General features: G+C 39.1%; 3 protein-coding genes across 19 annotated transcripts in view; 1 reads left to right on the forward strand and 2 right to left on the reverse strand.

The window, feature by feature from the left end:
* Window positions 1-32,572: 32,572 nt before the first annotated feature.
* Window positions 32,573-223,899, reverse strand: fgf13a (fibroblast growth factor 13a). Of its 6 annotated transcripts, none has more exons than XM_017707112.2 (7): window positions 223,748-223,899; window positions 221,090-221,270; window positions 127,136-127,303; window positions 78,542-78,652; window positions 64,618-64,721; window positions 40,888-41,086; window positions 32,573-34,972 (listed from the first exon to the last, which is right to left on the reverse strand). In XM_017707112.2, exons 2-7 carry the CDS (start codon window positions 221,136-221,138, stop codon window positions 34,836-34,838), a joined length of 768 nt encoding a protein of 255 aa, XP_017562601.1. In that variant the 5' UTR covers window positions 221,139-221,270; window positions 223,748-223,899; the 3' UTR covers window positions 32,573-34,835. The 6 variants fall into 6 exon arrangements, with proteins under 6 accessions (XP_017562601.1, XP_037396394.1, XP_037396395.1 ...); XM_037540497.1 differs by lacking the exon at window positions 223,748-223,899 and adding an exon at window positions 221,809-221,978; XM_037540498.1 differs by lacking the exon at window positions 223,748-223,899 and adding an exon at window positions 221,541-221,743 and having other exon boundaries at window positions 127,136-127,298.
* Window positions 223,900-245,965: 22,066 nt separating this feature from the next.
* On the forward strand, window positions 245,966-253,397 carry f9a (coagulation factor IXa). The gene is made up of 8 exons (XM_017707117.2): window positions 245,966-246,146; window positions 249,169-249,344; window positions 249,467-249,491; window positions 250,271-250,384; window positions 250,555-250,686; window positions 251,210-251,511; window positions 251,720-251,846; window positions 252,733-253,397. Exons 1-8 carry the CDS (start codon window positions 246,080-246,082, stop codon window positions 253,311-253,313), a joined length of 1,524 nt encoding a protein of 507 aa, XP_017562606.1. The 5' UTR covers window positions 245,966-246,079; the 3' UTR covers window positions 253,314-253,397.
* Window positions 253,398-259,944: 6,547 nt separating this feature from the next.
* Window positions 259,945-288,358, reverse strand: part of mcf2a (MCF.2 cell line derived transforming sequence a) — a 46,945-nt gene continuing 18,531 nt past the window's right edge. For 4 of the 12 annotated variants that reach the window (XM_017707118.2, XM_017707122.2, XM_037540542.1 and 1 more), the window contains 25 exons: window positions 287,873-287,989; window positions 287,604-287,753; window positions 286,375-286,496; window positions 285,335-285,449; window positions 285,119-285,238; window positions 283,388-283,579; window positions 283,056-283,247; window positions 281,464-281,635; window positions 280,078-280,160; window positions 279,755-279,837; window positions 278,554-278,620; window positions 276,659-276,774; window positions 275,943-276,012; window positions 274,835-274,927; window positions 274,620-274,712; window positions 274,127-274,252; window positions 272,473-272,694; window positions 271,238-271,330; window positions 271,063-271,141; window positions 270,282-270,345; window positions 266,053-266,153; window positions 265,101-265,213; window positions 263,893-264,005; window positions 263,050-263,153; window positions 259,945-262,879 (listed from right to left, as the gene is read on the reverse strand). In XM_017707118.2, coding sequence (XP_017562607.1) covers window positions 262,839-262,879; window positions 263,050-263,153; window positions 263,893-264,005; window positions 265,101-265,213; window positions 266,053-266,153; window positions 270,282-270,345; window positions 271,063-271,141; window positions 271,238-271,330; window positions 272,473-272,694; window positions 274,127-274,252; window positions 274,620-274,712; window positions 274,835-274,927; window positions 275,943-276,012; window positions 276,659-276,774; window positions 278,554-278,620; window positions 279,755-279,837; window positions 280,078-280,160; window positions 281,464-281,635; window positions 283,056-283,247; window positions 283,388-283,579; window positions 285,119-285,238; window positions 285,335-285,449; window positions 286,375-286,496; window positions 287,604-287,753; window positions 287,873-287,989 — 2,841 coding nt within the window. In that variant the 3' untranslated portion in view covers window positions 259,945-262,838. Of the gene's footprint in view, window positions 262,880-263,049; window positions 263,193-263,892; window positions 264,006-265,100; window positions 265,214-266,052; window positions 266,154-267,882; window positions 268,016-270,281; window positions 270,346-271,062; window positions 271,142-271,237; window positions 271,331-272,472; window positions 272,695-274,126; window positions 274,253-274,619; window positions 274,713-274,834; window positions 274,928-275,942; window positions 276,013-276,658; window positions 276,775-278,553; window positions 278,621-279,754; window positions 279,838-280,077; window positions 280,161-281,463; window positions 281,636-283,055; window positions 283,248-283,387; window positions 283,580-285,118; window positions 285,239-285,334; window positions 285,450-286,374; window positions 286,497-287,603; window positions 287,754-287,872; window positions 287,990-288,358 lie in introns of those variants that run through there. The other 8 variants (XM_017707120.2, XM_017707119.2, XR_005130580.1 and 5 more) reach the window with 8 other exon arrangements.

A 288,358-nucleotide genomic window follows, 5' to 3' on the forward strand; every position in this document is an offset into this window, starting at 1 on the left:
TGTTTATGGTAATTCACAGATGTGGCAGTTAGAGATAAGGTTTAAAACATTGGAGTATTCTTTTCAAGGACTATCTACTGAAAGGCTCTTTAGGGAACCAGAGGTGGTTCTTCTACAACATCACTCCAGAACATTTCTGCACCCTGCACCTTGTATTACATATTTTTATAACAGTTTGATGCCCTGCTTGTGGCTGTTATAAGAATTCTGGAGACTTTTTGAATGCTTACTCAAGCTCTTGCTGCATTATTCTGCCTCTGGCTTTGTCATTAAGTGAAATTGCTTATGTCTGACACATTTGTGCAGTTAGTCTCCAGCTTAGATTATACTATTGTACAATACGTGTTCTTATCTGTGCTTTTCTGCCTGTGTACTCTGTGTACCCATTTAGTTGACTTTAACATGTATGAACTCCATCTGTATGTGCCACCTCGGCTGGCGTTTTACAGCAGTAATGGTTGTTTATTTGATGCTTGTTGTTCTGCATTAAAACCCTTGTGTACGCAACGTGCAGTCAAGCTGTTATTTATTCATCAGCTGCCAACACAGCGCTGCTTCTGTGCTCAGCACTCAGGCTGACCGAGTACACACAGCCTCCCGAGGGAGCATGGAGCAGGGGAATAAAGAGACTTTGTGTGAGCGGATGGAGGAGTGTTATGGGTGAATGCGGTCATGTGCCTTTATTCGCCACTGTCCATGTCCAGATGTGCTTTTGATATGGTCAAACACACAGATGTGCACTTACATATTTTTGTTTTTAGACATTGTCAGGACATGTTCCCATGTGTAGCTGAATGCATATGGAGGAGAAAGCTAACTGCCAAAGTCAGCTAACAATGATTGATAGGGAAGTGATCCAACCTATCCACACTCTTAAAAAAGGAGCAAGAAAGGGTTCTTTACACAATTCTACAGCATGGTTCACTGGATAGCTCTTTGAAGAACCTTTCTTAAAAGTAAAAAAAACCTGCACCTAATCTGAAAGTTCTAGGAAGCTTAATAATACTTTCATATATTATAAGGTTCTTTAAGCCTTTAAAAGACTCTTCATGCTTATAAATCGCATGGTTCTGTAGAGCAGTGGTTTTCATACTGGTTCTCAAAGACTCTGAGTGAGTCAAATTTTTTGGACAAAGGAATGGAGCAAAAATGTGGACCATCTAGGGGTCTTCCGAGCTGGTTTGAGAACCACTGCTGGAGCACAGAGAGCAGAGGCCAATTGCATTCTCTTGGATCCCCAGGCATGGCTGGTTGTGGTATCACTGGGGATAAAACCTGCAATCTTGAGGACTGAGGTAATGCTTAGATCAGTGGTCACCCCCCCTGTTTCTGGAGATCTGTCTTCTACGTATTTGTTAGAGGTGAAACTCCCAGGAAGGAAGATTTCCAGAAGGAGATCCACTGTCTTAGATGGTTATGCCACATGGAAGACCAGTCAGGATTTTCCTGTTGTGAAAATTAAGGCTACACACTATGACCAAAGTAATCGCATTACATTTATATTGCCACATATTGTGATTGTGATATGCTTTCCAGTATACTAATAGCAACCTGGTGAATCAATAATGTGGTGAAGACTGACCTGCATCATTTTGACCAAAACTATTCACATTTTGGATTGCATAAATAACTCAACTTATCAAATTACCCAAAGAAGCTCTCATCTGGAACTGTGATTGATCAGGATGCTTACAGAAAACAGTAAACAAACAGTGTGGTTGGTTAGAGAGCTCATTTGCAAATTGACACCCCACCGTATTGCCAGTATCATCATAATGTTGACAGTATTGCAATTAACAAGCCATATATTGCACTGCAGTGTTGAAGTGATCTGTCCCAGGCTCTCCTCTCTCAGTGCTGAGCAGTTTCTCTGTGACTCCACTCTATGTCAGGGGACCCCTCCAGCTCCTTCCTCCATTTAATGCCTTAATCGGCCCCCTGCTGAGGCTCTCAGGACCCCCGGAGAGGGCCCAGAGTGTGCCACACTGCACAAAGGAGGGTGCACGTGTGTATGTATGTGTGTGTGCGTATTTGATGGGGTCTTTGTGGTGTTACAGAATGCCGCCGGCCTCATGGCGATTACCCTCGCAGGGAGAGCAGCATTGTAGGCTGCACCCGAGTGCCTCACCTTTACAAACACCCTGCTGGGACCCCCTGCTGTTGCCCCGCCAATCACAGGCCCTTCTAACCGGCACACACATTTATCTCAGCCACTTAAACAGTGATATGTACACTGAACACACACAGATGCTAACAAAACCATTCACTACTCTTTGAGAGCACACAGAGGCACTTATCATAGCCACTTAAACATTGACATACAGCCTAAGTGCACACACACATACACAGGCCTGCACTCTCTCTTTCACTCATAACAAAATAACTATAATTATATAGCACATCTCAGATGGCGGAATGCAGCTCAAAGTGCTGTAAAATATGATCCAAGAACAAAAAGCAAACTGTAAAAAAGTTAGAACAAAGAGAAAACCTGCAAAGAAAAATGTACACTTAAACAATTCAATGCAAGCAAAAGGAAACAATAAAAAGCCAATTTGGTTATAGAAACATGCAATTAATCATCATAAAACTGTGCAACTTTACAGGTTTTAATTTCCAAAATTCCTTAAATGTATATTACCTGGTAAAGTTGCACAGCAGTAGCATATTGAAAGTATTGGTCTCTTTTGGAAGGAGCAAACAGTTCAGGTGGCATTAGAGACACCGTTTGACACTAAACACTAATTACCCATGCTCAGCATCGTTTTCTGGACATGGTTAACTTTTTATCGTTATAACGGAGGTACGTTATATCAGTATTTTGCCATCCTTTGTTCATTTAAACCCAAAAACAAATAAGATCAATCAAAATCACATAAGTTCATTTTGCTTACATGAATGGCAAAGAAATGAAAGTTTTTAAATCCTGCATTCAATGAATATCCAACACTCATAGTCCAATGCATTAGTCCAACAGTCGTAGAAAACAAAGCAGGTAGGTAAATACAAGGATATATGCTTCAGTCCATTCTATAGAAATAGCCAATAACAGTAAATATCTTTAACAGTCATATCACCATCCATGCCTTTAAACTAGATACAGCCAGATATGAACAGTTAATGCTTTTATAAAACCAAGAACTCGTCAGCAGGAACAGTCCAAAATCAGCTGTCTCCAAATGCAGTCTTTAAGAATACACTGAAAAGCTTACTGAGTCATAGGAAAGAGGCATGTACAGAGGCATGTACAATTTATATAGAGGAAATTTGTGTTTTAAATGCATTGCACATCATTTATATTGTTCTCTGTCAAACAGAACTTTTACTTTTATTAAGAATACTGTTATGTGTTATGTCGATTTCTTACGGGAAAAAGTAATCACATTTCTTTAACATGCTACTTTGCAGCATGTTACCCCCAACACTGGTCCAGCAAGATGGACAAAGCTGTTGAAGATTCTAAAATGACTAGTAAATCTATACATCACTGAGAATTAAGTTATAATAAAATTATTACCCATAATTCATCTTATTTCAATACATCTTAAAAGCCTTTTTGGCAAAGAGTTTGTAATATTTCAATCCACATCCATAGTTATTATTGTATTTAAAACAACAAAAATTGTTAATTTGCTACTTTGATAAATTTAGTTTTCAAAGAGTGCTGTAACAGAATTCAGTGCAGGCAGAAGACAATATGCACAAATCTTCCTGTTGCCAGGGTAACACAAACACAAACATTATGCAAAATTGAAATAACAATTATATGTTAGAAGAGAGAAATGAAACTGTGAAAAACTACTCACTTTATTTTATTTTAGAAGCGGGGCTGTATCTTCTGCTTGTAAAACAGGCACCTGAGGAATAGTTCACAGGGTCGAATGAATCCTGAGAGTAGCTATAAATAAACGTGCGCTCTCTATTTCTCTTTCATACTCTTTCAGATATATTGCATATAAAATACAATACAAATAAATCACAAATCACAACCCTCAGAGCCTTTATACCTATGAAAAGTACAGTATTTTCAGAAAAGTACAGTACCATTTATTAGCATTTTTACTCAACTCTAGACTGGAGAGTTTAGTTTGAACTACACCTTACCAGCTAATCTTTTCACTGAGACCTGGTCTACATTTACCTTTCAATGGAGAATCTGCATTTAGAATGCAGTTTAGTCGTGGATTAGGCTTTTTGCTTCTTCATGATATGGAACCTTCAGAAATACTGAAACAAAATAACTTGATCAGGTATGTAGTTAGAGCTGTGCTGTATAAGCAGATATATTTTCAGGAGGAGGGCCACCTTTTCCATCCACAGCTAGTGGTTCACTCCTAGACTTGAGGAGTTTTGTTCCAGCAATAGAATGCAATATTTAAATCTAATATGTCTTTGACTTTATCTTTATAAAAATGTGTGGGCTTTTACTGCCTTTGGGCATGAACTTGTCTGTACTAATGTAGGTGCTTGGCCATGACTTGGCCATTATTAATACTAATTTTGAAATCTGAAGATGTTGCTGACCTCTACAGTCTAAATTGCATCTCAAAGATGTGCACAGTACATAAACTGTGCTGTAAAATAAGCTTGAACTCTTTGATGGGGGTCAGTTACAAAATATTTTGCACAATCACATAAAATATTTCTTGGTGGGATACCCAACTCCAGTCTTGGATTTCCCCCTCCATTGTATTGTTCTCTCTGTTCTGTCATACCATTGCGCTGACGTTGTCACAGCCTTTTGGGAACCTTTCAGTCTTTCAGTGGTTGGTTGTTAAAGACTTGTTTAAAGGCTGTGAAGAACTATTTCAAAGTTTAAAGAGCCTCCAAGGTTCTGTACGCTCTTAAAGATTTCTAAATGCTTGGGTTGGATGTATTGTTCTAGGAAAAAACCTTAAACTGATGTAGAACCCTTACATTATGTGGAGTTTCTTTAAAAATGTTCTATATGCTCAAATATACTAACATTCAAAAGTTAGCAGTTGCTGTTTTGAGTTATGAATTAGTTTGAGTTTGAATAAATGATTACAGTTATTTATTATCTTCACCCAATGTAATATGGCAAGTGACTGTAGACTTTCAAATGCTAGTGTGTCTCATTTACAATAATGGTTCTTTCAAGAACAATCCACTGAAAGGTTCTTTAGAGAAGAGGTTGGTTTTTCAGAGCCTTAGACAGTCCATATTTTTGCTCAATCACATAGCAATAGAGCAAAAATATGGATCATCTGGGTTTAAACCACTGCATTAGAGAACCAAACGTGATTCCTCTGAGGCAACACTCCAAAGAAACATATTGTCATCTTTATTTTTATGTGTATCTGTTTTATACTGTAACGTGTGTGTGTGTGTGTGTGTGTGTGTGTGTGTGTGTGTGTGTGTTAGTTATTACTTGACCAGGCATGTAGCCTCCCTGTGTGCTCAATTAAAACTGTCCCGGATTGAAACAACCGTTAATATGATTCTTGAGTAAATATGGATTCCTCACAGTAAATTGCCAAGTCAGAAAAGCAAATAGGAGAATTACTGTTCATCTACTACTCAGTTATTCTTCTGAAACCTTTCAAATGATCATTGCTTTAATTACTGTCATGCTATTCAGATGCTTTCTGAAATATGTGCTGCGTGTAGTGCTGATTATGCAAACTGTATTGTGATATCTAAACTCAGTTATCTGATTAATGCTACACTGAAAAAGAGGGTTCAGATTGGCAGCTTTGTCATTTTTTTTATCTATTCATGCTAGTGCGAAGGTAGAGTGAGCCTCCTTGTCAGAGCAGCGTTTGACACAAAGAACCCTTCAGAAGTCTGCATTTCAAAAGTTGAGACTGAGAGATACTGATGCAGTGCTCTTCTTTATCTTACAAAGATTGCATAATATAAGATATATCATTAATATCATTTAAAGAGCATAGCCCTGTCCAAGAGTCTGATTGTTTGAAGGACTTTCTTTCGATAAAGAAATAATACAGCAAGCAAGTTATTGTTATGTTTTTTTTTTCTCAAGTAGTGAAATTTGACAGTTCATACATTGTTTTACATGAATGTGTAAGAGTGAAATTGTGATCTTTTACATCTTTTCTTTTTGCAGGTACTGAAAAGGCTGAAAGTCCATACTGTATCTAAGTACCCCAAGTTAGCATTACATTTCAATCATTATTCAGTTATTAATCATAAGACATCTTGTTTATTATCTATGATTACGTATTCTATACCTACTCTGAAACTAATATGCATGTTATATAGTTAGGAAAGAGTATTAAAGTGTGGGCCAATATATAGATTGATTAAGGTTTAAGGAGATAAACTGCAGACTTCAGGTATTAATCTTAAAGCATATTACACAGTTATTACCAAATTATTTGGTAACTACTATGGACCTGCTGTTTAAGTAATATAGTTAGGAGTACAAGAAATTGAAGCATCACCCCCCTTGCAAGCCCTTTTGCAGTTAAAGGAGTTTTAATGCACTGAAAATGAAGCTGATACATTCAATTTACTTGATTCAAATATGTCCATCATTTTCACATGAACAGTACATTATATCATTGTTTATTGCAATGATGTGAACATGAGGTGCACATTTGAAACACAAAGGTTCTGTGCTTTACTGTACCCTAAGAAGTTCGTTTCCTGGAAGTATTGGAATCTCTTATCTAGCTAGCGGCAGCCTGCTCTCTCTCTTTCCCAATGCTGCTGCAGTGCAAAAGTACGGATGCTCTCCAGCACCATGGCAACTGGTATCTGTGTGCCTCCCCCCTCACCGCCCACGTCCTCCTTCCTGCCCCCTGCCCTTCCTCATCTTCCTCTCCCTCTCTCTCCCCCTCAGCACTCTTTTCTGTTCAGAAGGTTACTCATATGACTGAGTTAATGAGATGAACGGATCTACATTCAGAAGATTAGCATTTTACCTAGCCTTACCAACCTTTTTAGAAATGGGGTTGTACAAGTGTGGAGCCAAAATATATAAATGAATGAGAGTTTAAACTCAGGTACAAAAAGTAAATAGATAAAATTAAGAGCAAGGACGTTGTTAACCATATTTAAGTATTTAATTAAATCTTAATTAAATCATATTCAATATTTGATACTTTATTACACAGTATTTATAACCCAGACTAGCAAGTCTCTAAAAACTTTGCAAAATTCAAGTACACTTAAACAGTAACTACACATCAGTGATAAGGATAAACTTTGCGGTATCAGTTCCTTCAGTAGAAGCCTAATGACTTATTTTAAAAATATATACATTTTTAGTTCATTTTAATTTAACAGAACCATGACAGACAAATGATAACCTCACCAATTTGTTTCAGTGAGATGTTAAAAGGGTCTATGCCAGGGCTCTAAAAGAGGAAGTTTAATCCAGAAAAAATTTACTTGTGGATTGGTGTTAGTGCTAACCTACTACTTAAGTCCCAAAGTAGTGCTAACATAAAACTAACATTATAGTAGAGGTTCTTCATTCTTGCTTCTTATCTTCTTTGGCAGAGCTGGCCATGAACTGACCACACTCAACCTTGCGTAGCTAGTTAGTTTGCAGGCCATAAAGAAAATATCCTGTAATCAAGTGGTGCAGTGCTGTAGCTAATAGACAATTTTAGTCCTTTGTGAAATAAATTAGTATAGTTGTGTTCAGTTTAATTTCACACTGAAATCAATCTAATTGGGTGTTTTTAACAACTAATACGTTAAATATAACAATAATGTAATTCACAGGAACTGGTTTCATTGTCAAGAGTACTTTAAAGGTCTTAATGAAAATATAAGAGTAAACATTATAGTTACTGGCCCAAAGTTTTATTACACACTGCTGTAACCTAAGAAAAGCTCCATTAGTTTGCATATAAGTTCCTGCAGTTAATGAATAATAAGCCTTAGTATGTAATTGTAACATGGGGGAGTGAGGAGGCGGATGCATACGCTGAGATAAGCGACTTTTATTGAGGGCAAATCCAGGGTCGTGGTCATGACAATCCAGGTTCATATATCCAACAGGAAGAGTGTGAGAGTCAGTCATAACGAAACTGCAAAAACAGTACAAACAGTACATCCAACAAGCATACATGCATCAAACATACATCCAAACAAAGGCCTGCAAACACACAGGGGAAAACACAGGGCTTAAATACAAGAGGGTAAATGAGGGACAGGCGGAAACACAGGTGGAGATAATCAGGGGTGGAGTCATGAAACAAGAAACAGGAGCGAAAACAGCTGAGATAGCGCAAGGATGAAACAAGGAGGGAGGACAAGGAGGCACAGCACAAAATGACGCCAAATGACAGACGACTGGAGGCACAACAGGACAAGGGAAACAAGAACGGAACACAGACCATGCAAAAGACAGGGGAACAGGGACCAAAACTGACACAGGCACTGAAACAGACACACAGACAGAAACAGAAGGAGACACAGGAACGGGAACCACAACAGGAATGGGTACAGGCACAGATACAACAGAAGGGAACAAAACCACACCAGGAACAGAGGAGGGCAAAAACGAAGGGACAGGAAAAAAACAGAAGCAGAAACAGGAGACCAACGGGGAACAGACACAGGAGAAACAGGAGACCCACAGGGAACAGCAGACACAGGAGGACCAGGAGGCCCACAGGGAGCAGACACAGGAGAAACAGAAGGCCCACGGGGAACAGATACAGGAAAGGGCAGGATTAAGATTAAGTGATACTTTTTTGATCCCAGAAACAGGGAAATTCCACCTCCGCATTTAACCCATCCATGAAGTGAAACACCACATACACACTAGTGAACACACACACACACTAGGGGGCAGTGAGCACACTTGCCCGGAGCAGTGGGCAGCCCTATCCACGGCGCCCAGGGAGCATTTGGGGGTTAGGTGTCTTGCTCAAGGACACCTCAGTCATGGACTGTTGGCCCTGGGGATCAAACCGGCAACCTTCCGGTCACGGGGGCAGGCAGCGGGTCCGGAGGTGTGGCGACGGCCAACGGGTCCGGAGGCACGGGTGTGCTGCAGGGTGCGGCCACGGGATCAGGCTTGCCGTGGGGAGTGGCCACGGGATCAGGAACTTAAGCTGGGGACAGCTACTCCAACCTAGAGAAACACACAGATACAGGACCCCAAGGCTCACTCAAGGTATGGGAAGCTCACAGTGGTGCTTGAGAACGTGCCGAGTACCACAGTAAGGGTTATCTGTATGCTCCTTCTGTCTCACCGCGACTTGCGCTGCAGGTCGCTCCTCCCTGCAGCATTGCTCAAGCCGGGTGGACCCAAGGCGCTTACCTGAGCTCTCGTCGTCCAAATCGAAGACGGGGTGGTCCTTCACCTTTCTACGGGATTGATGAGACGCTCTTGTCCCCTCAGCGCCAGGGGATTTGCTCTCTCTGGCTTGGCGGTGTTGGGACTGCAAAGGAAGCAGGACTGAACCAAAACAAAGAAGCACATGGACAGGACTGGGAAGTAAACACAACAGGAGCACATGGACAGGACTGGGAGGCGCCAATCATGACAGTAATAAGCCTGGGATGTTAAGGGGTTAATTATTCCCTATTAGCACAAGGGGATGTAGTTGTCTATATAGTACCAAAAATGGTTATTTTGCTTGTAACTATAGCAGAACCCTTTTATAGAAGCATTTTTCAAAAGGTTCATTAAAGGTTCATCATCTACAACAGAAGAACCATCTGACCATTTGTGGATTCATATAGTTCTTTGAGTCACTGTTCTATATATAATCTTTATAGCTTTTATAAAAGAACCCTTGAAGAACCAATTTTTTAAAGCGTGAACTGGAAAATGAATAACATACTATTTACATTTTGCGTCAACTGGTACTACAGCACTTTTTTTATGTTTATTTTGTTGAATAATTACAAAAGAAATGTACAGATGTACATAGAGTGCTAACATCTTTAAATCCAGTGTTCGATCAGGTTAAAAAAAAAAAAGAATTGTGGTATTGATTAAAAGTATTTAACGAGCTGTGAATCCTGTAATTAATAAATAATTACACCATGTCTAATATCTTTGCAGATAACTGTGACATCTGAGGGTTAATATATTAACATCTGATAACTCATTCCATTATTTCTACCCTGGCATGTTATGATCTAATAACGGTTGTTTTTTCTGTTATACCACAGGAACCTGATAAATGGTTAATTGTGACAAATCCAGACGAATCCAGTGTGTTTATCGATACATCAGAAACACAAGTCACAAAAAGACTGAAAGTGAGGGTGTTTATTTAATAGGATTATGTAGGAAACAGTGAAAGACCACACACATACACAAACACATATACACTGCCTCTTGTACCTTCTCACTGAGCCCAAGCAGTATCTGTGTCTGATACAGTGTGGTCTCTCCCCCACATGCCTTATGCTGGGAGAGATAGATGATTAGTGGCAGTGCTGCAGGAAGTCTTCTTGTGCCCACATTGCTAAACCATTCAGAGAGAATCTCTCCAAGCATACTGTGCTTATCATACTGCAGGACACATTTGATTAGCTGTCTGTGCAGGGGCAGTGAGAGTGGGCAGGTGAAGTAAACAGCAGTTGTTGCTATTGCTTTCCTTATCTATCCTGGCTCTAGCACACTAACAATGAGACAGTTATGTGATGCTAGCCTGAACGTCAAGTTATTTGGTACATTGACTAGACCTGCCTGATGTACCAATTGACTGATAAATCAGTGACACATATTAAATGTAAATAACTGTTCACATAAACTTAGAGGTTTCCAACAATATGCCTTTCAGGGAACTTTAAATGTGGACCTTAAATCCAGATTCAAGTTCTGGGTTTTGTTATCACTGCTAGTTAACTGAACTGTTGATTGGCCACCTGTCATATCTAATTAGAAAACCAAGGACCAGAAACTTGATTTATGTCTGGATTTGAAGACATATGTGTGTAATGTGTCTCACATCTTTCTGAAATTCCAGTCCACATCTACACTGCATCTGTAGAGTCATCTGTTTTTCTGTTTTTTACTTTTTTTTCTGTTGGTCATTGTTTTGTAGCCAATCAGTGGATTAAATGCACTGTCCAGGAGATTCAATCAAAGCAAGGATTTAGCTTTAGAGATCTCCTACATTGTTTTTTCAAAATCTGACTGCTAACATTGAGACAGCTCACTCCAGTGCAAATTTTGAAAGACTTCAAAACATTTGACTTTCAAGAAACTATACATATTTTTCAAGGTAGCAATTCATAGCAATTTATAGCTATGACAGCATTGCATATCATCAGCAACAGCATGAAGTAAATAATTATAAGACCTCTAAGTCATGTATACTTTAAAAGTTTATAAAGCTGTTTACTGTTTGGGTTATTCGTTCAGCATGTTTGTTCTGTATGTTTTATTATCAGCAAAAAACAAAACAAAAAAAAATTCTTACTCCTTTAGACTTGAACAGTTAATACTTGTGTTTAATAATATTTTACTGAAAAGCTTAGTTTGTGCTTATTTTGATTATATAAAATAATTGTACATAGTGAACTGTATCACTACTTAACAGTTAGAATACAAGGTATGTCCAAGGCCTTAAAGAGTTAGGACTATCCTTTGTATTCTCTAGATTTTTGTAGAGTAGCATCACCTGAAATCAAACACTATGTGCAATGTTTTGCACTAAGTAGAAATAACAAGTTATCTTAGAAGTAACTCACATCATTGAATCATGCCTAGGGTAGCAATCTGCAGTATATAACCCTGTGTCACGTTGGGCTCCTTCCAGTCCTGTCCATGTGCTTTTGATTTCATTGAGTTCTTCCCAGTCCTGCCCCTTGTTTTCAGACCCTGCGCTTGATTATTTCCACCTATGTCTGGTTAGCCACCTGTGTCTTGTTAGCCTGTTGTATTTAAGCCCTGTGTTTGTCCTAGTTTGTTGCTGGTCTTTGTATTCTCTTGTGGTGTATTGTATTATCTTGTGGTCTTTCTTCGATCCTGTGGTGTTTTGTTTATTCCAGCCTCTGTGGTGTTTCCAATCTATGTTTATTTAAGTTATGTCTGTCCCTCGATACCCCTGTGTTGGCTCCTTGACCCTGGACTGTCTAGACCTCGATTATGGATTTGCCCCTAATAAATCTTGCTTCTCTTTGCATATGTGTCCGCCTCATCATTGCTACCCTGCATTACACCCTGACGTGTCTGCATTCTCTAGCTGTCATCCTGACCATATCAGGAACTCAGAAATAAATGGCATTTTGGGAAATTGCCTCTGTTGCATCCTGTGGTAAACATAAACTTTCCAAAGCTGATACATTTTTACGTTCCTCTGATAGTTCTCTGAATAACAAGCTCATTAAAGAGATGAAATATGATTATTGCTACATGCAAGCAAATACTGCTGTATGCTGAATTGCAATCGTAAGAACGACAACATCACAAAAACACCCAATGCAATCTATTAAGCTTTGCCAAAGGTGGTAGATTTGAGGCTTTTTAGTTTGAGTGCCTAGTGTTGATATATAAGTGTTGAAGTTTAATAGTAGACTTATGTTTATGCAGCATCATTCTAGTGCACAGCAGTGTTAACTTGCTTGTAGCATATATGTAGCAATATTTGTTTTTGACTAGTAAACAACCTTACATCATCCAGTGACACTTGCAGAAAAACTGTACACCGGAAAATTGTCATCAACAAAACCAGCTTACTTCCTGATATGGGCATGATACCAACTACAGAATGAGGCATTTATGTTTATAATATTTTGAAAGCTTAATTTGCATGATATAAAAAGCCCCACAAAAGTACTGTCACGCAAAAATGTATTTACTGAAGTATTGACTTAACTGACTTATATTTGCTATTTTAAACTGTACTGGCCTCTTTATTTGCACTAAAAGTGGCTAGTGCAGCACTCATTTTGAGACTGGGTATGAGGTTCTGCTGTTTGCTTGAAATGTGGCAAATGAGAGTCAGGTCCTGTTTGCAAAGTCACATTTGACAACACACAGCCACATTAGTCAGTAAAGCATTGTTTAACTAGGACCACTGAAAACTTTATTATTTAACCTGTTCTTTGTATGACAGCTTCTTTCTGGACAGAAAGGACAGCATTCAATGGACTACTTCAAAAACAAAACAACAAAAAAACACAAAGCTTATAAACAACACTAAGAAAGATAAAGTGAGAGGAAAAAGAAAAATTTGCCTGGAGTGAATATTATCACTCTGTAAAGAAGATAAACATAATGGTCACTTCACAAAAACATGCGCATTCTTTGGTGGAGTTGGTGCGATTACACGCTTAGTGCACTTGACTCAAGTGTTTCTAGGCGGAGCGCGGTTGCAGTTGGCAGCGTGCAGGGAAATGCTTGGCATGCTGAGGCGTGCGCTCAGCTTTCAGGAGCGTAACTGGCAGGATCTAAACAGAGATCTTTATTATGTTAATGCCAAATCAGTCCAGTCCCCCGCACCACTTCTCTGGCGACTGCCTTTACTGCCTCAGCGCCTTAATGGAGGTCATCCTCCAGTGCAGCCCACTCGCACTACTAAAGAGCCAGCCGCACACCAGCCAAATCCCAGCTCCTAACCCCTCTCGCCAATTAGGTGCCAAATGGCTTTTAGTATCTAATAGCTTTAGTCAACTTTGTGAGACTTTTAGAAGTGGAGTAGCATTATACCAATGGCCTGCGCTACTGAATTGCTGGGTGTTTCCAAAGCCCAGTAGATGCAGTGACAGCTTCCAGATAAGGAAGTCTGCTTTAACAAGTTGCTATAGGGTTTCTCTGCCAAGTGTTTGTGATTCTTTTTCTCTTGTCATGTGCACTTTGGTAAATTAAGCAATATAGATGTGCTCTGTCTGTCACATCTACCCCAATCATGAAACTGTATAGCTCTCCCTTAGTCCCTCCTCTTCTAAGTTACACCTTTGTCTGGTTTTTCAATTTATTTGTTTGTTGATGTCTTTGTATCTTGGCAAAGGCATGAATGTGTACGTCTAAGTCCTGTCCCATTTGTCTACTAGTTGTCACAGAAAAATCACCTTTGGTCTTCTAAAGACCCTTTCAAAAAGGGTTTAGTGTTTTTGAACCTAATCTCTTTCTGCTGCATCTGTAGCTTACAGCTGATTAACATGATCAGTCATTTCCATCTCCTTTTCCATTATATATGTGGCAGATTAAGAAAAGAAAAGCATTGACTGGTTCTTTAGGGAACCATTGACAATTCTTCAGTGTCGTTGCTATACATTATACAGTGCTAGATAAGACTATACCAACTATAATTAGTGGATTGCCACCACCATAAGCTGTTCAAACAACTCTACTCAAGTAACTATATGTTTTCATCCATCTGTGTTCATACTACCATTGGGAATTCCTTCTATGATGAAAAAGAAAAATCCGACGTTCCGCTGTTATAGAGGTGAAAAAATACAGACAGGAGATTTACCTTCCTAGCAATAACATTAGCTATTTGACTTCCTTCTCCAGTGAATAGCTAGTGAAAACAAACAAAAAAACAAACAACACGCAAACAAACAAACAAACAAAAAAACAGTTTAAACAGCCCACCCTCATATATTCACCCCAAATTGCAAGAATCTTCATAAGGAGGTTTTTCTAGCCCTTAAACTGAAAAATGTCATGCTAGACATTATTATGGCACTACAGTACAAGGCTAGTAGACATATACATTTACAGCAAATATAGGATTGCCTTTTAACACATCACCATGCAAAATGCTAGATTCCCAAAATCTTTTTCTTAGATTTTTACACTGTTTAACTTCCAATTGTATCTGTCAGAACTGGAAAAATATTTGTAATAGTTACTATTAAAATTATTTAGTACATGTAATTTTAACTTCCAATTCTGGAGCTGCCAACAGTAACCTTGCATGTGTCTTAATGCCAGCTCTGAACTTTAATGATGATACAATGATGCTTAGGTTTATGTAAATAAACAGGTGCCACACATACACTGTTCTGTACAGTTTCATGAATAATATAAAGAGCATGTATTCCTGTGGTGTGCAGTGTAATTATGATCTCTCATTAATTGGCCCTGAAACACAGCAAAATAGAAGAGAGAGGCCCATTTAGCTCTCCAGCATGTGTAATGCTCCCATTATCTCTTACAGAGGTGAGGCACGCACAGGAAATATGGGTATCTATTAACTCACTCAGTGTCTGCTGATGCAGTTAGTGAAAAACCTTTTAAAGCCTATCCATTATGTGTCAAAGCACATGGAAGTTTAGTGGAACAGTTTATACATGTATGCTGCAGGCATTAGAGCGCTAAAAGAAATTGTTTCATAATTAAGCCCTTAACCTCGTACATGGTATACATCCCATGAAATGCTGCTTATTTTTTTAAAATTGTTTTTCACTTGTGATAATAAGTCAAAAGTACAGATTCTCAACATTTAACAGGAACCTTGTTTGTGTTTGTAAGTAGAAGAGATATTTGGCCTGAATTTGATGGAACTTTGGTCCAGTGTTCCAAAACATTAATTGTTTTATTTGTGTGTTTTAAAACAGTTTGACAGTTGCCTTTCTTTTATTGTGTTTGTTTTTGTTTGTAGGAAATGTTTAGGTGTTTCTTGTAATAAACATTATAGGTTAAACTGAAAGTTGGGGTGGCCAGTTCCCTAAATGTGGCTGCAGGTTTTCATTCCAGCAGAGCAGAAACACACCTGAACAGTTGTTTGAAGACTGAGACTAATTTAATAAAGAAGTAGAGCCAAGAATGGTACCGTGTAATACATATAAAATGAGAAATTAACCTGTTGTTTATTCACTCTGTCTTCTGTAGGCTACAAACAGCATAGAAAGATGAAGATGCACACTTAGTTGCTTTTTGAAAGTAGTTGTAACTATTGTGGCTCTCAAAACCTATCTGGCCTGGTTGAGAAGCCTGTATTTCAGTGTGGTACCCAGCTTGCAATAGAATTGGTTTAATCTTGTGTAGTATTTCCATGATAATAACATGTTTTGGGCTTTGTACTTAGCTTAAAAGTCAGGTTATGTTGTGTAGCTTAAGTTACATGGGCTTTTTTCACCAGTTTGCCTAGCATTGCAGCAACTACTATAAAAGCATGTGAATTACTCATGTAACTAACGCAGTAATTGTGTTAATTGTATAATTATGTAATTACATGTAAATAATTCTGTAATGTAAAAGTAATGTTTAGCCAAATTACAGTAATAAGTCTGTAGGCCTCTAAAGGTTAATGGATGGAGGTAGAGGAGAGGCATTGGCCGGGGGAGTTCCCAGCAGTGCTGCAGTATCAGTGAGAATGGGGGCTGACAGAGGGAGTGATGGCTCCTCTCTATGACTTGTAGGCATGGCTCCAAGGCACCCGGCTCACACCATCAGTCCACATAACACATAACCACCCTAGACCTCCTTTATGAAGAGTACAATTACAGATAATGGCCGGACATTGATCAGCTGTAGTATTCTTCCATCAGTGCTGGCTACTGTTTGCAAGCAAAATTTATTTATATAGCGCTTTTTACAACAGGTGTTGTCACAAAGCAGCTTTACAGAACAATCAGTATTACAGAGAGAAGAGAAAAGAAAAAAAAAGAAAATCCAGGTCCAAGCCCCCATGAGCAAGCCAGTGGCAACAGTGGCAAGGAAAAACTCCCTAAAAGAGGAAGAAACCTTGAGAGGAACCAAGACTCAGAAGGGGAACCCATCCTTTTATGGTCGACACTGGATAGCAAACATTATTAGTATGAATTATTATAGTACAAAGTGGGAAAAGAAAAGATCTGAGGGTGATCAGCTCGGCAGAGAAAGGAAAGAAATACAGAGTCAGTTCTGTAAAGAGTGGCTGACCACAGATTACAGTATAACTCTACTAAGTCTAAGTCTAAGTCTACTTTTGTTATGTACATTTTTATTTACACTCAATCGTTCACCTGTCAGCATAAATGATGAGACCCTTTTCTCCAGGCCCTGGCGATTTACACTTGTCATTTACAACATTTACATGTGCACAGTGATAAATTTCATTTGGTCCTTTTTTGTTAAATGTCATTTTTCTCTTAGCACAGCGAATTATGGTCTAAAATGTCACATAAGTAAATCATGATAAAACCTGCTCTCTGTAGAGCAACACTTGCAGGAATTTTCCTCTATCCTTGAATGTAGCCAAAATGGCTGATAGTATGTCAGATAACTAAAAGCAATAGTGCAAGCCATCTATAAGCCTTAACTGTATATCATACAGTGTCATAAACCACATATACAAGTCTATGCGGTAACTGAAGAATTAGACAGTTTGCAAGTGAGTGATACAGTTTGTACAGTGCTTATTAGTGGACAACATAAGCTTTCCTTAATTGTTAGCTATATTAGCCTCATAGTGTCAGTTCAAAACCAGTTCAGACATCAGATGTGTTGACTAATCAGCTACCTTTGGGCTAATTCAGTCTATGTATAAACAAATAAATGTTTGTTAAAATCAACAAAATGCTTGAATACACATTTTATTATGGGGAAAATGTGCATGAAAACTGTAGGTGTTCCAAATCTGTTAAATCCTCTTTTTTCCCCCAGGAAGATATAGCTGTGGCAGGAAATGGAAGCATATAGAGTGTGGGAGATCGGAGGCAGGGAGGCTAGAGGGTGATAGGCGAGGCGAGGACAGCTTTAATAAGAGCTGCTCCATGGATCTGAGTGGGGTGAAGAATAAGAATGCATTTGCACTTCAGCGCACCTCATGAAAGCTGCATTAGTTTGTAGGTGCTGGCAGCAGGCTGTGAGCAGGGTGCAGGCTGTCCGCCTTGCTCTTACATAACCACAGCTCTCTCTCTCTCTCTTTCTCACTCTGCAGCAGCAGCTACGCAGCCCGGGATTCCCTCCTGCACCGAGAGAGAGAGAGAGAGAGAGACAGAGAGAGAGAGAGAGAGGGTGTGATACTGGGGAGAGAGGGAGACAAAAACAATGGAAAGGTAGAGAAATATAGAGGTAAGGAGAGAGGAATGAAAAATGAGAGAGGTACAGAGAATGAGACTGACAATAAGGGGTTAGAAGACAGAGACTGGGAAAGGTAGTGAGTGAGAAGAAAGAAATGGGTTAGGGAAAAGAAAAAGGGAGAGAGGAGATGTAATAAATGAGGGATACAGAGAGAATGAGGTAGAGAGAGACTGAGGATAGGAAAGAGAGGTAAGGAGAGAATAGAATGAGGGAGAGGTGGGTAAAGAAAAGGAATGAGGGGAGGTAGGGAGAGGGAGAAAGAGGAAATGAGTCAGAGGTGGAGGGGAGAAAGAATGTGAGAAGGGAGGAGAAAGCATAATAACAAGGGAGGGGGGAGAGAATGAGGGAGAGGTGGGGAAAGAAAAAAATAGTAAGAAGATGGAATTAGTGAGGGTTAGAGGGAGAGGTGTGGAAGAGAGAGAATGAGGGAAAGGTGGGCAGAGAGAATGAGTGAGAAAAGGGAGAGAGAGAAGAGTTTGAGGGAAAGGTGAGGAGAGAGAGTGAGGGACGTGTGGAAAGAAAAAGAATGAGGGATAGTTGGAGAGACAGAAGAGAATGTGTGACAAGTGGAAGAGAGAAGAGAATGAGGGAGAGGTGGAAGAGAGAAGATAATGGGGAAACTGAGGAAGAGAATATGGGAGAAGTGGGAGGGAAATAGAAGAGAGTGAAGGAGAGGTAGGGAGAGAGAATGAGGGAGAGGTGGGGGTGAGAGACTTGGAACATTGCGTAAAACATAAATAAAAACAGAATACGATGATTTGCAAATCCTTTTCAACCTATATTTAATTGAATACACTACAAATACAAGATATTTAATGTTCAAACGGATACACTTTATTGGTTTTTGCAAATATTCACTATTTTGAATTTGATGCCTGCAACACGTTCCAAAGACGTTGGGACAGGGGCAACAAACTGGGAAAGTTGAGGAATGCTAAAAAAACACCTGTTTGGAACATTCCACAGGTGAACAGGTTAATTGGAAATAGGTGAGTGTCATGATTGGATATAAAGGGAGCATCCCTGAAAGGCTCAGTCATTCACAAGTAAGGATGGGGCGAGGTTCAGCACTTTGTGAATAACTGTGTGAGCAAATAGTCCAACAGTTTAAGAACAACATTTCTCAATGTGCAATTGCAAGGAATGTAGGGATTTCATCATCTACAGTCCATAATATCATCAAAAGATTCAGAGAATCTGGACAAATCTCTGCAAGTAAGCAGCAAAGCAGAAAACCAACACTGAATGCCCGTGACCTTCGATCCCTCAGGTGGCACTCATCTGAGATGGACTGACGCAAAGTGGAAAAGTGTCCTGTGGTCTGACGAAATCATTGGACGTCGTGTCCCCAAAGAGGAAAAGGACTGTCCGGATTGTTATCAACGCAAAGTTCAAAAGCCAGCATCTCTGATGGTGTGGGGGTGTGTTAGTGCCCATGGCATGGGTAACTTGCACATCTGTGAAGGCACCATTAATGCTGAAAGGTACATACAGGTTTTGGAGCAACATATGCTGCCATCCAAGCAATGTCTTTTTCAGGGACGTCCCTGCTTATTTCAGCAAGACAATGTCAAGCCACATTCTGCATGTGTTACAGAAGCGTGGCTTCGTAGTAAAAGAGTGCGGGTACTAGACTGGCCTGCCTGAGGTCCAGACCTGTCTCCCATTGAAAATGTGTGGCGCATTATGAAGCACAAAATATGACAACGGAGACCCCGGACTGTTGAACAACTGATGTTGTACATCAAGCAAGAATGGGAAAGAATTCCAACTACAGAGCTTCAACAATTAGTGTCCTCAGTTCCCAAACGCTTATTGAGTGTTGTTAAAAGGAAAGGTGATGTAACACAGTGGTAAACATGCCCCCATTCCAACTTCTTGGAAGGTGTTGCAGGCATCAAATTCAAAATGAGTGAATATTTGCAAAAAGCAATAAAGTTTATCCCTTTGAACATTAAATATCTTGTCTTTGTAGTGTACTCAATTGAATATAGGTTGAAAAGGATTTGCAAATCATCGTATTCTGTTTTTATTTATGTTTTACACAATGTTCCAACTTCATTGGAATTGGGGTTATACAATAATCAAGGCGAGTTGTAATAAAAGCATGTAAAATTATCTTTGATCATGGAATGAGAGGGTTATTATTTAATTTAGAAATATGCCTCAGCTGATAACAATACACTTTATGACCTCACATAGCTAGACATGTCTTATGGGGCCCAGGCTGTCGCCATTAGTTCATAGGAACCAGATATAATTTCATCAGATATATTCTCATTTAGCTGGAGAAGGGTTTTAACTAGCCATAGCTTCTTTAATACAGTCAAAAAGAGTTTTTAAAGACTGGTTATCTCCAGATTTCAGTGGTAGGTACAACTGGGTGTTGTCTGCACTAGTGGAAGCATGTATAAAGAAAATAAAATGGGCACTAAGATTGAACCTTGAGGTAAGACATATAAAATAGGAACTGATGACAAAATGAATCTTGCCATCTGAATAACAAATGTATGATCTATAAGGCAAGCAAAACCAAGCGAAGGCTTTCACCTGAATGCCCACCCCAAGATTTATATGATCCATGAGAATATTATGGTCAAATGTATTGAATGCAGCAGGAAAATATTCTCTAGAAAAGTGTAGAGAGAATGAGAATGAGGGATAGAGAAAATGAGAAAAAGATGGAGAGAGAAAAATGTCAGGAGACAGGAGAGAGAAAGAGAAAGGTAATGACAGACAATGAGAGCGAGAGAGAGGAAGAGAGAAAGAAGGATGAGAGAGGATGAATCATCAGTGTAGGTGATGGAACAGACTGTGTGAATGGAGCTGACGGGGTGCAGGGCTTAACCAGAGCCACACTGTGTTATTACTATGCTTTCAATGGCATGATTACATGATTAAGGGGTTAGAAGTAACAGCACCAAGAGCAAGTTTCTGGAATATGCAATTTCCTATTATGTCATGCACTCCAAAGCCAAACCAAACAAGAAACAATTTTATGCAACTGCAGATGCGCATATAGCTTTAAATGTTATGTGTAAAGCATTTTTTCTCATGATACATCACTGTTTTATAATACTATATTAAAACACAATGGGGGTGGGGTGAGCTCACGTGGATGGCTCTAATCTTACTTACTAACTGAGCCACAGGGGCATATTTAGTCACGCACAATGTCCAGGCCCGAATAGCAACTGTTCAGGAGGCAAAGTTCAAACTGATTAGCTGTGGATTATCCATTTAGCATGGATTGTGCTTTTGGTCTGGATTAAATTCCAATGTTAATTCCAGTGTCCGTAACAGAGATTTAGATAGGCAGCCATTCTCATAGGACTCAGCCCTCATTAGGATCATAACATTCCGACAGCTTGAATATTGATGCCGGCAGGAGGACTGTGAAACACACACTCAAATGCTTACAATACTGCTACCCATCTAAACTATTTCCTGCTGCACTGATACCTGGAAATGTTAATGCTAGTAGGATAAGTCATTTTTACTGGTAGTTTGGTATAAATGGCTGGGCACTCGAAAGGATTCTGGCATGATTTCATTTCCATAAAACGAGAAGTAAAAATATCCTTAGGTAATATTAATCCTGTGCAAATTGACATCTGTAAAAACATGATCACCTGTGAAAAAAAGTTTCTTAGGTATCTCATATATACAACTCTGTACAACTCTGAACATATTACAGAAAAAGTTTGATTTAATGTGGTTAGATAGAGTGCTGTGAATTCCCAATGCTAATCACACAGTGCATTCACATAAGACAGCAAGACAGATGGTTAGGGAAAGCTAAATAGAGAATAACTTAAATGATTTGAGGTGTTTCTAGAGTAAAATTGAGTGGCCACCCTCATCTCTGTCATTCATGCTGAGATTTCTCAATCCATGTGAATTGGTCATCACACCTCCTGTGGTAAACTGCCCTTTCTCCACCTCCCCATCGAAAGCACATCACATCCATGAGCTTTAAGCAGGTAACAACTTACCATGCTCTGCACCATGTGCTCCTCAAATGCTGAGGAGGCCCAGCAGACCTTGCTTTTAGATCAAGATGCTTTACTCTCTTGTGTGTAAGCGTGTATAAGTGTGTAAGTGGCCAAAGTGACATCTGCCTTTAGATCTATGGGAAGACATCAGTAAACAGGGTAGGAAATTGTGGTTGAAAGCTCCCGTTTTATGTGAGGAAAAACAGAAGAGCAGGTGTTTGTCAGGTGATTGAGAATGTCAGTGCAGGATGTTATCAGACTTTGTCAGCAAGAACAGTCCATTCACAGCTACACAGAGAGAGGGATATTACAGCAGACCTGCAGTCCGTAAACCCTTGAGTACAAAGACAAATGCGCATTTGAGGGTTTAAAAACCACAAGCACTGCTCTGTAGAGATGTGGAAAAAGTAATGTGGTCAGATGAGTCATCTATTACCATATTCTTCACCAAGAGAACAGTGCAGGCCTGAATGCTTGAGCCCTACAGTGCAGGTGGGTCCATTTGTCAACCATCTGTAAAGTTTGTGTCCTTGATGGCTGTACGTACAGTGTAAACCTCAATTTATTTGAATCTCTTAGCAGATGATACAACAATGTTTTGTAAAATCAGTGTTCTTTTTTATGGCCTGTACCTAATGTTGTGTTATGCTTGCTGGAACATTTTGTCCAGTCCAATGTGTTTGTAATCTTATTAATTTTACATATACAATTAATTAATCTTACATATAATGGAGTGTCTTCAAATTATCGCAATATTATTTACACTATATTGCCCACCTGTACATAGCATCCTATCTAGGTGGTTGACTAGTGTAGTGGTTAACACCTTTGCCTTCTATGCTGTAGACTGGGGTTCCCTACACTATACCAATAAGGGTCCTTGGGCAAGACTCCTAACACCACCTTGGCCTCCCTGTGTAAAATGATCAAATTGTAAGTCGCTCTGGATAAGAGCGTCAGGTAAATGTAAAATCTACATCTTATCTAGTAGTTCTATGAAATCACTTCTAAGAATCCTTTTTGGTACCTTTATTTTATTTTAAGAGTGTTGTTACATAATGTTCAGCAGCGCCACTCTCAGGGCCGGCCTTGTTCACCAGCTGAATAAAAGGTCTTTCCCTCCAGTCTGTTTTATAGTCACAGCAGAGGGACTTGTGATGGTGTTCCAGCCTTATCAGGCTGGGGAATATTCTTCTATATACCAAGTGAGCGGGCGTGTAAGTGCATGTCCTCTGGTGAACCAGAGAGAGAGCTGTGCTCTGACTGCACAAACAGCTCTCTTTCATAATGCAAGGCTCTTCCCCTTGACATGAACCTTCGCCGCTCCCAATCAGCTCCCACTGCAATTAGTCTAAGGACCATCAAAATGGCTTTTTAGCAGAGGTCATTCTTATTATCACACAGCCAGACTCATAGCCATGCCCTCTATCTACAGAGGTACTTTTACAGAGGTTCCAAGGGGGAACAAAGAAGAACTGGAGACGTTAACAGTGAGATGCAGTACTTTTACTTCAATGTGTTATTTCCAGCCCAGTGCTTATCATACAGCTACATCTGTTTGCTGCGGCTTTCATGACATGTCGGGGAAGATAGTAAATTGTGAGAAAGAAATTCCACCCACTCAGATGTACTCAGATATACTCGATATTTCAGGCACTTTTGCTGTAAACATGAACTTTGTCAGCGCAGATACCTCAGAAAGATTAGATAAAGGCTCTGTTAAGAATGAGCTATACTAAAGGAGCGGTTTGAAAGGACGGATCCTACATTTTTCCATTTTATTTTTTTTCTTTGAAGCCCACTGAGAAGAATTGTGTGGTCTTATGCAACAAAAGCAATCATAATTCAGTTTCAGATGACCGTTTTCCAACATTATTCATTGAATGAAATAGGCTGTTTTTGTCCCTATAACTTATGTATGTAAATTACCTCTATTCTGATTGGCTACACTGTGTTGTGTTATTCAAAAAGCAGTCCAGGCCGATATACTTCTTATAACTTTAAGAATAAGAATAACTTATTTTTATAACTTTAATGTGAATGGGGGGGCTAACCTATTGTAGTATGTATAATAGGTGGATATATGTAAAAGCAGTGTTTTTATGACATCACAAAACAATAAAGGCAAAATGTGGCATTTGTGACATATGGCATTTTCCATATATGAACATGGATTGGTGATCGGATGGTACATTTTGAAAGGTTAACATTGCTCACATAATACTTTTTAAAACTTTGATAATCCAAGGAAGATCCAGTTTTCCATGATATGGCCATTTGAAGGCAGTGTTTCCAGTGTTTTCTGTTTTTACCTCATGGGTCACCTATGGGTTGCCAAAACACAGGAAAAAAAAGTTTTCAAAAGTATCTGGACACACAATACCAGTTGAAACATCTGAGAAACTAAGAATTAAGGCAGTCATTTTTGTAGAGGCTGAATTACGCAATGTGTGTTGCTGTTCATGGTCCTGAAATAGTGGATTTTATAATACTGAACAGGGCAAGACTCTTGCAGGCAGGAGATAAGCTGGATATGTCAAGAAACAACAGTCTAACCAAAACTGATCAATAGTTCAGGTCATATCACAACTGCATACAGTAGTTTGTCATGATTCTAGGCCTTGTTAGTGCAGCTGTAGTTTATGCATTGTGGTTTGCTGTTAAGGAAATGTTTTGGTTTTCATCTATCTATGCTTCACCCACAAACATCTTCTATTTTAGAAAATGTTTTGAAGTTGAACAAACTGTTAGCAAAAATTCAAGCTAGTGAGTTTAGAATGGAGCTCAAATTCATTATATTAAATATCCAGTTAAAAATGCTTTTCTTTTACTGTAGCCCCCCAAAAAACCCACCCTCCAAGCACACACCCCTGAGCTGTCCTAACAAATACTGAGCAATGTGTTAAATTCTCATTAGGCTGACTTGAATTTGTCCCACTTAGCAACAGTTGCTACAAAAGAATGCATTTGTTGGCAGCACATAGATAATTCAATTACTCTGTTACATAACAGATAACATAGCGTCACTGTCAAAACAGATGTATCTCCATTTCTCCATTTTTCATTTTTTACATAATTTGAAAAGGCCAGCTGCTCTTTACATTGTATGTAAATTTCTAAATAAATGGAGTAATAGAAATGGTCCAAAATTACTTAGAAAATAATGTCATTCAGTGCCAAAAATGCCAAAAAGTTAACATTTTGGAGACACAGGGTTTGTTGTGAGAGTAAAGATAAGGTGCTTGACAAAATGCCTTGGTAGTTTATGTGCAGCATGGTGAGGAACAGTGGTATGCAGCCTGTTCATAGCTGGAGTTTGTGGTTGTATGTGTATGTCTATTTGCATGAGTTTTCTGTCCAGGACTGACAGCAGGTCCGAATGACAGTGTCTCTGTGGGGTTTTTTTTTTTTTTGTTTGTTCCTGGAGGCTGACAGGAGTGTGGGCTGCTGATGATAAGAGCCTGTCCTGTTAGACACCTGCAGCAGAAAGCTGCAGGAGAAGCTCTCTCTGCTAATGAATTAGAGAACAGGGCTTAATGAATGGGCTTGTGGAGCACACAAGGAGAAAGAGACTAGTGCACAGCACAGCAACATGAGAGATGAACTGTCTCCTTTACTGGGCTCTGTAATTAGCTCTCCACTCGCTCTCCTGTCTTTAGCACTAATGACATATAGAGTGCTGGGCATTTGGTCTGTGCATGTAGCTCACTTCCCCAGAGAGAGACGGGTAGAAAGGGCAGCACGAGAGAAAAGGAGAGAGATATAGGCTAGCTTTAAAAAAAGCAGAGGTAGAGCCACTTACCTTCTGCCACCTTACCTTGTCCTTACTTTCTCTCTGACCACATCTGAACTTTGCCAGCTTTGAAGCTAACTACAGAAGAGCTAAACACACGTCATATCGCAACGACATAGGCCTGAGGTGAAGCACAGAAAAAAAAGTTAATTAGGCTGCTCTGCATTTTTTAAATTACTGAAATGTTTTTTCATGTTAGTAATTGCTGTGATTTTATATGCAGTAAAAACTTTTTAAAATATTGTATAATGTTACATATTATATAATTGTTGCAACCTAATCATAAAGCAGATGTTTAATTGAGAAATTACTCAGAACGGTATTTCAGAAAAGTATTTTTTGGGAACAACAAGAAGTTGTAGATAAAAGTTGTAGATAATGATAAATATTATCCTGGAATTATATATTTACAATATTTTTGTAAAATAAGCTGTCTCAAGATCTAACCACACTTTTCCAATATGAGGCATCCTTGATATGAATTTTTCATTACTTTAACTTCATTGTTGATGATATGGAGCAGTAATCAGCCCTAGTCCTGAAGATCTACCTTCCTCCAGAGCCTAATTCCAACTACAATCTGCCACACCAGCTCCAGCTAATTAACCTTTTCCCAAGTCCCTGATTTGCTGGATCAGTTGTATTAGTGCTGTATAAGGAGGCATAGCAGCTTATTAAATACAAGTTGGACCTAAACTCTGCAGAAAAGTGGTTAACACTGCTGTAGAGCTTTCTCGCTCATTTTATCATCATCTACAGCTGTGTTTATTATTTGGGACACTGTATCATTATCTAAAATCTCTTCATTTTCTCTACAGAACTAGCATTGGTTCCAAAGATTTGAACAGAAATATACACAGATCAGGCATAACATTATGACCACCACCTGTTCTTCAGTAGTCAGGACCCCATGGACCCTCACAGTGCAGGTACTATTTGGGTGGTGTATCATTCTCAGCACTGCAGCACTGCAACACTGACATGTTGGTGGTATGTTAGTGTGTGTTGTGCTCGTCTGAGTGGATCAGACACAGCAGTGCTGCTGGAGTTTTTAAACACCTCAGTGTCACTGCTGGACTGAGAATAGTCCACCAACCAAAAATATGAAGCCAACAGCATCCAATAGGCAGCATCCTGTGACCACTGATGAAGGTCTAGAGGAATGACCAACACAAACTATGCTCACACATGAGTTGCTGTCTCTGACTTTACATCCACCACCCAAATGGTACCTGCTCTATTAGGGTCCATGGGGGTCCTGACCACTGAAGAACAGGGTGAAAGGGGGCTAACAACGTATGCAGAGAAACAGATGGACTACAGTCTGTAACTGTAAAACTACAAAGTGCACCTACACTATATTTATAAAAGTATTTGCTCATCTGCCTTCACACGCTTATGAATTTGAGTGACACCCCATTCTTAATCCATAGGGTTTAATATGATATCGGCCCACCCTTTAAACCTATAACAGCCTCAACTCTTCTAAGAAGGCTGTCCACGAGGGTTAGGAGAGTGTTTATGGGAATTTTTGACCATTCAAGCACATTTGTGAGGTCAGACACTGATGTTGGACAAGAAGGCCTGGCTTGCTTTCTCCATTCTAATTCATCCCCAGGGTGTTCTGTCAAGTTGAGGTCAGGACTCTGTGCAGGCCACTCAAGTTCTTCCACAGTCAAGTTCTTCTACCAAACTCACTCTTCCACGTCTTTATGGACTTTGCTTTGTGCACTAGTGCGCAGTCAGGTTGGAAGAGGAAGGGGCCATCTCCAAACTGTTCTCACAAAGTTGGGAGCATGAAATTGTCCAAAATCTCTTAGTCTGCTGAAGCATTAAGAGTTCCTTTTACTAGAACTAAGGGGCCGAGCCCCTTGGTTTTATATACCTGTGGCCATGGAAGTGATTGGAAAACCTGAATTTAATGATTTGGTTGAGCAAATGAATACTTTTGGAAATATAGTGTATATAGTAATTGGAGCTGACAAAACGGACAGTGAGTGAAGAAACAAGGGGGTGGTCATAATTTTACCTGATCGGTGTATTGTCCTATATGCAGTACTCCTCATGCTCTGTGGATAGGGGCATTGGAAGAGATCATCAGGATATAAATGTTTAAATTCAGGACAAAGGTTGTCATTCAGAATAAATTTGTTTTGATTTACAGTGAGCCTTCCCTCTTAAGGGACAAGAGGACTCAAACCATGCAAGAAAAATGCCCCCAAAAACAACAGAGCTATTAGACTCTTTACTGCAGCGATCAAGCATCCAGGCCTGTACCTTTCTCCATACCAGACAGTGAGACAGTGTTTCTGCTTGCCATGGACAACTTCCTACCACAAGTGCTGCATCCACAAGGCCACCAGCATTGTGAAAGACCTCTTATACCCCCTTCATGGACTTTGATTACCCTCTGGCTATTCCACCACTACCAGATTCTACAGCTGCTTTTTCCCTGAAGCAGTCAGATTATGTAGAAAAGTCCCCTAACATCCACCTGAACTAATCTAGACCATTTCCAACATCCACCATAGACTGATCACACACCAATTAACCATCACTGCAGACTTGCACTTTAAAGTTCTTTGATTGACTGAATGCTGCTATGAGAGTTCAATGTATCTGTACAGTTTACAGATGACATTGCTGTCTTGTCCACCTTTTGCTTTTAAAACTTCCTTTGCCTCTATGGGTATCCTCTGAGCAATTTTTGCATCCTCTCAGGCATAAGATAGTCCACATTTTTTACTCTACTTTACTTTATTTGCCTTTAAGGACTTTTTAAAGTCCTCTGCTTATTGTTTGGGGTTCTTGCAGAGCTTGAACAATTTTTCTGGCAGTTCATTCAGTTATTTTTCTTGGCCTTTCACTTCTTGGCAGAGTGTTCATGTGTCTACATTTCTTCCATTTCTGGATTATGGTCTTTCCAGTCACTACTGCTATTATCTTTTTATATCCATTACCGGACATTGTTGCTCTCAGCAAGCTGCTTAAAACTGCTTCTGAAGATGTGTATCCCAATGTATAGATATACATATATATATATATACACACACACTGCTCAAAAAAATAAAGGGAACACAAACAACACAATATAACTCCAAGTAAATCAAACGTCTGTGAAATCAAACTGTCCACTTAGGAAGGAACACTGATTGACAATCACAGCTGATTGTCACACGCAAAATTTCACATGCTGTTCAAATGCAATAGACAACAGGTGGAAATTATTGGCAACAAGCAAGACACACTCAATAAAGGAGTGGTTCTGCAGGTGGGGACCACAGACCACTTCTCAGTACCGATGCTTTCTGGCTGATGTTTTGGTCACTTTTGAATGTTGGTGGTGCTTTCACACTCGTGGTAGCATGAGACGGACTCTACAACCCACACAAGTGGCTCAGGTAGTGCAGCTCATCCAGGATGGCACATCAATGCGAGCTGTGGCAAGGTTTGCTGTGTCTGTCAGCGTAGTGTCCAGAGGCTGGAGGCGCTACGAGGAGACAGGCCAGCACAGCAGGAGACCTTTGTGCAAGGAGGAACAGGAGGAGCACTGCCAGAGCCCTGCAAAATGACCTCCAGCAGGCCACAAATGTGCATGTGTCTGCACAAACGGTTAGAAACTGACTCCATGAGGATGGTATGAGGGCCCGACGTCCACAGATGGGGGTTGTGCTCACAGCCCAACACTGTGCAGGATGCTTGGCATTTGCCAGAGAACCCCAGGATTGGCAAATTCACCACTGGCGCCCTGTGCTCTTCACAGATGAAAGCAGGTTCACACATGTGACAGACATGACAGAGTCTGGAGATGCCATGGAGAGCGATCTGCTGCCTGCAACATCCTTCAGCATGACCAATTTGGCAGTGGGTCAGTTATGGTGTGGGGTGGCATTTCTTTGGAGGGCCACACAGCCCTCCATGTGCTCACCAGAGGTAGCCCCCTGTGAGACCATATGCTGGTGCGGTTGGCCCTGGGTTCCTCCTAATGCAGGACAATGCTAGACCTCATGTGGGTGGAGTGTGTCAGCAGTTCTTGCAAGATGAAGGCATTGAAGCTATAGACTGGTTCGCCCGTTCCCCAGACCTGAATCCGATTGAGCACATCTGGGACATCATGTCTCGCTCCATCCACCAACGCCACGTTGCACCACAGACTGTCCAGGAGTTGGCGGATGCTTTAGTCCAGGTCTGGAAGGAGATCCCTCAGGAGACCATCTGCCACCTCATCAGGAGCATGCCCAGGTGTTGTAGGGAGGTCATACAGGCACGTGGAGGCCACGCACAATACTGAGCCTCATTTTGACTTGTTTTAAGGACATTACATCAAAGTTGGATCAGCCTGTCGTGTGTTTTTCCACTTTAATTTTGTGTGTGACTCCAAATCCAGGCCTCCATTGGTGAATAAATTTGATTTCCATTGATGATTTTTGTCTAATTTCGTTGTCAGCACATTCAACTTTGTACAGAAGTATTTAATGAGAATATTTCATTCATTCATATCTAGGATGTGTTATTTGAGTGTTCCCTTTATTTTTTTGAGCAGTATATATATATATATATATATATATATGTATATATATATATATATATATATATATATATATATATATATATATATATATATATATATTTATAATTTCATGATGCCCTCAAGAACAATGCATTGAGAGCATCATGGAATGGATTTCCATGGCCTAGCAGGTGCATCCGAGCCTTACATCACCAAGTGCAATGCAAAGCATTGATTGCAATGATCTAAAGCGCCACCACTGGACTCTAGAGCAGAGGAGACGTTCTCTGGAGTGACAAATCGTGCTGCTCCGTCTGGCAATCCAATGGATGAGTCTGGGTTTGGCGGTTGCCAGGAGAACGGTACTTGTCTGACTGCACTGTGCCAAGTGTAAAGTTTTGTGGAGTCCTGACCTCATCCCAACAGAACACCTTTGGGATGAATTAGAGCAGAGAATGTGAGCCAGGCCTTCTAGAACATCAGTGTCTGACTTCACAAAAGGGCTTCTGGAAGAATGGTCAAAAATTCCCATAAACACATTCCTAAACCTTGAGGAAAGCCTTCCCAGAAAAGTTGAGACTGTTATAGCTGCAAACGGTGGGCCGGCATAATTTTAAACCCTATGGATTAAGAATGGGATGTCACTCAAATTCATATGCATGCGAAGGCAGACGAGTGAATACTTTTGGCAATATAGTTTATATTTTGCACTCATTTCACATTTTTGTATATCTGCATTGAGAAATGACCACTTCATTTGACTCTTAGTGTATTTTGCACATGCACTCGCCCACATGCACTATTAAGGATGATTCATCTGACCATATCACTTTTCCCCACATCTCTGTAGATCAATGCTTGTGGCTTGTGGTAGCACTACTAACTCTCAAATGTGCATTTGTCTTTGTAATGAGGGGTTTATGCACTGCTACCCTATTTTAATATCCCTCTCTGTGTAGTTGTAGATGGACTGTTCTTGCTGACACAATCTGATCACATTGTGCACTGACATTCTCAGTCACCTGAGAAAGCTTTTCTGTTTTTCTTTACATATTGAACCAATGCATGATCACTGAATGTGCACTTTTGACCACACCTCTGTTTACTGATGTCTTCCCCATAGATCTAAACTCAGATGCAGTTAAGCCACTGTTCCTGTTGAAGCATTAGCCAGTTGAGAAGGCTTTGTGAGCGACTGACACTCCTACTGTCTGCGCCCCAATAATGAGCCCTTGAAAGTCACTTAGATCTTTTCACTTGCCATCTTGGTCCAAAGTTGAGGACAACTGGGCCTCCTCAGCATTTGTATTCATGGCACAGAGCATCTTAAGGTGTAAATTTTCCTTAAATTTGTCCCCCATCTGTATATAAACTCTAGACTAAACTTTAGCAGTGGTGTATGGAAGTGCACTCTTTCATCACTGCTTGATTTGCAGGTGGATTTAGGACTGATGTCTTGTGTTATCACAATCAGCTCTGCACACTCATACTCAATTGCATTATTCCACACCACTGAGCTTCGACCACTGGGCTTTCCGTACCAATATTGATTCATTACATAAAATGACTTTTCAAGATATGTGCTATCCGGGAGCCTTGTCTCTGCAGGCAATTAAAGCACACAGGCTCCTCAGGGTGATTCATCTCTGTCCAGCAGAGGATATGGCTGACTCCACAGTGCCTTCCACCAGATAACATAAAAGAGCAAATCCACCAGTACCTGCTCTCCCAGCAAATCTCTCCCACAACTTACAGCTTATGCTGTTTTGCTTCTATTCACACTGAAAAAAAGACCCTGAGAAATGTTTCTGTGTAAATAGTATTTTCAATTCAAATTCCATGTCTTATTTTTTGCTATTGTGCAAAAATTTGACAACCTTTAATTTTATTTCAAATCACCATAAAGTACAGGTTTTTCAATTTTCAGGACACAGTTCTGAGGAGATATAAGATAACTCGCCTAGGGAAGTCTCAATTTATAATTGGGCATACTTACGAGGATTATGAGAATCAGAAAATGCAATCAACCACTAAGACTGAACTTTGGAGGTGTGGAAAAATATCCCTGCAGATTTCATTAAAAAACTGAAAGCAAGAGTCTTGAAAAGAGTGGAAGGCAAAGGGTGGAAACAACAAATATTGAAAAAAACTGTAATTATGCTTGCTGAGGCTTCTGTGTAACTGCCTGTTAAATAGATTTTCCTGCTTTTTTCCTGACATGGAGAAATGAGTAACTTGAGCATAATGGTTGTTATGACAGGAAATGTAAATGAAAATGAAGGTCGGTCCTTGACCGTGAGATTTAATAAACATCACACAGAACAAGTTAAATAAAACAAGGAGCCATGTTTTAAAAGTATAGCTTAATATAAACATTTTATTCAGTGCATTTTGTGTATACAACAAATAAGAAACAACTGGAAGGTACCAGGCAGAGCGCCCATCAGTACGTGTTGTTTTCCGGTTTATTCCTGGTAGTTTGGAACACATGATCCAACATGGGGTTAATACACATAGCCTACATCATGCAGCTCTACTCCTCCAGTTCCTGCTGTCTCCCATGCAACAGATATGTTGGAAAAAAAAGAATCAAAAAAAAAAAAAGAAAGGAAAAAAAAAAGAGAAAAGCCCAGAAGGAAACAGCCAAGAGAAAAGCCCCCCTGTAGCCATCATGAAGAAATTATGTTTCCAGAGGGAAAGAGTACATACAGTAGCCCACAAAAAGGGTCCTCATTGTACACAACTTGATTTTGTACATGCTCTGTACAAGAGGTTTTTTTTTTGTTCTTTTTCTCCATTTTCAATATTTTTTTTCACTTTTACAAATAAGACATATGCTATAAAATGTTAAGCCACCTAAAATTCCACAGTATTTTTTTAATATATTTATTTATTTTATAGAAAATCATCACAATAAGTTACTCATACACGAAATGGAGTCCAGGGTTGGGGGAGGGATTGGGATCTGGGTCCCGCCTTGTCCTAGTGGTCACCTGGTAAATGGTGACCAGCTTCAGCTGAAGGACAGTATAGTCATGAGTGGGTGAGGCAGAAGACGAGCACTCAGACGGGCTAAAGGGGCTTAGACAGAGACAATGTGACCCAGAGGAGACAAGAAGGGAAACATATAACAGTCCTCTCACACCACGCACATCAGTAAAAGCACATCTCCAAAATACTGAGCCCTCTCCTCCGCACAGCCAGCAGCCCACCTCCAACCTCTTTCTCTGCAAACAAGTAGGCCCACACAACAAGCATTACAGTTCATCACTCCCTGGCATGCCTATGTATACTGGCGTGGATCAACCGTTTAAAGGGACTCTCTTACACTTTTGTCTTTGGTGTGCTGGAATCTCCATTCACTGGTTAAGCCTCAAAAAAACATTGAATGTTGGGGTGGGTTGGGGTGCACTACAAAAAATGACATCTTGTTGAGTAAAAAAATCTTATATCTAGTCAATATATGCAACATTTCTCATTGCGAGACTGTAGTGCAAGTATTGTAAGATTATCAAACCTATTTCTTAGATACTTTTTGTGTGTTTTTTTTAAGTTTTATGTAAGTTTATCCTGTAAAATTAACCCTAAATCCCATACTGAGCCCAGTTTCCCAAAAGCATCTTATTATAATGATCAACTTAACTGGGAGAGACAGACCATTCAAGGATCACCTTCATGCTAAGATGCTTTCAGGAAACCCAGCCCTGATAGATAATGGTTGAAGGAGGTTAAATTATCCTAATTTATCTAGATAAATGACAATGTTTAGAAATAAGTTAAATAATCTCATAATGTTCTTACAACAACCTTATAATAAGACACTTTAGCTATACTGACTACATTTAAGATGATTTTAATTGCTTGTAATTTTTTGCAGCGTGGCGAAGGAAACAAAGGGCTAAAAAGTAATAAATGCTCAGGGCTAATTCAAACAATTAGCAAAGCAGGGTCACGCTGCGTACCTCTCGATGCTAAATTTGAGAGGGCGTGCCTTCCCTTGAAGTTTGCACAATGCAGGCTTTAAGATTTCCATGCTGGAGAGGGTTAACCCCTCTTAGCAAGTGCACTAAAATGCAGGAGAGCTAGCGGCTAGTGCCTGCCCCTCGCAATGAGGGGCTTCACACTGGGGAAGCATGGAGGACAGGGGTGCGTCTTTATCCTTGCACCCAAGCAGTTAAACCGTCGCTCACTGCTCTCATCTCCTAACAAATGCATGGAGACCTAGTTTCGGCCCGTGATCCTTAATGAAATCAAAAGAAACCCAACTCAGTGTGGTGTGCTAATACCAACCTGAGAGGGACTATGCTGAATGCCCAGTCATATCGAAGGCTACAGTTTTCATTTCACGTCACCGTGGTGTTAAAGTAAAAGTCTAAAACCTACAGCGATCCAACTCAAAACAGAGCGGTACTCTAGATTCAGAAAAGGTCTGATGTTGCTATGTAATGTTGGTTGTCTTTGTCCTGAACCACTGAGAGCTTTTTTCCTTTTCTTGTTTTTTATGTTTATTTTTGTTTTCATTTTTTTGGAGAGAAGTCTGCGTGAAGTCACGAGCATCCGGAGGTTTTGGTGAAGGCGTAGGGTAAAGCGGGCTGGGCCGGGTGAGCTGGGCTACGTGGACTCGTTCTGACTCACAGCTTTGCCTCCGTTGAGGACGGCTGAGGCACTCCGGCTCTTAGTGGGCGTACCGCTGCCGGAGCGCGAAAACTCAGTCAGGTCATGCAGAGAGGGCTCCCGGTACATGGTCACTGCAGAGAGAGTACAAGAAAGAGAGGGAAAGAGAGTAATGTATCTTTGCTGAATGAACATCACTAATAACTTCAAGAACAGCCAACAAGCACAGCATTTAGAGCATCGTGACAGCCTTTAAATGTTATTAAAGTTTAGGGAACCAGCCTTGTGACTGGAAGGTCATCGGTTCGATCCCCTGAGCCGACAGTACATGACTGAAGTGCCTTCAAGCAAGGCACCTAACCCTCAACTGCTTCCCAGGCAGTGTGAATAGGGCTGCCTACCGCTCTGGGCAAGTGTGCTCACTGTCCCCTAGTGTGTGTCTTCACTAGTGTGTATGTGATGTTTCACTGCACAGGTGAGGTAAATGTGGAGGTGAGCAATTAACCAACTGTATGCAAACACAGTTGTTTAATGGTCCTAAATTCATTCATTACATGGGCACTAGAAGTGTGAAAGATGCATTGTGCACATGTGTGTATTCAGCATGAAGAGCCTATAGACTACATTTTTCTTCAGTTCTCTACATTCTTTGTTTCTCTAAAGTTAACTTATGATGATTGTGTAGGTTTGTGTCAGGCTGTTTTTTGCTTTTGTGCCTTTAAGATGGATATACACTAGAGCTCAAAAAGTTTGCAGACACCTGCTCATCCAAATTCTTCTATAATCAGGGTATTAATAGCGACTTTGTCTGCCCTTTACAGCAGCAACAAACTACTTTACTTAGGAGGCTTTACACTAGATAGAACATCCATTACATATGGATTAGGGATGGGGGAAAAAAATCAACTGCATCGCGATGTGAATGATTCTGAATCGATTCACAAATGTAAAAATCGATTTTCTAAATATTTAATTGATAATATAATGCTGACAAAACACAAAAGGTGGAACTTGGAAGTGCGGAGCACCCAGGCAGTCTGTGGCGGCACATAACAAAAACACAACTGGATGAGCAAGAATGCTGACAGGCATCCTCTGCATTAAAAGCTAGACTAGGTCAAGAGTTGACAATGTTAGACACTTTGACACTTTGGGAGCCACAACATTTAATGTCCAATATGTCTCAGTATGTGCTAAAGTCCTAATATAGGCTACAATTGTAAACAAAAACACAGACTTACTCTGCTCTGCTTTAAGCTTTAGCTATAGCTACTTTCCTCACTTTTCCTTAAAAATTTAATAGTTTCTTCTAAAATGTCTCTCATTGCAGTGCTTATAAATGCGAGTAAGTCCATTTGTCTCCAAATGTTTGTCTGAAATCTCTGTCTTTACCTTTTCATTCGCTAGGCAAGACTGCATTGCTATGTGTCTTGCAGTCTGCATGCCAGTTCTCAGTTTTTAAGAACCAGGGCTTTCATGCCATGTTGCACATGTCCCGTTTCAAAGATATTTTACTGACACTGCGATCCCCCATCTCTCTACAACACCAATACGCATCGCAGCCCTCTGAATCCTAGAGATTCCCGCCACTAGTAATTGTATTCAGAGAGGTTGTGTGTGAATCTTCAAACCAAACAATAGGTTTCTAATATCTGCTAGGTTACGTCAACTGTACACTACTTATTGTGGCACATTGTGGGATTGTTTGAGTGCTGTAAATCTTACGCACTATGTTTTTGGACACCACTGCAAAATGGCAGGAGTCCAAAATAATTCACTATATTGTGAACAGGGCCCAGATTCAAATACAGCTGAAAAGATGCATGTATGCCACAGAGAATAGCTGCTTGTTGAACATGGGAAAATTTTTCATTCTTATAATGTTTGGATCCTGACATCAAGCCACTTTATTTACATGTAATTTCAGTTCAGTTACCAGTTTGTAGTGAAATATTCTCCAGCTTCTCCCTGTATAATCTGTGTTACTCAACCCCAAATTCAGCCCCTGTTTGCGTTTTTACCACACGTAAAAGCACAAAAAGGTCTGGTCCCATTTAGCTTTGTTTGTTTAACATTATAATGGGGGAAGTCTGGGATTTTGAGTTCTAATTCGGGGTTAAAACTCGTTATGTGTGTTACACCATACTCTCTCTTTGCCTTATCGCTTGCCTGCCCTCACAACAAAAAGAGAAGAAATGTTGTGAAAGACTGATGTTAAGTTTGTGTTGATGTCCATTTCAGAATTGTAAAAGCTGTTAAGATTAAGAAGTGTAGTCAACAAAACTTTTTTTATTTGACTGGAGGCGTTCAGACGTTCACATGTGACAGTATCTGCTTTAGCAGCTTGCCTTTTGCCTCTGAAGAAATATTTGTATTTCTAAGTTAACTTGTTGCTGTTTAGGCAATGCATGTTACTTCAGATGCTAGCTTGAGGACAGTTGTGATCTCGAGGCCTGTACATCATAGCTCTATGCTCAGCTAAATGCTGTCTGGTCTTCTAAACTGTGGCTGCAACAGTGAGGGATACTTCCTCACACAAAGCTTTTTCTGCCTAAAACAGGCGATCAATACAGCACTTCAGTGGAACGCTGTTAGAATCGATAGCTGACGTATTAGCAGGGCTGCAGGGCGACCGTGCTCAGAGTTGCTCTCTGGGGGGATTGCAGGAGACTGGAAGACTGAAGGCTGGTCATTATCGGTGCACTCTCAGTAATGCTGTCTCTGAGGTTTGTCCACCACCAACTCATCATTAAAGTAAAGCCATATATTCTACTACGTCTACAATCCCGTCAAAAGAAGAGAAGTTAAAGGCTTGCTAATTAACAGTTGATCTGTTGACAGCATCCCTTCAAAGCACTTTTCTAGTGGTTTTTCCTAACAGGCAAATTGCTTGAGATTGTAGACTCCCTCAGTGCAAGCAGACTGTGCACAGTGGCAGCAGACAGGCCATTATATTTCTTGGAAGTAAAGTAGGTAACTCCATAGGGTGCCTTTATGTATTCCGCTGCCAGTGACTCTCTTTACAACTTGCTCTCTACAGAGAGAGTTCAGTGTAGAGCTCGTGCTCTCGGTGCACTGACAGTTCCCTAATTGGTCTTCCAGAAGACTTGCTAGTCAAGAGTTATTATGCACCAGGTGAACATTTCTTGCATCTCTGAAACATAGACATTTCTAGTAATTAAAACTGCAGGAATTTGAATTAGTTTCAATGTGCCTATCTTTCAGGGATTCAGTTTCCATTCAATATCCATCAGCCTTCAAATTGTCACTGTCATAAAAAATCAACCCTATTTAACTGTTTTGTGTGTTGGACATCATGTAAAAATGCCACTTATAAATAGAAATTTTGGAGTGCAAACCTTTTTTGAAGTTACAAAAAGACTGTAAGGCAAATACATATATTTCATTAGCTGAATGGAAAAAATGATGATTCACTAAACAATCTTCCATCCCTAAAACCATCAGCAGTATGCGCGCTCTGTAACATCAGAAGACACACTGTTTCTTTTTAAACGCCAGAACCTTAATCCTAATCCTCTATTTCATTACCATTCATCAGCTCACACCTTTAAATATCCCCCTCTCACCAGCTAGCCTCATTTCAGAGGAATTACCACATTAAGGTAAATAAGATATTCTTATCTGCACTGCTTCTGAGAATAAATATGCATTCATATGCTGAATACACTTTCAAATGGCAGCTGATTAAAAATACCTGTGCAAAATGCACATGCATTTTGATGATAATTGACCTAAAGCACTGGAGCGGGTAATTTATCCTTATTAGCAATTTAACAAATCTGTCATTTTCACTCATTTGTATAGAAATGGAACCATTAATGCTTTAAATTTTAGGTTATATAACATCACCTGGATTAATACAGCCACTGCTGTGGAATCAGCCCTCCTTCTTGAGGCATGTCTGTCATTTTCCAAGCAAATCACAGACACGGGGCCCTCAAACAGCCATGAATTCACTTGCAGCTCTACAACACTCACTGTCAAAGATGACACTGTCTTACAAACTGTCAAAGATAACATTGTTCACTGGCACTAGTTCAGACAGCACTTCTATACATTATGATACACATGTCTAAAGGAGGCATTGAGTGAAGACACCACACTTCAGGTAGAGCAAGAAGTGCACACACTGCACTTTTCATTCAGCTGCAAATCAAAACCTCCTGTGTTTCCCCCACATTTCTGTTCTGGAAACAGCAGAATCAGAGCTGAACAGCATTGCGCCAGATTCACTTTGAGCAACAGCATGTCACGACATGGCCCTCATCACCATATTTGTTGTGCTTTTTTTTTGCACTGACAGCTCTTCTTTTCACTGGGCTGGAATTTGTGCTGAGTCTTCTGCACTCCTCCCTCTGTCTCTCCCTCATTCTCTCTTTCTCTCTCACCCTGCCTCTTGTTCTTTCTCTTTTGACAGGTAAAGTGTTTGGCTTGAAGATGAAAGCCCCTGTGTTTCTTTCCTGTTGTTGAACACAACTTTTTCTGCTGCTCTGTGCTCTCTCTCTGTCTCTGTGTACCTGCAGCAGTGGCCTGGATGGCCCTTGTGTTGTCAAAAAGCCCAGCTGCCTGCACTGGTGCTTTACCATTTCTGTAACAGACAACCTTTTGCACCTTTTGGTGGAGACGACGCAGTCACTGGCTCTGTCACACTTTATTGCCTCCTAGCGCTCAACTCTGATGGAGGCCTCACCTACATTATATTACAGAACCTCCTCTGGTAATAATCCACCATGAATAGTGATAAACCCTATGAAACCTAACATCTTTCCAGTGACACATTCAGAGACTTTATTTTCATCCTCTTTAATTTATTTAAATCTGCTGCCAGAGGAGTTATGTCCATGTCTACATTGACCTTGATGTACTTATTACTGATTTGTTTCAAGACTGTAAAGTTGCCATTACATGTTGAAACTTTCATGCAACTTTAGTTGTACTAAATTGCACCTGAGCAGCACAATGCAAAGTATCCTGCAACTCACCTTAAACTCAGCCGCAACAGCTCGCATCTCAACTTTCATGCAACACCCATTCAAAGCTACATCGTATAATCACATCAAATGACATACTTTCAAACCATTGATTTTACAATATCAGTTGACAAGAACGTAAAACAAAAGATGGTTTCTTAGATGTTTGAAGGAAAGATCCTTCTATCAAGTCAATGTTGATAGCTCAGTTTCCTGAGCCAGAACAGAAAATACGAGTTTCTTGAGGCTAACGTTTTTCATGTAATCAGCTGTGTTAACTAGCCAGCTAACAATAACAGCTGCTTGCTTGTGACAGTGTTTAGTTTTCTTTAGTCTGCTGTCAATATGATGTACATTGCAAGATTCATTTACTCTTCTCTTGTTGTCCTTTATATTACACAGAATTCAGATTAATTTGGGATCTAAAAGATGAAAATTATTGCAGAAAATAAGACAGACATAGTGCTTTTAGGACAGGATGAGTAAGACATTAAGCAGGCTGTAACTGCAATGGCTACTTAAACATTAATTTTCAAAGGTTTAACATATACTATATATATGAGGTTTTGTGTGTAAAACCCTTGATAGAAAGATGAAAGACAGAAATATAGATAAAAAGTATGTCAGGACAGCTGGAAGAAACATAAAGATGTTAAAAATGCAAATATATAAATGTCACTATGAAGATGACTTATAATACCATGTATCAAAAATTGTGACCTGCTAATTCGGCCACTAGGGCTTAACTGAATGTGTTGTATGTAACTTCCAAGTTGCACAGAAATTATGTTGTAGGCAACTCACGTGTAACTGGTTCACACAGAAGTGAAGTATCTATTTTTGTGTTTTCTTAATGAAAAATATTGTTTGTGATTGTTAATGGTTAAGATAAATTTTACAGAATGTAATCTGAAGTGCTAAACCAGCCAAAAAAGCTACAATCATTTAAACCATAGAAAGTCTTTTCCACTTAAATGTCTTCTGTAAAAGATTATCATACTCACTAAAATCAACTTAAGATCTGGCGACAGGAAAGATCAAATAAACAAGCATCTCACCTTTCAAAGGCTTGGGTAGGAAGTGTGCGGCAGGCTTGTTCTTCTTCACGTGGTTTCCCTTCATGATCTCTCCCTCCTTGTTCAGGCCCAGGTACCAGCCCCTGCCCGACTGCTGCTGTCTGTAGATCATGGAGGAGTACGTCACGTAGTAGTTCTCAAACACTGACTCCTTAAACTTGCACTCTGGTGTGAAATGTTCCTGCAGAGTGAAAGAGGAAGGTAAAGGAACAGGAGAGAGAAGAGTGCAGGTGAGGACTCTATTGGCCGAAGACGTTTTCTCAGAGTCAGGTGAGGTATTGAGAGCACTTGTAAAATGCAAAATCAGGGGAATAATGTTAAAGGAGGAGTTGTGCTTTAGCCAGCAGTTTAACACTTGATCGTTCTTGAGTCTACACCCTGGATCAATTCTAGCTAATCATAGCAGGTTTGTTTTCACACAAGAGAATTCTTTTCAAATTGTGGACCAGTTGTGCAGTTCTATATGTTACTTGCCAACACTCAAACCATAATAAGTGTGTGGTTATTATTATTTATTTTACTAAATCATTTATTATTTTACTATATTATTATTTATTTGAATGAATTATTATTTATTTTACTATATAGCTGAGGCCACTGTATAAAAAATATTATTCATGTTACCAAATTATTATTCATTTTAATAAATCGTTAATTAAGTTATGAAATTATTTATTATTTTACTATATTATTATTTCTTTTACTAAATTATTATGTATTTTACTATAATATTTATTTTACTCTATTAATAAAAGACAAAGGTTACTGTATAAAGTTATTATTTATATTAGTATATTATTATTTATTTTACTAACTTATTATTTATTTGACTAAATCATTATTGATTTTACTGTATTACCACACGACTAATATCAGAGTATACAATTATTATTCATTTTACTAAATAATTATTCCTTTTACTCTATAAATAGAGGACGAAGGTCACGGTATAAAATATTTAATTATTAATAATATTTTTAAAATAATTCATCATTATTTAATTTCTTATTTATTTCATTATATTAACACAGGACAAAGGTCACTGTATTAAACATCACTCTGATAAGCATGGATGCCATGCTCTCAGCACTCTATATTTATTAAAACAACACTGGTATATCACATATTTACTAAAGAAAACAAATATGGTAATTCATTTGTGATGAATTGTGCAGCTAAATAAAAAAAGAAGTTATTTGGACCATGCTGTAGTAAAAATAAACTTTAAAATAAAGAGAAAAACAAACATGGAAGCAATTTTTTTTGGATATCTAATGTCAAGTGTGGATAATTTTCAGACATGGGAACCACACTACGCTCACTTGATGTGAATCCTAGACCACTGGAGGACCAGTGATCAATGTTCTGGACAGGGTATGGGTTCATTAACAGCTTTCACACTTGGCCAAATGAACCAAACTCAGGTGCACAGGTTCATATGAGTGGTTAAAAAAAGAAAAAAAAGTGAAAACAACCACTATAATACATAAAAAAATAGATTTAGACATACAGGGCTGTGACAAAATTTTTGCATATTTGCCACACTTGAATGTTTCAGATCATAACATTATTAATATTAGACAAAGACAACCCAGTAAACACAAAAATCATGTGAACTGTGTGTTACCTCCATCAAGCCTGTCTTCCTCACCTAATAATCACACTAAATGTCCATTTTCTTGATAAACCCTATCTCCCCCACATCTTCCCTCCATGTCGCTCCATACATGCTTTTTTTCTCAAACATCTCCTCTAGTCCATCACAACCTCCCTATATTCATTCTTCATTGTTTTCCTACATGCTTCCACATACATCTTCTACTCTTCTATCATATAATAGAGTGGGCTAAGTTGGTCTTCAGGTGATTGCACAGACCCTGCACTGCTGGATCAACAGGAACATGGCTTCTCACTAAGACAAAAGTTTCTTCCCAGAAGGTCTGGTCAGGTGCCAATTGTCAAGTGTTCTTAGCAACAGCTAGCAATGTACAGTGCAATGGTGAGAGAGCAACTGCACTTTGTATCATCCCACATCCTCTCGATTCTCTTTACTGAGCAGCCACTAATTGGTTTTCAAAGGCTATCCTACTCATACCCTACTCGTTAAAGCGTTCAGCATGAACTAAGGCCACTACAAGCCCAATAGTAATATCTACTGCAGGTGGACCAATATAGCACATATTGGATCTAATAAAAAGTATATCAATTCACTATATAATTATTGTATTTGTTGAATTACAAACTCAAGCTAAGAGCTGACTACAGAGTGACTGAATCCTCTGGTGTTGGTTAGGTGAATTAAAACAGCAACTGTTTGGTGAAAATCAGATTATTAACTTTAGTTAAAGCCCCTGAGAATGTAGCTGGTTTATAAGTAACTTCAGGACATAAGATGAATGAGAAGACCTGAAGGCCTCCTAGCTGTAATCTCCATTGCTTCACAACAGCAAATGAAGTGGAAATAGTATGTTCGGAATTTGTCCACAGGGAAATAAGGAAACAATAAAACATCTTTGTGTCAAGAGTTGTTAAACTATCAACTTTAAGCTGTGGATGTTGTAAGACTACTTTGCTTGTTCAGATACTAACCCACAATACACATGACAATCTATAAAGCCTCCACATTGCATCCTGTATATATAAGATTTATCTACTTGGCTAAAGTGCCTTTATTTTTGACAGATGCCTTAACAGTGCACTTCCTGCACTGCATTCAAATCAAGAGAATTTACTGTGATTTACTGTCACTTACACAATAGTTCCATGTTTGGAGGAGTAAAGATGTGGTCAACTTATAATCTTTGTGTGGTTTTATATACCAAAAACAGTCATAGTTCGTTTTTACATTAGCATTTCCAACCTTGCTTTATCCCTTAGAATTAAACAGGCTGTTTTTGTCAGCATGCCTTGAAGACTGATATATGTAAATCAGCTCATGCATGACAACTAATAGTGGGTGTTGTTCCTCGTTCTGTTTTTTCCAGTTCCATGCATCAGATTATTGCACTGCCGTCATGGACAACGTTGTCTTACAGTGTAATGTACTGGGATGGGGACCACTGGGACCAACTCCAGAAGTGCTTTAAGAAATCAGGTTTAAATCTGTTTAAAATAGTTTTTGGGTACATTTACACTCATGTTTTAATAATAAGTAATAAATATGACATTTAGGATGCATGAGACAAACAGGTGTAAAAAGCCTCTTAAGATTTTCTTTCTCAGACTACTACACATTGCACACGAAAATAGAGTCTGTGTAAATGGGTCCTTCATTAAGGACACTTTGTTGTGCATCCTTGAGAAGCTGTAGTCTGCCTCATGTCAACCATCCATCTGTCGGCCTTGAGTTGAACAGAGGCGTCTTGAGTACCACGAGCAGAGATTCTGTTCTCAGTGATTCACACATACACACCAAGTACCCACACACAGAGTGTCAGGAATGCTCCCGATGTCAAACGTGTCCACTGACATCGCTCCTCACCAGAGACGGGCTGTTGGATTGATGCTATACTTCAGTACCTTGGACAGAACGGACCAACACTCAAATGAAGGTGACGACATGAGATGGGCTCAGAACCATGCTTCAGAGTGGCTGTCCTACAGAGGGGAAAGAGTCATGACACTATCCAAAGTTCGGGGACACAGGGTCAACACTCGGGATCAATGTCTCATCCCAGGTAAACACGCTGAGATCAATTTGCACAGGATGGTAGGCACATCTCCAGTCAGCATGACTGCTGTGAAACCCAAGATTGTTTCAGGTCAGAGGCAGCCAGCAAGGCGCAGCTTTTCTTTCACTATTTGAGGTGAGACCCTAAATTCTACCAGTTCCCTACAATGAAAAAAGAGTACTCTGGCCAACAGTAATGGTCCAAAATGACTGATTTTTAAAAATGTATTATTTTAACTTTGTTTGAAGCTTAGTTTTTCTTATTATTCTATAAAGATACAGGGTTTTGTTTTGACAGTGACAATACGGTTAACCAAACTTGGATAGTCAAATATAAAGTAGTTTTTGTACAGTGTTTCACATTACATGAAATGGCCACTTTATCTCAGCCACTTAACTGTAACTGATAGGACATTAAATCTTGTACAAAAACATGCAAAATGAAAACACTAAGTCAAAAGATCAGGTACAGATCAACTCTTAAGGCTACTGTACACTGACATATGACAGTTTTTCTGAGAAACTCTGTTAATCTGTTACCACAGCTAACCTTACTACCCTATCCACCTCATAACTTAAAAACAGCTTGGAATGAAGCAATAGTTAACTTATACCAACTGTGATAAATCCACTAAATGATGAGTATCAGGCTCTAGTCCTCGCAGGCCAAAACACTGCAGACTGCAGCACTCTGCCTCATTAAATACACCTGATTCAGGTCTGCAGTGCATTATGGGTATTATGTATCCGCTAAGCTATATCCGTTGTACTATTACACTACATGCCCTCCACTATGTTTTCATCAATACAAACAGCTTCCCTTTATAGTGAATAGGCCACAGTTTTGGACACAGCCTGTATCAGTCTCTCCAGCCCAAAAGGAAACCCCCACTCACAGACAGCCCTGATCTCTTCACAGTTTAAACTGATTACTGCCAACTCTGGTCCCACTTACTTAAACATTCTGTTGTCAATGGTAACGGTTAATTCTGCAGCAGAAGGTCATATTAATTAAAAAGTTGGAGCACAAACGCAGAACACAAAGCTGCTTTCTGAAAACGATTGGATTAAACCCTGTCTTACAGAGGACAATTAATCATAATTATGATAACAACAACAAAAACAGTAACATCAAATGCTGAGAGAACAAGGGTGGGAGGTTGCCCTTGTTACATGGCAACTAGTGGATTCACACACTGCTGTACTGCTGCTTCAGACAAAAACAAAAAAATTATTACAGAACAATACAGCCCAAGTCAGTAAAGCCTGCGCTTCTGCTATCAGCTTCTTGTCCATACATCAAAACCATAAGTGCCCTGTCATTATAAGTCAGCATGCTGTACTACTGTCCAAAACAGATGTATCCACTTGAATCCACTGTGTGTCTGATTAGCCAGCAGCCTTGTTTCGTCTGTGACACTGAATTACCCCATAAGGAAGGTACAGAGAGTTATGATCTGGCTTGTCTTTGTCTTCACTTCCGGAAACACAGCCATACACATTATGAACAATTTCTTGAAGGAAACTGGACCATTCTTCAAGAACAACAGACACACTTCATACAGGAGCAGGCACTGTAAGCAGAAGGTTTTTCTACAAAGAAAAAAGCTGGAGAAAAACAGTAAAAAGTGACTCATCTCAATCGATCACTTTCTTCCATTGCTCAAGAGTCTATGTTCTGTCCTCATTATATTCACCACACAACATGTGCTTTATCACTGGTTTTGTTTATAGGAACATGTAGTTTCTGTCATTTTTTAAACCCAGTTAGTAAGTTTCAGGTTTCAACTCCTGTTTGAATGAGACACTGCAATTTGATGATCTAACTATTAGCTCCCTTTCAGACCTCTAAGGAACAAAACAGGTTGTGTTTTTATATAACATTAACACTGAAACATTGTGACTGGCATTACAATAGAACAAAGGTTCATACTGCTTATTGCCATTTTTGCAACAAAACCTTGCTTTCTCTGAAATGGTAACTTCACAGGAAAAAGAAAAAATATTCTTAACCTTAATGTACATGGATGGAACACCATGTTTTTGATTATTTGTAGTCCATTGATTATGAAATATTCATACCTAAAATTAAAACCAAAAACAGGTTTTGATATGACTGTGAGAGGAAGTCAAAGGAAAATAAATGATAAAACAATGCAAAATTTTTGAAAGAAGGGTTAAAATAGCAGCCTCATTTTCTCTATCTTTTTAATCTAACAGCTGTGCAAAACACTAGACCACCATCAGATAAACAGTATTTTTTTCTTGTTTTTTAATTTTTTAGAGATAATCAAAAATTGATTAAGAAATCAAGCTCGACTTTCGCTTCAGATTTGAAAAAAGATACACAAGTGTTTCTATCTTTCCATTCACGTTCAATGCTTTGGGTCTGAAAGGATGTGTAGGTGTCACAAAGTTGTTGCTGAGAAAAGTAAATACACACAAAAAATAATAATAAAATAAAATTACCAATAACAAAAAGGATTTGCTGTTTTTCTCTGAATGGCCTGAGTCCAGACCTCAACCTCCTGATTTTTTGATCAGGAGAAGCAGAAAATACAACCAACTTCAAAGACTGAACTTTGGAAGTGTGGACAACTATCCCTGCAAATGTCTTTAAAAAAGTGTAAACAAGTCTCCTGAAAAGAGTGGAAACGTGGACCTATTAACCCCTTAAATTGCCATGGGCCCACTGGCAGGCCCAAAGTTTTACTGAACACTTCTATAACCTTATAATAACTCAGCTAGTTTGCACTGTCGTCCATGTGGTTACTGAATAAAAAGCCTGGGATTTTAAGAGGTTAAATACTGAAAAACCTGATATTATATTTAGTTGTTGAAGCTTCTGAGTACTTTTCTGTTAAATGTGTGTGTTTTCTGCTTTTTTTAAGACAGTGAATGGCCTCAATAGCCATTTTGGACTCATCTTTGACTTTTGCACAGAAAGCTTGACTATAAGCTAAACACTGGTGTTAAAGAAAAAAGAATTACTCTACAAATAATTATTTGGTGTTTAGGTTTAATACACTTGTGTTTATTTCAGTCAAATTTTCCTGTTTGTCCTCAAATAGATAAATAGCTTGACTAAACACTACAATGCATCTAAAAGTTAAAAGCTGTTTAAAAGTTAAAGATTACACACTATTAAAAGTAGAAAAGAAAAATCAGCACCTGAAAGTCCACGTGATTCTGTAATTGCTTCACTGCATGCTCACTTGTGTAGAAGATCCTGAATCAATCTCTTTGCCCTCGACACAAAGTGCATTACTGTGTGAAAACGAGTGCATTAGATGCGAAATATGTGGAAAATGTCTCTCTAATTGCTCATGCCATTTCATTGCCGGCTGCACAAAGTTATCTGCACAGAAACACTAAAAGTCACGTGTCAGCACCCACCCTCGCCTTTTAGAGAGCAATGGGAGAGTGGTGGTGTTAGTAAATGGACTTTAAATGATGCTATTAAGGTGTAGCATGAGACAGAAAAGCAAAATGAGAAGAAAAAGGTGACAAGGAGATATGGTAAACACTGCTTCAGATAAACTGCACACACTTCCTGTTATTGCCTCACCCACAGTCATTTAGAGGGGAAAACATTAATATCCACATCTATTCAAAGCAGTGTTTCCCAGCTCTGGTCCTACATTTCTTCTGTTACAGTGTCAAGTTTGTAAAATAGTTTTCAAAAATGTTCTGTATAGAACCACATACAACACATTCTCCATTAATCTGAACAACCATTTCACCATGCAAAGAACCATTTAAGCATGGTTCCACATAGAACCATTGCCTCTACTAAAGAGCGCTTGAAGAACCATCTTTTTTAAGAGTGTGGAGTATTCTGGTCTGGTGTTTTCCCTACTCTAACACACCAAATAAACAGTCCTAGATCTTGGCGAGTTCAGTGCTTCAACGAAATGTAGGTGAGAAAAGGTCTAATATCATTTTTTAAAAATATAAGATAATGTAAAAAAAAATCTCCTCCTTCAACTAGTCATTCAAAGTAACACATTTGGTGGGGGAGGGGGGCATCAAATGTGGCTTGTGCAAAAGTTTGGTGACACTATCTGGTGTGGTCCTTGGTAGATGATTAACTAATTTTTAACAGATTATTAGCAACACATCAACAACATATCAGTGAAGTAGCAGTAGTGAACCATCTGAATACATTGAAGCAAAGGTCTTGATGTCCTGTTGATACATTACTTACATTATGTAGGTGTACTGTTATTATGTTACTAACCTTACTCAAAACCTAACCCTAACCCTGGCCCTAATCCTAACGCTGTTTTATTTTTTCCAATATGTTAAGCTCAGCAAATAAATTATGCACTAAAATTTGCTAATGATATAATATTGTTCCCTGTGGAGGCTGTGTTAACTAAGAACTTAACAAAGAAATTCAGCAAAAATATTTTGACCAGAGTGTTCAAAGTTTTTGCATATGACTGTAAGCCAGTAATTTGTGAGGTTAGTGAGAGTGTGGGCTGGAGGTAAGGGATCTGGCCCTGTGACCGGAAGGTTGCCGGTTCAATCCCCAGTGCCGACAGTCCATGACTGAGGTGTCCTTGAGCAAGACACCTAATCCCCAATTGCTCCCCGGGCGCTGCGGATTGGGCTGCCCACTGCTCCGGGCAAGTGTGCTCACTGCCCCCCTAGTGTGTGTGTTCACTAGTGTGTATGTGGTGTTTCAATTGCATGGATGGGTTAAATGCGGATATGGAATTTCCCCGGTTGTGGGATCAAAACAGTATCGCTTAAAAAATTACATTTTTTTTTTACTAAAAAAAAAAAAACCCTGTGAAAAAAAGTGGCCTGTAATGGTGGGACATCGCCCCAGTGCTTTGAAAATCCCAGCTTGTCCCCATTGTTTCATGCAGCATCATGCCTCTTTTAGATATTTTACAATGTGAAAGATGGACATGCATGTAGCCCAACTGCTCTGTGGGCAGATTTTAAGCCAAAGCTTCAAAATGTATCACCAATAAGATGTTAGGTAAAAATAGATTTAGCAAGCCTGAGCTAAAGTGGGTGTGTTGCAGCAGGCAAAACACTAAAACATGCGTGGCAGGTTGATTCCATCTCCTGCTCTCTATGTCCTGTACAGCATTGCATGAGGACTTTTCCTCATGCAAATTTCTTGTGTATGAAAATTTACCTGCCTAATGATCCTTATTCTCCAGGACCAAGACTGAGAACAACTGATCCAAGTAACAGCAATAAGGAATATTCCAGGAATTTCTAATCTTTTTTATCTGCCTCTTCTGTAGCATATGATCACCAGGGACGTGAACATTAGATGTTTCTCTGTACTTAGTAAAAACTCGATAGACATTTGTAGTAGAAGTCAGTGGGCAGATGCTTAAGCAACACTGCAGAGAGAGAATAGGTTGGAAAATGCTGGAGTGTTCCTTATAAGCACAGAAGAAAGCAACCTATGATGATGTGAGACGACATAGGGGAGGATGACGTTCACGGTTGATAGCTGAATCTATCCATCCTCGAGAGAGTAGATACGTAGGAGATTTTTTATTGTGTTGGCACAGATATTATCCGTATGTATAATTGTATCAGCATCCGCAGTCACGTTGCTGGGAGCTGTGTGATGCGAGTGTTCTTTTTTTTCTTTCTTCTCTTTCTCTTGCGCCCTGGGAAATCCTGCATTGCCCCTCCCTCCTTTCCTCCCTCCCTTCTCCATCTTCCTACACAGGGCTTCCCCGATGGGTAGAGACAGTGTCATGCCTGTGAAGCATGAGCGTGAATGCGCGCATGTGTGCAGTTGAGAGGGAGTTTGCATGTGTGCGCTGGGACGTGAGGTATGTGCGTGTGGATGTCTGAGTGTTCTCATGAGAGGCGGAGATGAAGACTGTAATGTAGTGCTGCATTTTACAGGAAATGCACATTCAGTGTGTTTTCATCGTCTGGCTACGTTTACGCAATTTCTCTTCTTTTATCTCCTTCCCTAATCTTTCCCTACACAACTAAAATAGGAAATCAAATCAAAGGCCACAACACAGAGTGCCAAACAAGCATAGTACACCAGACATAGTGCATTAGTATGACAGCCATATGACATATGCTTGATTGTCTCCTGACTCGCATGGTGATCTGATGGTGACAGTGGTAGTGATCTACCAAGTCTTGCACAGTTGTTAGAAGTTCCATTTTCTCTATATCTTTTACTCACTTTTTGAACTACTTTATATTTTGGAAACTTTCTTCTTTCTTAAGTGGATGATCTGATATCTAATTTCCTCAGAAACACCTTCTGAGAAAGGAATGACTTGTACTTTATGTCTATTTTTTGTTTTGTTTTGCACATTTTGCCACTCACCCAGGTCTAATCTGTGTATAATTAGTGCCATATCTAAAGGGCGGGCTAAATATTACTTTCTGGAGGTCTAAATTCTCCATCTCATCATTCTTTTTCATTTTCATCTGAACCTTTCAATTGCAATTTTTCTCTTTGGTTGCCTCCCTTCCTCCCCAGCCATTTTTCCAGCAGTCCCCTCTTGTCTCCCAATGTCTTTTTTGATGCCTCACCTTATTCCCCTCTCCTGCCATTCTCTCCAATCTTTTTTCTAAATACTGTCTTCTCTGTGGTTTCCTCTCTGTTCCCCATCCTTCATTCGCTCCATCTCATTACTTTCCCCTCCCCTCCCCCTCTTTCTCCTCTGCACACTCCAATCTCCAATTCCATCCACCAGGGAGGATTGAATAGAGAAGCTGACAGGATCTATTCCACTCAGGAGCCTCCAGCACGGCTAAGAATTCACCACCATTTTCCTCCTTTAACTCTCTCCCTCTGGCTAGTCCTATTTCAAGACCCGTAGTACCTGAACAAACAAACAGTCCAGTGACTTGCACCCACAGCCCCAGCAATGGCCACTATTTCTTGGCTTTAAGGCTCAGTGCTTAAGCCATTGAGCTATTTAACAGGCTTTGATGGACACTGAGATTTTTTAATTTACTGTTACTTAGGAAATCACCAAAATATCTGAAACATTTTAAAACCCAGCAACATACATCGATCAGGCGTAACATTATGAGCACCTCCTTGTTTCTACACTCATTTTCCATTTTGTCAGCTCCACTTACTATACTGCTCAAAAAAATAAAGGGAACACTTAAACAGCACAATATAACTCCAAGTAAATCAAACTTCTGTGAAATCAAACTGTCCACTTAGGAAGCAACACTGACTGACAATCAATTTCACAGCTGTTGTGCAAATGCAATAGACAACAGGTGGAAATTATTGGCAACAAGCAAGACACACTCAATAAAGGAGTGGTTCTGCAGGTGGGGACCACAGACCACTTCTCAGTACCTATGCTTTCTGGCTGATGTTTTGGTCACTTTTGAATGTTGGTGGTGCTTTCACACTCGTGGTAGCATGAGACGGACTCTACAACCCACACAAGTGGCTCAGGTAGTGCAGCTCGTCCAGGATGGCACATCAATGCGAGCTGTGGCAAGAAGGTTTGCTGTGTCTGTCAGCGTAGTTTCCAGAGGCTGGAGGCGCTACCAGGAGACAGCCCAGTACATCAGAAGACTTGGAGGAGGCCGTAGGAGGGCAACAACCCAGCAGCAGGACCACTACCTCTGCCTTTGTGCAAGGAGGAACAGGAGGAGCACTGCCAGAGCCCTGCAAAATGACCTCCAGCAGGCCACAAATGTGCATGTGTCTGTTAGAAACTGGTTAGAAACCGGTTAGAAACCGACTCCATGAGGATGGTATGAGGGCCCGACATCCACAGATGGGGGTCGTGCTCACAGCCCAACACCGTGCAGGATGCTTGGCATTTGCCAGAGAACCCCAGGATTGGCAAATTCGTCACTGGCGCCCTGTGCTCTTCACAGATGAAAGCAGGTTCACACTGAGCACATGTGACAGACGTGACAGAGTCTGGAGACGCCATGGAGAGCGATCTGCTGCCTGCAACATCCTTCAGCATGACCGGTTTGGCAGTGGGTCAGTTATGGTGTGGGTTGGCATTTCTTTGGAGGGCCGCACAGCCCTCCATGTGCTTGCCAGAGATAGCCTGACTGCCATTAGGTACCGAGATGAGATCCTCAAACCCCTTGTGAGACCAAATGCTGGTGCGGTTGGCGCTGGGTTCCTCCTAATGCAGGACAATGCTAGACCTCATGTGGGTGGAGTGTGTCAGCAGTTCCTGCAAGATAAAGGCATTGAAGCTATGGACTGGCCCGCCCGTTCCCCAGACCTGAATCCGATTGAGCACATCTGGGACATCATGTCTCGCTCCATCCACCAACGCCACGTTGCACCACAGACTGTCCAGGAGTTGGCGGATGCTTTAGTCCAGGTCTGGGAGGAGATCCCTCAGGAGACCATCCGCCACCTCATCAGGAGCATGCCCAGGCGTTGTAGGGAGGTCATACAGGCACGTGGAGGCCACACACAATACTGAGCCTCATTTTGACTTGTTTTAAGGACAATACATCAAAGTTGGATCAGCCTGTCGTGTGTTTTTCCACTTTAATTTTGTGTGTGACTCCAAATCCAGGCCTCCATTGGTGAATAAATTTGATTTCCATTGATGATTTTTGTGTGATTTTGTTGTCAGCACATTCAACTTTGTACAGAACAAAGTATTCAATGAGAATATTTTATTCATTCAGATCTAGGATGCGTTATTTGAGTGTTCCCTTTATTTTTTTGAGCAGTGTATATAGCAGCACTTTTTAGTTCTACAATTACAGACTGTAGTCCATCTGTTTCTCTGTATACTTTGTTAGCCCCCTTTTACCCTGTTCCTCAGTGGTCAGGACCCCCATGGAAACTCACAGAGCAGGTACTATTGGGTGGTGGATCATTCTCAGCACTGCAGGAACACCGAAGTGGTGGTGTGTTAGTGTGTGTTGCACTGGTACAAGTGGATCAGACAAAATGTTATGCCTCATTTTATGTTTTAGAATTCATGGACATCGTGTCCTCTAGGCTAAAAACCAGCCAGCACCAGGGTGCTTTAGTGCACATGACATGGGTGACTTGCTCATTTGTGATGGCACCATTAATGCTGAAAAATTTATACAGGTTTTGGAGCAACATAAGCTGCCATCTTTTTCAGGGAAGGCCTTGCTTCTTTCAGCTAAACAATGCCAAATTTAATTCTGCATGCATTACAACAGCATGGCCCTGTAGTAAAAGACCTGTCAGCCACTGAAAACATTAGTGCATTATGAAACAAAACTTCAGCAAAGGAGACCCTGAACTGTTGACCAACAGACATCCTTTATCAAGCAAGAAAACATTTCACTTTCAAAACTACAGCAATTGGTCTTCTCAGTTAAAATAATTTTTTGGAACGTGTTGCTGGCAACAAATTAAAAAAAAATATGTTTCAAAAAGCAATACAATTTCTCACTTTCAGCGTTTAATGTTATCTATGTACTACCTTCAATGAAATACAGTATACATGATTTACATATCATTGCATTCTATTTTTATTTACATTTTGCACAGTGTCCCAACCTTTTGGAAATGGGGTTGTAAATCTGTTCTGATCGGCCAGTATTCCCTTATTCAGAAACCCTCTGTATAACTTCATTGTGAATGGGCAGTGCTAAACTACTGTAGGCTGAATAGGCAAAGATTTGTAAGTGTACTGATTTTTGTGGCATGTCCAAAACAGTGAATTCAGAATAGGTTTGAAATGTTTGAACTGAGAAGTAAATGTAACATTTTGAAACCTTGTTTAGATACAATGTCAAATTGTTTTAAATTACTGAGTATTTTCCATGAAATGGGTACTTTAAATATTTAAGGTCCTAAAGTACATTTCAGTGGAGCGTTCTTAGAAGAGCATTTCCTTTGTAAATAAGATGCGTCAGTGTGAAGAACCTTTTTAAAATATAAAGAACCTCAACTAAAGGTTCTATACCAGTTAAAGGCTCAATAAAATTTAAAGTAAAATTCATACATACAGCCATCCATACATGATTAGTACATGCAAACACATGCATGTTTTGCATCATCCATAGGAAAAGCATTTTCAAACCCTGTTTGCCATGCATAATACATCAAACCCCTGAGATAAATGGCGCTACCACTTATTTGATTTTCTGTGTGATATGCTAGGTAATTATTCTTCAGGGGAGAATAACAAAAATCAATGCTGTCCATGAATTCTCTCTCCAGAACTGAAATGATGACAATTATGGCAGAGATGGCAAGGCAAGCAATGTGCTGAATCTACTAGGGACAATCAAGCTTGAATGCTGTTTGTCAGTGAATCATCTGTGTACATTGTGGGAGTGCATATGGTATATGCAAGCAGTCTGCGTCACTTCCTGGCAATGCAATCACAATTAATGTGCCATGACATGACAGCCACTGTTTTATTAAACAATAATGGTTATTGATCTTCAGCAAATGCCAGTGTGCCCTGTGCTCATAAACAATAAATATGACTAAACAATGCGGATGGCATGCTTTATTAGCTTTGTAGATGTTCACCCTGCTCTTAACTTCCAGTCAACTACACATGTACACATGTATACATCTATTCAACTCAATATCTACTAGTTTAATGTTTTCCACATCCCTAAACCTAATACTCATTCTAACTCTCACTCAGCCTCAGCAATCTTTTTAATAATTTGAGTGTTTCTCTAATCATATATAATTGTTTGTACATCCCTGGTTAAATTACATTTGTTCTGGTGTTTCTAAGTAAAAACAAGTTAACACATATTTTACATACCTAAATATGTACATTTATGTAAATATGCAATTTTTTATGTAAAATTTCTTTATATTTGCTGAGTTATAATAAAAAAATGTTATATTCTCTGTCAAATGTTATGTTTTATTACTTCCACAATATGTTAAAATCAGCAAATAACGAGTACATTTGCACTCATCTGTATGAGTGACTACAGTGACTAAAGGTAAAACTAAGGAAATGCTTGTGAAATTAAACCACTAGGACATGAACTTCCCTGCTCTTCTCATAGACAAGCAGAGAGAATCTTCTGTTTCTTCAGTGCAAGTCATGATGCACATCGTGGCTTCATGATTTAAGCAGCTGCAGTGTCTCAGGGGAGCATTCCCTCTAATGCCCTGTCCCTGCCTTCTCCTAATGATCCAACACTAAACAAATTAGTGCACTTCAAAGCACCTCCAGAGCAAACACACAGACCAACACACCACAGAGGGCCAGGCTGATGTATTATGGTTCCAATTCAACAACACTGTGACTGACTGTGATTCTAATCCTCTCAAGGGGGATACCATATTTGATCTGTTTACCAGCAAACACATAAATCTATAGCTGCCACAGCTCCTATCAAGGCTGCATGATCATGGCTGTATCAGTTGCAACCCATCTATGCTCTGCCCACAAAATGGGAACCCATAACAAGTAATGTAAGACTGGACAAGCTTTACAGAACAAAAGTTGTAGTGCAGTTCCAATGATTTTCCAAAAGTTAATAGAATGCCTATATTTGTGATGTAGACATTGTGACCCCTGGTTCCTATCACCACCACTGTAAAGAAATCTGAGTTGATAAGTTTCTCTACAATGAACCATTTCAAATGAAGCCAATTTGAATGGCTTCTCAAGCACTGAATTATGCAGACATTTTGAAAAATCAGTTGAATTCCCCTTTAATGCAATATTAACAATCCCCTTTAAATCACTTTCAACATATAGAGTGTATTCAACTCAATTCAGTTGAAAATTTAGCTGTATAGTGCTTTTTACAGGAACTGTTTATTTATAGAAATCTGGGTCAAGGCCTCAAGTGAGGGCTTCAGAGCACAATATTAATTTCTAATTCTATTTATTTTCAATGCATGTAAAATAGGATGCATTGAATCATTTTTGTTGTGTAATCAAGGCAACATTATTAAAGTCAAGTTCAATATAATAGCATTTTAAATGGAAAGCATTATACTGCCAAATAAACCTGAATTCACTAGGTTAAATTGGACTTTAGCCAATGTTCTTTAAAACCAGTCCAGCCTCACAACAGAAAGAATACATTTGTGGGCAAAGCATGAACATGATATATCTTGCTATATATTATTGTGAACCCTGGAAATGAGGTTGGCCAGGATGATAACAGCACACAGTGTGATTGGTTAGAGGGCTCATATGCATACTGCAGCCTTCTGCAATATTTGTAATGTAAAGACCAATATTAAAATAACGGTTATGTAATGGTATATTGAGCAGCTCCAGCTCCTATATCTTCTCCAGCCTTAAATGTGTCTGAGGCGATGATACTGAGCTGTGCTAATTGGTCTCACTTTCATACAATATCTACTGGTGGGAGTAAGGATGTGCATCCATGCATGCACACATACACGCACGCACGCAGCGAGAGAAAGGAACTGTATCAAGCATGTGGCACTCTGTCTAGGGGAGGACTGTAAAGGAAGAGCAGGAGTGGGAAAAGAAAAGAGAGCAAAATACATTTTTAATTGATTCTCCCTCTCTCCCACTCGTTGTCACACTGATGGATGAATACATTTACACTGGTACATTCTGACTCATCCACATATGAACACTCTCTCTCTCTCTCTCTCTCTCTCTGTCCCTCTCTCTCTCTCATTTTCACTTGCACACTTTCTCCTCTCCTTTCACACACTCACACATGCACAGAGTTCAGCTCTTCTGTTTAGATTAAAATGTTCACAGAAATAAAAAAGGTCTAAGCTAAAAACAGGAATAAACATATCTAGTATCTGAACCAGCTAAATTTCTAACCTAGAACATATTGTAAAATAGACCCCAATATATTAATGAAAATAAACAAAATAAATAAAAATGAAAGGAAGGTCTCTGACCAGCACACATGCAGCCATACACACACACACACATACATGAGGAGGTAATCATACAGTCTCTGCTCTACGTCACTGGCTTCCTCCCCATCACTGATTGGGGATTTCCCCCGACATCACTGCTCTGCCATTGGCTGACAGCTCTGCCCTGATGGAGTGAGGATCCATGGCAGCAGAGCCACAAAGCTGAGCAGAAACCTTCAACACAGAACAACAGCTTCTACCACTCCCAGCCAATACACAATCACACCAGCTGAAAGTGCTCCAACACTGAACTAACACCAGATCACAAAAACGCTCAGCCACACAGCCTTTTACTTACATTCTTTCAGTTAGCAGATACTGACTTACAAAATGAGCAGTATCCAGAGAATCTGCAAGGCTTTATGACCTAAGACAAAAACTCCAGTGTAGCCTGATTTAGTTCAATACATACAATACAATCCTTGAGAATAAAAAATACGTTACTTTGTCATATATCATCACAGACATAGCAAAACCTATTTTTTCCTGTTTTATGGGGAAATTCCTCCTATTTTTGTAAATATTGGCATAATTAAGTAATTAATACATGAACAGTCATTCAGAATTGTTAAATGCCATATCGAGGGAAACTATAGAGGTTATAGGAACCAGACATCTGAAGTGTTTATTTGGCTTAAACATATCATAAAGTCATGCAGGGTGGAATGTTAAATGCAGGTTGTTGTAAGTCCCCAAAGAAAATAATTAGTTTCAGGTTTATCACTATTTTACCATTATCAACATTACGCATTGTTGCTGTTGGAAAAAAAAAAAGAAAACTGGTTACCTCCTGCGTTATCTAACGTGGTTTTCAAACCAGTCTGAAAGAATTTGTTTACATCTGAACTGTTAAATTATACAGACATTTAGGGGGAATATATATATATATATATATATATATATATATATATATATATATATATATATATATATATATATATATATATATATATATATATATATATATATATATATTTAAATATGTTAATATGTTCTATTTATTTAGGAATTGTGTTAAATTTATCACTTTTGAGCAGTGGTATTGTCTGAAGACAGCTAGGTGTAGTTGGCAACATCAAGCGATAGCACTAGAAACCTCTAGTCTGCTAAACAAGAACAGCCATCTCAGTCACAAACTCAACACAAACTACACAGTGCACACAGTGCAGTACACAGTGACACTCTGTATCTACCAGGCAATTGTGCATCAAATTACAATCAAGATGCAGCATTTGCTGAAAAGTCTTTTCGAATGGAAATAAGAATGTGCTCTGTATATTCAAGAGGGTGAAGTCAATTAACAAGAGCAAAGTTTCAAAGCCCTGCATGCATCTTCACTCTCTGTGCTATTGTTCACAATCATAATAACCATAAAAGTCTCTGGAATTGCCCTGTACATTTGCTGGCTAAGCAGTTGTCAGATAAATATAGGCTGTCTCTACCTCTAACACTGGGTTGCCTTGCAGTAATTCTGCTAGTGCAGAGATTATAATGTCTTTATTTAATTTAATGAGCACGTCTGCACGTACATTTTAATTACCCACGCTGAGGCTCACATCATTAAAAAGCACACAGTGGGAATAAAAACTGGTCTTAAATGGTGTTAAGTACAACGAGTGTGTATTTGTTTTTATTATTCCATCTCTGTTCCCAATGAAGCAATGCACACCACTGTATTATTCATCACAATCTGATCACATGCTTACTCCCAAGAACCAAAGCATTTACAGTCTCTGCTGTCTTCATTTTCATTCATATGACAGACTATAGCTCTTAACTCATTTTGAGAGCAGCACCCCTCATTGACTCACACTCCACATATCACAGCAATATCAGAGTGCAGTGGTCCATATCATGGAAAAATAAATGGAAAAAATAAAAGGTTTGATGTAGTATGTAAACATTGTTAAAGTTTCATAACATACCCTGGTGTGCTGTTTATATTGTCTATGTCTAGAAAGTAAGCAGTAAAAACAACTCATTTTGAATTAATTGTTTTTGTGATGTCACAAAAATCAACACATTTACATAGTGTATATCCACACATATCTGACTATTCAGCCTAAAGCAGTGTAGCCCCTCACACTAAAGTTATAAGGAGTGTTTCATCTCAGACTGCTATTTGAATGAGGTGCAATACAGGCCAATCAGAACAGAGGTCATTTACATAAATCAGTGCTAAAAGTAGAGTAATAAACAACTTGTTTAATTTAAAGAGATGAAAAGGTTTGAAAATAGTCATGTACAAAAGAAATGATGACTGTTTTTGGTACATAAACCCATACAAGTCATTGGAGGACCTCAGTAAAAAACAATAAAACACAAAAAGAATGTGGGCAATTTAACTCTTCTGTTAAAAAAAAAGATAATATAAAATTAAATGAAATTTGTATAGACACTTGGGTGTCTGTTGTATAGGGTAGAGATTTTATAATAACTATAACAGTTACTGTATTGGTGACTTAAGTATTTATTATGTCCAGCCTTTGTCTGTATTACAGCTTTAATTATTTTTTTGGAGACTAACTTTTGTATAATTTGTAGGGATGTTTTTATACTGGCAAACTTCAGTCTTAGAAGTTGGGCATATTTTCTGCTTCTTATGATCCAAGTAATCCCCCACACATATTCAGAGATGCTGAGATCTGGACTCTGGGGTGTTCAGTCCACTGTTCTGAGAACACCAGCAGCTTCTTTGTCTGATTTGCAAATTTTCTCCCTTTTTGTCTATATAATTTTTCTCAATAATGGCTTCTTGACCTCTACCCATCCTTCCAGACTCATTGTGTTATAGCATGGGCAGAAACACTTGTGGATTTTTTCAGACCTAAGCAAAAGAGAAGCTTGTACTGTTTATCTGATCATCTATCAGGTCTTTAACGGTTGTTAGGAGTCTCATTTTTCCTGCATCTTTTAATAACTCTATAAACTCCAGTTTAGACCATTCCTGTTTTCTTTACTTATATTCCCTTTCCTTATGTAAGTGAATTATCTTATATCTAATCTCCTCAGAAATCTCCTGAAAAATTAATAAATTAATGGCCTCATTTAGAGTAACAATTGTAATCGCTAGTCTAAATGAAGGGTGGTCTCTTTTGCAAGTACTGTAAGCTGCTTACAGCACACTGCATGCAGTTCAAGAGCTGTGAACACAGTACACAAAATTAAAAATAGCTTCCCACATCCCAGCTTCTAAGAAAGTTTAAGTTTACTGTTTGTTTATACAGTAGACGTGAGCTGTTATGGCGCTCTGAATTCTCCATCTCTTCAGCCTCATTAGTCTGTTGTTTCGCCATATGGTGGAAAAAAAGAGAGGAACGATTGTATGTGTGTTGTGTATGTGGGTGTGTGTTGGTAAGAGTTCAACACTGCAGTAAGTATCTGCTACTTGGAGATCTTCAGAAAACTCTCCTTCTCTCTCCCTCTCTCTCCCCTGTTAGAAAACACAGGCTCCCGTCATTTGCTCCAATTATACCCACCACATTGCAGAATCTTGACAAATACATTGGCACTGGAAGTTCTTATTCATATATTTTTCTTGGTGGATAGCTGGCTGCATTATTCATGACTTTACACATTTCAATCAGAATCAGGAAGCCAGCTGTCAGGAGCTGGTCAGGAGATTGTTCAGCAGATTTTGCGTTCATTAATCCGTCAGCTATACCCACACACGCATGGCCATCACTTCCTGCCATGAGCGGAATGGAAGTCCATTAAAAAGTGAATGAAACCGTGCATTCTGGCTGCAATGTGGTAAACACAGCAGGTTTGATGGTTGGTATATGACTGATGCAATGATGTGTGTAGCAAGAGGCTTTGTGAAAGTGATAGGGAACAGGATGCGTTTGCTCAACCCACGTACTGCCTGGCCACGTCGCCATAGTAACCAGGACTAGTGCCAGAGCGCCGACATTTGGTCAGGTCCAAACGGGTGGAAGGTCGGAGTCTGATAGGATTGTTAGAGGTTGTATTTAGTGGGTGGGGTTGGGGTGGAGGGGACTAGTGAAAAAACACACACCACCCCAACACTGCACTTTACTCACTCCACCAACAAAGTGCAACTAAGTGTAGTCTACAATAACATTTATAAGTCTAGACCTATTATCATTTTTTTGTAATCGTGCAGTTATTTATGCAATGAATTCCACTGAATTTACATTTTTTCTGTTTATTCCATTGTCAAAATATTATGAAAATGAAAAGCATGTATGCGCAACAATACCTTTTCAGTATATCTCCTCAAATATCTTCTCTATATCTACAAACGCCAACACTGTACTGATCTAAAGCTTACAGCTAACACTTGTTTCATTGAACCACAAATTAGAAATAATTGTACACAATATCAATTTTAATGTTGTTTTTTTTTTCTCAGAGATCCACTTCCAATGCACATATACATCGCAAAGAAGGTAATAATTCATTTGAATTTATAATTCATTTTCCAGCCTCTCTTTATGCCTAAGAATTAAACAGGTTGTTTTGTTACTGTTCATTTAAGAGTGATATATGTAAACACCCTCTGTTCTGATTGGCTGCCTTGTATTATCAAGTAAGCACCAGATATTATCAGGTTAGCCCTCCGTACTATGAGGTGCACACCATATACTATGTGGTAAGCACCTGATAAAGATTTTTACCTAAAAAAATACACCACATCTTTTCAGAGGCTCTGTGTTCACACCTGTTAAAACAAACCAAACTAAAGAAAATTTGGATTGGTCCTCAAAAAACAAGGTACATTTTGAAACATTAGTAACATTTGCAGAAGATAACAATCTCTTTAATCTACAGAAAGTGAGAATAGTTTTTCAATGATATGGGCCTTTCAAACTAAATTTTAGAAGACATATTTCAAGATGTATAAGCCATGGTGTAGGTGAAAGTGATGTATTGGGTCTGACTGATGCCTGCATTAGTTGAGGTTATGAACATGTTGTTAAACAGCAAACACAGAGTCTGATTCACCATCTCCAGCTGCACACGCTCTGCAGCACTGACAGGCAGCCATATGGAAGAAAGGAGGATTAGGCGAGAGAGGGTGCATCATGTGTTTACAGAGATGTGTGCATGCGTAAGTGCAGTGAGAGAGCGACAAGTGTCTCTGGGAGTCAGAAGCAGCGTGCGAATGCACTGACGCATTTACACACTTTGTAGTGTAATGTAATTTACGTAACAAAGCAAGATTGATAGACTATGGAGTGAGAGAACATGGTGCTGGTGTGGAGTGAGAGTCAGAAGCTGAGAAAAAGACTGTGTGTTTGTGTATGTGTGTCTGTGTGCCAGTGTGGCTGAAATGCTGTATGCTGTCAGCATGGGGTATCTTTTCTTTCAGACCCTGCTGAGCAACACAAAAAACACTGCAGACCCCTGCATAACACACACTCACATACATGCACACATACCATAGGCCAAAAGTCTGGAAGCAATATGGGAATATGGGAATCTAATATGTTATAATGGACAGCAGTGTGTTCAGTGTTTCCCACATGTGTAAAAAAACATGGGGTTCTTTTAATATCAGAACTATTCACAGTGTTTGTTTACTTTTCATCTATTTGAATAAGATATTACATACAGTCATATACAAAAGGTCAGACACATAAATATTGTTTTGTTGATTTTCTAAGTGAAAATAAGTTAACATATCATCTACAAGAAACTTTTTTCTGCAAATTTTCTTCCACAATTTATATTTATTTGCTGAGTTTAACATCTTGGGAAAAAAAAAACATCAAATAAAAAATGTGCAATAACTTTAACACAGGCTACACTTTATACATTATTTTTTCCCTTAATGAGGTAAATATAGTCAAGAAACAGTAACTGTGCTGTAAAATGTGAAAACGTATTTAGAGGATGTGTATTTTATTTTCACTTAGAAAATCAGCAAAACATCTCATTTAAGCAGAGGCCTTAAAATATTTGTAAGTCCTTAAAACACTCTGTAAGTAACTGTAAACTGTAAGTAAATGTAAAGTCTTCCATGTTTTTGTTTTTAGATGTGAATCATCTCATAGACTTGGCTAAAGCGAAGATTTAAGTTGTAGAAATGACCACAAAGAAAAAGAATGATGCTTTGCATCAATGTCATTTTTTATTCATGACAGTAAATATTAATACAATATTTTCTCTTTGAAATGTGTCAAAATGGGACAAATTATGATTAGGTTACTGACAACATAGCCTTGGGGTGTTTATTAATACAGAACAAAATATTTTGACTAAATACAACTAACACATCTATAGTAGCCTAACTGTCACAATTTTGTCAGTACTATTCTGATTGGCTATTTGCATGTCCATGTGCACACACTTCTTTTGATCAGTCAGACAAGAAACACATTGTTCCATGAAGTGCCGTGGAAAAACTAGATAAAAAACTATAGATGATGGGCTGAGTAAAGTTTATGGTATCATATATTTAAAATTATTCAAAAGCTTTCCTGGAAGTGTTTAGTACTGCTTAAGTGAGATATCCTTGCACCTTTACTGATGTCTAGCAACTTGTTTCCTGGAATGTTTTTCCCTGTAATGGTGAGAATTGCCTGCTCCTAAACATAAGCCCAAAACAGCAGCCTGTCGCTGGTCATGTTGTGCCCCACAGCTCATTCCTGTCAATGTATGTGGTTCTTGACCATGTTAAAAGGCAAAATGCTCCAGACACTCTCACAATAGCCAGGGTGGCTTGCAAGACCAGTGGACAACAGATACTTCATTTGTTTTCCTCTCAGTGATTCCTTTGCAGAGTTTTGATATCCACCTGATTCTCACATCCAAATGCTTCTGAAGGCTTGACTAACTGAATATTGTGTTAATGTACACAATAAGTACACAAGTTTATAAAAAATTAAAAAACTCTCCATCATAAGAAAGATTGTAAAGGCTTTTTCCATATATAATTACAAATGTTTGCAAATATATCGTTGATTTATCATCACTACCATAAAATGATCTCAGAAAAATTGGTATCTTCATAAATCGAGAGAAAATATGTTAATGAATGTTATATATAAAGATATTTTATTTGTTGTAATTTAATACCATTTTTTATTGGTCCATGAATCATAAAATGTAAATAAAAAAATCAGCAAAAGTGGAGAAGGTTTTGACATGACAAATGGAATACTCATTTGATTTGGCTTGCTTCCATACTTTTGGTGCAGATGCCTCTGTAGTGTAAGTGGTTGGTGGTACTTACTGATGTATACAGGTAGCCCTCACTGTTCATGGCCAGGTAAAGTTTGGTCTGGACGCCCTGAATGGCTACCACTCGCAGACCCACAGGGATGAGGTTGAACATGGCTGTAAAGGAGGCAGAGAGAAGGGTGGTCAATAATGTACACAAAGAAGAGAAGAATAGCAGAGAACAGGTTACTGTATCTGTAAAAGCTTCCAAAGGCAAATCCTCCCACTGCAATATAGAAAAGTGCACAGGACCTAAATGATTGCACATTCTGAAAGACTCATTCTGACAATCATCTAATATGATCTATTTTTGATCTATATGATCTATTTTTCAATACTTAAAAGTTAATCTTAGCATTCTTGTTGTTAGCATGCTTGTTTTGAAATCCAAACCGCTGACTGGCTGCCTAAATTATATTCCATATGCATGTTATTAATGCAAGAGCTTCTTTAATAGTCTGCAATACTGTTGCAGCCAGTAAATCTATTAATTTCAAGCAATTCTTACTCAATTATGGTTTTTTCTGTTTATAATTTGTTATTGGTTTTAATATTAAAACATTTTTACCATTACCATGCAGTAGCTGTGAGACCAAGCTTTTCAAACTGTTCTTAATAAAAGCAAGCACATTTTCTTTGTTAATTTTACATATTAAAGACTAATATTTGGTCCCTATTACAGTTACAGGACTGTAACATTTATTACATAATTGCCTAATGCAATATTTTGAGATACAATTATTTGAGATAATTGAAATTACTTAAGCTGACTAGTCATTTTCCACAGTCATTAGATTTGACAATAATATAAAGCCACAGGCAAAATGTGAATTGGGTGTGTTTGGATGTGACAAATAAATGTAAATAAAAGAAGGCAGTAAATACACGCTTTAAGACACATCATAGAGCTTATGCAAACAAAAAAACTTCTACCTCACTGCTCTAGCATATGTTGAGTGTCACGGTTGGCTCTTCCCACTATTCCATGTGCTTTTTCTGTTTACTTTTTATCGTCCACGTGCATTTGTTTTTCCATCTAGTCCGGCCCCTTATTTCGTGAGTCTGCCCCTGATTGTTTCCACCTGTCCCTCATGATCCCTGTTGTATTTAAGCCCTGTGTTTGCCCCTTGTCTTTGCTGGTCTTTGTTGTTTGGGATGTTGTTTGTTTGATGTATGTTGTTTTTCTTCTGGCCCTGTTGTCTGAGTACCTGTTTATTTATATTATGTCTGTCCCTCCTGCTCTACGTATTGCTCACTTGAACCTGGACTGTCTCGACCATGACCAAGGATTTGCCCTTAATAAAAGTCACTCATCTCCACATATGTGTCTGCTTCCTCGCTCCTCATTACATTGAGAGCAATGTGAGCAATGTTTGCTACATTGTTAGGTATGTAGTCAATTCTAATGTTTTTAGTAGATATGCTGGCAGAATGACTTTTTTGCATGTATTTTCACTCTCAAGAAAAAACAAGCTTTGCCCGATTCTGTGTTACTGAGACATTTGTGTGAAAGTGTGTGCAACTGTTTGGTCTATCAATCTGACAGTACGACCAGTGTAAGCTACTAAGCATACATATCTACAAAGCAAAAAGACTAATTAACTAATTTGGCCATTTTTATAAATGCATACAGTGAAGAAAAAATACAATGACATCATTATTTGCAATTATTTCTGTGACAATCAGTTGTCAGCTAAAATTCCATGGTCATGCAGCTCTAGTTACAGTTGTACCTTGGGAACAATGGCATACCCCAGACATTTTATACCATTGTTTTGATGTCATCAGGCGTCAAATATGTACTTTTAATAATAGTTTGGAAAGGAACACTGTGAAAGCACCGAGACAAAACCTAAATAAACTTTCATACAAAAGACAACATATAATGAAGATGAAAAAATAAACCAAAAGTATTAGTAACTAACTGTTTAATGCTGATCTTTTCTCAATTGAAAAACATCAGTGAAAATGAAATATTATAAAAAAAAAAGATGGATGTGCATAATGTGTGGATAATGTGTATGTGCAGTGTGTTCCTCTGCAATGATGCACGCTTGTTCTTCCGAAATTTTTCCCAGCACGTTTTTTGGCTTTAATGCAAATGAAAGCTTTTTTGTTCTCAGTCGTACAGTGGTCTATTAATAGTCTTTGTGGATTTTGCCCTTTCTTTGAAGGAGAGCTGAAGTCAAATGCAGGCAAAAGAACTAAGTCGGCTCTTTGTTGATGTGTGTTCACTCCTTCACACTTCCACTTTTTCTCTTTCACACTTGGCTGAATGGAGTTAGCAAACTGCGCGGGACCTCGGTGTGCCCGGGGCCCCCGCCGGTGCCAAATGGCCTCACACCTTTGTCCCCCTGCCATGCCGTAAGCCAAAAAGCTGACAATCTCTCCCTTTCACACCGTCTCCCTGTGCCAGAGGGAATAGTGGAGCAGCCAGCTAGCCGAGATTGCACTGGCATCCAGAGAACACGTCTGACTAGCACCAGTTTCTGAGAAAAGAAGACCACATTACAATGTGTACCCTATTATGGGTTATGTAACGTTCTGTTATTAAACACAAAGTGAAGAAGAAACTTTGTGTACCACAGTAGGGACTCCAGGAAAAAGACCAGGACAGCACCCATAACAATACTGGCTTTTCTCTGAAGCATGACAGTCTCTGTTGTAAATGTACGTCTGTCAGCTTCATGCTAATCCACTAATGCATAAGCCACATAACATCGCTATCATATCAAAAACTTTAAACCCCAGCTGTCCTTTACATTGACGCAGGGCAAACATTTCATAACAAAAATAGTCTAAATTACTTGAAATTACATATATTTACAATTAACAGAAAATACATCTATACATAGTCACAGACACTGTTGGTCAGCAAATGTTCCTTTACATCTCTGCAAACGCTAATACTGTAAAACAATCACTTTGATATGAAAATATTCTAAAGCTCAAGAGGAATGGAGATTATTCCACAAATGGTGCTTTTGAATGATCATAAATAGGGATGCACAATGATATCAGATCCGTATTAATATCAGCAGATATTTACTTAAAACATAATTGGCATCAGGCAGATTTGAATCCAATATTTGTTTATGTATTTATTATAATCTGGAAGAGCAAAATGTTTAGATACAACATGTTTTAATAAACAAGTAAATAAACAAACCAACAGCCATTTCTGCTGTTGCAAAAGCCAACAGTGTAACTAAAGCGGCCTTTTTATTGGAAAGGCATATTTATGAATATCACACACACACACACACACACACACACACACACACACACACACACACACACACACATTATATATATATAAAATCAAGTACAGTTTATAAATATAGAACAATCAATGCCAATAATAGATAAATAATTCTTACACAGTCAATATGCAGTTTTATGTAAAGGTTTTAGCACCCGTGGTCAAATGATGTTTTGTTGATTTTCTATTTGAAAATAAGTACTCATCCACTACAGAGAACAGACTTTTAATATGCTACACTTAAAATCAGCAAATAAATAGAGATAAGGCACTAATAATAGCAGAAAATCTCCATATTTCTGCACAGGATTTGTTAGAATATGTACATATATTGCTGCTGTTGTAACAAACCCTCACTTTTGTCGTTTTCCAGTTTTAAATATTATTTGAAAATGCCTGTTGCCCTTTACATTCTGTGTATATTTCAAAATTACTTGGAAAAAAGTCTCATTCCATTAATTTATTATAAAAATGTTTTTTTTCCTTCTCCTGTAAAGTTATTGTTTTGAATATACAAGGCTTTATTCCAACAGCACTGATATGTATTTATACACACACACACACACACACACACACACACACACACACACACACACACACACACACACACACACACACACACACACACACACACAAAAAGAAGCCTCAAAACAAAGCATGACTATTTGAACACAGTGAGTTGTCAAGTTGACCTCTCTAGAGTCTGGAGTTCTTCCACATCCAATCAGGCTAGTGCTTACCAGTCTGCTTCTTGTGTTCTCATCATGCTTACATAAAGTGCCTTTTCCAACATATTGTAAACTGCAAAGTAGCAGTGTGTACCGGACTCATGACAAGCACACTGTGCCTTTGTGTGTTCCATACAGCAATCTTTCTGAGTGTACTTTTAAGCATGACTGCTTGTCTCTAAACACCCACCTGTGAGTGTGTTTCTGTGCACTTCAAAACACCAGGCCCACTCCGCAACACAAGGAACACTTCACAGGACAATGGCTAATCCATTTATGATTAGAACCTCCTTTGCTGGTCAGAACTTTCTTTTCTTGCTCAGTATTGGATGCATGACGTGGGTGAGACTGAAAAAACAGTGTGGAGCTATATCTAGATGAGAAAAATATTTTTAGGAATTCACATCCTCTGCAGCAGTAGCTGATCTGCTGCCTTTGGCCTTCATGCTAACCTCAGCTCTACTTTCTTGGCACTGGCATCATGCTGCCATGCATTTAAAAATGGAGTAATCAAAGACATTGTGAGTTATTCAGGTGTGCCCATGTGTACATCTTCATTCAATTATTTTTTGATATTATTTAATACGAATATTGCTCATGGCAGTTGTAGATGATTATTCATAGTCAGCTATTTGTGAGTTATACCAATGTGGTGTGTGCAATATTAAACAACATTTCCCAACTGTCTATAAGGTGGGCGCTTCACACATTTTTCTGAAGGCAGGAAAAAGTGAGGTGAATTATGATTTTTTTTTTATCTAGGGGGTTCACACTCCAGCACTTCTTGAAGGCTATGGGGGGGCTGTGCAACAGCTAGCAATATCTGACTGGCTAGCTAAAATTGCCAAACGTCTTGCTTACTATTTAAAGATTACATAATGAAACTACAAATTCCTTGAATTGTAAAGTGTTGCACTACTAAGACCACATATATATATATATATATATATATATACACACACACAAATATACCACATTGGCCACTGAATCATGCATCAACATCACCGCTATATTGGACAAGGCAATTTGCCATAATTCTCAGAAGGCTGGACAGGAAAAACATGCACAGCTCTGGGCTGTACAAACCATTGTACAATCCAAACCAGCTCCCAGGGAACTACCTTTTACGGGTAAGACTGAACCAGTGCTCTGGTTGTATCTGACCATTATAACATTATGTTCAGGCTGGTGGATTATTAATAGTTAATGTTATCGACTAACATTTGCTAGCTATGAAAGCTAAGTCTTTATAACAAATCACATAAATTAAATAGCCCATAATTGAGATTTTCTCCTATATTGGCATTTCTCCAAACTGACGAGCTACTAGTGTTGGCTAAGTGACTGCATATTATGAATCTGACTGTAATTTTTTCTTTGAAGGTTTCCCAGCAAGAAAGAAATAAAAATGCAGTCAGAGTTTTCATCAGTAAATCAATTATTAGTGCTTAAAGATGTGCTTTCATTTTTTCAGTATTTCATAATGAAAGAGCTCCTGGGAGCACAAGAAAAGCTATGGGGATGTAGACAAAATAATGAAGCTGAATTTGGCTTCATATTCACCAGGTTCTTATTCTCTTAAATGGCGCTGCAGTTCCGTTCTGGTGCTGGCACACCATTAAGGTAACTGTTAGGTAAAATGGAAACATCAAATAAGAACTTATGCCATGAGTATTAACCAAGGAAAAGCCAAGTCCATGCTTGACAAATGTGAGTTTTTGCAATTCCTTATGACAAAGTATTTTCTACCACGTTAGTAATGTTAAGTAGTTAGTAGTAGTGAGCCTGAAGCTGCTACACACTTCAGCATCAGCAGCAATTCTACTCATCAAGATTAAAAGTAACTGTAGGCAAAACTTTTTTTGTTATCCAAAGTAGATCATTAAATGTACTTGAATGAAGAACCTAGAATGTAAAAACAACTCACTGAAGTCAGTTGAGGAATGTAAACCTGGTAGTGCTTTTTATCACAATGTAGCTTCCCTGTTTGTCTGTATTTGTTTACAGGCCAGTCTGCCTGGACCAATACCATGGACACAGCAACAGGCCGAAGCAGCCAATGCAGCGTTTATGCATAAATGTCTAAGGATAAGACCCCAGCTATACTAATAAGCTATCATTTTGTCCAGTGCACAAAATGTGTCTCTTATATAATACCTTTTTTTTTAAGAATAAAGGAACTAAATTAAAAATACGATAAGTTTAAATAACACTTAGTCTTGCTTTTGGGTAATAGGCTATTTCACTTCACCTTTTTAAGATTGTGACTCAAACAAGATGGGCATTACTACTGGAGTGGGTTTCCTCATATTCAAAGACACAGAAAAAGTGCTACTTAAATGTTATTTAAGTGCTAATAGCTCACCTTGTGGGAATCTCTTAAAGCAAGTAAATATTTCTAGTAGTAATTTTTATGCTTTTTTCTTACTGCTTTCTTTTTTATTTGGTCATTGTCTGTCTCTGCTGGTCAGTTTAAGTAAATCTAGAATGTACCTTAGTTGTGTCACACCCCCTTAACTCCCTCTTCTTCAGTTCATCACCTGCTTCTCCTCTCTGAGGCAGTGCTCCACTCCATGTTTCCCCTTCCTTTTATTTGCTTTCATCATAGAAACAAACAGGGCAGATTCTTTTTGATGGCTTCGGCAGTGTGGCTGTTATACTTAGGGGGCAGTTTGGCTGGTCAAGTGTACCCAACTAGCCCTAATAGCCAAATAGTATATAAATCCTGTCTGGTGCCAAAAAGCATATTTCTCCATAGACTTCTATTCAGAATGTCATGCTTTTTAGTCTGTAATTTTTCAGCAGTTGTTTGTTTTGGGGGGACAGTTTTAGTATTAGGGTGGGGGAGGTGTGTCCAGGAGTTTGGTTTCTGTTAATTAGCTCAAATTTTTAATTAGTTTTCCTTATAACTTGATGCCCTGATCATGCTGAAAGATAGGTCTTGATATTTTTACGTTTTTATTTTAATAATGATCATGTTACATGATTAAATTTTGTGTTGTTATGAAGAAGACTGTAATGAAAACATTACACCAATAAAGATATGATTACAACAGTAGATAATTCACTTCACCAAATTTTGAATGAGTTGTATTTGAGATCTCTTTCAACACACTTGTAATCATCAGATTCATTCAGTTAGCATTGGGGGTGTCTGAAGGCACAAATGACGTCACAAAATGTTCTTTCACATGTTGTGTGCAATTACCCATTTCCACCAGAGAGGTCTCCAAAATACCAAATATTATGTAGTGTGGCTCCAAGCTCATGAAAACGAGACAAGCCACAAAGCATTGGTGCTTTATTTGCAAGACATTTCTCTATACAATAACTGCAAGGGACTTGCAACATTATCATTCAACTAATATATATCGGTCAGCACAAAATGAAAGAGCATTAAGGTCATATAATACCTTTACAGTACTCTGTAGCTCCATGCAGCATCTCCACCTAGGGTACTGTCAGTGCAGCTGGGTAAGGCTTTCCTGTTCTCCAACCTCGGAACGCTCCACTAATCCCACATCAAGGCCCTGCTTGTACTCTAAAGAGCCTCAGCTGTGCTGGGTCCACCTGCAGAGATCACTCATCTCTCTGGCCTGCACTTTAAAGAGGAAAACTCACCAGACTGTGAGGGGAAACGACTCTCTCTAAAACGAATGAGCTAAGTGAAGGCAGGGACGCTTTATGGCAGCAGTTGCTGGCTGGCAGTGATAGCACCACCACTGAATTAGCTCTGCAAAATTCAGTTAGCTTAACATTTGTAAAGAGTAAATTTAATACTGGGAATTTCTGCTGTGTTCTGACATGCCACACACTTGAATACAACTACACCCCCATAACACCACACACATAGATGCAGGTGAATCTCATTCCAGAGGGATTTAGCATAGCTTGGCCTGTGGGGGTTTTGGTGGGGAGAGTCAATTACCTGCAGCTAATAGAGCACCTGAGCACACACGCAGCAGGATCTCTGGAGATCAAGAGGACAGCACCACTACCACGGCAACAGCGCCTGAGAATACAGCAGCCTATACCCCAGAGAAGCATCTACACAGACTTAACTCACTCAGGGGTGAGATACTGCAGACATTTCCCACTGAGAATCTAGTTGAATGAGACAAAACTAGAGATTACATTGACTCTGACCAAACCCCTACAGCTCAGAGGTTTCCAATGAGCTGACAAAAAACATCTCACACAGACATAACCACACTTGATTATGTATTAGACACCTAGACATTCAGAATATTAAATATTAAGCAGAGCATATAAAAATTATGGCAACACTTTCTTTTACAGTCACTCACTACAAATATTATGTATTAATCAATTATGCATGAAATACAAGCTGTTTTAAGTTTTCATGTACAAAGATAGTTCAAAGTAAAAGTACTAAGTAAAATACACTGAAATACCTAGCTAATAAGCAAAAAAAAATGTCTGGAATAACAATATAAGTACCAGTACACACTCACTTAATTTTAACATAATGTCACACATTTAGGCTGCAAAGTAAAAATCTAAAGTAAAAATAAATAAAAATCTCTAAGCAAACAGTAAGAAGCCTATACAACCATAGTAAAAATAACTTATTTCATTTACAGCCCCGATTCAGTTTTAGTTTTAGGTAACAGAGAAGTACATACAATATAAGACTCTTTATACTGCCTTCTTATCATCGCTGTCATGCAAAATCTTTGTATCTTCATTTTTGTCATTTTCTACTTTTTTGCATAATTAAAAAAAAAAACTCCATTTTTTTTCATTTCCATGATTAATAGACTAATAAAAATAGTCCAAATTATGTAAAATTAGCTTCTATTAAAAGTTAGGATTTACGAAGTTAAAGTTAAGTTTTGTTCCAATAACTGTCTTTGTACTGCTTTTTACCTCATACAACTAACTGGGACTTGAAGGTTTTTCCAGTTTACTTTTCCACTTAAACACATTACAGTGAAATGAAGTGCAAGAAAGGCATTTCACATCTTTTTTTTTTTTTTACCCCAATTATCTGCCTAATGTAGTCGTATCCAATTCCACCCACTAGTTAGGATTCCCCCAATCACATGATACTTCTAAAACTAGGAGGGTGCAGGCTAGCACAAGCTTCCTCCGAGACCTGCAAAACCAGCCACTGCTTCTTTTCAAACTGAAGCTCAAGCAACGTCACTGGACAGCCGAATGCGCTTGGAGGAAAGCACCAACTGCCAGATCGCTTACGTCAGCTAACAGACGACTACGCTGACTAGCACTGCGAACTCGCGATTTCCTGATGATAGGGCGAATGCTTAGATGGGTGCGCCACTCGGGAGCCCTGCACTTAACATCTTACCAACAGCTTAGTTTTAGCTTTGGCTTAAGTATCTTAATATTGATCTCTCTTTATGCCCAAAATAGTTACACAACATAATATGTTGGAGTTTGTACCTCACATTTACTCAGGTAATAGTTAAAACCTGTTGGGCATTTCAGTGTAATCTAGTTAAATGGTCTTGGAACTTGACATAAAAAACAGAAAAATGTCTTGTACTTGTACCATGAGAAGCTGTGTAAATGTGATTTTATATCAGTTAAAGCATGTTATGGCACTGAGGCGTCTTCTTGTTTTTAAAAAATGACAGCAAAATACAATGTGATAATACACCAACAAAAAATGCAATAAACAGTGTGACAATAGGCCATGGTTGCCATGCAGCATAGGGGTCAAAGATAAACTATATTTCCAAAAGTATTTGCTCGTCTGGCTTCACATGCATATGAAATTGAGTGAGATCCCATTCTTAATCCATAGGGTTTAATATGATGTCGGCCTACACTTTGCAGCTATAAAAGCTTCAACTTTCCTGGGAGGTTTAGGAGTGTCTTTATGGGAATTTTTGACCATTCTTCCAGGTCAGACACTGATGTTGGACGAGAAGGCCTGGCCACGGTCTCCGCTCTAATTCATCCCAAAGGTGTTCTATCGGGTTGCAGGTCAGTCAAGTTGTTCCACGCCAAACTTGCTCATCCATGTCTTTATGGACCTTGCTTTGTGCACTGGTGCACAGTCATGTTGGAAAAGGAGGGGGCCATCCCCAAACTGTTTCCACAAAGTTGGGAGCATGAAATTGTACAAAATCTCTTGGTCTGCTGAAGCATTAAGAGTTCCTTTCACTGGAACTAAGGGGCCAAGCCCAACTCCTGAAAAACAACTTTACACTTGGTATAATGCAGTAAGACGAGTACCGTTCTCCTGGCAACCACCAAATCCAAACTCATACATCGGATTGCCAGATGGAGAAGCGTGATTTGTCACTCCACTGCTCTAGAGTCCAGTGGCAGCGCTTTACACCAGTGCATTCGCCACTTTACGTTGTGCTTGGTGATGTAAGGCTTTGATACAGCTGCACAGTCTTGGAAACTAATCTGAAGGCCACAGGAAGTTTGGAGGTCTGTAGCGATTGACTCTGCAGAAAGTTGGCTACCTCTGCGTACTTTGCGCCTCAGCAACTGCTGACCCCATTCATTTTACGTAGCCTACCACTTTGTGGCTAAGTTGCTGTCGTTCCCAATTGTTTCCACGTTGTTATAATACCACTGACAGCTGACTGTGGAATATTTAGTATTGAGGAAATTTCACAATTGGACTTGTTGGACAAGTGGTGTTCTATCATGGTATCACGCTGGAATTTGCTAAGCTCCTAAGAGGAACCCTTTCTTTCACAAATGTCTGTAGAAGCAGTCTGCATGCCTAGGTGCTTGGTTTTATACACGTGGCCATGGGAGTGACTGGTGAGTGAATACTTTTGTAAATACAATGTAATTTGAAGAACAGCATGGTGGTTTTCAAGAACGTGGCAAATTAATGTTGATGAATGTGGTTATATGCCACGACCCTGACGGAGAAGCGGCTTAGGAAATGGATGGATGGATGGAATGTGGTCATATGGGCATACATGATGTACTTTACGCTGACTTTGATTGCAGCCAATCAGAGTTAAGAACTGTAAAAACTTGATTTATAAGATCAAAGTATCAAACATACTATATAGTTTTATATACTATGTGGTTTTTCCAACTTGCTTTATTCTGCAGATTTTACCATAAATATGATCAACAATGTATTTTTACCTTATTTGTTTGTTTATTTTCTTATTTTCTCCTGCCTCATCAGTATACTGCCTGAAAGCCAGACATTTGAAATCTAATAGCGTTGACTGAATAGAAATGTAAACTGACATTAGAAAAGGTGAAGAAGACAAGTTAGCCCTGATAAAATCTCAGGTTGACAGAAGGAAAGGCCTCCAACCCAGACACATTGACTGGGAATTGAATTAAGAACCTCAATAGAAAGACGTAATGCAATAGAGCCACCATACATGACATTTAGTGGCTGAGGCGAGTTTTTGTCCTGCTCCTACACCAGCCTCATCAAAGCTGAGGATGAAAGCAGCTGAATTTCAAGAATAATTTTATCCTTTGTCCACTGGTCGAAAACTTATCACCATGGTTCCAGCTACGTGTCTTCTGGTCAAGCAGGTAAGCAGAGACCATGTGAAACAATTACTATTCTCTTAGTGAGGTAAAATCTACTGTCTTGCACTTGTAATTTAGCTGTAAACCATTTGTAAATTTAGTGCAATCAATGAAGATACAAGGAGTTAAACTAGAGGTTCACTATTTAATTATTTCACTTTTGTATACATAAAAAATAAGGCTGATATAATATTTTAAATGCTTTTGAACAATCCAGTCCTCGACACTGAAACCAAATGTGCACTGAACTGCAAAAAAGTCTTGAGGATTGTAAGCATCCATATTTAATTGAAAGAAAGAGGCATATTTTGGAGAATTAATGCATCTGAGCAGACCCTCATCGCTAACAAACACACTCACGCACACGCATACCAAGTCAGCCAAGAGGACCAAACTGCCGTCGCTATGGAGACAAGAGCAGCCAGCTCCTAACAATGCTATTTTTGTAATGTGAGAGATAGAAGCTACTGTTTTTCCACTTCTCCTTCTTCGGCAAACTGCTTTTCATTCCCTCTGTAATAAAAAAATGTTTTGTGAGGAAAGGAGGCCAGCTGTTACATAATCTCATCTCCATAGGATTCGCTCTGGATATGCCAGGCCAATCGAGGCAGCAGCAGAGTAAGGGAGTGGCCCACCATCAATACAGACACTCCAGCACGCAGCCTGCAAACTTGACTGTTCCTAAACGCACACTGATCTCATACATCTCTATAACGTAGCGCAACAGGAGGCTATATATGTGATTCAAAGCAAACAGCATGGGTTTTGAAATAACAGCAGACGCTAATGAATCAATTTTGCTCAAGCCCAGTACTCGAGATATCAAATCACTAAGTAATTAGCACTCGATTACAAAACACCGTCAAAGCTCAATCTGAGTTGCTCCCTTGCCTCGTTGTCCTGAAAGGACAGGAATTAAATACCTGGGTGATTACAGCCCCATATTACAGTCTTGGCGGTCACACACCTTTCTCATAACCCATGTTCATTTGCAGAATATGTGCCATCTTGGCTTGGTGACTAATGGAATAGAGTGGAGCTCATTTGCAGGCTGCAGCATGTCGCATCCGCTTAGTGGCAGTGTGATATAGCACAGATTAAATTAGAGACCAGGCAGCTGGCACTTTCTTTACATACACACACCCTTTCTGACACACTCTCAGGCCATTGCACCTCTGGTAGGATGCACTGCGCGTAGGGGGGACTGACAACTAGACTAAAAGTGTAAGTGACATGACTCTCTTGTGTGTAAAGAGTTTGTTTTAGACAGCATTGACTAAGAAATCCAAATATAGTTGACTTGTCTCAGCTATGGCTGGATAACGATCGTCTTCATAGGGCCGTGAGGAGTTTAAGGTAGCTTAAAATTCAAAATTGAGGTTCACTTTCCCAGTCATGCAGGTATTAAATTACTATGTATCAGTTTTCAAACTATATATTTAATAATATATAATAATAATATTGATTTCTTTCTTTCTTATAACAATAATAATAATAATAATAATTTGAAGCAACTGCCAATCTGGACATAAAAGGTATTCTTCAGCACCTCCAGGTGGGGTTGGTGCTGGAGCCTATCCCAGCAGTCATTGGGCAGAAGACAGGATGCACCCTGGACAGGTCGCCAGGTCGCCAGTTTTTAGCACCTTTTTAAAAAATATATGGTACATGTGCTTGTACTAAATAGTAACATAGTAAGTGCACACTGTTCTTCTAAAAACATCCTTATAGTAAGCTTAAAGTAAACCATAGTTAAAGTCAATTGTATGGTACATCCTCATTAATTCTTATGGTATATGCCCATAAATTCTTATAGTATATGCTCATAAATTTTTATGGTATTTCCCCATTAATTCTTACGGTATATGTTGACTAATTCTTATAGTATATACCCATAAATTCTTGTGGTATGTCTCCCATTATTTATCATGGTATAGTCCTGATCATTCTTATGGTATATTGACATTCATTCTTATTGTATATGCCCATTCATTCTTATGGTATATGTCCATTAATTCTTGAACCTTTTTATATATTTTTTTGGTGGTGATTTTCAAATGCTTCATTTTCCAGTTGAACCATTCATTGTAAGCAAAATGAATAATGTTGTTATTGGACGGCGATGAGGCATCAACATATTCAGTATTTCAGAGAACTACAATAAAGCTATCCTTGTGCGTATGTAGGCACATGTATGTGTGTATGAGACAGAGAAAGAGAGATGGGTGGGGGGCAAGAGATAAACAGAAGAGGAACCTGTATGGTGGAGGAGGAGCTCTCTTTCAGACAAAACAATAACAACGCCCAAAAATGCAGCATATCAAAGGGATGCTCTCTCTTTTGAACTTTCATCCACTAGATGTGTTTACAGCAGGTGATTACACTTCAGAGAGATTTCAAATAAAGCTGGGGGAAGACTGGGTCTGACTTACTGAAACCACTGTCCTCCTCTTTTGTTCCGTCAATGGTTCCATCTGCTTGGAGCTGCAAATGGAAACCCTGCCGACTGTACAGCTTCGTCACGATCCCCTTCAGCTGGGGCTCTGAGGAACAGAGAGAGAGAGAGAGAGAGAGAGAGAGAGATACACCGTGAGACAGGCATGGTTATGGTGGATTGTGTCTGAGGCTCTAGCTGCAGGCTTAGCTGGGTTCTCCATGCTTCAGAGGTTTGAGCCTGTAATACAAACAAGCCTTGCAGATGAGCACAAGCTGTGCCATAGACACAGAAACCAAAGCAGAGACAAAGAGCTTATACCTGCTGCTTTTACACTAGCTGGAGCAAATCCAATGTCCTCCACATGCAAGAAAAACCCATAAGGAAAAGGATGCCAAAATATACGTTTGAGCTGAGATTATGCAAACTATTCTGCTGAACTACACTCTACTATATTTTTCTTCTTTTATAAATTAATATTTAATCTGTACAGTAGTCAAAACCTCATAACTTAATTTTTTACACCATTTGAAAAGGCCAGCTGTCCTCAGTGAATAGACCAACAGAAACGGCCCAAAATTAGCTGGAATGAAATTTCATTACATTAACGTTAAGAGAAATATATAATTTCTCTATATAATTGTTGAGATGAAAAGTAAATAATTCTGAGTGATTTGATATGAACCAGTATTGCTTTAAATGAGTTTTAAAGGTATGCTATGTTCCCTTTCCAAGGGAACGAGGCATATTTATACCTTTTAACATCTGCACTTTATTAAACACAAAATGGACAAAAAGGACACAGTGTCTGGAGTTAATGTAACTCAAACATTAAAAATCCAATTGGAATATGGTATGATTATGTTCCCTAACTAAAGGAAATGAAGATGTACGCTTAAAGGTACCACCCCCATGACAGTGTTTGGACCTGGAAAGATTCTTTTCTGAGAATGTGACTCAAAATTTCTTGGTGGTGATGGGAACCTGGGGTTATGATGTCTGCAAAACAAAGCTATTTTAATTACTATGCAAAATGACCAGTAAATCTACACATCTTTGAAGTTATTGTATTTCCTTTGGGTACTGTCCTGCATGTACACCATGACTGAATTTTAAAAATATATGTTTTGTGTCAAAATCCTATGTCAAAACTACAGTAAAACAATGTCTCAGCATTACAATATTTGTAAAAATCTAAGTAAGAATTTTTTGTGTGACAGCTTTTGGTGGTATTGAGTGTTTTGGACGTCTGGGTCCTGTCACTACTGTTATGAACTTTCTCTGAAATGCTACATTTCACATTACATCACTCTGAATTCTTTTCATTACACTGTAATGACTGGATTAAGTTATCAATGTAGAATTTATTTTTTTTTAATAATGTATAAGTTCATATGGTATTTTTTCCTTCTCCAGTAAAGTTACCATTGTAGAGATTGAAAAATGTGTTTTGACAGTGATAATCTGCTGTTAAAATGTGCTATATGAATAAATTTGACCTGACTTGACTTTACAGAGACACCGTGACATCATTAATGTCATTATAAATGTATTTGAGACAAGCAAATCTTGTGTACTTATGGATAATATGAAAACGACAGAGCCTTGTATTAATAGTCTAATTAACATGCATGGCTTCATGAATCACAGATTTCAATGCTCTTGTAACAGCGTAGCCCAAAGCTCACTAATTGGTTGCTTGTAAGGCTTAACCATGTGAGGATCTTTTCTGGAGCCATTTTGCAATGCATATAGCTTTCTTCTCATGTTCGTCACTGGCAACGTGTCAGTGTCCTCTACCACATTTTATACCATCTTTCATCTCCTCCATCATCTGCACTACATCTCCAGCTACTGTCTTTCCTCTCTACTTCCACAAAAGTTGCCTTGGTAATGTGAATGCTATTTTTTTGCTCCACTAACCTCCTGTTCAGAGTCTCTCTCCAGACGCAAAAAGACAGATGCTCTTTCAAGTTGCTGCCTTTAATTTCCATTATTGGGGCTAAGAAGCAGATCTATAGACATGATGTCTCTTCAGGGGACTTCCCTACATGAGAAACCTTACAGCCTGATTCCTGTAATTACTCTGTAGGTATGAGGCTGAGTGGGGTAGTGCAACAAGCTCTTGGACTGCCTCCAGCCTCTGAGGAGCCTTTCTGATGTGGGCAGGTTTAGAAATGTGTGTACAGCCTTCACATTGGAAAAACTTTGGAATGGTTGGTTAGAACAAAAAGCAAATAAGCAGCTAAAATGTAAAATACATTTAGAAAAAAAGTTTAATGTCAACCATTAAAGGTGCAGGTCAACTCTGGGATCACAAAAAGTGGAAAAATACATTTCTTCAAGTACAAAACTTTGCTCTCTAAGGCTGCAAAGATTACTGAACAGCAATGGGTCAATGTATCATTCGCTCAAAAAACAAGATTGGTCTGTTTGTAGTCAAACAGACAGATTGAGGTACTCTACTGGAAACATGGGGGCGAAGTGGAAAAGTGCTTCAAAATTCTTGACAGTGAGGTTATTACTTTTTTCCAATTTCCATTGGTTTTCACTTTTTCAGTTTCAGTTTAGTTTCAATAATCACAAAAAGCACTTTGTTTATGTTTAGTATTTTGATTAATTCCAATGGACAATTGTTTCTGATGAGTCTCACAATGGTAAATTAGCTCAACAGTAGGCCATGCTCAGCAAGATTGCCCAAATGTAAGGTTTAAAATATATGGAATCCACTTCCACACCATCTTCCATACACTGAAAAAAAGCAAAACTGTGTTGTTTTTCTCTGAAAAACTTTTTTGTTGTGTTTTTGTTTTCTTTTTTGGAGTGAACATCAGAATTTTGTGAGTGCATGTTTTCCACTCTAGTTTTCATTTCAACATAGGTGTTAACTCAAAGTTTTTCCAGTTAAAAAAACATGTTCATTTTCACTATTTTGGAGGTATACAGGGTTCCCTGTAAACTCAGGTTAGTTAACATGAATCATTTTGTTGCACTGACATTTCTCATTTTCTGTTTAAACAGACTTACTAGTCTAAGTGATGTGCTCAGACTGTGGGTGGTGGTGCACTGATTGCACTGGTGCAAAATTTTGATGTCAAGCACATTCTGTACCCAGACAAAGCAAAACGGATATTGCCACACAAGAAAACTGAGCCAAGCTCATTAGCTGATTGTGATTAGAGGGTCATAAGTTTACTTTCTGTGTGCCTTAAATACATACTTAATATAGCACAACAATTAAGACATGGAGAAATATTAGCAATCTCAGTTTGCAGATCAGTCAGCTCATCATAGAACACAATCTGACTCTCACTCTTTCTCTTTTAGTCTCTCTCTGACTGCCTTTGCGTTTGTATGTGACTTGAACTGTGGCTCTGAAACTTTTCATTTGTTTAACTGTTCAGTAAAGATGCATTTCTCATGCTTTATGAATGAATACCTGAGGATCACAGTAATGCAAATGTGGATGGATTGATGTAACTAATAGTTTCACCATTAAAAATATACTACAGGTATATCTGTTATTTTATACAGATTGGAAGCTGTTGACAGTAAGCATTACCATCTTCATAGGTTGACACATATGTTTTGTTCATAGTTCTGGTTAATAATCTCAACCCTGATTGGCAGATCTGTTAAAATAGTGTGACAATAATGACTCTATTAGTCCATTATTCAAGTAATAGGCAACAGATTACACATGGAGTCAATACAGAATTATTCGAAAAGAAATGGAGACGATGAAGTTAAATGGGCGTATCACTACTTCTTGAACAACTTCTGAACATGTGACATGTATCCAAGCCACTGCAGTAAATGGATATCTCTTCTCTAAAAGTTCTCTGCAAGTGTTGAGGCGCCACATGTGTATGTTATGTAAGTTCTCTTCGTTCTCTTCCGCCTGAGGAGTGTGAGGTGACTAGGGCTATGCCTGGATCTCTGTATGTCTGCTTTCGATTTTGAAGATAGATAGATGTCCAAATAAAATCTCCTAAATACCTTCTTCCACATGTTTTCTTCAAGTTGTAAATGATGCATATAAAATACAATGCTTTACTTCTTGCAGTGTCAACAGACAGACAGACAGACAGACAGACTGGGGGAAGTCGAGTCACAACAGTATTCAGAACTACACTAAATGTCCATTTTTCCATGATGTCCCTCTTTCCCCTGTAAATTAAATGGCTTTAGTGAAACTAGTATGTCTAGCCTAGTATGCCTGTTTTACAAAACAAAAGGACAGCGTGGATAGAGAAGCGTGAGTCACACAGCAAACCCTCTGCGCCACTCATTAACCTGAAATCCTCTCTCAAGGAGCCACTCTTAACATCAATGAAAATGTGCTTAACTGTTCTAAGAGTTTAAAACCGATTGTGCGCTCACACCAAAACCCACACTGAACACACTATAGCTGCTGATCAATTTCTGCTCATATGTTTTATAATGGGAGTCACCCAGATTGTGTCCACTGGCATTGACTTGAGCTACAGACAGCAGCTCAAAGAACAAAACAAATCAACAGATCCATCATAGTCAATTTCTCTGACATCACCGTGCCAACACTAACCGTTTCTGTAATTATATTATTCAGAATAGCAGGTGTTTTTCAGTGAAGACTGGAGCTTCACATATTGTGCATGCTGAATAATTATTAGAAACCCATTAAACATTGGTTAAGCGCAAATGGTGCTTGGGTCAAGCACAAAACCTGCTTAGCTGGCTCTCTGTTGTCTGTTTTTACACCTGAGCTCACACGAAGGGAGTGCCCACCACATGCCATTATTCCCTCCACAAGCAAACAAAGCCCGCCAGTGATGAGCACCCTTCAAAGCAAACATTAATCAAAGACTGTCATATTACTTGCTTTGTCACACTGGCTTTAGTGAACGCGTTGTGGTTTTGAATTACATAATTCTGCTGCATGTTCTGCACAATGCAAGCAGGGGGGCTCAGGAGGGACTGATGCTCAGAAGTGGGAAAGTTGATGGTGTGTGAGTTGATAAGCACTTTATGACATAACTGGAGAAGGTAGTTGATGAAAAGAGGGTTTATGGTGATGATAAAGACTGTAGAGCCTACGAGAAGGATGATGGTGATGGTGATAATGATGGTGAGGATGATGACAGTGATGATGATGGTGGTGGTGGTGAGATGGGTCCACTAGCCTATAAGCCCAGACCTGGTCGTCTCCTCCTGCGCTTCTTGGAGCCAAAAAGCTTGACTCGGGAGAAGACACTGAGGCGGCTGGGCTTCTCGCACGCGCCTTTGCTTTTGCTCGGGCTGCTCACGCAGCGGCAGGCGTTCGACTTCTCGCGCTCCCTCGCCTGCCTCTTCTGCCGAATCAGGGAGCTCGCGATCGCCGCAGCCATGGCCAGCTTGACGGCGAGGACTTGCGGACGAGAGAAAGAAACGCACTTCCCCCCCTCACCTCGCCTCCTCCGCGGCGGGGCTTCTACAGCAGTAACGCCACGCGCACCGCTCCCATCCAAGTTTCTATTCGATAGCAACCGTCATCGATCGCGGTATGAAAAAAATCCAAAAAAGAAACACAGACGCCAAAAGTTGCTCCAAAACTGCGCAAGTGGCGAAGGAGTTTATACGTCTTCTACACGACTTGAAACTGCCCACATATTCGCCTTTCTCCAGCGCTGCATCCTCTGAAAGTCTTCAGTACTCGGAGAACGCTCGTCCACGGATTTTGCCACTAGCTGGCCATTGCCAGCTGAAAGCAGAACAGGTTCTTCTCAAATATCTCCCCAAAAAATCTCGCAGCATCCCACGAGGCAGTCAGGGCAGAGGCAGCACAGCGACTGCGCCCCAATGCGCAGCCACGAGAACACCTGTTAGAGAGCGAGGGAGCGTTATCTGCACGGGGGGGGGGCTTCCTCCTCGCTCCCCTCCTCTCAGTCAGTCCCGTACACTCGATAAGGCCACTGCCATGCTCAGCAGACAAAGAAAGACTTCAGTTATCGCGTGTTTAGACGATAGAGCCCGCCCCCAAAACAGCCGCCTGCTGTTTATGTACGAAACACGAACAGCTCCCAGCAGCCGAGGTAAAAAGTAGTGAAGGGATGTAGGAATTGCGTGTTCCTGTTGGACTGATGCGCCTGTTGTGCGCAATAGACGCAGCTACCTTTACATTTAGCTCATTTACGACACTTAGCAGACGCGCTTGGACGCGCTCCAGAGTCTGCGGGAGCATGTAACGCACCTCTGAGCTCCACTCAGAAGAAGCGAAGGTGGCAAATCGAGTTAGTTAGAGTGATTACATAGAAGAACCACTTGGTTCCCTCAAGAACCTTTGCACGGATGGTTCCTTAAAGAATTTTAAACGTGAGATGTGCGAGTGGGGAGAACCTTTTTTTTAAGTTTGTAGCAGCTCCACCCCTGCTAGAAAAACCAACACAGACCAGCATGGCTACTAGCAAAACTAACTCTTAAAATGTTTCTTCAAGGGTGCTTTAGTGAATACACTGGGCCTCAATCACCAACCGTCCTTCAGAAGAAACGATTCTTTTGTTAGGAAGATTCACCATGTTTTCTTATTTGGATGTTTTCCTTTGGTAAGAACAGAATCTATGCACAAGAGAACAAAGGCATGAACAATTTAAATCCGACCTAGACCCTTTTAAAGACATTTCTCAAGAACAAATTTAAGAAAAAACTTAGGGAGATGTTGGTAAATGAGGTCCAATGGTTCTACATAACCACTTAAAGAACCATTTGCAAGCTTAAAGGGTTCTTTGCATGGTGAAATGGTTCTTCAGACTGAAGAAGAATGTACTGTATATGGGACTATACAGAACCTTTTTGAAAAGGGTTTGGTATCATAACAATAGCAGAACCCTTTTTGGTGTCAAAACATTCTTGACCAAAGAACCATTTCATCATGCAGGGAACCATGTAAGCATGCAAATGATGAGAGTTCATGGTTCTATATAGATCCATTCTTTATTAAAGAACTAATGTTACAAGCTTGACATTTTAACAACAGCAGAACCCTTTTTGGTGCTATATGGAACTCTTTTCAAAACATTCTCCACCAATCTGAGGAACCATTTCCCTGTGAAAAGAATCATTTAAGCATGCAAATGGTGAGTGTTCATGGTTCTATATAGAACCACTGTCTTTACTAAAGAACTAATGTTACACGTTTGACATCAAAACAACAGCAGAACCCTTTTCAAAAGTGTTCTCTATAGTACCATATACAACACATTCTCTAGCAATCTGAAGAACCACTTCACCATACAAAAAAAACATTTAAGCATGCAGATGGTTCTTTGTGTGTTTATGGTTCTATACAGAACCACTGTCTTTACTAAAGAACCCTTAAGGAACAATCTTTTTGAAGAGTATAGCATAATATTATGTTGAGTTTTGGATGCTGGTATGCGAAATCAGTGCCAGATTAGCACTTGGCCAGCTTAAACCAGCATAAACCAACTTAGGATAGCATGAAAGGCATGTTTCCATTCCAGTTAAAGGTGTTTTCTGGAAACAGGAAAGTAAATTTTAAGTGCAAGATTAGTGGACATTTATATGCTTTTGAAAAAGCTGGATCTCCAATCTTCACTTCGAGATAAGGGACTATAAATAAGGGAGGTGTAATGTGTGATTTGATCATTGCTATCAGTTAGACAGAGGATCTTCCATGTTGGGCTTTGGTTTTAAATGTAATGCGCACAACTACAGTAGACAGTAAACAGAACGTAGAGGTGAAATGGGTCACTGTCTCCTGAAAGTCCAGCATTTTAGAACTGACGGCTGAATGAAGAGTTAAGTTATAGGAGGTGGTGTTGAGACATGACAGGTGCAACCAGCTCGCATGACGACACTGTCGCAGTGCTGTATATGAGCTTGTGTTAATCACAGGAACATCATGGTCTTGTCAGTGCATCATTTATAAGTGAGAGGAACTGTCTGTTCTATGACCCACTTTTTTACATACAGCACATTTTTGTAATATGCTGTAGTTCTGAGAATAGTCGCTACAAGAAATTCCATCTTTGATTAAACTATGACAGAAATTCAGGCTTTGAAATAAAGATAAGAGAGTCAAATAAACACCAAAGTCATTCACTTCAGGTGAAATCCAGCATCTTTGTCATATGGATCATGTTGGTTTTGAGAGATTAAACAGTTAAATTAAAAAAAGGAAACACAGGAAGACCTAGCATGAATTTAGATGCATCCAAAAAAGCCTGTAACCCAATATTTCAAATGGTTTAGGCATTGGATTTGTCTAATAATATTTCACATGCCCACTGGAAAATTCAATGAGTCCAAACATCCACTCCCTTCCCCTACACCCATAAACAGCAGACTACTCAGCAGTAAGTGTGGCTATAGTGCCACCTTGTGTCCAAGCATCTATTCACTCATCATGGAATTTTTACACATTGTAAAAGACAGCTGCAGAGCTTAAATTACACAGAACAGTAAAAATGGAAATAGTTATATATTATGACTGTAACTGTATGTACATGAACCTACTCAAACATCATATGTTGACCTCAGGGGGGGAGAAAACAGAACAATGTAGGGAACGTTCATAGAACCACATTATCGATGAGCATTCATCCAGCAATCCAGCAAAAAAATTAAGCTTAGAAAGCTCACTTATAGAGCTTTTAGATAACCGCAGTGATGCACGCTCAGATAATCCTGCATTGCCCATTTTAGTGACTTCCTTCTTTCTGCTGCTTTCCTTGCACACTGGACTCAGAATTAACAAGCAAGCTATTCCTGAAGTTGACACAAAACTGTTTGTATTACAGTTAAGCAGTAGATGTAACACTGATGATTAGACATAACACTGAAGTATGCCATTACCAACACCTAGAGGATTACACTAACATATTACATTAGCTGGGACAAAAAAGCTAATACATCGCCTAAACCACAAAGAAAAACATCGATAAAGAGCCATAACATACTGCTGCTACTATAACTATACTATACTCTGTACCTGCACTGTACACTTTATATACAGATCACTGTTTACATCTCTTTTTTTACTAATAGTACTTCTGCATTTACTGTACTGTACTGCAATTCACCATGCACATTTCTGTCTATATACCCGATACACTTAAATATCTCACTATGCACTAACTGTCTATACGTCCTATACACCTATTACACTTGCCTATGCACATCTTGTCTACGTTCGACACCTGGACCTACTGACTGCACATTTTGTCTGCCTTTTACTGTCTTTTGTCTTTGCACTGTTTACTATGCATCTTTTATTACTGCACTGGAAAAGTAGCCCAATAGTGTTTCATTATACTGTACTACCCTGTATTGTATAATGACAATAAAGTTGAATTTAATTGAATAACATGGAATAACATGGAATTGAATAAAAACGGCAATGATTCAATGCCCCAAATAAAATAAACTGCAGATAAAGATTCATAATTCCAAATCTCTTATAGATTAGTTCTTTATCGACTATTAAGAAACCCAGATATGCCTTAATTTTGTAATATTTAAGAAACTAAACCTAGCAGTCTATAAGATTACATCCATGGCAGTGAATCCCAAAATGGCAAATTGCATTTCAGGACCTTGGATAGCTCCCCCGATTAACATTGTATACTGCAGTGCTACCATAACGCATGCAGAAAGACATAAATAATACAAATCCTAACTTTGCTCAATACAGCTTCAAAACAGAAGATGAAAACAACAGAAGTACTATTTGTACATGCACCTTTTAGAAAGTCTTTATCATCTACAGTGGATAAAGCAGACTCTTCAACAACAAGATTCTCAAGGCGCATGTTTTTTTATCTACATAAATATTTTATAAAAGATAAAAGCAGTGAAGTTAATCCATACCTGACATAGATTTTCTTAGTGGAAAAGTCATGTTTAGTAGCCCGAAAGAGACGACAGTGGTGCTGGAGGGAAGAGTAGTCCTGCGCTGTTTCGCTGCAAGGAGGAAGATGTTTTCAAAGTTTTAACCACGTTAAGAGAAATCTCAGGGGAAGTGCCGAGAAGCCATTGAGGCGGGGCCAGCTGCATTCAGAGATCATTAATGGACATTAGTGACATGCCATTATGACTTCTAAAGCGGTCATTAAAGATTCATCGGGAGAGCGCTGTTGATCCGGCAAGCGCAGGGCGTGTGTTCACTAAACTGCAGCACTCTGGGTCAAAACTGCAGAGAGCAAATCGAAGTGGACTTCCTCCTCCTGCCTAGCACTCCTTCCTCTCACGTTACACACAAACGGCTGTAAAGTGATCCTTTAATGCGCCATGTAAACCAGTTACCCCGGACCGTTCACTCCACGCTGAAAGGCTTTTGACATTCATCTGTGGATATGACAACAGTGCTTGTGCTGCCTCCTCCTTGTACTGTCAAGCTTAGATCTACAAAAGTAAGGACATGCCAGGAATTTCACTCATTTCACTCACTTTTCTTCATTGCTATCCAACATTACTGTAGCTCAGACAAAAAAATCATTCATACAGGCCACTACACAGACTTGTAGAGGTAACTTGCAGGTCCCAAACTTGCTGTTCTGACCACTAGATGGAGTGAAAGACTCATAATTGATCAATTCTAGGCCATCAAAACCCTCAAAGACACATCTCTCCTAACTGAGCACAAGCAAATCTACAAATGTAGCCTTTCAAAGCAAAAACAGTTTAGTTTATGAAATGAATCTTAAGATATATATGAAGGTCCACTTAATTTTGGCACTGTAAGAGCTTGCTTCATTGACTTAAAAGATTTAAAATGATGGAGTAGAGAATGGGACAGATGCATTTAAAGGGAAATCCTTCCCATTTTTTACATTTCTGCATAGTTCAATTAAGATGTGAACAAAGTCATTCAGTGTAGCTTGATGTGAAACACAACATAAACTTGCAAAGTCAAAACTGTTCACAGTGGTGGTGTTAAGAACTGAAGTCTGAAGCTTTCAAACTTTCTGCATAATTAAAATAATTAAGCTGTGAACAATCATTCAGAGCAGTTTGATGTGATATGCTTCTTTCTAGAGAAACTGGCAGAGTCATGAACGCTCACAGTGATGGTGATAGGGACCACAGTTTAATGCCTCTAAAAGCTCCCTCACAGAAAGTAATTATATGAAATGGTTATAAATATGCTGCTTAATGCCAGAGACATTGCTGTTTGATAGTTCTGAAATGAGGTTACAGATTAAAACATTTTTAGAAAGGTACATGCAGGTTGTTGTGAGGCAAAACAAATCTAAAGACAATTTATTTTTGCCAGATTTACCACTACCATTCAACATTGCATATTAAAACTCAGAAGAGGTGTGGGTTCACTCATTGCTTTGGATAGTAAATAAAATAGAAATAGACATCTAGTTCCTATCACCACTATTAAAGAAAGCTTGAGTAAGTAAGTTTCTGCACAATTTCACATCAAACCACTCTGAATGACCCCAACCATTAAAATGTGCAGAATTTTAAAAATCACTAGAGTTCCTCTTTAAAATTAGCATGAAGATGCATTTCTACAAAAAACCTTCGGCTGATGTGAAACACCATGATAACTGAATCTTGCACTAAAGTCTGAAATCAGGGTAGGAATGGCCCGTAATTGCACACTGACACACATAAAGCCCTGGATTAAAACCCATGACACTAGCTCAGTTAAATCCCCCTGTGTCATATTTCCATCTCCATGACCTGTTTACTCTCTCTCCTTTTCTAACCGTTTGACCTTTCAAGCTTTTAATAACTCATACTGGAACTGGGATTAAGAATATGAGGTTTAGGAGGGGCTCAAAGAGTCAAGGGTGTTCTGAAAGCAGCCATTTGGGAGAAAAGTCTGTTACAAATTACAAATGACCTGCCAGAGAGAATCATTTGTCCACCAGGGGACAATGGAGAGCTTTACCAGGAAAAAGCAGTAAATAGAAAAGATACCAAATAAAAGTGCTGACAGAACAACACAGTGCTTTACAGGAAGTATGCAGTCACCCCCTACTAAAAGATCATCTCAGATCCATGCTCATACCTCTCTGCCAATGCTGCACGCTGGGCTTTTGGCTATTTAGAACACTGCAATTGGACAAGATTTCTGCTGTGATCCAAAACTTAATCCACAGAGTTAGCACACAGAAATATAAATGCCAGCATTACAGTACAATTATTTACTCAAAACAGCTATTAAGTACAAGTTATTTAGCTCTCAGGAGATATATCTGAGGAAATTAAATATAAGGTAATCCAATTGGGTTTTATCACACAGTTCTATAAAAATAGCTCAACCAGTTTGTCTAGAAGTCCCTGTAGTTGCTGAATTATAAGCCTTAGTATATAATAAATCTGGGGTTTTAAGGACATATGTAAAAAAAAGTGGGACTAACAACTGTGCAAGAACTGGTAGACCACCAAACTGTCACCATCAGATAAACAGCACTTAAAGCTTGTATCTTTGACAGAGAATCAAGCTCCTCCCTTGTTTCAGATCTGAAAAAAATCCACAGGTGTTTCTGTCCATCTGTCCACTGTGAGAAGACAATTTGCCACTATGAGTCTAAAAGGACATGTAGCTGTCAAGAAGTCCTCACTGTGAAAGAAAAAAGACAAAAAGAAGAAACCCCAGAGTCCAGATCTCAAAATCACTGAATATGTTTGGGATTACTTAGAATGTGAGAAGCAGAAGATGCAACCAACTTCTATGACTGAACCTTGGGGTGGGAAAAAATTTCTGAAAGCAAGTCTCCCCAAAAAGAATGGAAACTAATACATGCAAAGATTGGACATAAAAAATACTATAAAACCTGATATTATATTCAGTTGTTGATGCAAGTATTTTTCTGTTAAACATAAAAATGAGAAAGATAAAAATGCAGAAAAATGAGTATATATCTGATGCTGATGCTTTCTGAGTATATATCATCACTGTCATACCAAGACTTCATGTCACTATAACTTTATGACAGTAGGATTATTCTTGACCTTAATGTGCATCAGTGTAATGACATTTTATTCTCAATAATTGGGTCATTCCTGTTGGCCCATTCATCACGTAAAGGGCAGCTGATGTTTTATAAGTTAAGTAAGGTTTTTATATGATGAGATGCAATTCATCTTGTGTTACGTAAATAATCATAAGACTGTACTGTTAATACACATTTCAAAACTGCAGGCATAATAAAGCCACTGATCCACATAAGCCAGCTGACAAAGGCAATTTAACGAAACCAATCCACAAATCACAGTGCTGGAGACGTCTCTCCCTCTGCAACGTTTTCACTTTGACTCTATTACTCAGGCACATACACTCCTTCCTGAGTGATGGCTGTGCCAGGCCCATACTGTGCCACCTGCTGACACACACAGGCACACAGATGGCCACACTGATCCTTTCCCTCTTCTTCTCGCTCTCTCTCTGCGCCTCACAGCCCGGAATATCAGCAGCACACAGCTTTCCAACCACCCGCTGCCAGGAAAGGATGACATCATCTCAAATAGCTGGACAGCTTATGGTTGTGAGAGTCACTGCAGGCCACTAGATGGTGCTGTTGTTAATGGGCTCCAGGATACTCTGGCTTAAAATTCCAGTAGTTGTTGAACCTTTTGATCCTTTTTTAATACATTTTTCTACTTGTGTAATTTCATATTTGTGTTCAGGGTGGGCAATATTTCTGCAGATAAAAACATAACTAGCTAATTTTATTGCTGTCATATTAAAATCTCATAACTCTTTTCCATATTTTAAAACACCCTGTGCCTTTTATATTATATGGACCAACAGAAATGTTCCAGAATAATTTGTTGCAAGAACATATTTATTACAGTTAAGAACACTTGTTTATTCTGTAAAAATAACATTTCAGAGATGCAAGGTTTTGTTACAAGGTTTTCATTTACAGTGAAAAAAATGAAAACATGTCAAAGAGGTTGAATTTGCACTGAATTGAATTGCACTCTAACATCTACTCCCATCTCAAATGTGCCAGATTTAATCATGTTTCCATGAAATCAGAACACAGCTGTGCACACTGCTCGAAGACAGAGCTAAATAAAAAAATAAACAAACAAATAAATAAATATTTTAAAAAAGGCATAAAGCATTCACTGAAGCAAGGAGCCTTGTGCTCCTTGGAAAACTGATCAATCGTGTGCTGTCCTCATATGGTCTCCTACACTACACTCAGTGCTCATGCTGGTATAAATGGGATCTATTGTAGAAAAGCACTGAGCACCAGTGCCATGGCAATGGCAGAGGTTGTCATAGAGACCATGTCTATACGTAATAAGGGGACGAGTGTGTATGTGTGTGTGTTTGTGTGTGTATGTGTGTGTGTGTGTCTGCTGGGGGTGGGGTGCAGGGAGTGGATAGAAGACCCCTGATCAATCCCTCTCTCTTACACACCCCTCCTCCCATGCCTAATATAGAGCTATGAAACAACACACAGTGTACACTGATCAGAACTGTTACATGGACGTAAGTGAGAATGCTGTGAGCTTGCATTTATGGTGAGAAAGAAAGAAAGAAAGAATACTGGAGAAGAGAGTGAAGAATATACAGTAGAAAGAAAGAGAGATGTACATAAAAGAAAGACAAAAAAAAAAAAAGAAAGATAATGAGAGTACGAGAGGAAGATTAATACAGTATGATTTGCATAACAGACTGAGAGTGTAATTTTTCATCATTGAAACATTATGACAAAGATGAATTGCTGCAAGTGAAGCAGAGATGAGAATAAGTATAAACCAGAGGAAATCAGGAATACAGAGCTACACAGCAGCAATGAAGAACTTCTGGAAGTGATTCCATTCTAGCATCGTGTTCACAGTGCAATGCATTCAGTGCTTTCCAAGCAGCTCCATTTCCTAGTTTTGTAAAACATAAGTGCATCATTACTAGCAGAGAACAGCAGAAACACTCTGCAGACATTAAAATGGAGCCAGGCCGCAGTACGGAGCAAAGAAGGGACGAGCAGGTCTATCCATCATTAAGTCAATGCTGTCCCAATTACCTAGCAGCCTGTCCTCGTTAGAGTGTCAAGACGTATCCATACCTCAGCAGGGGTGAGCTGGAGTGCACACTTAAGCTGGCAGCTGGATCTAATGTTGTTCTTCGCCAGACAACAACAGCTATTTTCATTTCTCATCAGATCTTGGGCTTTTAGATTTACCTTGAAGTAAACTTTCTTTCATAGTCGCATCCCCAGTGGCGTATCAAACACACTGAGAATAATTATAGCAACTGCTGTCACATAGAGGATGCATCAAGCATCAATAGTCTGGACTTTCAGGAAGAGAATTTGAGTAATTATGTAGTGTTATTTGGTTTTGTTCAGTTTTGCTGCTATGATGCAGTACACAGTTGCCTATTAAAACAATTACTTACAGACGTCTTTACTTACAGTGCCTTATTCTGTTTTGACCTCTCAGGGTGCTCAACATCTTCACATTTTTCATGTAACCTATTTCACGTTTACACTCATAAATGAACGTGGTGATGCGGATCAGGTGTTTCAGCTCAGTTCAGGAACTCCAGCCTGTGGGAATGAGTCGTATACCCGCGCTCCCTTTGATGACTCTCAACCTGTGTCAGCCTGCAAAAGCAAGCAGGCTGTGAAACCGTCCCCATGGCGCAGCTTCACGCTGGGGCCCACCTGACCTGAATGAGTAATTTGGGAGCTGCTGTCTTTGCTACAATACACATGGAGCTGCAGACAGAGCTGCAGCACAGGCCTCAACAGCTGTGAATCTCTGTCTTTGTCCTGGCACTCACACAGGTATGTGGACATGGTCATTTGGGTGCTGCTGACTTGAAGCTCATCATGCTCATGAAAGTCAATTTTATAATGTTTAATTAATTTATGTATTTATTTTTATAAAAATGAACCAATATACAGTTAATATTTGAAGTAAAAAACTGTGGAAGACTATTTTTTTTTAACCCTAGGGCTTAATACTTTTTATAATATGCCATCACAAACTTCTACTTACTACACAAGTGGTCACTCACAGAACGGGGAAAGCTGGTCAGTGAGGAGATTTTTTTAATTGGAATGCACCCTTGGCTAGATTAGCCACTGTGAGATATTTAGCTAGCCATGCAAACCTTGTAATCTTGAACAGTTTTTGAGAAGTATATACAATTTGTGAACATGGCTATTGACTTGGTTTAAAACTGGTGTATTGTCTTTATTTTTTGTTGTTGCAAGCTGTGTAACATGCAGCTTCCTAGCTAGCAAGCTAGAAGATTTAAGCATGTTGTGTATAACACATGGAGTAGTTTGCTACTTAAAACTGAACACAGAAAGCTGAATGTTATGGCTTAATTAAGCATTTTGGAGTATTTTTGGGTTCAACAAGGGAAACACATCGAGTTACAAAAGGCACAACATGCTGCTAATGTTCATTCAGTCCCCATGCCCCTCAAATGGCTAATCTACTAAACTCAACATATGCTACTATAGTAATGAAACAGCCCTTAAAGTGGTTTCGGAGATTCCCCCAAGTAGTAATGTTGAGAATAGTTGACCAGGGAATTAAACTGATGGTAGGTAGTATGTCCTTGAGAGCCTTGAGTCTGAAGCTTTAGCATAGCTGGAAAACAGTTGCCAAGTTAGCCTATTTAACTTATGGCATTAGACATTGCTCTAGGAGGCCTGAAGTTCACACATTTGAATTTGAGTGGCCATAGTAAAAAGTAAAAGAGGCTGGTAAAAATGAACTTAATAAAATGCAATTTCTGTGTCATAAACCTAGGCTGTCCACTTTCTTTTCTGGAAAAATAAGAAGGTAAATGTCAAATAAATGAAAAATGACTACAAAATGTCCACAAGGCACACATCATGTACTATATGACTGCAATAATCCAGTCTAGCAGGAAAGCAGCTTCATCTTCTTTACTGAAGGGCCGTGAATGAGGCCACACAAGCTTAGCGTGGTGAAGCTAGCCCAGATTCAGTCTGTTTCTGGGTTGCTGGTCTACCCTACTTTACCAATGCATGGCCAAAAACAGAGACGACAGGAGTACAGGAACACTGAGACACACAGCTCACAGCATGCGGCCCACTTACCGCGACTGAACATGGACTTCATAGTAGAAATAGCACATCAGTGTAATAAAACCATCTGTCATTACCTGGACATTAAAACAAGTCAATATTTTAAGCTCTTCCTGGTAGCAAGTCAAGAACTGTTGAGAAGAAAGGTTTTATTTACCATCTAATAGCAGACATTTTGCATCTAATAATAAGAGACAAGAGAGTATTCTACAGAAAGAGGCAGCACTTAGGATAAGTAGTATGTACTGCAGATGAATAAGTGCTGACCTTACCTCTCCCTGTATAATGCTCTCTTATGTGTTATTATGTGACAGGTGGCAATAGATGCTAAGTGAAACATTTATGTTGAAGAATTCTTGACTTGGCCTGCCTTTTATTCAGTGCAGTAGTCCATCATCGCACCCAGACCTGCTCCAGCCTCAGCACTCACTCACTGACTCAGCTAATTGCAAAAATGATTTAATGTAACCAAAAACACTCTCTGATACACACCATGTATCTTATACACAAAGATCATACGGCTGATTGATGGCTGTTTTTTAGCTATAAGAGCACAGTTAATCTGGATAGCAATTGACCTACATTGAATCTCAGACTGCTCATGTTTCCCTTTGAGAGTGCTGAAAGAATCAGATCAATTTGTTGGTCAAGTTCCATAGCATGTACTACAAATGTGTCCTAAAGGAACTGACCTATCTACCTATCTATGTTCTGCCCACAAATGTTTTTTTTTTCAATAGTGAAATAATAAATTACACTTTTTACGCTTTTTGTCAAGATATGGAGTGAAAATAATAGATTGCAACATTATTTAAAATTATTCCACAACCACATGAAAAGTCACAATCAAGCTAACTTGGTGGCAGATTTGTCATTTAGAGTACTTTCTGTTGGAAGGTGGTTTCAACTGATGAATATTTAACTTTCTGTATTTTAAATGCTATTTTTAACTATTTGCATTTTAGTGAAAAATGTGATTCTATGTGTGTATAACTGTTTAAAGCACTGTTTGCTAGTCTTATACTGGCTAGTGTTTTTGAGTTATGCTCGAAATGATCAAAACTACTGAAACCGTGATTACCAAAATATTTGACAAAGTAGTGTTATGATTGTTTTGGTAGCGACAAAGTGGAATGTTCAATCATTTATTGTAGTGTAATAGACATAATTAAGGTGTAAGGTCACTCTAAGCAAGTCCAAATCCGAGCCAGTTAAAAGACTGAAATCTGACACAAACAAGCTCAGCAGAATAATCCATAAATAATTCTAGAGACACCGTTACAAAGGGTATCATAGAACATACGATCTCAGTATGCAAACTAGATGGCCTGAGACTGTAAAGCATGCAAACATATAAATGCTTTCACAAATATTGTTACCAACACAGCAGTGCTGAAAGAAACTAAAAAGGTTGAAGAGAGGAAAACCATGGCCTGTTTGCCAGCAGGAAGGCTATGCAGGTGAGACGCACAGTAGCCTCATCTTGCAAGTGGCAGCTGTAACACAGCCAGCTGTCAAGCTCCTTTGCATCAATCCAGACGACTGCAGCATGACCGCTGCCATGCTTAGCAACTGCAATGCCACAAACTCAAAAATAGCTCAAATCACAGCCACTTCGTCCCCAGTACTCAGAAACTATAGACAGGGTTGCTTGCATAAGCTGTCTGATTAGTTTGCCGCCATTATTGTGGCAGCTCATACACCAGATCAGTTTAAGAGGGCATGCAGTTTTCATTTCCCATGCTAATGGCAAGCTTCCTTCTGGAGCTATCAGGTGTCACTCTGCCTCACTTGGCAGCCTTACGGCACAGGCCTGGCATAGCTGAGGTGACAGCTGACCACAGATCAGCACTGCAGGCTAAGAGAGGAGTGGCCGGAAGCAGCTCCACCTGTTGCTTAAGCTGGGCTTTAGAGGGACGAAACGTGAGCCAGTAGCTAGCATTGCTGACCACCAGCCAGCTAATCACAGCAACACTCATTAGGTTTATTTCGAAGACCATAGATCGGCAATTCATGCAATTAAAAGAATCAGGCAGATGTAATCTGCTGCCTTGAAGGACCCATGGTCTTCAATTTTCATGAATTTTAATGTTTTCTCACAAGGATCATGGAACATGTAACTTGGTTTTATTTACCAAAAAATATATTTTAAATTTACATAACAACTTTTCTCTAGAATGAAAGACGCGTCTTTTGTTACCGTGTCTAAGATCTAAGACATGAAAAAGTTTGGGTGCCATGAAAATAAGTACCCATCTTCTACAGAGAATACATTTACTTGCTAAATTTAATATACTGGGGAACACAATATAACACAAAATCTGGTGCAAACTTTGTTTATCCTCAAGGAAAGAAAAATAAATCCTGAAGAAAATATATTTCCGCCACCCCCTTCGCATGTCTGGATCCTTTTGAAAGGCTGCATAGATGCATTTGTCCTGCTGACAGCCAGGAACAGTAACTGTATTCCCAACGTAGTACATGCCAATAGCTCTGATATGGACTGTCCAGGCTAACAACACTTTATATGAATGAGAAGGTATAAGTTAAGCAGTTATGTCATTTGCCAGACAGAGAATGGAAGAACATATGTGCTGCTGTATTTGAGCATGCTGAGATGCCATAATTCTAAACTGGTTACATAGGGTCCAACTGCAATCCTGAATACAAGCACATTCATTGGAAAAGGCATGTGGCTGAGCTGCATTTGGCTTTGATTTGCAGCACAGGCCTGACTTCCTACATTATTGATGATTTTCTCTTTTTCCTCCAATCTCTACTGAAATAAGTATCCAAGAGCGATCTAAGGCAGACTTCTTCCCTCCACTGGGCCTTGGCAGTAAGCTCGAAGTGTCTGTCGTCTCCAGACATCATTCATTTGATTTGGCTTCACTACACCTTCACCTTGTGGCGACATCACCTTCAGCACAGAGAGCTCCACCTGCAGGAGGCAGGAGGGGAATGACATCACCCCGTTAACTTAGAGTGTTTGCTAGCTACCTAACCACAGGCCTACCCACTCAAAAGGGGAAAGAATATTACACCAATTTTCTTTCAAGATGAAGAAATTCAAACTATTTTCCAGAGTGTTTTGTTAACACAGCCCTGTTTTTATTAATTGAGCATATCTCAGAACTCTGTCTGGATTGTGGTAGATGATTGGCTTGTGTGCTTGGTTATTTGGGGCTTTGCAACTCTGGTTAGCTTTACTTTTACATCACACTGTGATTTGGAGGCATGAGAATATATTGACATACATAAGCTGTTATAATAGTTGAATGAACCTTCCTTTTCTGTCTGCTTTCCTCAGTTTTGATCAATAGCTTATGGCCTTATTAGATATATTAGCAAAACTGACTAGCATGCGGATCCCCATGGCTATTAGATTAGGAAAACTGAAGGAGAGCTTGAATTTCATTCAAATAGAATGTGTTTGCAACACACTCGCATCACTGCAGCTTCACAGTCTATATCAGAAGTCTCTAATGAGTCTGGACCCAGACACTGACCTACGTGAAGCTGGTCCTATAACTATGCAGAATTATTTCATTTCAATGGGGTTGTCCTATATTAATCAGCGTAACTTTTCTAGCCTTTATGGTATGGCTTTAGCTGCCTGGGAAATTCACAGACCAATCGCATGTGTTATACATATTACACATGACACTACTCAGCCAATCAGATCTGTGCATTACGATGAGCACGAGACTTGATTTATTCACACACAGCGGAGGGACAAGGTGCCGGAGAAGAAAGTGAGTCAGAGGGAAGTTAATTCATATGATGCGCTGTAAAAGAAAAAAAAAACGACAATAAATGCTGTTGAAATACTACTGAATTGTACTTTATTTGGCCCTGCGATGAACTGGCGACCTGTCCAGGGTGTATCCTGCCTTCCGCCCAATGACAGCTGGGATAGGCTCCAGCACACCCCGCGACCCAGAAGAAGAAGCGGCTTAGAAAATGTGTGTGTGCGTGTGTGTGTGTGCGCGTGTGTACTTTTACTTGATTTGACATTCAGTTGTTGACTGTACAAGATGTTGATATGCCTACTAGGCTACTTCAGTATACAGTAAATGGCAACGAATCATGATGCAAGTTAGACATTATGATCTTCCGGACCTTTGATTGAGGATATTTTCTCTAACTGGACCTTACTGAATTTCAATTAGAGCCCTGTACTATATTTCGCACAAAACGTGCTCATGACATTCTTCTTGGCATCAAACAGTATGGCATATTATTCCCTACTGCTCCCTACTGGCATTTTTTTGAAAATCTATGTTTTCAATATATCTGAATATGTGTGAATGAGGCCAGAGGCACACCCAAAGTAACACATAAGACTTCATCAACATAAGTTGGAGTCAGCTTTACTGTAAATAGGGTGTTCAAAAACAGAAACACTGTACAACCTGGAATAGTCTACACTTGGCTGGTTAGGGCACATGTCATGTTAGGTGCACTGTGGGAAGTCATTAGGGGCCAAATCTGTCAGTGCCCTGGGTTGGGTTCTACATCAGGTCTTCCTCTGTGGTGAAAAAAATGACCAAATCCCCAGTTACTGTAGGCCACTACATAGTCAACAAGGTGTCAACTTAGTTGGTGAGGAGCAAGCGAACACTTTTACAGGTGGAGAACAGACTGACTGTGATTCTTCTCATCACTCACTGGTATCTGAGCCCACACAGGCTGCAGTTACCTCAATGTGCACGGTGAAGATTTTGAGATTGCATTCCTCCTTCCCCTGTTTTTCATCTTGTCAATTCTCCCCCCGCTGGGCTTTTTTCCCCACAACCCACTGGATATGTGTGTGATGAGAATGACACACAGCCCAGTCTGACTGAAGGGAAGGTTCAAAAGCAAACATGAAAACTGAAAATCCCATCCATTCTGTCATCCTGTAGCCTGACTCGACACTTCAGCCAAAAACAGCAGGCTCTTTGCTGCAGGCACTGTGGATTCTGAAGCCAATAAAATAATAATAGTCGTGGGCACAGGCATTAATGAAGCAGAGAGAGACAGACATAAAGAGAGAGAGGAAGAAGAAAAGTGAGAATGTGCAGCTCCTCTGCAAATCTTTCCATACGTTCAGAAGAAAGAAGCTGAAAGTTAAGCAGGCCCATGCAGGGCTAGGGGGATATTTCAAGGCTCAGCTAATATGATTAGGGCTTGTCCACAAGCATCATTTTACCATGATTTAGTCCCTTTACCAGTGGAGTGAATATTCCTCTTGGATCGGAAGTGGCCATCTGATCCTATTTAAAAACAGCCGATAACAAGCGCGCGGAGCTGGAGTAGTCACGGGTAACCAGCAAAAAAGCAGCGCAGTTCATATATAGCAGGATCTATTCAGAAAGCTGCAGACTGATCCGGCAGCCCCTGCTAATCAGCAGCCAAAGCGCACAGCCGAAGCTGCAGGGCTGACATTAGTCAGGCGCTCAGCAGTGTTAGCACCCAGATTAACGCCAGCTAACAGCATCGCCCACTGCTTGTGTGCGGCTGCGACGCAAAGTTTCTGCACGTTACATCACCCGCAGCATTCATCTCAAACACGGGACTGCAGCCCATCACCGCAACTGAGCTGTGAGACAGAACAAAGCACATGCACATAGAAGTTTGTAGTTCTGCTTGCCTCTTGACGTATGTTCATTGAATAAATTACTGTAGCTACACAAATTAATTGATGAATGAATAAAAAAAATACATTATCCATCATGGAATCCAGCACAACATTCGCAACATTTTGAAATGTAACTTTGCATGATCTACCTAAAACTGTGTCCATTCATAGCAACTGTCACTATGGTAGACAAATTTTACAGAACACTGGCAAAAACCCCATTCAATGTAAAGAGAAACTGTATATCACTTTGTTTAGAATTGCTATCAGGGTTTCATTAGCCAGTAAAGCTGGTATTTTACAGGTAAAGACCAATAAATTAACCTCATGCAGGATGCAATATAAAAATATTCACACAGTCCATCAGAAGATTTACGTAAATTAAATCATGTGGCAATGCCCTGCTGTTGTGCACATGGATACAAGATGACAAGACCTCGTCAACATAGCACTGATTAGCTCTAGTGTTAGCTTTAGTGTTACCTTTAGAATGATCTTATCAGCATTAGCTTTTTTTTAAGCTTAAAGCTCATCTGGCTAAAAGATTTTTCTATTATAATTGTGAATATTGTTTGAATTGGCCTTCTTTTATAGTGTCAGTCCTCTGTGCTGAATACTTGGCAGTACTGAAGATTTTGTAAAGCTAGTTTACTTTTGAATAATTATGGATAATGTTTTCAAATATAGACCTCTGTGTGCTTCTACATTCTGCTGAAAAAAAAAAAATATATTTTTTAAGACATTGTCATGATGGATACAAGCAGGGCATCATAAAGCAAAAAACAAAAACTTATTTATTCAGATCTACCACTATTTTGCATCATCAACATTAGACATACAACTCACAAGATGACTAGGTTCACTGGTGGTTTTGGACAGTAACTATATATGTGCATGTATATATACTATATTTCCAAAAGAATATATATATAAATATATATCTCATCTGCCTTCACACACCTATGAACTTGAGTGACATCCCATTCTTAATCCATAGGGTTTAATAGTAAAAGTTAATAAATTATAATAATAATAATAATAATAATAATAATAATAATAAAAGTTCATACTGTAAATTATATATATTGTTTTAAATTATTAGTAAAGTGTTTATTTTTACATAAATGGCTGCAACTGTAACAACTGCAATTTCCCCCTGGGATCAATAAAGGAATCTGAATATGATGTCGGCCCACCCTTTGTAGCTATAACAGCTTCAACTCTTCTGGGAAGGCTATCCACAAGGTTTAGGAGTGTGGAGTGAGAATTTTTGACCATTCTTCCAGAAGCGCATTTGTGAGGTCAGACACTGATGTTGGACGAGAAGGCCTGGCTTGCAGTCTCCACTCTAATTCATCGCAAAGGTGTTCTATCAGGCTGAGGTCAGGATTCTGTTCAGGTCAGTCAAGTTCTTCCACACCAAACTCTCTCATCCATGTCTTTATGGTCCTTGCTTTCTGCACTGGTGTCATGTTGGAACAGGGAGGGGCCGTCCCCAAACTTTTCCCACAAAGTTGGGAGCACGAAACTTTCCAACATCTCTTGGTCTGCTGAAGTTAAGAGTTCTAAGTAACTAAGGGGCCAAGCCCAACTCCTGAAAAACAGCCCCACACCATAATCCCCCCTCTTCCAAACTTTACACTCAGCACAATGCAGTTAGACAAGTACCGTTCTCCTGTCAACTGCCAAACCCAGACTCATCCATTGGACTGCCAGATGGAGAAGTGTGATTTGTCACTCCAGAGAACATGTCTCCACTGCTCTAGAGTCCAGGGGCAGCAATTTACACCACTGCATTCAATGCTTTGCATCAGAAGGCCACATGAAGTTTGGCGGTCTGTAGTGATTGAGTCTGCAGAAAGTTGGTGACCTCTGCGCACTATCCACCTCAGCATTCGCTGACCCCACTCTGTCATTTTACATGGCCTATCACTTTGTGGCTGAGTTGCTGTCCAATTGCTTCCACATTGTTATGATACTACTGACAGTTGACCGTGGAATATTTAGTAGCGAAGAAGTTTCACAACTGGACTTGTTACACAAGTGACATCATATCACGGTACCATGCTAGAATTCACCGAGCTCCTGAGAGTGACCCATTCTTTCACAAATGTATTGCCTAGGTACTTGGTTTTATACACCTGTGGCCATGGAAGTGATTGGAATACCTGAATTCAATGATTTGGATGGGTGAATACTTTTGGAAATGCAGTATATACAGTACTGTGCAAAAGTTTCAGGCAATCTAAGCAAATTTTTAAACAATTTACAGCAGTGAGTTCATCACAACATACATTAGGATAAAGTCATTCATAATTTAAATAAACATAAAAACAACAAAAAGTAAGAAGAATTTCTTGGGTGCATATTTTTCCTTGACACCTTCACAGCCACCACAGACTTGTTAATATCATCAATTACATCATGAGCACAATTTAATGAAGCACTGATTGGTCAAACCAGGAGATGCTTTTTAACTACATATAATACTGGGCTTCCTCAATTTTTTTTTAATAAATTTTGTTTATTCAAATATTAACACTTTCTTCAGCAAATAAACACATACTACACAAATAGATTTTGTGTCTTAGGTGCCTAAGACTTTCGCACAGTACTATAATATATAGATATAGATATATATATTTATGTATGTATGTATAATGTTGGCCACATTTGATCCCCAAAAAGAGCTAAATATACAACCACAGACACACAGACACACACGTGAATCTGCCAGACAAAGACTGCTAACACACCAGGGGGGCACAGGCTCTGTTTCAGAATGAATGAGTAGTATAGGAGCATTCTGTACACTGTATGTAGAAATGGGTTGGCATGTGAGATCAGGAGCGTCTGTGAGAGTGTGTCAGATCTTGTCTGCCTGAATGTGTTGATGTGTGAAGTCTGTGAGTTGGAGATGCTGCCGAGAGGAGAGTCTGTCTCTCTATACGTCTATCCCTCAGCCAATGCTGCATTTCTGGTATCATGCTAAAGAGAGCGTTTTTATACCAACTCATTAAGAATAAGATCAGTCTTCATCTTTTTCTGCGTACAATGTACTTCATGAATAATTCAGTAATTGATTTCACTTCAGTCAATTTAAAAAAACAAAAATGTGGCTTTTTGTGCATTGCCATGAAGTCCCCATCCCCATGGATCTGTTTTTTTTTTTTTTAAAGCTAATTTACAAACAAATCGATATCAAGCTGTTCAGTCTATTTACATCTACAAAGTAGGTCTACCGTAAAAAGAATCTGAGATCAAAATCAATGTCTGGATGAATAATAACCACGCTGGAATCAGTTCAGCACAAAAGAACTTTTACATGACTGCTCTCCTCTGAAATGTGAGAATGTGAGATATCATGTTTATGGAAAACTTTAAAAGCCTGCTCAAAGCGACCTGATTTGGGATTTAAATATCTAGATATTTGGCAAAGCCTCAAAAAGTACATTTCCTCTCTGGAACCACAGCAGTCCAAACTGTTTCCTAGCATACCGGATAACTGTAATGGTATAATCCAGCTGACCCGACAACTTCCCAGCCTAAACGTTTAGCGTATGTATGTGTGAAAGGGTAATACTCAGCCCTGGGCCGATGTGCACTGCTGTAATCAGTCACTGGCACCTGTCAGCCACACTGCTGCTTGCTCTCCTGTCTCCTCTCATTCATCTTTCCACTGTTTGTCTGTCTATTTCCAGGGGTTAAACTGGGTCGGAGTGACCTAGAGTGGAGAACTAGCACTTTTGCTGTATGTAAGTGTAGTGGCAAGCCATCACCATTACGGCCTTCGGTTTGGTGCCATAACTGTCCGTGAAAAAAAAAGCCATCCTTTCAACATTGCTAATTGCCACTTTCAACCCTAAGGGATTTTAGTAATATGTTAGTGCTAAGCTAATGGTGACTCACATAAACATTTCTGACTGACATCTGAAGCATGAATAAGCTTGTATCAGACATACTAACATATATTTTACCTCGCTGACTCTTTCAGTGGCCCTGACAGAGCAGTCGCCGTTTTCCTTCTGACTGAAACTCACTGGTCAGGTACTTATCTGACTTCAGTTCAAAGTCCTAACCAATCAGAGATCTTACTTGAATGTATCTTCATTGAAAAAAATCCTGAAGGGGTCAGTTTTCAATTTAGTCCTTCTGTTTCCAAACAAAATTTAACAATGAAATAAGAGAAATACTAGCAATAAATTCAGGGCTGAAATCCAACAAGTATCATGATTACATTAAACAAATATAAACTAAAAATGACATTATTTCTTGACAATATTGAAAATATTTTTCATCATTAGATGGCCTTGACGGCTCCCCACTGAGTGAATGGCATGCAGAGGTTCTGTGCTACATTTTGATGGAATGTAAATCATTTTTAACTCAATATTTGTGAAATTCATTTAGGAATGCAATATGATAAATCATGTCTGACTAGCTACCCATAGACAGCTACAGTCCCTCATCAGCCTCTCTCCTCTCTTCATGTCCCCTAATTTTCCTAATTTTACAAACAGTTTAGATTCTTTTTCGAAAGCTGAACACTATTACAGGAGTCAGAGATGTACTCCTTGATTACCTTGTTATGCTTCTAGGACAGGATGCGAGAGACAAGAAGAACACTATAACTGAAACAGCTACTTAAACATTTATTTTCAAAGGTTTAACATGTACACACAGAGAAAAAACTCTAGAACCCTAGAACAATACATAAAAGACAGATATACAGTTTAGTATAGAAAAAAGAACAGCAATGAAAGTAGTCGGTCACGACCACACGGTGAGCAGTAAGATCCCACTGTTATGAAGTGAATTCACCCCAAGTTTGAAAATCAAGAATTGCCCCTTACAAAATACATATGAAGTCAGCTTTTTTGCGTCTTAATGATAACTTAATATTTTAATATATTTTATGTATGTACTGTTTAAAGCGGTGTTTACTAGTCATGTAGTGGCTAGTATTTTTAGCTATGGCCAAAATGAGCTAAAATTGTCATTACCGAAACAGTCACTACTGAAACACTTCAAACAAGATTGTTTTGTTAGTGACAAAATGGAATGTTGTTTTAAAAAAATAAACATAATTAAGCAATTGGAAATTATATAAAATGTGTTTTCAGCTCTTATTTGAGCAGTTTGACAGAATAAACAATATAGAGGATAACAACTTCACACCGCAAAATGAAGCTTGGGAAATCAGGCCAGCTGTAAGATCCCAAACAGTATGTTTACTTTCTTTATCTACTGTATGCCGTAAATTAAAATAAATTTAATTCACATGCATCCTTTGAGCCATTGCCCCCAAAATGTGCTCAGGTCTGGACTAATGGGTTGCTGCACTGACAATGAATTTGGTTCTGCCATTGTGGTAAATGTGCTGCTAAGGTCAGGCCTCTTCACATCATCCATCTATTATTAAAAAAACTAATCAAGCTAGCTCAGCATGAGTTTAATGTAAAATATCTAAAACAACATACACTGGGTTTTTCCTGACTCTGGAAATTCTTTAATAATTCCATTCATATGATTTTGAAATACGTCACTGTGTGAATGAAGAGCGACTGCATATCATGATATCATTAACAATATAAGCTTTGTAGTTTAAAGACAGCAAATCATTTCGAAACTGCAGGAGACAGAAGACATAAAGACAGAGCTTTAGCAGGTCTAGATAAAGGATATTACTGCAGCTATGTGTGTTAAATCCAAGCCCATTCTCACTGCCAAGGGCTTTTATACTTCCAAACACAAATCATTACGTAGAACTCGCCAGTGCGTATAGTAAATGGCTTTTTGTAACTGGGAAATGATTAGGCTCCTTTCCAGCTCATAGTATTAATAGATAAGACAAAGATCTCCCCAAGTGCCAACAGCGCTAGATCTGTTCGCTATCAGCTCAGTAAAAACATACATCAACACTGTTATTCTCCCACATATACTTTACCTACAACTCATCCCTTCTGCAAATGAATAAACAGCTGGTTTTGGAGGATTTGCCAATCAGTTGCCATATTCACCTTTCCATGAACATTTCTCATATGGAAAGAACAAGATAAGAATTATTGTGTAATGAAGGCTATTTTGAACGTAGCTGTAGGATATGAATGACATTGAAGCTCATCCAACAGCTACAATCACCTAGCCACTGTACTAGAAAAACCTTGTAAGCCAATCTTGCCGGCGTACCCTAAGAGTCTGAATCTGTCATCTTACAGAATAAGTTATCATTTAACTCTTCATTAGTGGTCAGTGCTTGACAATAGAGCTACTTTTTAGCTGGACATTTTCAGTGTTCTCTGATATTTCTACTGAAACTCAAGAGGAAACACATGAGATTACTGGACTCTTTTGCTCAGAAGAAATATAAGCAGCAGGAAGACTTGAGCAAAAGTCTCATTTATCTTTCCATCTGATCTCACTGTTGCCCAGGAGAAAGAGATGTCTTTTCTTGTTTCTCTTTCCTGTGGGATACATCAACTAATTTATGTTTTTAAATGGTGATAAATTAGTTCTTTTCTAAAGAAAGCCATCAGTAAATCTATAAGGTAGATGTGTCTGATAAAGTGGACAACATATGTATATAAATTACATTTACGGCATTTGGCTGATACTCTTATCCAGAGCGACTTACAATTTGATAATTTTACATAGTTAGGCCAATGCAGTGTTAGGAGTCTTGCCCAAGGACTCTTATTAGTATAGTGTAGGGTGTTTGCCCAGGTAGGGATTGAACCCCAGTCTACTTTGTAGAAGGCAGAGGTGTTAACCACTACACTATTCCCCAGTGTTACATTTATAATATAGTATATTATATATATATATTTATAATATATTATATATATAGTTTTTTTTCCCCCAGTGTTACAGTTAAAATATAGTATGGACAAATATACAGTGATTGTGCACTAAAATGCTGAAGTGTGCTCTCTCTAAAGGATGTGTACTTATTTTCATTTAGAATATCGATGTCTGTAATTTGACCAGAGGTGCCTACATCTTCTCATACGACTGCATGGTAAATGAATTCCATAATTAGGAGTTTAACACAAAACTACATGCTCCATACACATTCAGAGAAAAACCCAGGTGTGCTGAATTATCAGCATGAACTTACATGGCATTACATAAACAACTGATACCACAGAAAGTGTTAGTGCTGAATGCCATGCACTGACCCCTGTGAATCTTGGCAACATCTCTGTCCTGCTCCTCCTCCTGCTCCTGCCCTCTGTATCAGTCCTGGACACAAAATGTCTTGCACCAACACTGCTCCAGAGTCTGGAGCTCTTCTCCCAGTCAACCCGGCCTGCAGGATTAGCTATAAATAGCTGCTCCAATAGCTTGCCTGGAGAAGTAGATTACACTGAAGCTCCTCTCTGCTGGCCCTCATTGTCTAAACTTATAGCAGTGCACATGTTACCACACAGAGTGGGAAAGCAGGGGTACCATGCTAAGGCAAACACAGGCAGATAACCCAGTGGAAATGTCCCTAGGCTGAAAGAATTGTAATGACTGGGAGAAGACCAAGAAAAAAATGACACAATCGCAGTGCATAAAAGAATGCGATGTGGGATTTTAAATCCCCACTTACGTTCAGACTTATGCACTCAAGCTATGTCTCCTAGCTGGCAGTGCAGAATGATATTTGAGACTGCATCGATTCCACTGTTTACAGACATATATTAGCTTGTGTGGAGGAAAGGCTGGTGAGGGCACAGCATTGATTCAACAGAGGTATATCAGATTATTTCAAATGCCCTTATCATCAAAAACGGATTTTTTCCTCACTTCTTTAAATAAAAGACTTTGATGTAGAGAGTAAACATTGTTAATATTTAAATCGCACTCTTCACTGCTCAGTCCATATGGTCCATATATGGAAACTAAGCTGTAAAAATAGCCTCTTCTGAGTGTTTTTATGATAACATGAACATTTATATACCTTCCAATTTACATGACAGCAAGTTCAATGCCACCCTTTCACATTGACGTAATAAGGAGTGTTTCTGCCTAGATTGCTTTTTGGCCAAGACACAATAGAGAGAAGCCTATCAAATTAGACATCATTTGCAAATAACAGTCTTAAAGGCCCAGTCTGTTTAATTCTAAGGAATAAAGAAATGTTTGGATTGTAAAAATGTTCAGTTTTCCTGCTCTAATGTGCCCAGGTCAACTTAGCAAGAGCGTATTCATTAGCTGATTAGTTGGATCAGGTGAGATTTAGCAGGGAAAACATCAACATATGTCAATAGGCAAGTGTAATCCTGAATTGGCTTGGTTTGAACAAACAGCCCAACCACTAAGATAAGACACCATCCAGGAGTCAGACATTAAGTAATTTGCTGAAACAATAGGCTACACCACTCATTAGTCACTGCTCAGCTGAAAGCAGTATAATAGCCACTCTGTAGCTGTGACTATGGCAGGGAGACGTTAGTCTTCTCTTCCAGCGTACTCACACATCCTTCCCACAGGCTGGCAGCTGAGGTGATGCGCCAAATTGGGTGTCTGAGCAAATCAATGGTGACAAGGCCCCGCTCTGCCTAACCCTCGCAGGAGCACACAGAGCTTTACATAAGCGCCCCAACCCTCAGCCCAAATGCCATAGTTTTCCTCAGCCCTGCCGTTCTCTGTGTGTGTGCGGAGAGTTTGTTTTGGTGCATTTTCAGGACAAAAATATCCTAAAACCCAAAGAAAACTACAGTGACCTAACATGTCAGAACAAAGGTCTTGAAACATGATGCTATGTTTCTTTTTAAAACCCATATGTACAGTCATTGTCCACTTTAATATGTACACCTACTTTGTATGTAGGTCAGGCTTCAAAACACTTTTAACTGACTTGCACTTTAGACTGAAATTAGTTTGCTTTGAATGACTCTATATCTTAATTACATTTATACTATCAAAATAAATGATTGAACATTCCATTTTATCACTACTAAAAGAATCACAGCACAATGAAAACTTTACAAAAAGTGTTACAGTAGTGACTGTTTCAGTAGTGACTGTTTCAGTAGTGATAATTTTTGAGCATAACTCAAAAACACTAGTCCATAAATGTTTAGCAAACACAGCTTTGAACAGTTATGCACACATAAAATCATAATACTTAGATTTAAAACATAAAAAAGTTTACTTCATTGCAGAAAATATGTAATTAAGTAGTAACAGTTTTCAAAATTTGGGATACATTTGCTCCAAAACAATGGAATCTAACTGCTCAATATATGACCATGAGGGGACAGGGATGCAGTCTCACTTCCTGCTCTAAATTGCAGGGGCACTCTCTTCCCTATTTTAATACTGGGTTTTACAAGCCTTCGTCCACCGGGCCTAGCCATTTCCCCACAGGGGATTCCCCCGCCACCATCTTGAGGGCTGTTTATTACTTTATTAGCTGCAGTGAAGGGTGTTAGATGAGCCCTCAGAGGAGCAAGGAAACAAGTGAACACCAATGTTGCCTTCAGCAACAGAACTTGCCCAGAAATCATTGCGAACTGAAGCATTTCCTTTGCAACCCCTAAAATAATGGTGGACAAAGCTTTATAAGCTATTTTAACATTTCAAAACCATAACATTCGATTTGCTGAATAGTTTTTTTATTTAAAGTTTAAACTCATGGTAAATCTAAATCTTTACTTTGAAAGAAATCAATTTTTTCAACAAAAACAATATTGAAGAAATATAAACTGTTTGGACAGACACCTCCTCACAGAAAGTATCCTATAGATGATGATTTTGTATATATGTCGCTTTGTTACTATTTCAGTCAGTGTCTTGGGGTCAAATATATCATGAGATAATACTTGTAAATATCTAAAGTCTTAATACTTACATGAATTTTTGTCCATTTAACACGTATGTCAGCTAACTTTGGCATAGCATGTGTAAATGGCACTTAAATGAGCACTTAAATGAGCATTGAATTAAGTATTGTTTGCAATATAATGTGCTGCACTTATGTATTATATTTTATTGTATTGCACTGTGTAATGTAATTTATTGTATTGTATTGTCTTGCATTGTATTGCATTGTATTGCATTGTACGGCACAGAGTTCTGTGTTCAACTCTGTTCCTTTTTCAGGGTACCTACAGTGACTTTTGTTTCTAGCAGTACCTGAGCTCAGCACTGTCTCTTCTCTAACCTACTGGTAACTAGCAAAGATACTTTCTCTAGACAGACAAAGCACTTCTTGTAAGTTGCTCCGGATAAGAGCATCTGCTAAATGCTATAAATGTAAATGTTCATAACATAACATAATAAACCTTTCATCAGTAGTGTATTTATGACTCATTTAGGTTTCATTTAGAACTCTCATCACTGCTGTGCAGATACACACATGCACGCACACACATGCGCACACACGCACACACACACACACACACACACACACACACACACACACACACACACACACACACACAGAGCCACATTGAAAGTGTCAGTGCCACACCTGAAGTGTCACTGTGCCCAACAGCATTGACACCAGCCAAGCCACAGACACATTATACATGAGTCAGTAGCTTGAGGTGAGAAAAAGGTCCTCTCCACTTTAAATCGCTCTTCTTATACACTCTTAAACAGAAAATAGGTCCACCACCCAATAAGACAGAGAAGGTGACACTGCTCGAATAAAAGCACGTCGAACTCTAAATGGATCTGCCGAGTGCTTAGGTATTGATTTCCGTTCTGACAGAAGTGCCACTTCCGCTCTCTGTGGCTTCTCAGGCTGTCAGAAAAAGGCCTCTACCTTTTTTGGAGCTTTATTTGGAACTGCTCACTCCAAGTGTGAAGAGGAATTTAAACAGTGCTTCACACTTCCTTCTGCCTCCGTTCCACCCTTTCTCTCTCGCCTTGCCTCACCAGGAGAGCATGAGGGAGAAGGAGTGAGAAACAGATTGATGAATGAGGGTATAGGTTGTGATGAACAAAGGGAGCAACTGAGAGCGTGTGGGGAGATGACTCAGGATAGCACACTAAATGGGACTCTTGAAGTCAACAGTGCTGGTGAGAAGAAAGACACACTATATCATTTGCTAGTGAATATGCTGCTTTTGGCTTTCACAATACTGACACTATGTCTGCAATATACACATTACCACTGTTACATCAAAACTTCATTAACCTTTTTTTCCAGTTTCCTCCCAATTTAGTTACTGAGCGCTAATGTAACCATTTCAGAGATTCAACAATTTGTCACAACGGAGACGAAATGAATCTCTAAACAATCACTGAACGTTTAACTGTGTGCCTGACCCCTGCCTTTTTGCAAAAGTATAAATGCCCTTTTGTTGAGCATGTGTCATGATTTTGTTTTTATTTGGCCTCTGCCATTGCCCAAGATCTGTTTCAATGAGGCATAACTGGCTCAGTTTTGAACCAGGAACAGAAACTCATGGGTCAGCTTGGGCTCCATGAGCTTTTTTGCTCTACCACCAGTACCACCATAGGTGGAGAATTTGCCTAAGTAACTCTGACCAGCATGCATCACCAAAAGCTCCAATAATGTCTCTTTAAACATTAGATTCCACAATGTATTTGTTACAAACAACAACAAAAGTTGATGTCAGCAGCAACTTTCTCAGCCATGTTTTTCATTACATAAAAAAAGAGATGTATGTGAAGTAATGTGAAGTAATTGTATCTCTGCTACAGTGATACAACCTGCAGCCTGTAGAATAAATCTAATATTTTAGGCTGCTTATAAGGCTCCTAGTTACATTACAACATTGTAACTTTAGAATTTAACTAATTATAATTAATTAAATTTAATTCACATTTGGGTTGGCCTTTTTCCATTAAGCCCCCTTCCCCCAGAATAACATGGGCCTGCCTGGTTCAGTAAATCAAGGCAATCGCATGATCCAACAAACAAAAACAATTTAATGCTTACTCATGTAATATCAGGGTTTGTTTTAGGACACTGTGAGGCAGATCACAATCATAATATGCAGAAATGCAGTAAACATCCTCTGCAAGATTTTGTTCTGACTTCCTGCCTTCTCCAATTAATCCGAACCAACAGAGAAGTGGTTCAAAATCCTAGGGCCAAACTATCCACTTTGGTCCCAAACAAGAGAAGAGAGGAATTCTGAAAAAAGAGAAAGAAGTAGATAGGGGGTGGGCTGGATTGTTTGAGTGCCAAATACTGGCTTTACCTCCCATTGACACACTCTGTAGGTCTTTATCAAATCTTCCTCACTGCTTATCAGACAGCACTTTGAACAAGTAACAAGAGGGTTGGAGTGGTGGCTGTTTTAAGTGAGTCTCGAAGTGAGAACCAGTGTAGAGTATTAGTATGTGGCTGTCAGTTTTGATGGATGTTCTCTCTCTTCTGAGATTATAGCTCTCCTGTGCAGGCTGCAGAGTGTAGTAGCGTAACATTACAGTGTGTGTGTGTGTGTTTGCACCAGTCATCTGGCAGTTCCTCAGCCAGGCTGAAGTGCTGACTCCACAGCACAGCTCATTGCACAGCTTACACAGCTTAGCACTGTTTACACTCCAGCTAATGTATGGTGTCTGAAGAAAGCACAGTGAGTCGACGCCAGCTGCTGGAAACAGCCTGCGCCTCTGTAAGAAACTCCAGCCCAACGGTGTGCCTAGATGACTCTGACCACTCAGAAGCTGGCTGGCACTCTGCCTAATTGACCAACATGTTCTTTCAGAACTGAATCCTTACATAATTGCTGGTACACTCTTAGAATTAATGGTGTCAATGGGTTCCCAGGGGTGGGATAGCTTCTGAAAAATGAATAAAATACTTTGTAGCTACATTCCTAAAATTTGTAGAAGCTACAAATTTTCAAGAAATAGTGGTGGCTACCTTTTAGCTACTTTTCAAAAAGTAGTGCACTACATTTTATATACTTTAAGAGCGTGATTGTCAGAATGTTTGTTTGTGAATCTCCACCTGACACACCAAACAAGTCCAACTGACAGTGCAAACAAGACACTGCATTTAATCATGTACCAGAAAGAAACTTACAATTGAAAAGCTGCAAATATACAAAAAGATCACCAAAAAGTGTAACCAACAACCAAACTTACACACCCAGAGGCATGATATCCAACAATAATTTAGACTAAAGGCAAAGTCAATCATTCCAGGTTTTTCCTAACAAATATCAACAAAAATACAAACCAGAGAATTTTGTGTAAAAGGGGGCTAACAAAGTTTGCAGAGAAACAGATGAACTACAGTCTGTAACTGTAGAGTTTTCACAATAAATGGTCTTAAATACTGGAGTTAATGTAGAACAGCTAATTCACCCTTTAACACTGAAGACTGATGCGCAGACTGCTGGACACATAGCAACGCAGATAATGAAAAGGCAAAAAGTGATTTGAGATGAACATCGATAATTTGGAGATGCGTGGACATTTTACAAGAAAGTCATGGAAAAGTTTCCTGAGATGCGAGAAAAGCGGCTACAGCTGAGCTAAAGGTTAAAGAACATCTTTTCATTTAGGCTGAAAGGACAAAATGGCTTTTCTTAACGTTTCAGTTGCAACCCCTGAGTTAAGCTTATTGATCAGCGTGTGGGGCAAGCGCATACATGTCTGCTCGAACTGTGCACAGCTCAGACAGGATTGCAGTTGCCACCAGCCCAGTTACTGACAGCGTCCTGTGGTTCATTTTGCGCAGATTGACTAAAGCCTGTAGCAAAACTGTAGCGAAAATTTTCGCTATAGCTACACAAACTTTTGTAGGGGCTACAGTTACTAGCTACATTTCATAAAACTGTAGCGACTACAGCTAATAGTTACAGAAATTTGTAGCTAACTACAAAAGTAGCGTGCTACTTAGCTACTCCCCCATCCCTGTGGGTTCCTTGCAGCTATTTCATAGAAGAATCACTTTCAGCTCCCTAAAGAACATTTCAACAGATGGTTCTTCAGAGAACCATGTTTATGTACGAGATGTAAGCATGTAGAACTTTTTAAAAGTTTAAAGCACCTCCACTTGGTTTTTTACCAGTTAACGTGTCAAGAACTATTTAAGAATCTTAAAGAATCTTTTTAAAAGTGTACAGTACAGTACTGTGGAAAACAGCCTGTAAGTAGAGGTTAATCATTTTTCAGCAGGTATTAAATAAGAAAATTCACTTACAAAAGAAAAGGAATCAGGAAAAGGACTCCTGACAACCCTGCAAGACCTGGTACACCACCAAAACTGTCACCATCAGATAAACAACACTAAAAAATAAGAGAATATCAAGTTCCACAGATGTTTCTACTGTCCGAAGATAACTCAATGCTACAGATCTGAAAGGGCGTGTAGCTGTCAAAAGACATTACTATGAAAATACGTGAAATACAAATGAAAATATTATGAAATACAAAATAATCATACAAAGAAGCTGTTGGTGTTCTCAGAACAATGGACTGGCCAACCCAAAGCCTGCGTCTTATATATTAACTTACAGAAGCAAATCTCATCTTAATTTAGGAATCTGAGCTTATCTTACAGCATCGTATCTCAAGCTAGGTAATCTTAACTTATTCAATCGATGTTCGCAACCAACTGTCATGTCTGTTACCTAGCAACTGACCTAACGTGCACAAGTGAAGCATAAATGATGCGTATCCAAAATAATCAAGTTAGTTAGCCAGACAGCTAACATTAGCTACCATTACTGGTGTAAAAAAGTCAAGCAAAACTAAAGCATCATAACTTAAAGTTAAGAATATTGTGACAGAGTTTCATGTATCAGAGCGTCGCCGCTCCACAGTTTCAGTTTTTCAGTTCAAGTTTCCCAAACACTTTAGCCAACCTTGCTAACATTATTCCACCAAATAAACAGACACACATTCAGCTCTATCTCATTATTTACCACCTTCACTGTAATATTTTACTTCTGCACTAACACTTGAAGACATTAAGAGGGGATGGTGGAGATCGTGTCTGCAGTGTCTGGGGCTTTTAAAATGCTGTTAGGATAAAATCGCATAGGTAAAAGCACCGTTTTCAGTGCAGACAAATGGAACATCCTTATGCTAGTTATAGTGAACTATGTTGCCTGTCACAGCATAAACAATAGAAACAGGTGATTAAAACACAAGTTAAGACACCTTTGGGGTTGTTTGGGAATTGGGGAAGCTGTTTAGTTAGGATGTTTCTGTCATACTGTTTTCTTATCTGGAGTTACGATCGATTCTGAACTTAAAAAAAACACTTATGCTACACCTTTCAGTATTTTGAAAAAGTGCAATTGGGGAACTCAAAAGTTCAATATGTGATAGCCATTAAAAATGATTGTGTGCTGCCTTGGACCAATGAATTTAAACTATATAGTGGTGCACTGGGCAGGTTTTCGGTGTGAGAAAGCTCTAGGTGGCTGTGTGTCTGGAAGTGGGTCAGACAGCACAGAACTAGGCATATTACTGCCAGAGAGGCTCCTTAGGAAGCCTGAGGGAATTTAGAGGAGTTTTTTATTTTGGTAGGTTCATGCAACCATTTCTGCAAAAATGTATTATTTCATATTTAAAAAAGAGATATGCTTATATCTATGTATATATCTGTGTCAATTTTGTATATTCACCATCCACTTTGTTAGAAACACTGGCCTCTTTATGAGCTCTACCTACATTATATATCCACTATAGGTGTACAATTACAGACTGTAGCTAGTGGGCCATAGCACTGACACCCACACCTTCCTGTGTAGCTGCAGTGTTTACACAGGTCACTGTCAGTGCTAGCTTGAGAAAAATATCCAGCCAAGAGCAGGAACTGGCCACAGAGGAAAGGTTGGGGTTAAAATTCAATTAGTTAGGCCTACAGCAGCTGGACAGAAGACCTTACATGGTAATTTAACTACCAGCAGAAAGTGACAAAGGACTCAACCAATAACTTTTTTGTGATTGGAAAGGGAGGGACTAATTTTATTAAAAAACAAAAACCTTTACTCTAAGCTTTCTGGAATCCTTATTCCAACAGTTCTGGGCTAGGGCTCTTAAGTGAATGTCACCATAAAACTGCAACATACAAGGTAATGCATATATTAATGTCTGCTATAAGCTTCAGTTGAAATATTGGCTGTCAAGCTTCAAATATCTGAGTTTAATGTAGAATGGCCAGAAATTGTTAATGCGCACTTACATACTATTAGAAACCCCATACCGGCAGGATTATGTAGGATGTAGGATTATTTTTTACCTTTGTTTTTTGGCCAAACTCTGACAATTATGGCCCTAGCTCTAACAGTGAACAGGTTGCCACAACACTGGCAAATTAATACATTGGACTATATTTTAAACTTCATGCACTTTTTATTGTTACTCTGGTGGAACAAACATTTTTGACATCTAAAATAAGCTGTTAGTGCTGTAAATGTCAGTGTAAATGTGTGAGGTTAGAGAATGGCTAATACCAACTGTAAATGGCCTGCCTCTAACTGAACACCAGCAAAATATCCCTAGAAAGCACCATGCTGTGTTAAAAAATAAATACATTTAAAAATCACTGTTTTACAGACTAAGGCAGCTGGTTAAAAATGTCATATTATTGGGGACTGCATTTTGCACCCCTACACCATAGAAAAGAAACCAATCAGATCACTGCATTAAAAAGAGAAAAAGAGCAAAGCAAAGCAAAAGTCTCTATATGGAACAAGGCCCTAAACACTCACGTATTTCATCTAAGTGAAATCAGGTTAAGTACTCCTGTGTTGGGACTGTGGTGTACTTTGCGGGTGAGAGGCTGTGTGAAGCTTGGCTGTGGCAGAGTGAAGTGCTAATTAAACAGAGCATGATGAAAGCTAATGGGCCGAGTGCCTCCCTTCTGGCCGGCTAACCCCGTGCTGCTTTACTCAACCTTTAATATGCCTTCGGAGACCACAAGCCGGAGGTTCAGTGGTTCTGCACAGCTTCAGTTCATGCACCCTACCGACCAATAAGCTATTTCAGATGCTGATGTGAGTGTCATTATTATATCTTTCAGCAGTTGGTCAGTATAGCTCACATAGATTTTTGCTAGATACACTAGATCTCCAAAAGTATCCAGACAACTCTTCTAATTAGTGACTTCAGCTATTTTAAGAAAACAACAGGAAACAATAGGACACTCTGGAGCAGCAGCACATGAGCCTAAGGTCACCATTCCCACTGCCAAGTGTCTGCTAGAGGGGTATAAAGCCCTCTGCATTGGACTATGGAGCAGTGGAACTACATTCTCTGGAGTGATGGAGCGCCATACAACACTTCTTACTGCAGCACAATCGGGACAAGCATTCTATCATACCTTAACCTTGATTTCAGGATATACTAATGGACATACAGTGTAAGATGATATATGGTACTAAGAGTACTAGACTTCTAAAGATACAATTGACACAATATACACACATTAATGTTTCAGAAGATATTGCCATAAATTATATGCGCAAGATTCACTCTCCATGCATGGTGCATTACAGAAAGCTTGATTGCGACTCCGTTTTCTGCTTACACTGGATCTGCTATGATGTGATATTGAGACTCTGTCACTATTGGACTGCCATCTGGACTGCCACTGAAGTGTTCTGCCTCACCCACATTACCATAACCATGACTTATTCATGCTTTATCTATTTGTTTAGCTTCTTAAATAAATAGCCAAAGTCTGATCTTGCAAAGAGGCAGCATAAAAATAAACTAAAAAGAGAACGTTGGTTTGATCATGTCAAAGAGAAGAGATGGGAGCTGTTGATGAATGCAAAAGGCAGCTACATTCTTAACTGGCAATGTGACACTGTATACAGTTGTTGCCACGGTAGCTGTTGCATTCAAACATCCATAATGAAAATAGGGGAGTCAGCTTTATCTAGAAAATATAATAAAAAAAACAATTACCAGAGTGCAATAGTTATATACAAGGGCGACTGATCTGACTCATTATCTGGATTGCATGTAAGATGCTGAGCACAGTGGAGCAGAAAAGAGGGTTTAGAGATGGAAAACCTACTGTAACCTAATTACAGTACTCCTGAACCCATTTAATGCTGTTCACACAGGAGGCTGAGTAAGTGGTGAAGGGGCTGAGTGGATTGTTGATACGTATGGTTTTGTGAGATGAATAAGAGAAGAATATCTGACAGGTAACATTGTAGTTGTAAGTAAGAGGAGTAGGTGGGGTGAGGTGCTGCAGAGTGCTGATGGTTGAGTGAAGTGTTAGCACAAGTGTTAGTTCCATAAGAGGCAAATTGGTTAATTCTGCAGTTTTATGAAAATGATCATAAGTTTAAAATTCATACTTTTTTTTCTTAAACTACCATTTTTTTGTGCAGTGTGGAACTCTCCAAGGAAGACATAATGATTTTCAGGAAACTAAAAAATACATGTCCATAATTATTTGCTCATTTTTTATTTAAAAGAACCACCATAATTCTTATATTTAAGCTCTGCAATTATTATACTACTATGTTCCTCTAAGACTGAAGTTAAAATCTCTAAAAATCAGTGTACCACAGCATAATACAACCAAGCTTCCTCACAACAGATGTGGAAAATTACACCAGATTTAGTAAGCATGGAAATACTTGCCTAATAAAATAAAAGAATGGATGCCCATTGTAACTGCAAACCAAATGACACAAAATGTCCAAAATATCAAAACCTTTAAAGCAAACACTGTCACCACCAGTCAGCAACATCCAGCACTGCCATTCATCTTTTCTCCATTACTGAATTAACTTAACCTCAGAATCAGACCACTAAAGCCAAACACGGTCAAGGTTTTAAATTATTAATGAGAATCCAGTCAATTCAAAGTGCAAAACATCTTTTGCTTCTAGCCGAGTTTACTCTGTAAAACCATTAACATCAGGTCAGTGTCAGTGTTAGATTTAGAGTGGTCCATCATCATAAAATATCCAGCCAAGAGCAGGATTTGACCACAGAGGAAAGTTTAGGGTTGAAATTTAATTGGTAAGGCCTTAATTTAACTATCAAAATAACTGAAAGTGACAGAGGAACCAGCCAGTCCATTTTTGAGCTTCACTGGGAGGGACTAATTTTGTAATTAAACAAACAGTACTTGAAGCCTTCTGACAGTCCTAGACATGCCACTGACTGTGAATATGAGCCATAACACAATTTTCGTCAGTTGCTCAGATTTTATTGAGTCAATGTAAAAATGCTACAAACCATGTAAAACATATGTCAATGTGTGTTGTAAGCTTTAGATTAAATATTTCATATTTAACAGGCATTAAATATTTAAGATTAATCTAAAACTGCCAGTTCTAAAACACCAGTTGTGGTTTAGAACAAACATACTATTGGAAAACCCTTAGACGTGCAAGCAGAAATGAACAAAAACTAAATTCTGACATTTATGGCCCAACCTAAAGACCTAGCTCCACAGTCAAGGCTCACCACTGATTATGCACAGGGCAATGTACACAGGGCCACACTTCAGATGTAGTCACCTCTTTTTGTTATTCTTATTCTTCTTTGACATCTACAGTAAACTATCATTCTTATTTAGAAACTGCAACTAACATCTAACATCTAGCAACAACAACAATGGAGCTGAAGCAGTTCTGGCAGTACTACTGTGACTTCCTTCACTTCTTTTGGATGCATTTGATGTACTAAGTTCCAATGTAAGGCTTTTAGTGTTAGGCATTTTTGAAAAAAAAAATTGCTGAATGGTTCTTGGCTTAGACATGCAAAAAATCTTTAACTGGTACAGAATGTTTACATTATGTAGAGATTATATGAAATTAAAGGGTCTCATTTGCAGACACAGTTCTTTAAAGACCCTTCAATTGATAGGTTATGCTATGGCATTACTCCAAAGTACAATTTTTGGACAAGTGTTTGCTTCATTAAGTCAGAAACTCTCTCATAAAGCATACACTCCAGTGTTTACACCAGTAGGGGCCCTGTGTGAACAGGCTAACAATAGGCTAAACTCTTCAGACTAAATGAGCCGACGAGACAGCATGGCTCAGTGTCAGTTTAGAGACTTTCCATAGTGGAACAACCCATAAATAACCTGGCCAGTAAGCAAGAGCCTGGGTATGTGCTGCTGGCTAGTGTGTGTATCTTGACTTGCCTTTTGTGCCCTGTCAAGGTGTGAGTGTGCTCTTTTAGATAAACCCTTAAAACTGACCCTGTTTTCAGTTTTTGATAAAAGGAGAAAGGTCAGAACAGGCCTCAGGGGCACAATACTTCACAGACATCAGGCAGATACTGAGAGGATTACATTCAGAAAGAGAGGAAAAGAGAGGAACATATAAGGAAAAAGGGAGTATGACATATGATAGAGAGTATAAAGAGGGTATGGGAGAAGAACATGTAGACTGTCTAGGGAATGAGACACAGAGACAATTAGTCTGTGGGCACAGAAAGCTGAATAGTGAGTAAGTGTGAATATGCTCAACTTCAGAAGTTAATTGTTAAAAATTGAAAACAGTGGCAGCTCTATGTTGCGGTTCTATGTCATAAAATTACATATCACTGTATAATTAAAATTTCTGATGTTTCAGTATATATTATGGCGTGTGTATGTGTGTATATATATATATATATATATATATAATATATATATATATATATATATATATATATATATATATATATATATATATATATATATATATATATAAAGTTTAACTAAAACTCTTTCAGATGAAAATAAAGCTATTTTTGTAGATTATCAGGGATGATATTCTGGGATGTCATTTCACTTTATAATAAGAAGCTTTTAACGACCAACGTAAATCTGAACTATTTTCATTGTGCAAAAACAAAACTGAACAATGCATGGGTAAACCTACACTCTAAGAAATAATGGTATGAAGTAGTCAATGGGGCAGTACAGTTCTTGTCTCAAGAGTACATCTCAGTACGTTTAGTCAAGGAACATAATTGTACCATAATCCACTGAAATTATACTTTCTAAATTGTATTGACTCCACACACGTTGTCTCATTTCCAGGGTTTTTATTTGCCAGCTTTTTGTTCAAATTTTCTGCTCCACCTTAAATGGAGTAGCAGTTACATTCTGGCACCTGTACAGGCATCTAAGTGTAACTGCTGTACCATCTAAGGTGGAGTGGAAACTTCGGATAAGAAGCCAGGTGCAGCTTTGTGAAACTTCATCTGTCTCATATGTGCATTCCATATACTCTGGCCTTTGTCTGTCGGACACTGCTGGAATTTGGAAAACGTTACAGCCATTCACGCTAACAGTACCAGCTGGTCTTTATTGTTGTATTGTTGACTGGACAAGGCCAGGAGACTATGACAGCATCTGATGCAGCTGACTGAGTCAGGCGGGCCTCGCTGGTCTGGTGTCCATGCGAGACTGAGGCTAAATCTAATCCTAGAACACAGGAAATTCCTTTATGTCTGCGGCCTCAAGAACAAAGCGGGCTACTTCAGGCGCAACAGACCACAGAGTGGGAAGTGATTGAGGATCTGCTGCATTTTCATTTTCAATTGAAATGTGACTAAAACATCCATGGCCCAGTCACCCAGCTAGTTTCACATCTGGGCTTATTTGTGTCATGTCAGTAAAGTGGTTCTGATGAAACTCGTACTTGAGAAAGAATTTCCCTGCTCACTACTACTGTAAACTGCAACAAGCAAGGTCAAATACATCTTCACTGTCCAAAGAAACACATGTGCCTCCAAAACACTAACTTAACAGGAGAGGGCAAAAATGTTCTTGATATTTTATGTAAGTTACAGTACAGAGATTGTATTTTGAGCGACTTTGGAGAATTTCTATTATCATGACTTTTTGACACAATGTAAAAGGCTGCTGGTCCAAAGAGCTGATGTGAAGTGTAGAGATGGATTATAGACTGAAGTGTACTGATCTGTACAGTCCCTGTGTGTGTGTGTGTGTGTGTGTGTGTGTGTGTGTGTGTGTGTGTGTGTGTGTGTGTGTGTGTGTGTGTGTGTGTGCGTGTGTGTGTGCGTGTGTGTGTGTGTGTGTGTGCGTGTGTGTGCGTGTGTGTGCGTGTGTGTGCGTGTGTGTGCGTGTGTGTGTGTGCGTGTGCGTGTGTGCAGGCAGTGGTGTAAGACCTGATTGTGACCAAAGGAAGGATTAAGAAGTCAGCAACAGATATTCTACATGTGGTGACACAAGCTGCAGCCTTTACACACCCTTGCAGTGTGTCCTGTTTTCAGACGAGACATTCTTGCCTAGAGAGGGTCTGGCTGCTGCAGAAGGACCCCCCTGTTCAGACATGCATCAGAACCTCCAATCTTAATGACACCCCTAAGAACACGTTACATAAGAAACTCCAGCCTTTGGAAATTTAGTCACGTCCAAGCACAGCCGCAGTTAAACTGAATAATAGATCTGTAGTACTTCAGTCTCCCTCTCCCTCTCTCTCTCTCATGCAGCCTCATCCACAAAAAAAGACATCTGTTTTTAACAGCTTAACCAGCCACTGCTTGAACAGAGGAATTTGCCTTCTTGCCAGACAGTTGCCGCACACATCCGAGAAAATATTCACTTACAGTGAGACAGCTGCCCCATCTATGCTCTGCCCACAAAAGCACTTCTTTTTCAAAATCTCATTCAACCTAAAGAGAAACTATAGCACACAAATTACATTTAGAGCATGTTATTAGTTTCAGGTGATATTTGTCTTGTATGTGCGTGAAAGGTCACAGCTTATATACATGATAACTATATATCTGTGATATCTATAGTCATTAATCTTCAAGAAAAAAAACAAGAGAAAACTTACCATATAGGTGCACTATATAGTTCTATATGTACAGACTGTAGTCCATTTGTTTTAACTCCTTTTACCCTGTTCTTTAATGGTCAGGGCCCCTGTAGGACCACCACAAAACAGGCATTATTTAGGTGGTGGATCATTCGCAGTACTGCACTGACACTGATGTGGTGGTGGTGTGTCAGTTTTTAAACACCTCAGAGTAACTGCTGGACTGAGAACAGTTCACCAAACAAAAACATCCAGCCAACAGTGTCCTGTGACCACTGATGAAGGACTAGAGGATGACCAGCACAAACTGTGCTGCAATAGATGAGCTACTGCCTCTGTATCTACATCTTTACATTTAAAAACTCCAGCAGCACTGCTGTGTCTAATCCACTCGCACCATCATCACGTCAGTTTTACTTCATTACTGAAAATGATCCACCACGCCAATAGTACCTGCTCTGTGATGAACACTGAACAACAGGGTAAAAGGGGGCTAACAAAGAATGCAAAAAAAAAAATCCAATGAATTATTGTAGAAACAAGTTTAATGTTATGTCTGCAAACAATGTTGCTGTACAACAACAATACAGTCTAGCTCATTAGTGTAGTACATTAAACTCAACAAATAATGTAGAGGTGCAGTTTGGATAATTCAGTTTTGAGTACTGCAATAAAATTTCTCTTTAGGTTAAACAGGATTTTTCCAGTGTTCTGCAAAGCTTGCTCAGACAAGTTGTTAGTAATAAACGCATTTGTGGGCGGAGCATGAAGAGGTCAGTTAAGGATCATGTGTTCAATGTACAGCAGCAGTTTTTTTTTCTTCTGTTCATCATCATATCTGTTCCTTTCCAGAGTCCTTTGAGCAGTTCAAGGAGTGTATTTAAAGCATTTAAAGGCTTACCCAGCGGAGTGATGATCTGAAAAGGAAAACACTGTCACATTTGCATTTCTAAAACTGTACACACACAGACCACAGATAAAGCGAAGCCTTCCCTCTCCGGACATTTGGCAGCATCCAAACACATGCATGAGCTCAGACGCTCCAAATTCTGAGCCGTGTCACGTTATTACTATTAGACATGAGCAAACCCTCATGCATCGGCAAGCACTGGAGAGGAGAGGGCGAGAGGGAGGGGTGCAGGGGGGCAGGGTGGGGGGAGGAGAGACGGACAACAGTCCTCTTTCCTTTCCAAACTTCAGTAGTAAGTTCTACGTACTTAATAGAAGTTTACAGATATAATGCATGCTGTCTGTATTCTCGCATAAAAAAGCAAAAGAGAAAAGCCTAAAGCAAACGATCCACACTATATTTTTATAAAACCCATAACCATTTAATAAAGGCCACAACCTCGACCTCAACCCTGTTTAGCAGACAATATTTGTCATCAACTAATTATTTAGTTTTCTGGGCATATAAGTCTGTACAGTCTACACAGCCTACATCAAGAAAAAAGTTACAGTATAAAAATGGCACTATAGTGGCTGGCCTAATTGCATGTTGCTTTTACTTTATATCGACTACTGGTGTGACAGTACACTACAACAACTGGACACCAATAATGTTTTGGTCAAAGACCATCTAATTTATTTAAGCTACTATCAAAATGGCCATTAGGCACAAGTTATTTGTCATTTTCCGTGTCAGGAAAAAAGCAGAAAACATATATATTTAGGAGAAAACTACATAAAAGCCCCCCCCCCAACTAAATATCATATAAATTTTACATTTATTTTAATTTCCATTCTTATTGTGAGACTCGCTTTCTGTTTTTCAAAGAAACCTGCTGGGATATTTTAGTACACTTCTAAAGTTCAGTCTTTGCAGTTGTTTGCATTTACTGCTTCTCATGTCCCAAGCAACCAGGTAAGAAAGCCTTTCTCCACATCTCAGATGTCCAGTTTCAGGGTTCTAGTCTAATTTTCCTGTTGTCATTAATGTTTTTTTGGCAACTGCACATTCTTTGACTCACAGTATTGAGTTGTCTTCTCACAATGGAAGGATGGAGAAAAACATCTGTTGATTTTTTTCAGATTTGAAGCTTTATTTTTTCTTCTCTTTAAAAGAAGACAGCTTTAAGTGCTGTTTATCTGATGGTGACAGGAATTCCATTTTCTCTGTATGTCATTATTTTTTAAACTCCAGTTTTGGAAACTCCTGTTTTTTTCACTTATTTTCCTCAGATTGTTCTTTCTGAAGCAAGACTATTTTGTATCTAATCTCTTCATAATAACTTTTTTTTTTGTAATTGTCTGTAATTTGTAAATACATCCTGCTTCTTTTTTATGACACTGAAAAATGTATAATTTGTGGAAATGGTGTGGAAAAGGAAATGGTGGTCTTGGATTTTGCACAGTACTGCATGTGTATTTTTTAATAGTGAAATTGCTAAAAACAATTAATAAATACATTTTTGAGATTCAGTTTTGGGCATATATTTCAGGTACCACAGTGCCTGCATGCACATACTTGCAGACCACAGGCACAGGTGCAATGTATGTTTTATACATGTGGGTTTCATCTGTATTCTTTTACTTCTTGAGTAAGAAAGGCAAAGGAGAAAAATGCTATATGCTATAGAGCAGAAAAAGGGTTGCAGCCAGCAGGAAAATGATGCACATTTACAAGCCAGAGGAGAAGATGAGGGCCATAGGCAAGAGGTAGAGGGTCAGGGACAGGCTGGGTTATCATGGCTAATATGGGCAATAGGTAATTTAAATGGATAGTGACATTGTGTAGCTACAACCAACCATCATTAACATGACTGTTAAGTCAGCAATGACAAAGTGGACAGTGATCTATGACCCCTGAGGTTCTCTGTGGCTTTTCATTAGCGCATGCATTTCTGTAAAAAAAAAAAAACATGACCCGCGGACGTGCCTCAGAGATGTAGCCCACAGGGGACAACGCTCTAAGTCGCACACACACACACACACACACACACACACACACACACACACACACACACAGTCATACAAGAGAGCAGACAGGAGGAAAAGAACATCCCTGTGGGCATTCAACACTGCAGTCCTGAAGCTCTCTCCACACACACACACACACACACACACACACACACACACACACAGGAGAGGAGGTTAGAATGCACGAGCCAAATGCTTTTCAAAAAAGGCAAACAAAAAAGACCAAAAGCCAAAAAGAAACTTACGTCTAAGAAAAAGAAGAAGCATATAAAGCATCAGCAAAACAAAAAGGGAAAAAAACTAAAATAAACAAAACCATGGATGAGTTGCAGACAAACCTTCGGGCTCTGCGCTCTCTTTGAGGACGGCTTGCTTCAGCGGGCAGCAGAAGATTTCGTGACACTTAGCACGAAAGGGGGAGCCTTTACTCCTTATATCCGCTGAATGGATGGAATCCTGCCGCAACATAATGTACTCCTGGGTACCTGGGGCAGCGTCATCCTGGACTGCGGCCGGGCCACAACAAAACGAATGCAGGGTTAGAAAAAGGGGAGAGAAAGCGCTCAAAGCAACAGAACCAAAAAAAAAAAACTAACAAAAAAAAAACTAACAAAAAACAAACAAACTCATTACAGCAGAGGGAAATGGCTAACGATGAGAAACAAGCAAACAAGGTAAACAACATCATATGCAACAGCAATAACAATAACAAAACACTCACTTTAGCTTAGAGAGAGAGAGAGAGAAAGAGAGAAAGAGAGAGAGAGACACAGGAAGAGAAGTAGAAAGAAAGAAAGAAAGAAAGAAAGAAAGAAAGAAAGAAAGGAGATGGAGACAAGAGAAACAGTAGAGATGAACAGAAAAAGAGAAAGAAAGACAGAAAGAAAAGAAGGGAGACACAGGAAGAGAAGTGGAAAGAAAGAAAGAAAGAAAGAAAGAAAGAAAGAAAGAAAGAAAGGATATAGAGGCAAGAGAAACAGTACAGTGGAACAGAAAAAGGGAAAGAAAGAAAGAAAGAAAGAAAGAAAGAAAGAAAGAAAGAAAGAAAGAAAGAAAGAAAGAAGGGAGACACATGAACAGAAGTGATAGAAAGAAAGAAAGAAAGAAAGAAAGAAAGAAAGAAAGAAAGAAAGAAAGAAGGGAGACACATGAAGAGAAGTGATAGAAAGAAAGAAAGAAAGAAAGAAAGAAAGACAGAAACAAGAGAAACAGTAGAGATGAACAGAAATAAGGGAAAGAAAGAAAGAAAGAAAGAAAGAAAGAAAGAAAGAAAGAAAAAGAAAGAAAGAAAGAAAGAGATAGTGAGATAGGGAGATAGTAAGAGAAGATAGTGAGAGAAAGAAAAAGAAAGAAAGTTAGGGAGAGATTATTAAGCTTCTTTGCAGTAAATCACAGATGAGTGAACCCAAATGACAGTGGTTAGTTAGTAAATGCGATCAGTGTAAAGGGGACAGAGGGGGTCAATCTGAGCAGATCAGAGGGAAACGGTTCATCCACCACAGAGCCCCGCGTTTCACACCATCATCCTCTGGCTCAGGAGCATGGCTATGAGCATGGCAGCAGGGATGGAGACTAACCCCCATGCATTTACTGGCTGAGGACAGGCTGCATGTTCCATCATGTTTGCCTTGCAGAGGAGAAGAAAAGGCATTCAAACGAAGGGCATGCATCAACTTACAATCAGATACAGAGCTCTCCTAGAGGACTTGAGCATTTCACATGCACATTTTGTAGAGAGCAGTTCATTACTGAGCCGTACTGTATGTGTTGAGTGATACTATTGTTCATGCACATATGGACAGCCATCATTGGCATACACTCGTAATGGACTCATGCAGGAACTGCACTTCTGAAGCTTGTTTAGTTTAGTATGTAACTCATCTGCTTTAACTATCACTAAGCCTGCGAGTAATTACTATAGCAAGCGCTTCGATCCCATGGGAGCTATAAAACAACCCACCCTGAGTATGTATACCTTTGAAGACAATCTGTCAAACACACACACACACACACACACACATAAATACACATCCACACACACACACACACACACACACACATAAATACACATCCATAGAAACGTCATCATCATCATTGACCACTAGTCCAGGTATGGTCCGGGCAGGGTACACGATTTTTTGTGCACGATATGCATGGAGTGGTTTGGATCGCGTTAGTCTGGGACCCTACCAGGAGGATATTGCTCCCGACAACTTAGCTCTGAAGATCCCTAGACCACACAAGCCCTTACGCCACGACAAGGCTCCATAGGAAAAGTCTTCACTCAAAAAGGTCAAACAAGGTGTATGACTTGGAATGAATTTACACTAAAGTATTTGATATCCTTAAATATTGCTAGCCCTGAACTCCTGTTACCATTTGAAATATGTCCCCTCTGACAAACTGCATCTTGCTGGGAAGGTTAGCTGACCCCTTTACATTTTTACAACCATGTTCAAATGAAAACTGAGGAGACTACTTCACCTCAGGTCACCAAAGTCAACCAAGACTTGCTTACAGGATCCAGTGCTTCTGCAAATGTGTTCCAGCAAAGACTGGTATCACTACATTGTTAAATACATTAATTTATGGTGCAGTTTGGTTCCCTTGGCCTGAATCAAAGCTGCACTTTATTATTGGTTCGCTTAGCATTCAAACCGACATATTTGATTTTGAGTAAAAACCACATTGTGCTCTGGCCTAACTGAGCTCATATGTTTTATGTATGTCTCTTTTTTAATCTGTTCTGTCATATTCTAAGGCATTCTAAGCTGTGAGAGCTCATGCATTTCTGCAGTTCTCCCACCATGCAAAGTGGGGGATGTCAATGTAAAAGTACTCAGTGTAAAAGTAGACAGCCTTGAATGGGTTATTATTTTTATATAAACACCTAAATTTGAAGCTTTGGCACATAATGTATTTTATGTTTGTGATCCCAAACATATGTGGACATTCCTCCTAATTATTGAGTTTAGTTGCTTCAGCCACAGACTTTGCTTACAAGTGTATAAAACAAAGTACATAGTAATGTAATATACATAGACAGACAGTGGCAGTAGAATGGGTTGCACTGAAGAGCTCAGTGACTTCAAGCAGGCCACTGTCATAGGATGCCACCTTTGACATATGTCTGTGAAATTTCTGCCATGCTAGATCTGCTGTGTTCAACTGTAAGTGCCATTTTTTATAAAATGGAAGTATCTAGAAGAAACAACATCTCAGCCACAAAGTGGGGCCTCCAAGTGGTGAAGCGCATAACATACAACTCTCACTTCTGTTGCATCACTCACTACAGAGTTCCAGACTGTCTCTGGAACAACATGAGCATAAGAATTGTGTGACAGGAGCTTTGTGAAATACAGTTCTATGGCTGTGGAACTGCACACAAGCCTAAAATCACTACACACATTGCGAAGTGTCAGTTGGAGTGGTGAAAAGCACACTACCACTGGACAGTGAAAGTGAATCACACTTCACTCTCGGGCATTCTGATGGATGACTCTGGTTTTGATGGATTCCAGGAGAACACTACCAACCAGAATGCACAGTGCCAACAGTAAATTTTGGTGGAGGAGGGATAATAGCCTGTGGCAAAAGTCTGGGGAAGAGGAAGAAGTTTGCAGAGGAAGTCTAGTGGCCTGCACAGAGCCCTGTGAACACCTTTGCATTTCATACATTGATTCCAAGCCAGCCCAGCTTATCCAACATCAGTGTCTGACCTCACAAATGCTCTTTTGACCATGTTCCCACAAACACACTCCAAAATCTTAGAATAAAAGTCTTCTTAGAAGATTGGAGGCTGTTATGGACACAAAGAGGGAGCCAACTCCATTTTAGTGCCCATGGCTTTGGAATGGAATATCCAACAAGCTCTTTTAATCATGAGGTTGGTTAGGTGTCCACTTACTTTTGGCCATATAGTGTACATGTATATCAAGTATTTTATTATTTTACTTATTATTTTTATTTTTACTTATTATTTTAAAACCTAAACTATCCATTTTATAATTACCAATTCAGAGTTCACGAAGAGATGACAGAACACACAGAAATTCATCTGTTCCCTGTAGCAAAGCAGGTCTGCAGAGATGAGATGACAGTTCATTATGTGTTTTTTCATTTAGGTATCTCTGGCCCATTTTGAGTTCATATTTCAAATGACTCACACCAAAGTTCATTTTAAATGAACCAATACTGACCTTGGGGGTCTCACTTTAATCAAACCAAAGTTGCTAATCTGAGCAAAATTTGTGTAAGTAGTGATTTAAAGCTCAATAGAGACATTAAAAGATAGGGCCCAACAAAGACAAGTCCCAGTGCTATAGCTGCACCACTAGTCAGCAGTTACATCAGCGTTTGACCTTGACAGACATTTACTGCAGGCCCATGTTTGCTATTTTACATCTGTTGAATAGAGCATAGCATCAGAAATCTTCATAAGCTGCAGCTCAACCTACTTTCCATGACATAAAATATATTAATAAAGTCTGCTTCTATTTTTATAGCTTTTTTCCATTAGACAGATTTCAGGCTGAAACCAAATGCTGCACAGTGCTCTTTTGGCTAAATCAACTAAACACATGGTTTTAAAAAGCAAAAAATGAATGGATTTAAAAAAAAAAGATGTCACCTTCCTGTGGTTCATCTTGCAATGAGAGAATGAAGCCCACACGCGCACACACACCTACACACACACACCTACACACACACACACACACACACACACACTTTCCGACTTAATTTAGCTCTGTGTGAAATATAAAGGCTTTGGCAGGTGCTTATTCTATTTTAAGTCCTGTGCAGACTCTGAAATCTCTCTAAAGTTCAGTTAAGAAGAAACTAGTAAAAGGCCTCATTTACCATTCTTAGGAACTAGGAGATTGTTTATTTGAAATAAATAAATAAATAGCTCAAATTTTGGAAATCACACTGTCAGACTGGCATCTGCTTGTTGGGACTTGTGGTGACAGAGAGTATGTGCTAACATTTTCTAAAATAGACCAGAGCTGTTTGTGAACAGAGTGTTAAAGAATTTGAATATGTTACAGTCTGAGAGGAGCCAAATTTCATGGTGAAGCAGCAGAATCAGCAGCTCTAGCATCTTTTATTCTAGAGAGACTATCAGCTGTGCACCTCAGGCCTGCTGCATTTTACACTTCCTTTAACTGCCTTACTCCGTGACTTCTGTGATGCTTCAAGCTTTTGGGATTCCTTTAGGTATTTCAGGGGGGAAAAAAAACTACCCAGTGCTCAGGGTTCAGCCACCTGTCTGAAAAATGTTTTTACAGCTGGTACAGAACCTTCAGACTGTGGAAGGTTCATGCTATTACATGTTATTTCTAAAATGAGCATTTAAAGAACCACCTATGAAAATGTAAATTTAGGGAATTGATAGTTCTTCTATGGCTTTCCCCCTAATAACCTATTTTGCCATGTTCGTTTTTAAGCATGCACAGACTCATACTGGAGTCTCCTGAGATATTAAGAAATATTATATTATATTATATTATATTATATTATATTATATTATATTTTCACACAATGTAAAGGGCAGCTTGCAGAGCTCAAATGACAGCGCAGGAACTTTGCAATATATGGTGGCATTTCATATCACTCAGCCCATTTCAGCCTCCTGGGTCTGCTTTGAGGAAAAAAGGCAAGTCCCTTGAAAGAACTTAAGTCCTCTCACTTCTTAGAACCCCTCTGAATTCCTAATTCCACCCGTGGTTATTAATGACCACATTAACTGCAGGCTCATCAGTGGCAATAAAAATGAGATATGGAGGTTGGTTCAGGCCCTGCTGGAGCTGTTCTTTACGGCCTGCCAGCCAGCGAGGCAGAGAGCAGCGGGTATATACGGTACGCTGAGGCCATGAGGAGTCTGATGGATGGGCGGTTCATCAGAGGTTTACACTCCCTATCAGCCACGCCTCTTGAAATGAGCTGTCAGCTAGAAGCTTGATGGGCCTTAATCTACAGCTCCTGTCCAAGGCATATCTGGATAGTGGGAACAGATGTCCTTGTCCATGGTGCTGAAAGCCTCTCACTGCTTCTCCAGAAGGCATCGGAGACTGGGGTAAGGGTTAAATGATAGATGTTTTGTGCTTCAAATAGATCACAGAATCCTCAATCTAAAGACAAGACATCAGTCAACAACAATAATTAGTTGTAGTTTAATCCCTACTGCCATGGAGTTGTACATAAGTGATAGTATGTCAAAGATCAGAACAGCCAATTCATTGTGTCCTCCATCCAGAGGGGCTTCAAGGATGAGGATGACACCCTCATCAAGCTACAGAATGATGACCGCAGGCCAACAGGCCAGCAGGAGATTGAGGTTGCAGAGTTTAAATGGCATGAAATATTTATAAGGAATGTGTCTCCATTTTCACAGTTTAACAAAGCCAGGAACTACAGCAGCTTACATGACACAGTGAAAAACTATGGGAAAAGCATAAAAACAATAATCTTTTGCTGTAATATCATAACTTTACAACTCATTTTAGCTTTATTCACCATTTAAAAACCAAAGCTGCCTTGTACTTTGAGTGAACAGTTTTGACATGGCAGACACCACACGGAGAAGGGGGAGGTTAGAAAGCTTCCAAAGGCCCTAAAGAGACAAGGTGGTTTGCAGGTGGCTTATAGTGGTTCAGTGGTTAAAGATTGTCAGCAATAAATGATTAAAATAAAAAATATCACAAAGTATGTCACTCAAAAGTGAGTTATCTAGATATACTGGAGCTATAATAGAAACGTTTTTGCTTTAGTAATTGCAGTGCAAGAATGTGATGGAGACCTCATGTCCTACTGCAAGGTTATAGCACTTTCAAGCTACACCCTCATAAATCAGTACATCAACATACCTTCTGTTGAGTTCTCATGTTCTTTTGACCACTAAGATGTAAGTTAAAGTTGAAAGTGAATGTGAGGTAAAAAGTGGTCTGTGTAAAAAGTGGTATGTATTCTGAGAACACTTCTTCTTTTTAGCCTGGTTAAAGAACAAATTGAAACCAGAATATGCCCATTAGTCCAACGCTGAATTTCATAATCTGTTGCTGGACAAATTAGGACTTTTGTGTAGATTTCAGTGTTTCTATCCTGTACTAGTCAAAAGCAGCTATAGAATGTTGCTTCAACAGCTGAGGGGCAATGCTTGTTTTGGCCAGTTATATTCAGTATATTGATGAGGAATGTTTCTCATATTCATATTCACAGCTTGATGTAAGGGATCCATACATAAAATCTTCCCTATAGGTGACTCCATGAATGGGACAATAGGAGCAATCCAAAAAATAACCTTTAGTATAATCTTGTAACATTAATATACTTTCCCCTCACTTATAGTCAAACACAAGACACGCCTGCCAGATCAGGCACATGACACAATCCTCTCTGGCCCGCAGTGGGTAGCGCTAATGCCTCAAAGCAAGATATTTATCACCTCTGAATTTGTTCTTCTGGGTGATTTAAATTGGGATATGATCAATCCCCCTGAAATAGTTCAGCAGCAATTTGATGCTTTAAATCTTTTCCAAATTATATCTGAGCCTACCAGACCAAACCTTAAATCTCATTCTTCCTCTACACTTATAGATCTCATTCTCACTAATACCCCTTCTAACTATCAAGCTGGAGTTTTCGGCCAAATAAGTGATCATTGTGCTATTGCTTGTATACGATCGGGCTGTTCTGTCAAACGTTCACCGTTGATCCTGACAAAGCGTTCATTGAGGAAGCTGGATATGCATTCCTTTCTTCTAGATGTTGCGGCAGTGCCTTGGGAAACAATCAATTCTATGCATTCCTTAGATGATGCCTGGTCTTTTTTTAAGAGTAAATTTAGTCTGCTCATAGATAAACACGCTCCTATGATAAGATTTAGGACTAAAAATCGTTATAGTCCCTGGTTTTCCAATGACCTGGCAAAGTTAATCCATAAAAAGAACATCCTTTGGCAAAAAGCCCGTTCCTCTCAATTTCCTGCTGATTGGCTTGCCTTCAGGCAATGTCGGAATAAAGCAACACAAGCAATCAGGAATGCAAAAATTTCCCATTTTAAGGAGAAATTTTCTACTTGTGGCTCTGACGCAAGGAAGTTCTGGAAAACAGTAAAGTCTATGGAAAAAAAACTTGTTTCCCCCCACTTGCCAATGTCCATGGTATTCAATAATGTTGTTGTTAGTGATAAGCCTCGTATGGCTTCACTTCTTAACCATTATTTTATTAATTCAACCAAACCTTTTACTCTCCCCGACCCAGTCGCTGCTTTGTCAGTTGCTCAGCCTTCCTGCTCCAGCAATGCTGGTTTCTCTTTCAAACCCATTTCTATATTAGAGGTGCGGGATGAACTCACTAAATTAAACCCAAATAAATCGGCTGGCTTTGACGGACTCGATCCCATGTTTTTAAAAGCATCTGCTCACATCATTGCTGCTCCCATTACAAAAATATTTAACTTGTCTCTACAGCTCTCTGTTTTTCCCTCTGACTGGAAATCAGCCATGATTTTTCCCCTTTTTAAAGGTGGCTCTGTTTCAGACCCTGACTGTTATCGACCTATTTCTATTTTACCATGCTTAGCGAAAATCTTGGAGAGGTTGGTTTATAAACAGCTAACCCATTTTCTTGATTCAAATGATATCCTATCTGACGTTCAATCTGGTTTTCGTGCTGGTCATGGATGCTTGACTGCTATTACAAAGGTCCTTGATGACATTATTACAGCATTGGACAGCAAAAAGGCCTGTATAGCTGCTTTTATTGACCTGGCCAAAGCCTTTGATTCAGTTGATCATAGGATCCTTCTACGTCGACTTTCCAGCATTGGTCTGTCTACTACTTGCTGTGATTGGTTTGCCAGCTATTTATCTGAACGTGTCCAGCAGCTGAAAACAGAAAACATAGTGTCAGAACCATTAACCATCTCCAAAGGTGTGCCTCAGGGCTCCATCTTGGGACCAACTTTGTTTTCCATCTACATTAATGATGTAGCCAAAGTTGCTGGTAACTCTAAAATCCATCTATACGCTGATGACACCATACTTTATTCAGTTGGCCCATCAATTCATTCTGCAGCATCTACACTTCAATTGAGTCTCACCTCAGTAGAGCAGTCCTTTCATAACCTTCATCTCCGCCTTAATACTAATAAGACCAAATGCATTATCTTCAGTCGAAAAAAAGATGCTGCTAACCCCCCCAAGATCAGCTGTGCTAATGGCATTACTTTGGAATTTGTTCAATCTTACAAATATTTAGGCATCTGGTTGGACTCGTCTCTGTCTTTCTCCACACATATCAATAACCTCCAGAAGAAAATCAAAGCTAGACTAGCTTTTCTTTTTCGTAATAAAGCCTCTTTTACTTATGCAGCCAAGCTTACTCTTGTTAAAATGACAATACTTCCAATTTTGGACTATGGTGACATCATCTATAAAATGGCATCATGCACTGTTCTTCGAAAACTAGAGAGACTTTATCATTCTGCCATCCGCTTTGCCACTAATGCACCTTTCAATACTCATCACTGTGATCTCTATAAACTGGTGGGCTTGCCTTCACTTCATACTCGGCGGCTCCATCATTGGTTTCACTTCATCTACAAGACGATCTTGGCCATAACACCACCATATCTGTCATCTCTTCTTCACGTAGCCAATAATAAATATCGCACAAGGTCAAGTGAATACATCAAGCTCACCATTCCCAAAACCTGCAGTACCTTTGGCTGCAATTCCTTTCGTTTTTCAGCAGCAAATGATTGGAATACTTTACAAACCACCCTTAAACTTGCAATTTTAACACCTCTTACCACTTTCAAGCATACAATTAAACATACAATAGTAGACTGTTGCTCTTGTTAATAATCATGGATAAAAATAATGCACATACTCATACATACTCATTTTGCTCTATCCTTACTTCTGCTTTTTTCATATTTTTTGGTTTGTTTTATGTAAATCTGTATTTTTTTGTTTGTTCTGTTATGTTTTACTTTTGGTATGTATACTTGTTTTTGTATGTATCTGTTTTTATGTGCCGTGGACCTATTTTTATTGGGGCCTTTCGGCCAGGTCATGTTTGTAAATGAGAACTGGTTCTCAAACATTTTACCTGGTAAAATAAAGGTTTAAAAAATAAAAAAAAAAGATAGGCCTGGGTTTGATTCCCAGCTGGACGACCACTTTCTTTGTGGAGTTTGCATGTTCTCCCATGTCAGTGTGGGAATCCGCCGGGTTCTCCGGTTCCTCCCATAGTCCAAGGATATGCAGGCAAGCCAACTGGACACACTAAATTGCCCATGGGTGTGAGTGTGTGTGTGAATGTGTGTGTCTGTGTGTCTGCCCTGTGATGTACTGGTAACTTGTCCAGGGTGCCTACCGCCCATAAATTGCTGGTATAGGCTCCAATTCCCACCACAACCCAGAAGGATTAGTGGCTTAGAAAATGTGTGTCTGTTAATATTAGCCCATTTCACAGTGCACAAAAGTACCCAGCATGCACTGCAGCATAATGCGTGCTTTGAATCTCCTCCTTGAAACAACCTATAGGACAGCGGTTACACCTTAATTTTACACAATTCTATACAATTCCACACCAGTCATATCAACAAACACACTAGCCGCATTTCAGCTAAAATGAATACCTAACACCTAACATTAGCTCAGCAGCTCGGAAACTGAGCCCAAGTATAAAAGAACTTGCAGCAAAGAAAGTATAGAAAGTCTAGTTCAAGCAAATAGGTGGGTTTAAAAGACCTAGCTACTGGGGACACTTAAATTTTGAATTTTTCAAGAATGTATGTGTCACGCCTCAGGCGAACTTGGACTCCATTTCCCAGACTACTTTGGGAGACCACATGACTCTGGACAACCGCCTGTGTCACTACCAGCGCTCATAGTCCCCTGATTTTTGAGTAAAATTGTTGAGCATTGTTTCTGACTGTCTATGCCTACATTTTATGACTTATTACATTTCTGACTTTGTCTTTTTGCTATACCCTTTTGTACTTTTGCCAGCTGGTTTTATTCTTCCGTGTTAAGACTTAGAGCTTGTTTATCAACCACAATTTTTGTCTACTCCTGGGTTTTTGGACGCTTCATGTTTTCTATCGTTTTTGGATTTTGACCATTGCATGTTTTTGACCATTCTCTTCGCTGCCTGTTCACCCGCATTCGCCCATTACATTATGCAATATTTCAAGGTCTATTATAAGTGCTTATATTTTACTGTTAAAGTGTTTGCACATTTTGAATAAACAAATACATTTTGAATAATAATGCCGAGTTAAGAGGTTATAGCACAACATTAATTAAAAAAAATTCTCTGGCCCACAGATTTGTGGAGTTTTTTTAGTATGGCCCGTTTAGTGGTTGAGTTTGACACCCCTGATCTATAACTACCATTATGGAGATACAAGGCTTTGTTATGACAGTGATGATATATATGCAAGGGCTTTCAAGATTCTGCATCATGTTGTCACTCTTCCCAGAACAAATGCAATAGCAGGGCTGATCCTGCAGTTCTTTTATGCCAGAAAATGAGATTGCAAAAACTATCAAAGTCTTTGCTTCACTGCATGAGGAATCCACAGATGATTTTTTTTCTTTCTTTTTTTTTTTTTTTTTTTGAGAGCAGCCAACACATTAAGGAAGTGCTCATAAGGAAAAGATGTGTCCACAGAGTAGCTGCACATTTGACTGGAAGAAAAGCATCAGGTCACTCTAATGAGCTATCTGATCTGTTTGATAAGCTCAGTGCAAAACTGCTGCACAAACAAGCTGCTGGCTTCAGGCAAAAACAAACAATGAGTATTCTCATTGAGATCCGGAACTCTTTTCATCTGACTCTATAGTTTGGGTGAATAACAATGTGGGAGTGAGAATGCAGACTTGAGAATATCACATTGCTTATGTCACTAAGGTCACTAATTGCTGTCTATACAGTGTCCCTCCATGCCTGTAATTTTCTCTTGGTTTCGCAAATAATAAGATGCTAGGCTTCTATTATCAACTCTGTGTGTGGAATTTTGGTTTTATTTACGGAACTGTTAAAGGTCATGCACAGAGGAGTCAATGAGCAACTGGTCATTTGCCTTCAAAATCCACCAATACTGTTTATATTGGAAGGCACTTCACATGGGGAACATCTTGCTCATTTATACCCATATTCTACATTTGTATTGCTGTTCTTTTTAAATCCACTTATAACTTACTATTAGCATGGACTTATTCATTTTATCTGACCATTTTACAACCTTTCCCTTACAATTAAACAGATTGAGTTTTAATACTGTGCCTTTAAAACCAGATGTACTGTCACTGTTTCATTTGTGTATATCTTTTGAGTGCAGCAGTCATCCTTTACATCCACTTTCAGGATGAACGAACCGATAAAAATGCTTCATGTTTGCTTGAAATTAAATCTCTTTACATTTTCATTGATTAAAAGTGAAGAACACTTTTACCTTCTCCTGTAATGATGCAATTTTGGAGAATTATTTTTTTCTTTTTTTTTTTTGGAGGGTGACAATACATGATCTCTGTTCTCATTGGCTGTGCTATACTGTGCCTCATTCAAGAAGCAGTCGAAGCAGAAATATACAGAACAAACTTAAGTTTAGATTAAAATAAAGGAGTAAAAAAACTATTCAGCCACGTCATTCAGATCTCTGGATCCCTCAGAAGGCTACATTGATATATTTTCTTCTTCAAAATCAGGAACATTTGTTTTCCCCACTCCTTCTGCTAAAGTTTGAGTTCATCATGATTGTGACCATCACCTCAAAATGGGCTGAATTTGCAGCTTAGTTTCCATCTATAGGCTTAGTTACATAGTAACTTATTAAAAATAGCAAGGAAAGTGTTTTTTCTGTGATATTTGCAATTTAACATTTGCTCAATGAGCCTACAGTATTTAGAAAAACAGCTACAGCTGACGTCTGAAAAAGCCACTTTCAAAGTAACAAAAGGACTTCACAGTATAGCAAGAAGTGTTGGTCAGTGACATCACTATCACATTTTCACAGCGAACACTTACCCTGAACAGCTCCACATTGTGCAGAAATCTCTTGCAGACCCTAATAGAGCCCACACTTATTCAGTACAACCACCTCGCACACACCTCCCATGCACTCCCCACACCAGAGTCACATACACTGTACAGTCCTTTAGCAAGAGGCCCCACACGCCTTGACCAACCCTCTCACCAAAGCCCACACACACACACACACACACACACACACACACACACACACACACACACACACACACACTGAACAACCCCATCATTATGATCCACATACTCTCTCTCACTCTCTCCCTCCCACCCAGAGTATGACTAAGAGTCTCCTCTCTGCCTCTTTATTAACCTCTCCATCTCCCCTCACCACCTCTCCCATCAACTCCACTGCTAACAACACAGTGATGCATGCCTCACACACCCCTCCCTCTTTACAATCACTCAGAGCCCCCTTCTCCTCTCAGTCCCCTCCACAGCCTGTGACTCATTTCTAATCAAAGTCTGCTCAACTGCACTGAAACGGCAGCTCCTCATCACTCACCATTTCTCCAAGTCATTAGCTCACCTATGTTACAGCATAAAAAAGGGTCACCCTTATGCATGAGGGTGATGCAACAACATGGCACAAAGGAGAAATCACTGACCTGCTCAATGTCATAACTAGGATCCTCTGAACCTCAGTGCAGAGTATATAATGGGGCCCCCATTTAAAACTACCATCAATAAACAAGCTTTAACAGGCTGTTTTGGTCACTCTGCCTGTATCCTCTCTCTGCAGCCCCCCAAGTGGCCATTCCAATCAGAAGAATGGAAATTGTCTCTGATATTTTTTATTAATACATTCAAATAAAATATCTTGTCCCATAACCAGGATAGTAGTTCTTAAACCAGTCCTCAGGGCCTTACAGACAGTCCACATTTTGGCTCGATCCCCAAGTGCAGCGAGTTAGGTTGGTGCAAAAATGTGGACTAACTGTAGGAATAATCAATGTAGGAAGAACCAAAAAACATTGTTGGCTGTCTGAGTGTGAAAAGCACAAAAGTAAAAAACTTCCCTGGGATTTTGTTCCTTCTGCCTGGTTTTTCTGATTAGCTCAGACCAGCAGAGGAGGTGTACAGGCAGTTGGAACAAAATGCTGGGGAGGATTTTTGCTTTCTAGACCTGAATTTTACTCATCTGTTCACCTAAAAGACAAAATCCAAGTTGCTTCCTGTTTTCTACACTATGTACATTACCATCATACAAAAATGTTATATCAACATTATTGAAAACCATATATTTAGTTCAACTTGGGCACCTCCAAAATGGCCAGAACAGGCATTTTATGACGTGAAAGGATTAATGTAAATAATCTCTGTTCTGAATAAGGACCCAAAGATTTTTCTGACCAATACTGTCACTGCAATTTGAATTCTAATTATTTTCTATACATTGAGCTCCACTAATGTTTTTTGGTCCAGAAAATCAGAATATCAATTTTTTGATATTAAACACTAAATGTAGTGTGCCAGACTAGAGGTGGTTGTGCTGCCATGCACTAAGCACAAGTGTGTTTGATGGCTTCTGATTTGCCCACTTCATGCATGTTATTATGTAATGTTATTAAGTTACATTTCCCTACTTAAAACTTAAGACAATATTGATAATGCAGGCTCTAATTATTGTAAAAACTGTAGCCTTTCTAATTTAAAAATTGCAGTCTTTTAAATTACAATTTTGTAAAAAAAAAAACAATAAAAATAAAAAACAAATTAACATTTTAGCCCTATTCTAATTGGCTGACCTGTATTGTATGTCATTCAAAAACCAGTCTGGGCAGAAACACTCCATATAACTTTAGTGCGAATAGGTGGGGCTAAAAAGCTGCCAAAATAGTCGGAGAAATGTAAATGGTTTTCATGCCATCACAAAAACAATGAATTCAAAACCGTTTTGGTAGTTTGTTTTCTATATGTGGACAGTAAGGACTGGAGGTAGAATAGTATGCTTTAAAACTTTGTTCACCCTCTATCAAACTATTATTTCAAAAAATGAGGAAAATTCATTTGTCCATTTTATGGGCCCTTCAAGTTACTGTAGCTAGCTATGAACCATGGTTGTAAAATTGGATAAGTAGAGATTTAGGGGGTTAGACCTTGAATCCTAGGGGTTCAAGGTCTAACCCCTTAGAAATAAACCATAACCCCTTACAAATGCACTGCTAGTGATTACACCACTGTCCCTTTTCTACTGCAGCTACTTTTAGAGGCACAAAGGAACAATGTGGTCGCACAGAAGCAAATCAGGCATCACACAAAGAGGAGGATGAGGAATAAAGGATGTGTGATGAAAAGCAGCTCAAAAGGTCAGAGGCAGAGGGAGCTAGACACGCAGGAACACCACCACAAAGGTGTGAAGTATGTTGTGTACACTGTGCTGTGAATAAACGTACTGTGTGTTCAGCTTTAGCAAAGTCATGCTAGGTGGGGAATGGTTGAGGAAAGCACAGTGTCTCCAAATGAGAAGTAAAAGGCTGTTCAGTGTAGTGAAAAAAGCCAATTACCATTCTTGGCTTGGTGGTTAAGCGGCTAGCGCTAATGAAAGCGTCAATGACCCACTGCATTGTTGAGAATGCAGCACAGAACAAAAGCACTTAGAGCTCAGCTAGTTCTCACTGATGGCTATTCAGAAGTAGGATCAAGTCCTCCATGAGGTTCTCATTTAAACAGGTGAGAAAGGGCACATTCTGACTTCATCTTAAAGTTGAATGGTAAGGAGAGAGATGGCAATGTCCCTGTAAAAAAATCACTCAGAAAATCAATTCAGTACCCAGAGCTGCCTTAATTAGCCACTCAGTACCTTTTTGGAATGAGTTTTATAATGTTATTTGGACAATCAATGACACTTAAACTACAGGCTTATTATTATTAATACTATAAACCAAACATAAGTACAATCATGTGCAAAAGTCAGAGACCCTTCATTTATTTAACTTTCAAAACGTCCATAAGGTTATTCATTTTTCAGCAGTTATTTCTATGAAGATTTAATAGAAGATAGTCCACTTGCATAAAGAAATGAAAAGCCAAGGTAAAATGAGAGAAAAAAAGCTTGAAATGAAAATTGTAAGATCTCCACCAGATAAACAATACTTTCCAGGTCTTTCAATCAAGCGCTACTTATACTTCAGATCTGATAAAATCCCCAGGATTATTGGATCATGAGAAGCAGAAAATGCAACCAACTTCTAAGACTGAACTTTTAAAAGTATGGGAAAATATTCCTGCAGATTTCTTTGAAAAACTGAAAGAGAGAAAGAATGGAAGCAGCAATAAAGGCAAATTATATTTAGTTGCTGAAGCTTCTGTGCAATTTTCTGTTAGATACTTGTTTTCTGCTTTTCCTGATGCTGAAAAAACAATAACTTATACTTAATGGTCATCTTGAGTGGAAATTGAAAAGGAAAAGGTGGTCTCTGACTTTTGGACAGCACTGTAAATTATACTACATACACACACACACACACACACACACACGTAATACACACGTAAATTACACTTCATGTCCAAAAGTACCCAGACAATCCTTTTAATGAGTGAATTCAGTGACTTTAAGGTGAACCCACTGCTGATACAGGAATTCAACTGCACACACACAGCTTATATAATCTCCATAGAAAAGCATTACAAATAGAATGGGATGCTTCTGAGCAGCCGTTCATAAGCCCAAGGACATCATGCTCAGCAGTAGAGCAGTGGTGCTGTGTTCTCTGGAGTGATGGAGCTACTTCCAATACCTGGGATCAGGCAGAGTGGTATTTGGGAGTGAGAGCTAATCATCCAGCATCAGTACCTAACTTCACTAATGCTCTTCTGAATGAATGCAATTAAGTCCTCACAGCAATGTTCCAACATCTACTGTAAACCTTTACCAGAAGAATAGAGGCTGTTGCTGCAGCAAAAAGGGGACAAACTCTCTATGAATACCCTTGATTTCTAAAGAAACACTGGGTGTCTACAAACTTTTGGACATATATGAGAAGTATAGGACTGGTGACCTGTCCAGGGTGTATCCTGCCTTCCACCCAATGACGGCTGGGATAGGCTCCAGCACCCCCTCGCGACCCTGAGGGAGAAGCGGCTTAGAAAGTGGAGGGATGGATGGATGGACGGATGAGAAGTATAGGTCCATAAATGTTCCATACAAGTTCTTGGACTTGTGCTCTTAGAAAGACTATTAAATGTATGCAAAGAATAACCTACAAGGGCAAGCTAGGGGAGATTATACTATATCACGACATTATGGCAACTGCGTTGAAAAAAAACTGTGACTGCAAAACTGCAGTGATGATACTTTATGTGCTTACAATTGAACTACCAACAAATTAAACATCCCATTAGTGCGTCATTACAATAACTGTAATTTTAATAACACGGTGTGCAGAATACGGTACACTGTGACCTCCCTAGTGAAAGCACTACAAATGTTCAATTAACTTTTCTCAGATTTTCAATTTATGACTAAATAAAACTCCAGCAGTTTTGTTTTTTTTTTTTAGTGTGAAGCTATTTATTTTTTAGAGGAACAACTTTAATTAAGATGCAATGATAAACACCTTTCAAATGCTAAAGAAAAGGTCCAGCTAGGCCTTCAAAGAGTGACCTTACCTTTGCCAACATTAATTTATCACCATGACAGTTTTGGTGTACAGCGTAACCACATCATTCCCTTGAGGCTTACTTGTGTGTGCTTAAGTGAGAGACGGAGGGGAAAATCATTGGAGTACAGTTCTTTCACATGCCTTCTTATTCATTTTGCATCCAGTCATATGCATGGTCAAATGATGGACAGGGGCAAAACCTTAGTGGGCTATGGTACTACAGAGTAATGAAAAGTAAAAAAAAAAAAAAAAAAAAAAAAAATAATCAGAGCCTGAGTGGTGCAACCGTCTAAGTGTTGGCCCTATCATCATGAGATCGGGAGTTCAATCCCTGGTGATGCTACAGCCATCTGTAACCGGGAGTCCAAAAGAGCACAATTGGCCTTGATATCCCTGGGTGGGTAGGATGGCCCCCTCTTCTCCCCCATCACTCAACGTGAAGCCAGTCAGCGCAGGTGTCTGTTAGCTGACGTAACAGATCTGGCAGTTGGCGCTTTCCTCTGAGCACGTACACATTGCAATGAATGCCATTAGCTAGTTTCAAATCTAATGAAACATTTGGTAAACATGGAATTAATCTCCACCAAGAAAACTGCAGAATTTTTGACTGCATGAAGAACAGCACTAATGTCCCAGACAGCAGACAGTCCTGGGCCAATTCTGGCTTTCATAAAAGAGTACTGGTTGACTGCTGTCCAGAATAAGGCCTACAGTCTGCCTACAGGCTTTCCTCATGTGTATCATATGTGTGTCAATTCTGGTATGAATGTTTTGGGTCAGCAATGCAGTTGGGGCAAATTTAGGCCACATTTTTTATTTTCTACTTACAATGTGTGGGCTGCATCTGAGCTGAGGACCCATTCGTAGGAATATGACATACAAGTGGACAAACTTTTCTAACTAGTCACTCTGTCAGTATGGATGTCAACAGAACACACCACAAAAAAACACAGAAACAGTAGAAATTGTCAGCAGGCAAATTAACACTTTATCAGGCAGAAAGTTGGCTATTTTGCCGTTTGCCAGTGTGGTGGACACACTTGTATTCTGCTAGAATCAAAACTAGAATGAATTAGGTAGCTGGTACGTCCTAGCTGAAAGACTAGGTTCATTTGTGCACCTAAGTTGGCTTGTTCACCAGCTTTTGATTCAGATCTCCAGTTTCACATCAAATGGTGCAGCGGTTACATTCTGTCTCTAGATCATGGCTGACTGACAAAGATGAAGCTGGATTCTTACTCAGATTTTCAGCAGTTACAACAAGAAAAAGCCAACTTCAGCTTCATCATCCTCTCACCGCACTGAGCCAGACCGATTACATAAACCAATTTATCCTCTGTGGGTTTCATAAGCAAGCTTTAATACCTACTAAGTTGCATTTTCATGCTGAAGGTGAGAGCCCATGATGAAATCACACCTTTTACTACAGCAGATAAGGTAGGGATGTCAGTTAAGAGGACGAAGGAATGTCACAGAGCAGTAACCAAATTGATCACTGAGTCCTGTTCACACCTGGGATTTTTGGATTCAGGCCTTAACACTGAACAGCACTAGGTAAAGGTGTGAATAGGGTCCAGTGCACTTCAGAGATGCACTGTGACTCAATCACTTAAACTCCAGGGAAGAATATGACCGCATAAAGTCTGTAGTGTGAACACTAAAGCATCCAGCAAGTGTTAATCAACAGCAGCGACAGGAGCAGCTGGAGCAGTTCCTTCTATGTCTTCTCTACCACTTGTTTACAAGTTTTGTTAGCAATCCATTTATAGCACGCCTGTACATGTACACAAATCACAGCTAACACTTACTCTATAGAGCTCCACTTACACAGAAACCCATTGCCGACCCCACTAGCCCACAAACCTTCAGTACCACCACCTAACACACAACCCCCATGCACTCTCCACATCAGAGCTGGCACATACACTGTACAGTCCTTTCACAAGAGCCCCCAAACACCTTCACCAATCCCCTTTACCAAAGCCCTCGTGGTACATTCTTATCTGTTTAAAAATGCAGAAAGAGACAGACATAGTAAATGTGTGCAGCTCTTTTCTTCAAGTTATGATATGCAGATGTAAATGGCTATCATCACTGTCGAAACAAAGGTTTGTATTTCCAAAATGGTAACACTGCAGAAGGAAAAAACATCCTTATATTGTAAGAGAAGCTATTATACAAGATGTTGGAACACTGCTGTGAGATTTGATTGCATTCAGCCAAAATATTATTTTAATTGTATTTTATCTATTATGTTCTATTCTGTTTTTCTCCACTCCAATTCACCTTAAAGCTACTGGATGGTCTTTCACTCTAAAAAACATTGTTCCACTCACACATAAGCCTAAGCCCATCATAGACCAAGCCAAGTGTCAGCTGGAGACACACACACACCATTTAAAGGCCTACTACGTAATTACATTTGAACAGAATGCAAAACTAATTTAATAACTCACAAATGCAATAACATTAACTCATCAGAATCACATCTGTATGATGTACACTACTATAAACCTCGTGTTACTGATGATATATTTTATAGGCTCCAGTCAACAAATGGGTCTTAAACCAAACTTTGGCAAAAAGCACTGAGCTAAATGCCAACAGCCTCTATAGCCGGCCTTTTCCGACAACTCTAATAACAAAAAAGACATTAGACTGAGAGGGAATTAGGTAAACCAAGCTGCTCTCAATGTGTTAGAGCTCAACACACAGGACCAGATGAATTAAAAGAGGAGTTAAAGGATGGAAGAAAAAAATAGGCGATGTTCACTTAAAATAAATGGGGCAGTGTTTAAAAACTACAAACATCATCTAAAAAGCTTCTTTTGTGTATGTTCTGCCCCATGCAGAAGTAATGAGCATCCTCCTCCAGTGCTCCTTTCAATTGGAGCTGAGTCACACGCATTAATGAAGCTTCAATGAAGCCCACGTTGCACCATCTTTAAGGCCAGCATCAAAAATCAGCATGAAAATAACAATAAAGCGTCCGGGCTGTTTTGACATTGGTGTCTTTGAAAGGGACTTAACTATGGACACATTAATTCAGATGAATTTAATGGCTACTATATCTGAGTCTATTTGGAGCAAAAGACTATCATTTTCTTTTTGGGTTAGACAAGTAAAGACTAAGGACTTCTCTCTCTTTACTTCTCTCACTCTCACTCTCTCTCCTCTCTCTCTTTCTCTCTCTCTCACACACACACACACACACACACACACACACACACACACACACACACACACACACACAAACACAGCTGATTCAGAGAGCAAACAGATGTAAGTGTTAAGTCGGATTACTGCTGGGGACGGTATTTACCATAATCAACAGCTGATATAAACTAATGGGATTGTAGACAATGCTGGCAGAGTTTAAAGCCTGATTAATCTACTACTGCATCTGTGAGAACAAGGCCCAAACATGACTCAACACATGAATAAATCAGATGTTGGCCAGAAACTTGGATCCAAATCAGGCAAAAATTAATTCTTCATTTATGTTCATGCTTTTACAGCCACATCGATCATCCATGAAAACAAAAAAGCACTTCCAACAGCCTCTGAGATAACCGCAATGAAATCTATTTAATCTTCCGTTGCAGTCGTAATAAAACTTTGAATTTCTGAGATATAAATTTTATAATGTGCATCAAGGGGGGCATAAACTTGATATGTCAGAGGACAAGTGCTTAAAATCCACAAAATTTGTGGGTGCTTGTTTAATGTTTTAATTACAGACACTTTTTTTAAGCTATAAACAATTGACTTATTTTCTGCTTTGCTTAGTGACATTAAGCAGATTTTTAGTATCACGATTTCCAATTGCAAATGAATGTTTTAAAACAGAAAGTGAAAAATAATTACTTGCTTCCCCAAATTTCAGATGTATTATGTTAAAGTTTTACTTTCTCAAAATAATTACTTATGATGTTAAAATAATGACATCATACTTTATGAATGAGTAACAATTCAGTTTTTAAAAGTTACTAAATCCTAATAATATTAAGAGAAGAGTAATTATTTTGACCTATTGAGTCACAATTTTAATTCACAACACTTTTTTGTCCAGCTTAGTGGAAACAAGCTACATAAAGCACATATGCAAAACGTGTTGGTCATATCTAAGTACAAAGTTGAGCCGGTGTTCATTTTCAAGAATAACCTGCTAAATTGGTCACCCCAATCAGATCTTCATCTGTAATCAAAACCTCTCTTAGAAAGTCAACAAAGGAAAGATATAAATGAATGACAGATAAATGATCTGTGAACATTTATCATGCCTGCTGTGGCAGTATGCTTTAGCTTAGGATGCATAAAAGTTTAGAAAATCGCACATTTATTACATACTAAGGCTTTTTATTCAGTAATTAATGGAACTTCAAAGCAAATTGGCTGAGCTATTCTTAGGTTACAGAAGTGTGTAACAAAACTTTGGGTCTCCCGGTGGGCCTTGGCCATTTAAGGGTTTAACTTGCTGGTTGATATTGTTTTTCCTCAGCTTTGTTGTGTAAATAAATAATCTCTGCTGATTTTCAATCAGTTATGTAATCTTTATTGGGGTTTTGAATATCCCAAGCAGACACATGCTTTAGGGAAGGTGTTGCAGAGTTGGTCAGGTTTTTGTGATGTCTGTATTCTCGTTGATGTGTATACAGTTTTGTTATCGTATTGTAGCTTTGGGGTGTGCAGGGTAATAACTGCATTGCTGGAAAGTTTTTGCTTTATTGGCTGCCCACTGGCTTCTATTATAAGTGTCCTTTAAGTCAACATGTTTGTGAAGTACAAACAACTATAATGTATGTTGTGTGATGGTATAATGTGATGAGATTTAACTCTAAGTAATTTTGGACCATTCATCATGAAACATTCACACAGTAAAGGGAAGCTGACATATTCAATTGGTGTTAAAACATAAATATCAGAAAAATGTTCTTACGAGGTGACATGACAGTGATGCTTTGTTAATATATATATGCTCTCCCTTGGCAGCTCTCTGCAGTGCCTTCTTCCTACTCATTTTTGTCCTCCTCCTTTAGAGCGCAGGGGGATCTCCTCAGAGGCCTATCCTCTCAGCTTCGAGTGAGCAAGAGAATGAATGAGTGGGCTTGTACAAACCCCACTCACTAATGCACACTACCTCTCAATAACCCACTCCCAGATGCCCTGCTCTTCAAGACAGCTTTATTCTCACAAGCTCATTCATCTAAGCGCAAAAAAGAAACAACGCTATTTAAAAGGTGGAAGAGACAATAGTGGGATAACTGGGAGAAAAGTGGAGAGGTTATGCACCAGAGAAATGCTGGATGAAAGTTGTGGGAAAGGATGAGGTTGCAGTTCATGTAGAATCTTATGTGAGATGTTCTCTCACCACTGGAGCTAAACCAACACTCTGTACCTACTGACTCTGCTGACTCAAAACTAACCAGACCTGAAATTCACAACAGATACCAGCTGAGCAAAATGGTCACCATTCTTAATGAAAAGCAGGGACAAGTATTTTGTATTAGAAAATCTTATCTAATGATTGAATTACATTATGCTTCTTTAGAGACTGATTAAGGGCAAACTTTAAATCTTAAAATTTACCACAAATTATAAACTGTACGAACATGCTTAGAGGAGCTATTTACACAGTAGTGGATATATGACATATATGATGAAAACATTTGGTAAGGATGCACCAATACCACTTCTTCACAAAATGCATACCTGATACATTTTAGCTGGCAGTACTAAGTAATTATACATATACATTTGCGTTTACTATCTACTATGGAGCCAAGTTACATGGCTAGAAATAAACTTATCCTATTCTGGCTGTATTCCAGTGCCCTTTTCTGCCTTGTTCAATAAAAAGGGCATTTCCTAAGCAGAAATAATGCCTCTCTCTCTCTCTCTCTCTCTCTCTGGTTCTCCTCTGCTGAGACACCCCTATATACATATATTTGTATGCTATTTACTCACATAAATATGTATCTATATATGTATGTGTGCACTAATAAAACTTTAAGAAAAACTATCTTTGTAAGTTAACAGTGACTTATAATTCAGCAAAGTCCCTTCACTTTTGAAAAGAAACATATTTAACAACTGAAGTACCATGTGTGAACCTGTGGTGTGTACATGCCAGTCACTGTCTGCTAGAGTTTGGTAAGTATTACAGTCATGAATGCTATGAGGAGCAGTTGTTCAGCAGCAGATTTGCAGCTTGATGCGAGCCTAGCTGAACTATGTATACATATTGCTGGTAATGTTGAGAAAAAACACTAACCTGGCCAGCGGGCTGCTATGATAAAGGCTGAAGGTTGAAGGTTATCCTTACCCTAAGAGATCAGCTATTCCTTCCATATACTGCTAATGTTCACTCCCACGATTACAGACTAGAATAACATTAACTTAGACTTTAACTGATAAAACAGCAGGAGAAAAGTGATTGCTGAAGAAGGCCTGGCTCACCATTCAGGAAACAAGCTACTATCAGCATGTTTTGTACTATTTATATGTTGTGTTATTAGCTAGTTAACTGTAAGAAGAATTTTGGTTGCGCCTCCTTGGAATACTAAGGTTAAGGATTTTGCAATAAGCATTTTTTACTATCCAAATTTGTTTCATGGTGTCACTATTCTGTCAATAACAATACTGTATATTGAAAATCTGTATGATATTCCAGCAGTTTACCAGAGGGCTGTGCAACCTCAAGATGTCAGTGCACTAATTGTGGATAGAGATGTGCATTCTGACAAATTTTGATATTTGCACAAGAGTTGATTATGGAGACATTATGGATTTAAAATAAATTCTCTTCTAAATTAGTCTCCTCACATTGTTCTAGAAACAAACCCAAGTATGATTAACTGATGTAAAGTTCCAGTGTGCATGTCATGATTTGGTTATAGCCTCAGTAGTGCAAAGATGTGCTCTAAATGTATTCCAAACATAATCTGAATACATTGCACTGTATATGTTGTCATATTTTATGTTTAGGTATTGTTATGTTACTGAATATATTTATGGCAATGCATTCAGGTTTCAGACAAATAGTTCATCTGCTGCTACAGAGCATTGCAAGGTTTTTTAAACACTGTGTATATTTATTAGCAACTTCATTACTTTATTAGACAGAAAGCTTTTGATACACCTTGTGGGTGTACAGTTAGAGACTGTAGCTCACTTTTTCCATGCACAATTTGTGTTAGTCATCCTCTTTTCCTTCATCACTTGTCACATTCTGATGACAGGGCCGCTATTAGCTGGATATTTTTGGTTGGTGGACTATTCTAAACTCAGCAATGACACTGAGGTCTTCAAATTCCAGCAACTTTGCTGTGCATGATACACTTATAGCATTGCAACACACACTCATGCTACTACCATGTCACTGTCATTGCAGTGCAATTTGTAAACCTACAAAGTGCATCTTTGGTGTACCTGATGTACATGACAAACACCTAATAAACGAAGAGCTCAGTGCACATGCAAGTGTATGTTCAAAGGTGCAGCTGGTAAATATTGATTCAGAGTGTCCACAGACACACAGTGGAGGGAGGGTGCACAACTGTGTCCAGTTATGATTTGATGATGATCATTAATCGAAGCCTTCCATCCCCAGAGCTTCACTGACCTTTAATCACATCTCAAAACAAATGCAGATCTGTCTTTGAGAATAACCAGATACTGAATAAACAGAGTTGAAGCCAAATTCCACAAACAGCACAGTTCACTGTTTTACTCAACATTATGTATTCCCATTTTCACATGCATCATTTTTCACAGCTGACGGAGTGTGGTGGGATTTTAGGGAGTTGAGTCAGTCTGATGGTTGCCAGAGAGGGACTGACCTCAAAGTCCATCATGATTTGGCCCAAGGCTCTGCTGAGACTTTCCCTGACCACGTAATGAGATGGAGTCAATCCAGGCCTCGCTGAGCCTCAAAATACTCTTCATTTTGTCAGCTCAGGAGAAGAGAATGAGAGGATCATTAACAAAATGTCTTGCTATGATAAATGGCGGGAATAATGATAACACAAACTCTCTTTTGAATTAATTCAATTTGTGTTAAATTAAATAGCCAACCACTTCATTTTTGTCATCTTACGTATGCCATAATTTACTTAAAGTCTTGCAGGGCCAGATGTGGTCTTGTAAGAACTCTGAGAAATTCTGGGTTAATGTGGGTGGGAAGAAATGGAGTGTGAAAGCAGAGCTTAACATAGGGGGTGATTATGTGCTCATTAACATTGCCCAACAGACAACAGGTCTGTCATTAGCCTATGGATGTAATGTAAGTTAGTTAAGCACACTGATGTATGTCCTATTTCTATAGAACACATTATCTGCACTAAAAATAAACATTAACTTGTAATAGTAAAAAAAACAGTTCCATTAGCTAAAGATAGTATTTTGCTAGCTAGCTTGATTTGCTTGTATTAGTAATTTTATACAGGACATTAGAGCATGGACTAGAGGAATTTGGAGGCTGGTTTTAGAGGGGATGTAACCGCAATCCATTAACACGATTATAAAAAGGTTACTAACTCTTAACCTAGGACCTCTCTGTGACCAGCTAGTGAACTTCCCCATGTCTCATGCCTCTATTCTCAAAAGAAGGATATAGTGGTGTAACCCCTGGGTAATGTGGCACATCAGCTGTTTTGGCAGACATTGTTTCAATTTGCACACAGTCAATGGGGAAAGAGTGAGCAAGCCCATATGGTATGTTGCTACCCTCAGTCTAGTGCAAACAATGACGAGAATGTACAAATTTGTACTGTATGTATGTATTATATACTTTTGCAGTCAGGACAAACCTCACATCTCAAAAATTGATTTACAGGAGAATGAAAAGACATTCTTAACCTTTGATGGAAGATAATGTTATGAATCTTTTTCCAAGCAATTTTGAAACTTTTCTGTTGGTGCTTTATAAGTCATGAAATTTTAACACAAGGCTAAAACAGTTGGAGTTTTCAAATAGTGCAAAAAGTATAAAAATGACATACTAAGATACAAGGTTTTGTTGCAATGATATGCCTATGCACATAACACTAATGTCTGATGGTTTATGTTACTATATATTAATCCATATAGTAGAAAATGATGGGTACGTAATAATTAAACAAGAATAAAGGATGAGTTTTCTTTGTTTTCTATTCTTGTTTATTTTAAATTGTATCATAATACGTTATTTATAATGTGTTATTTTAATCAACTTTGTTCAACTATATTCTTTAAAATGTGATGCATGAAAATGAAAAAAAAATTGTCATCCTTTTCCTCGTAATGGAGTTATAGAATAATTGAATTGTTTAGAGGGAGGACTATGCATGAAAGCCCTGACATTTCCAGTGCAACATGCAAAACATTCCCAACTCTTCCATTTCCAGTGACAAAGTGGTCACAATCCTCACCCTATCTCCTCCCTGGTCTGTCTGTCTGTCTGTCTGTCTGTCTGTCTGTCTGTCTATCTATCTATCTATCTATCTATCTATCTATCTATCTATCTATCTATCTATCTATCTATCTATCTATCTATCTATCTATCTATCTATCTATCTTCAACTGTCTAAAAAGTTTTAGCTCCAGAAGTCGCCCGTAACTCCTGCCCAAGTTGCCAGAGTCCCCCCGCCACCCATTCACACAGTCTCCCTTCATATTACCACCACATACTATTGTATGCTAAACTTAAACATCATCCTCTAAGAGTTTTGATGGACTTTCAGTTGATTTCACTGAGGTTTACAAACAGTGGGGATGTTCATTTTATGACACTGTTAAAACAGTCACACTCACAGATAAGACTGATGATATGACAAAACATTTAGAGAAACTCAAGAACAGCCAGTTACTACCAAGGCTAGAAAGATACATTGTACACCCATTACTAGATCACGCCTGGCCCTGCAAGACTAACTTAACCTACGCTGTTTATCTTTTTGTGAGCACACTGGAAAAAGCATATGTATATATCATGTGCATATATATATATATATATATATATATATATATATATATATATATATATAATTTCCATACACTTTAAATTTAAAATAGATTCTAAACAATTTTTAAATGTGTCAGTATTGAATTATTTAAGAATATTTTCAAAATGAAACAGACATATTTCAGTCACGCTATGCTTGGAAAGCAATGTTTCCACTTGACGCAGCAACCAGAAGACTCACGACTTGAAAGCTCACAGCACATAAGGCTTATTTCACACCTGTTTTATATGCAGAAACTTGCACACTGTAAATCAGAGGTGTTACTTCAGCTTGGCAAAATAGAAATGTCAACGTGCGCCTTCCGTGGGGTTTGAGCCATGCGCTGACATCACCACCGATGAATTAGGAATAGTTACACCACTATATCTGCTTGTACCTTTTCACGGGTACACGCTCTGTAACAAAAGAGTGTATGTGTTGCTACTTGCCAGTGTCAATTCTTTTTATTCTTCCTGTGCTTTTCTGCAGCTGTCAGGCCTTTGTGCGAGCAGGGCTTGAAAACAGAACAAGGGAGCCGTGAGGAAAAGTGCTCCAGTGTGCCGGCGCCGAGCTAGCAGAGGGTAAATACATAGACGAGGCTACAAAGCGGAGGTAAGTGAGGTAATTGATTTCTTGCTCCAGAGAATGCGGTGAGTCAACATCTCCCGACACCTGTGTGCAACATGGAGAACAGCACTGCACACCAAACTCGCTAAGAGAACACACAGGCCTCGCTAACTTCCGCGTTGGACCCGCTCTGGACCACTGGGCCGTAAGCAATTGGGCTGTTACACAACAGAGTCTGAAGCTGCTGTCCCTGCGCATCAAAGTGACAGCAGCTTCTCGCCTGGCTGTCCTGATGCTCACCTGGCCAGTGGCTACAGCTAAGGCATGCCAGAGACCCCCAGTGAGAGCAGAAGCCTCCAGGGGCTGTAATTCACCTTATTCACATAACAGCCATCTTGCTTATTACATCACACCCAGGGTGAGATCGGGACGCTTAGTCAGTCAACAGCTATGAGAAACTGTTTTTCTGCATAATTAAATCGCAAGTGTTTGATGTGAGAAGCTCCATTCTAGAGAAACTTACCTTTTCATGGAATTGTTTGCAGTGGTGGTGATAGGAACCAGACATCTGAAGAGTTGAATGTGCTGCCTGAGCCATTGTTTAATGATGCATACAGAATCTTCAGTGACATGTGAGTCCATATTATGTAAAAATTAACTGCAGTGGAACAGTACATCCAACATCTATCAGCGTAGTGAAATCTGTTCTATTTGTCTCTGGATGCTTTGGTCTAAATTAAATTGCTAAAGCTCCAAAGACAGAAGTGTGAGCAGTAATAAAGTAGTACAGATGCTGTCTAGAGATGTGCATTTCAACTCAATTTAATATTCAAACGTCTGAAAGAATTATGGATATCCAGTTAACTGCTGTGAAGGAAAACACAGAAAAAAGACAGCTACAATATGAAGCTGTAAGCTTGTCTTTTTTGGTGACAGCACTGATATTGCACATAAAATATAGGAGCATGTTTTATTAATCAAAAATTCAAAGCTCCTCCCCCATTCCTGCTAGTTAGCAATACAGCCATGCTATCTATGTCTACTCGCCCTCATCCTTAACAACGCTCATGTTCAAGCACTCATGTTTCAGAGTAACTTAACATATCTACTTGCAAATATGAGCACAACTGTCATTCTGTCATTCTGTGATAAATACGTAACAATGTCAGTGATTTCTGATGTCAGTGATTTCAGTATTCAAACACTGGTACTTCCAATGGTTAACTGAGTACCCGCGCTAAAGCCAAAGCTTTGAGCTCCAAGGCTCTTAGGGACACTCTACGCAAATGGATGTTACTTTGTTAAGCCAAATCCATTTCAGAAATATTAAATATTAAAAGAATGGTTGCCAATTTTGATAAAAATGTAATTTAATACAAATTAATGGATTAACTTGACCAGATTATGCAGGTATGCTGAGCACGTCATACCAAAATGCACCCAGCTCACTTAAAAAAACAAAGGATGTATAAATAGCACTGCAAAAGACTTGTCAAATAACTGTAAATAACTCACTTGCTTTTTTAAGAACACTCAGGGGTGAATGGTGTGATGACAGCAGATTTATAGCAGAAAGAGACTAGAATGACACATTAAGAATAAAAAAGCATTCTAAGAGCCACAAACACGCTACAAATAATCCCTTCATTTGGAGATATAAGCAGAGACGGCACTGTTATTACATTCTCCTTTGGACCTCAAATAGAAATGTGATTTGATTTGGAGCGGAGACTGAACAAACCGGAATGTGATTATATAGATGCTGCAGCTGTATTTGCAGTAAGCTGGCAAAATGATTACAGCCAAACATCTTGTACTTCTGCTCGTGGTGCAGAGAGAAACGGTACAAGGCATACAGGAGCTGTGTGCTAGAGCTCTTTCATAATGTTCCCTCTGCTCACTATCTGGATCCAGGCTATTAAAAGGTCTTCTATCTTGACGAACCAATACAAAGCAAAGATCCTAAATTATTAATATGCCTATGTAGTATCATACTATTCTACTGAGAGACTTCCAGGAAGCAATCAGCTCTTGAAGCAGGATTTTTTAAAGGAATAGGCTGGCAAAAAATGTAATTACCTAAAATGTAGCCAGATAAACCATGCTTACATTTGAAGACCTCCAAATTTAAATGTGGAAACGTGAAATTGGACGCAACATGCATAAGAACATTTTATAACGTCGGCTGTAGGGATTTGTGATCCAATTAATTTGAATATTTGTGTATTCTCAATCGTTAATAAATAGATATCTAGTTATTCATGGGTACTACTGGAAAATTGGTAGTTTCCATGTTGGATGAGCAATGGAGACTACAGCTAACTAGTAATTGTTTATCTTCATTCATTAGATGCTGGCGAGGTCTTACACAAGATATTTTCTCCTCAGTGGATGACAAGTTAAAATGTTAGTTTGTCAGAGAAATATATAGGCCTTGTTTCTGCACCTAGCAAACACTGTCTAGCATAGTAAGCACTTCCCAGTATGTCTGCCTTTTCAGTCACTTGCTACCAATGTCCTTATGCACTCATCTAATGGAATGACACAGTGTAACATATGTACCTACACATAAATACAAGCAAAATTTTAGCAACTTATTGTACTGGTAAAACATAAATGTGGTATTTTATGAACTTGTTAGTCTCTATTTTCTCTGTTTAACTGTGAAAAGAGTATCCAAGTACCCAAGGAGTGATTTCTGTATTCGAAAACTGGCACGTTGAACTGAGTACTTGTGTACATACACACATCCCTAATGAGTTGTGCTTTGGACCCCTTCTCCGAGGGGATGAATTTGATGATTGCGAGCATGATGAAACAGTATTCAAAGAGAAATCAATCCCAAACTTTGTGTAGATTTTTGTGACTTCCAAGTATATAAGTGAAGTATCTACTATTGTCATCATATGTTCATCAGTTTAATATTATATTTGTATTTTTATATTACTATTGAAACCTAACCATGGAGCTGGACCTTCTTTTTGCGTGTGACATTAATACATAAAGACATTTAAAAGTTCTTGTGAAATCTGACTCTACACCTCTGAGTTTTAAATTACAATTTCAGGCTTTACTGGGTGGCTCATGGCAGCCCATGGACACCTGACATAGAGCAGCTTTAAGTAATCTGTGATAGACTGATGTTTAGTTTCTGACACTGAATTTTTGCCATACATTTGTAGTTTCATGGTATTAGTATCTATTATTTGCTTTGCAACATTGACGTCATAGCTTCACTGAGAAACTAAGAAAGAAACTTAAGACACCAAACACGTCTTGGCTGATCAGCTTCATTTGGACTAAAGAGAAATTGTGAAAATATTAAAAAGTAGCACACAGAGCCAGTCAAGCTGCCCATGTGAGACTGAAGAGGCTGAGTTGGATACTCGGGAAGAGAAGATCGGGTAAGTCCATGTCCACAGTGTTAGACAGAAAGGGATGAGACATGCCCACTCCAACCTCATCAGCGTTCAAACTGCAGTCCTCTCTCTCTCTGTCTCTCTCTCTTTCTTTCGTTTACACTCTCTCTGCAGGAGTAAAATCCCAGACATGAGAAACGGAGCTGTACCATAGTGTCGATGTGCAGTAAAGGCTGCACGCAGAGAGGAGTGAACGGAGCAGAGACCGGCTGCCTCAGATGCCCTCATGTTGTCGTTTAACATAGACTATTGCTAGAGGACCACCCTCCCCCCACAAACTTGGATGCCTGGCTGCAGGCTGTGAGTCGCTTACATAGAAGATAAATCCATGATCAGGTGATCCAGTACTGATTTATATATGTTAAATAGAACAACAGTACACTGTGTAGCTATATACATAGCAACCACTTTGAGGCCTGAAATGTCAATTTTTATAGATAACAGAGAAAAACTCTCAGAAATAACATAGGCTATGTCAGATTGCTTAACAGCTCAATAAGGATTGACACAAATGTGTGATGTTTTAGACATTAAGCTCAAGATTCTACTGATAGTCATTGTTATAATAATGATCATAACAATAGAAAAACTCTTTATGATTCAAAATGGTTCTATATAGAACCATATATAGCATATTCTCTATCAATCTGAAGAACGCTTTCACAATGCAAAGAATGCTTTAATGGAAATGCAAAAGGTTATTTAAGTGTTCATGGTTCTACCAAAGGTCAACAAAGGATAAACTGTACTTTTGTACAGGCTACATTTTATGTTTTAATTCATTTTTCCATATGTTCCATATATTCATTAAATAAACACTAATTGTGCAGTTAAATGTGGCAAAGTATGTTCTCTGCAGAGGTCGTGTACTTTTATACACATAAAGAAATAAACAAGACGTGGAATTGGACTAATTTTGACTAAGATTTTTCTGTCTATAAGCTATGCTGCAAAACATTTTTAATTCATTTGTGAAGACACAAAAACAATATACGTACATATATCCATCCAATCACCCTACAGCAATTTAGCTCCGCCCATTCACATTAAAATGAAAAAGAGAGTTTCAGTCCAGACTTTTCTTTAGATGATGCACAATACCTGACTGGCTATCGTAACTGGACTTACTCACATATTAGTTTTAAAGGCTCAGTAAGAAGCTGACATAAAGAAGAAGTTTTTGATACATAAACCCAATTTATACATAAGCACAATATGTGGATCTCAGGGAAAAAATATAAAGAAAATGTAAGATTTGGACCGAACACTAAAAACCAGGAAACTCCACACTAACACATGAAGGTGACAGACAGGCTGCACTGTTCAGCAAAGAATCTGAAATCTCTCTGTCTGTCTTCGTGGAAGTCACATCTCTCTTTCTGCTGGAGGTGGTGTTTGAGGGTACACACACAACAGCTTTCTGCATGAGTGTGTGTGCATGAGCCAGAGGGGGTAAAACAAAGCCATGCTCAGGTGACAGCTTCACTCCCCTCCCTCTTTCTGTCCTTCATCACATTTCTATGGGCAACTATCACACACACATGTGTGCGCATGCGGCGTTAGCTGGGCTTACATAACAGTGTGCACTGAAGAGAGACAGGCAGGCAGGCAGGCAGGCAGATAGGCAGTCTTGGTGCTCAGACTGGAGAGTCCATCTGGCCAAGGTGCCCCAGGGCATCTGAAGACCTGCACTGATCACGCACGTCTCCATCTGCCTGCTGCTCCCCTCCGCACTCTAAAGTCTTTTGTGTTAAGGTGCTAGGAGAAGAAAGGCAACTCAGATGTGGTGATGCACCTTGCCCAGGGTGCTACTTCACAATAATACAAACACTGAAGGTCTACCTCTACGATACATGGTTAATATGGAAATATAGGCAAATAATAGTGTAGCTTGACAATTGATATCGACTTGATATGTCCACATACCAGTCTAGTAAATGGTGGGAACACAGCAGGATATCAGTCACAACAGTTCAAAGAAGAAAAAAAGAATCTAGTCAAGTTCAATTTTGCACTTGAAACTGAATTCACAGGAATGACACAGCCTTTTAGACCATTTTAACTGATATGAACCAGATGTACACTATATGTCCAAATGTATGTGGACACCTGATCACCACACCTATATGAGCATGCTAGACATCCCATTCCAAAACTATGGGCTTTAAATGGAGTTGGTCCTTCCTTTTTGGCTAGAGCAGTATCCACTCTTATGCAAAGGCTTTCCACAAGACGTTGGAGTGTATCTGTGGAAATTTGTGCCCAGTCAGTCAAAAGAGCATTTGTCAGGTCTGACTCTGATGCTGGACAAGAAGTAACTGACATGTTCCAATCACGGAATGCTTAGTAGAACGTGCGTGACAAAAACAAACTTGGAGTACCAACTGGCAAATGCACAAGGGTATCTTATTTACTTGCTACCTACAGTTTTGAACACAATTCAAGAGTAACATTCTAACACAGGATATAAGGACTGCTTTCTGGTTCAGCAGCTAGACATACACCGTGCTTGCTACTGGCATTTAATTTGAAAAACAATCATTTGTTTCTCAGGTTAAATGTTAAATGTTTTGTTTCCCATCAAACATGGCGTGGACCAGAGCCAGCTTTGATGATTTTAGCATGCAGTTTACATCAGTGCATGTCTGTGCACTGCAGAGTGCCTGAGGCCAACACTTACTGATATACAACAAAAACCTCTTCTGCAATGTACATCTTACACCTGACACAGCAGCATCTGGTACTAGAATCAGCCGTTATGAGCGAACTCCTAATTAACTTTTGTTTTGTTTGTTGTTTTTAATGCAACAATGATAACTAGGCGATTTTTTAAATGATTGGCCAACTAATTAAATTAATAGTTGTGCAGTCCTTTAAATGTACTTTTACTGTATTTATTATGTCAATATGTTGCCATATATATAAATACTTAACATCCAAATCAATGTCAGTAAAATGTTCATGAACTAGATGTTTAGTTTATTGAAACAAAAATTGAACAGAATTTATTTAAAGTAGTATTTTAAAGTAGTCATTAAAAATAATAATAAAATAAATGTTCACTGTCTTGACTGATATTTACTTCAGTAAAGGGTTTGATTAGCCCTGATTACCAAGTTATATGAAATAATATATGAAAACTCATTTATTGAAATAACCATTTTGCTGTCATTTAAACAGATTGTACATTTATTTTTATTTATTTGGATTTTTAGTACTAAGCCTTCACATATATTGCACTTACATTTTGAATGTGAAAAAATATATGAACATATAATTTTGTTCTATATGGGACCATTTTCAGTCTGGATCTTTTCCTGTTTTTGTCTTTAAAATTTCGTCTGCAAGGCCATAACAGCAGGATGTGACACTGCAAATCAGTGCTACAATTATTTTTTTTAGCATGAGAATTTAGTGCTTTGTGGTCTGTGTCACTTTATGCTAATGTGGAAGGATAAATCGAACAGAGGGCATTTTACAATTTACATCTGCTTTCCATGATTGGAAATCATTTCTGATGTTCATACGGTTAGTATGTTGATTTTTTTAAATATTTTGACTTTAATATTTAATAGAGACTATAACAAGACAAACTCCCTACCACCCTGCAGTAAAAGTAATGCTTGAAGAAAGACAGTTATTGAGTAATGATCAGCCATAAAAACAGGTAAACTTGGTACCAACCATTTATTGGTTAATGTAGTTGCGCCCTCTTGACTCATCCTGCTGCTCATGATGCACAGTCTATTTCCCATTGTGTGTGCATGCTATGTGTAAACAGCCAGGGTTCTAGACTAACCACAACCATGTACTTCCCACATGAGAGACCTGACAAGACTGAAGCAAGCTAACAACAGCTGTACAGTGCCAGTGGTCAAAGCTATGCATCTGCATTCCTGAATGTTGCACTCAACTCCCACTGGATCTTATTGCAATGCATCTGTCCTCACTAGAACCTGACAAAACCACAGCATGGTCAGCAAATACAGAAACGGCAAACATGCATGTGGAAAATGTAATGAACCCGCTTGTCCATCCAGACCCTGCAGGGATTAGAAGTCTCCACAGTGCTTATCCACCACAGCAGTCTAAGCAAGCTCTGCCCTACAAAGCAGGCCAAAAGTCTTTAAAACCACCTTAAGACAACATTTCAGCTGTTTTGTTTTTCCATTTGCAGGTTAGCCATTATGTATTCGGCTTTAGACAGGTATTGATTTGCTGTCTGTGTGGTACAACTGGGACAACAGGAAGCAAAATGAAGTTTCTTCTTAGCTTCTGTTATGTGCAAGACTCAGAAAAGACAGAGTCCTCTGAGGAAGAGTTGTTTAGACTGACATATGCATAGGACAATGTCTCCTGTTTTAAATAAACCACTCTGTATGTCACGTGTTAGGAGTTGGTAACAGTTGAGTTTAGAACATTTCTCTCAATCGCATGGCCCTGCTGTTAATTTGCCCACCTGTCACAAAGCCTGCTACAGCCAGAAGATGAGTGGTACCAATTACAGTCCGTTAATAGAGGTGACAAAGCAAAATTAGCATTATTTGTCATTAATTTGCAAATCCATCTGAAAAGCTTCAAAATAAATGTACAGACTTAGCACCCTTCATAACAACCCCATTCTGTCAGGCAGTGTGTGACTTTAACAAAAATAGGGCTGGATGTGTTTGTCCTAGGCAGAAACACACACCCTCACACTTTTTACTAAGCTTGTATCTGTACAGAGACAACACTGCTACTTTAAAGACTTTGTTTTAAGTTCCTTTATCTTCTAAGCCATAAGAGGTGACAAAGGAATGATATTACCTCTACAGAAAAACAAAGTTGACTGTGAATCATTAAAATAGTGTATGGTGAAATCATAAAGCATCTGCATAGTGACATGCAGAATAAGATAACAGGGCAAAAGTCTTAAATTCTTTTTAGTTTTTATGTCTTTCTTATCAGATCCATTCTCTCTTGTATAGTATGCTCTCTTGTATAATATGCTCATTCTCTCTTGTATAGTATGTTTGTATAGTATGCTCATTCTCTCTTGTATAGTATGTTTGTATAGTATGCTCATTATCTCTTGTATAGTATGTTTGTATAGTATGCTCATTCTCTCTTGTATAGTATGCTTGTATAGTATAGGGGTTTGATGGATATCACTCTGAAAAATCAGAGGGTTTGGAGCAGAAAGGCAGATCAGCTTAGCTATATGTTACTATTACGGTTAAAACGAGAGCATATTTATATCAATGGGTATACATATCAGGCTGATATCAACAGAAAATGTTGGATCAGATATTGGCAGGAAATAAAGAATGAATCTGATTCAATTCAGTAATTAGAGCTGGTGGGCCCTATAAGCGCACTACAATGTTGCATGGGGCCCCACAAATTACACTAGGGCTCCATCTCCCCCTCGTGTCAAAGCTGCTTGTTATTTACAACTTCGATGAGAAGATGAAGCAGAATTATCAATCTGGTCATAAAAAAATCAGGCAAACTTCTGCCAAGTTTGATGTCAGCAAATAACAGTAATGTTTAACTCCTTAAATTCCCAGGCTTATTACATACAAAGACTTAAATTCAGAACCTACAGGGACTTCAGTGCAAACTGGATGAGCTATTCTTAGGTTACAGTAGTGTGTAATAAAACTTCGGGCCTGCCGGTGGGCCCTCTTGGTCTGTCTTTGTCTTGCTTGCTTGGCAGTGTTCTGCCAACTTTTTGCCTAACAAAAGTGAGAGTGAAATACAACCATTCATTATGTTTGATAAATGCCAACAGACAACAGTGTTTATAAACTGCAGCTCAGAAAAAATAACCATGTCACATGTTCATATGTACATGCACAAAATTAAAGTTGTTTGCAGCAGCAGCCTCTGTGGAGCTCAGTCCAGTTCAGTCCAGACAGTACATGGGCATGATGGTACAGCGACATTATCTAGCATCTCTAGTGAAGTTTTACTTACAATTCCGGACTAATGCAAAACAGAAAGCAATAGATTGACAGTGACTACTGATCAAATATTGATTTTAAAATGTTGATTAGCTGGGCATACTGGGCAATATGGACACACATCTCTCTATAATAAATAATAAAAAACATCAATAACCACGTGCTCACCCAAGCCATAGTATAATTAGTATTAAATGTATTAAAGGAAATCTAGGAGAACCTGTTTGGATAAACTTGACTTGATCCAGCTGATAAAATTAATAACATAATAATAAAATTAAAAGCACAATAACAGCACTATCTTTAATGTTTCAGGTGCTATGCTTCAGTCAGTCAAGGAGTTAATTTTGGTTGAATGACTGAACATTGTTTGTTTATACCTCATTTTGTCCTGTATAGGTCTATTTATTATTAAACTGACAATCCTGTAAGCAGAGCAAACCACTGTAAAGGAGAGAGGATTGTAGAGGGAGCACTGGGGTGACTGTGTAGCAACTGCAAATGGTTTACATGGCTTACATGTCAGGATTTTGCTTAAAGCCCCAGAAATGTCAGAACCGTCATTGCCTGTAACAAAGCAGTAGTAGTGTTTGAGTAGTTTGAGTTGAGCAGGTCTGTTGTTGGTGCTTTTAAATGTATACAGAAGCTTTAGATCTTAAGCCAAATGCTTCAATTACAATTCAATTTGATTTATCCTCATTGAAAAGTGAAATGTCTTGCAGTGTAATAAAAAATCACATCAATCTTGTTGAACTTTTAACACTTCCAACAGTCAACATAATTATTATGGTCAGTTCAGCTTCTACAGCGCCCCCTCTGGTTAAATGCATGGAGTAGCTCAGTACTAGAGTATGAATCTACATCACAATAATATAAAACGCCCACCTTCTGCTGTGCTAAACAAATATGAGAAATTCTAGCACTAGCTGCCTGCCTGTCTGTGGGGTTTTCAGTGTTATATTAGCACCAAGCTAACAATGGTCTTTACTCTCCCAGACTGAATTCAATATTATTCCATTTGACCACAAGATGAGTTTGAATATCTGTATGCTTGGCTAATCATATCTATTCCACCCATTTGTTTACATTCTAGTAACACAAAAAACACTATCATATATTTTCATTTTCATATCTCACTGTTCTTTGATGTTCACTCATAATTTTGTGTAGTTTTATACCAAAATCAACTCTTATTCATTTTTACATGACCATTTTAATAACAACTGATATTCATTCAAGCATTAAACTGTGTAGGCAGACGTATGTAAATGTCCTGGTTTTTCTAACATCACAAAAACATGGAATTCAAAACAAGCTGCTTTTGTCCTTGGACTCTCTGAATTACGAAGCCATTAAGGACTTAAAATATGATTATTGCTACATGCTAATACTGAACTGACATTGTAAAAGGGTCATTCTATTGTTAGAAGCTTCACATCATAACATGAGCAGAGCCCTTTTTGTGCTATATAAATCAATTTTCAAAAGGTTTCTCTATAAAGAGAGAGAGAGAGATATAATGTGTTTAAGACAGAGAGTGAGACAGTATGTGCACAAGACAGAGAGAGAGAAAGGGAGAGAGAGAGAGAGAGCAAGAGAGAGAGAGAGAAAGAGATACAATGTGTATGAGACAGAGTGAGACAATTTGTGCATGAGACTGAGAGAGAAAGGGAGAGAAAGAGTAAGAGAGAGAAGGGTAGATTTATGATGTAGTGTATAGTGCATCTGTAAGCTTGAAACATGTGATTTAGCTCTTCTTTAGTAGATGAATAATGAAAGCAGGCTCAGCAGGCGTATCTATTTAGTATATCTACCTCATCAGCACTAGAAGACAATTCTCACACCACCTTACACACAGGAAAGAGAGGATCTGCTTTAGGTCTTTTTCTCTCTCTCACCTTTTCATGTTTATGCACAAGAATCTGAAGGACAAAGATGTTTTGATAGAGGAAGGTCAGAAATGTGGTCATTGGGTTGTGATAAGTGGCTCTGATTGCACTGATCCTTTGGACAAGGCTGTTGGATGCATTCAATCATTCTGTCACACTGGAGCGATGGCCCTGAACAGAATATCAAATAACATTTGCGATGACGGATTGAACTCGCAATAATTCTCTCCAGCTTGAAATCTAATTTACAAGCGTCAGTTCAGTGTAACGTCAAAGGCTACAGTTCTCACTCCTTTCCTGGATTCATCCTCACAGTGACAAAGATGTCTAATTGACTGAGGGACTGATACAGATATCTGTGTTATCTCATTGACCCTTCAGGGCCCCTTTTCTCGATTTTTGATAACTTCCTCAATCAAGATAAGCCACCTTGCGAGTCTTTTACAAAGCACTTAATAACCTTGAGTGGTCAAAAGCATCACCATGGGAACTGTTAGCGAGACGTGGCTGATGGGCAAGTGAAGAACAGGCTGGAGAAGTTCAGCTCACAGTCAATTCACTCAGTCCAAAGACAGAAACATCCTCTCCATTTACAGCGCCTAGATCACCTTTCGGCCCAAAAAAGGAACAGGCCACAGACAGATTTACGTCAGCCGCTTCTCAGGGAAATGAGATGGGGAGAGTGAGTGTACGTGTGTGGGAAAGTAAAGTCCCGCTGGCAAGGCCAGAGGCATCGTTTCTGATCCCCGTGTGAAAGCTGTAAGGGACACCAACAGACCTGCAGGCCTGGTTCGACTTCTCTAGAACAGTCCAGCGAACCCCAGCAGTGCCAGGGACTGTGAAACTAGCAGCTTTACACTGCAGCACAAGGGAAATCATTTATGTTGCAGACAAAGTCGGGTCATAAAAAAAGCATTTAAGCGTGCACAATCACGTTATGGATGAAATTGCCAGTGTTTTACCACTTTGCCCCTAAGACGTCATTATTTCTCAAGCTTGCTCAAAAAGATGAGTCGTGGAGCGGATCAAAACTCCCCGGTGAACCACTCGGCATCTCTCTCTGTCACAGGTTGCATGTACATGCAGTGATGTTTTCATTAATGTTAATTAGGTGTTTAATAGTACTTTGTTAGGCCAGTATTTTGGCTGTGCAGCAAGTCATCAGTCCATTAAAGAAGATGTCGATGGAAATCAATGGTTTAGATATCTCAGCTGGTAAAACCATTTGACATCGATCCTGGAAAACATCCAATTCCTCAACCAAGAGACACAGTTAAGGGATAAGAAACGAGGATGGAGGAACCCAATGAAACGTCCTTCATTACTTCCAGCTTTTTCTAAGACTTACTGTGATGCTGCATCACCCATTAGAGTGCTTAACCAATCTTTTGATACATAACAAGGCAATTACATACTTAATTGATGTCTGTAAAAACTTAATTTGCATGTGCATGTGTTTATTACAAGCTTTAATGTTGATGACTGAGCCTAAACAAGAATCTATCATCAACTGACTTTTCAAAGGGCATGTTTTATTGAAATTTAACTACATGAACAACTGAGTTTAAGCTTTGTACCACTATGCCTGTGGTAGCAATTCTCTACATCCATCCTTTCATGCAAAGTAATAGTAATCATCGAATGACTATATAGCATAGGTGTCAACCCATACAGTTTCTGTGTATAAAATATGTTTCTGCAGTTTTGGTGGTACACAGCCTTTATAATACGATGACCAAGAACACCCAATGCACAAAACAATAAAAAAAACTAACTCATAAACACAATGCAAGAAAACACTTACAAATCAACATCACCTAAGTCTTATAAGCACTGTGTAAATACTGAAAACACACACAACTTCAGAAAGGCTGCAAGCCCAGTCATAACACAAGCCAAAACACAATAGAACTGTTCCTGGAAGACTCTGAAAGTAGTTGGAACATCTGTGATGGAAAGGTCAGTGACAGAAGGTGGTAAAACCACAGAGAATCACATTCAGTACGTTTATGGTTAGCTTGGCTGACTAGTTAGCTATCTGAAGTGTCATAGCTGTACAACAGAAGTTATTAGTCATCTGGTATTGCTTTTTGAAATTTCACAGTTAAAGTCTAATTACTATTACAATACAGCGATATTAGTAATCTGTTCAAACATAAGTTGACTTACTTTTACCTGTAAATGTTTATACTGTATGAACTTACATTTAAATAGCTCCATATCCATTGAGTGTCTTCTTGTGATTGACATTGCAGCATTTCCGAAGTTGCATGTGTTTTTCGTATTTGCAGCTACTTTTTTATTTTATTTTATTTTATCCTGTTGGCCACCACAGTATAAGGCTGGAATACAAGAAATTTAATCTTTAATTATTTTTGCCCATATACTGTGGACAATTAACATACATAATTCAGTTACGTCCAGATTTGCTCTTGTGCTCAGACTGTGGGTGGTTGTGTACTGATTTATGTGTAATTGTGTCATCGCAAAAATGCTCTACACAGACAAAATAAAACCAATACCATTACATGAGAGAAATGAGCCAAGACATCAGAGCCTCACTTTTCAGAATTGAAAGTAGTGTAAATGGATGAGGGTCATCAGAGAGATGAAAGTTCAGTTTCTGCATCCTTCATGAGAAAAAAAATTCTATGTCAATCTTCCTTTACAGATCACACTATTTTTTTTTGGACTTGAGAATTTTTTGAGCTCGTAGTTCAACACAGTCTGACTCTGCTCTCTCTCTCTCTCTCTCTCTCTCTCTCTCTCTCTCTCTCTGACTGCCGCTGATTGTGTTTGTATGTAAATTTCACTGTGTGAGACATGCTTTCGCTGTTTAACTAAGTAATGTTTCTGATTTTGTAGTATTTAATATAATTATTTATATAATCACTAATTATAATGACATAGTTATTAAATGAATTAAAAACTGTAATAACTGTGTTATTAAAATGAAATAAACTGAATCTGCCCTGTGATGGACTGGCGACCTGTCCAGGGTGTATCCTGCCTTCCGCCCGATGACCACTGGGATAGGCTCCAGTCTACCCCCCCCTCCCCCGCGACCCTGAGGGAGAAGCGGCTTAGAAAATGGATGGATGGAAACAAACAACTGTTCATTTAAATGTTAGAAAAGTTCTGCAAGAGTTAAAGCTACTTATACGTACAGGTAGGGGTTACTGTCTTTAGAGGTTGACACCTATGATGCAGGCTATGATCCTTCTGGAAGCTTTCTCTCTCCTTTCTTGCTCCATGATTCCTGAGTGCATTTAAAGAATTGATGGGACCTTAAAGGGGACAACTGCAATCAATTTCCACGTCACAGGCTAGAGGACATAAGAAATGAGGAATTGCAGAGTCATCAATTAGAATTATGAGAGGCAACTCTCTTTTTCTGGGTGTGTCCCGTCTTTGGATCCACCCTGGGTCCTCCTGCTCACCACCACCACCTGTGTCTTGTTTAATTGCAGTACTTTAATCTTTTACCTTCACTTTCTACCAAGCTGGTTCAAAGTCAGAGTTTAAAACATATTTTGAACTTTTAATTGATCTGGACTTTAGACTAAATACCTTTTGGTCATGTCTTATGTATATTGCATTAAAATAAATGATCAAACAGTTTTGCAGTATATATGCGTTTTACTTTTAAAAATATGATTTATGTATTTACAGCTGTAATGAGGAATCCAATATATATATATATATATATATATATATATATATGTGTATATATATATATATATATATATATATATATATATATATATATATATATATATATATATACATATATATATACAAAACCCCAATTCCAATGAAGTTGGGATGTTGTGTACAACATAAATAAAAACGCAATATGATGATCTGCAAATCCTTTTCAACCTATATTCAATTGAATACACTACAAAGAAAAGAAATTTAATGATCAAATGTATAAACTTTATTGTTTTTTGCAAATATTCACTCATTGTGAATTTGATGCCTGTAACACGTTCCAAAGAAGTTGGGACAGGGGCAACAAAAGACTGGGAAAGTTGAGGAATGCTAAAAAAAAACACCTGTTTGGAACATTCGTTAATTGGAAACAGGTGAGTGTCATGATTGGATATAAAGGGAGCATCCCTGAAGGGCTCAGTCGTTCACAAATAAGGATGGGGTGAGGTTCACCACTTTGTGAACAACTGCGTGAGCAAATAATCCAACAGTTTATAAACAATGTTTTTCAATGTGTAATTGCAAGGAATTTAGGGATTTCATCATCTACAGTCCATATCATCAAAAGATTCAGAGAATCTGGAGAAATCTCTGCAAGTAAGCAGCAAGGCAGAAAACTAACACTGAATGCCTGTGACCTCTGATCCCTCAGGCGGCACTGCATTAAAAACATTCTGTAACGGATATTACCACATGGGCTCAGGAACACTTCAGAAAATCACTGTCAGTGAATACAGTTCGTCGCTATGCCATGCAAAGCGAAAGCTACATATCAACAACACCCAAAAACACTGCCAGCTTCTCTGGGCCCGAGCTCATCTGAGATGGACTGATGCAAAGTGGAAAAGTGTCCTGTGGTCTGACGAGTCCACATTTCAAATTGTTTTTGGAAATCATGGACGTCGTGTCCTCCAGACCAAAGAGGAAAAGTACTGTCCGGATTGTTATCAGCACAAAATTCAAAAGCCAGCATTTCTGATGGTATGGGGGGTGTTAGTGCCCATGGCATGGGTAACTTGCACATCTGTGAAGGCACCATTAATGCTGAAAGGTACATACATGTTTTGGAGCAACATATGCTGCCATCCAAGCAGCGTCTTTTTCAGGGACTTTCCCTGCTTATTTCAGCAAGACAAGGCCAAGCCACATTCTGAATGTGTTACAACAGCGTGGCTTCGTAGTAAAAGAGTGTGGGTACTAGACTGGCCTGCCTGCCGTCCAGACCAGTCTCCCATTGAAAATGTGTGGCGCATTATGAAGCGCAAAATACAACAATGTTGAGCAACTGAAGTTGTACATCAAGCAAGAATGAGAAAGAATTCCACCTACAAAGCTTCAACTATTAGTGTCCTCAGTTCCCAAACACTTATTGAGTGTTGTTAAAAGGAAAGGTGATGTAACACAGTGGTAAATATGCTCCTGTCCCGACTTCTTTGGAACGTGTTGCAGGCATCAAATTCAAAATAGTAAATATTTGCAAAAAACAATCAAATTTATCTGTTTGAACAAATATCTTGTCTTTGTAGTGTATTCAACTGAACATAGGTTGAAAAGGATTTGCAAATCGTATTCTGTTTTTATTTTATTTTTATTATGTTTTACACAACGTCCCAACTTCATTGGAATTGGGGTTGTGTATGTATATATATATATATACAGTGGGTTGCAAAAGTATTCAGCCCCCTTGAACTTTTCAACCTTTTGCCACATTTCAGGCTTCAAACATAAAGATATGAAATTGACATTTTTTGTGAAGAGTCAACAACAAGTGGGACACAATCGTGAAGTGGAACGAAATTTGTTGGATATTTTAAACTTTTTTTAGAAATAAAAAACTGAAAAGTGGGGCGTGCAATATTATTCAGCCCCCTTGCTTTAATACTTTGTAGCGCCACCTTTTGCTGTGATTACAGCTGCAAGTGGCTTGGGGTACGTCTCTGTCAGTCTTGCACATCGAGAGACTGAAATTTTTGCCCATTCTTCCTTGCAAAACAGCTCGAGCTCAGTGAAGTTGGATGGAGAGCGTTTGTGAACAGCAGTTTTCAGCTCTTTCCACAGATTCTCGATTGGATTCAGGTCTGGACTTTGACTTGGCCGTTCTAACACCTGGATACGTTTATTTGTGAACCATTCCATTGTAGATGTTGCTTTATGTTTTGGATCATTGTCTTGTTGGAAGATAAATCTCCGTCCCAGTCTCAGGTCTTTTGCAGACTCCAACAGGTTTTCTTCCAGAATGGTCCTGTATTTGGCTCCATCCATCTTCCCATCAATATTAACCATCTTCCCTGTCCCTGCTGAAGAAAAGCAGGCCCAAACCATGATGCTGCCACCACCATGTTTGACAGTGGGGATGGTGTGTTCAGGGTGATGAGCTGTATTGCTTTTACGCCAAACATAAGTTCGATTTTGGTTTCATCTGACCAGAGCACCTTCTTCCACATGTTTGGTGTGTCTCCCAGGTGGCTTGTGGCAAACATTAAATGAGACTTTTTATGGATATCTTTGAGAAATGGCTTTTTCTTGCCACTCTTCCATAAAGCCCAGATTTGTGCAGTGTACCACTGATCGTTGTCCTATGGACAAAGTCTCCCACCTCAGCTGTAGATCTCTGCAGTTCATCCAGAGTGATCATGGGCCTCTTGGCTGCATCTATGATCAGTCTTCTCCTTGTTTGAGCTGAAAGTTTAGAGGGACGGCCGGGTCTTGGTAGATTTGCAGTGGTCTGATGCTCCTTCCATTTCAATATGATCGCTTGCACAGTGCTCCTTGAGATGTTTAAAGCTTGGGAAATCTTTTTCTATCCAAATCCGGCTTTAAACCTCTCCACAACAGTATCTCGGACCTGCCTGGTGTGTTCCTTGGTCTTCATGATGCTCTCTGCGCTTTAAACAGAACTCTGAGACTATCACAGAGCAGGTGCATTTATACGGAGACTTGATTACACACAGGTGGATTCTATTTATCATCATCAGTCATTTAGGTCAACATTGGATCATTCAGAGATCCTCACTGAACTTCTGGAGTGAGTTTGCTGCACTGAAAGTAAAGGGGCCGAATAATATTGCACGCCCCACTTTTCAGTTTTTTATTTCTAAAAAAAGTTTAAAATATCCAATAAATTTCGTTCCACTTCACAATTGTGTCCCACTTGTTGTTGATTCTTCACAAAAAATTACAATTTCATATCTTTATGTTTGAAGCCTGAAATGTGGCAAAAGGTTGAAAAGTTCAAGGGGGCTGAATACTTTTGCAACCCACTGTATATATATATATATATATATATATATATATATATATATATATACATGAGTGCAATGAATAGCTCCTACAATCATTTGCTACTCTGTGTGTGTGTGTGTGTGTGTGTGTGTGTACCCAACACACAGAGCCTCCGTTTCTCCAGCCAATAAGAAGAGCGCAGCACAGATGACAGGAGTTGTTGCAGACAGTCACCATGACGACGACCACAAGGGATGCGGACAGTCGTTGGAGCAGCATACGCCATGATGACATCACTGGCCATAGGGGGGATTGGGGGATGATCTGTCTGGCCAGGGTGGTCAATACCCGTTTAGTGGGAAACAATCCTATCAATCCAGAATTAACTGATACATCGCTGCTTTCTGGCCGACTGGCCTGCGGCCGATTAGATGGCGGTCTCAGCTCACTAACTGCCAACAGCATGATCATTACTGAACAGCAAGAGACAGGAGAAGGTACATTATAGAAAGCAGGCATTCACACACAGGCCCACAGAGATCTAAGCCTCACGTCTGTCAACACACCAGCATTTGCGTATTATGGCATGACAGTGCATTTACTTCAGCAAAGGTTTTAATCCTTCTAGAAAAAAAGGAGTGCCTCTGAATGTGCCCAAAATAACTAGCAGTGAGTGGAGAGCTGGAGGGGGGTGAAGCTGGATTTAATCGCAGCCTTGCACAGCCGCATCCGCCTCTCAGTAAGGAATGAATGAAGCAATAAACAATAAAATCTATGAGGAAAACCAAGTTTGCAGCTGCTTTTTTAGAATGAAGTCTGAATGAAGCTTTTTGCTGCATGGTTCTGGTTAAACTTTTACAGTTTTCTAATTACTCTCAAAAGTAAAGTCCAATCCGCCAAGACATGTTTGGTATTTGAAGTTCTTCTTTATTTCATCACTGGAGCTACACGGGTAATGTGGCTAACAAGTAACAGAAGTTTGTAAGCATTGCGCAAACTGCATACCTAATTCATCACTTGCTAATAAATTATTTAAAAATAATCTGAAACATATTTTCATATGTGGTTTTTGACCCTATGTGACAGAGTTCTATGTTCCTAGAGCCCTTTAATTCTTCACCGGTATTTCTAGAAAACAGCCTATCTCTCTATTAACAATCTATTACGTGACATTCAGCATTTAAACATTTTAGTCATGATTTCTTTTAAACTTCACAGCATTAACAGCATTTTAAAAAAATATAAAAATTGGCACTGATGCTAACAGTGTGATCTTTAAGCACAACCTCAGTGACAACAGCTGCCCTCTATTTCTGTACAGTTTTAACATGACCGTGTCAGCTTGCCCTCACTATCCTTGACAAATTTGTTGCTTTGCTAACTTTGCTAAGCTAAGGCCTACACAATTAGCAACAACCTGAAGGTCAATGCATCACACTTACACTAGACAAAGACATTTGTGTTCTACACTCTGAGTTCTCAAAAAAATGGCTTGAATTATATACTTAGCTAATTAGCTAAGCTAAGTGTATAATTATACTTAATTATGCTTAGCTAATTAACTCAGTGAGGCTAGCTTAGCTGAGGACTTTCCTACTGAAAAATGTCCTCCTTGTTTTCCTTGTATGACCGCTGATGACCCCATGATGTTAACCATGACCTTTCATAGGTTTCCTTAACTCCTTACATGGCCAGTTTTACTGGTCACTTCGGTAACCTAAGAATAGCTCAACTAGTTTGCATTGAAGTCCCTGTAGTTACTGAATAATAAGCCTTCCTGTGTAATAAGCCAGAGATTTTAAGGGGTTAATGTATCAAATTGGGGTACGATGTATTTAAAAAATCCCCTGGAAACACAGAACCCTCGCAAAAAGCCCCGGAAACCTAGAACACTGGAAACATGAATACGGTCACGTATGATATACTGTTTCTAAAAATGTTGCCTAGATACAAACAGTAGTGGTGAATTTCATTGATTGTTAAGGGCTAAATGATAGCATGTCATACAGTGACAGAAATCAACACTAAAAAAACAAACATCTTGACTGATGTAGGCAATATTAGTCTCCTGTCCACTGTCAGTATACCATAACAGCTCTCTCCTGGAGGCTTGACACACATAGAGAGATAGAGAAGCCAGTTTAAATACTCAGATCAATATTTGGATAACATTCCTCTATATTGCACACATTCTAGAAATCACGTTGATTTCGGTGTTTCAAAATTTGACCCCAGTCGCAACGCGTTTCCTGTTTTGCTGTATGGAGCAAACAGGTTAGCCTACTCCATTTGTGTCCTCAAATAATGTTGAGACCCTTCAGTGCGCTCAGTGTTAAGAACCAAATGCCACTGCTGCACAAGCCAGGAAGCAAATGTCAGCACAAAGGAGCGCAAGTGACTTTCTCACCATAATCCGTGTTTTTTCAAACATGGTGCCATTTGAAAAGTGTAACAAAGCAAGTCATCTCAAAGGAAAGGAGCTTATGCATTATGCTGCTTCGGTAGGTGTGTTAACCTGGGCCATTTCTGGATCTTTTCAATTAAATATGTTTCACAGATAACAAGTAGCATTAACTTTAATACATCGCTTTTAGCAAGTATCATTTTAGGTTATACAGACAAAGCAACCAGTCCAACATGCAGACATTCAATAAAATCTTTCAACTCTTTAATGCTTTTTAAACAATTCTTCTCTGCTGTTGTGATCTGATTCCATTCTGAAGGTGTGCAAATGTGCCCTGCGATGGACTGGCAACCTGTCCAGGGTGTATCCTGCCTTCTGCCTGGGATAGGCTCCAGCACCCCCCCGCGACCCTGAGGGAGAAGCGGCTTAGAAAATGGATGGATGGATGGATGGATGGATGGATGGATGGATGGAAGGAAGGTGTGCAAATGCTCGCTCAGAAATTATCATAATAAATTATGATTTATGACTGGGGTTTCAGCCCTATCCATTGCTAACAGGTGTACAAAAAGCTCAGACAATCCTAGATTACACAATTGTACAGAGTGGGGCTGTCGAGTGCTGAGGTGTGTAGTGTGTACAAATTGCCTATGTTGCATCATTCATTACAGAGTTCCAAAGTACCTCTGGAAACTACTTCAGTACAAGAATTGAACACTGGGAGCTTCATTAAATGGGTTTCTGTGGCTGAGCAGCTGCACACAAGCTAACGATCATGTCCAATTCCAAGCATTGGATGGAGTGGTGTAAGTCTGCCAACTCTCAACTCTGGAGCAGTGGAAACATGTTCTCTGGAGTGATGAATCATGCTTCACTATCTGGCAGTCTGTTGGATGAATCTGGTTCTGGTAAATGTTAGGAGAACATACCTGCTGGGATGCATGTCAACAATAGCATCAACAGTAAAGTTTGGTAGAGGAGGGATAATGGCCTGGGGCTGCACAGAGCCCTGACGTTAACCCCACATATCATATTTGAGATGAATTGGAACATTCCCTGCAAGCCAGGCCTTCTCATTAAACATTAGATACAAACACTCTACAGAAGAGTGGAGGCTGTTATAGCATATTAAAGCGCATTGTTTTGGAATGGGACGCCAACAAGTTCATATAGGTATGATGGTCAGGTAAAATTTTTGCCACTTAAAATCAGTCTTTGCATTGTTTACATTGGTTGAGTCCTAGTAAACAATAATATAGTTATACATTTTATTCATATGTATTGTGAAAAATGTACCAGTTGCAAACAACTGGCAGTTTTGATTAGGTGACTTGACAATTTTTAGACTGCATGAGTTGATGCAGACTGCCTGAATGCCATGTAACTTGTGTCTTCCGGTCTGGGGCTGATTTGAGGACAGCATGCTGAGGAGAATGAAGCGGCCTCTTTTCGGTGGAGTCTTGCCTCTGGCACAGTAAGGTCAGAGAAGCATTAAATTGTTTCTCAGCAGCTGTGGGGCAGTTTCCCACTCTCTGCCTCCAGATGTGTGTCAGGCCTTTACATCATCGGCCCTATTAATGTCAGTCCTCCAAACCTGAGGTCAGTCATAGAGAAGACCCGTTCACAGAAAGAGGCACACGCACACACACTGCAAGATTAGAGGAGATTACTGTTTGCACCAACAAGACAGCAAGAGTACACATTATCAAGCCAAATAACTGTTTAAAGAAACCAGGCTAAGCACTGTGTGAGGCTATTCCTCTGTTTACAGAAAATACTTCACAAAAGTACAATCAACCAATCTGCTTTAGTTCCGTGTTTGACTACACAGTGAAAGAGTAGCATAGTTATGTAATCAGATCATGAAAACGCAAATACATCTGAGATTTGCTAGGTTATTAAATTTAGTAGTACATCAAAGACATACTCCAGCATTTTTAACCTAATCTGTAGATGCAACATCTGTAGCCCATCATTGCTGTCAGAACAAAACTTTAAATTTCACCCCCCATGGCCCAGAAGGATAAGCAGCTTAGAATGTGTGTGTGTGTGTGTGTGTGTGTGTGTGTGTGTGTGTGTGTGTGTGTGTTTTATTTTTTTTTTACAGAATTTGAAAATGCCAGCTGCTCTTTACAATGTGTTAAAAGGCCCAAAAGCTAAATGTTTCTTGCCAACCTTGTTTGTTAATGGGCCTTTAAGATATATAAATGATCTCTATTCTGATTGGCTGCCATGTACTGTGTCACATTTGAAACTTTAGACTTAGTGGGTGTGACTAAGACGATATATATTAATTATTTAATTTTTTCATGAAATCACAGAAAACTGTAGACTCAAAACAAACTATAATAGAAGATAATGGACAGTTACCATCTGTTATAGATGTGGCATATACAGATTTGGAAAAGCCACCAACTTTAAAAACCACAAAAGTGTGACTTCAGTAACAAATAGGACCTTTCCAAGAATAACATCATCCTTATTTTAAGATTAAGAGACCCTTATTAGTCCCACAACAGGGAAATTTCACTTCCACATTTAACCCATCCATGAAGTGAAACACCACATACACACTAGTGAGCACACACACACTAGGGGGCAGTGAGCACACTTGCCCAGAGCGGTGGGCAGCCCAATCTGCAGCGGCCGGGGAGCAGTTGGGGGTTAGGTGTCTTGCTCAAGGACACCTCAGTCATGTGCTGTCGGCTCGGGGAATCGCACCGGCGACCTTTCCGGTCACGAGGCTGGGTCCCTAACCTCCAGCCCACGACTAACCCTATTTTGTAAAGATCCTTCTTTATTTCCTGACTAGGTGGCTTTTAGCCTTGAGTTTTATTTTTCACAGCAGAGATGCTCAGACTCTTTACCACAGATGAGACTCATCATATCCTTCTGGTACCCTGCAGTCAAACAAAGAAAAGCTCTCTAAATCTTATACTGCTAGCTAGCAAGCATATGACCTCTATCACACTGTCAGGAAGCTTGAAAAAGATATCCAATGGTAATTTCATAATGTAGTAAAAAGTCTTTGTAGGGACAAGGACACATTCTGATGGAGATGTATAGTTACAGCTGAGATAAATAAATACATGAGTGGAAGGGCTCATGAACGACCTCTGCAGCGTGCCTGCCTTAGGCCACACACTCCACAGGGGACAGGAGCTTAGTCGAGCGAGAGAGTGGTGGGGCGGGGGGGTAGGGTGACACAGAGGGAGAGAGGAAGTGAGTGCAAGACAGAGAGTGAGCGAGAGACACAGTGACTGAGAGAGTGAGAGAAAGAGAAAGGAACTGACAGTCAGGTGACGAATCCAATCTGAAAGAGCAGAGAGTCAGACTTGTTTCTAGGTTAACTAGAGAGCAGGAGATGAAGTGAGAGAGGTTCCAATATACTGCTTGTGGAACTAAAGAGACAGCTAAGCATTCCTCCACTTCAGGACTTTAGCCTCCCAAGCAATGCCTGTTTAATATGAAGAGAAATCTTAAAGGAGTAGTTTAGCAAAAGAATCTAATTTGCAGAATTTGTCCCTTATCTCAAATATAGCCACTCAGCCTAGAAGGTTCACTTCTTTAGTTTAGTATTGGAGCTTTTAACTTTTAAGGGGCATTCGGGCCTAAAACTAGCATTTAATATGTGATTTGTCATTACCATTGCCATTTGTCATTTCTCTCACTACAATACCCAGCATGCATTATGCATATACTATGTTACACAACCATTGTAAATCTAATGCTCAATGAAAAGTATATCCACTAACATTTTACTGGTATAGACGCCAATAAATATAAACATGATATTTCAATTAGAAATGTTAGCTATATGGGTGCCTTGTGCATTGACCACCTAGTGGGAAAAGAAATATATTTCAAACAGCCCACCTCAAAAACTCAACTTAAACCCTATAGAAGTTGTACTTTTTTCAAAAGTTCCATATGTCACCAGGATGAGGGTTTGCTTGTTTTTAAACTGGAAAATCTTACTCTCAAGACCATTGTGGTACTGTGGTTCTAGGAGGCAAGCAGGCATGTTAACAACATAGCAATGGTAACGTTTTTGATTTTGGCCAAAGAGCCCATTTAATTTAACTAGCAATATCTATCCTAAATTGGGGCAGTCGTGGGCTGGAGGTTAGGGATCTGGCCCTGTGACCGGAAGGTTGCCGGTTCAATCCCCAGCGCTGACAGTCCATGACTGAGGTGTCCTTGAGCAAGACACCTAACCCCCAATTGCTCCCCGGGCGCCGTGGATAGGGCTGCCCACCGCTCCGGGCAAGTGTACTCCCTGCCCCCTAGTGTGTGTGTGGTGTTTCACTTGCATGGATGGGTTAAATGCGGAGATGGAATTTCCCCGGTTGTGGGATCAAAACAGTATCACTTACTTACTTAAATCACAGCCTAAATCATCACACACTTGCTTCAAATTGTGTTTTCATATCAGCTATCTTAGGCTATATTTGTGCTGAAGCTACAAGGCTGATGTAGCTAATAAGTAATGGAAGGGGGATAATTCTTTCATTCCCATATCTCAATGTTTCTATAGTCTTATGCTCCCTAGATCTTATAGGTATACAGGGTCTGGAGAACACAGAACCCTGGGAACATAGGACCTAGGAAAATATGCCTTTGGGAACATAGAACCCATTCCCAATGTTCCCAAGGTCCTATGTTGCCAAGATCTTATAGGAACACAGACCCCCTGGGAACAGAGATCTCTGAGAAAATAGGACCTTGGGAACATAGAACCATGTGACTTTGCAACATAGGGAACACAGGACCTATGGAGCATACAACAAGTGACTTTGGGAGCACAGGATCCTGGCAATAGAGGTACACTTCACTGAAGTTTACACAAAATGATCAGTGTTGGGCAAACTGCACACACAAATCATTACAGACTTGACTCAAATAATGTCGAGTTATTAAGTCATTTCAAACTCACTTTCTTCGGTGGTTTCTGACACTGTATTATTGTAAAAATAGACAAACAAAAGTCCAAAAAAATTCAGGTTGCTGCTACTATTTTAGTTTTTTTTTTTCCTCTTTTTATAGAACAATTTTAAGATTATCCACACTACATGGCCAGTGGGACCAACACAACCAAGTACATGATGTAAGAGGTTATACTAGAGGTGACTGAAGCATTATATCTGCTATCGGTTAAAGAACACCATGGCAGGAGTTTGAAAATGGATTTCCGAGCCCTCTGCTGTTTCTTCAATCAGCCCCTTGTCCTGTACGTTTATGGGTACGTTTAGCTGTAAGCCAGAGCGCACACATACACACACTCACAGAGTGTATTTCCTGGGCCACAGGCCAGGTGGACAGGCCCTGAAAGAGAGTGATATACAGAGGAGAGTAGATGCAGTGCAGCTCCAGTGAGCACATCAGTTTCATGCCAGGCTATAAGCGACCCAGTTTGGGGCTCATCATTTCTCAGCTGTCGGCCACGGAGGAAAGCAACAACTGGGAATACAAGGTAGAGCAGCACAGATATGGCTGGGCATATTCTGCTAATTTTTTTAGGAATCGTGAAAAAGTAGTTTAATTCTACTAGCAAGCGGTTTGGTTATCATTTCTGCTCTAATTGCTATACAGTTATTGTTAATGATAATGTAGCTAGATAACATTGGTAAACAACTTTTTAAAGCCAACAAAACCGGTAACAGCAGTATTTCATGTTCAGGCAGGCCACTGTTATTGTTATGTGTAGTTAATGTGTCATTAAACTATGATGAAGTTTTCATTAGCCTGTCTGCTGCTATTTACAAGTTGAAATGTACAGTACAGAGTGATAGTCACATATCGTCCTTAATTCTTTTAATGTCCAGTTAAAACAGCCATTTAAAAATGTATTCACTTTTCAGGATATATTTCTGAGTAGATTAGATATGAGAAATGAGATGATCCACAGTTGGATAAGGAGGAAGAAAGTAAAAAAAAGTAAACAAAAAACAGTCCTAAAACTGGAGTTCTAAAAACAATTCAAGATACAGAGAAAATAACTCCTGGTTATTATATGTGGCAATATAACTAGCGTGTAGTATTTTGTCCATATAACAGCACCACTACCACTTCAAGCTAATGCTAGCAACATCCACCACTGGTGGCCTCTTTCCATTCCTCCCATACCCTCCAGGCTTTGACTGCTGACCCACCCCGTAAACATGCTTGACGCCATGCGTGTGTGACTTAGTGCCTGCGTGGGAGCTGTCAACTCAAGGCTAGGTGATAACAAGACCAATCTGAAGTCCACACGCTCTTGGACATAACCTTAAATCACTATGCACAACTGACGTCTGCAATGTGAAAGGTTGAATGTGATGTGGCCTTGATGGGCTGCAGCTTTAAACTAGAAATGGGAGGTGAACTTACAATAGTAAATACCTGTGTGGTGACCAATGGCATGGATTTTACCAATGACAAAGCCCAAAATGACAAATAGCTCCACCCCTATACTTGTTAAAGGTCCCATATCCTACATTATTCTTGAATTCTTTTTATTAGGCTCCAGTGATTACATTTGTGAGCTTTTATGTACTTTAAACATGCACTAATCCTTATACACTAAATCCTTATACACTATCATGGTGTTACATTTTATTGTAATGGTAGAAATTCTGTGATGTAAATCATATCCTCCACCTCTACTTTAAACATGATTAGAGGTTTCAAACACATTTGGGAGTCTAAAGTGCTATACAAACAGATGGAGAGCATTTCCTGACCACCAACCTTTCGCTGAAAGGTGACATTACTGGGCAGGCAATGAGAAAGTTATACAAAGAGCAGCACTTAAAATAAAGTGTGTGGAAGATTAGAGTGAGGGCTCTCCATCTCAGCTGATGACTCATAGCCAGTCAGGCACCAGGCGTGAGGCTCAATCAATGCTGTGAGTTTTATTTACAGCTCCAGCACGAACACATCTGTATCCTTCAGCAACCTGCTTTCCCCCAAAGAAGACCGCTGAAACATTCAGCACTCTAGGCATGTAACACACTCCAATGGGCTTCATCTAGAAGATGCTGAGTGGGCAGATTCAAATGTTTTCTTTCTGAAATGTAGCGTATTAATAGTAGAATGACCATGGCTATTCAAATATATGGATATCTGGACACAGCTAAGTACTTGTTTACATAAGTGGGTATTTGAAATTATTCTCTTGAAATTTGCAAGTCTTTGATTGAGTGATGTAGAACCGCAGACAATGGTGCCATCAAAACAGAGGTTTAAATGAAAATATTTCAAATAAAAAGATGGCAAATTTGTCCAGTATAATCTGTGTGACTTGAGTTATTGCTGTACTAGTAAAGTCATAGTTAAGCTTATTAATAAGCTTTACAGCTTTTGCATATCATGGAAGAAGCAATCTGCAGCCATATCATTGACATTCCGTCAGCATGTGCATGCATTCAATGCTGGATATGGCTTCCAAATCAAAATGTCAAGAAAAGGTTAGTTTGATCAGAGCTGTGGATCTGGTGGATTGATGAATTCAATAAGTTATCTTTGAGTCCTGCTTATGCGTCAATTCTCAACACTTAAAAAGGTAAAACCACAGAATTCACCATACATCTCACTGGCCATAATCTGCAACAAAAAACAATGAGAGCAAACGTTGGTAAAAGGAGATGGCTACAAGATTTCCCTGTTTATTTTTACTATCCTAAGATTTCTCCCTCACTCTTTGTCCACATGAAGATGGACAGTCAAGATGCTACTAAGCTTATACCGTGTTGTTTTGTTTTGCTGTTACTACAGCCTATCCCAGTAGTCATAGAGCAGAAGGCAGGATAACCCTGAACAGGTCACCAGTCCGTCGCAAGGCAGACAGACATACCCACATACACACAATCACACCTAGAGGCAATTTAGCATGTCCTGCTAAATTGTGGGAGGAAACCCACGCAGACACAGGAAGAACATGCAAACTCCACACCCGAAAGGACTCAACCCAAGCCCTTCATGCTGTGAGGCGACAGCACTACCCAAATGAAAAGAACAATAAAACATAAGAGGAGTGTTTAATTTGTATGGTGGCAGTTTTTTATGCCACTGTGAATAAAAATCTTTCTTTTTATTGCTCAGTAGTCAAACAGGCAAAATAACCATTGCAGGAAACTGATGAAATTTTCACATAATCCACTTGAAATGAATGTACCTGTATTAATAAAACTAACACACAAAGTATTTAAATATTTTAGAATAGTTCAGTATTATTTAGTATAACCAAAGAGAAATTTTACAGGTCATTTCATGGCAAACTGTGCGCTGTTTGGGTTGATGTGTCGCTTTACAACATAGTGCTTATAACGTGAACACAGGGCACATTCAGTGCTGCTGCCATTCTGTGAAAAAATTATGCTTCTCATGTTCTTCAGATAACATCATCTCCAGTACCTCACTCTCTCCTAGAGAACACTGCTCAAGTGTTCACATCTCATTGTCCAGACACAGTATCCCTTATCTGCAGCTAGCCAGAGTCATATCAAGCTTGATGGGTTTGTATGGTATAGCCTTTGTAGTCTGACCTATTCTACAGAAATGCTATTGATTTATTCTATTCTAATCATATCAAATGAGGTGAGTAGGCTTTTGAATAATCACTGCTAAAAATGTCCATCTCACTGGAATAGCAGGACAGAAGAGCCAGCTCATAGACATGAATGTAGTCTGATAGATATGGTCAAAATGACCACTAATGTCCTCCTGAGATAGAACTTTTTTGTGTGTTTTGTGTTAATATTATACTAAATTATGCACCAATTTAGCAAAAGCCAATGAACAACAGACATGGGACAGGGGTTTATTTTAGGTCTTAACCTTTCTAGTGTTAAATTATATACAGCTGAACTAGAATTAAAAACAGTTAAAGAATCCAAAAGGTCACATTATGGGTAACCTTGTATCCCAAGTCTGGGCTCTATTCCCGTACTATTCGTTCTCATATACACTGTTAGAAATAAATGTACTATGCAGGTACGTGATTCATTTATCAAGGTACAAACAATGTAAATGTAAATGTACCCTCGAAGGCACAGCAGTGGTTTTAAGGTCCAATGGTGTACCTTACATGAGTTTTTCCTAGTGGAAAAGTAGATATTTGTACCTTTTCATAATCTAATGTTTTAAAACAGAACAATAAAATAAAAAGCCTGGAGACGAGTCGAGGAGTGTCGAGTCAGTACAGCTTAGAAAATATAATTTACATGGATTATGATAAAGTTATGTTCCCTGATTAAAGGTACTGGGATGTACCCCTGAGGGTACCACCACAGTGACAAGAGGGGTACTGCCCCAGTGACAGTGCCGTACCTTTTTTTCTGAGAGTGTAGCACACATTCACATCCCTAATTTGCTGATTTCTGTCAGTTATATTAAGCACAGAACATGGGCAAAAGTAAGTAAAGATATGGCTGCTAGTGTGTGGTGAGCTGCTCTTAATTTGAATTAACTTTAGCACACCTCCTGGTCACCTGAGTCTATCCTTCAAACCTGTCTTAAGGACACACGGAGCTGATGGAATACGTGATGCTAAAGTGTCAGGGGACATGAAAACCTTGAGGGCTTTTTTTTCTAATATTTCTGAAATAGCGTCATGTCAGCTGCTGGATTTAGATCTCTGGACATGAATAATTCAGCAGGAAGATTACAGGTGTGATTAAACATGAGCTCATCAGCATAAAAATCTCAGAGCAACCACAGAGTCAGGAAGAAGCAAAGAGCAGAAACAGCTGCTCTTTTCACTCATCTCAAAAACATGTTTGATGTATTTGTTTTAATGCAAGGTCAGGACATGTCATAAGGAGGGATGGGCAATATAACAATATTTATTGTCATAGTGGTCAATTTTGTCATTAGCTGTAATTGTGCAGTCGTAGTATTATGTAGAAATTATTGCATATATAATTTTGATAGTATTTTTGAATGTAGCATTAATGGCTCTTTTTTCTCAGTTTTCTTGTCAAACAGAAAAAATTAAATAAGGAGAAGCATATTCTGTAAATGTCTTTAAGTATTTATATTTTTGGTGTTACCAAACATAGATACCGATACAAGTCAATGCTTACTTATATATCTTTTCATATTTCTTATAAACTTTCTTAAATACTCATAGCTTCATATGTCACAAAAAGATTGGCAGTATTGACACGCATGAAACATAAATGCAATATCTGTAATATTTATGCTTTCTGCATAAATATTCTTCACATCATTGCATTTTGTTTTTATTTACATTTTGCACAGCATCACAACTTCTTTTGGAAATGCTGTAAAAGACAATGTTTTACACTTGAATCACATATCAACACTCATAGCCTGTTTGTCACAATAGTAGAACGACCCACCTATCCATATGCAGCAACCTACATACATAATAATGATTTTTAAAGCCTACTTCTGAATCTAACCCTGGGCCCAAACCTGAAATAAATACACTTTACAAAGTCTGTGCTGTTTGTCCTGGCTTTGTAGGTAGATAGGGCATTATTATTCTGAACGTGTGAAAACAAACACTCTCTCTCTCTCTCTCTCTCTCTCGCACACTCACACACACACACACACTTAGAGCACTCATATGTCTTGCCTTATATCATTTCAGTGACCCTTTTTTCTGATCTGACTAGTGTTGCTGCTCCATGTAAGGTTAAGTGCCGAGACTCAGTCGGCAAAGCTGGCCATACATCAATAAAACAGGTTACTTTCACCCAGAACCACACCACATTCAATGATAAATAATTGAACATATTTTAGAGTAGATGTCCTTGGATGGTTGCTTGATAGACAGGAAGCATGGAATAGGTGCACAGGCCTATCTGAGATGATCCAGAGATGGTTTCCTGCCAGATGTCACTGTGGTACAACAACTAAGGGTGGGCGATATGCAGAGATGCAGTATAGCACCACAATACTTTACATTATCACGACACACAATATGTACTGCCATATTTATCTTTTCTGTGAGTCGTCCAGTATTGTGTTACTAATGATATTTATCAGTGGTGAATCGTGACTATTCAAGCCAGGCCTTCAATTTGGGCCATAAATATCAAAACCTGGTCAGAACAGAGGAGAAACCCTACCTCTGTGATAATGCTATCTACCTTGAAGGAACATTCTTGATCGGCCAATTTTTCCATCCAAAGCTCAACAATGAAACTGTAATACATGTGTTTAAATGCAGGCATGATTCTATTGAATAAAATTAACAAAAAGTTCCAGATGTATTTTTTAGTTCCCAGAAGTCATCACACCTTCTCTAAAATCCTAGAAGGCCTGAAATAGCTCCCCTGTGATATTTATCATGATAACGTCGACCTAACATTACATCGTCCACTCCGAATATTAACTAGAATCCCCTTTGCATGGTTCCAGAGAGTGCGAGATAAAGAAGCTACAACATGTGGGTGTCAGAGATTGAATGCAGTCTTTAGGGAAAAGTCAGAGCTGGCTATATAAAACCCCTGGTAATGAAGCATGTAAAGACAGTCACAGTCTGACAGGAGTAATCCTGCCTCCCCTGCCACTCCCGCTTCCCCCTGGCACCACCCAACTCTCTCTCATTAGCTTCATTTGCTTCACTCTCTGCACCCTGATCTGCTAAAGTGCACCTCCTAATTTGTAATTACCCCTGGAGGAGCCGTCTGCAGGGCCTGCTGTTGTGGGAGTGCTACTGAGACCGAGCAGCCACAGCAACTTCTCCACTGCTTAAAGCAATTGCTGGGCCAAAAATAAAATGTACCCAATTTGTCCCTTACCCCACATGTAGCTGATCAGCCAAGACAGGTTTTGTGTATACAGTTGTGCACTGAAACTAGTAGGCTAACGTAGCTTACAAGCAATGTAGCTCACAGCCACCAATTAGCATCATGCAAACCACATCTATGAAAATAGACACAAACGAAATTAGGCGTCATGGTGACTCTAACTATTGTTTTTAGCTATGCATCATGTTTCCAAACTTATCATTCACTCCCCAATCCATACAGTCCATATATAAAAAATATGGAAAATAAGCTGCAAAAATGACCATTTTGAATTCACTTTTTACATGATAACCAATACATTTACTCATATCTGCCTGTTTGGCCTACAGCAGTTTAGCCCCACAGACTCACACAGAAATCAGAAAGGTTTCAGCCTGGTTTGCAGCACAACACATGGCTGCCAATCAGAATAGAGATGTCAAAGACACAGTAATAAAAACAGCTGGTTTAATTCTCATGGAAAGGTTAAAAATGGACACATAAAAAGTGAATCTGTCACAAAGAAAATAAAACACAAAATATGGGATATGGGCCTAGATTCTTACCAGCTAATTTTGGATCATTTTCGTTGGTCCGTTCATTATGAGATTTTTGTACAATTGTACAATGTACTTAACACAGGAAACTGTCAAAAACCACATATGCAGTTTATTTTAGTTGGTCTTGATGCAGTTTGAGGCATGTTTGGTGTCTGAAGTTTGCTTCTTTGGTTTTACACTGGATATGCAAGGCTAATGCAGCTAGCAACTAATGGAAACTTATAACAACATTGTTTAAAACGCTTGAATAAGTCAGCACTCATTTGCCAAAAAAACACTATTTTTTGCCAAAAATCACAAAATCTCAACTAGACTTGCTTAGACGGATTCTGACAATACACTGTATAACTTACTGTGATCTCTAAAATGTACAAAATTTGTATTTGGCTCAAAACAGTAGCAGAAGCCATCTGCTGCTTTGTCTTTACTCTTGTATATTTATCTTGGTTGACGACATACATTTGGTGTACTGGGAATGTAATGTCTCCAAACCTTTGACAAGCAGAGTAAAAGCAGGTGATCAGTCGGTCTGACAATGAGGTCAATCAAAGGGCATACGTAACAGGGAGAAAACCTTCACTCAGTGTGCATGGGGGGGTGGGGGTGGGGTGAATGACAAAGGGGCAGGGGTGTATGACAATGGGAAAGAAAGAAAAAGAAGGGAAGAGAAAGATCGAGAAAGACAGGAGGAAGAGACAGAGAATGAGAGTGTGTGAGTGTGTTTTGTCAGAAGGCTCAGTGAGTGGTCAGGACAGAGGTGTGGACTGTGGCTCAGTCTCGCTGCAGGACACTGCAGTGGGGGTGCACTGGGGGTTTGATGCTGAGAGACTGTGAAAGGGAAGTGTGTGCACAGGTCAACAGGGCTGTGAGTAAAGAGTCAGAATGATTTATTTTCTATTATTCATCAAGTACAAAGTACATGAAATGCAGGTGTCAACATGAATTCCAATAAAAAAAAACACTCAATATTACGGTATTCAAAATTATCTGATAAAGATGTGCAGTATTATATACAGCTTTATTATACAGCAGTTGCCCTGCGATGGACTGGCGACCTGTCCAGGGTGTATCCTGCCTTCCGCCCGAAGACTGCTGGGATAGGCTCCAGCACCCCCCCGCGACCGTGACGGAGAAGCGGATTAGAAAATGGATGGATGGATGGATACACAGCAGTTTGCCAAATTATTGCGTCTAGTGTCCAGTGGCTATGTTATGCTTTGGAGGCCTTTTGCCGGGATGATTTGGGTCCACCTTTTCCCGAAGGGCCAATATAATCAATTCAGTGCTATTCTTCAGGATGCCTTTGGGAGTGGCCTCTTCCAGGATTGCAATGCCCCCATCTACAGAGGTCACTGAATGGTGTCATGAGTATGAAAACGACGTAAAATCTATTCCAAGGCACATTTAAGATCTGCCCCCGTCCTACTGAAAATGGTCCCCCAACCAAATAATATTTGGCCAGTGGTGGTCCTATGGTAGTATATGGTGGTCCTGTATAGTAACTTAAAATGGCCAATAAGTGCAGGTAAGTGTAGGTACAGTGTAGTTGTACCTAAAAACTGGACTTAGCTTAAACATATTGAAGCTGTGTTAGATGTGCAGTACATGTTTTGAATATATACAGTTAAGGAATATAAGGAACATACGGTTAAGGTGTCCCTCTCGTACTACTGCCTCTGTAAAAGTCCTTTGGCCTCATTCACCACAGGACTTTATGCACTGCCTGTCACCTCATAGTTCAAATGTTCTACTGTAAAATGGACCATCAACCTTGTGCTGCCTCATAAACTAATATGACACTGTAATAGGAACCCCTAATTTGACCTCTTCTGCTCTCACATCACAGCACTTAAAGACCTCAGATTCCAAATACAGCTTTTGGCTCACTGTAATGAAGGTATTAAGGTTGGGTCCATTTGACTTTTACCAACTATTTGATCATGCAAATGACAAATGCAAATGTGTACAATACTCAGAGATAGTGTGACAGAATAGGAAGGGCCAACAGGCCTCTGTTCACCGAATGACATCTATACCAAACAAACAGATCATACTACACATTATTGAATTACAACATGGTTAAATGTTACGGTACAAGCTTTGTATATCTGATTGGTTCACAAAACACATTTAACTTCAGGCCCTCGGGAGGTAGCATCAACGTGGTTTGTGTGTGTTTATGAGCACGCGTGCATTTGCATGTGTAGGGTGCAGATGTTCATCTGGACAGCAAGATTTTGTCTCTGCCAGCGTTCTCTACTACAGATGCACACACATAATAGTTTACAAAATCAATATGCAGCAGACACACACACACACACACACACACACACACACACACACAGTTTTACAAGTAGTTTAGAATCACTGTTTAAAAGTCTAGAAGGTTATCAACAATATAAAGTCAAACAAAAAAGATTCTGCAAGTTTGCAATTTAAAGAAGAAAAACAGTGTATTCATTGAGCTTTTATGCATTTTTAACTGTTTTTTAAAAATAATGTAGTACCCAGCAAATTAGGTACACTGCAGACAACTATGAGGTCCCAAATACAATGTGTAAAGTGCAGAAAATACAGGAAAAAAAACACTATAACCAAACTTCTGGCTAACAGGTAAATGCCATTAATACGGAATGCAATGCTTGTTATCTGTTAATAGTGCTAAAACTAAAAAGCAGGTCAAGTTTTTCATAGTTTTTACCACTATAGAGCTGTGTAGATACACACAGCTGAATGACTACTTAACTACTTAACTACTACTACTACTACTTAAATACTAACCTGCTAAAAGTATTTTCAATTTAATGACTTCATACCAGGCAGTAAAATATTTCAAACCACATGCCTGTATCACCATTAGGAACTGTATAACATCCAATGTCCAACTTAAAACAAGTACCTCCAGAATAGTAACTTAACAGGAAAGGGTAAAAATGTTTTTTTGATTTTTTGATTTTTACCTTTAATACAGTGAAAAAACATTTTATTCCAATTTAAGAGTATTTCTATTTACAAATGAGCTTGCAGTTTTGCTGTAAGAAATTATTAGTAATTCTTTTCATTATTTCTACTTTACATTTTGCATGACAGAAAATGGTGATTCTTCAGTTTTGTAAAGGTCTTTTCAATGAATTCAACATTTTAGCTAAATGAACTGAAATAAGGCAAAAAGAAGTCATTGCCAACATAACTAAGTACATTTCATATTTCATCATTTATTGCAATGCATATGACAATATATTACCATGCATTATGACAAATTATTCCAAACTTCTCAACATAAGTGTATATGAGGTTGCAGTAAACACACTTTTTATTTGAAAGGAGAAAATGCTGAGCAGGCTTTGTGTGGACTGTCTTTCTCACTGAGCCTCCAGTGAGGCTGAGGAACAGAGGGGAGAACATGGCCAGAAGGCTGCTGTCCTTTCTCATTGAATGATTTGTCAGTGCTGGACCTCTAGCACCATGAGCATGCTATGGAAGTGACGTCACTTTTAATCTGCACATCAGTGACATCAGCTTTGTTTGTGTGGTGCAGGAGAATGGACTATGTGTGTGTTGTGTGTTCCGATAGAAGGTCTGTGGTTGCCAAGGGCGATGTTAGTGTGTGTGTGTGTGTGTGTGTGTGTGTGTGTGTGTGTGTGTGTGTGTGTGTGTGTGTGTGTGTGTGTGTGTGTGTGTGTAAAAGAGCTGAGTGTTCACAGTGTGTGACACTACCCACTGTGACCCCAATGAGGCTGGAGCTAAAAATAAACCCCCGATTCTGGTCTGGACTGCACTGGACTGTGGTCCATACCACCCTCTGGACATTACAGTTTGGCAGCAAACAGCAGAGGTGACAAAAAGCTGAATGGACAGAAGAACAGGACATTCATGTCTTCTTCACTTCCCCATGGACATTCCTTACAGCAAGTGTTTGCTGGTCAGACACCAGAGACACACTCCAGAGCACGAGTGTCACAATGATGTCCTGAAGAGCCACAGCACTGGGCTCAGTGTTCACCATCCACTGTGCTCCATCACATCCAAATGACCTGTCCATTCTCCACTCACATGTGAGTTCTTTCACTGCAACTGTTGCAAGGTTGGACAAGCCTTACCGAACACTGGCAAAAATCCCATTCACGCTTCTGAGAAACTGTAAATCATGCAAACTGTTTACACCTTGTGTTTCGTGCCCAGATCATTTCTGGATATACATGAGTTGGATTTCAGTAACACTGTTCACTGAAATGCTTCCTCAGTGTAACTAGATGAGCTACAAGGTCTCAATAGGTTGATTGGGATTTTTGCCAGCATTCTGTATCTCATAAACCAGGACTTAATTAGCCAGATCACCTGAACCCAAAGTCAAGGAGTTGAGGCTTGACCAACAGAAGAAGAGCTGAAGAACATTCCGATTGGACTGTCTTCACTTTTCGAGCTTAATCAACCAGCTTTATTAAGGTGTGTTACATTAGAGAGAAACATTTAAAACTAGAGTGCAGAGGCCCTGCGTGAAGTCTGACATCACTTCCTTACAGCAATAAAATCTTGTCAACTGGGCAGCCTGAGTCACTTCATGGAAGCTGCGGACAAGAAGAGCAGCTTAAGCTCGACATTTAATGATGTGTTTATGTTAAGCTCTTCTGAAGTGCCAAAGTGGAAAAGAGGGATGACTTTGTAAAAAGCAGCAGAAGCCTGTGTCATCAGGTTTACACTACACTTATGAAGAACACTTTGTTGCATCAACACGACAGGCTCACATTACAAAGGAAAGAGTCGGCTAAGCTAAATATTCTCTATCAAATTATTCTATACTTCTATACCAGGGATGGTATAGAATATATATATATATATATATGTATATATACATACACACACGTAATTGACTGACGGCCTAGGCCCTACATAAAGTATAAGACTGTAGGATTTGGCCCCTTTAAACTGTTCGGTTCTTTTCTCAATGGACAGAATTGCTGTATATAATATGGAGTGTTCCCTCCTGCTGTTCTGAGAGAGAAATACACCTACAGTAACTATGAGATTTCTGGCTGCTCAAGTTGATCCACGCTGTAAGAATCATCTCACAACTGCAGCATCCCCATTTAAACACTCAACAACCTAAAACAGATCTAGACAAAGTGATGGTATGACACTATAAAAGCAGCTTACTATAAGTGTAGCTTATAACTGTAACCTGCAAAATATTTGCAGATTCTTTCCAAAATGAAAATCAACTTTACACAAATCGAAGATTCGATTCATTGCAACAGACAGTTTGAAAGAATCAGTTCATCTGTAGTTCTCATCCAGCCTTTTCAAAGGCAAACAGCTTAATTAGCGCCATCACAGCCTTTAATAAGCACGGTTATAGAAAATGTTGCTTAGAACATTACTGCACCAATCGTGTAATTACACCCTGTTCAGGTTTCAGGCGCATGCTTATTTCAGCTACTTATTTATTCATCTATTTTTGGAAGGGAAGACGTAATTAAGCACTGAATCTCCCTACAGAGTGCGATGTGGTCCAGAGTGCTGCTACAAAGAGCCTTTGGTCACTGTGATTAAGGCAACACCAGATACACGATCGAGACTGCTGAGAGGACAATTACTCGTTTAAACAGGCAAACCAATTACAGGATACACCACTGACATAATAGGCAATTACTGGAATGATGGTGGGAAGTTTTTCATTAACTAATTCGTAAAGCTGGGAAGTACAATTCCTGTGCTGTATGTTTAGGTCTGTATTATCTTTATTCAGATAAGTTGTTGACTCTCTATTCACTGTAATGGCTTTCAGCAGCCATTCAGCAGCATAAGAGCCAGATGCATGTACGGGTGCAGGAGCTGTGCAAATGTGCCTTGATCTAGCAATAACAATGGAGCCATCATCAAGCTCGAGATCAAACAGAAAATGAAGGTTCAGTGATGAAGCTATAGCAATGTTAATGCATTTCTAAAAGGTTCTTTCCCACCAAAACATTCTACAGGGGAGTAATTCTTCTCCAGCAGAACTTGTGAAACCATAACAAAGAATGAGCACATACTGTGCCCAGATCAACATGTTGTACAACACCTTCTCACACATGTATGTCTGGTGTTATTTGGGATTGTTTATGCTATTTGGATGAAAGGCTTGTGCCTACACCTAGCCACTGTGTCTGCTGTCATTGCTAAAAGTCATCACATATTATTCAAACTTAACTCAATCTAGCAGAATACCTCGCCAGTTGTACTTATAATATCTTCACCCATTTTCTTTTGTATAATCCCAATCCTCCATAAAATGTACAGGTGAAATCAAGTGTGTAGCCACGTGTAGGCCTCAGACTGATCACAAGCCTAACCAATCAAATGGGGAAAGAATATTTATTAAGCCAAATTGTCTAATAAAATTTTATTTGTTTCTGTAAATGCTGTAATCCTCTTCCTTTGTCAGTCCTCCAAACCCTGTTTAGCAACCATTGCCAATTAACATTGCATCAAGACTTCAGTGCATTATCAGTGTGTCAATCCAGCTGTCTGGTTTATTATTATTGTTTTGTATCACCATAGGGCATAAGTGTTGGATTTGGTAGGGTGATGACTATACGACAGTTAGGAATGAGGTATAGCCTGATAGAAATTATGTCTACCAAAGCTGCCCTACCCAGTTTTCCACAGGTCAACTCCTGTGGAAGTTATATTATATTTCAATATATTTCAATTTGTGTAAATTGTGTTAAAATGCCACCAGAAGAAAGAAAACTTAGATGAGGAAAGAAACAGACTGAAAGAGACAGTCTGGTCTCTTTCAAGCCTGAGAGCGGGGGTTGTGAAAAAGACACCGATGAGCCGCGTGTCACCGCTGGGCTGCGCTGTGCTAGAAGGGTCTGAGGTTTTACTGGTTGCAGTCAGCGCAGTAAAGTGTGAGCAGCAGTCATTAGTTGGTTCACAGGCTAGGAACACAACCTTTCCCTGCTCATTCCAGCCCTGCATCTGAATAAATCATAAAACTCCTGCCTCAGCGTAAGTGACTCCATATTACCTCACTCTACCTATACATCTCACATGCCGACGTGTGCTGTAAACCACCACAGGAGCAAAGACACAGCAAGGGGAGAGACAAGTAGAGAAAATGCTAGAATAGTGGCCTGTCAGTTCTATTAGTGCCGTGCTAATGTGGGTTAGGTCATGTGGAGCAGTGGAAGCGTTGTGTGGGCAGTTCAGAAGCCCAGAGGGGAGAAGAGAGCTGGAAACAGCGGCATGAGGGGGCCAGGGGGCCACAGTTGCAGCATGTGGCAGGTGTAAAGGTTTAGGTTGGGCCAACCTCCATGGGACTGTAGTGCTCGAGGAACCACAGAGAAATATAAGAACTGTACTAGCGCTGTAGTTTTAAATGGCCTGTATAATGAGAAATGAATTTCAGGACAGCGGTGATTACACTGCCATCACTTATTGCTTTATATAGAATATTCTACAGACTTTACTCTGCTAAGAATGTACTTTATTACAACTGTCCTATGAGTTAGCATTTAAAGGCATGTGCAAAGTGTTTTAACATTTTAAATCAAACCAGTTAGCTCATTAGATCTGCTGTCATCAGATGGCAGCCGCAACCCCCATTTAGGCTCAGAGCCATTACATAATGCACAACTAACATTCAGTGCTCAAAGAAGCACCTACTTGTCTTCTATGTATCTAAAATCAAGCCGAAATGTATTGTCTTACCTCAAAATCTCATCTTTCCCCATAATAAAATCCCAGTAATGCATAGCCTTCAATGGCTTACTCCTTTTATAAAAAGGGGACCAACAGAAAGTATGATAAAATATACAATTTGTCAGAAAATAATCGTTATTATTATTAATAATAATAATTGACATATGCAAGTATTCCAACAAGAGTTCCTTTAGAGTACAGCATCATTGCCAAGCAACCATGGACTACTAAATGTGGAGAAGAATGTCATCACTGTATATTACGTTCAAATAATGAATGTTTTATCTTATTGTTGTACAACAATGAACATATGATAACACGGCAGTGTTTAATGCAAAAAGCTTAACTCTGTAAGTACCTTTTGGTCACTAAATTACCACTACAAGTTTTGTTTAGTATAAATATAACAATGCTACCCACGCTGGGGCACTGAATCTCAAACAGCTCCCTGATCCCTACACTACGTCGTTTCAGCCTATGACTAAATTCGATTCAGCCTGGATTTGATCCAAGTGAATCACGGACATTTGAAGCATGCTTATATTGTGTAGTTTACAATGGCTTCAAACATGGCTCAGCCAATCAGATTTTAGGATTGTAACTCTTTGTTTTATAACAAATATTTTGACACGTTTTCTATTCTTGTTTGAGGCAAAGACTCGACTACTCCCCATCTCTGTCATTTACACTGAGATTTCTTATCCTGTGCAAATTACAGGCAGCCTATGGTAAACTGTCTTTACTCCAAACTAATCCCTTTCAAAATAGTACTTTGAAGGCACTTTAAAATTTAAAGACATAAGTAAAGATCAATGATTTAAAAAAAGGATTATATCCATTTTTGATCCCTTTAATCTTATCAGGAACGAACATAAAATGGTCACTGAGTCTCATGCATAAAGCCAGGACAAAGGCTTGGACAATAAAACAAAGGCTCCACAGTGCTGCAGGGGTGAGGATATTGATCATTCTACCAAACTGGTTCATAGTTCAAAACCCATTGAACTAACTTGAAATTTAGATGAAAATCATTTTGCTCTAAGTGACCCTGTATCTTCATTATGTTCATTTTATTAATATAGATCATTGAACATTCCTCCTGATCTGAAATGCAGGGGTGTGGCCTAAATAAGGCCCCACCTTTGGACTAAAACTCTGTGTTTTGGTAGTGACATGAAAATATGAGACAGCATTTTTTGAATAAAGTTTTTTTTTCCAATATTGTTTTCACAAGTTGAAAGTTAGGGGTTATGGTTTGGGACCGACACCAAAGTACTTTATAATTGATGATGATGACGACTGTCCAAAATAAAATACCAAGTATAATTTTTTTCAGTTTTTTTTATTTTCCACAGAAAGAGCCCTAACTCTCAAATGCCCTTTAGATTGTGTGAAAAAATTTCAAGATGATTGGACCAATAGAAATGTTCCACAACTGCTTGGAATGAAATCTCTTTACATTAACTTACATCAAAAGTTAAGAATGGTTTGTACTCTTCTGTAAAGTTGCCAATTTGGAGATGGATATAAAAACAAAACATAGAAAAACATGAAAAACGCACAGTCTATATGACCACCCGAGAAGTACTGCCCATTACACAGGGCAGAAAGGGAACAGGGAGCCAAAGAAGAGGAGAGAGCAACAGCAGGGGAGCAGAAGCCATCTGTCCCCAGAGCCGAGCACACAGGACAGGGCCAGAGACTGCACCAGAGAACAGCAACACACATGCACTTCTTACTCATATTCTCTCTCTAGCTCTTTGTTTACGATGCTCTTCTTCTCCCCTCTTTCCTCGCTCTCTTTCTTCTCTGCTTTCCTCTTCTATCATCCAAATCTCTATCAACATTATTCATGCCTGGAGAAAATATTTGTTATATGAGCATTTGATCTGCCCCTGCTTTTCTTTTATTTACATTTTTATTTCTTATCTTTTATCTGTTCCTCTCCTTTTCTGCCTTGCTGCTGCACATCTCTGTTTCAAAACAAAAATAACTAGTCACAAAAAGAGTGTTCTGGCGTTTATGTTTTGCTGGCTGAAGATGCAGGATTTTCTCTGGTTGCTAAAATAGGTGGCAAAAGTATTTACAGTTGAAGCAAAATGTGTTGAATGTTGAAGATGAAAGATTCTTTGCTCCAAGGTGGGTATTTGTAGACAAATGTGTCCATGTGCTCATTAATGTTTAGGTGCGTTAATGAGAATTTCCAGCTGAGAAATGTGCTGGTCTGCGGTGTTCACCCCAAACAAATGCTGCCCACGCCCTGGAGGATGCCTTCAGCTATTAAACTATAAACAGCAGTACTGCTGGAACACTGGCCTCCAAACCAGCATGGCACATCAAAGAGCACAGGTACACACAGCCACACATCTGCTCTGCTGTTAGCACCCTTCTCGTCTAGAGTCACAAAATTACAGCCACGGCTCAAACAACATGACAGCCAGCGCAAGTAGGCTGCCACTAACACATGCAGCCACTTTCACTGTATTTTTAAAATGACAATGATCAAAGGGGCAGATCAGGACAAGTGAAACTGTTATAGCCAAATGACATCTATGATTTCTTTAAAGGGCGCAAACATTACATTTTTCATGTTGCTCATTTTTTGAATACCCTGAATAGCACATATAGCTTATACAAATATATATATATATATATATGTGTGTGTGTGTGTGTCTGTGTGTGAGTGTGTGTGTGTGTGTGTGTGTGTGTATATATATATATATATATATATATATATAGTTTTATGTACCAAAATCTTAATGCATTATTACATTCAAATTCATATTACAAAACTCACTTTATCCCTAATGCTGTGATTACATGCTACAAAGATGGCAAACCAGACCTTTCATATTCTCCAATGTAGCAATGAAAAATGATGCCAGGGCAGCATACCGCTGGCTCAGCGGAATGTTACATCAAGAGTTTTCCCAAATTCTGCCAACAGCCAAACCAGATGTTGCTATGTTTTGAATACTTGGTCGCTAAGTGTTCGTTATTGACATCAAGGTGTATCTGTGCATTTTGAACAAAACCCGAACTTCGATGAAAAGACACCACTAGAAATATTACTGTGTAATGTTCAAAACACTTTTTGAGATAGTAGCTACCTTCATCGCCCCGCACACAGGCAACAGTGCTACTGCTATTCCGGTAATGGATATCCTGCTGATAATGTTTTGCTGCATTTTCCTCAATGCCAAGACGAGATTTTCATGTTGGCAGTAGATGGATGATGGTGAACCAAACCACCAGCAGCGTTCCTTCAAAGTAGAATCTCCCCAACTTTTGTCACCAGCCACAGCGCTTATTTGGAAGCACATGGACTGAATGCTCATAGGTGTCCAGGCATACCACCTGAACAGTGAAAAAACACACTATTAGAAACATTTGCGACTCAAAACTCTGATGTGATTTAACACAGCCAATGTCATCACAATCCACAAAAGTCAGTAATGCCATGGTAACACTTGCAAGGCCATTGACAAAACTGTTATGAAGCGCGGAGTGATGCTTTTTCAATGCCAATATGTAAAGGTAGCATTAGATTTCAATTAAGACTGTTTTAGTTACTGTGCCTTTAACAATGATATATGTAAACTGACTGTTCTGATTGGCTGCCTTGTGTTGTGCCTTATTCAAAAAGCAGCCCAGACTGAAATTTATGAAATAAACTTTTGACACTCATTTGATATGGACTCGCTTACTTTGCAACAGGAACAGCACAACATTTATTCTTTTCCTCCCATGTTCCTTCCTGTTACTGCAGTCATTTGTATTACCTCACAACCACAATTAATTCAAAGTGGGCCATTTGTGCAGCAAAGGTTTCTTATATGGACTGCAGGGACTAGTCAGTAAATGGTACATTTTGAAACTTTAACAGTGTTTGCAAAGTACATAAAAAACTTTCACATTTCAAAAAAGCAAGAAAAATGTGTTGCTTTAATTACCTATCTCCTCACTACACTCTCTATTTCGACCATGTCATACTTCTCATGGAAGAGTTTCTACTATGCAGCACTTTGTAGGCTGTGTGAGCTTCCCAGCTGGGCCAAGTGCAAGCCTACCATCTCTCCCTAACAGTGAGAGACAGAAGAGAGCAGATAAAGAGGCAGTGATTGATGCAGCACACAGAAAACTCAATTATATGAATGCCCAGAGGATTGGCGCACAGCCTGGCGAGACCTTGTTGCCTCTACAGCTACAAGATATCTCCAGTACCACAGTGTAGATGCAAAAAGTGCATTGCATTTCAAGAAGAGGAGGAGAGTGAGAGAGACAAAGTAAGAAAAACAGGCAAGTACTGTAGAACAGATGGACAAGCTAAGCAGTGAACTCCTGCACTATGACAGCCATGATTACTCAATTAAACTCTATTACTCATTTTCATTGTTTCACAGATTGAAATGCATCTTCTGAATGAATCTGCAGCGATTTGTTGGCACTTTTATCTTTTTACAATGAAGTATGAATCTTTGAAAAGTTATGCATCAGTTGTGGTACCACAACTACAAATGTGGTGAGGAAATGTTTATTAGCTCTTAGAAAATAGTAACTGAGTAAAAAAGAGCTTTCTCTGACTGACAATAGACAACTGGGCCACTGACCGACTAACTACTAACTTGCTTTACATATATGTCATGGCTACGACAATAATATTTATCATACACTGTCAATGCTATATGTTTTGACAATGTCCTGGGCTCCACCCAGCTCATGTCTCTGAAGAAAAGCACATGCAATAATGTAAATTGAAACTGATGTTCAACATAATGTGGTAACATAAACTGACCAAGTGCATAAATATTACTTTGTGCATTGCAGTAAAAACATCTAACAGATTCCCGGATTTGTGGCAGTCCTTTCACTAAACACACAGGTTTCAGGTTTTTTGGGAGCAATGCTCCTCCTTCGGACTAAAATAGAGATTTTAAGTGGTTCTGCCTCTGAGTTTGACTTTCTGATTCTTTGAAACTCAGTTCATAGAAATGTGGCGCCTCAGATGCCCCCATGGTTCTAGAGGCCATGCTATGTATGGTTTGTTATTGCTCACTTATGTCCAATTTTATTGTCCAGACTCTGATTACTTGATTATTTGTCAAAATAAATGGTAGACTACTTGATTACTCATAAAAGGTGATTTAAAAAGATTCATCCAAATTCAAAGCACCATATTTTTACAACCATTAGGCGCTAAGGAACCAATCACATTCCAAATGGAAGAAGGGGTCACAGAGTCTCTGACTGTCTATATGACAGTCAACTTCAATATGACAGTCAACAGCTGAGAGCATTCATCATTGGTACCAACAGTTCCAAGAACTGTTTTTTTTTTTGGTAGTATGTTTAGGATTCTGTTTATGTGCCACCACTCCCAACAACAATGGATGATCTCCAAAATCACATTGAAAGAGCCGTGAATACAGTGACACCTGACATGCTCAGTCAAGCATGGGATGAATTTGACTATTGTGTTGATGTTGTCTGTACAGCTGGAGGAGATTCATATTGAGCACTTGTAAAATTACATGATAAACTTTATGCTCATTTAAACCATTTACAATTTACTCCATAGTTCTATAATCGCATACAAGTAAAATAAATCATTTTGAAATCGGATGAAGTTTTTTTAATCACCCTGTATAATTTGTTAACATCAGAACCTTGCTTTTGATTTAGGGGCCAGGCAGCTGTAAAGGAAGTCATTCTCCCCTATATACACACATTCTGATTTGATTTTGCAGGAAATAGTTCTGCAAAAATGGAGCAATGGAGCAAAAACACAATTACACATTTTCTCAATCTAAATAGCTACACACTAAATTTGGCCACACACACACACACACACACAAACACACCAGCCTTTAAATTCAGACCTTCATTATGTACAAATAGACCTGGCTTACTGTGTCTCTGTCACCAGGCATTAACAATGATGCTAGCTAAATGCTCAGGCATGTCACATCCCTCTATAAGGAGTGTCCGCACTAAATGCCTCGCGGCCTTTGGCTTGCTAGAGAGTGCCACCATCAACAGTAAAGTTGCTCTGAAAATGTTCTCTGCAGTTCTCAGTCTGCAAACGGCAGTTTTTCAGGGATAGCCTGAGGTACTTCTGTGTAAGCTTTCAAGCTGAACTCTCACAGCTGTCATTTATAGGGAGAAAATTTTGCATCATTGCTAGATCTCTGACAGAGTGATGACATCATCAAGCCAGTGACCTTCGACCATATAACAGCACTTAGGCCGACAAAAGTAACAAAAGCTAACGTTCAGGAAAATCAGAAACACAAAATCATATCATTAAAATGCTGTAGAAGCAGGATGCACGACTTAAAAAACAGTAAGTGGAATTCAAAGGCAGCCACAGGTGTTGGATAATAAAGTGGAGCACACCGCTGTGTTGAGGCATTCAGTACAGCTCTGTTTAGAGACACCTGACAGCTGGTGGGCTTTGATCAAGTAAACAACTGTTCTATGCAATTGCATGGGAGGGGCAGAGAAAATTAGCTGGTTCTGACTCGAAACTGAAATAAAGTGTAAAGATATGTAACTGCTTCTGCATACAGCACAGCTTCCCTGAGTGCCCAGCTTAACCCTTACAGCTGCTCCTTTGCTATACTGTTTAAACGTAAGCACATAAATACACAATTAATTACATAATTTGGTGCATAAGGATGGTCACAAAATGCTTTATTTGAGTCTGAGCCAATTCTGAAGCCTGTGTGTGGTGAGTCTGAGTCAAGTCTCAAATCTAGCCGTTGCACTAGCTAGCACGCTTGTTATCCAAACTACATGCTACATGTTGTTTCACCTCTTTCAATTCATTTCAATTAAATAATAATTTGCATAGCACTTTTACAGCAGGCAGTTTCACAGGGCAGCTTTACAGAGAACCCAGGTCCAAGAAAGCAATGCAAGGCCTGATTTGAGTCGTGACTCCAGTATGAATCGAGTCCCCATCTTTGTGTAGTATGATAATGTCTCGGTAACTAGGTAGCTAAACTTCCTGTTCCACCTTAATGGCACAGAATAAATTCTGATGGCCGAGGCTGCCACTCCATTTAAGGTGGAACAGGAAAATTCAAACAAGAATATTAGAACTTCAACTTCATCACAGAAGAATTAGGGGTGGGCATTAATAAATAATTATCACATCCTACTCTTTGGAGGCATACGATGCCTTAAATTTAAGACCAGAAGTGAGTTTGCTGAACTTACCCCTCCACCAATATCATTGCAGACTAGCAGGGTCACCTACAGAGCACCACCAGTAACCTGTTAATGCAGTGAAATCGGCAAGGTGACACTCAAAAACAAGGGATGGGGTAAAAATGAGAAAAAGAAATGGGATCAGACCAAAGTTTTCTCCACTTCTTTCACTGATTTCTAATAACGTTAAACCATGTGTTAGTTGCTACCACTGACTTCTAAGCATTCAGTGTAAAGACCAGAGTTATCCCCAATAGTGGTGAAGTGAAGATATAAACTGCAAGCTTTATGAAAGAGCCTCCCCTCTTGTGTGACAGTGTCAGGGCTTCTGATGACTGACGTTGTGCTGCGCATTCCTGCTTTGTTTCCTTGGCTGCGTCTCATTATGGAAATCACTCCCTCTCCTGAGAGCACACTCCTCCAGCAGCAGAGCACCACCACTGCACACGCCTCGTACCCCACTCCACTCCACACCGTTCGAAACCAGCTTCAGGGAGCATGGGCACTGCCGCAGTATTTTTAGCAATTGTCGTCCTCACAAAGTTTTTTCCCTTGTCTGCCAAACACAAGATCTTATTGCAGTTAATACAATGCAGCAGCACAAACAGCACTCAGATATAAACACCCACACACACACAGGCACACCCACACATCCAGAGGCCATTACTGGATGTTATGAATTCGCACTATTATTAAAATATTTGTGCAATGATGTAAACAACAGCCCATAAACATTCACAGGATTGTCACTCGCCCAGTGGAGACTATTTGTTTACTTTTTTAAACAATGGGCCCTGAAAGACATGCAGTGAAGTAAAATTCAACATAAAAGAAAATTTTTTGCTGCATTTGTTCCAAATGTGAAGAGAGATTTAATGTAAGGTGGTAGCTGTTTCAATAGAGCCTTATAAATAAAACCCCAAAATGGTAATTGGTTCAAGCGTATAGACATGACAAGCTGTACATCTTACATGTAGACGCTTGACAGCAGTCAGAAGTTGAAAGTAAACCAGCAGGTCTTTTAACAGATTTGTGGACAAGGTGAATTTTCTATGATTTTTATTGTTTTATGGTCTGTAAATATACAGACAGCTGGCAAGCCTGGTCAGATGGGAGTCTAGAACAGTCTGTTCACTGACATAAAATAAAAAAGCTCAGAATGACAAGCATTCTGTAATTCATGACCAATCCTGAATTCACAAGAGTGGCAAAATAGGCCCATCACCAGGGGTGTAGTGATACACAAATTTCACAATACAATATTTGTACTGCGGTATTTGATTCGCAGAATGATGCAAGAAATGCTAACATAACTTTTGCATTGATTTACCGATTTATTGAGTGAGCGAATGAATGAGTGGGTGAGTATAAACATTAGGCTTGTTGCTATTATTGCATGATCGCCTAATCACAGTTACTTGAGGTGATCATAATCATTTGAGATGATCACAACTAATAAAGCACACTGCAATTATTTTCATTAGATTTCACAGTCATATTGTGCTGCAGCAAATAAAATGTTTTACAAGTTCATTTATAATCAGATATTGTGTTTCAAGGCTATATAAAGTGCTTATTTTGCAGCATCCCGCTACTGGCTTATGTTGCCGTAGGAGCAGAGGAGGCATGGCCATGCAGAGCAGCTGTGCAAGGAGGCTCTTTTATTGTAGATTAGTTGTTGTTTGCTTAAAGATGTGCACATAATTATTTATGATATTCTTTACTGGGCTGTGTGGTAGTGCAGTATCAGTGTCTACTATCAACTAAAGTTACATGGCTAGAAGTAACTGGCAGCGCTAAGCAGCAGTTTGCCAACGTTGCCTGTTCAATAAAAGAGTTTTTCGCCTTTAAAGCACAATGTTTTTCGTATCTTATTCTTCATCGACACCATAGTATGTAAAGTGGTGGCACTATCACTGTTCAATCTACTGTTCTTTGCCCATTGTTATTGTACTCGGTTGGAAACTCTTGAACATGTTCCAGTTCAGGCTTGCTTGAACAATAAAGCAATACTAAAAGCATAGTCCCCATAAGGGCAATACAGAAGTGAAAGGTTCTCAATGACCTTGCAGAAGATCCAGGTGACGTTGTGGTGCTTAAAGCTTCACCATCTCCCTGATGAACGTACTCTCTAGAGGGCTGTTAGGGCTCTCTAGAGTCCAAATGAAACAGCCATTTTGAACGGGTGACCCACAGATCAATGTGGTCAATAGCATTAACCTCAGAGTAGTGCCCAGCACAGGCCACGCACGACAGAGCCCGGACTTTTAATTAATGCTGCGGCTCAACCCATTAAGCCTCACAACTCTGCGAAAGCATGCCAGAATCAGCGTGGCCAAAAAGGGAGAATGTTTACCGCTCTTACCCCGACTATAACATCCAGCCAGTGGACAGTGAATATTGAGTTGCGTGTAGGTGCTTAACTAGGCTTGTCTCGGAAGCTTGTTTAAAGCTGTGCCAGGAACATATAGTATAAATTTAGGTAGGCTTTGCTTCAGCCAAACTGGTGTCAGACTGAGCATTGATGTGTGCTAAAGCATTGAGGCCCATTCTGTACTTCTTAAAGGTCGTTTGTAAGTTAGAGAGAAATTTGTTCCACAAGCAGCCAGCATCACTGCGATGTGAGGAAATGGCCGCCTGTCACTTCAGCACTCATCTCGCTAAGCAGATGACAGGAGTCAATCTCTAAGGGCGAGCTCACCTATGTACTGCACCTATGCATTGATAATCTTTCAGCATCTCCACATACTTCCCACCAATAATCATTGCAGAATGGTCCACACCATTGACTGTGGAACATACAATTACTGTCATATACCAGTCATAACTCCACTGACCTTTAATAACTGTTTGACCAGTAGAAATGGTGCAGAATTACTGATGTAATAACATTAATGTACAGTACTGCGCAAAGGTCAGAAACTTCCCTTCATTTATTTAATTTTCAGTCAAAACACCAATGTATTATTAGCAGCTCTCCTTTACATTGTGTGAAAATTTCATGATGAATAGACCAATATAAACACTTCAAAATTGCTTCAAATAAAATCTCTTTAACAGAAAATTACATAGAAGCCTCAACAACTAAATATAATATCCATTTTTAGTATTTACTGTAATACTACTCTATGCATGTAAACACTTCCAAAGTTCAGTCTTAGAAGTTAGTAGCATTTTCTGCTTCCCATGGTCCAAATGGTAAGCCCAAATACATTCAGTCATGTCCCAATGTGGACTTTGGGGTGTTACGTAAAATACCAACAGCTTTGTTGCTTTATTCATAAATGTTCTTCCATTTCATTTTATTTTCATCAGTAATGGCTTCTTGACAGCTACACGTCCTTTCAGACCCACAATGTTGAGTTGTCTTCTCACAGTGGAAGGATGGAAAGTAACACTTGTGGATTTGTTCAAATCTGAAGCAAGAGTTGAGCTTGATTTTCTCCTCTCTCTCAAAGAGAGGAAGTACTTTAAGTACTTTAAGTACTGTTTATCTGATGGTGACAGTGTTGGTGGTCTACCAGGTCTTACATGGCCCCACTTTCTCTGTACCTTTTAGTAAAATTTTAAACTTCAGTTTTGCAAACTTGTTTTTACACTTATTTTCTATTGACTTTCCTCTTTCTTACACAAATTATTCTCTTATGTCTAATGCCATTTTGACCAGAAAAAAAATAAATGGTGATCTCTAACCTTTGAACAGTACTGTACACTAAAACTGATTTTTTCCCTTCTCAGAAAAAGTCAGAAGGATTTGTTACAATGGCAGATATTTTTGATAGGTTGGGCCAAACAAATCAGTTACCATTTTATAATATTTATCGGTTATCGCTTTGGACATTCATTTGTATCATAATAATCACTGATTGCATCCTACGTTGCTACCAAGACGCAATCTGTGGAACCTGCTCCCAGAATCCTGTGTGCAGTCATACAAATCTGTCAAAACGGTCAGTGATAAAGAAGCAGAGATCAAAAAAGCTTATGTTTGTTATTTGGACATATGTCCAAAGGACCCTTCTAACTGGTGAACTGTGCTACTTCAAGGCGCACTGGTCACTGACAGGGGTGTTCAATTACACTCACACAGCATATATAATCTCTATAGAAAAGTACCAGTAATTGAAAGGGATACTCGGGAGCAGCCAAACATGAGCTTCACGTTGCAATGCCCAATGCCAAGCATCAGCTAGACAGATATAAAGCAGAACTGCACTCTCTGGTGTGGTGGAGAACCACTGAATACTTTTTGGGAGGTATGTGAAGTGGCATTTGTGATCCAAAACTAACATCTGTAGTTAACCTTACCAATACTCTTGTGAGTGAATGCAATCAACTCACAGGAGTGTTGGAAACATGTAATCTAAAATGTTCCCAGAACAGTGCAGGCTGTTACAGCTTCAAACCTTCTATTCAAACCCTGCATTGCAGACGAAACATTGCATACAAACATTGGGAAAAAAGGGATCAGGACATGCCCATCCACCAGTTCTTTAGTCCACAGTCTACACTGTCCTTGTTTATGAACACTGCTCAGGCCTTACTGCCTGCCTCTCTTACCTTATGCTAATCCCTGCCATAATTTAAAAAAAAAACTTTAATTAGTTCATGTTCTGACCAGGCATTAATCCTCTGCATGGCAATATAGTGTCCCGTGGGGCCATAAAAAAGCTTGTGACATCTTCTGAGCCACATCTTTGTGAGGATGTGAGCCATCTGAGCCATCCATGTAGACACATATGCACGCAAGCACACTAAGATAAAGTACATGTGTCCATTACATCTGCCTGTAAAGAGCTATTCACCTTCATGCTATTCCCTGTTTCACATTGACTTCATCTCCAGTCTACAGCAGCTGCATTAGCACTTCATTGTCTTGAGGATGTCTCTTAAATGAAAAGGCTGTAAAGTGGGTAAAAAAAGTGGAGGGATCACTAGTCTTCTCAAAATGCCTTGTGCGACCTCTGAGTACCCTTTTGCAGAGGGAAAGAAATCTCTGGCCTGCATTCACACTCACAGCTGGGCATCATAAAGCATGACAAAGGGGGTCCAGCAGCAAGTGAGAAGTGGCCATTAAGGCATGGAGCTGATGTATTGATCGCTGTATTGAGCTATAGCAGGCAGGAGTAAAAGAGAGCCATGCGGTGCACAGCGTGGCCTGAAGAAGGAGGCTGTGGTAAAAGGTGGGATTTGCATGCTCTCTTGTTAAAGGTGGAAGGCTGTTTTATAATGAAATTGCATCTGCACATCCTGATATGGACTTTCGCTGATAATAAAGTTTTGTTTAGTATAAGCTTGAAATAGTTTATAGAAAAATGAGGAAAATGTCCTTCAAGTGATGTACCTTGAAGGTGGGATGAGCTTTTAAAAAACTACCAGCTGAATTCAGGAAGCTGAATATCAAGATATATTAGACTCTACATCAGCACATTTCTTTATAACTGTATGGGCTTCCCAGTGGGGGTATGATGTATTTGTGCAATGCATACTAGGTATTATAGTTAAAGAACACTGATGTCCACAAAAGAGATGCAAAATTGTGAATTCTGTCATAGCAGATACAAGATACAAAAGATACAATTGTGTGCTTCTGAGTGATACATAACAGACGAAAGGCACATTAAATTCTAGTTTTAGGTCAACTTTGTGCCTCTTTTAAATAGTAAGCTTCACTTGACAACTTTTCTGACTGAAAAATGCTAATCAGCCCTCAAACCAGCAAATACTGCGTTTGGATGGTGGATTGCTGGTCAATCACCATGACCATCCTAGATGACCAGCTAAACCAGTTTAAACCAGTACAAACTAGTGTAAATTAGCTTAGACCAGCATGTAATTCATGCTGTCTAAGCTGATTTTTTCAACAGGCTAGGCAGGGTAGTCTAAGTTAGCTAATGTTACAAGGGTACAAATTTCTGCCTACAGGCTCAGTAAACAATCACAGCATGAATCTTTAACTCACCAGCCTGCACTAAAACTTAGCATTGTGCTCCTCCGCAATAGCTGGAAGGGAAAGAGTGATGGGCCAGTTCCCTCATAAAAACCAGAAGCCTTGGCCTTTCTCATGTGTTAACCTGGCAACTTGAGGCAAATGAACCTCATCAAGCACTGAATTAGCAACTTGACCGGCTATTCATAAACGGCTCGCCTTGTGTTGGCTTTGCTGTCGAAAACGAAATCCCATTATGTGGTGTAATAATCATCCCTGAGGGAGCAGTAATTATATAAAGCACAATCTCTACAGCATTCTACAGCAAACAGCAAACATGCGCTCATTACTGATACAGAGATGACAAGCAGCATGCTCTCAGAGCCATACGAGGACTACTCGTGCAGATTTCATATTTACTGCCAAAGTACACCACATGCAATAATAATATAGAACAGGTAGTGATTTTCTTTCTACAATTGACATGACTCACTGAATCACTGAAATGATGCAGCATTTAAATATACTCTATGACCACTGTAATGGCGCTTAGTCATTTTATCAGCACAATGCCATAGCAGGTAGCTCTTACTTTGAAGTCTCAATAGCCCTGAAAGCAATACAAAGCAAAATCCACAGTACTACAAAGGCCAGGCACTCTAAAACGAGCATGGACTGTCCATTCTACTGCCTGTGTGTATAATATGGATTTGCGTGTACTAGGCCTGACCTTCCTGTAAGCAACTACATTACCTGCTAGAAAAAACAGTGTAGACCAGCATAGCTGGTCACTAGCAAAACCAACATATGTTGTCTTCTGGATCCTGGCATACCGGATAAGCAGGAAAACCAGCACCAGACCAGCATAACCTAGCTTGAACCTATGTAAACCAATATGGAAATTCATCATTTTTTTATCAGAAGAATAGGCAGCATGCTAATAAGTTAAAGCACATGGACTATACCTCTCTACCTGTTCTCATGTTTCTAAACTTCTCCATAATTATGAGGTTTGAAGTGTTAAAAAACACTTTGTTACTATGCTTAAGTAGCTTTTTATCAAGATCTGTACTCACTTTTATTTTGCTAATCTGTTTTTGATGAATGTCGAAAACCTGAGAATTTTGCTTTCTAATGCTTACCATAAGAGACCAATAGTTTATTGTATGACACGTTTAGATTCCATTAGGAAGCCAACAAATATACAGTCAAGTCACATTATTATGACCACTTCCTACTTTCGATGGCAGCAGCACATAGCTCATGAAGGAAGTCATGTGTTGTGAGCTGGCTTGGTGGGTTTATAAAGTGTGAATGGCACTCAACTGAATTCCATCCTTGCAGATCATATACACCCATACATGCTGATCGTCTTCCATGGGGCAGATGAGATCTTCCAGCAAGACAATGCGACATGTCACATGGCTAGAAATGTCTGACCCTGGTTGGAAGAGTATGACCAAGACTTCCAAGTAGTACCCTGGCCTCCAAATTCCCCAGATTTGAACCCAATTGAGCTTATGTGGGACCACCTCGATCGTTGTGTTTGCGGATCCTCCCCCATGCACCCTTCAGCAGCTGTGGGATGCAGTGCATTCAGCATGGCTCCAGATACCTGCTGGTTACTAATCAGTTTTAGCTAGATCACTTACCAGGTCAGCTTGCTGTATAAGGGGGTGTGCAATAATATTAGCAAGTGCAATTTACAGGATTACAGAGGAGTTATACCTAATGGCTTCTGCTTATTATTACTGACCTTTCTTATTTCTTTTTTATCATATTTCAAATGTTTCTAGGGTATTATCTGTCTGCGACACAGCAGTGTGGATTTTACAAAGAGAGTCTTGCTAATTTATTTAATATCTTTTGGGTTTTATAATTAGCCAATGTATTTCTTTTAGTACCTGGATCACATTCTCATATGTGATCGAATTGTCTCTCTGTTTGACTTTCTATTTTTAATTTCATCTGTCTCCATGTCTAACTATGCCTTCACTTTCCTGCCCACTCAGTCACATCCAGCGTGTTAATCAGGGGTTTGGACACTGATTTCTGAAAAGCTGCTTTGTGACCACATCTATTATAAACAGCTCTAGGAATAAATTTGAACTGAAGTAAAAACTGGTATTCAGATTGCTTTGCATTGATGTGACCACTGCAGCAATGCTGTTTTATTTTCATACTAACAGCCCATGGTGCTTCTGCATACGCTTGAAATGCTTTGTTTTCAGCTTTAAGCAAGTATGAAAAAAACAGACAATTGGCAGACCGTCTGCAACACCACGGATCGCTGCTCTGATTGCATCTGACATGAGACATTACACACACGCGCCACCTTGTTACGCATATTAAGGCTGTCTGAAATTTTCCACTGTAATGCAATTTCCAGTGGGCGACATAAGCAGTTCACCACAAGCCACACCAAGTGGGACAGCTTATCTCCACGTAAACAAACGGCGCACAGTGCATGTTTAAACCTAAAGCAAGCCCACCCAAACCATAATCCAAAATCCTGAACTGACACATAATCCCAAACCTGCACAGAAGAGGACCACCAAGCCATGCCATTAGTTGAATGAAAAAAACAACAATACAGATATAGAAATACATCAGGAGGGCTGGTTAGATCCATGATAAGATCTGAGACTGTAACTTGGCCAAAAACAATGTCCTACACACCAATCACTAGGAAACGGGTTACAAACCTAAGCACAATCAAATATGTTTTATTTAAACTGATTATCTGATTACGCTTCATCCTATTCGCTTTTTAAATGTGCATACTTATCTTCACTTACTGAGTGCAAGAATACTGAGTTACATATCATCTGTAGGGGTATACCAGTCTCTGTGCTGCTTAACACAATAATATATGTATGTTATTGTGTGCTTCACATTTTTTAAAATCTGTAGTAACTTTCTTTTCTAGAATGTAGTTTCTGTCTAGGTAAAAAATTTACAATACTGTGTTAGATGCCCTGTACAGAACGGAACAAGAATTAAACAATTAAGGTCCAATTAAACAAGCTGTGAGAGGTTTGTAAGACATTCTTTAATAGTCTCAGTAAGCATGGGCTCACTAACTTTAATAATTCAAATGAACTAAAGGGGTTTGTTCCAAGCACAGGCAACTTTCAATATTTTTTTAACAGTGTATGTTGTTGGAAGTGGGCTTTATACATACAATGAATATCAATGCTATTTTACTAGATACTTTGCCCGGTCCAATCTGAGTATTTTAATGTTGAGCATCAGCTGATACCAATCTAATCTTTTTGTTTTTATAGATAATAAAGCTGCACAATTTAATTAAGTTAAGATAGGCTGCTAATTAATGCATTATGTAAGATTCTGGACTGACACGTTTTATTTTTGTTATGTTATGTGGCCATTTTTAAATGTCCCTGCATTGTGCTTCTACATGACATGGTGTAAATGTATTGCAAAACAGTAAAAGAATCGAAGTAGATAAGTAGATTGGGCTTAATACAACTAATAAATGATCCATTAAAATATACCAGGATCAGCTCTGATTGCAAATTCAGTGGATCTGATTGAGGTTGATGAGTCTTGACATATTTGGAAAATACAGTGACAAAGAATTTTGTCAGGATTGGACAGCACTACAGAACACTGCATCTTCAAAAGCTTCAGAGCACAATCCTGAGGGAAATGGATATTTTATATAAAACACGCATCAAACAGGCACTATTTGGTTTTTAATCTTCATGACTCATGAGTACATAAATCCTGCTTCAACCCTGACTAGGCAGACTGCTGCCACGTCATCAGTCACAATCTGCAGGAAAAGCACGGACATAAAAGCTCATTTAGGGTCTCTCCGCAGCTCCTCCCAGCCTGCTCTGTTTCAAATGATCTCAAACCTGCACTGCCTTTTGCTGCTATGCTTCTGGCATAACAGCCTTACAGAGATGGTTCACCATGTCTTCAAAACTAGCATGCTTATTTCTTCTGTAACTAATGGCTGTATTTTAGACTATTCCTAGATGTGACTCAGGCTGTTTATGTAACAAAGGCCAAATAATGGCCTAAATCTTGCAATTCTCTTTTAAGAGAAAGAAAATTGTACATATTGCAAATGCAGAGGCAAAGCACACAACACACCTGGAGTAAAAAAAATTTGTAAACTTTGTTTAATGCTGTGTGCATCTATGCTGCTTTCTAGAATGTTCTACATGAAATGTTCTTTTGACAGACCTTTAAAAAGTTGTTTGCATTTCTCTGCATAGCACAGCTCTTTTAAATGACAAGAATAGACTGTTGACTCGAACGTGCGCGTTCACCCACAGAACTTTAACACATATAGAAATCAAAGGGCCAGAGTTCTAACTGGGAGATATGAAACATAAAAAAAACAAAAAAGAAAGCGAGGGAGAGAAAAGAGAAAGGCAGACAGTGAGAGAGAGAGAGACAGAGAGAGAGAGAGAGAGAGAGAGAGAAAGAGAGAGAGAATATAAGGTAGTGACCTTCTAAGTTGAATGATGTGGCCTAGTAAATGGTGATGTGCCTTCTCCGGCAGGTCAGAGCTCCAGAGAGTGTGCGAGGGCAGCTTACATCACCACTCCTATCAGAACAGACTCTGTGCTGTCAGGATTACTGCACTCAGATCACCACACGCAGGTATTTGCAGACTGTAAGGAGCCAGATGAAGGAGCTTTTCAGCCAGATGAAATGCCCCTGTAAAACACCTGATTATTCACTCCATACTAAAAACAAACAAAACACATAGTGTCTATGCTGTGTCTATGCAGCATAGTGTCTATCTAATGCTAGTTTGGCCCCAGTGCCAGACTCAGAGGAGCCACTTGCATGACTGAAAAACAACATTAATAACAAAAAAAACACACATTTGTAGTCTACAGTAATTATTATTGTTGTTGTTTCTATCATTTTGATGTACATTAAATACTGTACTGTGTAAATGTCAGAGACTATCTTCGATCTAATTATTCAGTCAAAATTATTAATAGGTACAAGTTATTCATTTTCAGGAGATATTTCAGGAGATACTGAAAGGACATGTCTGAAAGGACATGTAGCTGTTACTGAGGACAAAGATGTGATCTCAGAACAATGGAGTGGCCACCCCAGAGTCCAGAATTCAACATCATTGAATGCATTTAGGATTACTTGGATTGTGAGAAGCAAAAACTGCTCCTATGACTGAACTTTTGAGGTTCGTAGGTCCTTGTTGTACTATGTTTCCTGGTGCTGAATACTGAATAACATCTGCTTAATAGTCATCTTGACCAGAAATTAAATAAATGAAGGGTGGTCTCTTTGACTTGTGTGCAGTACTGCGATTATATTACAAAATTATTAATACGTAACTGAATTACAGATTACAGTTACTTAATGAATAACATACACATTCAGTTTATTTCTTGCATCAACAGTCTGGAGCTCCTGCTTCTGCTCTGTTCACTGCCTACTGTCAGCCCAAGACAAAACATGAAAAGAATTGGTTTGTTTTCTGCAAGACAAGATTGTGCACAGAGCCATAATGTCTAGCGAATATCAACTGTTCTACTTAGAAACACTAGTGTGGTATTGAATAAAATTTTATAATCCACACTTTCAGCCATTTCTCTGCTTGTGTCAATAAACTACAAGTGAGAAAAAATGAATCAAAATGTAAAAAGAGGAGTGTGAATGCATACAGATGAAATTGGAAGTGGTTAAAGAGTCTAATGCATTACCCTCACTCTGAAGCATCACCCTCACCCTATTCTCTACTCAAGTGTAGCAGGACTGACTCTTCAGACACAATTTGGGACAGCAATTTTGCGTAAGGTCCTGCCAGGAGCTTTAGGAGAGGCGAGATCAGGACATGGTCCACCAATAGAACGCTGCCTCACCAGAGTGAGGTCATTGACAGGGCCAAGAGAAGAGCCAAAGAGACAGGCCCAGAACATTTTCCAAACATTTCAGCATGCAGGCCGGCGATGTGGAGTGGCAGCCTCTCTGATGCAGCTGGACCTTCCTTGGGGCCCGCACTGCACAATGTCTGTCAGTGCTGAGCAGGCTGGAGAACAGCACGGACAGCCTCTCACCAACCACCGTTTACTACACAGCCTACTGGATGGACTTACAGTACTGACCATCCACACAACAGTGCACTGACAGTATATACAAACCATGTAGCCTCAAACTATCCAGCATCCTTCCACCAATTTTACCACATTTTCTGCATAATAAAATCACTAAGATGTAAACAAAAACATTCAGAGTGGTTTTAGAGTGTTTTGTGATGTTAAATGTGTCGTTCAGATCCTTACTGACTCACATCTGTTTACAGCGGTGGTGAGATTGTCGGTTAAATCTTTGGTCTAAAGTGGGTTTACTTAAATCTATTCATGGTGAAAGAGTAAACGCAGGGTGTTGTAAGGCAAAGTAGTGCCCAATGATTTTTTTTTTTTGCAATTTACAACTATTTTACCATTATCAACATTACATATTCAACCTCAGAAGATACATGATTGAATTATCCAGCAATTCTAAAAGAACTGGTGCAATACCCTGTGAACTCTTAGAAGTCTAGAGTCATGCTACATTCAAATAAGTCAAATCTTGGAATTACATTATTACGTTATTACCTTATTTTAGCTGTACTTTCAATCTACTAAACTGGAAAAAACAAGAGCACTTTAAAGTGAAAGCGAGTATTGTTAGCAACAAGGAAATGAAATGAGTGATAACTTTAACATCCATAATAATAATGCATTTAGCTTCTTAAAACAGCAAAATCTACAGTCAGTGTTATAGTTATAGTTTTAACAAACTTCTGTCTGTATTGATCTAAACATTGACTGTTCTAGGCAAGGACTGCTATAATCTCATTTAAAAGTAGAAAAGTGCTACTTTATTACTGATGACAATGTGAAAGGCCATACTGATGTGATATCTTAATGACTCACATTTGCAGCCCTGTGAATGTGAGAATTTTCATCTTGGAATACACAAATAGGAATGTTATGCTCCTCGGTAAGGTGATGAGCAAAAGATAAAATATGATTGTCCAAAAGCTCAATATAGGCACTGTGGTTGAAATGTACTGTCACCTCAACCAAAGGACCCATTTCCGCATAATTAAAACACCCCAGAAAATCACACAGGCACCTCTAGCTTGAACTACACCTTGCACACAGTCCTCATGGAAGGCTTAAGGTCCCAGACGAACACGATGCCCAGCACCATTTACATACAGGCAGAAAGGAGACAGATCTGACCAGATAACAAGAATTCAGTCATGAACAGTCAAATTTTTCTGTCTCTTCACTCACTTCAACTGGGCAACTTTGTGAACATAAGCGAAGGCCTCTTCTATGCCACTCTGCTCTATATGTTCATGGAATGCAGTTCCCTGTGGAGTGCTCTTTCAGAAATTGGTTGTGAAGGACCTACATTGACTTCTAGAAGCAATTTTTGCCTGGAAGTGAAGCAATTTTTTTCACAAGCTGTGAAAAAAGTCAGCGGTCCCTGTCCATCAGTTTTGCCTTTCAGCCACAAGAATTTCCTGTAGACTGGGATTTTTTACCACTGTTGTTAGACCCACATGTCCAGATGCTTCGGTATCCCAGCAAATTCAGTTACTTTCTTCACACTATGGTCTCTGGTACACCATTTACATCGAACAAGACACTCACTGCACTGTACTACCTCTTCTCAATCTATGAATCACATCACACACCCGCAGGTATTCATAGTCCAATTATCCTCGTGCAACGCCATCTGCAAGAGCCTGAAGTTACTACCACCTTAAACACACACCTTAAACTCACAATGACCAATTTTTTGTCTGGGGGGCTTACATAGGTATATGGCATAGTTATAATTAATCACTTTTACATTCAGTGTTCATTCTACTTTTTTTTCCATTTGTTTTGACGTCTTACTTGGAAGTCTGAAGTTACTGTAGTTGTTTTGTTATGCTATTCAAACATTATAGTTAAATAATGAAGTATGTTTCCATTCATGCACTCTGTATGGACCAATTTGAGTCTGCACTCCTGATTTTTTCCATTTGTCTTAGTGTCAAATCATAACAAAAAGACTAAAAATACAACAAGTTTAAAGGGCCCATATCCTACAATATTCTTTTGTTTTTACACTACTTACAAAGTTTAATGTGTCAAAAGCAGTTATAATTCATTTTTACAGGACCATTTTCCAACTTCTATTCAGCCATTTGAATTAAACAAGCTGTTTTTGTTACATTGCCTTTAAGATTTGATATGCGATGGTTCATATGACATGACAAAAACAGTGAATTCAAAAACTGGCAGTTTTTGCAGCTTATTTTAAGTTTTTAAAATGAACAGTGTTTACAGATTTTTTTCCACTTATTTCAATAAGATGCAAGCAGCTTATAAATATTACAAATATTTGCACCACCCATTTGTCATTACTGGTAGTAACTGTAACTTTCAAGTTTTTTTTTTTTAAGGGAGCCTCCACACATCAACCTAGCTATTGTTATTACACCCTTCATTACAGTGCATGTTGAATTAGAGTCAGTACTGAATTACATCTACAGTCCCAATCCTTGAGTTACAGTACACTGTATAACTTCCCAATCAAGACTAGAAATATTTCCACACTGAAGCAGCAGATGATACAAAAAAATAGCACCTTGGATATCCAATTTGTGAGTCTAGCATAAAGAGCAAGAGAACACACTTTCTTTAGTGCTTTAGTGCTGCAGTGTGGATTTGAGGTCTATCATCTCACCTGCAGGTGTTTGGTACACACCCGCCGTGAGCAGCATAGGATTTAAACACCACGGTGGGGGCAGCCAGTCGCTCGGCCTGGCAGATTAGAGAAGGCGTCAGAGTCCCGGCGCAAAAATGGCTTTGGTGCCTTATGATTAATGAAGCTTTTTTAAACTCTGCTAGGAATATCTATTGCTTTGGCTCTGTGGCTGGCCTTGGGCTCAATTCATCTGCCAGAAAATATGCAAGTCTTAAGTTTCCTACCCCGTCCTCTGTCCACTACCTGATTACTGTGGCCTTGCCATTTAGCCAAGAGCATATAGCTTACAGTGGAATATTAACCATATTTATAAATCAACAGATTCTCATCAAACTGGAAAGCCTGAGTTAATACTTTCAAATAGTTTGACAGGAAAGTATGTTTAGTTGGAAATGTATCCTATAGCTAGATCACTGTTCTAACAGAGGATGTTGTGCATTAATCCAGAACAGGTAGATTTACATCAAAAAAACCCACAGGTTTGAGACCTTAATGGTTGTTTACGGAGGTGAAGAGCCAGAAGGAACTCTCTGTTTCAGCCTTTCCCAACCAGGGATACGTGTATACCCCTGGGAGTAAATCATTATGGACCAGTGGGAACGCAAAGACATGGATACAATTACCAAATGTCATACACTGATGTGATTTATTGCACTGGCATTTCCCATAGATCTCCAGCAATTCTATGAATCTTGTGCAGAGTAGTACTTTGTGCACCATCAAAGTAGTGGGTGATGTACTCTACATTATTGTCTGATAAACATCAAGACTGTTGTTAGCCTTTGGCTGCAATGTAAGTTATCATCACAGAAAAATTGAGCATGCAGATGTGTGTCACATGTGCGGAGAACACATTACATACATGTTTAAAAAGATGCTTCTACAAGGATTCTTTGGTAAAGGCAATGGTTCTACAACCTTGAGTTCTATATAGAACCATTTTAACTTTAGTGTTTATCTGCATGGTACAACGTTTTGATGGAGAATGTTTTGTATATGGTTCTATATAGCATCAAAAGGCGTTCTGTTATTGTTACAAGCTTGACACTGTAACAACAGAAGAACCCTTTTTGGTGTTATATATGAAATGGTTCTATATAGAACTCATGGTTCTAAGTAGCACCACTGCCTTTACTAAAGAATCCCTGAAGAGCCATGATTTTAAGTGTGTGGTAAACATAAACAACACCTGAGAGAAGAATGGTTTTGTTAGCTAAGAATGGCGATGTGCTAGCTAACCTGGCTTGTAAGTGTTATCATTCTAGAGGTGGGCGATATGTTAAAAATATACAAAATATCACAATATACAATACTTGTTTTTTCAGACATCAGTAGGAACAGGGAAAAAAGAACCAGAACATTTTAAAAGTGCTACATTTAAAAGTTACTATTAAAAACTGAATACAATAAACTGTAGTCAATATTTGAGTGGATTTTAGAGAGGGTGTGCCCTTGTACCCCTGGTACCCTGGTTTCTCCACTACCCAGCACTAAAAGTTAAACAGGTCAACCCCAGACATGCATTATCACTGTGTGACCACGTCTGGCCCCACGAGACTTGTGGTTTTATTGATATGGCCAAGGTGATCAGGAGCCAACAGACAATAAAAATATCTATCAAAACTGAAATGTTTAAGGAAGAAGTAAAGATGAGCTGCTTTTGGGTTTCCTACACTTTGGGTTTCCTTACTGAAACACAAAAGCACTAATTAAAGAGAATTCATTTGACTGGTTTAGCTGCCACTTATATTAGATTTTTAGATGTTCAGGAAACTCACTGACAGTGTGGTTCAGTGGTGAACTCCAAACTGTGCACACAGAGTTAGTGAAGGCCAGCTGACCAAAACATGTGCTTATGCTATTACTTTTGTTTTTTTCTCCACTATAAAGCAGGTCCACAGAGAAAAGTGAGTTTATCTAACTGATTTTTGAAAGGAAACAATACTTTACCGGGACTAAAAAATCTAAAGTTATGGATTTTTCTAATCCCAAACACAATTTAACACCTTAAATTTTCAGGTTTATTTGTGTATTATTCAATAATTACATAGAGAATGCAAATGATTATGAATTACACCTGCTAATGGATGTTGGCAATTTAAGGAGTCTTTTTTTCTGATTTTCTATTATGTTATTATCATTATTATTAATAACATACTTTAAACATAAATTAGTTGACTTTGTTTTTAAAACATCATGCAACTGTATTGCCTCAAAAATGTAAACAAAGTTACTTAACAAGTTCAACCTTAAATAACTTTATTCATGAGTTATAGTTAATTCATTTTCAGTAATGCAAACTTTCACCTAGTAAGGTTAACTTAAACAGCCCAGTCATTACAAATAGTTTCCACTGAGCTGGCTCTACTTTTCATGTTCTGCTTACTCTTCACCTAGTCAGGCTAACCTGAATCAAATATCATTTATTGTGCAAAATGACTGTTTCATACACTAACAAATAGCTTAGATAAAACTAGTCTTCCAACTCTGATGACACTAACAGCTCAATGCAAATTTGCTATCCGGTGTGTGTTCATGGTGAAAGACTGAACATAGCAAACCTGAAGCGAACACTCTAAAAGGGTATAATATAACAAACCAGGTCAATAACAAAACAGGTCAAATACATCCAAACTTAACATTTAACCAGAGAGCAGAAAAAATAAGAGTTAACAGAAACTAAGAAAACCTCTTTTTGTGCAAGCGATCCTTCAGTCTGTAGAACTTAATTCAAATGAATTGATCTTATCTTTTGTAACTAAGGAAAAAGAAAAAGCACTTTAGTACTACACAGAAAATGCATGACTGTGTTTTGTTGTTGTTATTATTATTATTATTATTATAAGCAGCTTCACTTTCGGCAGGGTTGGAACGTGTCTTTTCTTTTGCTCATTGGTCAGTCACCATTATGAGCTCGCGCTCTTTTCCACGCAGATGGCCGCGCTCTGACCGCGCGTGCGGTTTTCTCGTTTTTCTCCGCGCGGGTTTCTTTGGCAACCCCGCGGCCCCTCTGTCTCCATGGCGATGCTCGGGCAAGAGTTGCCGCTCTGCTCGCGCGGGAGCTCGCGCTACAAACAAAACAGCGCGCTCGCGTCATCACTCACGCACACACACACACAGCGCACATTAGCGCGATAGTGATGCGGATTTTCAGCCAGTCCTCTCTCATCCACACACACACACACACACACTCACACCTGTCTTCGGGTCCAGTCGGGCACCTGCACTGCTGGCTTTACTGCTGTTACATTAAAGCGACACATCTGCTCTCAGTCAGGCTGCACGCGCTGAATGTGGCGCTCTGTAATCAATGGAGTCACACGCGCAAAGCCAGTATGTGGTATGTGAGTTACAGCGCTCGCTGTTTTACGACCTACAGCTATCAACACTGTGCCAAAGGCATGGCCGCGTTAACAAAGCCTGCTATGCTTCTGTGTGTTCACAAGCCTGAAAGGACAATGCGATGAGTGTGGGGGGTGGGGGGAGGGAGGTGGATGAGCACTGAGCACGGGCGCTTTAAACCACTGATGTGGGGAGGAGGAAAGGAGGGGGGCAGCAATCAGGCAGCGCGAGACTCGCATCTTACCCTTGGAAGCATCCTTTTCTTCTTTAGGCTTCGCCACTTTCCCGCTCATAGATCCCAGTTTGGACGCGTAATTCCCGATTTAGGCTGGACTCGAAATCCCCCCCGTCGCGTGCCCAATGATTTCTCCTACGAGGTCCGTGCCAAATCCAAACCAGAGGTACCGGGTGATGAGATAACGGCTCTGCAAGGAAACAGTTGAGAGATTACACATTGTTTAGGCTCAGAAGCGCGCAGCATCTGCCTGCTGGGTGCCACGCTCGCCGATGCAGCCCCCCCCCCGCCCGCCCCCCAACCCGTAGCAGAACAAAAGCGACGAGTTTGCAGGAGCGCGTGCTGCTAACAAGTCGATAAAGGAAAAAGCCCCCCGTGTTTTCCTCTCACACGCTGTCGGCGTGGCTCGCGCTACAGATGCGCCTCGACCTCGCTCGGATCCCAGAAGCAATTCCCTTACCTTCTCCCCTCCACACTGCCTCCTACATTCATGCACATGGATCCAGAAAGGCGCATCCACCGTCAACGCTCCCGCACTAAATCACGACCCCTCTGTGCTGTACGCGAGCGAACAAAAAGCGGGGAGAGAGAGAGAGAGAGAGAGAGAGAGAGAGAGAGAGAGAGAGAGAGAGAGAGAGAGAGAAAGGGGGTTCCACCGAGTGGCGGTCGACGTCAGCTATGACACACGAGGAGAAAAAAAAGAGAAAGAAAAAAAACTGAGGAACCACCTTCTAAAACTACAAAAGGGTTGATCTCATATCCAAAGGTTGTGCTACGCCACTGGCTCTAGCGCTGCAACATCTACTAGCACGTGATATCTGACACGCTGTAGAAATCCCAGACTGTTCAACAGGGTGCTGCGAGTCTCAGCCCCGTCTAGCTTCTGCGTCGTTTACGGGGGCGAGAGACTCTGGCACCCGCACGCAGAACTGCTTAATGAACATGGGAGTTTAGCAGTGGGGTCTTATTAAAGCGCTGAGCGCTGGTGAACACGAAAGCAGCGCGAGCTTCGCTGCTGATGAGAGGAACGTAAATGCGCCTGCGTTTGTTTAGCTTGCAGTACAGCTCAGTCTCCTCCGTCCACCTCCAGCAGGGCTAACAGCAAATCCTGACCAACTACAAAAAAGTAGCAAAAGAAAAGATGTCACCGCCTTAGCTACACTGCTCTTCTTTGCTTTGGAGCTAAAATGTACGTAAAACGAAGAAGAACGAAAGAAGACGTTTAAAGGGGAAGTACGATCAAAATGTCTGCAGAATTCAGTCAGATGTAAACAAAGCCAAAAAAATAAAAACAAGCAAAACAAACAAACAAACAACATAGTCACGAGGAAAACTTGTCCCCAAAGAAAACCTTTTTAAAGATTTACCACTTTTTATAAGCCATTTTCCTGTCCCCGTGATTCCCGTTAGTGTAAAGAAATCCAGCTCAGCAAGTTTCTTAAGTTCATCTTGTGTCAAATGTTTTCAAGAAAAGAATAAATTCCACAAGCAAAATGTTAAATAAGAATGAATATGTTGCAAGTACAAATAATGAGGAATCAAATTACATTTTGTAAAACAAGTCCCTTAACTACAAATTTTCACTCCAAAGTTTGTCTTCAGTGCCCATTTTCATATCAAAATACTCTGAATAACCGTCACATCTAAACAACTGAATTATGAAAAAATCTTGAAAATTCGGTGGACCTCCCCTTTAAGCAACACTCAGCTCTTCCTCAGACCACCAACTAGCCCATTCTGATTATTTTCAGGAGTTATAGATGTGTGTGTGTGTTTTACATTCTTAAAAAGACGGCTCTTCAAGGGTTCTTTAGGACTTAGAACAATGCATTCTACATAGAACCACTTTATGCACAAACAGTTCTTTAGATTGATGGAGAATGTGTTATATATGGTTCTATAGCACCACAAAGTGTTCTGCTATTGTTATGATGTCAAGCTTGTAACAGTAGCAGAACCTTTTTTTGGTGCTATAAAGAACCATCTTCAAAAAGGTTCTGTATAGAACCATATACAACACAAACTCCATCAATCTGAAGAACCATTTCACCACGTAAAGAACCATGTAAGCACGAACCCTTGAAGAACCATCTTTTTTAAGAGTCAAGCTTCCGATCGACTTGTTCACACACAGACTAATGAGCCATTAATCTGCATTAAGCTGTAGTACAGAAGGAAGCACTGCTGAAGATGTACTGTGTGTCTTAATGGGCTCTTGTGTGTCCAAGTTGCCTGCAACCTTTTCATATGATTGCTTCACTATTTATAAACGAGCTGAAGGTCTAGAACATTCAAAGCAGCACCTCAGCAGAGCCGACAAGAGGTGAGAACTCTGGAGCCAGGGGTCAGTCTTAACTACCCTTTCCAATTAGGAAAGCATCTAATGTATATAGAATCAGCCAATGGTCACCTGTTAAACCATTAGGAGCCCTTACGCTGTGATACCAGCCCAAAAAACATTACAACCACCAGGAACCAATAGAAACATTTCCTCAATGGTTTCTATGTTTGTTTGTTTTTTCAGCGGGGAAAGCAAAGGTGACGCCCGAGGTCGTTTTGTCTTTTCGCGCAGTTCATCGACAAAAGTGTGAAAAAAGTGTACAGTCACTACATTTACCACAAAACACAGCTGCTGAGAAAAGTACGGCGTTTTTCTTCTTCACTTACCTGCTGTAATGTCGGCTGGATGCTCTGTTCACACGGAGGCTCTCTTCTCCTCAGACCGCTAACGGTGAAGTAAACTGTCTGCTACAAAACGTTTTCCTCACGTCGTCAGCGTGAACACTGTTATAGCCTTGAACTGTTGTCGTCTTCGTCACAGAATCGCGTACGAACCCCCTCTGCGCTCATCACCTGGCGGACTGGAGCTCTGAGCCCCCCTCTGTGTGAAAGCAAACTGCTAGCCACAGTTTCAGGATCCGAGCGTTTGCTATTTTTAGGGGTAACTGGACGCCTTTCTAGGTTTCACACCGCCTGCTCAAGACTTTCCCAAGACGCGGTTCAGGCTTTAAACTGCTAGCATTCGCTCCATAAACTAGATTTCAGTTGCCATCTGTTACATCTGACACCATTTGGGCTTTGACCTGCTGTGACCAGTTCATGTTTTGGTGCTCTTTAGATAGGCAGGTTAGCATGGTAAGTCAACAAAATATGTGTATGCAAGATATATTAAAAAAGGATCTACTTCATTTACATTTACTCAGACCACTTTCATTCGTTTGTTTTATATATATGAATACATATTACAGGGCCCATTTTATGTAGGTTTATGTACCAAAAACAGGCATTGTTTATCTCTTAGAATTAAACATGCTGTTTTTTGCTGGGCCTTTAAGACTGACATAAACTATATTGCCAAAAGTATTCGCTTGTCTGCGTTCACATGAGTCACATCTCATTCTTAATCCATAGGGTTTAATATGATGTCGGCCCGCGTTCTACAGGTATAACAGTTTCAGCTCTTCTGGGAAGACTTTCCTTAAGGTTTAATGTGGAGTGGGAATTTTTGACCATTCTTCCAGAAGCACATTTGTGAGGTCAGACACTGATGTTGGACGAGAAGGACTGGCTCGCAGTCGCCGCTTTAATTCATCCCAAAGGTGTTTGGGTTGAGGTCAGGCCGAGCCCAACTCCTGAAAAACAACCCCACACCATAATCCCCCTTCCACCAAACTTTACACTTGGCACAATGCAGTCAGACAAGTACCGTTCTCCTGGCAACTGCCAAGCCCAGACTCGTCCATCGGATTGCCAGATGGGGAAGCATGATTCGTCACTCTAGAGTCCAGTGGCAGCTCTTTACACCACTGTATTTGACGCTTTGCATTGTGCTTCGTGATGTAAGGCTTGGATGCAGTTGCTCAGCCATGGAAACCCATTCCATGAAGCTCTCTACGCACTGTTCTTAAGCTAATCTGAAGGCCACATGAAATTTGGAGTTCTGTAGCGATTGACTCTGCAGAAAGTTGGTGACTTCTGCACACTATACGCCTCAGCATCCACTGACCCCACTCTGTCATTTTACGTGGCCTACCACTTTGTGGCTGAGTTGGTGTTGTTCCCAATTGCTCTCTGGATTCTGGAATTCACTGAGCTCCTGAGAGCAACCCATTTTTTCACAAATGTTTGTAGAAGCAGTCTGCATGCCTAGGTGCTTGGTTTTATACACCTGTGGCCATGGAAGTGATTGGAACACCTGAATTCAATGATTTGGATGGGTGAGTGAATACATTTGGAAATATAGTGTATGTAACTGACAGATGTTCTGATTGGCTGCCTTGCATTGCACTTCTCATAACTTCAGGCTAATTTACTGCAGGATGAATAAGCAGATATAAACTTTATAGACAAAATGGACACACATCTTAATCATTGAACTCAGGTGTTTTAATTCAATCTCATTGCCACAGGTGTATAAAATCAAGCACCTAGTCATGCAGTCTGCCTTTACAAACATTTGTGAAAGAATGCATTGCTCAAAAGAGCTCACTGAATTTGAGCGTCATACTCCATGATCAATCAAAATAGGAAGCATTCAGGAACCAATTCAGCCACAATGTGTCTGACCATGTGAAGTTACAGAACTGGGTTGCTGAGTGCATAAAAAAAAAACTGTGTGCTAAGAGTTTCATGGCATGGGTTTCCATGGTCAAGCAGCTGCATGCTAGCCTCACATTAACAAGAAGAATGTCATGCATCAGACGGAGCGGTGTAAAGCATGTTGCCACTGGAGTGATGAATCATGCTTCTCTATCTGGCAGTCTGATGGATGAGTCTCGGTTGGCGAATGCCAGGAGAACGTTAACTGCCTGACTGCATTGTGCCAACTGTAACGTTTGGTAGTGGAGGGATAATGATATGGGGTTGTTTTTCAGGGGTTGGTGTAGGCCCCTTAGTTCCAGTCAAGGGATCTTGATGCTTCAGCATACCAAGACATTTTAGACATTTGTATGTTTCCAACTTTGTGGGAACAATCTGGGGAAGGCCCTTCTCTATTCCAACATGACTGTGGCCCAGTGCACAATGCAAGGTCCATAAAGGTTTGATGTGAAAGAACATCACTGGCCCTCACAGAACCTCGACCTCAATCCCATCAAACACCTTTGGAATGAACTAGAGTGGAGACTGCGAGCCAGGCCTCGTCTAACATCAATGTCTGAATGCTCTTCTGGATGAATGTGCCAAAATACCCACACTCTCCCAAATCTCGTAGAAGGCTTTGCAGAAGAGTGGAAGCTGTTATAGCTGCAAAGGGTGAATTAACTTCATATTCATGTATATGGATTTAGAATGGGATATTATACCAGCTCCTGTAGGTGTAATGTGTAGGTGTACCAATATGTTTTCCATATAGTGTACCAAAACAAGGCATCATTTATATGTTACCTGACCAATTCACAACCTGCCTTTATCTCTTAGAATGAAAACTGCTGTTTCAACTTGCTACTTTCTAATGAAAGGTTGGACCCCTTTTTGCTTTCAGGACAGCCTTAATTCTTCATGGCATACTTTCAACAAGGTGTTGGAAACATTACTCGGTTATTTTGGTTGGTTATTTGAGTTACTGTTGCCTTTCTATCATCTCGAACCAGTCTGCCCATTCTCCTCTGACCTCTCACATCAACAAGGCATTTTCGTCCACACAACTGCCGCTCTCTGGATATTTTCTCTTTCTCGGACCATTCTCTGTAAACCTTAGAGATGGTTGTGTATGAAAATCCCAGTAGATTGGTTTGCACTTCAGCAATTTGTCTTGACCGCCTCTACATGCCTAAATGCATTGAGTTGCGGCCGTGTGATTGGCTGATTTGCAATTTGTGTTCACAAGCAATTGAACGGGTGTACCTATAAATATACCAATACCAATAAAGTAAACAGGTGAGTGTATGTAAATCACCAGTGTTCTGATTGGCCGCCCCGCATCACACTCCACATAACTAGTTTTAATGGGCAGGCTAATTTGCTGCAGGCTGAATTAGCAGATATATGTAGTTCTGTTGGCTTATGTGACATCACAAAAGCAAATGATTCAAAGAAGCCTGTTTTTTCCAGCTTAATTTACATATATGGACTACATGGATAGGGGTATGATGGGTATGTTTTGAAGCAATGTAAATATCAAAAGCAAGGAAAACTCAATGGTATGGGCCCTTTAACCACTCAGCTATCTAAGAAACTACTTAACAGCTGTGTGAAACCGTTTGACAAACCTTTTTTTTTCTTCCTGAGTGCAGCTATACTCTGTCCAGAACAGATAACTTTTCTTAGTGCAGGTAATATAACCATTGCTCAAAATGACCACTGTACATACCAGTAGACAGTAGATTAATCACCTTGTCAGCGTTTTTATTTCCTCTCTTTGATTATGCGCTCAACAGTATTTACTTCCACAGACACCAAAAGGCTGACATTTTGAGGTCACAGACTGCAGAGTCACCTTGGTACATAATGGGAGAGGAAAAGGAGGCCGCAGCAGACATGCAGGTATGATATAACTGAGTGGTCTCTTTAGTAGAAATGAGAAATAAGACAGCAACGTGCCTGAGAAGGAGGCTGCTCCTGTTTACCCCTGCCCTTCATTAACCCTACTGCAGTGGCTCTCAGAGGTCAGTAGTAATGTATATGCAGAAAGCTTCATCAGTCAGAACTGCCATCTCTTTGTGCCCCAGTTCCACATTAATTGCCAAACTTTTTAGAAAACATTCCAACAGGCTGCTTTGCGCTACACAGTTCCTGAGAATAATCGTCACTATGATCTAGCTAGAGACTATGTCATTTAATTCCCTGTTTAATATTTTAAAATGATAGGTTTCACATGATATGTGTTCCAAGTACTGTTGTAATCACTGTCAATTAGTGATTACAGCAAATGGTTCACATCAAGCACTCTTAAATGAGTTTAATTACTTCATGGGGTGACTGACTGTTTTTGGCTCTTTTTATTCGCTGAGGAATATCTGACCTCAGTTAGTTTCAACAGCTGAAAATAATGTTGTGGATACAGTGTGGGAGGTGTGATCACAAAACACTTAATTGCTCATCACACTCATCACTCAATCACGTTTTTGTTTTAATTTATCTACGATTAGACTTTTGTAGCATTGCTGTCATAAGAAAACCTTACAGGAGAAGATGCTCTTAAAGTCAACCTGAAGTCAAAATGTACTTCTTTACTTTATTGCTAAATGCACCTGGTCATAAAAAGTGAGAATCATCATATTATACCATTTAAAAGATAAAAGATTTGCTTTCCATAATCATCCATCAAAATGTAAAGTCTTATGCCCTGGCTCTGAAACATCTTTTGAGTTTTGATTACCTGAACCAGACATATTTTATTACATGTAATATGTACATCATGTGAGTATGGAGTAAGATATGTTTGATCAATATTATTGTACCCAGAAACATCAGAGGAGCAAGTAATTCTGATTCAATGTCAATCTAATACATAATGACATTGAGAGAGTGTATTTTAAGCTCTGCTTCAGACACAAGAGTTTTATAAGACTTAAAACGCTTGAAATTCTCTCTCTCTTTTCTGCCGTCACTAGAGAAAGTCGCATACTGTATACACTATTCTTGCACACTGTCCCAGCACATGTTCTGTGTGCTGGTGATGCCTGTCCCTGCATGTTTATGCTCTTAACACAAGGTTTTTAGTTCAGCATGGATGAATGGTCTGCTCTTCTTATTGGTATTCATGAGAAGGGAGAGGAGTATAAGTAATGTCTTTGCTGTGAGCACAAGCATTAGGCGGAGATACAGATGTGGAGATGGTGAATCAATATGAACTAAACGTATTCAGTAACAAGAGGTCATGCATGTCAGCCTGCTCCTAATCAATGAACTATAAAGTCACCCACAGTGTGACATGATGAAGGAGTAAACTTATAGTTGGTCAAATTCAACATGTACAGCATGCTCTGAAAAATAACTGCCGCTGGATCCCTATAGAACTTGTCAGTGGATAGTTCTGCAAAGCAATACTCCAGCATTTCTGATCTCTGTCGCCTGGCTATGCAACATATGGGAGATTACCATGGACAAATGTTTTAATGCTTTCTCCCGTAGTAACTACAGTACTGTGCAAACCACCTTTCATTTCTTTAATTGCAGTCAAAACAGCACAAAATAGTGCAAAAGAAAAGCTGCAAATCAAAGAAAGAAGTTGCTCGTGTTCTCAGAATAATGGACTGGCCGCCCCAGACTCCAGACCTCAAACAATCAGTGAACATGTTTTTTGATTACTTAGATTGTAAAAAGCAACAAATGCAGCTTCTAAAGGCCTCAGCATATATTTTTTTTACAAGCTTGCATACATTCTGCGGTTTCGTGTTGCCTGTCACAGATACTCCATGGGACGCTATGACATTTTATGATAAGTTTCATAACTACTGGAAAACAATTCCTTCACAGTTCTAACTATGGCGAATTTTGAGTTCAGGATACTCCCACCATTTAAGGTGGAACGGGAAAATTTGAACAAGAAGCTGGTGAATGGAAACCCGACTTCACCCTCGTCCTCTTGTGAACCTAAATTTAAGATAACCTGTATGTGTTAGTGCTTAGTACTACTTAGCACTACCAAAGACTTAACGTCTTACATTTAGGAGATATTTATTGTTTAATTAACAAATGCGTTCACAGCGAAATAGTGTGTCTGCCAAAGACAAAGCTCCTCAAATTTGTCCATCTTAGTTTAATGGCATGCCTCTTTTTTACTGAGTAATCCGAGGCTTTGTCGTGTAGCGTCTTCATCCATGGAGATCGCCCAGCTGCCATGTGTGCGACATGGTGAGCCTCCGCATGACGTCTGCGGTTGTTCGTTTTTTCTACAATTACGTCATATTGTTTGCTGAGGCCAGGCAGACATCATCTCTGCAAGAAGTATGCTAAGGCCTTAAGACTGAACTTTGGAGATGTGAAAAAGTTGTTGAAGGTTCTGTGTAATTTTCAGCTTTTTTCTGATGCAGAAAATTGAATTACTTGTACTTAATGACCATGATGAATGGAAATTAAATAAAAGAAGGGTGTGCTCTGGCTTTCATACAGTGTACGAAAGAAGCGAAACCCCCATCTGACTCAAAACACACTTATATTAGAAGCCAAAAGGTAGTTGCTACAGCAGATTAAAAATGTAAAAATGTTCAAACGGTATTCCTTTAAAGAGCCAAGAGTAGTTCTGCCATGACATCACTCCAAACAATCCTTTTAATGCTGTTATTTTTAAGAGTTTAACTTTATGTTTAAGTAAGAAATAATTCCAGATTATCCACTGAAATCAGCTTTAACACTGGAGAGGTGCTAATGTATGAGGTCAATGATTGATCTGGTTTTGAACAGACTTTCATCGCTGCGCTCACAGCACCTATTAGATTACATGAAGAAGGATACTACATACTGTACATGTTTCTCTTTTTTTCCTTTTTGAGGAATACTACATGCTGCTAATAAACATGCCAGTCATGACCGCGCATGGTGATTTAATGTAGAGCTGGGCCTTTGGTAGAAATGGCATCAGGGCAAAGTCCCATCTCTATCTGCAACCTTTTCAATCAGCCGCTGTCCTTCATCCTGTTCCCAGAAAGATATTAACACAAACTCATTTCATCCTGCAGTCCAATCAGTGTACTTCACAGGGTCAACCTTCTGCCGACCACAAGGCCACTGTAATAGTCCCAGAGCCTCTGTTCACCTGCTTTCAACTTTAACGAGGTTCTCCCACAGGGTCAGTGAGTAAAATGCACAGTGAATGGCCCCAGATTCACTGCCCAGTGTACCAGACTCTTGGAGGGCTGCAGTGGCTCAGCATACCCTCGAGTCACAGGAGATTAAGGATAACAGGAGAGGTTAGAATAATTTTCTGGAGTGCCCGCACAGTGTTTTTCTTGTTGAGGGGATGTAAAGACTGCAAGCCTGGTAGTTACTAAAGAATCAAAGTAAAGGGGTTGATCTGTGGCCTTGTTTGGTCTCACTCATTGATGCTTACTATTCTTCAACTTAGCAAGACTGTAGACTATTTAGGTTAGCATCCACCTACTGATATCTATTATAACTGTTTTTTCAGTCAACAGGTTTTCTATTCTTTTACTACAGTTCTGGCCACCGTTATTGGCACCACTGAATTTTAAGTACATAATGTACAATATTTCCTAAAATAAAAATGTGTTGTGAAGCATAAACTCATATTCAATACACAACAGCTAAGAGTAAAAAAATTAAAAAGCAATGGGGGAAAAGCATAAAAATGGAAATATAGATATGACAATTATTGGCAGCCTTTTGATGAATTTTATTCAGATTAGACTAGAGTCATCTGTGATAAATTAGAAATGACCTGTGATAAATGAGGGCTCATATGACTTGAATTAACCAATGAATGATAGCTTTAAAAAGGCCACTTTACGACCAGAGAGCTTGCTGAGAACATCAAAAGGCCATCTCCAAAGTCTTTGATATCCCTGTTTTAACAGTGTGGGCATTTCAGAGCAAAATGCCATTACTTAGAGTAAGGGAGCTAGGTTTGGGTTGAAGATCATGGGTCCTCCAAAGACCCAAAGCACACATCAAAAAGCACAACAAAATGGTTGCAAATAAAGAAGTGGAGTGTTTAAAACTGGCCAGCAATGTATCCGGATCTCAACACTAAACATTAAAGTGGGGAAACATTAATGTCTCTTTTTTAATGTATCTCAGTATTTGGTATTTGTATTTAGGCCAGTATTTAGTTGCATATCTTTTTTTTTGGATGGCAGTTTGATGATGTGTTGAATGGTACGTTGGAGATCTCTGGTTTGAATTGATTGACAAGTCATAATATAGCTGAAATTATGCACTTTTGAGCACTGTGTGTAATACAGCAGCCTACAACAGCTTTGTGGATACATACTGAAGTTATAAGGAGTGTTTAACCCAAGACTGAATGGGGCCAACACAGGGCAGCCTATCAGAACAGAGCTTATCTGCATATGTCAGTCTTAAAGGCATATTAAAAAAACAGTCTGTTTAATTGTAAAGGATAATTAAAAATGGTCATGTAAAAAGGAATTAAAGCCACACCAACATCATAAATGGACCTCAGGGGAAAAAATTCAAACATGTTAAGGTAATGTCTAAAAGTGAGCTCAGCAAGTTCTACATATGTGCTAATTTGGAGGCTTTGGCTCATTCCTCATCTGTTTGAAAGAAAATAAGATGGACCAGGATGAATCGACTTGTTCCGTCAGGGAGCTTGTTCCGTCAGGGAGCTGCTTTTTGTGCCGTGTGGGATTGTTCTTAAAATAATTTTCTGGGACAGAGAGGAAAGTGTTCTAGGAATACAAAGAATGGTAGTGATTTATCGAATGCCTAGCCTTGGTTTGAATCGTATGACTTTGGAGATAATGCTCTCAGAGAGGTTGATATGGGACTAATTTACGTTCTGGTGAAATGATGATCAGTATTTCACTGATATGTCTTTACTCTGTGGAACTGTTTATACCTGTTCTAGACTGGCTTGGCACACAGTTAACCACCTACAGAGATTATTGAATTAATGTTATCTGTTTGTGGAAGGAAACATACAACAAGGAATGAAAAAGTAGCTACATGAGTGTAGTGTATGGTTCTCAGACTGTTACATTATCTACATATAGTGTATTAAAGCAATGGGAGCACACATTAGTGTCAGCTAGAAAGGCTTGGTAGAATAAATCATATTAGGCTTGACAATAAATCTTATTCCTGTCACTTTTTGGGCTCAGCATATTTAACTTCAGGTTTCAAACCTAACCAGCCATCACCCAGCAGTACTACTGCAACCATAGATCATAAACTATTGGCATCCATTCTGCACAAACACAAAGGTCAGCCAATGGCCAGGCTATACATTCACCAGTGCACATGTCAGGACTGATTTTCTTTTCTTTACTCAATCACTATTTTCTGTCTGTCCACCTACACAGTTGTTGCACTATTCAGATCAAAGTGACCTCTGATGATTCATCTAGAATTTTGCCTTATAAAAACTGACCTTGCACTGCTGTGCCATCTATAGGCTATACAATCAATCAATTTACACTGTAGTTTATCTTAACACTATTAACCCTCACTTCTTTGGTCTCATCACTGACCTCTGTGTCAAGCAGTTTAATGTGTAAGTAGTGGACCGTGAGTGTATAACGTGCATCTTGGTGCCCTACACATACGAAAAATGTATTTGCCAAAAACAGCGATGGTCATCTTAAAGCAGAAGCTGATGAATACATTCAGAATCTCAAATGGGTTACAAGGCTACAAAGTGCACTTCATAGGTCTTAGAATAATGGCTACTGCGTGGCTTCGTAGTAAAAGAGTGCGGGTACTAGACTGACCTGCCTGCAGTCCAGACCTGTCTCCAATTGAAAATGTGTGGCGCATTATGAAGCGCAAAATACGACAATGGAGACCCCGGACTGTTGAGCAACTGAAGTTGTACATCAAGCAAGAATGGGAAAGAATTCCACCTACAAAGCTTCAACAATTAGTGTCCTCAGTTCCCAAACACTTATTGAGTGTTGTTAAAAGGAAAGGTGATGTAACACAGTGGTAAACACGCCCCTGTCCCAGTCTTTGGAACTTGTTGCAGGCATCAAATTCAAAATGAGTGAATATCTGCAAAAAACAATAAAGTTTGTCCATTTGAACATTAAATATCTTGTCTTTGTAGTGTATTCATATATATATATATATATATATATATATATATATATATATATATATATATATATACACATATATATATATATGTGTGTGTGTGTGTGTGTGTGTGTCTGAAATGTGTTTCCAATTCTGAACCAGTTTGGTAGAATTATCCATATACATTGCAATTTCTTCGAGGGTGAGATTGTGTCAGATGCACCACCACTCGTAATGTCTTACCAGGACAGTATAAGCAACCCTTATATTCCTCTGCATCCATAGCACACAATCATCAGAGAAGGCAGTGACCGAGAACCTGCTATAGGAAGGAAAAAGGTGCAGCAGAAGTACAATTACTTCCAGCCCATGGCTTTGTCTGAGCTATGAAGTATCCTTAGACGTAAGCAAATGTAGCTCTTTACCTTTTTCTTTCTGTCCTATCTCTTCCCACATTATCCCTTCAGCCCTTGGTCTACTCATCTCTGTCTGTCTGTTGAAGCTTCTAGCAGACTCATGGTTGGCATTCAGTAGGTAAACACTGGGTTTTTGCAGGCAGCTGTCTGCCAGTGATAGCAGCTGCAGTTAGGTAACGGTGGCTGAACAGGGTGGTTCTGCAAAACTCTTCAGTGCATGACTTAAATAGTATCTTTACCTTTTTTTCCCCAAAGGAATGATAGGAAAATGTGACAACTTTAAATAATTGGCAATATCATACCATTCACCAGTTGGGAAACCTCAGGGCCTTCTGGGACTTCAGAGAAAGCTTAATGATTTCCAGGAAGTAGAATCATCATGCTTAATAGAATCATTCTGCTTAATAGAATCCTCATGCTTATTGTATTTAAACTCTGCAAGTATTGTAGTAATACTCTTATTTCACCTTTAAATTAAATTTGGAAACAAAAAGCAGATCTTGAAACTCCCAATGTATAATTATCAAGTCAGGATTTTTTCCCCTGTGGTATCTGTTTAGATACAGCCAAGCAAGTTTGTTCCACTTAGGCCTTCATGAGCTGGACAGAAGGTCTTATGACTTAGATAAATGGTTATGTGTAGTTTGGATATTTATGGCAAAAACCCAAGACTCTAGCTCTCATAGTGATGGTTTCCAGATGCCTTTCACTTATCTGCTTTTTAATTAATGCCAGTATGTCAATGTTAGAAAGTATGTAAGCAAGTCTATGTGAGATTACATAACTACTAGATTCGGTTTGAGGCAAGGGTAGGATAAAATGTTCTATTACTTGTTAGCTACATTAGCTGTGTAGCTCCAATTTAAGACTAATGAAGCAAACGTTGGATACCATAACATATATTGTAGTGAATGACAACATTTTGTGTAACTGGAAAATTGCGTACACTGGATTTTTCTCTGAAATATTTCATAAATGGTGCATTTGGGTGGTCCTTGCAAACTTGTTAGTTGTAAAGTTCCATGTTATGTCACAACTAAAGTTATGTTGCCACAAGAACACAGTAAACCAAGGTGTCATTGGTCCTGTACTGTATATATTGTTCATAGAAATATTTTAGCAGTTGCTGATAGTCTCTGACTGCAAACATCTGGTAGTTACCATTTGGTGACGTGGCAGTTTTCCCACTTTAGGACTTCCTCACTATTTTCCTCACCCACACCATTTTACTTTTTTTAAACACTTTGAATGACAGCAGTGTATGAAAGGTGCTATATAAATAAACTTGTCTTATCTTGCCTTGTCTCGCCTTTAAAACCACACATGCACAGAATTCTGGACTGAACACAACAGGACTCCCACTTGCCCTGTGTTCATCCACAAGCAATCCTATTATCTCTCAGTCATAGAGGCCATGCATTAGCTGAGCAATCAGTGCACTACTGTAGAAATATGGTCCTAAAAACAGAAGAAGAGAAATAAAAGAAGTCACAGGGAATCTGTTCACTGTTGTGAGCACGTAAAAGCATCTGTTTCTTTTCATCCTCTGACTAAATATCAAGCAGATTGTTTAAATGTCAGCTGCCCGGACTGAGCTGGGCCGGACTGGCAGTGAGGGGGTGTGGGTGTGAAACATTACCCTTTCAGGCTCACAGAATGAATGTACTAATTAACAGAGGTATACTTTTTCAAATACCACATTAATGTCAATAGCTTCATCCAGGGGGGCTCATAGAGGCATGGGGCAAAGCTTTGAAGCCTGCAGTCTTTCCATTTATAACTTGGAGCACTGAAGGGGAATAAGTGCTCTATAATAGTGGAGGTACAGTGATGACAGAACCAATCAGTATCATTAAATCCCTCCAGAAAAGTGCTTGTTGGTGACTGCATTAAACCTTGTGTGATTTCAGAAAGGCTAAACAATATATGTAAAAAGCTTTGCTTATATTTAATGGCCACGTTATTAGAAACACCATCTTTGTCTAACTGTACTTCGTAAGAGACTATCACTCTTTGTGCACAGTTTGTGCTAGTCAGCACCCAGCCCTTCATTAGTAGTCTTTGTTTTTGACTACAAGACCACTTTTGGCTAAACTATTCTTAACCCAGCATTGACACTGAAGTGTGTAAAACATAGCAACACTGACAGCTCTTACCAGCTGCTACCATGTTGGTGTCACTCTGGTGTAAGAAGTCATCCCCAGGCATGTAGGCTAAACTTTCTGACCAGGCCCCCTAATCCAAGAGTCGATTGAGCAGAGCAGTATCCTTCAAGACCTGATAACACAGCAGAGTCCTCATAGAACCAGTGTCATTATGATTATAATAATGGTAGACACGACATAAACATGCATGAATCGTCAGTTTTTGTGTTAAGTATCAATGGAGGTTTGAGTTTTTAGCATTAGCCTATATGATGTATTCTATATATTACCCATCCAGCACAACCTCATTGGGTTACCAAACAGATTATCCATGTCCATGAATCAAATCTCTGATTAATGTATGCATTCTATTAGGGGTGGGAATCTCTAGGCTCCTCACGATTCAATTCGTTTACGATTCAGAGGGCTGCGATGCGATTATAAAACGATTATTGATGCATCTCGACTGCATCTTTTTTTTCTATACAGGATTTCTATTTTCTTACTGTCTGAGGACTTGGTTTTAAAGCAAAGTATTTGGGGATCCAAATACTGCATTTAGGTCCAATATCTTTTATTAATAAATCAAATGGAAGTGATGTGGTAAGTGAACAGGAAGGCACTCATTCACTGATTTTGTTTAGAGCACATGAGACGCTGCTGCCACTCATCTGTGATAAAAATGTGCCGTTACGGTGAAATAAGATCCTGTGGTAACAGATGTCCATGCAGCCGTTTTCTTTAGTGATTTTATAACTTTTGATTTTGCTGTAGAGAGAAGGGGGATCGTCGATTCAGAATCGTCCACATCCGCATCGCGATGCACCTAAGAATCGTTTTTTAGGAATTAAATAACCAGTATCTGCTTATGATGTGTGTATTCCACTGATTCTGAAACTTACCTTACAAAGAAATCCAAAGCTGGCATTATTTTCAGCTTTGGAAGTGGCTAAAAACATGTTTACCCTGTCTGGATTTTGGATATCTATTACAAGCTGTCCAGGTACATTTTGTGACCATATCTGGTCCTCCTAACTGGCATTGGCATCCTAATACAGAACTGAAAGTTGGGCTGAGGTAATGTTAGTTTGCCAACAACAATTGCCAAAGCAGTGATTAGAGATCTGAGAAAATTAAGCGGGGCATAAGATGCAGATGTTTTACTGGCCATCCAAAACATGGGGCCCTCATGCAAGTAGACACCTTGCACTCCCAGACACTATGAAACTGGTGTCACTGCTGTACTGAGAATCATCCACTGCCCAAATAATATCTGGTCAGCGGGGACCCTTTTATATTGATGGATGGATTGGCGGGGGCTGATTAATTGTGTAGGAACAGATGGGCTACAGCTAGTAATTGTAAACATTTGAAGAGCAATTATATCCTGGGTGGACCTGATACAAAGAGGTGTCCTAACAAACTGGTAATCCACAGTTTCTGCTTGTTCTTTTGAAGGGGGGGGGGGGGGGGTTACCTTCAGTGAGTGAAATGCATGCTCAATTGAATTAAGTTCAAGGGATTCACATGGCCATTGCAGAACATTCCACTCCAAATCTTGGTTTGCTTTCAACCCAGTATGCGTATTTGCATTGTATTGCGTATTTGCACTGTAAAGCGTTGTCCAACAAGTTTTTGACATGTTTGGCTGAGTCTAGCCAGATAATATAGCCCTTTTACACTTCACAATACATGCAGCTTTCGCCAGCAGTCATATCATTAGTAAACACAAGGGAACTAGTTCCACTGGCAGCCATACATGACCACACCATAACACTACCTCCACCATCTTTGGATCATGAGCAGTTCCTTCCATTCTCCACACTCTTTTTTTCCCATCATTCTGTTACAAGTTGATTTTTGTTTTATCTCTTCATAAGATGTTGTTCCAGAACTGTGTTTTCATGGCCATCTTTATTCTGGTCTTCCTGTTTTTAGTCTTAACAATGGTTTATATCTAGCAGTAAACTCTCTGTATTTACTTTGGCAAAGTATTCTCATGATTGTTGATAAATACTTTGACACAGATAACACAGATAGACTTTGACACATGCTTACCTCCTGGTGGGTGTTCTTCATCTAGCCAAGTGTTGTGAAGGAGTTTTTCTTCACCAGAGAAAAAAATTCTCTGTTATTCACCATAGTTGTTTTCATTGTCTTCCAGGCCTTCTGATGTCCAAGCTCACCAGTGCATTCTTACTTTTAAAGAATTTGCCAAATACTTGTTTTGGCCACATGTAGTGTTGACTAGCAGTGACAGCTGTTTGGAGTTCATATTGAAAGATAACAGCAACAGATTCCAAACACTTGAAATCAACTCTAGACCTTTTATATGTTTATTTGTAAGTGAGTTATTGTATGTGCAATAGCACACACTTGGCAATGGATCAGCTGTCCAATTAGTTTTTAAACCCTAAAGATGGGGAGAGGGGGGTATGTATGAAAATGGTTTTATTCGCACACTGTTCTCCTGATTTGTATGTGAATACTCTAAAATAATGCACTTTGAGTGCATTTTCATTATTTTATTTCAACTTTATAACTTTGTTGGCATCCAAATAGTCATGCATCTGACCGCAGGTTAATCCTCAGGCATGTCCAACCCTAACAAACACACATAATTGCTACCCATTTGTTTCATAGCTCACCATGCCCACAAACCATTTGATAAGGCTTAAATCTGCTGCAGCTAAAATGTATTTTAAGAGTCAAGAGCAAAATCAGTTCCACCACCATATAACACCTCAGGCCAACAGACAGAAGGTGATCCTTATACAAAATTACATGTACTTCGCTTAAATAATAACTTGAGCTCATTTTGTTGCCATGATTGAAAACACACCCACAGACGCCTCTGTGTTGCCCCCCGGGACCAGTAGCAGGGTAAACATTCCCCATGGATTGATTGACGTCTGTGCTCCATTTTCAAGGAGGGAAAAAAATTGTGCATTAGCTGGTGAGTCACTTTTAATTCCTTAGACTGAAGAAAGAGAGATCACGATTCTGGCACTTAAGATTGTTCTCAAAGAGCTTGCTATTCTTAGGCTGTTTAGAGAGCATGTGATTTGGGGACAAATCGATTTTTTTTATACTTTTGAAGCAAACTATTTTTCAAAACAGAAAACTATCCTAGCATTGTTTAACTCGTTTGTTCTAATGTCAGTTTAATCCTGTATTCAGGCTCCTCTGTGTAGCCTGACCTTGCTACTTCCACTGTCTCCAGAGACCAATCATCCTCTTCTAAGGAGAGCAGAAACTCACTAGCCAGTGTCCTCTTTAAATATTTAAACCAGTAAATTCAGAAACTGTACTTAAAGTTCAGTTTATAAGATAGTCCATCTTGTATTAGACACAAGTACCTCAGACTGACAGGCGTACATGTGGAGAGAGGCATGAGCCTTTAGGTATAGATGAATGACCTTACTAAAAGAGTTATACAGATTAATATTTTATTTTTATTTAATCATTCGTTCAAGTTTGGTGTGAAATGTTCTATTATAGAGAAACTTACAGAGCCAGAATTGTTCACAGTGGTGGTGATATGGCCCAGACATCTGAAGAGTTTAATGCCTCTATAAGCTCCCTCATAGAAGGCTATTACGTGAAATGGTTACAGGTATGCTGCCTGATGCCAGTAAACATTTTTTTTGACAGCATTGAAGGTAAAAATATAGTTTTTTAAAATATATTTATGGTGGAGAGGTACATGCAGGGTGTTGTAAGGCAAAATAGTCCCCAAAGACCCAAAGAAACTGTATGTTTAAAAATGTCCCACTAGTTTATCATAATAAACACAGCATATGAAAAGTGTTTCACCTCAAATAACTCTGAGTGACTGTTTATACCTCAACCACTGAACTATGCAGAAATTTAGAAAAATCTGTAGAATTCCCTTTTAAAGGAAATGGTTAACAGTAATGTTTTATTTTTCACTTTTGTTCTGGTTAAAATATTTTGAGCCCACAGAACAGCCAGTCTGGTGAAATCTATTCTAATACGTATGTCAGTTATAAATCCCTTAGAATGCTTTTTCATGATGAGGCAAATGCTGAATGGGGATGAGAACAGAATGTCTAATACTGCCACTGAGTGGACATGCTTATAGCACTTTGCTGAATGTGACTGGAGGACCTGGGAGAAACACTTACAGTTGTGAGTACAGAGTGGTGAATGTACACTGCATTTCACTAAGTGCTTTGGGGAAGCAGCTCATAAATCCTGCTTATAGTAAGTGAAGCTGCACCTCTGTCAGCTCTTTCCTGATACAATCAGTTGAGTGATACTTTCCATACCACTGCCAGTCTCTCCCTTCATTGTCTTTTCCCAATACAGCATCATCCTTCTGATTTCAGGGGCCAGTGGCAAAAAAATAAATGTGCCTTCTCATGAAAATTGCCCTTAATGAATGAAGTACAACATTATTGTCTTGTTTATGCAGTATTGATGTCTTCAGAAATTCTGTTTGAACATTAATAAATTGAGAGCAGTATAAAAAATGTTTAAATAAAAATAGTGTAATGCCAAATTTAATGCCTGCCACATGTGTTACATCATCTTTGCTTTAAACAACACTTAATATTCATTTGCAGACTAAAGATGCTAATTGTTTCCTGTACATGGCCTTCATTGTCATAGTTTGTGCTTCATAATGCGCTACACCTTTGCCATGTATGGACTCAGGTCAGTCTAGTACCTACACTCTCCTATTACACAGACATGCTGTTGTAACAAGCGCATACTGAGGTTTGATACTGTCATGTTCAGATAAGCATGGATGTCCCTGAAAATGCAGCAGAAAAGGCAGCCTGTGTTGCTAGAAAAATGTGGATGCATCATTTAGTAATGGTCCTTCACGGATATGCAAGTTACCCATGCCATGGGCAGTAATACACCCCCATACCATGACAGGCCCTGGATTTTGAACTTTCTGCTGGTAATGATCTGGATAGATTTTTTCTTCTTTGGCCTGGAGAACACAACATCTACTTTTTCTATAAACAGCCAATTCACTCATCACACCACAATACACATTTTCACTGGGATTCAGTCAATCACGCATCATGCAGCAGGCTTCAATTTCATAATAGGCTTTCTTTACAATAATCTAATAAAGTCAAGTTTTAAAAATATTGTCTTTGAGTTGTTTTTGTTTAAATAGAGATCCAAATGGATTTACAAACCACTGCTTTCTGTTTTTATGTGCATTTCATGTACTGTTCTAACTTCTTTGGAGTTGAAGTTTGTATGGTAAGTTAGTATAACACACACTCTACAGGCACCACTGCACAGAGCCAAAAAGGCTCTAATCCACTGACAAGCAATGCTTCATAAGGCCAAAAATAAAGCTGAACAAATGGCTGCCACTACTTGATGAAACTCTTGAGTAGGTAATTAAAAAGCCAACAGTAACATGCACAGTCCAGCTAAGGCCTGACACTCCCTGGTAAAGAAGTGGTCTGCCATCGATCGCTCTGGTTTTTTATGGCTGCTGGTCTAATTGGAGATGGCACCAATTCCCAGCTCCTCGGCAGCCTGTGGCAGGCCCGGAGACGCACAGTATGGGAATCAATGATGCTGCTATAAATCAGCCTTTGCTCCTACATACTACCATTAGTCTTCCTCAAAACATAGGCCAGCACTGTACATTAAACCAATCTTGTACTCTGCAACTACATGGCCTTCACCCCAAACAAGAGGTGAAAAAGGTGACAAAGTGATGCATTAAAAACATGCTGTATATGACACCATCAATCTCTTTAAGTAACAACTGTCACTTGCTCTAGAAGTATTAAAGAAATGCTCCAGTGTTTGTCAGTCTAATCATTATGTTGGATATGTACCATAGTGTTGATATGGACAATAATTCTATGCATTATTTTGCACTTACAGAAAAAATAATGACTTGAAACTCACTTTGTCAAAGACAATGCATTGTTCACAAGTCCAAGTTGAGTCCTGAATCCTAAGTCTTGAGTCTTGAGTCTCAAGTCTCTGGCATCCAAGTGCAATCTGACTCTTCAGTTTTTAGTCCAGGATTTAATTTGGTTTTATTTAGAGCTTTTTCAGAAGTAACCCACTACTAAAAATCTGTCAGGTTTGACATGGCTTCAAATGACGAGCCTTTAATTATAGAAGATTTAAAAAAAAATTGAATGGTTGGGTAGTCTCTAGTTTATACAGGATGTGAGCTAGCAGGTTAGCGCACTAACCAGTCTGAATAAAAAAAATTAGATTTTAAAGGAATATGATATGCAGTTAATTTACTAAACTTAAGCAGATCAGCTGATCACTTCTATATATATATATATATATATATATATATATATATATATATATAATAGCACTTGCTAGCATGTTGCTATCCAACTACCATGCCAGCCAACAGTTCAAGCCATTTTGCCTCATTAACTGCATGTTGGGCTTCGTACTGTCCAACAGACTGAAGTTTTTTTTTGTTTTTTTTTGTAATGCTTATTGGAAGCTGTACAAACTAGACAAGCTGTGGGAGAACAACACAGCAAAATTAAAAGAAGAAGTACGTAAAGTTGGACCAAAATCAAACATTTATTCATTTACTGCACTTGGATTAGTACGGAGCCCCTAAGGGACTGTGTTTAAAACAAAAAAGTTAATGACATTGCATTCCCTCCCAAATGTTTCACATTCCCTTGCAAATGTTTTGCATTATGATGCAAACGGTTTGCATTTGCTTGCAAAAGCTGTGCTTTTCTTAAGCTCACACAACAGAGAGTGCAGACAGCAGTAAATAAATTCAGCATAGACTGGCGAAACTGGGAACATGCTAAAAACAAAGCTCTAATGTAGGCAATGTCATTGGGCACCTCTAGTCCTACATTTGCTTGCTTTCTGAAAAGCACATCATTTGCGAGGCAATGTAAATTTTTTGTGAGGTCATGCAAAACATTTGTGAGGGAATGTAAATGACGCAATGTAACTTTTTTTTGACCACAGTCCCTTAAGGGCTCAGTAGGTTGACTGATCTAGTTTAGTTTTGTTCATTTTTTTCTCAGGAGGAAATTTCAGTCATGAGTCTCAAATCTGAGTTGAGTTGCGAGTCACTTTAGGGCGAATCCGACTCAAGTTGCGAGTCAGTCTACATGCAACTTGAGTCTGAGTCAATGAGTTGACTCCCCATTTTGGTTTAGTACATACACATTGACTGCACTTATATGTGTGGGTGTTTTGATGAATCCAGCACTTTGGCTTCTGTTATAAACGCTCAAGTAAACATTTTCTGTCATGATCATTAATATGATAAAGATTGTGACTTGGCATATTCCTTAAAAGTCTTGTGTAATCTAATCAGATTGTAAAATACATGTACGGTTTTCACCGAATTATATAAAGTATGACCACCCAATTTAAGATTCAAGGGCAAAAGGTTTTACATCAATTAAGTGGTGCAATTTTAAAAAGTTTGGAGTGATGCAGTCATTATTATTCACACTCTCTAAAATGGCCTTGGGCTACAATTACACTGTTTGTTGATTGCTTTGTATAAGAGGCTCTTATCAACACCCCCTCTCGTGCCTAAAAAACTTTCTGCCACTGTTGCCTGCCTCAGTTGAGTGGCTCTTGGTGCAGTGGGGTTGATGGCCAGTGTTAATTACTTAAGTATGAATAATTCAGTCCAGTAATGGCTAGATGAGATGAAAAAGCCCACGGTCGATATGACCGTTCCATCCGAGAAGCCGAGGGGGTCCCCGAGGCGCACGCCTAGAGGGTGGACTGGCGATAGATGGCGAAGGGTTCTAAACCACAGACTGTGGAACTGAACCGCAGACCAAGTTTCTTTCAGTGTGCCTATTCAGCTCCTTTCCCTAAACCACCCACACCAGCTTGCCATTAACACCACGCATACTGAAGGAGCCATAGCTGCTAATGGCACGTCTGTGAAGCACATGGGAAATCTTAGCTAGCCCAATTGGTCATGTTTAACCTCTCATTGCTCTCATGGTGCCTCAGTTATAGGCATCACTGGAGCTGGAGACAGTGCAACTGATGGAGATGTCTAATGGAGGAATGAGGGAAAGGCTACTTATGAAGTAATGACTGCAGTGGGACACTGATAGAGCTCAGTATGTTCTAATTCCTTTCAGAATTTTCTAATTGAGACAGTAAACTCCTCCTGAGCATATAATGGCCTTAGAATATCATTAAAGGAATACCCCAGGGCCACTCTAATCACTATCCGTCATATCTGTAGCATACAATGTTTTTCTATATATATTTAAAGTAAACGTGTTTACAAAACTCATTGAACACCCTTCCTTTATTTAATTCCCATTAAGTATAATCTATTCATTGTTCAGTAAAAGCAAAAAAATACTTAACAGAAAATTACACAGATGCTAGAAAAATAACAGAACGCATGAAATGACCAGGTGTAAAGAGGGCCTGCGATATTTTCCAACACATCCAAAGTTCAGTCTTAGAAGATAGTTGCATTTTTTGTTCCACACGATTCAAGTAATCCCAAATACATTCAGTCATTTGGACCCTGGGGTGGACAGTCTATTATTCTGAGAATGCCAGCAGATGCTTTGTTTGATTTGCAAATTTTGCCTTTATAGAAAGAAACACCTGTGGATTTTTTCAGATCTAAAGTAAGAGTGGAGCTTGATTTATTCCCCCCTCTCTCTCAAAGATGATATATGGTCTATCAGGTTGATAAACCTGACATGGCTGTCAGGAGTCTCATTTTCTCTATATCTTTAACAACTCCAATTATAGAAATATCTATTGTAAAATGAGGAACTTGTACATAATGGTTATTTTGACCCAATAACTGGAAAATGATGTTTGATTTTTTTGCACAGTACTGTATAATTGAAGCCAATGGAGGTGATGGCTTCTATTATAAGAATGTTTGAATGCTGCAGGATTCCTTTAAAACTTCAAACCTGGTCCTGAGCCTGCAATTTAAACTTTAAACACAAATATTTACCAGTAAAGATTAATAAATGAACACAACTGTCAAAATATGGTAGAGGCCCAGATTTGGATGTTTATTCTCTAACAGCTAATGTGAGTTGTCTGCTAAAGCAGGTCAAAATTTTAGCAGACAGCCAAGTATTTTTAAATTACCCCACCTTGCATTCGTTATGGCTTTCCTGCACAAAACAACCCCTGAGTCCTCTGACACAGTAATTGGAGTATGAGCGCCATCTAGTGGAGCATGAAGGCACCAAAAATCATTTCAAATCACCAGAAGGTGGTGAGGTAACATTTAATGTCAGTTACCTTGCACAATATTTCTTTAATTCTGACTTAATTTGAGCATATTAGGGAAAACAGTGACTAAATCATTCATTCTTAATGAAGGTTCATAATAGTATTTTCGTGCTGGATGATATGTCTGTCTGAAGGATTCATTCACAGTTTTCTGTTGTCCACATTCCTAGAATTGATCAGGGACATTAGTTACATCAGATTTAATTACTTAAATGAACAGTTAAAACCAAATTAGTGTTTGCCTCAATTATAGTGCATCTGCAATTATAATCTACTGCCAGATGGGGAAAGGGTGCTGTTAATGTTTAAGTGATTGTGAATAGACTTCACAATAACCCTTCTTCCTCACACACACATATTCAAATACTCTCTAATGCACACACACACTCACTCACTCTCACATATGCAAACTGCAAAACTGTTTGCGTGGGTAGAACAAACATAGTAGCTGCACTTTGGAGTTCGGGCTGAGGTTATATGGCCCCCGACTGAAGCGTGGTAAAGGACTAAATCTGCTTTTGGTAGGCATGGCAATACTCTCTCTGCTTCTGCTGTCAGGGGTGCTGCTACAGCAAAGCTTACACATTTCAGCAGGTGAGACCATCCTACGCCTCATATTACACTTCAACTGCTCTACCATGCTTAAATGGATGTTGTGGGTTTCAATAGAGGCCACATACTTCACCCTTAAAAATGAGGGTTCACACTGTCTGGCTTGTGCATTCTAGGAGAAAACTAATTGGTTTAGAACTTCAACATCATGTGGAACTTGTTTATTTGCTTGGACATTTTCTGATCCTAAATACATGAGGTATGGGTGTGTTTAAAATCTACTAATACAACAATAACCACCCAGGCCAAAATAAAGGACTGCTCGGAAGTATTAGGCCACTAGATATAATTCTATTTAAAGCTATTTATTTACACAGTAATTGTTTGCTTGCTTTGAAAAACACTAACATCTGTGTTTTTATGTCTGTCAGGGTGTTTATTTCACCTTTTCTCTTTAAACTTCTCTTTGAAATAGCCCAGTAATTGTAGTTGCCAACTAATCAATACCTGAAATCAAAATGGACCTTTTTTTACTTTGTTTGTTTATGTCTCTGGTCATATTGAGCAGAATTCATCATAGTAAATCATTTATAAGACCAAATTCCTCTTTCCCACAATCTTCCACCAAAATCTGATATCTACTGCTCTCCGGTAATACATGATTTCTGAACCATGTTGTTTTTCACATTATTATACTTTGCTATGTTAAATCAAATAAGTTGATGATGGAACTACATGGATCCATGAAGTGGCTGAAGATGTAGACTAAAAAGAAGAGCAACTTAACCTGTATTCTTCTAATGATCTCACAAAATAACAGTGAATGTTTAGTCTTACTTTTTACTGTATTTGACAGATACTAAAACATTTGTAAGCCTAATCTGTCGCATTTGTAGGATACTGTCAGTTACCACAGACAACAAGTTACTTCACATTTACTTCAAAACAATGGGACATAACTGCTCACCATGTGGCCATGAGGGATGGGGATGCAGTCTTGCTTCCATCTCTAAAATGCAGAGGTGCAGTTAAAATAAGGCTCTGCCTATGGACTAAAACTCATTAGGCCAGATACATAATACTTGGCAGTAACAGTGCTACGCCAGGCAAAGTGTATGAGACAGTAATAGCTTATTCATTAAGTTACCATGGTGGTTCTTAGCATGCTGGTGTCTTAACACTGTGGAATTTTCACCAGTGTCCTATACATGAGCCAAATAAATCTACATGTAAATGAGGTCATGCATATTAATACTCCATACCAAGTGAAGCTTCGGTTGGCTGTCAAAATTGAAGAAACAAAACAAAGAAACAGGCTTGTAACACCAAATTTCTCAGAAACAGAGCAATGAATTTTAAAGGTGCTGACATGTTGGTAAATAAATCGTTTGGTAAAGATATTGTTAACTATTAATCAAGAAATGAGGTGTTACCTGTCGGAAAATGACACAAACAAAATTCTAATCATTTTAACATCTTAAAATTCAACTTTTAATTGAATTACATTTTAATAGTGGGAATTATATTTTAGCATGTAAGAAAGATTCTTATTGGGAAAAACTACAATCTCTTTTCAGTTCATTGTAATTAGTTTAACATGAGGTATTTTTTTATAACACTTAAAAATCACAGATAGAGATGCTGAAATTCTAATTATTATGGCAAGCTTTTATTTGCAACTTTTCTTGATCTCACTAATTTGGTTTACACGTGTGAATATACATTTCAACTAGTTAATATTTAATGAGAAATTGATTTGCACATGTGGAAATGTAAATATTAACAAATTCAGTTTTGACTTGTAAGAAAAAATTGCAATTGTAAATTTCTTTGAAAATCCTTAGTAATTCAAAAAATAGGATTCAGTGCTAACTCAGTCAGTTTGAACATGTAAGAAGAAGCTCAACATGTCACATTACTCTTCACTTATTTGGATTACAACCTGAACCTGCTTTCCACTCACTGGAGGGGGATTCACCATACATTGAAATTAATGCAGGAAAAAGAGGCAGCTTTAAATTCAGTGCCAGTTAAATTTGTCAATCTGAAATCAGTTTCAAGTGAGTCTTTTTTCTCCTCTATTCTCCTACTGCAGCAGGTAGGTTTGTTATGCTGCTCCATCCAAATGGATCAAAAAGAGTCTTCTAAAGATATTGATTAAGCTGTATGTGTGATTTGTTGCATGCGATATGACACAAGTTTGAAAACATTGTAGCACATGTCATTTAATCTATATCAGTTTCTTACAGGGAAAATTACCCTCAGAGTGCTTCAGGCCTTATTTTTTGCAGGATTGTGTCGCATTATGAATCTCTGCTAGCATATGTGAATGAACAAAACACACAGCCTCTTCTCAAATCACAGGAAACCATATGATTATCCTCATTTATGAATGAGCAAACATATTAACACCACGCTATTTGCCCTAATCATCACAGTAAATACAGCATTTTATAAATTTGGCCCATGTTTTGTGTTTTAGCAGTGACATTTTTTATTTATTGAAAAAAAAACACATTTAAAATGTAAATTTTTCAACTTCGCAAACATATATTTTTAAAAACAACATTAAAGAAATATAAGTATTGTTTTCACAGGTTTAAATTTAGGTGTTAGGACTTGGAACAGACACCTCCCAATTAAAAGCACCTTATAAATGATGACTTTGTATACATGTAGCTTAAAATATATCTATATATAAATATACTGAGGTCTAAATACTGATATACTTATATTTTATTTTTTACTGTGAGACTTCCATTTGAATAATTCAGTAGAATGGTCTGTATATGAGTGTATTTTGGTCAACTGGTCTCACGTGTCAGAGAAACGTCAAAATTGTTGTCTGTGGTAATGAACTGCATACTACAGATCCAGCATATATTCAATGATTATTTGCATTTATTGTAATTATATTTAATTAAGGTAAAATAGACTTACTGCACCAATAAATAGTTTTAAACAATTATGTTTGGCTGGTCTAAGATTTTTGCACAGTACTGGATTATTTTTTTTTTTTAAGGTTAAATTTGCTCTCTCTTTCTCTCCGTTTCCCTGGCTGAAGCACCCAGGGCTGTGTTCCTGGATGAACAAGACGCAGATGCTGTTCTGCAGAGGAACAGGCGGGCCAACACAGGGGCTTTCGAGGAGTTTCTGCAAGGGAATGTGGAGAGGGAATGTATTGAGGAAAGGTGCAGTCTGGAGGAAGCCAGAGAAGCCTTTGAAAATGATGAGAAAACGGTGAATGAGAGACGAAGTCATATTACTGTACCAGACTCAGTGCTTTACTGAAATGTTCTGTCTTTTTTACAGCTTAATGGAGAGGCAGCTTTAAACTTGCAGGCTTGTGTTATGTTTTTCAGATGGAGTTCTGGGCAGGTTATGCTGGTATGACTTTGCTTAATTATTTACTGCAGTATTGACTAGAGCTTGCAGTTGTGTGTGTCTAAACTGCCAGGAGATAAACTGAGGACAAATCTGAGATGTAAAAAGTTAAAAGTGCTACACGTACTGGCTTATATTTTATATACAGTACTGTTTAAAAGTCAGAGACCACTCCAGTCTGAATTGCTAATAAGTACACGAAATTCATATTTCAGGAAACATTCCTAAGGAGATTAAATATAAGGTAAAAGGTGCTTCCACTAATTATAGGTGAGTTGCAAGGCCTGGTAGACTCAAACCATCAGATAAACAGTACTTAAAGCTTTCATCTTTGAGAGAAAATCAAGCTCCACTCTTTCTTCAGATCTGAAAAAATCCACAGGTTTTTCTGTCCGTCCTTCCTTTAAGAAGATTTTACTGAGAAAAGGGAATAGACAAAAATGAAGCTACTTCAGGATTATGAGGAAATGCAACCAATTTTAAAGACTGAACTTTCAAAGTGGAAAAATATCACTACAGATTTTAAAACTTGTAGCAAATCTCGTTTAAGATTGGGGTGGTAATAACGACAAAGAGTGGACACACTAAATAATGAAATGCTGATATTATATTTAGTTGTCGTGATTTCAGTGTAATTTTCTGTTAAAATATCTTTTCTGCTGATGTTGAAAAATTTACTTTTTGTAATTGACAGGATCTTAAATAAATGAAAGGTGGTCTCTGAGTTTTGCACAGCTTGTATTTGTATTATTTGTGAATAGATATTATGTTTTATCACTCAGAAGGGAACCCGTGTAAATCGGCACCGTGTAAGAATCAGGGCACGTGTGAGCTCCAGAAGGGGGCTTATGTCTGTACCTGCTCAACAGGCTTCACTGGAAAGAACTGTGAAATAGGTGAGACCAAAGTTCTCTCCAGACTGCTGGCTGAGGTGCAGTTCCTGTCAACTGAATGTTGAAAACAGCACAGGTTACTCAGTGCAACATGCCAGTGTTGGACAAGATGATCTTGCTGATGACTATAAATGTTTCCCAGCATGACGAAACTGTTTGTTTGCACTGCGCAGTGGCGCCCAGGCAGTGTGATGTGAATAATGGAGGCTGCATGCATTTCTGTTCTCCGGTTGGAAATCGGAGGGCAGAGTGTTCCTGTGCTCTTGGGTACAAGCTGGTGGGGGAGGTCAAGTGTCAGCCTGAAGGTAATCTAATTACACTGCCCTCTGGTGAGCGTCACAGAATGATTATTGTTCAGATTATTGTCTTCCAAAGGAGTTCAGTTGAATCCAATGACCTTTTCTACACCATCTTTTTAAGTTTCCAATACTGTCTTAAGCCATGAGTTTCCTGTTCCACAGGGCCTTAATGCAATAGTTTGGTAGTCAAACACATCTGATTCAGTGCAGTAGGTGCTGTAGGTCTGTTCGAGCAGGATAGTTATGCTGTGCTGGACTCTGGAAATGAACACTTCTGCCTTATGCAGATGTAGTGCTAAACAATTAGAATTTTCACATCTTTTCGTCTAATTTGTAGCTTTTTGTACAACTGAAAATAATTTTCAGCCAATTTTAAAGCATTTCTTTTCAGTAGCTGGGTTTAACATAAAAAATATATAAAAAGAGGATGTAGAGGATGTTTACTTATGTTACTCATTCAATGAAATGTAATTTGACCAGGGTGCTCAAACCTCTGTGTATGACTGTATATGTATATGTGCATTGCCAGTGAAGTTTCCCTGTGGCATAAGAAAAGCAAGCATAGGCGGCTCTACCAGATCATTAGGCATCACCACAGCAAACAGCACAGCGGGCAATAATAAGAGAGTTCCAGTCCCTCAAGCACCCATGACCAACCTCACCTCCAGCAAGACCATCAGCCTGACCACCAGCCAGGTGAATAAGAGCCACAAAATCTTGCCATCTCGCTCCAAATTACCCTTGTGGATGCACAACACTACAGAGCCACTCAACACAAGGATCCGCATCGTTGGTGGAAGCCAAGCAGCGCCGGGAGAAATTCCCTGGCAGGTACTGATAGCATGAGTCATGGATCTCATCAGTTTTTACTTACATTACTGTACTTCCCCAGAACTAATGCAGCTCAAATAGGGCTTTAAGTGCTCACAATGCATCACTCAGCACTGGAGCAGCAGTGATGATGGAATAATCATTCCAAATCTTAAATAATATTATTTACACAGTTTATAACCTAACCTGGCTGACTGCTGTACTGTAGGTGGCACTGGTGATGAACTCCACACAGCAGGTGTTCTGTGGGGGCTCCATTGTGAGTGAGCTGTGGGTCATTACTGCAGCCCACTGTCTAGAGGAGTGCAAAGATAAAGACTTTATTGTCAGAGTGGGTAAGTCTCTAGAGATTCTAAACCTACATCACCCCTGCCTTGTTGTTCATGCTTTCTTTGCACTAAAAACGGTTCCAACTGATCAGGTGATTAAAGAAGTAGTTTTGCAAAAAAAATAATTAATATACTTTTCCCCTTACCTCAAAAATAGTTAAACAGCTTAGATATGTTAGGTGTCCAACGTTTGCTCCAGAGCTACAAGACTAATGTAGCTAACAGGTAATGGCTAACATCAGGTAAGAGTTAAAAGATCTCAAATAGGTTTGCTTATGTGTTTTCTCACACTGTATGCATGCTGTTAACTATAGAAAAGGAAAAAGGAATGCTGCCTAGCTAAAAACAGTAACACTCTTTCCCTTCGTAAAAGTAACAATGTGTAAGTTTTGGGAATTTTTTAGATTTAGAGACCTTTCTGGTAGAAATGTGTAACTGCATGCAACATGAGGAAGAACATTTTGTAACAATGACTGTAAATGAGAGTAAATTAGTAGATGATAAATTATTTTGAAATTTACAGGGTGACTCGCCACAGCACATGGTCTTATTCCTCCTGACTCAGTAATGATACTTCTTTCAATTTCAACAAAAATGTACATAGTGCAGCTTTAATTAACGTGATTTAACTGCACTTATTGAAATAATTGACAAAGAAACAATAGTAAACAGAGCAGGGCTACTTCAGGAAAAGAACTAAGAACCACTGTCCTAAACCAACAGCAAATGAGCAACTTCACCATGGAACAGCTTAATTACAGAAGAGATACAGTTAAACGCCTGAGGGGCTGACTTAGTAATTAAGTCTACAGTGGGTATTCTCAATGATATGGTCTAGACAGCTTCATCTAAAACTGGTTTAGGCTGTCAGACTCAACCACATGTTTTGCAGGCGAACATGACGTTTCCAAAAAGGACAGCACGGAGCAGGACCTGGGGGTGGAGAAGAGAGTTGTGCACCCTCGCTACAACCCTGCCGTCAGCTTGTACAACCATGACGTGGCCCTGCTCCGGCTGCGCAGCCCCATTAGATTCTCTGAGCATGTAGGGCCAATTTGCCTGGGGCCCAAAGCCTTCACTGAGTCTCTGCTGAACTTGGACTCTCTGGCTGTTGTGAGTGGCTGGGGCCGGCTGCGCTTTAACGGCCGGCCAGCAACAACACTGCAGAAGGTGGAGGTGCCGTTTGTGGATAGAAGTGAGTGTAAGGACAGCAGCAGTGATCGGATCACACACGTCATGTTCTGCGCCGGCTATTCAGACGGGGCCAAGGACGCATGCCAGGGGGACAGTGGGGGGCCTCACGCAAACCAGTTCCACAAGACATGGTTCCTGACTGGCATCGTCAGCTGGGGAGAAGAATGTGCAAAGAAAGGAAAGTACGGGGTGTACACACGAGTGGGCAGCTACTATAAGTGGATACAGTACATGATGGGGATCCTCAAAAAAGCACCACTCAATGACGTTGAGATGTGATTTCCACAACTGTCACTTTGAGGACTAATATTTAGACCATTTGTTTGGAACCATTTCATATTAATAAAATACAAAACAATGTAATACAGTGATATAAATAGTGTAAACTTGATGCCAGAATGTTGTATACTTTTATGCAGAGTTTGAACACTCCTGCTCAAACTACACGTTTTATCGATTTTCTGAGAAGTTAACTCATTCTCTACAGAAAAAAAAGCTTAAATCAGGGATTTTTCTACAAATATTAGTTTGCAATTTTTATTTAACATATTTTTGCAACTATTTATTTAACATATTTTTTTGTTAAATATATTTAACACATTGAGAAAAAATATAAAATATAGAATGTGCCTTAACTTTTTCACAGGCCACAGTTTATGTTTTATTGTTTTTTTTGCAATATGTTAAATTCAGCAAATAAACAGTGATTAAAATGTGCAGCAGTGTGTTCTCTGTAGAGGATGTGTTAACTTATTTTCACAAATCACTAAACCGTGTAATTTGACCAGGGGTGCGTAACCTTCTGTAGGCGGCTGTATTTTTATATGTTGTATACAGTATTTCAAGAAATTGGGGAACAATCCAAAGCTATTGAAAGATAAATGAAGAGATAGGTATCATATAATAGTAACAATCCATTTAACATAGTTGCCGAAGGCATTCTGCATATTCATTTATTAGAAACTTCATGACTGATGCTGTACAGCGTTCTCAGTTTTAGAATCAGCTACAGGTCTGTTCATCATAGCGGACACACCTAATATTTTTTAAAGCTTTCAATGAATTATGTGACTAAAGTCATGTCTGCATTTCTATCTGTGGGAAAGACATTAAATAGGCGTACAAATTTTAATTGCAAGCTCACATTCAGTAACCCCAATGCCTGTACAATGTTCAAGGAAAAACAGAAGAGCAACTGTTTCTCAGATGGTTGAGAATATCAGTGTAGGTTGTGATCAGACTGTGTCAGCAAGAACAGTCCATTCTCAATTACCCAGAGAGGGATATTACAGTAGGGCTGCAGTGCATTATCCCCTCATTACAGAGATGAATGCACATTTGAGAATTCAGTGTTGTAAAAAACATAGACGCTGCTCTACAGAGATGTGGAAAAAGTATATGGTCCTTGGCCTTATTCTCCATAAATGGGCGGAATGCATGTACAGCATACACCAACAGAACATTACAGGCCTGAATGCTTGACCCTGTCCAGTGGCTCTGTTACGCCGTGGGGGGGCATTTGGCTGGTAAACATTTGCATTTAGAGAGAAGAGTCACTGCAGATAAATGCAATGTTGTTGTGACTGATCACTTTTATTCTATGATGAAACATTTTTACCCTGATGGGAGTGGATGACAGGATGACCATACCCCCATCCAGAGGGCATGAGTGTTAATCAAGTATGTAAATGATGCAAATCAAATACTATGGCCTTCATAGTCACCTGATCTCAACACAACTGAACACCTATGTCAGATTTTGGATGTTAGACTGAGTTCTCCAACATTACAACTAAAACACCAATTGAGGGAATATGTTGTTGGAAGAATGGAAGTCCATCCGTCGTGCATATTTACAGAGACTTGTAGAATCAATATCAAAGTGCATTTAACTCTGTTAACTGCTTCACTGTACTGTCTGAATTTCATTTGTCCTCCAAACAATATGCATGCAATAAGTGCATTTTTAAAGTTCTTAAAGGGGTTCTGGTGAGGTTCTAGCCATAAGTCCAAGAATTCCACAGGTTGTGGAACAAGCTGTAGCTACAGTGCAATAAGTGAATGACCAGGTAATTTGGTCTAAATGGTAAAGAGGAGATTTATGGCCTGCTGTCTTGTATAATACATATTAATAAAAATGTACCGTGCCTTTAAGACTGATGTATGTAAATGAGTTCTGTTTTAAATGGCTTCACTGTATTGTGCCTCATTCAAAAAACACTGGCCTGAAACATTTATTGAACCGGTTGATATAAACTGAGTTTATGGCATCACAAAACAATGAATTTAAAACAAGCTGTCAGCTTAGTTTCCACATATGGACTACAGGGATTGAGGAGTGACTGGCTCTTTGATGTATACATACAACATTAAAACATTTTAGTTCTCTATGATATGGGCCCTTTAAGGAGAGCATAAAAATAGCCTGGTCATTTAAATGCGCATCATGTTTAGACCCACTTGTACTGGACAGGCAGAAATCATTTTAGAAAGGACAAATTCATCTCACAGAGCCTGAAAAGTAAGCAGCTCCGCAGCTTTGAACTTGCACACTTCAGAGAGAGGAGGAGGAATGGGGGATAGCCGAGAATATCTGACACTTGGAACCTACTTAAGATTTCAACTGTGTGCCTAAAAAGACTCACGGCCCAGTTCAGAAAAAATCACTGGATCTCCCCCATCACCTCTGGAGACCTGACAGCACTCCCACCCTGTCTTTCAATGCAAAGTCTGTTCCCAGATGTATTCTGGCTTTCAGTGCCCTCCCTTATTTTATATAGCCTATGCTATATACAATAAGAGTGCTATTAAACAGTGGTAAGTAAAGAAACTATATTTTAGTTTAATGCTGCCTTTTTGTTGGCTTTTGCCAAATAAGCACAATGTAAACACTTTCAGATTCAGCATGATCTTATATCAGAATGACTGTTATAAATATTTTATAGCATTAGAGTCTCGATTTATAATGTATTGTTAGTGCTGTAATACTTGATGTGCAGTCACAGACTCCTGTCTGGATTCAAGATGTTTTTGGACTCATTAGAATTTCAAACTTGTTACCAAATTTAGTGTCAAGTTCTTTTAAAAAATATTTCTGTTGTCTTCTGCCATCACTGCATCCATTTAAGTTTAATTTAGCCAGCTGAATTTGGCAGTGGTTGGATTCATTCAGAGCTCTATTAAATCTACTTTATTAGACACTCCTACCTTGCTGGTCCACCTTGTAGACAAAAAAGTTAGAAAGATCTGTTGCTGCACAGCTTGTGTTAGTCATCCTCAGAGGCATCACTACAGGTTCATGTAAGGGGGGGTCTAAGCCTTTACTAGGCTGGGGCATGGTCCCCAAAAATTATTTTTTAATGTCCCCAGAAATGTTTACAATGCACTTTAAGAGTACAAAAGGCCAGATAATGTCTTGAATACTCAGTTAAGTTATCAAAAAATGGTTCTTTGGTCAAACTGACGCACAGCAGACCTGTCTCTTAGTCTCATAGTTTGTATTAAGCACAGAGCTAGTATAAAAAAACGCCATATCCATCCACTTACAACAGGCACAGATCAAGCAAAGGTACTGAAGTCAAACAATGCTATTTCCTCTCACTTAGATCAGCTGCAAGGTCCTAAGCATATTATTCAGAGACACAGATTATAGTTCAGTCTCAGTTGGTGTAATCAGAAAGAGTGTGGTTTTGCTCTGTAGGTATGTTAATTTAATGGTCATGGTAACAGTTATTATATCTTCTCATTTTAGTTCAATTAAACTCAGTATTAATTTTATTTGAAACTTTATTCAACTCTCCCTCTCTTTCTACTTGATCAACTTCCATCAGATCTGCTCCTTTAGTCCTGTCAGTCTCCTTCAGCTTCTTTTTCTACCCCCCTTCCAGTGTTTAGAAATACATTCCTTTTATTTAACTCAGATTTACATGAACACAAGGGGAAAAAGACGATCAATCAATTTCTTTCTTTTTTTTTACTGGTAAAAACCTTCTCATCTAACTGGCTTTGGATGGAGTTGCTGCCTCTTAATTTCCATTTACAGGTTGAGGAATGGAGATAGAAAACTGTTATGATCTTTTCACACAAAGCTGAATCCGCTTCTTGTTTGATTTTTTCCATTCCACCTTAAATCCTGCAGTTTCATTCTGGCGCCTCGCAGCAAGAAAATTCAAGCAAGAATCTGGTGAATAGGAACAACATCAGCCTCATCCTTTTCACTGACTTTAATGTACTGTAAACAAGAACACTGTTCAAAATACTTCAGAGAAATCTAATATCAAACAATATAAAGGGCTGTCAATAACATTATTTCTACCATGCTTGCTTGTTCACAGTCTGCACACACTATGAACTGAGGATAAACTAGTTGGCTTGTCAACTAGTTTGCTAATGTAAGCGTCAGCCTAGCCTCTCTTTTTTTTTACCTCATTTAAACCCAAATTAACTGACGTTAGCTACCAAGAGTTAAGCAACCAAGTAAAAAGACAGACGTCCAGCTACACTGACCATAATTTGCCACAAATCCATATTGTAGGTGAATATGTTCACTCTGTGTATCGTAGATGTTGAATAAGGTGTAATGTTTATTGCCCTGTGATGGACTGGCGACCTGTCAAGGGTGTATCCTGCCTTTCGCCCATTGACAGCTGGGATAGGCTCCAGCACCCCCCGCGGCCCAGAAGGAGAAGCGGGTTAGAAGACTACATTAGTCAATCACAGGAGAGGCAGACCATGTAGAGGCAGAGCCAGTTTGTGAGGAGCCTCGCAACTTCCTATTCCCCCAGTTATATTAAAAACAGGACTGCTCAACAGCAGAGGGCGCCCACGAGTGAGTCCTCACTGAATGGGAGTGAATGGCGCTCAATGGCTAAAAGTTTTACTTTAAAAAACGTTTATAATCAGTTTCCAAGAACGATTCTTTCAGTTTAGTTACAATTTCACTAAAAGTAAAGAAATCTTGCCTATATATTTCCTTTTTTCTACAGTAAACAGGTTTTGGGCAGCAAAAGGCGAGCATTACTGCTAGTGAGTGATGATTGATTGGCGAGCGGAGCAGCTCATTGGCTGTTCACGTTCACTGACGTCATGGACATGCATGAGGTGCAGTTTTAAACTTCTGTAGCTCGCGTTTAAAAGCTCTTTGAAATATATCAGCTGAGTTAAATGTTTCATGCTATTCCATGTTAAGGAAACGATTGTATTCTTTTATATTAAAATGTTTAAGCGTTTATAAACTATGACTGCTCAAATGCTCCGTATCAACCCATTCAGTTTGGACTCACTCGGGACTGCCCTCTAGCGGTTGAGAAACACGGAAGACATTGCAGAGTGGTAATTCTCCTCTCTACAAGTTCTCTGATAGAGATGGCTTTGAGCAGCAGCAGCGCCTCCTCCAGGTCGTGCCTTGCTATTACAGTCTATTGTGAATGAGGATAAACCATAGGTGATTTGCACTAGTACATTTACTTAGGAAGGGAGCTAGATCATATTTGGGGAGGGTCAAAGCGCCCCCGTAAATGTGGCCTAGCAACACTCAAGGTCATCCTCTAGTCCTTCATCAATCATCACAGGTTGCTGCCCATAGAACGGTGGTGGTTGGATATTTTTGGATGGTGGACTGTTCTCAGTCCAGCAGTGACCCTGATGTGTTTTTAAAACTCCAACAGCACTGGAATGTTAAAGTGTTTTCTGAATTTGCATCCGGTTTTGGTCTAAAGGCTGGCCTCAACACCATAAACTAGCAGGCTTGTCTCTTTCCAGTTTCGACCTCATTTGAACTGGATTGTCTCGGTCTTGGAGTAAGGTCTCAGAAAGGACTCAGAAATTGTTGCCAAGACCAGCCGAGTGCAGTGTCCCTGTCTGAGGTAAAAGAAAGTATTATTTTTGAATATGAAAAACAATAAATAAATAAACAGAATAAAACACTCCTTTCTCTGCATCAGAGGTTCTCACACATGTGCTACTCACAGCCCACACAAACAAACACAAAATCTTCTGTGGATTTAAGCAATCAGCTTGTCTTTTTCTCAGCTAATCAGAAGGCTGACTTGGGAGCTACTGAGTGCTGGATGGCTAAAGAGAGGAGAGCTGAAAACAGAGTTCTGGCTCAATTAAAAATTTTCCATTTATTAGAAAAGACCCCTGAGCAAAGAGCACTAATTTTCAGTTCTCAAGCCCTGAAATACAACTTCACTGCTGAAAGAAAAAAAAACAACTAGCAAAATTTTTGTCAAAACAATCAATGAGCTCGACATAAACAACAATGTTTTTTATAGCAAATATTCAAAAATGTTTGTCATATTTAAATTTACATTTGGTTAAATGTTTGTATTGTTTATATATTTCTGTAAAAAAAAAGAATCCATGATAAAAAATAAATCCATGGCATACTGGGGGATTGAAAACCACTGAAAAAAAAAATTAAAATCATAAAATCTGTTGGTTGAGGTAATTTCTTTTCACAGGATGGCTTAACTGAGCATTATTGGTTTATTGATGTTTATTGGTTTAAAAAATCAAACTTTTCTTAAGGAGAGATTGGAATGTTATTATTTTTATTATTATGATTTTATGATTTTATTTAATAATAAAAAAGATGTAGTTTATGTTAAATTGACTTTAGGTGGTGATATACATGTATATATATATATATATATATATATATATATATATATATATATATATATATATATAAAATCTGGTCTTGGTCTTGTCTCAGTCTTGGCCCCTCCTCAGATTTGATTCAGACTATGCTTTAGGGGTCTTGACAGCAACACTATCAATGCCCCAATGTTAAAAGACAGGAAAAGATAGAGAGGAAGAAATGTGGTCGTGTCAAGTTCAAATAATTTTTCTAGAAAATAATTTAATAATTTATTTAAATATATATTTTACATTTTACAATGGGCTGTACAAAAATGTAACAGATAACATTGCTACATTCACAATAAAGTCAATTTGCATACATATTCCCATTAAAACCAATAATTTAATAACATAACATAAAGCTACTCAGGCATATTAATTCAGAAGTAATGCAAGGTGTACAGTTAGAATATCCCGTATTGCCAGTCGCAGTGTGTTTAACGTTATAGAGACATGATTTCCAGAGGCTGGCAGAGCACTGCAAGAGAATAACTTGATAGCAAAATAAATAAATTAATAACATAAGAAATGTGTACTTTGGAGCTGCTCCTGCTGCGTCGCTGAACTCATTTCCACTTCAAACGCTGGTATATCAAAGGCAGCCCTCCAACTGGGGGCTTGATTTGATGTGGTAAATTCATATAAGTCTGCAATCAATATTTAATTAAGCGCTCGACACAGTGGGTACATTTCATGTTTGCGGTATGATCTCTAATAGGAAGCCTAGATTAGGGAGCACACACACACACACACACACGTGAGTGGGGAACCTGCTGCAGTTCAACTTGTGTGTTAATCTATGGGCCAGCTTGGGCCCTCGTCTCTTAGTTAATCATCAACTTCACACCCACAGGCTTGATGAAGGCATGGCTACATTAATGCTCAACAAACCAGCAGTCTGTGAGTGCTTTTAGAAGAGTAGGCTCATTCAGGACTTGTAGACATGCACACTTTTAAAATATCCAGTGGATCCTGCGACCTATAGTTTAATTAAAGTGCTTTTAAAACTCATTTCTGAGGTTTGGAGAGCTGCACTTATACACACAACATTGCTAATCAACTTCTGCAAGTAATAGAGAATATGAGATATATAGCACTGTGCAAAAGTCAGAGACCACCTTTCATTTATTTTATGTCCAGTCAAAACGACCACTAAGCATTCATCAAAGTTATTCATCAAAGATATAAATAATTATATATTAAAGGGGGGGGGGGGGTCAAAGAAAATCGACAGCTAGACTTAAACTATTAATGCCGATGCAAAACCTGGCACACCACCAAAACGGTCAATTTTCAGATAAACTGTACTTAAAACTTTCATCTGTCAGAGTTAGGAAATCAAGCTCTCTTTAGTTTTAGATCTATCCTTCCACTTAGAGAAGTTAACACAAATGAAACAAAGAAGCTGCTGTTGTCCTTAAAACAATGGAATGGTCACCCCAGATGGATTATTTGGACTGTGAGAGGAAGAAAATGCATCCAACTTCTGGGACTGAATTTTGGAGGTGTGGAAAAATATCCCTGCAGATTTCATCCACTAAAAAAACTGAAATCAACTCTCCCTAAAAGAATGGAAGCTGTAAAAAAAGGCAATGCATGGACACATTAAGTACCGAACGTTTTGATATTATATACATTTCATACGTTGCTAAAATCTGCTGTTACATATATTTTCTGCTTTTTTGCTGATACTGAAAAATAAATAACGTGTACTGAAAGACTCTTCTGACTGGAAATGAAACCAATTAAGCGTGGTCTCTAACTTTTTTACAATACTGTACATCGAGTTGCCGGTGTACCTTGTACCTACACTCATTGGCCATTTTATCAGGTGCACCTATCATAATGAGGCTCTTTGCAGGTATTCAACTACTGACCATAGCCCATGTGTTGCTGCACCATTTATTTTATTAATGAAAAGAGACTACCTTTATGGTTGTGGTATGGACGTGGTTGTTGTGGCATGAGGCAGGTGGTGTTATGAAATATTTACACAATGAATTTTTGCTGCTGGGATGGAAAAAGTCCTACCACCAGAATAATCTAGGCAACAGTGGTCCTGTGTTCAGAAATAGCCTAAAACGAGTACTTGTGCATGGCAAAAAAGAGTACAGTCTACCTGCACACTTACAAAGAGTATCAACCAACAAGGTAGTGTTTGTAATAAAATGGCCAGTAAGTGTGCACAGTGTTTAAAAACTCCCGCAATGTTTATAATACAACTGTAACATGCACTTCCACCCAGGACTGTCCATAAGCCAAATAATATCTGATGTGGTGGTCCCTTTTCAGTGAGTTTCGGGGCAGAGGATAGCTCATAAAACATACAGCAGATGGGTTACAGTCAGCAATTGTAAACCTACAAAGAGAACATATATGGGAGGTGTACCTGATAAAGCAGCCAGTGAGTGCAGATAGAAGGTAATATATTGGCCAATCAGTGTAGGGGAGTAAAGAAAGGCATTATGGCACTACACTTTTTGGCCTTAAAGGTCTCAAAGAGCTAAAGAAGAGTGTCTGTCTGAAGCATATGAGGAGCAAATGCATAGAGTACAGCAATCAGCACCTTCAACACACATGGTTGGGAAGCCAGAACATGATTATACACCCAATTAATTGTCAACAGCCTAATTAAAGAATGTCCATGGAGACTTGCCAGTGTTTATGTGAGGAGGAGAGCAAAAAGAGGTGAAAGGATGGTCACAGCAACAGAAGGCCACATCTGGAAGGATAATGATGGGCCACACTACAGCTGGTAGAACACTCCAGAGTTCACTAGGGTCAGGAGGACTGAAATGTGTTAACTGAGAAACAGATGACTACATCAAATGAGATGTGCATTTTGAAGATGTTGGACCTTCTGTAACTGAAGGTGAGGTCCACAGCAGCCAGAGGAAAAGGAAAAAGACAGAGGGATCTCATCTGATCCCAAAATGCTGGCAAGAGCTTGTACAGTACAATAAACCTGCTGATCCATTTGTCAGTGCCTGACATTAAAAAACATCTAGCTGGAAGACAAACCCAGGAAAAATCCCAGACAGGAGAACGTAGAATAAAGTACAGCAGTAATGTTCAGACGTGGTGGACAGAGTTCACACAGCTGTAAGGCTGGTTAGACTGAGGGCAACAGTTAGTCCAAACAGCATCAGATGTGTAGCTTCAGGGAGAGCTGAGCTTCCGGGCTTTCCGAGTCCCTGCTTCTGTAGAGAACATAGATCATTGCAGAGCACACCGCATAATACACAATAATATTTTAAGCATAATCCCTAAGCTCTGCATAAAAAAATTCTCCATACAGCACAATGCTGACGGTCAAGCTGAAGGACAGTAAACAGGCTCTATGTGGGTTTCCGGTCAAATGAACTCTCACCTCCCAGACGGCTATACCGCCCTCTGCTGCTGTTTCCCAGAATGATCTGCAGGCTGGCAGCAGGGATCCTGCCCTCCTGCCTTCGGCTCAGATTCTTCACCAGCCTATTACAGACCAATGGTCAGTTTTCCAACACTGTCAAACTACAAAGATTACATAAAGACAGTGCAGTTAATATACAACTGCACTGGAAGGCTTATTTCATCTATTGATTGACAGCAATGGTAAGGAGGGTAAAGATGCCTCTCTGTAAATCAGGGGAATCCAATCTTATCCGCAAAGGTCTGGAGAGGCTGCAGGATTTCATTTCAACAAAGTAGGACCACATATGATCAGCTGTTTAAAGACAAGAACTGATTAAACAAGTGGAATCAGGTGTGTGTCTGCCCATTTTGAATCAAAACTTGCAGCCACATCAGCCTTTTGTGGATAAGACTGGACACTCCTGCTGTAAAAGAAATGTGCCAACTCAACTGCGCTGATTTTGGAATCACAGAACTGATTTTAACAATTTTCACTAAAACATGCTAACCTTTAGCCCACACAATTCTCAGGCTACAGAGATGACTACTAATGTAAAACTCTACAAACAGATTTTTACTTTTTGTTCTGTCAGTATTCCATAACTCTGTATATATTTCTTTCAGTTACAATTACATGTTCAGTGTATTTTTAAATATAATTTCAAATCCGCCAAATGCTGGTGAAATCTGATATTTCATGATGCACTGAATCATTTCCTCGAATTAAAATGATTCAATTTGCAGTGTTTATGTTACTGTGCTCTGAAGCTAAACTAACGAGTAACCTAAATGTTAATAAGTGAGTGAGATTAGCACACACCACTGGCCGTCATTCTCCTCCTGCTGCAGCTGTATGACATCTCCACACTTGATGATGAGGTCATCAGGCCCGTATCTGCGGCAGTCTGCTAAGGCTCTGTACCTGCCTGGGGTCTGGAAAGAGATCAGGATGAAGCAATATTTCGGGGAAGAAGCGAAGACCACCAGTGAAGAGTATTTGAAGAGTATCTTAGCATAGTTAGTTAGCCGATTTTTTTGTATGAACACAAACAGATGAGTCGGTTTCATATGTGGTCAAAAACTAGACATGTATGCAAAACATGATCATGTGGCCTTTCTTTTTAAAAATCACACTTTATTTATGAGGCACATATCATAGTCGTCATCTCATCATTCAGTCTGTTCACACTGTTGCTGTTATGCTACCGGGGGGTATAGTAGAGTATAGTACTGTTACAAATCCAGAACTAGTCATGCCATGGTCAAGTACTTGTGACCACATAACAGAATTGTGAAAGTAGGCGGGTTTGGCTTGTGTGGTCACATGATTTCTCACGCAAATCCACCATCGCAAAGCTTCAAGTTCTGATTTACCTTTTACTCTGTGTTTGATTTTGTGTGATAGTCACAGACACCAAGTGTGGCTAGTTAGTGTATTTTTTTTTTTTTACATTGGTCATCTGACCCCAGTGACACATGACAATTCTGTGGTGATTGAGATTAACCAATTAGTGATGTGTATCATTAGTAGCTTCACCCAAACGTCCTGGTTTGGCATGCCTGGTACCCCAACAAGAAGGGTAAGCAGAAGTGAAATATTATATGCTGTATGTTCATAAATTTTGTTTCTTTCCTTTATAAAAAATGATCAAGCATTTACAAGCTAGGATTCTGCATAAAAGCTCCATAATAACCCATTCATGTTGAACTCACTTGAGAGTGCTCTCTAGGGTTTGACAAAGCCAAAAGACATTGATACTCAGTGACAATTATCCTCACAACATATTCTCTAGTGTAACCACATTCAGCTCAGGTACTCCGGTATGGTACAGTTCACTAGGCAGTGGAAATAACTACAAAAAGCGTCATCACGGATTTATAACTGCACTATACTGCACCGCACTGTGCAGTGGAAAAGGGCAGATATAGGTCACCTACAGCAGAAAACAGAAAGATTGGATCTGATCGTAATGATATTTAACAATAAGACTTGTAATGTGATGGTAGCCTGAGAGCCAGTGTACACACCCACTGAGCAGAGTCATCTTCCTCAGTGTCAGTCAGGTTGGAGAGGCTGTTAGCTCCACTCCAGTCCTCCAGACCCTCACAGATATCAACAGAGTGTGGAGCACCTGGCCAGCCTGCAAACACACAAATACACTAACATTTCACAGTATTTACAGCTACCATCTAATACCAAGATGCAGTACATACAAGTGCTGTTAAGTCGATTTCAACTCTTGATGATATATGGATAGTATTTCTCCATAATATCTTGTCTTTGTTTGGGTCTTCAGGCTTCTGAATGGCTGGTTCAAGATTCCTCTGATTGTACCCATCCATCATGTTATGGTCAGCTCTTCATCCTCATTTACCTTCAACTCTCCCATAATGATCTTTTTCAGTGAACTGGTTCTTCTGAGAATATGAGCCAAATAAGTTTCAGTTTGTTTATCTGGGCTTCAAGTAAGACAGGCATGTCAAACTGGGGACCTTTCGGGCCAAAGTGCTGCAGATTAGTGTTTACCCTAATTTAACACTCCGAATTCAGTTCATGTAGGCCTTGCTAATTAGCTGATGAGCTGAATCAAGGGTGTTTAATGAGGTAGTGTATGAAAGTTTGCAGTGTTCCAGTGCACCACAAGGACTGGAGAGTGACAAATGCTGCCATTTTAAAGATCCACCATTTCCATTTCATCTTTTTCATCAGTGGTAAATTTGGCAGTTTTCCAGTTGTCCTAACCTTAGTTTTTCATTATATCTTATGCATAGAGGTTGAGGAAGTACAGTGATAATTTAAAAAAAAAAACACTTCTGAGCTGAGCGCAGATAGTTGGATTGAACACTACATGAAGCTTGTGGAGGGTGGGAGGAAGCTCACGATCTCATAGCAAGAGCACATATTGCACAGGTTGTTTATGTGTGTATGTATGGTTTAAATATGCACATAACCCTTTGTACGTATATGTGCGGTACCCACTGCGCCTGTTGCGCTGGTGCTGTGGAGAGTGGCTGGCTGGATCTGGACTGCTGCGGCCTGACTCTGTCTCCTCCGAGCTGACTGACGCTCTCTGCTGTTTGCTGAGATAGAGGAGGAATATAGTAAATTTTAGCACTGCTCAAGTTGGATTAGTTTTAACAGAGGAGGTTGTGTAATGTCATTTGTCAAGCATTTGACTGGCCAATTCATACCAGATAACGTATCTGTAATTTCACTCAATAAGAGCAGATAACTCAGTTTAAAATGCAATAATTTCACATGTTGTAGTTTCACAGCTTTTGACAAAAAGGGCTGCTGTCAGTGAATGTCAGTCAATCTCTGACTATCACTATTATTACACAATTACTCGGTTGCAATTATTAGCACCCATCTCAATTCTCTATGAAATTAAAATCATATGTTTACACTCCAACAAACAGAATGTGATTTGGCTGCATTATTATCCATTTGAGTTGAGGTAAATACACTACATGACCAAAAGTATGTGGACACTCCTCCAAACATTGACAGTAGAATGGGTCACACTGAAGAGCTCAGTGACTTTAAATGCAGCGTGTTATGGGATGCCACCTTTGCCACAAGACAGTAAATTTTTTGCCCTGCTAGATCTGCCAGTGCTATTTTTTTAAATGGAATATCTAGGAGCAAAACCACAAAGAGGTATGTCATGCAAACTCACAGAAAGGGGATGAAGAGTACTGAAGTGTGTAGCGCACAAAATTCACCTAACCTCCCTTGAATTACTCACAACAGAGTTCCAAACAGCCTCTGAAAATGCAATCACCACAAGAACTCCACATTAATGCCCATGGTTTTGGAATGGGATGTCCCATACAGGTGTGATGGTCAGGTGTCCAAATACTTTTAGCTGCTTTTTTTTATTGGCAAGAAGCCACTTAACCAATTAACCAAATAAGACAATTAAGTTGCTAAATGTAATTATTTAAATAGCAATTAATTATCAGTAAAATGTCATTGGATTTTGACAGTCCAAACATTCAGTGAATTACAGAATGTAGAATTGTGAGTCTTGTAAAATCTATGGGTATTGCAGATTCATACTACATTAAAATCAGTTCTCACTTAAATGACAGTGCCTCCACAGGTAAAACTAATCCAGCTTATATAGGTTTGTCAATAAATGCTCTCTCTCTCTCACACACACACAAACACTTTTCTGTGAAACACACAAGCCAAACTGGCCATCAGCCCAGCATAAATCAAATCAAAAGCTGGCAGATGTTTGCAGATGCAAGTCTGCTTTCAAGTCTAAGGGGAAACTGACTGTCTGTTATTAGTGCAGAGCCACATGCTGAGAAGTAAATGGAATAAAAGTAACATTTGTCAAGATCTTATTCACTAAGCTTGGCTGTTTAGCACCCATCCATGTGATTATAGCATTTCTGCACAAACAGAAATACATGTATTGGCTTTGATCTACGAAAAGCCCGTCTTAAATAGACGCCTTAACCAAACAATTCTAATGTGACTAACAATGAATGAAAGCTAATGTTGACATGAGATTAAACTGGCAGCTTTCACTGGTAGCCACATTAAAAGCATGGTTTCAGCAGCCAAAAACATCAAGTCAACCAAACACTCTTTATCACCTTCCTTTGCATTTCATGCAGAACTGATGCAGAGATGGGGCAGTGAAGTGCGACCCTGAATCATGAGTGAGTGCATATCAGAGATTGGACGGTAAGCTATGGTATGGAAGGGGCTGGAATGGCAGCCAGTGAATGACCACAGCAGCCATGGTGTAACGGAGCGGAATTAAAAGTGGCCCTCTCCCCCCGCCCGCTTTACCACGGAGCGTCACTGGCGCTGAGAGGGGCGAGTGAGGTGTGGGCTTCGGGCACGCAGACACACACACGCACCCGCCGATAGGGACACAAGGTCCAGGCGTGGCAGACAACCCTTAAGAACGCCGCGGGAAGGCCTGCAGGAGGACAGGCAACCACACACAGCGGCTTCATCCTCCCATCCATTATCCACATCATCATAATCACCATCATCATCACACACTCACCTTAACCCTGCAAGATTTAAAACTTACACCACTCATCAAAAGTCTGGAATCAGTGGTTACTGATTCAAACCAATTAAAAACGGACAGAGTTAGGACAGTGAGAAATGTTAATATGTTGAAAATGGTACAAAAAGCAATATTTTATGTTGAACCTTATGAACACATTTTTTTTGTAAAATACGCTGGGACAGGAGCATGTTTACCAGTGTGTTACATCACCTTTCTTTTTAACAACACTGGGGACTGAAGACTTGATACTGAAAGTGTAATTTTTTGCCATTCTTCTGCTGCATAAGTCTTCAGCTGTGCAACCACATAGGGCATTTGTTGTCATACTGTCTATTAAGACACATCTTTTCAAAGGGAGACAGTTCTGGACAGCAGGAAGGCCAGTCTATCACCTCCACTCTCTGATTATGCAGCCATGCTGTTGTAACATGTGCAGAATGTGGCTTGGTGTCTTATGTTAAATAAGGGTGTCTCTGAAAAAGACAGTGTCTAGAAGGCAGTATCTATTGCTCCAAAACATCCAACATGTTCAGCATTAAAGGTGCCTTCTCAGATGTGTAGATTACCCATTAATACTCCCCTCCATATCATTACAGACACTGGCTTTTGAACTTTACGCTGGTAACAATCTGCATAGACCTTATCTTCTTCAACCAGGAGAACACAATGTTACCCACTGTTATTTCCATAAATAGTCTAAAAGGTATATTTCCACTGTACATCAGTCCATTTCAGATGACCTTGAATTTTTGCTGGTGCATTTTTGCTAAGGGGTGAACCTCAACCATCTTTGTTCATAAATGGCTAGGTCTTTCCTGGATGCTGCTTTTACATTTAAGCATAATTGTTGTGCTAGGCACCCAACCCATCGACTGTCAACAGCCACGAGAGGTGGTGGGAAGGCAGTACTCAATGCCTGTGCCAACAAGGAGCACAAGAGACAACAAGAGGAGTATGACAGCCGCAAGAGCTGGAGGGAGAATAACAACAGTCCCAAGAGGCAATGTCATAACGACGTCTGAGAACCCCTGCACCAACAAAGGCCATGAGAGATGCTAGGAGGCTGATGACAGCTGCAAGAGGTGTGAGGCTTGTACTTGAGCTCCACCTCCTGAGCCCCACCTCCTGTTCCACAGTCAGGCCACCAAACTATGCCTGACGTTTGAACTTAGTGGCAGAGCTAATGAAGCAAGGATGGTAACAGGGAGGTGCTTTAAAGTGAGAAGAGAGGGAAGAGAGGGGAGAGAAAGCAAGTTTCATTTCATGTTCTGTGTGTGAAATAAAAAGTGAAATGACTCCTGCCAACATCATGCCCGCCTTCAGGAGTAGAACACAGAGTGCTACAACTGCATCATCTGTTTAAAATGTTTCACAGCATTCTCAACTTTTTTGGAATGTGTTACAGGCATCCATTTCTGAATGAGCGTACATTTACAAAAATAATGAAGTTCATAATGTAAAACATCAAATATCTTGTCTTTGGACTGTTTTTCTTCAAATACAGGTGAAAGTAGATTTATAAATCACTGCTTACTGTTTTCAGTTGCATGTTATCTACTCTGCCAACTTTTTTGAAATTGGGTCTCTATAAAAATTATTTGTATGTTTGTATGTGATGCTAGTAACTTCAAAGGTCACAAATATGTTGCCGGAAGCTAAAGACTGTAGATTCTTCCACAATAAGTGAGAGAAGAAATAAAAAGTACAAAATTATAATGGCATTAAGAATTAAGTTATAATAAAATTAACATTCATAATGCCTTGAAGCTGAAAAGTAGTCATTAAATCTCAAGGCAATATAACTAGACAAGAAATAAATACGGTAAATTATTTATCATTTGATTTCATCTTGCTCATGCCTGAGAACTTAATATATTGAATAAGACATCTAAAACTTATTGGTATGAAGTTAAGTCATAATTCAATCTACACTGTATAGTGATTCCAAACTTTTGAGCAGTTGTGTGCACAGACGCATTGCTCCAATTCTACACGTAAAGTACATGGTTGAAGCAGTAGGAGGTCTAAGAGCGGGGAAGGGAGGTATTAGGTAGGAAAGATCAGAAGCTAAAGAAGCAAAGGAGTGGGAGAACAGATAGACTGCTGCTAAGCGCGCCGAGTGTCAGTTCTTACTGTATAAAAGGCATCAACACACAAAAACATTTACCTCTCAGAGAGGGGTGGAGACAGCTGCATCTGCTCAGCCAGCGGGCTCAAGTGACACAATTCCTCTGAACCAAACACAGAGCAAAGGAAAGGAAAGAAGTTGAATAAGCAGGACAAATGAGCAGTTAAAGAGCATGAAGTCTCTTTAGGGGCCTGGCCTGAAATTATGTCACTGCTACTGATCCAAATTTAAAGGAAGTAAATATTCAGACAACCACTAATATCAACCAGTATAATTTAATATGGTCAAAAATTAAACAGACTCCTCCAGTTTTAGTTATACAGTGCTTTACTTCTCCGACTGCAACAACCATATGAGAATCAGCCACTGCGAGTTTGATCACCAGCAGTGCTAGCTAATCGCCAGCAGTGCTAGCTAATGTGCGCTAGCATTAACTGAATAGCAGTCAGCATTCTCCCCCAAGCATCATGATGTTTCAGCAGCTATTTGAAAAGCTGCAGTGTCTTCACGCGACTCAGAGGAAGTGTGTGCTAAATTTCACTCTCAACTTTTTTTAATAAAAAAAAATTAAAAAGTGCTCTTTTAACTGATAAACTGCTAAAATAATGTAATTATGTCAGCACTAGAGGAAGGGCTTTTGGTGAATTCTGTTAAATTTTTCCTATTTGTTTTATAATTTCTCAAATTTTCTTTACATAAAGGTGCAATAATGGTGAATTGCGGGTGACCGCCACCTTAGAAGTCAATGTAAAGAGCGAAAGAAAGTGGTACCTTAATGTCGGGCCCTAATCTCAAATCTATCCAACAGTATAAAAGAGACCTTTGAGTATTTTCTGCTGGTTGGTAAGGATTTTTCTCATCTCGTTCAGCCAGGCTAGCTTCACCTCCACTGTTGGTGCCTTAGAATCAGAGAAAAGAGAGAAGTATAACCATGTGAGAGCGAAATAGCTGAGCCCACACAAACGCTTGGCCTAAACCCACGAGGATGAGCTCACCTGCACCACGTACACCTCCTCTCTGCCACTGTACCAAATCTCAAACTTCTTCACATCTCCTTTTACATTCTCTGTGATGCCCACCGCACTCATCTGGAAGAAGCAGCAAACCCACTCACAGCAAGTACTTACTGGCTTACAAAATGCATGACCACTTATTGATATTTTCGTGGTACAATACACACAAATACGTGCTCAGGAAATTATGCTATATGTCAAGTCTAGTATTTTTTGTAGGTTCGTGTCTCTGCACTAAAAGGTGCATGAATGTTTTTAATATTGAACTAATTTAACCCCTTAAAATCCCAGGCTTATTACATACTAAGACTTATTCAGTAACTACAGGGACTTCAATACAAATTGACCGAGCTACTCTTAGGTTGTTCTTAGGTACACTGCCTGTTTAAGGTCCTGCCTCAGAATCTCAATGGGGTTCAAGTCATTACTTTGACCAGACCACTCAGAGGTGGACTTACTCTTGTGTTTTGGTTTGTTGTTTCTGCATAACCCAACTGCGCTTGAGTTTCAGATCACGAAATGATGACCAGACATTGTACTGCAGGAATTCATAGTTATGTTAAATATAACAAGTTACCCAGGCCCTGAAGGACCAAAGCACCCCACACCATCACACTACCACCACCATATTTTCTTGTGGTATGATGTTCTTATTGTAGAATGATGTGTGAGCTTCACACGAGGTGTAACAGGACCCCTGTCTTCCAAAGAAGTTCCACTTTTGACTCATCAGTCCACAGAACAAGTCTTGGGGGTGATTGTGTTTTTTGCAAATGTGAGGCGAGCCTTTATGGTTAGTAATAGTTTTCACCTAGCAACTCTCCCTTGGATACCATGATGATAATTTAATAATGTATTTTGTGTTTTATTCAGATTGTCTTTGTCTTATATTAAATTTTGTTTGATGATCTGAAACATAAATATGCCAAAACGAAGAAATCAGAAGGCAGTGAACACTGTAGTTCTGCTGAATTTCTGTGTAGTCTTACACATCTTGCAATTGACAACAGAATTGGTTTAATCTCTTTAAACAGATGAAGTATTTAGACTACTGAAATACATTTGGCCTTGCAGAAAAAACTGAAGCCTTCCTTCTGCATGACTACTACATCTTCCCCTTCTGTATTTCATTACTGAAATCAGTGAAGGAAATTAGCACATGCTAGTGGATGTATTACACAGTGGATATATCAGCCTAACAGCATGAGGTGGTCTACCTTTAGACAGTGTTTGAAGCTGTAGGAGGGGGTTTTGTCAGCGTTCTCGCCGTGCTCCTCCCTACGCTTACAAAACAGCAGTGCTCGCTCATGCAGGAAAAGGTGCCTCTGCATGGGCTTAAAGCGCGTCAGATCCTTCATCCGCGTAGGACCCTTTTTATGACCAATCCACACACTGAAGGAGCCCTGCATCAGGACCCGGCCCAAATCAGTCAGATCACCCTAACACACGAACAGCAGAGTGATGAAACATACCTGACATCACACTGTAGGTCAGTCCTGCATCAGCCCCTGATTCAACCAGGATTTCTAAATAAGCAGAACAGCTTAAAACTAAAGTGTTTACTGGCAAATAGGACCATTCCTGATCTCTCCTTATATTGGAAAAGTAAAGCTGAGAAATAATGTTTGAAATTATATATATATATATATATATATATATATATATATATATATATATATATATATATATATATATATGCACCCAGATCTTAACCACCTATTCCTTAACAGTGCAAAAATCTAACACCAACCTGTTATTTGTTTAATTTCCAGTCACAACAGTCTGTAAGTACAAGCTATTCAGAAAACAGTAGGAAATATATATTTAACAGAACAACACACAACAACCTACAACACAGTATAACATCAAATTTATTTAAAAATATAAAAAGTATTTCATTTGTCCAATCTTTACCGTACTGCCACTTTAACTTCTCCATCCTTTTAATCCTAAAACCACTGAGTTACAGCTGCGTCCTCCCAACAAAAGCTGTTCCTAAAGGGAATCATTGACATTATGTTCCCCTTCAAAGAGACACTAACATTCACACAAGCAACTACCCAAACACACCTTAGTTGTGGCTAAATGGCTTAAGGAGATCTAAGACTAGATATAAGATAATCCACTTGCAAAAGAAATGGTAATGATAAGGTCTCCTAACAACCACGCAACGTCACCAAATAGATAAAGAGTGGCTACATTTTATCTTTGAGAGAGAGGAGAAAATCAAGCTCCACTCTTGCTTCAGATCTGAAAAACGTTCAAAAAAAAGTTTTTGTCCATCCTTCCACTGTGAGAAGACAACGCAGCTCTCAAGAAGCCATTACTGAGAAAAGGAAATACACTAAAAGGGAGAAAATTTGCAGTAGAAAAGTGAAACAGCACATCTGAAATGTGAAGTAAGGTTTTATGAATTGATAAGTCTAAATTTGTCATTGAGATTTTTAGATTGTGAAAAGCACAAAATGCAACTGACTGAACTGAACTGAAAATGCGACTTCTAACACTGAACTCTGGAGGTGTGAAAAAATATCCCTGCAGATTTCTTTAAAAAAGTGAAAGCTGCAATAAAGACAAGGGGTGGACATTCAATATGCTTTATGAGTTTATGAGGTTGAGGTTTTGTGTAATTATCAGTTGAATATGTTTTCTGTTTTTATGTCAGATACTGACATACCAAGAAATTACTAATTTGGACTTAATGACTGATTAGACTGGAAATTAAAAGGTTACTTTTGCACAGTATTGTTCATTAAATTAATAAGATCTCTGTAACATCATATATTACACTCAGATATCCGATTTACCTGGACACATCTGAAATGTGAAACACTATACAACACAAAATGCTAGTAGGGCCACAGTGTTCACCTCATATCCTGTGATTGCAATCTGGTGCATGGAGTCATTAACAGATTTGAGCAAGTCTAGCATAGCAGCTAGTGCCCCCTGCAGTTCAGAAACCCTCTCACAACCTGAGCTGTACTTCAGTAACTCCTGTGCACACACAGACATACAGATGCTTAGAAACAAAGGAAGAGGATCTTGCATTTAAAAACAAATCACTGTATCCAATACAGACACAAAATTGATGTATAACCATATATAGTCAACACATTTTGTACAGTATTAAACAGTTACTGAAGTAGCAAATTTTTTGTATTTTGTAAATAGTCTTCACAATGTAGTTATATATCCAGCATGACATGCTGAGGATCAATGCTGTAATGTGACTGACAGATCAACAGATGTGTATGCCTGAAAAGTCAACTGTCCCAAACTACACTGAACAGCTGAATAGGTAAATAGGCTTGTATTAGTATGTACTGTAACTGTGTGGACACATTATTATATTTGTTCTGACCTTCAGTAAGAGCTGGTACTTGGTAAGGCGCTGGACTGGCTTCAACAGGTATGAATCTAGAGCCAATTTGTGTTCCAGTTTCTTTTGGCACTCCTAAAAAACAGTCAAATGGAGAATCATACAGTCACACAGTAGATACTGAATATGGCAGTAAGCCAAACAATATTAATCCCTGCACACTTTACAGGCTGTAGATTTTATAGTGTTTTTAATACCTGGAAAAAGGCACAGTCAGAAAACTGTCTCCATAAGGACTCTGATCGTGGCTTATTCTGGCAGTAACATTCATACACTTTGAAGTTTTCTTTCTGAAAAACAAATGTAGAGTATTCTCACACAGCATACCTCATATCAACATTTGTTTTGATAGTTTTTAAAATTTGATTATGGTTTGGTTTGAATAGGTTTAAAAACAAATCAATGAAAAAATAATAATTTCAGGCTTAAATACTATCTTGAAATTATTGTAAAACAATGTTTCTGGCAGTGCATTCATAACAATGTCATGTAATAGCTTTATGTGAGACTTATGAGGTATTTTATTCACCTCTGTGAACAATTCTGACTTAGGATGATTTTCTATGAATGAAGCATCTGACATCAAACAGCTCTTAATGATTGTTTATAGCTGAACAGTTATATTATAAACATAGAAATTTGGACCAACAGAAATGGTGTGATATCTCTTAAATTGAATGTTTTCAGAGGATTATGTTATGATCTATTTAAATCCAGTGCATTAACAGAAGTAGTATTAAAATAAATGTATACTTTCTACTGGGAGGTGGCTGTCCCGAACTTCAACTTGTTAAAATTATGCTTACTCTTTTTCCATTGTTGTTTTTGTAAAGATATTTTTGGCTTATTTTAAAGTAGATAGAAATTTTTCATGAGTTTAATTCAAATGATAAATTTTTTTTTAAAAAGCTGTCCCACACGTTCATGTCACTACTGAAACAGGACTTTCAGTAAATAGGCGGAGCTTTTTTAGTCACACCCCTGCATTTCACAGCATCCCTGTCCTTCATGACCACACAGTGAGCAGTTATATACCACTGTTTTGAAATAAATTAATCCAAAAATCTAAAAATCAGTGTCTAAATTAAGAACTGTCACTACCAAAACACATTTTCTGCATTAAAGTAGTTCCTTTGTGTTTTTCAAGAAAAAATATAATTTATAATTTTTTACTTTTTAACTAGAATTTTTGGCTAGCATTTTTTAGTTATGCTGGAATTATCCACATAAATCTAATGTAGGGAAAGGATACTATATGCTATATGTGTGGTTATGTGTTGTTACATGATACACGCTATTCCTCACCCGCTCTAGAAAACATGCTCCCACAGCCTCAGGCAGCTCCAGACAGCTCTCCAGGTCCTTCAGGAAGAGCCTAGGAATCAGAGGTCATTAGTCAGATACTGCAGCACATCACTTTGGATCCTTACTATTCAGTCAAACTAAAGCCCCCTGACTACCCGAACCACACGGAGAATGACTGACACCCAACGAGAGGTCACACAGATACTCCCTGAAAGCTCCCCCAGCTGCTGCTCTTCCCTCCAGCTGTGTTCTCATTGGCTTAATCCAATCCTTATTTGACCAACAGCCATTTAGCGGTAATTAAGACGCTTTAATTGGCAGAACAGCTTCACGCAGGCATCCAATTTGGCAATCTGGCCCAGCAGGGCTGGAGACCCAGCGGGCGGAACTGGTTTTCAAAGGCACTAACAAACGGAGCTGCACAAACCGGATAAGTTGCATTTGAAAGTGGGAAAAAAAAATGTAAAAATTGTTCCCACAGAGCTGTGTGAAGGTGTGTGAGGAAAACGTGCTGCTCTAAGCCACTGAGCTACTGGGTGTGTGTGGATGGCTTTTTTCAGCAGGTTGTTTTATCTCACAGGAAACAGGAATCACTTATCACTCTTCTGCTGTATTAGTTTGCATGGTGCTATTCCTCTCAGCAGTAGGATAATGAAGTTCTGAAGAACGTGTGTGCATGTGCGTGAGTGTGTGTGCGTGTGTGTTCGTGGCCTTGCCTGCTGTGAAAATTGTAGATATCAGGCATGTTTCCAAACAGAATATCTCTCTTGTTGCGTAGACTGGTGGGCAGGAGAGCAGAGAGCGAGGGGTTGTCCATCTCAGCCCTGTAGCCCTGCAGGAGTTCAACACCAGCAACACACATCAGCAACCTACTGTATCTCTATTTACACATTGAGGTGGGCAGAGAAAACTAAAAGTAAAAATGTTATTAACTCATTAAAGTAAAAGTACACTAGGGAAAGAAGCAACATAAGCAGAAAAAAACAAAAGAAGAAGAAAAACTCAAAACTCAAAGCTACACTGTGTACTACGTAATGAATGGATATCCAGTTAACCGCGAGGAAGGAAAAACACAAAAAACACAAAAGAAAAAAGTCAGTTAAAGTACACTTCTAGGTGGTAGCTAGAAGACGAAGCTAGATTTAGTAGCACAAAAATTTAGCTGTAAGCAAAGGAATATATTTGAAAACATGCATGATTATTCAAAAGAAGTTCAGGAATTGTTTTTTTGTTTTGGATGAGTAATGGAGCCCACCTATTCAGATACAAGCTAAACTACAGCTAACTGGTACACCGTTGGATGCTGATAAGGACCGGCATGAGGTCTCTTCTCCTCAGTGGACGATGTGCCAACATGTTAATATGTCAGAGAAACTTTTTTCCACTTGTTTCTGAACCTGACTAACAATGGCTAGATACCCTCGTTTGCAATAAAGCCACACTACATCTGTCTTCTCAATTGCATCAATAACAACACGTTCTTGACAACATGTTCACATTAAAGCTAAACATAAAAGTGGTATTTCATTGAATTCCTAGCCTGGATATTTTCTCCATCGTCCTGTGCCGAAACAGAAGGAGTAAGAAATTATTTTAGTATTCAAATACTGGCACCTCAAACAGTTAACTGAGTGCACGTGCATTGTCCTATTGTAACATATGTAACACCTTCCCCAAGCAGATGAATCCAATGTTTGTGAGCATGTAGAAAAAGTGTTCAATGATATAATTGGTCAATTATTGTCTATTGTCATCATATCTTCATCAGTATAATGTTGATTTTGCAATTTGAGACCTTAACAGCTGGAAACCGGTGCTTTTCTCTAAGCCTCTGTGTGTGAGGTTATTATGTAAAGATTATTAAAGATTATTATGTAATCTCTCACTTTGACAGAGGACCTATGAGATGGTTCTAACTTCACATTACTTCCTCCTGATTAATCAGAATATTTATGGAAGTTCCTTTATTGTATCTTGTCATAAAATCTCATTAGCTATGTCATTCTCTCATCCGGGGTTGAACAGAGGAGGATGGGTTCCTCCTTTAAGCCTGGGTTCCTCTCGAGTTTTCATCCTCTTACTCCTAGGAAATTTTTCCTTTCCACTGTCGCCGCTGCCTTGTTCATGTTCATGTAAAAGACACTCTATAAATAAATGTTGTTGTTGTTGTTGTATGATGTGATCTGAATGCCTCTTTTAATCTATTACTTCAGACTTTACAGGGTGACTTTCTCCTGACTCAGTAAGGCTGCTTCTTTTCATTTTAACAAAAAAATCTTATATTACAAATACACCATTATGGCACTTGCTCTCCGATGCTAATATTCAATATTTTCCATGCTCATATCTGCTGATGCTGATACGTAAATATATAAAAACTGTGCACACTATATTATTTATGTCAGAATACTACACTCAACTCCAGATTTTCTCCTAAAACAATACTAAGAAAAGCACAAATACATACACTCTTACTTTAGTGATGTAAGTGAATGTAACCGGATGTAAATGTAACTCAATTATTCACTACCCACCTCTATATTTACATGACTGTTTTTCATTAAAATCAAATTCAGCAGAACTCCAGATTATTTATCTCCAATGCTCTTACCAGCAGCACAGCCAGAAGCTCTTCTACATATATTCTCTCTGTTTCGATCAGCTCCTTCATCACATGCCTAGAGAAAAGTACACACCAGCATCATGACGCAAAGAAATGAATAGATATTTATTCTGTCTGCATCCATACCATTCATTATGACACAAAGTGGGAATCTCAAAGACAGTATGTCTGGGTGATATAACAGTATAAATCATAAATATGAGCAAAGAACTGAATAACCACGCTGCAATACAGCTCTTGCATTTTCCACCAAAAAATGTTCTGTCATTGATGCTGTGTTTGATCATATCACTAGCCTGCTACATGTCCAAAAGTATCAAGACAGTCATCCTAATTAGTGAATTCGGCTACTTTAAGGTGCTCCCATTGCTGACACAGGCGTTCAATTGCAAACAAATAAAGCTTGTATGATCTACATAGAAAAACATTAGCAATAGAATGGAACACTCTGGAGCAGCCACACATGTGCCTAAGGTCACCATAACCAAAGCCAAGAGTCATCTAGAGGGGGGGTTTAAACCCACCAGCCTTGGGCTGTTGAGCAGTAGAGCTACATCCAATACCTTTGGGATGAGTTACAGTGGCATCTGAGATTCAGAACTAATCATCCAACATCAGTATCTGACCTTACAAATGGTCTTGTGGCTAGAATCAAATCTTCACAGCAATGTTCCAACATCTAGTATAAAACCTCCCAAGAATGGTAAACGATGTTATTGCACCAATGGGAGGACGGACTCTCTATTAATTCCCTTGATTTCAAAAGAAACATTGGATGAGCAGGTGTCTACAAACATTCGGGCATATAGTATAGTTTTGATTCTGTCAAAAAAATTTACCACCAGCAGCAGTTCTATGTTTTTGCATCATCTCAAAAAATCATGAAGTGTTGCACATTGTTTACATGTACAATACATAACAAACTATGAACTAATTTGACTAATTTGAATTTAACAGAATTTGTGTTGACAAAAATCTGATATTTTCTTTGTTCAATCCAATAAGTTCAGACAAGTGTTGAATCTTTTTGGTATGGAATCATGTGACACTACAGTTGGTATTAGTATGGACCAATAGGAATGGTTCTAAATCTAAAATAATGTTACACTAGCTTACAATAATTACATTTTTGTCATTTTTGCATTATCTCCCATCTCTAACGACCAGCCAAGAGACAGAGCAAGCTCACCGTTTCAGCAGGTCTGCACTGTCCTCCCCATCTACAATGTAGGGCAGTGAGCTGTGGTTCTGATACTCATGCATCACCTCAATCTGACAGACAACACAGAAAGACTCCATTTACTACACAATTAAGGCCCATGCAGGACAAAAGCTGGTGAGTGCATGTTAAAATGTTAGTCGTGCAATCACTGCTATAACACTGTTATAACAGAAGAACTGCACTGTATGTTACATAGAAAGGATAATGGACAAAAAGGATGATCTTTTTCCCAGAAAGAGACAATATTACTATGAAATGTTGAAATGAAAAACTGGTTATCCTCCTATTACCTTTCTGGAGTTGGGGCATTTTCGTGACGTTCGTTTGCCTGGTAGTGAAAGGTCAAAGGTGAACTTTAAGCTGGAATTAAAATCTGTAGAGAAACATCAATAACAAACTTCACAATGGAAAAGCTAGAGAAGACAATCAATTCTCGCATTAGCAAAAGGGCATTTAAAGTCAACCTGGAATTCAAATGTTTCCATGTTAGTTCATTTCCCTGGCCATTCACGTATCATTTAAAAGACAAAAATTGTGTTTTCCTTCAATTTTCTATCAATATGTAGAATCTAAACGCTCTGATTTTTGATTGCATTACTTTGCATTAGCAGCTGAGGAAGGACAACATTAACCAATAATATCCTGTTTTACCTCCATTTTCCTCCCACAATTTTATAATTAAGCTAAAACACTCTTCTAGCTCAGAGAGCCAAGGTGAATCTCAGATGGCTCCCTACTCACTACTCTCTCCCTGGCTGATTTAGGATTCCCTGGCTAATTGGTGGAATAAGAAGAGACCTGGCCAGCAGGGTTGGCAGTCAGTTGGCCTTACGTATCCACTCTTGCCTTTGGGTCTGACAGGTTTGTCTCTAAAGTGCTGGCACTAAACCCTGAGTGTTACCCACAGAATCCCGCTTAACTCCTCTCCACTCTATACTCTGTGTGACTGGCAGTTTCTCTTTGATGAGGGTGAAGATCACAGTGTGTCAGGCTAATACTGCGTGCTCTTTTCACCCTAACCACATCCGGCATGGCTCTCTTGATCTCTCTGTTTTACACAGCTTTGAGACATTCTTTCATTCTCATTAGTTCTACTCCTCTTCCAGGAGTGTAATGGGAAAACAGCTCCTGTATGATCCAGCATGGAGAATGGAGCAAGGCACTCCCATTCACACAAAGGTTGTAGAGATTTGCAGCACTTGAGGCGCAGTAAGGATAAAAGGGAGTCTAACATATTCACTACAGGCCAAAAGGATGGAAGCAAGCAGCAATTTTTTAAAGTCAAATTGCCAAAACAATAACAAAATAGAACATATTTATTGACATTTAGCTTTTAGACAATATTTTTGCAAAACGTTCTTTTGGTTTGCAGTAATATACTTTTACTCTAATGTTTTCTATGGAAAAAGCATTTGGCTAGTTTTTAATGATTTCCAATTGAACCCATCTGATACAGTTCGACAAACCCACACCAAGCTACTCATTGGTTGCTCTGTCTGGATATTTTTGACAGTTTCATTTGAGAGCAAAGGGACCTCATACAGTTCAGTCAGTTCTCCAGGCTTGAATGAAAACATCAACTGAAGAGGTATTCACTAATGTCTACTTGCATTTTGGTAAAAGACAGTGTAATTGAACTGTTCCGTGTATGTGTAGGTAGTCTTATATCAGCATACCATGTTTGGGAGAGAAGATTGGGGACTTGGAGCGGGGTGGGTTCTCTGGTCGAGGGGCCACCAGCTGAACTGGCCTCACGTGTTTGTCTGCAAGTTTCTTCAGACAGTTCTGTCTAGCCTGGATCAGATTCTGCACCGAGGCATGCTTCTCAAATGTCTTCTCTATGTGGCTCTAGACATGTAAAAACACAACACACTGCACATCAGTACTTAAAGTCAGATGCAAAAGTTTGAAAACCCTTGTCTAACGATGTTTTGTTCATTTTCTAAATGAGAATGAGTTAACACATCCTTTACAGGGATTAAACTTAAACATTTTTAGCCCTTTTTTTAGTTAGATGTCAGTGAATTCTGTAACATTTTGTTACAATTAGTAAATTTTACAGTTAGGAAGGGGTAAAAAAAAGACTGCCATATTTAATTCAATCTTATTTTAAAGTCAATAAGATATGTTCATGGGTATCATGATGAAGTGTATCCCTAATCCAAAGAGAGTGAGTTGGGGGGCAGGCGACTTCAAATTTAGCACTATAAGGCATCTGGCCAAAAGGGTCAGAAATACTACAAAATTGGACTTAAGATTGGAGATTGCTTCTGTAAAGGGAGAATCCCAAACAATGCCTTCACTGCATCAGATTTGCATTGCACATTCAAAACCTCTGATATTGTTTTTCAAATTTTAGATCAATAAGTATAAAGTGATGGATAAGACTGGAGATGAATGACAGCATGACAGCAGGTCTATTTCTGGGCAATTAAAATGTTTTACTTTGGTCCAACAACTTTGCATTTTACACTGAAGACTTCATTCCCATTCTGTCTCTCTGTGAGATTAATCTGTAAATCTTCCTCCCACAACGATTTATTTCCCTCCAATGAATCAACTTTACTGGACAGAGTTAATTCATAAAGTAATGATATTATTCTTTCAGTGAGAGGGAGTGGTTTCAGGAATATATATCGAAAGGAAATTCAGCGTTTAGTTAACTGGCAAAGTTTCAGACCTCGATCGAAAGAAGTGGTGTGGGGGGCTTGAAAATGTTTCCACTAATTGCTCAAACAATATAAAAGTCATCTACATACAAGTCTGCTAATGTTTCAACATCATGTCTATACCAAATAGCAAATCCACTGTCCATAGCTGATTAGGGAAACAGATGATTAGCATGGACTGAGCTTGATATGAGAATGGACTGTTTTTAAGATTTCCATATTTATATGTAACAGTATATCATACAGTATCAGAAACAACATAAGCAAGTCTCTACAGGGTTTAAGACAAGCTCTACAGGGTTTGAGACAAGGGTGTGAGTCATTAGTCATTCTGCATGATGCAATATGGTAACTTTAAACTTCCATTACTTCTTAGCTGATTTAGCAGACATTATATCAATTGCAATGCAAAACAGAAGAAACTGTTCAGACACTCCCTTGGCTGATCTATATTTGCAAAGGCAGTCACTGTGTAAATCTGTCTCTGTTATTTTAAATCCTTCCAAGTCAACAATAAGGAAACAATCATACATTTTGTTTTAACTGGCTCCAACTAAATGCAGTCTACTAAATAACAGTCTTCTAAAATGGTAGTTTACCTGCAGCTGAGAAGTGAGCACAATCTCATATTCCATAAAGAGCAGGTCGGAGCCTGCACTAAGGAGCGCTGGCGCCCCCTCCTGAAACTTCTCAATATCTTTCAGAGCTGCCTGAGCACCTTCTTTAGACTGCACCTTATCTACCAGTTGATTGGCCAAAAGGTAAGTGCCCTCATCACACCACCGTTGGGCCTGCCAGATAGGATACAGAGAATAAAAATACATGCATTAAAACAACCTTTGACTTTGAATCCGAAATATGATTAGATGTTCCTGATCCTTAGAATCAGATGATTCCTAATGGAGATAGAGAGAAAGCATGAGTAACTCACCTCCTCTAGGCGCTGCAGTAAAGTCTGTACTTGAGTAAGTGCTTTGTGTTTAGCACTGATGGCAGAACTCAGTGTGTCGCAGTGGTGTCTGAGTTCATTGCAGCGCTGGATTATCAATGCCATGGCATAGTGATGTCCTGCAGCCAGCTGGTGACCATGCAGTATCATCACCTGGGCACGGGCCATTTCCTCCTGACCACACAGAAGATACAGTCAGACAGACGCTTGGACACATGCCTTAGACCAGCAAAAAAGTTTTAACTATTTAAAACAATTTATCTGGGGAGTAAATGTGTTTTGTGTGTAAAAATACAATACAGCATTACAATAAATACATTAAAGCAGCAATGAAACTAGAAAATCTGATTTTCTTCATATCTCATGAGATGGTTAGTAAAGACATGTGATGGTCCTCCACTAGCACACCTGATTTAACTTAATAAAGTACAGTCAATCTAATGAACTATAGTTACAGTTAATAAAGAATTGTTTATCCAAACCAAATACTGAATGGTGACTCAATCATTCGACAAGATCAGTACCGATTTGTTTTATGGAAAAAAAAAAAAAAAAAAAAATCACACTTTTGGTCTTCTGTAGTTTCAATTACATTTTGCTCTTAGTAAACAACAGATTTCCTTAAAGTTAGAACTTCTAATACCAGTTGTTTAACAGTAAATTATGTGACATTTCTGTGAATATTGCAATAAATAAATAAATAAATAAAAATCAAATACTATGTTCCAATAACACTATCTTTATAAAGGGTTTATGAATGGTTTACCATTGGTTTGGCTGTTAATTGGGTAATAAATACCTTAAAAAAATTAATAATAAGTAACATAAATAGAAAGGGCAACAGTGACCTGTTCTGTTTGAAAAACATGAATATCTGGTGTAATACTGGCTGCAGATAGACAAAGTAAGAGAAGCAAACTGTTGGCTTACTATTTGGCAAGCGTCATTTCATTGTTGCCCTTTTTGTGTTAAGATTGCTTATTAATGATGTTTCAGATGTTTTTGACCTAATTAATAAACATTAAAAAAAACTCAAATAAACTCTTTATAATGGCAATGTGATTGTAAGGTGGCCCCAAAATCAGTTTTCTCTGTCTATTTTGTGGAACAGGGTGGATGTGATGATTGACGCACCCTGTTAAGAATGCAGAAAACAACAAATTATCAATTTTGAATACACACAAAATCTTTGTGAAGTAGCTTTCCTAAAGGCTTATACGATGTCACTTACTGTTATTAATGTAGATGCAGATACAGATCTGAGCACTGCAAAGGTTTGATATTAATTCAGCTTTTATTTAGCAATATTTGAGAACCTTCATTGCTATCAATACAATCTGAATTCTTAATAAAATGACATACCTTTTTCACTTGCAATTATATTGTTCCATAAATCATGTCAATAATGAAATTTGAATGAATGTATTTAAGCTTAAAAACACTTATTAGCAGATTTACATCCCTTACATCCCTTACTACTCAAATATTGCAGTGGACTCAGATGACACTTTTCATGGAATGTACAAATGCTGGGCTTCCTCTGGATTAAGCTAATACAATCGCGTATTTAAAATCATAATTTATTGCACGAATAAATTAGCAAACAAATGCCTACCCCCCCAAAAAATAACTTTACATTTTCTTTTGCCCAGTCCTGTACACATTCATTTAAGTGTGGTCACAGTGAATGAAACAGAGTGGTAGCTAATTTACCATGACTCTTTTCTCCAAGATATTCAGCTCTCTGATAGTCTGATCTGTCTGGGCCAGTGTGTCTCCAGTGATGAACACCTTCCTCTCCTGAGCACTCAGCTTGTCTAAACAGCTCTCCATCTGAAAGAGACAGAGATACAACTCCACACTTACACACCGGTACAACTTAAATGCCATCTGACCCTCTACTATGCATATAGTTTTAGAGGTTTACACCTCTTGGAAGCTGTGCTCATATCTCAGCAGTTGCAGGTATTGCTGCAGTTTGAGGTGGTGCTTATCGAAGAAACCATCAAAAGCCATCTCCATGTCTCTCAGCTGGGCTAGTAGTCTGCAAGTGGAATAAAAAATAGGACTAGTGAAGTGAACTGTGCTTTAAGCCCTAATGCTCTTATATCATTGTTAAATCAAACACTCATTGCTCAGTGGACTGTCATTTCAGAGAAGGTTTCACATAATGCTGTATCTAATCAACCATAAGTATGGGCAGATGATTCACAAGTGCCAATGCAACAGATGACAGTCAGTGAGGATGATGATGGAAAAAGCAATTTCCTTCCCCAATTTGCCCCCCAATTTAGCCTTTTCCAATGCTACCCACTAGCTAAGTCTCCCCTAATCACACAATGCTACCAAGAAGGGATGGTGAAGGTTAGAACATCATTGTATAGAAGATAATAGAACGCACACTAAATCAAGTAATCGTGTAAGATAATTAATTAAATAATAGTTGATAGATTCATTGATTGTAGAATGATCTTCAGTTAGGGAAGAATAATCAGAATCAGACAAGATTAGCAGATTTTTTGCTCTAGACATTATTTTGATTTTGTTCAGTCTTATAATGTAAATAACGTGAACTAGGAATGTGCATATGTGCTGTATTTGAATGCTGTTGCTACACCTGTTCAAAAAATATCATAAAATAATTATGCATGACATATTCAGCTAAATAGCTGGCTGCCTCTTAATTTTTTCAAACTTTACTTGATTCATGTTATTAAAATATAGAACTGATGTTTTTATTTGAATTTAAAAAGCCAGTTTGGCTTAAACAGCAAATATTATTAATGATGTTGTGATTTTGGCTAATGGAGTATTTCATGTGTTCATTTAGCCCACACAGTGAGCTTCAGTGTAAACAAAAAAAGGCTACCAAAAATCATCCCTTAGCCATTCGAACTGTAAAGAAATCAGAACAAGCCATAAAAGATCATTACTAATGTATCCCCACCTGCAGTCCTATTGGCAAATACCTTTGCACTGTGTCCCAGTCCTGTGATATATCCCAGTGTGTGTCTTTATCCTCTTCCTTCCCAGAAGCCTCTAGACTGGACAGCAGGTGCCGCCCCTCCCTCATAACCGACTTGATAACATCCTGCACACAAAAACACCACCACAAATAACACATACCATCTACGTCTGTTAAAGCCACAGGAGAGGCCCAGAGAGAAACAGCCTGAAGTGATCAGAGGGGTGATGACAACACAGACAAAGAAGCAGTGAAGGGAGCGTGCAGCACAGCACAGACAGAACTGGAGCAACACAGAAGAAAAGTGGCACTGCCTGAGGAAGAATTTTGGAGAGTAAACAATTTACCATTTGTTAGTTTAGGCTACCTTTGGTAGGCGTGGCCATCTGACCTCACAATGACTTGATTAAAATTATGATCAGTTATGGTACTACGCCAAATTCTGAGACCTTTTCATTTCTTTAACATCCACTCAAAATGGTTATTAAACACAAGTTATTCATTTTTCTGTGTCAGAAAAAAAACAGAAAACAAATATAACACAAAGTTACAGAAATACCTCCAACAATTTGTATAATATCAAATCTGTCCACTTATTATTTTTGACCACTCTACAGCCACTTTAACACTTTCATCCTTCCAATCTCATAACCACACATTTACAGCTGTGTCCTCCCAATGAAAGCTGTTCCTAAAGCTCTCAATGAATGTAGGAATTCCCTCAACGAGTCTCTAACATTTACAAAAGCAACTATACAAACACACCTTAGGCTGCCTTGCAGATTTCTTTCTATTGTGCATCTAAAATAGCTTGAGGAGATATTTCAGTTTAATAAATATGATTTCTGCTTTTCCTGATGCTGTAATTCTCCAGACCAGATATCAAATAAATGAAATGGGTGGGCTGTGTTATGTACACAGCAGTGAAATACAAACATACCACCAGCAATACACTACTTTTTGTTTACATTCAAAAATATCCCAAGAATTTTATTTTGGCCAAAAATTAGTGGGTATCTGCGATAGGCTGGTGGCCTATTCAGGGTGTTTTCTAGTTTTTGCTGAACAACCGCTGGGATTGACTCTAGCATATACAGTACATATACATATACAGTATGTATCAACATATGTTGTTTATTTTGACTGTTTGTTCTTTGTGACACTTCAACAACACAGAGAAAAGCATTTTAAATGCATTATAAAGGCAGCATTTTTCAGTTCATTCAGCTGTACCTTCAGTCTCCTGTACTTCTCAGTGTGTGAGAGCAGCAGCAGCTCAATGGCACAGCTCTCCTCAGGTAATTGTGTTTCAGCCAGCTCTGTTCCAAAGGCCTGCAGCATCTGAGCTATGTCCTTCACCGTCACTGCAAAACTCTCGATGGCCTACAGAAAAATAAAGACACCACATCATTAGAATCTGCATTGTGTTTAATCAACTCTCAGCAGTTCCTTAGCAGTCAACAGACTGGACTGTGAGTGACAGGGCAGTGTTAGAGCAGTACTGTTCTGAGGACGATCCAGTCGCTGTGGCAGTAGTCCAGAGTGCCTCCAAACTCCGACGTCAGCTGATTCTCATCAATGTAGCGCAGCAGATCAGTGACAGAGCTCAACATCACTACCTGAGAAGATATACAGCCTGTCAGTGATACAGCAGCACAAGACAGTTCTGATGAGGTTCTTCTGCATTACTTCTGCACAGGTCATTGTTTAACCTGCTCTTATGTCAGCTTTTATGTAATGGTGATCAATATAGCAAAGATATAACATCAATACTCAGAAAAACGTCTCAAGATGCTAATTAATGAAGCTAGCCAGATAGAATTAACAAAATGGAAAAAAAATTTCACTTTTAAAGATAAATGAAAAAAATATGAAAATAAAACTATGAAAAACGTTATGGTATGATTTTCTATCCCTATTTCGTCCCTCACAATAATAATAATTATTTAAGAAGGAACAGAATCAAACATTTTATAAAATAACATAAA

The sequence above is a fragment of the Pygocentrus nattereri genome, chromosome 8 (assembly GCF_015220715.1).
Source record: "Pygocentrus nattereri isolate fPygNat1 chromosome 8, fPygNat1.pri, whole genome shotgun sequence".
NCBI classification, from domain to species: domain Eukaryota; kingdom Metazoa; phylum Chordata; class Actinopteri; order Characiformes; family Serrasalmidae; genus Pygocentrus; species Pygocentrus nattereri.

Bases quoted from the DNA above. Each gene is read 5' to 3' on its own strand.
- fgf13a (XM_017707112.2), bottom strand. From the start codon at position 221,138: ATGAGCGGGAAAGTGGCGAAGCCTAAAGAAGAAAAGGATGCTTCCAAG. The intron at 127,304-221,089 runs GTAAGATGCGAG...GCCCGGCCGCAG, and splicing joins AGAAAAGGATGCTTCCAAGG to TCCAGGATGACGCTGCCCCA. The intron at 41,087-64,617 runs GTAAGTACCACC...TTCACTCTGCAG, and splicing joins AGGGCTACCTGTATACATCA to GAACATTTCACACCAGAGTG.
- f9a (XM_017707117.2), top strand. From the start codon at position 246,080: ATGGCAATACTCTCTCTGCTTCTGCTGTCAGGGGTGCTGCTACAGCAA. The intron at 250,385-250,554 runs GTGAGACCAAAG...TGCACTGCGCAG, and splicing joins TGGAAAGAACTGTGAAATAG to TGGCGCCCAGGCAGTGTGAT. The intron at 251,847-252,732 runs GTAAGTCTCTAG...CATGTTTTGCAG, and splicing joins AGACTTTATTGTCAGAGTGG to GCGAACATGACGTTTCCAAA.